The sequence below is a fragment of the Haliotis rufescens genome, unplaced genomic scaffold (genome assembly GCF_023055435.1).
Source record: "Haliotis rufescens isolate VD_foot unplaced genomic scaffold, xgHalRufe1.0.p SCAF_1, whole genome shotgun sequence".
Lineage (NCBI taxonomy): Eukaryota > Metazoa > Mollusca > Gastropoda > Lepetellida > Haliotidae > Haliotis > Haliotis rufescens.
In genome coordinates this window covers 48469953-48758310 of record NW_025963779.1, presented here as the reverse complement: position 1 = coordinate 48758310, position 288358 = coordinate 48469953, and the positions used below count along the sequence as shown (strand labels likewise).

Sequence of the window (288358 nt, the reverse complement as noted above, 5' to 3'; positions counted from 1 at the left end):
TCATTCACTCTCTCTCCCATTTCAGAAAAAATGGGCGGCTTCCTCGACGCGTCAAGACAACAGCCAGTGTGCACCTCAGAGGTTCTTCCAGCTTGCCAGGTGAGCTTCAAACAGCCCAAGGCACCCTAGGAAACTGGTCAAAAATCAAATCAAAATTCTTTTTCTCTCTGTCTTTTTTTAAAGAGCTTGTGTAGACTTAAGACTTTCAGCAGGTTTAAGGGCAGCTATAGGAGCCCTTAAACCTGCTGAAAGTCTTAAGTCTACAATGATGGGGTGGCCCCTCCCTGGACCCCCCAGGCAGTCATGGGCTGTTGCATAGGCCCCTCCTGATCCCTTTGACCATGCAAAACCCCATCTTGGCTGAACAATTTCATTCACTCTCTCTCCCATTTCAGAAAAAATGGGCGGCTTCCTCGGCGCGTCAAGACAACAGCCAGTGTGCACCTCAGAGGTTCTTCCAGCTTGCCAGGTGAGCTTCAAACAGCCCAAGGCACCCTAGGAAACTGGTCAAAAATCAAATCAAAATTCTTTTTCTCTCTGTCTTTTTTTAAAGAGCTTGTGTAGACTTAAGACTTTCAGCAGGTTTAAGGGCAGCTATAGGGGCCCTTAAACCTGCTGAAAGTCTTAAGTCTACAATGATGGGGTGGCCCCTCCCTGGACCCCCCAGGCAGTCATGGGCTGTTGCATAGGCCCCTCCTGATCCCTTTGACCATGCAAAACCCCATCTTGGCTGAACAATTTCATTCACTCTCTCTCCCATTTCAGAAAAAATGGGCGGCTTCCTCAGCGCGTCAAGACAACAGCCAGTGTGCACCTCAGAGGTTCTTCCAGCTTGCCAGGTGAGCTTCAAACAGCCCAAGGCACCCTAGGAAACTGGTCAAAAATCAAATCAAAATTCTTTTTCTCTCTGTCTTTTTTTAAAGAGCTTGTGTAGACTTAAGACTTTCAGCAGGTTTAAGGGCAGCTATAGGAGCCCTTAAACCTGCTGAAAGTCTTAAGTCTACAATGATGGGGTGGCCCCTCCCTGGACCCCCCAGGCAGTCATGGGCTGTTGCATAGGCCCCTCCTGATCCCTTTGACCATGCAAAACCCCATCTTGGCTGAACAATTTCATTCACTCTCTCTCCCATTTCAGAAAAAATGGGCGGCTTCCTCGACGCGTCAAGACAACAGCCAGTGTGCACCTCAGAGGTTCTTCCAGCTTGCCAGGTGAGCTTCAAACAGCCCAAGGCACCCTAGGAAACTGGTCAAAAATCAAATCAAAATTCTTTTTCTCTCTGTCTTTTTTTAAAGAGCTTGTGTAGACTTAAGACTTTCAGCAGGTTTAAGGGCAGCTATAGGAGCCCTTAAACCTGCTGAAAGTCTTAAGTCTACAATGATGGGGTGGCCCCTCCCTGGACCCCCCAGGCAGTCATGGGCTGTTGCATAGGCCCCTCCTGATCCCTTTGACCATGCAAAACCCCATCTAGACTGGACAATTTCATTCACTCTCTCTCCCATTTCAGAAAAAATGGGCGGCTTCCTCGGCGCGTCAAGACAACAGCCAGTGTGCACCTCAGAGGTTCTTCCAGCTTGCCAGGTGAGCTTCAAACAGCCCAAGGCACCCTAGGAAACTGGTCAAAAATCAAATCAAAATTCTTTTTCTCTCTGTCTTTTTTTAAAGAGCTTGTGTAGACTTAAGACTTTCAGCAGGTTTAAGGGCAGCTATAGGAGCCCTTAAACCTGCTGAAAGTCTTAAGTCTACAATGATGGGGTGGCCCCTCCCTGGACCCCCCAGGCAGTCATGGGCTGTTGCATAGGCCCCTCCTGATCCCTTTGACCATGCAAAACCCCATCTTGGCTGAACAATTTCATTCACTCTCTCTCCCATTTCAGAAAAAATGGGCGGCTTCCTCGACGCGTCAAGACAACAGCCAGTGTGCACCTCAGAGGTTCTTCCAGCTTGCCAGGTGAGCTTCAAACAGCCCAAGGCACCCTAGGAAACTGGTCAAAAATCAAATCAAAATTCTTTTTCTCTCTGTCTTTTTTTAAAGAGCTTGTGTAGACTTAAGACTTTCAGCAGGTTTAAGGGCAGCTATAGGAGCCCTTAAACCTGCTGAAAGTCTTAAGTCTACAATGATGGGGTGGCCCCTCCCTGGACCCCCCAGGCAGTCATGGGCTGTTGCATAGGCCCCTCCTGATCCCTTTGACCATGCAAAACCCCATCTTGGCTGAACAATTTCATTCACTCTCTCTCCCATTTCAGAAAAAATGGGCGGCTTCCTCGGCGCGTCAAGACAACAGCCAGTGTGCACCTCAGAGGTTCTTCCAGCTTGCCAGGTGAGCTTCAAACAGCCCAAGGCACCCTAGGAAACTGGTCAAAAATCAAATCAAAATTCTTTTTCTCTCTGTCTTTTTTTAAAGAGCTTGTGTAGACTTAAGACTTTCAGCAGGTTTAAGGGCAGCTATAGGAGCCCTTAAACCTGCTGAAAGTCTTAAGTCTACAATGATGGGGTGGCCCCTCCCTGGACCCCCCAGGCAGTCATGGGCTGTTGCATAGGCCCCTCCTGATCCCTTTGACCATGCAAAACCCCATCTTGGCTGAACAATTTCATTCACTCTCTCTCCCATTTCAGAAAAAATGGGCGGCTTCCTCGACGCGTCAAGACAACAGCCAGTGTGCACCTCAGAGGTTCTTCCAGCTTGCCAGGTGAGCTTCAAACAGCCCAAGGCACCCTAGGAAACTGGTCAAAAATCAAATCAAAATTCTTTTTCTCTCTGTCTTTTTTTAAAGAGCTTGTGTAGACTTAAGACTTTCAGCAGGTTTAAGGGCAGCTATAGGAACCCTTAAACCTGCTGAAAGTCTTAAGTCTACAATGATGGGGTGGCCCCTCCCTGGACCCCCCAGGCAGTCATGGGCTGTTGCATAGGCCCCTCCTGATCCCTTTGACCATGCAAAACCCCATCTAGACTGGACAATTTCATTCACTCTCTCTCCCATTTCAGAAAAAATGGGCGGCTTCCTCGGCGCGTCAAGACAACAGCCAGTGTGCACCTCAGAGGTTCTTCCAGCTTGCCAGGTGAGCTTCAAACAGCCCAAGGCACCCTAGGAAACTGGTCAAAAATCAAATCAAAATTCTTTTTCTCTCTGTCTTTTTTTAAAGAGCTTGTGTAGACTTAAGACTTTCAGCAGGTTTAAGGGCAGCTATAGGAGCCCTTAAACCTGCTGAAAGTCTTAAGTCTACAATGATGGGGTGGCCCCTCCCTGGACCCCCCAGGCAGTCATGGGCTGTTGCATAGGCCCCTCCTGATCCCTTTGACCATGCAAAACCCCATCTTGGCTGAACAATTTCATTCACTCTCTCTCCCATTTCAGAAAAAATGGGCGGCTTCCTCAGCGCGTCAAGACAACAGCCAGTGTGCACCTCAGAGGTTCTTCCAGCTTGCCAGGTGAGCTTCAAACAGCCCAAGGCACCCTAGGAAACTGGTCAAAAATCAAATCAAAATTCTTTTTCTCTCTGTCTTTTTTTAAAGAGCTTGTGTAGACTTAAGACTTTCAGCAGGTTTAAGGGCAGCTATAGGAGCCCTTAAACCTGCTGAAAGTCTTAAGTCTACAATGATGGGGTGGCCCCTCCCTGGACCCCCCAGGCAGTCATGGGCTGTTGCATAGGCCCCTCCTGATCCCTTTGACCATGCAAAACCCCATCTTGGCTGAACAATTTCATTCACTCTCTCTCCCATTTCAGAAAAAATGGGCGGCTTCCTCGACGCGTCAAGACAACAGCCAGTGTGCACCTCAGAGGTTCTTCCAGCTTGCCAGGTGAGCTTCAAACAGCCCAAGGCACCCTAGGAAACTGGTCAAAAATCAAATCAAAATTCTTTTTCTCTCTGTCTTTTTTTAAAGAGCTTGTGTAGACTTAAGACTTTCAGCAGGTTTAAGGGCAGCTATAGGAGCCCTTAAACCTGCTGAAAGTCTTAAGTCTACAATGATGGGGTGGCCCCTCCCTGGACCCCCCAGGCAGTCATGGGCTGTTGCATAGGCCCCTCCTGATCCCTTTGACCATGCAAAACCCCATCTTGGCTGAACAATTTCATTCACTCTCTCTCCCATTTCAGAAAAAATGGGCGGCTTCCTCAGCGCGTCAAGACAACAGCCAGTGTGCACCTCAGAGGTTCTTCCAGCTTGCCAGGTGAGCTTCAAACAGCCCAAGGCACCCTAGGAAACTGGTCAAAAATCAAATCAAAATTCTTTTTCTCTCTGTCTTTTTTTAAAGAGCTTGTGTAGACTTAAGACTTTCAGCAGGTTTAAGGGCAGCTATAGGAGCCCTTAAACCTGCTGAAAGTCTTAAGTCTACAATGATGGGGTGGCCCCTCCCTGGACCCCCCAGGCAGTCATGGGCTGTTGCATAGGCCCCTCCTGATCCCTTTGACCATGCAAAACCCCATCTAGACTGGACAATTTCATTCACTCTCTCTCCCATTTCAGAAAAAATGGGCGGCTTCCTCGGCGCGTCAAGACAACAGCCAGTGTGCACCTCAGAGGTTCTTCCAGCTTGCCAGGTGAGCTTCAAACAGCCCAAGGCACCCTAGGAAACTGGTCAAAAATCAAATCAAAATTCTTTTTCTCTCTGTCTTTTTTTAAAGAGCTTGTGTAGACTTAAGACTTTCAGCAGGTTTAAGGGCAGCTATAGGAGCCCTTAAACCTGCTGAAAGTCTTAAGTCTACAATGATGGGGTGGCCCCTCCCTGGACCCCCCAGGCAGTCATGGGCTGTTGCATAGGCCCCTCCTGATCCCTTTGACCATGCAAAACCCCATCTTGGCTGAACAATTTCATTCACTCTCTCTCCCATTTCAGAAAAAATGGGCGGCTTCCTCGACGCGTCAAGACAACAGCCAGTGTGCACCTCAGAGGTTCTTCCAGCTTGCCAGGTGAGCTTCAAACAGCCCAAGGCACCCTAGGAAACTGGTCAAAAATCAAATCAAAATTCTTTTTCTCTCTGTCTTTTTTTAAAGAGCTTGTGTAGACTTAAGACTTTCAGCAGGTTTAAGGGCAGCTATAGGAGCCCTTAAACCTGCTGAAAGTCTTAAGTCTACAATGATGGGGTGGCCCCTCCCTGGACCCCCCAGGCAGTCATGGGCTGTTGCATAGGCCCCTCCTGATCCCTTTGACCATGCAAAACCCCATCTTGGCTGAACAATTTCATTCACTCTCTCTCCCATTTCAGAAAAAATGGGTGGCTTCCTCGACGCGTCAAGACAACAGCCAGTGTGCACCTCAGAGGTTCTTCCAGCTTGCCAGGTGAGCTTCAAACAGCCCAAGGCACCCTAGGAAACTGGTCAAAAATCAAATCAAAATTCTTTTTCTCTCTGTCTTTTTTTAAAGAGCTTGTGTAGACTTAAGACTTTCAGCAGGTTTAAGGGCAGCTATAGGGGCCCTTAAACCTGCTGAAAGTCTTAAGTCTACAATGATGGGGTGGCCCCTCCCTGGACCCCCCAGGCAGTCATGGGCTGTTGCATAGGCCCCTCCTGATCCCTTTGACCATGCAAAACCCCATCTAGACTGAACAATTTCATTCACTCTCTCTCCCATTTCAGAAAAAATGGGCAGCATCAAGCTGGACAGTCATTGTACATGTCTATGTTTAGTTCTCCATGTGATGTAATTAAATTGAAGGAAATTAATATTAAAACTAAAAGTTTTAATGTTAGTTATTTCTGTGTTTGATTATGGATTTACTGCAGACTCAATGGATATTAAACGCAATTGTCCTTGTGCCTTATAATGGTTCAGGTTAAACTATACTTTATTAAACTATATATGAGGATAGAGCAACCTTTATATCTGAAAGACATGCTCCATTTGCTTTATCTGCGTGGTTGAACCTTGGCTCTATTAATATCAAAGTTGGCAGTGTAGCAGAGGATGACATCAACCACATATTAGAATGGATCCCCTACTCTTTTACAATCCATCCACTGGTTTAGATAGAGGGGGGTTCAATTCTCTTGTGTATGATGTTTCTTTGTCCCAATTTCTCCGACAGATTGATTTTTTTATTAATTGTGCATGTACATCTTTTATGCATGTAGTCTGGTGATATTTTTTGCAGAGTATTACACCCAGAGTGAGCCACCTTATCGCAAGCACAGAGTCAGCGATCTAACCCACTGAGTCTTCCACAAAATGAAAGTCCAACAACTGGTAGTCTGATTTCGTACTTCATGTACACCCCCCACCCTATCATAACCTGTAATTTGTCAGTGGAGGTATTATTAGATCTTACCCTGATTGTAGGAAGAAATGTTACAGGAAAGAAAGTTACAGAAATAAAGTTACATGACCAGCATAGACTGCTTGATACCCAACCTGGAATACCTGTTTCCTGTGCTATGATGTTCTGTCAGTATTGGGTGAAAACACATTGTGTAGTAGTATGCTAAGTGTCTGCACCAAGAATAACTTCCTAGTAGAGAACTTAATTGTGAGGCAGTTAACATTAAGTATAACATTACATGCTAATTACTCACTCAGAACTAGAAATTATGAAATAACTTTTTCATGTTAATTATTGTGGAAAGTATCTTTTTATCTTTACATGAATATATTATGCCTTATTTCGTGTGGTTTCTCTAAATTCTTATATTCAAAACTACAGGGTAAATGTAGAAATAGAAATAAACTTTAAATTTGAAAAATAAATAAATGCCATTATAAATGCATTTGTGAATATGACACATGAAAAAGTTACTTCCTTTTCACTATTTACCAATTTTGTCAAATCCTGACAGACTTGGTTCAAATATATTTAGATTTAAAAATGTGATTTAAAACACGACTTTATATCTTGCATGTCATTGCAGAATATTGTAGAATATCATAAGGCTTGGTAATTTATATATTTATTGGGGGGTGATCATGAAGAAATTACACAGCAAATAAAGGATGGGGTTGGGGAGGGGCGTTTAATGACAACATGTAGGGGGTCACCAAAATTTATCACAATTATATTTGGGGGAGTGGGTACGTACAACATAAATGACATGGTTCTGTATTATTTTGAATAAAAAGGTTAAATATTTCATTTGTTATATGTTATAAATGTCCATGAAAATGCAATCTGTATATATTGGGGACATAATAAATGCACATAAAATGTGTGTGTGTGTGTGGTTGGGGGGTGGGGGGTGGGGGGGGGGGAGGGTCTCATCTAAATATGGTCCTAACCAGGTTGATAATTAAGGTCCTCTACCTCCTTCTCACACAGATACCTGTATATTTCCACCCCTTTATGTTTGCATGGTGCTCTCACATGGGGGCAATGTGTTCTTTCGTTCAATACACAACATGCTTTTGATCTAATTAATACAGAGAGCTGGCATGTTGGTGTATGTAGGATGCAATATTATGCAATCCTCAGGACCATGGTTTATGGTCACTGATCTGGTACTGTTCATTCCTCGTTTCTGTCAATCATGATGAATTAGCCAATGAAAACACTTGTTTCATTGAAAAGGCCAATGACCATCGCTTCCTGAAGTTAGTAGCTAAGAATATAAGATTGTTGTATGTGGTTGTTTATGGAATGTGAATGACTTTTCAACTGTGCCAGGTACTAGTCTGTATCAACAATCCATGTGTGTAACATTGAATCATATCTCCTTGTTATATTTCTCTGTTGGATTGGCGCTACAATTATCTGTCCTGATGACAGTTAAACATTGCAGGTTAGTAATATCATTGCTTTAGGCACAAACGTTTCAGCATATCTTTAATGATTGACATATCTCTGGTAATTAGCAGTGATAATTGCCATGTATGATACTTCCTCATATCAAATAATTCTTGTTTTGGTAATAATACATATTTTGAAAGTCTTAAAGAGAAGACCTCCAAACCTGAGTATTTGCAGCACCATGTTCATGGGATAGAAGTAAAATGCTGTTTCGCAATTTGGACCTGTATTCTTCATTTGTTACAAAAATATGAAAGTATCATATTTTCCAATGTTTCAAATTGTTTCTATTTGAAGGATTTGTAGAACAATTTAGGGGGTCACATTATGTAGAGAAATAATTGTCTTTTATTGTAAAAAATTAGTAATGAAAATGAAACTGTTCAAATACTAGTCCAAATTTCTTTTCGATATGATCTGTGGATTAAGGGGTTCTTTACTTTTTATTGTTGTATCCAGCAAGTGATATTATTTGATTGATAACGGTGTTAGAACCTACACTGAAACGTCGCTCTTAATTGTAAGAAAGAAGTTGTTCATCCAAAAATTCTTAACCTTGCTCACTATACAGTTTATATATTTTATGCATGTCATTATGTCATAAGAGTCAGTATTACACGAACAGTCAATATGTAGTCACACATAGTTATATAATAATGGATAGCAGGGGTAAAGTAAACAACTGCATCATTTCTAGTTTGATATAACTTATCTTGGTACATCAAGATTGTATTAAGTTTACTGAACAGAGTGTTTGCTATTTATAAATGAACAGTTTTTAAAAACAATTATTCATAAGACTGAAAATGCAATCTGTATATATTGGGGACATAATAAATGCACATAAAGTGTGTGGGGGGTGGTGGTGGGGTGGGGGGGCTCATCTAAATATGGTCCTAACCTCAATCCCATTATAAATTACCCATACCTAAGGTTGATAATTAAGGTCCTCTACCTCCTTCTCACACAGATACCTGTATATTTCGACCCCTTTATGTTTGTATGGTGCAATGGGGGCAATGTGTTCTTTCATTCAATACACAACATGCTTTTGATCTCATTAATACAGAGAGCTGGCAGATTGTAAAAAACAATATTCATGAGACTTGTATACTTCATACTGATATTTCCACACTGAAGAGAGGTACTGCCAGAGACTATGGCAGGATGGGGACCCCAGCAACTGATAAATGGCGATCACATTACAAATGTTCTCCCTGGGTCTGGGCAAAAAACACAAAGCACACATTCAACAATTGTCAACAATTTAGGAAAACTAGTTTCATGTAGTATCATTTGTTTGCAGATGAGATTCCTGAATATCTGTCAGAATGTCAGATGATTTGAGGAAACAGACAGAGTCCAGTACATCCCAACCAATGGCAAGAGTAAGTACCAACACTATGAATTCATACAATGATATGTATATGTTACTTTTTTTAACTCTTTGTTTAGATCAAAGTTAATTTGATTAGGTACTTATGTTTACAAGTTCTACTTACATTAGATATCTAATGTTTTGGTCATTATTGTAAGATAGGATTTGTAGGTCCAGAATAAAATATATTCCTTTCCATTTTGTAAGGCCTTGTAATGATTACTGTCAGTACATCATTTACTTCAGTTCCCACCAGTTTGTAAGTTCAATATTATTAGAACTGACATGCATTGTAACTAAAACAAGTAATGCAAAGTGCATGGTGGAACCAGGCCTTTATTTCTTAGTCTGAAGAAAAGTGATAACTTAATTGTTTCATGTAACTACTTCGTACACAGCAATATTTAAAATTCGGCAATAGCTGAACTATTGTGTCATGATGACATCTTGATATGTTTGTTAAGAATGGTATAATTAGTTTGTTCAATAATCATTAGAACAGAACAGGTACTCATACATCTCATGTTCATCTATTTTTCTGAAGTAATATTGCTTAGCCTTTGTATGATGTGGTGATAACTTCATGGTGTGACAATCTGTCCATTATACCATACTGTGAGTATGTATACCCAAATAAAGACACAAACTAAAGAGGAATCTTTGAAGATAATCATTAGCTCACCCTGGGGTTAGGCTGTGTGTCTGCTACTGATCTATATAACACATTCTGCATGTAATTAGCTACAAACCACATGGACATTTCCCCACACAGACAGTTCCCAACACTGACATTTCCCTACTCAGACATTTCCCTACATGACAATCTGTTCTTGTATATTGAGGGTCCTTCTACTTCTACAACCTATGCTAAATAACTTGTTAATTTTTATGATTTTCCCATTACCATGAGCCTATGATGTGTACTTTTTATAGTGAGCATGACATTCTATACAGTTCTGTATACCGTAATCTAGTGTTTTAAGTATGAATACTTGACACTAAAATAGGGGCCATTTCTGCAAGTAGTAAACATTTTGAAAAGTTCTTTTCCAAGATGTGATTATGGGAAGATTTTCCTTTCTTTCTTTACAATCATTAGGATAACCTGGTATTCTGAAATACTGAAATAATGCATAGAATTAAGGGTTACGTGTTTACATTGCCTGATTGTCTTTATTTACCATATATATTACAATATGAACACATTTCAGTGAATCTTGTGATTTGAAAGGCTGATATGGCATTCATTATGAAAACAGTTACTCTATATGCAGTTTATTTTAAGACTAGCACCATGTACCACATTCACAATCAATAAGAAAGAAATAGTTCTGAGTGTCTGTTTATTTGAATTTTCCTTGAATCCTAGAAATATGATTGTGGAAAATAGATTGTTAGTCATCATTCTTTTGTCAGCATCAGCAACCAAATATGAGGACATGTTGAAGAACGTTATCACAAAATTTCAATGAACACTCGAGTACTTATTGGGAATTACAGTATGTGTTTTGAACAAATCATGTACTATTTCTCTTCTCTGGCTCAGCCTAACATGTGACATGTACATTGCCCAATGAGGGTGAGTTTCTGTATCTTTGGTAATGTGTTTTTGTAGGATGACTAATGCACATAGTCAATAAATTTAGTAATATGAAAGAAAAGCCTGGTAAATATGATTATGGACATCATGTATGACATACAGTTGAACATGATGTAATAGGTTTGCTTTTAATGCATTTCAGGTAAAATGTTCAAGAAAAAGAAGTATTGGTGTGATTTCAAAGGAGAATTACGACTGCCTTAGATTAAAACTTGAAGGAGGTGACATTCCCAAGGATAGCAAGACTGTCAAGTTTTACCATGTCTGCCAGAAAATACAGAAGTTCAATTTATCTTTGACAGAAATTCACAACCCTGTCCAAGGAGAATATAGATTGGAGATTATTGATGGGGACAGGAAAATAGTGATATCAAAGTCAGAACTTGATAATGTCATCTGCAAATTTTACACTGAGTTGCGGGGTTCTGGAGCAAAGAAAATAAGAACATTGATAAACCAGTATTATGCTGGCATTTCTCAGGAAGCCATACAAGACTTTATAGACAGGCAAGATGACAGGCAACTGTTACATCCTAAATTTGTTAATGCTGCCAAACTAAAACCGGTGATTTCAAGAACACCAATGGGGCGACATCAGGTTGACCTTGTGGAACTAACTGGAATGCCTGCAGAAAATGATGGTGAAACATTCATTTACATCTTGTCTGTTATTGATGTTTTCACAAGATTCTTGTGGCTTCGGCCTCTTTCCAACATAAGAGCCTGTTCAGTGGCATTGGAACTCAACAAAATCTACTTTGAGTATGGATGGGGAAATCCAAGAATCTTACAGTGCGATCAAGGCTCCGAGTTTAAGGGAGCAGTCAACCAACTCTGCATAGAAATGGGAACGAAGATTGTCCGAAGTCGGGCTCACCATCCACAATCTCAGGGAAAGGTGGGTGACAAATTTCAATCAAAACATGCACACTATAAACGTTGAGGTAATAGATGTAGATACTTAATAGTAAGAACATTAATGTTGATGTTATTTGGAACATGTCATCTTTAGGGCAGAGCCACACTTGCATGTGTGTGACAGATGACACCGGTGGGGCAGGATACACTAACCTTCGTGAACACCTGCTACTATCACTATTTTATGTTGATTCATAACACATGCTTATGATATTGATGGAATCATTAAGTGGACCCAGCTTTTAGAAGAGGCTTCTTATGATTATGGAAACTGTTTTTGTTATATATTTCATATATTTCATATATTTCATATACATGGTATAACACTTGTGCACACTTTTTGTGCCTGCCTAATCTGTTTACTATTTAGATGTTAATTTATTTCAGAGTGAACGATCACACCGGGATTGGAAAAGCCATCTGGAATTTGATCACAGCAAACATGGTGATGGAGAAAACTTCAACTGGGTGGAAAAGTTGCCAGCATATGCTAGAATACACAATGAAAGCATTCATTCTGCACTTGGTAAAGTTTGAATATATAGCTTTAATTTAATGTGGGCATATGTCACAAAGTGTGAAGCACATAATGTAAGCATATACTTTTCAGACTGTAAGCATGGTAAATGTGGATGTGTGACATTGAATTTATTTTACGCACTGACCAACAAATAACCATTATGACACAGTTAAATGATGATGGCTCATAACAGAAGGTACAACAGTTTCATAGTTGACCAGGTATTGACCAAAATATAGTTGCATGCACCCTTCAGGCTACTGCAAATTTATAGAACTCTGGAAATATCAATATTGCCACAGTGCAGTTGTGACATTTATTGTTGAAGAAGACATGAGAAACACAGGCTTGTATTTAAACATAATTCCTATGTTAACAGGTTGTTCACCATACAAGGCCATGCTGGGCTGCCCTCCAGTACACTTCAAGAATTTGTTGAGAGCTGGAAATACAGTTGATGCGTACTCTTGCTCTGAAGAAGATGAGCAGTGCGAACTATCTGCAGAGAGTGATGAGGTATGGAGGATTTATGTCATTACGCATAACAAGAGACAAACTCATCTATATACCCCGCCCATTGTCTAGTTTTAAATACAATGATATGTGCAATCAAATGTGACATTGTAAATTATCAGTTTGTCTCACCTCCTTGTAGAAGAGGTTGAATACAAGAGCTAATATAACATCTCCATAAACTTTGTACATCTGCTTTAGTAAAACTTTAATGATAAACAAAGGTTATAATCATCTTCAAGTTTGTGTAAGCTAAGAATATTTAGATATCATGCCTGGTATTGTAGAGCATTGTTTTCAGGCAGGTATTGTTGCAGCCCTTTATAGGTACATGTAGTTACCAGAGTAAGGTACACGGTACAGATAAGGTACAAAAGTTGTAATCATGCTGACACCTCAAAACCTGGTGAATTTCTAATACATCTACAATTAATGCTTTTATGGATTTTGTTGCAGTGTCTACTGGTGTGTCATTTAATTAGAAAAGGAAAATAAATCATATTTTGAAGTTTTTTAAAGAAAAAAGACTCTATAATAGCCATAGACTGATATTGTACAAAGTTTCATGAAGATATCTTGAACAGTTTTCGGGTTCTGCTCTGGTAAACCCCACTGCTTCCATTCAGTTCAGAGACTAAGTCAAAATTTCAAAACTTTGTACAAAATAAAAAGACAAATTTGTAGGTGCAGGGGATAATAACTGTCATCGGGTCCAGTAAACCTGTGCAATAATGACAGGAGATGTGACAAGTAGAGACATGTACATAGAACTATTTCAATTGCAAGATATTAGAAGTAATGATATGTTTAGAATATGAGGTAAAACTACATGTGAAGTGGAAGTGATATTATTTGACGTTTATGTTAGATATGTGGATATAAAAACATGGTAAATGTAATACTTTATTATTCTTTAGGATACTGGAGACGAATATGGCATTAATGAGAGAATAGAAGCAATCACAAACCTCAGGAAAAATGTGCTGCAGGCGTCACTGACCAAATCATCAGAAATGATTAAAAAACACCACGAAAACAAGGACACATCAGTGTACAAGATAGGGGATGAAGTTCTGGTGAGGGTTCATGGAAAAGATACCAGAGTCAAACGAGGTGGGCCCAAAAAAGGGATGAAAAAATGCAAGGAAGGAACTATTGTCGAAATAGATTCCCAGAACTCCCAATTCAAGGTTGCCTATCCGAACAAGCATGTGCAGTGGGAGCAGGTGTGTGACATTACTTCTCGGACAAGAAAAGAAGAGAAGAGGAGAAGAATGAGGACATATGAAGGTACATATTTCCAGTAGTAGTTTATGAATATTATGTAATTAGCAAGTATGTTTAATAATGTATTTTAAATAAAATAGTTCTTACAGAATAGATGACATCATCTATCTTGGTGGACTGTAAAGACATGATGTTTGTAATGTATTTGCTGTTTTTATCATTTCCTCCACCCAAAGTAAGTGCAGTTGGAGATACAGAAACGAGATCAGTGTGTCCATCTGTCACATTTTGTATCAAGAGCATTCAATATTTCCTCATGGACCCTCACAATTGGTGCCTTTTCCCATGCTGGAATGTTTATAATATTTCATTTGCATTTTCATGGCAACAAGTTGGTTCAAATGAGGGTGGGGTTTGTTTCCAGAGCACAATTCATAAACCATTGCGTATTTCTTCATGAAACTTTATATACACATCAGGCAGGTTCTGTTATTCTGCTATTCAGTTTCTTTGGTAGACTTTTATATTTTGCATTTCTAAGAAAATACCAAGTTGGACAGCTAATTAGAACAGTTATCAAAGATGATACAACTCATGTTGCTACTGCAGGTTGAAAAAGGTCTCCAGCAATACATGCTTGAGGTGACTAATTTGACCAGGTGATCGGGTAACTTGGTTTATTCTATGACATGGTACCCAGACAGTGTGGATGTTGCTAATACTGCAGTGTTAATTAAAAGAGAAGGAACAACATCATATTTAAAATCAGGAACATACATTAATTAATGTTTTTTATGGTTCAGAATTTTGAAAGTATTATATGGATCATAGCAAATGTAATTACATGCCATTACTAATTCATGACTTTGCAAGGTATTGAAATAATTTGGTGTAGTCATTAATTGTTATGTCATTTGTACTAAAATCTTAGGATTAATGTAGTATATGATACTTCCTGTGATATTATACATTACTTACAAGGGACATTCATTGGTTTGTCTTCTTGGAACGAAAGCTAACATTGACACAGGAGGTTAGGTGGTATACAAAACACAACTGATCAAGGGTCTGGAATCAAACTGCAGTCAATGGTTGAAGCATTTGATGATTTTCAGTTCAGTTCAGTTCCTTAACCAGTTAAATTGGTTGCTCTGTGATATGTTGGTATGTGCAGAAGAAGGCATAAATGTGATAATTTTCAAATATTTTTCTAACAGATGCTCGGCCAGATGCAAGAGAAGAGGGTAGAAAGCCACTCAAAAGGGGAAAAACACAGGATGAAAAAGGTATTACAATTTGAGACACCTCATAGGAATCTTCTGGAACGGTTAGTCTCCAAAACATTAGGCATATGCATGAATACTTGCATGCATGCATGCACAATAAGAAGGGTAATCAATACTTGTACAAATTTTCCACCTTTCAGAGTACATTTACACATATTGAACACTTCAACGGAATAAATGTTTTAAAAAAAAAATGAATGTAACGCATTACTTTATCCGGAAGGTATATGCTTGCACTTGGTGATGTATGTTTGTACTTTTAAGGAAAGGGAGAACAACAGGCTCAAACCAAGAGGAGAGACAATGCAGAAACAAAAGGTAATATCTGAATACAGATGGGTACGATCAACAAGACTGATCAATCCTAGATGCATTATTATATCTGTTGGAAGGAGTACACAAATTCTCCATATGATGTTGTGTCAGTTACTCATATGTCTTCCTGTATATCATGCACATCTGAAATGGTTCATTGTCTCAGCTGAAAAATACTACATCAGTACATGTATTGCAGAACATTACAGTTGTTTCCATAAAAACAATATACTAAGAGATATATTACAGGTCAATTTGTGTTACTTATATAATGTGTCTATGCAGGACGCAAGAAGACACCAACTATGAAAGAACTGGAGATGGAGGCCTCATTCTATGACCTTGACATTGTGGACAATGAAGGGGCTGGTAACTGCATGTTTATTGCATTGGCTCAACAGCTTCAAATACATGACATTGACATAATCAGCCATAAACATCTGCGAGAAAAGGTTGTGCAATATGTGCAGGTAAGTAAACAATAATGCATACTTTCAATTTTCTTAGGGTAGGAATTTGATATAGTGAATAAAATGTGAAAGCCTAATTGGGCTGAAGCCATGTCCTATTTGTTTGGAATCATGTTATTCTTAGAATCAGTGGACCAGCTGAAAATTTGGCATGCAAGTTTGTTCAGATTATTACACCTCAATGGATTTAAAAAGTTTATATTTGTTATCATTATGAACATTGATATGCAGTAAGAATGTTTTTTTACAATAACGGCAGTACATTTGATTTGGTGAATTTCAATTTTTATCCAGTAATGAATTCCACATATCTTTTTTTGTGTTACTGAAATTTTGGCTTACAGGACGAAACCTCAAAGCTTATGAAGCAAAGGTTTGCCTGAATAGTATTAATTATTATTGTCTCTGAAAAGTACTCACATATTTTGGATCTTATGTTAAATATGTCAATGACAATTTGCTCTCAACCTTTCCATCAAATATATTTTCATTAATTCCTCTTACGTTATGTGAGCTAGAGAGTCATGGGGCTCTATTGGTGATGCCCTTGACATTGATTAAACTTCTTTATTTAAAACAAGATAAACGAATGGTTGTCCCAATGAAGGAAACATCCCTCAGGTCAGCCTGTTTAGTAGGGTATATTACTTTCAAATGTTTTGGATATATTATGAGACACCTCTTAATATTGAGAATTTAAGTTTCAAAATTGCATGACAGTTGTCAGATAAGGTGTGTAAAATAAGCTGAATATTCACTTTTATCTGCCACATATGTACATGTACAGTTCTAATAGGTTTCATACTTCCGCAGCTCATTTATATTACATTATAATATTTGTTTTACTTTTGACCTCATAAAGTGTTATCAGGACCTTAAAAGGCATTTAAAAAATGTGATGGCTGAAATTTTGTACAGAAAGGCTGTATACACATTTCTAAATGAGCAAGTCTAAAATTATTATGCAAAGTGGCTCTTTTAGGTTACAGTATAAACCACTGACTTTATATTCAGTTGGGCTGTATGAATAATTTCTGATACTTTATGTTTACCCCAATAAATAGGTTCAAGTAAATTTTGAAAGGCATATAGATTGGGATGAGGTGAAATGGGACTAAACTTTGCATTTAAGGTAAATGCACTTATACAGCAAGCCAGTGAAAACTGTTTTTTCATTAGCTCATCTTGAATTTTCACTTTTTCCAATTTTGGGCAAACATAAAAACACTTGAACAAATTCATGGAACCTGATGAATTGCACAATTTCGATTCATTATCTATGCATGTTGCATTTAACATAAAGATGCAAGTACCAGTACTTCCCCATGGGGGTCATGCAAAATGGTATCTTCTGACAATGTGAGGTTTGTCACTTGTAGAGATTTTGTACCATTTTAGCTTTGAACTTAGATAACTATACAACACAACATTGAGTCATGTTTTTTTTTGTTTGTTTTTTTCATTTTATGTGTACTACATGTAGTATAAGAAGAAAGAAGAACAGTAACATTTCTCAGTCTCACACTAACTGAACATGTTTTAGGGCAAGCGGCGTCTGTTCAAGGACTTCGTGGATAAAAACCATTATCCAACATTCAGAGACTATATCATCAAGATGAAGATGTTGGGGGAATGGGGAGACAACATCATTCTGCAGGCAACAGCTGACCTCTATAAGGTGACCATCAGGATCATTACAACAATTGCAAATGAGCCTACATTCATTCGTCCAGCTGAATACCGAGGAGACATGCCAGTACTAAGCATAGGCCACTTGTGGGAGCTGCATTATGTGACACTCATACCAATGTCCACAGAAGGAGGTTTGTCCTTTATTGATGGTACAGTTAAAATAATTATGGCAGGTCACCATGTCAAAGCATTCAGAACTTGTGTAGGTTTTTGCGATATATACCTATAACATTACATATTACTCAAAACAGTTAACTCTTCACGCTGAAACAAAGCCCAATAATGCCTAGCATTGTGCAAGTGCCAGCATGTGCATGTTCTTTAAGTTAAGAACTAAATTACACTTGGATCGTCACATTGAGACCGTGGCATGTACCTATTATCAGATATAAATTTATGACATCTCTGACCACAGAGATATCAGTATATTACTATATTGGTACTGAACATTTCATATATTCACAGACTCATTGGAAATTAAGGATAGAGAGCTAATATAAGTATACTTCTGACATTAACCATTTCATACTTATCATACACAGAAAAAACATTCTTGTGTTCATTCACATGCTTGTTACTTGTACAAGGATTACGCATACTGGTTCCACATTTCACATACAATCATGTTTCATTTTAAGAGAAAGAGATGGAAGCAGCTAATGACACCAAAATGGACACAGAAGATGAATCAGATTCAGATTCCAAGTATCCAATCAACACTGCTGTATGGGAACACAAGGTATGTCCAAACCCAATGCAACACCTGCAAGAAGACATTTCCTTATTATTGTGTCAGCTGCTTAATGATAAATCCATTAATGTTTTCAGTATGAAATATTAACCAAAGATGATTTCAGATGTACTTTTGTTTTAATAAAAAAAATTCTAAAAATTATATCTGAGTAAACAGTACTCTTGTATTACCTTCATAAATGTTTTTGCCATGGTGCCTTCATATTTCACAATACATTATTTGAAAGTTTAGCTTAACAATTGTAAGAGGCACATGTCAGTTGCTGCCATTAGATACCTGATAAGAAGGTATTATTCACTCTCAGTAAGATGTTTTCTTAAACTTGTGTTAATGATGTTTCTCTTTACTAAAATTTATACAGAAAGAAAATGTAGTGGCACACCTGCAGAGAATTGCTGCAAGAGATGCACCGTGAGTTTTGTTGGCAGATAACTTGGAATGACTTTCAATCCAGATATAGTAATAACTGGGTTTTTATTCCAGTTGCTTCTCATAGTGTTTGATTTACTCCTAACCTGTGTTTGTGGGTTTTACCAAAACGAAACAAGCTAAAACAATGAATTATTGAAGTACCAATAAAACACGAAGCACTAATTGAAGTCCTGAATGGATACTGTGTTAGAACTAGTCCCTAGCAACCTATGCTTGTCACACCAGGAGACTTAATGGATACTGTGTTAGAACTAGTCCCTAGCAACCTATGCTTGTCACACCAGGAGACTTAAAGGATACTGTGTTAGAACTAGTCCCTAGCTACCTATGCTTGTCACACCAGAGACTCAATGGATCAGGTGGTAAATCTCTGTGACCCTGGATGAATTTATGACATCATACATTATGACTGTGATAACTTTGCTCATAATATCAAAACACTATTTGGTCTTGTTGAGACACAATATAGTATTGATATTGCTGAGTGGGGCACTGAACAACAAACACTCATTTTAGATATGTTTTTCAGTGAGGAACAACTTCAAAGGCATGATGAGTTTGTCAGCGGCTTCCCAACACCAGACCGAAGAGTCAATTTTGCAGAGGGATATCTGTCTCAATATGTATGTACCTTCTCAAATGTGACAGTTGCCTCATATATTATTTTTAACAAACATCCTTCCAATCATTGCTCATGAAAACGTTACATGAAAATTTGTGAGCTTCAATGCAAGACCATGCTTTAAGGATTGTGTACATGATAACTTACAGCCCTGTCATTTGGGACTCCTTATAGGATCTGGTGGAATAGGAGAGCTAATGTTGTCTTCGGGGATATTCTCATGTATATATATTCTGGCAGCTTATTGATTCCTACAATCGATACCACCTCAATTTCAAAGGAATATCAGTCAAGCTGTCCATTCTTTTGATATATAAAAATGGGTTCAATCTGTCATTGTATTCTGTTGAGAACAGTGCACAGATTATTGAACAAATACCCACCTGAAGGTTTTGGGTTACACCTACTGAGAAAGCATTACTACTTCCATCACCAAATGAGACTTGGTAAACTACAATAACATGAAATTTCATGTAGGTAAGAAGATACTATGACAATGCATTGAGATAACCTGTCAGATAGTTTTAAGAGTGAATAATTCATTATAGGTACTTTAGTACATTCAGGTTTGGAAACTGTGGCATAATAAGAATTGTTTTCCTATGAATAACACTGTAGACATAGAAGGAAGTAATCAACCAGTGTGAGAGCATGGAAGTCATACTGCATACTGCATTAAGTATATGTTTTGTCTGACTTCTAGTAACGTCTGTACCATTTTTATTTAGATAATTTAGTTCATGCAATTACTAGGTTAATTGGAATTGGACCTTCTTGTTGGATCTGTTCCTGTAGTAGCCATGTGCTCAGGTCCTTGCCCATCTGTTTCTTTATGCATATGAATCAGAACTTCTGCTCGGATTGGCAAAATAAAAAACACAGGAATTCAGTCAAGAATTTTGACTTTAGATTCCTGTATATCAATGATCTGAAATTGTTCAATAATGTAAGTAGCCATTCCCTTCCACTGAACTGGAAATAAAAGAGACTAGTACATCTGTTTTATATTTTGGTCTATGCATAAAGATTCAGAGTGACAGTAAAGTATACACAAGACTAGAACAAATAGGATGACGTCAACTTTCTAGTACTCAACTATGCTTTTATGTCTGACAATTTTCAAACAGCTACAGCCTTTTAAGGTACAATTGAGCGTGCTCTTTCTACAAAGTTTTTCAAAGAGTGCCATACAACTCTTGCTTCAAACTTGTTTGATCAAGGCTACAATATTCAAGGCCTCAGCAAGCTTTCAAAACATTTCATGGTAGACATGTGGAAGCCATTTCCAACTTTAATGCATTAATGACCAAAATGATGTCCCATGCAATTCCTTTTTTTGACTTGTACCATATGTTCCCATATTTATTTAGGTGTCACGAGTCTTGCCTTTGCATGTGTTTGTGATTGGTGTCATAAGTGGGAAATGACACCCTCACCTTTCTTTGAACACCCTGTATTGACAGTTGTTCATAAAAACATGCTTGTGATATGGTGAAACTCGTAAAAAAGACTTCCCTTTAAGCAGAAATTTCACATGATAATAGAAAGGGATTTGTTGATTATTGTTTTTTATGTTTATGAAAATGTTTTTTCCACTTTTATTCCCACACACAGTATTTTTATCTGAAAGTGCATGATGGTAAGTCATGAGGAAATTGTGGTGCCCCTGTTGTCACAAGTACAATTTAAACACGTTCCAAATTAACTTGTGCTTTTAACTAAAACGAAATGTTATTAGTGTTGCTATATCTGCTTATATTTGCTTAACTACTTACTTCATTACATAACAAAACGTGTATTCCCTATATATTTTGCATACTTTTATTATTGTTTCAGATGCAGCAAAAAATGCTTCAGTACTTGATATCAGCTTTGACATTAACAAGACTGAAAGATACACGGTATTAAATATTAATATTTTATGACACTTTGTGAAACAGGTTGTTTCAAATAATTCCTGATAACATACATTATATTTAAGTTTTGAGGTTATACCAGAGGAATGAGACAGATACCATGATTGGCTTAATGTTACATTTATTTGCATTTACTAAAAATGTATTGTAGGATTGGCTTTCGTTTTCATTCATGGAATGTCATGTAAATTTCTGATGAAGTACTCTACACATGACACATATTGCCATCAAATAAGCAACAATGCAGGCAGTTAACTGCCAAACACACTGACATATAGACACTTCCACTTGACATGTAATAAACCAAGTCATCGAACCTGACCATCAGATAAATTAGGTTAGCATATGTTGGTATGGACCTATGTTCTGTCCCATGGGGTACTTACCCAACAGTTGACTATGATGAAATGTTGGATTTCTTGGTTGATACAGGAGGATATACTCAGGAAGTATGCGACTGTTCAAGTGCAAGGTTGAAAAGAAGCTGGAACTTTTAACGCAAAAGCACATGATGTAAGAATACCTTTATGTTGAAAAAACACATGATTTACGCCACCGTGGTCTAGTGGATAGAGCATCCACCTGGAGAGAAGAGGGTCGTGGGTTCGACCCTCTGCCACGTCATACCAAAAGACGATAAAAGGTTGTACTTGTTCCTACCCTGTCTGGTGCTCGACAATAAGGGGCTAAAACAAGTACTAGTTGGGTCGGAGTCAGCAAACTGTATTAAAGGTTACACAATTTGCGTTAGCAATCTTTTAACGTCTTTTGGTATGACGCAGCCGGAGATCAAACCCTAATGTTCCTGCTCTCAGGGCAGACAATCTTCCTATAGTCCATGGAGGTGATCAGCTATTTTACTTTTACTCACCAAAAACCTTATTAAGGTATTGATAAGGAACATAAACTGTCATAATAATGTTATGTTATAATGTCTTTCAACAATACACATGAGGAAGAGAATTTATGGATGTCAACTTCTTTATTATGAGGAACACAACGTTTCAGAGTATACACTTACTCCTTCATCAGGTGAATGAATGCTATGAGGCAGAGAACATGTATGTATGTATGTATGTATGTATGTATGTATGTATGTATGTATGTATGTATGTATGTATGTATGTATGTATGTATGTATGTATGTATGTATGTATGTATGTATGTATGTATGTATGTATGTATGTACGTACGTACGTACGTACGTACGTACGTACGTACGTACGTACGTATGTATATGTATGTACCTGTAAGAACAACAAAAGTAATAAGATAACAAAGGTGGTAACTTAACAAGGGAAGCCAACTGATAATTGGTGCTGATAGGTGATTACCAAAGAAAAAATGGAAGCCAACACTTAACAGTAAATTGGCACTGACAGGTAAAAGAATAGAATGTTGCTCATGGGGTACACAGTTCCAGTGACTGTCATGTTCAAATAACAAAAGTCAGTAAGAGATGGTCAAATATTTATGCCTGTCATTGTACCCAGTTAATGTCATGGACTGGTTATCTGTCATCTGAGTAAACATCTTCTCCTTTGGGGTGGTAGGGCAGCCTACTGGTTAAGCATTCACTCATCAAGCTGAAGACCCGGATTCGATTCCCCACATGGGTACAATGTGCGAAGCCCCTTTCTGATGTCTCTCTTCTCCTTAGAAACCACATAAATAATGACACTGAAACATCACATACTTGTTCCAATGATGTCACATGTGTTAACCAAATATTTCAGTAAGGCTGCAATTTCTGGATATATTCATTGCGTTTTCTTTAAATAGTTCTATGACAATGAATGAATGACAATGCTTACAACAAATCCTGTTAGATGACTGGCTTTGTTGATATTTCAAACTGTTGCCTACATGTGTTGATGTCTTTGTGAGCTACGGTGCTTAGTCAATTGTTTTTACATAAACATATGTTTTTTCACACTTCAGAGCTGCCACAGATTACCTGATGTATGTTGGGGTAAAGGAAGCTATAATTCATATTCTGATGGATGTGCTGAATAAACCCTATGAAGAAGTCAACTATGAATGTAAATCAACAGAATTTGATGCCAGTCAAGTTCCAGGGAGGGGTGTCCACATCACTGTGGATGACGAATAATGATGGCTTGGTTCACACAGGGAGGATTAAAATGCCACTGTTATACAGGATGACTGACTTGCTGGATGTGTTGTGATGATTGTGCTTGCACACTGATATCAACACCCACATATATTATCTTTACAAGAAAAGTAATTTGATGTACATGAACCACAGTGACATGTCATTTTGTAACATTAGTATTTCTTTGTATGACAATGTGTGAATTTACTAGGGTTGCAACGGGTAACTCACGAACTCTATGCTTACACTAAAAGTCACTCATGTTCGCATTTCTTTCTGACTATGCACCCATTCCTTCTGACTTAGGCTCTTCTTTTGGCCACTGATAGTAAATGCCATTTCTAACTTGAGAGCAGAATATGAATGCTATGGGTCAATATTTCTAATTTTAAGAGATTTTTTACTATATTATTACTCATGTCCACTCGAACAGAAATGGGATAACGCCTATAAACTCGACAAATAATGGAATCTGAAGATTTTCTTTTAGCTACTGATAGTAAATGCCATTTCAAACCTGTCAGCAAAGCCTGAATGCTATGGGTCAATATTTCTAATTTTAAGAGATTTTTGACTATATTATCACTCATGTCCCCTCGACCAGAAATGGGATAACGCCTATAAACTTGACACATAATGGAATCTTAAGATTTTGTTTTGGCTACTGATAGTAAATGCCATTTCTAACTTGAGAGCAGAATATGAATGCTATGGGTCAATATTTCTAATTTTAAGAGATTTTTGACTATATTATTACTCATGTCCCCTCAACCAGAAATGGGATAACGCCTATAAACTCGACATATAATGGAATCTTAAGATTTTGTTTTGAATACTAATAGTAAATGCCATTTCTAACTTGAGAGCAGAATATGAATGCTATGGGTCAATATTTCTAATTTTAAGAGATTTTTGACTATATTATTACTCATGTCCCCTCAACCAGAAATGGGATAACGCCTATAAACTCGACAAATAATGGAATCTGAAGATTTTCTTTTAGCTACTGATAGTAAAGACCATTTCAAACCTGTCAGCAAAGCCTGAATGCTATGGGTCAATATTTCTAATTTTAAGAGATTTTTGACTATATTATTACTCATGTCCCCTCGACCAGAAATGGGATAACGCCTATACACTCGACAAATAATGGAATCTTAAGATTTTGTTTTGACTACTGATAGTAAATCCCATTTCTGACTTGAGAGCAGAATATGAATGCTATGGGTCAATATTTCTAATTTTAAGAGATTTTTGACTATATTATTACTCATGTCCCCTCGACCAGAAATGGGATAACGCCTATAAACTCGACATATAATGGAATCTGAAGATTTTGTTTTGGCTACTGATAGTAAATGCCATTTCTAACTTGAGAGCAGAATATGAATGCTATGGGTCAATATTTCTAATTTTAAGAGATTTTTTACTATATTATTACTCATGTCCCCTCAACCAGAAATGGGATAACGCCTATAAACTCGACAAATAATGGAATCTGAAGATTTTCTTTTAGCTACTGATAGTAAACACCATTTCAAACCTGTCAGCAAAGCCTGAATGCTATGGGTCAATATTTCTAATTTTAAGAGATTTTTGACTATATTATTACTCATGTCCCCTCAACCAGAAATGGGATAACGCCTATAAACTCGTCAAATAATGGAATCTGAAGATTTTCTTTTAGCTACTGATAGTAAACACCATTTCAAACCTGTCAGCAAAGCCTGAATGCTATGGGTCAATATTTCTAATTTTAAGAGATTTTTGACTATATTATTACTCATGTCCCCTCGACCAGAAATGGGATAACGCCTATACACTCGACAAATAATGGAATCTTAAGATTTTGTTTTGACTACTGATAGTAAATCCCATTTCTAACTTGAGAGCAGAATATGAATGCTATGGGTCAATATTTCTAATTTTAAGAGATTTTTGACTATATTATTACTCATGTCCCCTCGACCAGAAATGGGATAACGCCTATAAACTCGACATATAATGGAATCTGAAGATTTTGTTTTGGCTACTGATAGTAAATGCCATTTCTAACTTGAGAGCAGAATATGAATGCTATGGGTCAATATTTCTAATTTTAAGAGATTTTTGACTATATTATTACTCATGTCCCCTCGACCAGAAATGGGATAACGCCTATACACTCGACAAATAATGGAATCTTAAGATTTTGTTTTGACTACTGATAGTAAATCCCATTTCTGACTTGAGAGCAGAATATGAATGCTATGGGTCAATATTTCTAATTTTAAGAGATTTTTGACTATATTATTACTCATGTCCCCTCGACCAGAAATGGGATAACGCCTATAAACTCGACATATAATGGAATCTGAAGATTTTGTTTTGGCTACTGATAGTAAATGCCATTTCTAACTTGAGAGCAGAATATGAATGCTATGGGTCAATATTTCTAATTTTAAGAGATTTTTGACTATATTATTACTCATGTCCCCTCAACCAGAAATGGGATAACGCCTATAAACTCGACAAATAATGGAATCTGAAGATTTTCTTTTAGCTACTGATAGTAAACACCATTTCAAACCTGTCAGCAAAGCCTGAATGCTATGGGTCAATATTTCTAATTTTAAGAGATTTTTGACTATATTATTACTCATGTCCCCTCGAACAGAAATGGGATAACGCCTATAAACTCGACAAATAATGGAATCTGAAGATTTTCTTTTAGCTACTGATAGTAAATGCCATTTCAAACCTGTCAGCAAAGCCTGAATGCTATGGGTCAATATTTCTAATTTTAAGAGATTTTTGACTATATTATTACTCATGTCCCCTCGACCAGAAATGGGATAACGCCTATACACTCGACAAATAATGGAATCTTAAGATTTTGTTTTGACTACTGATAGTAAATCCCATTTCTAACTTGAGAGCAGAATATGAATGCTATGGGTCAATATTTCTAATTTTAAGAGATTTTTGACTATATTATTACTCATGTCCCCTCGACCAGAAATGGGATAACGCCTATAAACTCGACATATAATGGAATCTGAAGATTTTGTTTTGGCTACTGATAGTAAATGCCATTTCTAACTTGAGAGCAGAATATGAATGCTATGGGTCAATATTTCTAATTTTAAGAGATTTTTGACTATATTATTACTCATGTCCCCTCGACCAGAAATGGGATAACGCCTATATACTTGACATATAATGGAATCTTAAGATTTTCTTTTGACTACTGATGGTAAATCCCATTCCTAACTTGAGAGCAGAATATGAATTCTATGGGACAATATTTCTAATTTTAAGAGATTTTTGACTATATTATTACTCATGTCCCCTCAACCAGAAATGGGATAACGCCTATAAACTCGACATATAATGGAATCTTAAGATTTTCTTTTGACTACTGATGGTAAATCCCATTCCTAATTTGAGAGCAGAATATGAATGCTATGGGACAATATTTCTAATTTTAAGAGATTTTTGACTATATTATTACTCATGTCCCCTCAACCAGAAATGGGATAACGCCTATAAACTCGTCAAATAATGGAATCTGAAGATTTTCTTTTAGCTACTGATAGTAAACACCATTTCAAACCTGTCAGCAAAGCCTGAATGCTATGGGTCAATATTTCTAATTTTAAGAGATTTTTGACTATATTATTACAAATGTCCCCTCGACCAGAAATGGGATAACGCCTATACACTCGACAAATAATGGAATCTTAAGATTTTGTTTTGACTACTGATAGTAAATCCCATTTCTAACTTGAGAGCAGAATATGAATGCTATGGGTCAATATTTCTAATTTTAAGAGATTTTTGACTATATTATTACTCATGTCCCCTCGACCAGAAATGGGATAACGCCTATAAACTCGACATATAATGGAATCTGAAGATTTTGTTTTGGCTACTGATAGTAAATGCCATTTCTAACTTGAGAGCAGAATATGAATGCTATGGGTCAGTATTTCTAATTTTAAGAGATTTTTGACTATATTATTACTCATGTCCCCTCGACCAGAAATGGGATAACGCCTATATACTTGACATATAATGGAATCTTAAGATTTTGTTTTGACTACTGATGGTAAATCCCATTCCTAACTTGAGAGCAGAATATGAATGCTATGGGACAATATTTCTAATTTTAAGAGATTTTTGACTATATTATTACTCATGTCCCCTCAACCAGAAATGGGATAACGCCTATAAACTCGACATATAATGGAATCTTAAGATTTTCTTTTGACTACTGATGGCAAATCCCATTCCTAACTTGAGAGCAGAATATGAATGCTATGGGACAATATTTCTAATTTTAAGAGATTTTTGACTATATTATTACTCATGTCCCCTCGACCAGAAATGGGATAACGCCTATAAACTTGACACATAATGGAATCTTAAGATTTTGTTTTGGCTACTGATAGTAAATGCCATTTCTAACTTGAGAGCAGAATATGAATGCTATGGGTCAATATTTCTAATTTTAAGAGATTTTTGACTGTATTATTACTCATGTCCCCTCAACCAGAAATGGGATAACGCCTATAAACTCGACATATAATGGAATCTAAAGATTTTGTTTTGACTACTGATAGTAAATGCCATTTCTAACTTGAGAGCAGAATATGAATGCTATGGGTCAATATTTCTAATTTTAAGAGATTTTTGACTATATTATCACTCATGTCCCCTCAACCAGAAATGGGATAACGCCTATAAACTTGACATATAATGGAATCTTAAGATTTTGTTTTGGCTACTGATAGTAAAAACAATTTCTAACTTGAGAGCAGAATATGAATGCTATGGGACAATATTTCTAATTTTAAGAGATTTTTGACTATATTATCACTCATGTCCCCTCAACCAGAAATGGGATAACGCCTATAAACTTGACATATAATGGAATCTTAAGATTTTGTTTTGGCTACTGATAGTAAAAACAATTTCTAACTTGAGAGCAGAATATGAATGCTATGGGTCAATATTTCTAATTTTAAGAGATTTTTGACTACATTATTACTCATGTCCCCTCGACCAGAAATGGGATAACGCCTATAAACTCGACATATAATGGAATCTGAAGATTTTGTTTTGGCTACTGATAGTAAATCCCATTTCTAACTTGAGAGCAGAATATGAATGCTATGGGTCAATATTTCTAATTTTAAGAGATTTTTGACTATATTATTACTCATGTCCCCTCAACCAGAAATGGGATAACGCCTATAAACTCGACAAATAATGGAATCTGAAGATTTTCTTTTAGCTACTGATAGTAAATACCATTTCTAACCTGTCAGCAAAGCCTGAATGCTATGGGTCAATATTTCTAATTTTAAGAGATTTTTGACTATATTATTACTCATGTCCCCTCGACCAGAAATGGGATAACGCCTATAAACTCGACATATAATGGAATCTGAAGATTTTGTTTTGGCTACTGATAGTAAATCCCATTTCTAACTTGAGAGCAGAATACGAATGCTATGGGTCAATATTTCTAATTTTAAGAGATTTTTGACTATATTATCACTCATGTCCCCTCAACCAGATATGGGATAACGCCTATAAACTTGACATATAATGGAATCTTAAGATTTTCTTTTGGCTACTGATAGTAAATGCCATTTCTAACTTGAGAGCATAATATGAATGCTATTGGTCAATATTTCTAATTTTAAGAGATTTTTGACTATATTATTACTCATGTCCCCTCAACCAGAAATGGGATAACGCCTATAAACTCGACATATAATGGAATCTGAAGATTTTCTTTTAGCTACTGATAGTAAATACCATTTCAAACCTGTCAGCAAAGCCTGAATGCTATTGGTCAATATTTCTAATTTTAAGAGATTTTTGACTATATTATTACTCATGTCCCCTCGACCAGAAATGGGATAACGCCTATACACTCGACAAATAATGGAATCTTAAGATTTTGTTTTGACTACTGATAGTAAATCCCATTTCTAACTTGAGAGCAGAATATGAATGCTATGGGTCAATATTTCTAATTTTAAGAGATTTTTGACTATATTATTACTCATGTCCCCTCGACCAGAAATGGGATAACGCCTATAAACTCGACATATAATGGAATCTGAAGATTTTGTTTTGGCTACTGATAGTAAATGCCATTTCTAACTTGAGAGCAGAATATGAATGCTATGGGTCAATATTTCTAATTTTAAGAGATTTTTGACTATATTATTACTCATGTCCCCTCGACCAGAAATGGGATAACGCCTATATACTTGACATATAATGGAATCTTAAGATTTTCTTTTGACTACTGATAGTAAAAACAATTTCTAACTTGAGAGCAGAATATGAATGCTATGGGACAATATTTCTAATTTTAAGAGATTTTTGACTATATTATTACTCATGTCCCCTCAACCAGAAATGGGATAACGCCTATAAACTCGACATATAATGGAATCTTAAGATTTTGTTTTGACTACTGATAGTAAAAACAATTTCTAACTTGAGAGCAGAATATGAATGCTATGGGACAATATTTCTAATTTTAAGAGATTTTTGACTATATTATTACTCATGTCCCCTCAACCAGAAATGGGATAACGCCTATAAACTCGACAAATAATGGAATCTGAAGATTTTCTTTTAGCTACTGATAGTAAATACCATTTCTAACTTGAGAGCAGAATATGAATGCTATGGGTCAATATTTCTAATTTTAAGAGATTTTTGACTATATTATTACTCATGTCCCCTCGACCAGAAATGGGATAACGCCTATATACTTGACATATAATGGAATCTTAAGATTTTCTTTTGACTACTGATGGTAAATCCCATTCCTAACTTGAGAGCAGAATATGAATGCTATGGGACAATATTTCTAATTTTAAGAGATTTTTGACTATATTATTACTCATGTCCCCTCAACCAGAAATGGGATAACGCCTATAAACTCGACATATAATGGAATCTTAAGATTTTGTTTTGACTACTGATAGTAAAAACAATTTCTAACTTGAGAGCAGAATATGAATGCTATGGGACAATATTTCTAATTTTAAGAGATTTTTGACTATATTATTACTCATGTCCCCTCAACCAGAAATGGGATAACGCCTATAAACTCGACATATAATGGAATCTGAAGATTTTGTTTTGGCTACTGATAGTAAATGCCATTTCTAACTTGAGAGCAGAATATGAATGCTATGGGTCAATATTTCTAATTTTAAGAGATTTTTGACTATATTATTACTCATGTCCCCTCGACCAGAAATGGGATAACGCCTATATACTTGACATATAATGGAATCTTAAGATTTTCTTTTGACTACTGATGGTAAATCCCATTCCTAACTTGAGAGCAGAATATGAATGCTATGGGACAATATTTCTAATTTTAAGAGATTTTTGACTATATTATTACTCATGTCCCCTCAACCAGAAATGGGATAACGCCTATAAACTCGACATATAATGGAATCTTAAGATTTTGTTTTGACTAGTGATAGTAAAAACAATTTCTAACTTGAGAGCAGAATATGAATGCTATGGGACAATATTTCTAATTTTAAGAGATTTTTGACTATATTATTACTCATGTCCCCTCAACCAGAAATGGGATAACGCCTATAAACTCGACATATAATGGAATCTTAAGATTTTGTTTTGACTACTGATAGTAAAAACAATTTCTAACTTGAGAGCAGAATATGAATGCTATGGGACAATATTTCTAATTTTAAGAGATTTTTGACTATATTATTACTCATGTCCCCTCAACCAGAAATGGGATAACGCCTATAAACTCGACAAATAATGGAATCTGAAGATTTTCTTTTAGCTACTGATAGTAAATACCATTTCTAACTTGAGAGCAGAATATGAATGCTATGGGTCAATATTTCTAATTTTAAGAGATTTTTGACTATATTATTACTCATGTCCCCTCGACCAGAAATGGGATAACGCCTATATACTTGACATATAATGGAATCTTAAGATTTTCTTTTGACTACTGATGGTAAATCCCATTCCTAACTTGAGAGCAGAATATGAATGCTATGGGACAATATCTCTAATTTTAAGAGATTTTTTACTATATTATCACTCATGTCCCCTCGACCAGAAATGGGATAACGCCTATAAACTTGACATATAATGGAATCTTAAGATTTTGTTTTGGCTACTGATAGTAAATCCCATTTCTAACTTGTGAGCAGAATATGAATGCTATGGGTCAATATTTCTAATTTTAAGAGATTTTTGACTATATTATCACTCATGTCCCCTCGACCAGAAATGGGATAACGCCTATAAACTTGACACATAATGGAATCTTAAGATTTTGTTTTGGCTACTGATAGTAAATGCCATTTCTAACTTGAGAGCAGAATATGAATGCTATGGGTCAATATTTCTAATTTTAAGAGATTTTTGACTATATTATTACTCATGTCCCCTCAACCAGAAATGGGATAACGCCTATAAACTTGACATATAATGGAATCTTAAGATTTTGTTTTGACTACTAATAGTAAATGCCATTTCTAACTTGAGAGCAGAATATGAATGCTATGGGTCAATATTTCTAATTTTAAGAGATTTTTGACTATATTATTACTCATGTCCCCTCAACCAGAAATGGGATAACGCCTATAAACTCGACAAATAATGGAATCTGAAGATTTTCTTTTAGCTACTGATAGTAAATACCATTTCAAACCTGTCAGCAAAGCCTGAATGCTATGGGTCAATATTTCTAATTTTAAGAGATTTTTGACTATATTATTACTCATGTCCCCTCGACCAGAAATGGGATAACGCCGATACACTCGACAAATAATGGAATCTTAAGATTTTGTTTTGACTACTGATAGTAAATCCCATTTCTGACTTGAGAGCAGAATATGAATGCTATGGGTCAATATTTCTAATTTTAAGAGATTTTTGACTATATTATTACTCATGTCCCCTCGACCAGAAATGGGATAACGCCTATAAACTCGACATATAATGGAATCTGAAGATTTTGTTTTGGCTACTGATAGTAAATACCATTTCTAACTTGAGAGCAGAATATGAATGCTATGGGTCAATATTTCTAATTTTAAGAGATTTTTGACTATATTATTACTCATGTCCCCTCGACCAGAAATGGGATAACGCCTATATACTTGACATATAATGGAATCTTAAGATTTTCTTTTGACTACTGATGGCAAATCCCATTTCTAACTTGAGAGCAGAATATGAATGCTATGGGACAATATTTCTAATTTTAAGAGATTTTTGACTATATTATTACTCATGTCCCCTCAACCAGAAATGGGATAACGCCTATAAACTCGACATATAATGGAATCTTAAGATTTTGTTTTGACTACTGATAGTAAATGCCATTTCTTACTTGAGAGCAGAATATGAATGCTAAGGGTCAATATTTCTAATTTTAAGAGATTTTTTACTATATTATTACTGATGTCCCCTCAACCAGAAATGGGATAACGCCTATAAACTCGACAAATAATGGAATCTGAAGATTTTCTTTTAGCTACTGATAGTAAATACCATTTCAAACCTGTCAGCAAAGCCTGAATGCTATGGGTCAATATTTCTAATTTTAAGAGATTTTTGACTATATTATTACTCATGTCCCCTCGACCAGAAATGGGATAACGCCTATACACTCGACAAATAATGGAATCTTAAGATTTTGTTTTGACTACTGATAGTAAATCCCATTTCTAACTTGAGAGCAGAATATGAATGCTATGGGTCAATATTTCAAAATTTAAAGAGATTTTTTACTATATTATCACTCATGTCCCCTCGACCAGAAATGGGATAACGCCTATAAACTCGACATATAATGGAATCTTAAGATTTTGTTTTGGCTACTGATAGTAAATGCCATTTCTAACTTGAGAGCAGAATATGAATGCTATGGGTCAATATTTCTAATTTTAAGAGATTTTTGACTATATTATTACTCATGTCCCCTCGACCAGAAATGGGATAACGCCTATATACTTGACATATAATGGAATCTTAAGATTTTGTTTTGGCTACTGATAGTAAATCCCATTTCTAACTTGTGAGCAGAATATGAATGCTATGGGTCAATATTTCAAAATTTAAAGAGATTTTTTACTATATTATCACTCATGTCCCCTCGACCAGAAATGGGATAACGCCTATAAACTCGACATATAATGGAATCTTAAGATTTTGTTTTGGCTACTGATAGTAAATGCCATTTCTAACTTGAGAGCAGAATATGAATGCTATGGGTCAATATTTCTAATTTTAAGAGATTTTTGACTATATTATTACTCATGTCCCCTCAACCAGAAATGGGATAACGCCTATATACTTGACATATAATGGAATCTTAAGATTTTGTTTTGGCTACTGATAGTAAATCCCATTTCTAACTTGTGAGCAGAATATGAATGCTATGGGTCAATATTTCAAAATTTAAAGAGATTTTTTACTATATTATCACTCATGTCCCCTCAACCAGAAATGGGATAACGCCTATAAACTCGACATATAATGGAATCTGAAGATTTTGTTTTGGCTACTGATAGTAAATGCCATTTCTAACTTGAGAGCAGAATATGAATGCTATGGGTCAATATTTCTAATTTTAAGAGATTTTTGACTATATTATTACTCATGTCCCCTCGACCAGAAATGGGATAACGCCTATATACTTGACATATAATGGAATCTTAAGATTTTGTTTTGGCTACTGATAGTAAATCCCATTTCTAACTTGTGAGCAGAATCAGTTAGTCACATGATATATTGTTTAATAACAAAATTTATCTAGAACTCTATGGTTACACTACATGTCACTAATGTTCGAATTTCTTTTCATATGGTTGAATAAAGATATATAACTTAAGTCACCTTCAGTGTATGCATGACCAGATTGTTTAATTCATGTATCTAAATACGTTTTGCATGTACTGTGGTAAAAAAAATCACAATCGGACATTTTGTATCTCTTGAGACCTTACAGGTCAGATAATAGTGGGGTGGGGCCCCGGGTTGTAAATTTGGACTCGTCCCAGCTCTAGAATTTATGTACAATTATTTGAGAGAGATGGTTTGATATTTGTGTATATTGGATGTTGCCATGTAATGACCATTGGAATAATAAAGTGATGCCACATTTCTACTCTGTCTGAGTTCTGCTCATGACAGTAGATCATGAAGACTGCACCAACTCTATGCATGTCTGCCAAGGGAAGCGTGGGAAACTGTGGCTTTCTGCCACAACTCAGAAAGTTGTTGATGTGTAATTGTTATATATGCACAGAATGTCTGATGTGTGACATTATGCTGTACATTTTCATATTGTTATGTGTCAGTTTAATAATAATGTAATAATAATGTCTCACATTTTTACATATTTTGTTTCTTTGGACCATTTTCTGAAACGATTACTTACTGGTAAATAACATGGACACTTAATACGAACATGGAAGGTAATACAAGTGGTTGTATGAAAGTAACTATTAAACCACTACACAAAGATTAATTATTTGGGGGATTATTCTTCACAAGAGTTTTTCAAAATGTTCCTGGGGAGTTGTTTTGGTAAAATGTCCATGACACAAGACAAACACAATTGTGGTTACGCTTTGCAAGTAGGGGGTATTCATGCATTTATCAAAATTGTATATGCCTTCTTTATTATGTGTACTTGCTTTGTTTAGGCTTTGGTTAAAATTATTAAAGGTTAAGGTCTGTGTTCTGATATTTGCAAAACACATTTTAATTATTGTATGAGGCATGGTTTTCTCTGTAGACATGAAACTATATATGTACATCCTTACAAATACTGCCACATTAAATGTTAGTGCTATATATGTCAATGTTCAAGGTGACATTTGAGGTTATTGGGACACATGGTTGTATTAACTGTATTACTTGTGTAATGCAGAGACTGGGTTATATTTGGACGAAGAAATTGTGATGGTTTGGACTTGAAATACATGGTAGTTTTTTTAAGACATTTTGAGTAAATGGAAATGTTTCTGATTTTCCAAGTATTTTTAAACATTTGCTAGTTACATTGGTTTGCATTCTAGAAACATTTAATTCCCATGAAAATGACGTGTATAATGGTCTTTGTCATATTTATGTAACCTCCAGGTTTATGTTCATTTAATGTTAAGGAGCCAATGGCTATCATTATTCATCTGGCATTTCTTGTGTGTTAGATTATTTTGCTGACTTATTTCAACAGCCATAAAAATATATTTGTGTCTACCAATTAAGCGCTTGAATACCACATATGATTATATTTAACATAATAATCATTTAGTCTACCTTGTTGCAATACGGTTTAGAACAGGACCCCAGGAATCTATTCTTGTGATAACAGGCAACTAAATAGATCTGGATGTTAGATTTGGTGACTTTATTGATTGTGTGTCATCGTACCCCGATGGTGTGGATCGTTGCTCATAATAGGAATGACTGATTTGTCTGGTCTGAATTTGCATACAGGTGGCTGGAACATGGCTGAATAAAGCATTAAACAAGAGTGAAAAAAGTATCAAAAATATATGATCATGTAGTTTGCATATGTTGTTGTTAGCTAACAATTTCTTATATGTTTGTTTGTTTGTTTCTTATGTGCCTCAGATTTGTCATCAATAATATACATAGGTTGTTTTGTATTTTTGTAATAAAACATCTTCAGTGAACTTCATTTCTTTTGTCATGTGAAGTGAATACACCAACAACTAACCCCAGGAGGTGATGGATGTCTACAATCTGACTTCTCACACAATGTCAACCTTGACAAATGTACCTTGAACAGCTTATCTATGTTCAGCTACATACACTTCTTTCTTGTATTAAGTTATCATTGCATGAATGTCCAATCGTGTGTCACAAACTAAAAGCCAATGTGAAGCTTACACCATCTCTAACTAGAAAGTGTTTTTACTCGTAAAAACATATGTCTCCCCCCACTCCCCTAACCCCCATTCATTCGTTAATTTCACGTTAAACCCCATCTCTTCATTCCCACCCTCCATTACTAAATAACAGAGACAAAAATAGAACTCCTAGAAATTTCAAACAACTAATGGGCACCACTTCAGTGCTGGATTAATGTGTATACAAAGTTTCGCGAAAAAATATTAAACGGTTTCAGAGTTATGGTCAGGAAACAAAGCTTACCCCCATTCAGAGCCTATGTTCAACTTATCTCCATGGAAACGAGAAAAAACTAAAAATGTCAAAAATCTCTAAATAGCAAAAGGCACCACCTCAGTGCTGGGTTAATGTGTATACAAAGTTTCGCGAAAAAATATTAAACGGTTTCCGAGTTCTGGGCCGGAAACCAAGCTTACCCCCATTCAGAGTCTATGTTCAAGTTATCTCCATGGAAACGAGAAAAAATAAAAATGTCAAAAATCTCTAAATAGCAAAAGGCACCACTTCAGTGCTGGGTTAATGTGTATACAAAGTTTCGCGAAAAAATATTAAACGGTTTCTGAGTTATGGTCCGGAAACAAAGCTTACCCCCATTCAGAGCCTATGTTCAAGTTATCTCCATGGAAACGAGAAAAAATAAAAATGTCAAAAATCTCTAAATAGCAAAAGGCACCACTTCAGTGCTGGGTTTATGTGTATACAAAGTTTCGCGAAAAAATATTAAACGGTTTCTGAGTTATGGTCCGGAAACCAAGCTTACCCCCATTCAGAGTCTATGTTCAAGTTATCTCCATGGAAACGAAAAAAAATAAAAATGTCAAAAATCTCTAAATAGCAAAAGGCACCACTTCAGTGCTGGGTTAATGTGTATACAAAGTTTCGCGAAAAAATATTAAACGGTTTCCGAGTTATGGTCAGGAAACAAAGCTTACCCCCATTCAGAGCCTATGTTCAAGTTATCTCCATGGAAACGAGAAAAAATAAAAATGTCAAAAATCTCTAAATAGCAAAAGGCACCACTTCAGTGCTGGGTTAATGTGTATACAAAGTTTCGCGAAAAAATATTAAACGGTTTCCGAGTTATGGTCCGGAAACGGTGGGAACGCCGACGCCGACGCCGACGCCGACGGGAACCGTGCCAAAAACAATATGTCTCCCTCCATTCTGGGGGAGACATAATTACACAAACATTATTTAGTTCCTACATAGGAGTACCCTCTTCTTTCTTCAGATTTGAACACACAATTTAACAGCAGACAAAATGCATGTATAATTTGATGTAAAGAAGGTGTTCTATTCATGGTAATACATGTGCTTCACATCCTATGTATAGATGTGAGTGTAAAACTAATAATATACACAGATGTAGGGCACAGGTCCTGCTGACTGGTATGTGACTTCACCCCACCCACATGCAAATGTGTACACTTGGTGCCCTCTACAGTGATGTGACTGGCATTATGCTTATAGCAGCATTAAAACAAACTACCTCACTGCTGCCACAATTTACTTTGTTTATGTTTTCACAGGATGTCCCAAACACTTACATTAACTAATGAAGTCTTATAAACCAACTGAGACATTTGTACTGTTTAATTTGCCTAACCTGTACAATGGGTAGCCTGTTACATTTGCACAAGTCTCGAAGGCAAAACGTATTAGTTTTAAATAATAATTTCTAGATTATGTAAAGAGTAAGAACATTTTGACGTTGGATTCATCTAGACTTGCCCACAATGAGTATAGAATTACAAGGAGCCATATACTAGTAGCCTGTATACAATACTTCTAATGCATACCAAAAATGCACAACTAAATTCCAGTTTATTGATTTAAAAAAGTTATACTTTATCTGACCCTAACATGAACACCAATATAAACACCAGTTCCAACTGGTAAGACCTGCAAACAAAACAAAAACGAATTCAATATAATTTTTATGAATATACAATACTGATATTGATCAATCATCTTGTGTGGGGGGGACACATCACTTTCTTGTCCTCTTCAAATTATCTGATGGGGAATGAAAACCACAGACATTTAACCATATTTAATGTAATGAATATGAACACTACCAGCCTGGATTAGAATTTGAATTTTGAATTTAATGTTATACTGGATATTTAGAAAGTTATCGTGTCCATATTTAGCCCATCCAAATACACCACAACTGAAAACGCTGAAGGAAACACGGAGTGCACGAGAAGTAGTTGGTATGGAACTTGATATATACGTTGCTATACGGGAGTTATGACACACTGCTAACGAGAAGGAATATTTCCTATTTTAATGCCCAATTCCCAGTGTTAATTTCCATGAGACAATGGCAAAGTGGAAGGTGATACTGGGAATAAAATTCCTTAAAATTCCACACTTGCTTACAAAATACACGAACGTTTTACAAAAATTTTGATTTATTTCCTCTTAGTTTTGCATAAAAAAATGATAGTTTACAGATTGATAAAAAGGAAAGTTTCTTCAGGTTCTGCTGTACCGCAAACAATGCAGTCTCACTGCACGCTGTGTGCTGTCACAACACGGCAGAAGTTCGATGCACTTCCGGGTTCAATTGAGAAGCAGTGCGTACGAAATAAGTGTCGTGTGCATACACAAGCCACGCCCACTCATGAATATTGTAGACTTAAGACCATTGTAGGTTTAAGGGCACAACAGACGCCTTCGACAAAACCACATTAGAAAAAAGTGATTGAGGGCATTCTGCACAAAATGGCAAAGTGTTATCGTTGACTGAATTTATATATACTTTGTTAAAACGTTTTTTGAAAACATTTTTCATTTCTCTGTTTCAACACTATCAATAGAATATATTCAAACTTAGCAACTTATTGTGCAAGTGCATATTTGACTAGTATAGAGACAGTAGAATGATGACCGAGGGTGTCATCTTTGCATGTTGGAATTTTCTCACCAGATTTTCTTATAAGAAATATAAGAGTTACAATTACAAGGACGTGATCTTTTTCAGAAAGTTTCACAAACAATAGTAACAGTTTCACATGTAAATAACCCGACTTCAACTTACTGTGGAAATACGTGTAATTCTTAGGTTAATTCTAAGTCGATCATAAAGATTTATGGCAATAATTAGTTTGGATAATGAGTCAGTGACAACGAAGTGATGTTAATTTCTTGTATTCATTATATGTGATACATATTAATTAAATTGAATATGCTGAATATTTTTAAATAAACCTTATTTACATAGGTTACAATAATTGTGCCAAAACAGTTAAAAATATTGACCAAATTTGCGATAAAAGCTTTAAGTGTGTGTCGACATTGCAACTTTTGTCTGAATTGTATACACAGTTTGATAATTAATACTAAACAGCTTATGAATTATGCACCGGAAATGAAAACTTAACAATCCCGTATAGCAAACGACATTTCCAACAGTATTGTTGTGTATACAAAGTTTCACGTTAATTTCCTGAAGAATCCTGCCTTTTGTAAACTACCGTAAACGCCGGTTCAAATGACATATAACGAAGGGACATCGAGAGACAATATTGAACTAAAATTGATAATAAACAACGCCTGTCTCGGTTAAACGTCGGGTCAAAGGACCTTCCGAAAAAATACAAGCTCGGCGCTTTTTAGAGGATTAATGGTGAGTTCCGTGTGCTTCCTTTGAAAAGGCGAACAAAATAGAACAGGAAAACCATAATTCCAGTCATCAACACAGGGCCAACATGCTCCCCGTGAGCAAATACATAGGCCCAGAATTTACATGACACGTAAAACCTACTTGGAAAATAGTTAGTGCGAGTTTTATTTTGGTGTGTCATGCTATTCGCCTGTCGAACTTGTTCGACAATAGCAAAAAGGCTAGTGACACACTCTGCCGAATGGGTTCGATAGTAGCATTGAGAGCTTTAAGGAGAACTAGAGAATGAGCGAGTGAACGAGGTGTCGCGCATCATGTCATTTAAATAATACAAGACAACCATAAATGCTATATTCACACCGTTAAAGGTTATATCCAGGCTATAAGACTACGGTACACACAATACATTTTATGTCAACATTTAAAAAAGGGATATAAAACCACAGATGATGATACTACCACAAATGAATTGCTGTAGAATATTTTCTATACGATTGTACAACATTTCAGGAAAGTGAGTCACCTTTCCTTGCAAGATCTGTCTGTAAGGACGAAATGCCCCACTCTTGTTGTGGCTGATGCTGGGGCGTCCTTAAAATATATGCTTGTCATTTTTCATAAATTGACTCCAAATATACAACACATGTCCCGTTAAACCAAAAGGTAAAAAAAACACTTTGAACAAATTGACAATGCGTGTATTTCCCATTAAATTACCCATAAATCCCATAGTCCAAAATTATCAGATCTGTCGCTTTAAATGTCAACTGTTTACTGAATAAATGAACGCAGGCAATTTAAAATATCATCGTAACCAATCGCGAGACAAATGGTTATTCCTTGTCAAATTGTATTACTAATTTAATAAAGAAACCAAGATACCGTCCAATGTCTATGTACAGCCTATTTCATCATTAAGATTGTACAAAACTATATGTGGTAGTAATTTGCCCAAACTCATCAACAGTACCGTTCCTTACTTATCAAACTGTCGGGCGACTGAATCAATATTGATGTTTAACCCTCTCCCCCTGAGCGGGACATGGTGGACACACTTTGGGGTGAGAGCAGAAACACCGGGGGTGATGTACGGTGCCCACGGATTATGATATTGCCAATAGAGGGTGTGAGACACTTTCAGGATTATGGCGATTAAAGATGCACGAGCGCGATCATTCAGCGCGATTAAGTAATTTCGTCATAGTCATCATTGCCGTTAATGTGCTAAATTGTCAGTGTCACCGAGAGAGTTTTCACGTTCAACAATGCATGCATGCGTAGACGCTTATCGCCTGCCACGCAGGTGGTGTGTCAAAGGGTTCTGCCACTGTAGCTCCATTGCGACGCTCCACTACGTTTGGATCATTGAGATATGTAATGCTTTGGGATAACGGAATGTAAAACTGGATCGATAGGGCCCTTACGTTCGACGTGTATGACATCTGGATGAAATACCCATTCGGGAGTCACACCCTTCCAACCATGTTGACCCATTGATTCAAACAACGGTTCACTCACTTCGAGGGCAATCTAAAATTGTTTGTTTTATTGTACTTTTAGTGATATGAACATTGATTACTTCCTCAGTAAAGAGAATGTACCAATACTTACATATGTACCTGCTTAAGTATAGATTATTTAAATGAGGGATAAAATATTTGAGATGACAGGTATAAAAAAATGTATGTTTATGATTGCGATTTTACCGGTGGAAATCATCATACTGAACACGCTGTACATGTCTGGGGTATAAACGAGCAGAACTTTGAAGTGGACAGTCGGTGTTGTGTCAGATTGGATTTTGACACCAGTCGCGTGCATGTAAGTCCGTTGTCGTCGCCATCTTACTCTGATCGTGTTAGTCCGGACAGAATCAACTAAGCATGTTAGTCTCGGCAACTGCTGTATATTCTCTACAAAGTACATTAGGAGGATGGAATAAACACAACATGTAAAGCAATACATTAATCTTCATTAACAAATATGAACCTGCCTGAATTATGGACCACCGAATCCTATTCCAACTTAATTAAATTCTATTATCTGGACACAAACATCAGAGAGTCCGACATAAATAGGTCATGCGTGAAGACTGTGTTAGATACATTCTAGAATTTAAACTGACAATTGTACGACTGTGAAAGGATTTACCTGCTAACGTCATTCATTTTTTATTGCACTGTGTGTACAATAACGGGTCATTACAGATCATTTAAAACATATTTAGCTGATATGCTGTCTGTACAAATAACAACCACCCTCAGTGTGTTGTTGTTTGTCGTGGTAATTGACTCAGAACACGGGAAAGCGTGAAACTGATTGGTTCCGTAACCATGAAAATGAACAGCCATGGACGGATGCTTAGTGGGACATTTTTTATAGTTAGAGTAAATCTAACAGTTAAATACAACTTTGCCTGTCACGAATGATAAATAAATTATGATAGATTATTCTGATTACAATTTCGTATAGAAATAAACTTGATGATTATATTCATGTATGTCATTGTATTACTCTTACCGAGGATACCGAACGCCTCGGGGGTGCACGGGAGGGGGGCAGAAACCTATGGTTAGGGGATTTGAATCACCAAAAAACGTTTCTAGGTTTGCTCGTTTGCTCGTGGGTTTCACCAAATAAGTAAACGTCAAACAAAGGCCTGTCTGCATCACGTCTGGCTTTTCTCCCACATCAAACCGATATAACTACAATACTGTTCAAAGCGGCATTACACCAAACTAACTCACTTACTAGCTTAGTCTGGTATCGATGTCAACTATGTATAAACATAGGATAATTTTGGCACATGTGTATGAATACACTGTTTAGATTGAAGTGTACTTATTACAATTTATGACAATGTGTAAATTGACCGATGGCCTGATATAAAGTTCGCCTGTCTGTCTGTTCAACCAGTGTTAACAAGGTCATAATTATCAATATGCATCATCAGGACGACCCTTTACGTCTTGAGACATCAGCTCATAATAGAAGAATATGATTTCACAGAAGGCCGACTTATAAGTCTCAATGCCATTATTTAATACATACCTTAACTACATATATTAAAAGGTATGTATTAAATAATTACATTGAGACTAATAAGTCGGCCTTCTGTGAAATTGGATTTGAATGTCTGTCGCGTGCAGTAAAGTCCGCTCTGTCGCCATCTTACTTACCTTCATCCTCTGACGGGAGGATGGTAAAGGGAGATAAGCGGTTTCAGGTAAGCCAATTCACAAGATCGGATAATGTTCGTCATTGCTTGCTTAATAAAGCTGGTTGTTCATTACTTGTAAATTAGGAGACTAAGCAAACAGGAAACCGACAAACGGTAATCTGTATTTGATCAAACCACAATTGTTTAACCCCACAAGGCCTTATCCAGGGTTGATTGAATCTTGTTACCTTATAGAAACATCAATTACGCCGACATCGTCAGGTAAAACCTTGAGGTGGAGAAACAGACAGTCTCATCCTGCTACTGACATCAAAACAGCATGTTAACATTGTAACCACTTGTTTTGTCACTCTAATGACAACATGCTTAAGGCGTGTACATGGAAATAAGTAAAGTACTGACGTGTGTAATAGTATGTACACTTAGCACGTCTTACGTGAAGAAATAAAAAAGCACACTTTAAGAATGTAAGAATATGCCATTATTTTTTAAAGGAAAGTAATGTCAGAAAGGCATTTTACTTCTATTTGATAATAAGTACGATTTTTTTATCTGTTGTTATCGCAGGACGACATCGTTAGCTTCTGACAGATTGGATGTTGTTACTGCTGTTACATGTGCTGACAATGTGACAGAGCATGGTGTTGATTTGTTGTGATGTCTGTGAGTGTAGAGACAACTCATTTAACGCACCATTAAGTCTCCCCGTTACGATTACTAGTGTCAGCTTATCCTGAGATATGCTTAAATGTTCCCCTGTTTTTGGTGGTGATTTTGTCAGGATGTCAGAAATTTGTCCAAAAGGACAATTTATGATATTGTGTATTATATGCTGGGTCAGGTGTTTCACTACAAACTCAATAGGATTGCCAGTCTGGCTATGAATGCAATGTGCATGGTTTGCCCATGTCAGTGGCCACAAGAACAATAAAGGGGATTTGTTATTGGCGCTGTCTTACAAATTAAAGTACGCATTACATTATAATGAATAGTGACTGAGTGAGTATGGTTTGCGTCGCTTTTAGCAATATTCCAGCAATATCAAGGTTAACAAGTGGTTACACCATAAAATCGGCTTCACGCATTGAACCCTAATCGAACCCGAGTCCTTGGCGTGACAAACGAACGCCTTTACCACTATGCTACACATTCTACAACACACCTTTTAGGAATGCAAATTTCTTACAAATCGATGGAAGGACATGGAGCAATTCCTAAATAATCATGTCAGTGACAAAAAATATATTTCACTGAATATTCATAAGTATTTGGATACGACGGCAGCAATTCAATATTTAACTACATAATACAAGCTTGAAATAGCTACATTCATTATATGTAGTGTTGAGGACCATGAACCATGTCCATGAACATCTTTTTTGTTGATGATGATCATGTTGAACCACCTCTATGTTGTCAAAAGTGATTATGATACTAGTCAGAGACAAAATTAAGACAATATCGATGTTGTAATATTTACTGCAGGTGCGAAAATATTGTCATATGCTGAGAAAAAATAGATATGTTGAATATATGCTGTACCTTGGCATCCGTTGTGGATGCATTGTTATGGAACACCATAGATGGGTAAACTGATCATAATCATACACCTACGGAAAACAAGTGCATTAATTTGTAAGTCGTAGATTCAAGATGAACATATTACGTCTATAAAATGTTCCCATGACGCCTATAAGATGTTCGTATTACGTCTATAAGATGTTCGTATGATGCCTATAATATGTTCGTATTACGCCTATAAGATGTTCGCATGACGCCTATAGTATGTTCGTATTACGTCTATAAGATGTTCTTATTACGTCTATAAGATGTTCGTATGACGCCTATAATGTTCGTATTACGTCTATAAGATGTTCTTATTATGTCTATAAGATGTTCGTATTACGTCTGTAAGATGAACGTATTACGTCTATAAGATGTTCGTATAACGTCTATAAGATGTTCATATTACGTCTATAAGATGTTCTTATTATGTCTATAAGATGTTCGTTTTACGTCTATAAGATGAACGTATTACGTCTATAAGATGTTCGTATAACGTCTATAAGATGTTCATATTATGTCTATAAGATGTTCGTTTTACGTCTATAAGATGTTCGTTTTACGTCTATAAGATGTTCTTATTATGTCTATAAGATGTTCGTATTACGACTATAAGATGTTCGTATTACGTCTATAAGATGTTCGTATTACGTCATTATTTTAAACACAGTTGGGAATCTTCTTGGGGGAAATAAAGTGTATCTTCTCTGGGGCAATCAGCATTAAAATATATATAATATAATTTCACAGAAGGCCGACTTATAAGTCTCAATGCCATTATTTAATACATACCTTAACTACATATATTAAAAGGTATGTATTAAATAATTACATTGAGACTAATAAGTCGGCCTTCTGTGAAATTGGATTTGAATGTCTGTCGCGTGCAGTAAAGTCCGCTCTGTCGCCATCTTACTTACCTTCATCCTCTGACGGGAGGATGGTAAAGGGAGATAAGCGGTTTCAGGTAAGCCAATTCACAAGATCGGATAATGTTCGTCATTGCTTGCTTAATAAAGCTGGTTGTTCATTACTTGTAAATTAGGAGACTAAGCAAACAGGAAACCGACAAATGGTAATCTGTATTTGATCAAACCACAATTGCTTAACCCCACAAGGCCTTATCCAGGGTTGATTGAATCTTGTTACCTTATAGAAACATCAATAACGCCGACATCGTCAGGTAAAACCGTGAGGTGGAGAAACAGACAGTCTCATCCTGCTACTGACATCAAAACAGCATGTTAACATTGTAACCACTTGTTTTGTCACTCTAATGACAACATGCTTAAGGCGTGTACATGGAAATAAGTAAAGTACTGACGTGTGTAATAGTATGTACACTTAGCACGTCTTACGTGAAGAAATAAAAAAACACACTTTAAGAATGTAAGAATATGCCATTATTTTTTAAAGGAAAGTAATGTCAGAAAGACATTTTCTTCTATTTGATAATAAGTACGATTTTTTTATCTGTTGTTATCGCAGGACGACATCGTTAGCTTCTGACACAGATTGGATGTTGTTACTGCTGTTACATGTGCTGACAATGTGACAGAGCATGGTGTTGATTTGTTGTGATGTCTGTGAGTGTAGAGACAACTCATTTAACGCACCATTAAGTCTCCCCGTTACGATTACTAGTGTCAGCTTATCCTGAGATATGCTTAAATGTTTCCCTGTTTTTGGTGGTGATTTTGTCAGGATGTCAGAAATTTGTCCAAAAGGACAATTTATGATATTGCGTATTATATGCTGGGTCAAGTGTTTCACTACAAACTCAATAGGATTGCCAGTCTGGCTATGAATGCAATGTGCATGGTTTGCCCATGTCAGTGGCCACAAGAACAATAAAGGGGATTTGTTATTGGCGCTGTCTTACAAATTAAAGTATGCATTACATTATAATGAATAGTGACTGAGTGAGTATGGTTTGCGTCGCTTTTAGCAATATTCCAGCAATATCAAGGTTAACAAGTGGTTACACCATAAAATCGGTTTCACGCATTGAACCCTAATCGAACCCGAGTCCTTGGCGTGACAAACGAACGCCTTTACCACTATGCTACACATTCTACAACACTCCTTTTAGGAATGCAAATTTCTTACAAATCGATGGAAGGACATGGAGCAATTCCTAAATAATCATGTCAGTGACAAAAAATATATTTCACTGAATATTCATAAGTATTTGGATACGACGGCAGCAATTCAATATTTAACTACATAATACAAGCTTGAAATAGCTACATTCATTATATGTAGTGTTGAGGACCATGAACCATGTCCATGAACATCTTTTTTGTTGATGATGATCATGTTGAACCACCTCTATGTTGTCAAAAGTGATTATGATACTAGTCAGAGACAAAATTAAGACAATATCGATGTTGTAATATTTACTGCAGGTGCGAAAATATTGTCATATGCTGAGAAAAAATAGATATGTTGAATATATGCTGTACCTTGGCATCCGTTGTGGATGCATTGTTATGGAACACCATAGATGGGTAAACTGATCATAATCATACACCTACGGAAAACAAGTGCATTAATTTGTAAGTCGTAGATTCAAGATGAACATATTACGTCTATAAAATGTTCCCATGACGCCTATAAGATGTTCGTATTACGTCTATAAGATGTTCGTATGATGCCTATAATATGTTCGTATTACGCCTATAAGATGTTCGCATGACGCCTATAGTATGTTCGTATAACGTCTATAAGATGTTCTTATTACGTCTATAAGATGTTCGTATGACGCCTATAATGTTCGTATTACGTCTATAAGATGTTCTTATTATGTCTATAAGATGTTCGTATTACGTCTGTAAGATGAACGTATTACGTCTATAAGATGTTCGTATAACGTCTATAAGATGTTCATATTACGTCTATAAGATGTTCTTACTATGTCTATAAGATGTTCGTTTTACGTCTATAAGATGAACGTATTACGTCTATAAGATGTTCGTATAACGTCTATAAGATGTTCATATTATGTCTATAAGATGTTCGTTTTACGTCTATAAGATGTTCGTTTTACGTCTATAAGATGTTCTTATTATGTCTATAAGATGTTCGTATTACGTCTATAAGATGTTCGTATTACGTCTATAAGATGTTCGTATTACGTCATTATTTTAAACACAGTTGGGAATCTTCTTGGGGGAAATAAAGTGTATCTTCTCTGGGGCAATCAGCATTAAAATATATATAATATAATTTCACAGAAGGCCGACTTATAAGTCTCAATGCCATTATTTAATACATACCTTAACTACATATATTAAAAGGTATGTATTAAATAATTACATTGAGACTAATAAGTCGGCCTTCTGTGAAATTGGATTTGAATGTCTGTCGCGTGCAGTAAAGTCCGCTCTGTCGCCATCTTACTTACCTTCATCCTCTGACGGGAGGATGGTAAAGGGAGATAAGCGGTTTCAGGTAAGCCAATTCACAAGATCGGATAATGTTCGTCATTGCTTGCTTAATAAAGCTGGTTGTTCATTACTTGTAAATTAGGAGACTAAGCAAACAGGAAACCGACAAATGGTAATCTGTATTTGATCAAACCACAATTGCTTAACCCCACAAGGCCTTATCCAGGGTTGATTGAATCTTGTTACCTTATAGAAACATCAATTACGCCGACATCGTCAGGTAAAACCTTGAGGTGGAGAAACAGACAGTCTCATCCTGCTACTGACATCAAAACAGCATGTTAACATTGTAACCACTTGTTTTGTCACTCTAATGACAACATGCTTAAGGCGTGTACATGGAAATAAGTAAAGTACTGACGTGTGTAATAGTATGTACACTTAGCACGTCTTACGTGAAGAAATAAAAAAGCACACTTTAAGAATGTAAGAATATGCCATTATTTTTTAAAGGAAAGTAATGTCAGAAAGGCATTTTCTTCTATTTGATAATAAGTACGATTTTTTTATCTGTTGTTATCGCAGGACGACATCGTTAGCTTCTGACAGATTGGATGTTGTTACTGCTGTTACATGTGCTGACAATGTGACAGAGCATGGTGTTGATTTGTTGTGATGTCTGTGAGTGTAGAGACAACTCATTTAACGCACCATTAAGTCTCCCCGTTACGATTACTAGTGTCAGCTTATCCTGAGATATGCTTAAATGTTCCCCTGTTTTTGGTGGTGATTTTGTCAGGATGTCAGAAATTTGTCCAAAAGGACAATTTATGATATTGTGTATTATATGCTGGGTCAAGTGTTTCACTACAAACTCAATAGGATTGCCAGTCTGGCTATGAATGCAATGTGCATGGTTTGCCCATGTCAGTGGCTACAAGAACAATAAAGGGGATTTGTTATTGGCGCTGTCTTACAAATTAAAGTATGCATTACATTATAATGAATAGTGACTGAGTGAGTATGGTTTGCGTCGCTTTTAGCAATATTCCAGCAATATCAAGGTTAACAAGTGGTTACACCATAAAATCGGCTTCACGCATTGAACCCTAATCGAACCCGAGTCCTTGGCGTGACAAACGAACGCCTTTACCACTATGCTACACATTCTACAACACACCTTTTAGGAATGCAAATTTCTTACAAATCGATGGAAGGACATGGAGCAATTCCTAAATAATCATGTCAGTGACAAAAAATATATTTCACTGAATATTCATAAGTATTTGGATACGACGGCAGCAATTCAATATTTAACTACATAATACAAGCTTGAAATAGCTACATTCATTATATGTAGTGTTGAGGACCATGAACCATGTCCATGAACATCTTTTTTGTTGATGATGATCATGTTGAACCACCTCTATGTTGTCAAAAGTGATTATGATACTAGTCAGAGACAAAATTAAGACAATATCGATGTTGTAATATTTACTGCAGGTGCGAAAATATTGTCATATGCTGAGAAAAAATAGATATGTTGAATATATGCTGTACCTTGGCATCCGTTGTGGATGCATTGTTATGGAACACCATAGATGGGTAAACTGATCATAATCATACACCTACGGAAAACAAGTGCATTAATTTGTAAGTCGTAGATGTAGATTCAAGATGAACATATTACGTCTATAAGATGTTCGCATGACGCCTATAAGATGTTCGTATTACGTCTATAATATGTTCTTATTACGTCTATAAGATGAACGTATTACGCCTATAAGATGTTCGTATTACGTCTATAAGATGTTCGTATGATGCCTATAGTATGTTCGTATTACGTCTATAAGATGTTCTTATTACGTCTATAAGATGTTAGTATGACGCCTATAATGTTCGTATTACGTCTATAAGATGTTCTTATTATGTCTATAAGATGTTCGTATTACGTCTGTAAGATGAACGTATTACGTCTATAAGATGTTCGTATAACGTCTATAAGATGTTCATATTACGTCTATAAGATGTTCTTATTATGTCTATAAGATGTTCGTATTACGTCTATAAGATGTTCATATTATGTCTATAAGATGTTCGTTTTACGTCTATAAGATGTTCTTATTATGTCTATAAGATGTTCGTATAACGTCTATAAGATGTTCATATTATGTCTATAAGATGTTCGTTTTACGTCTATAAGATGTTCGTTTTACGTCTATAAGATGTTCTTATTATGTCTATAAGATGTTCGTATTACGTCATTATTTTAAACACAGTTGGGAATCTTCTTGGGGGAAATAAAGTGTATCTTCTCTGGGGCAATCAGCATTAAAATATATATATTAATATAATTTCACAGAAGGCCGACTTATAAGTCTCAATGCCATTATTTAATACATACCTTAACTACATATATTAAAAGGTATGTATTAAATAATTACATTGAGACTAATAAGTCGGCCTTCTGTGAAATTGGATTTGAATGTCTGTCGCGTGCAGTAAAGTCCGCTCTGTCGCCATCTTACTTACCTTCATCCTCTGACGGGAGGATGGTAAAGGGAGATAAGCGGTTTCAGGTAAGCCAATTCACAAGATCGGATAATGTTCGTCATTGCTTGCTTAATAAAGCTGGTTGTTCATTACTTGTAAATTAGGAGACTAAGCAAACAGGAAACCGACAAATGGTAATCTGTATTTGATCAAACCACAATTGCTTAACCCCACAAGGCCTTATCCAGGGTTGATTGAATCTTGTTACCTTATAGAAACATCAATAACGCCGACATCGTCAGGTAAAACCGTGAGGTGGAGAAACAGACAGTCTCATCCTGCTACTGACATCAAAACAGCATGTTAACATTGTAACCACTTGTTTTGTCACTCTAATGACAACATGCTTAAGGCGTGTACATGGAAATAAGTAAAGTACTGACGTGTGTAATAGTATGTACACTTAGCACGTCTTACGTGAAGAAATAAAAAAACACACTTTAAGAATGTAAGAATATGCCATTATTTTTTAAAGGAAAGTAATGTCAGAAAGACATTTTCTTCTATTTGATAATAAGTACGATTTTTTTATCTGTTGTTATCGCAGGACGACATCGTTAGCTTCTGACACAGATTGGATGTTGTTACTGCTGTTACATGTGCTGACAATGTGACAGAGCATGGTGTTGATTTGTTGTGATGTCTGTGAGTGTAGAGACAACTCATTTAACGCACCATTAAGTCTCCCCGTTACGATTACTAGTGTCAGCTTATCCTGAGATATGCTTAAATGTTTCCCTGTTTTTGGTGGTGATTTTGTCAGGATGTCAGAAATTTGTCCAAAAGGACAATTTATGATATTGCGTATTATATGCTGGGTCAAGTGTTTCACTACAAACTCAATAGGATTGCCAGTCTGGCTATGAATGCAATGTGCATGGTTTGCCCATGTCAGTGGCCACAAGAACAATAAAGGGGATTTGTTATTGGCGCTGTCTTACAAATTAAAGTATGCATTACATTATAATGAATAGTGACTGAGTGAGTATGGTTTGCGTCGCTTTTAGCAATATTCCAGCAATATCAAGGTTAACAAGTGGTTACACCATAAAATCGGTTTCACGCATTGAACCCTAATCGAACCCGAGTCCTTGGCGTGACAAACGAACGCCTTTACCACTATGCTAAACATTCTACAACACTCCTTTTAGGAATGCAAATTTCTTACAAATCGATGGAAGGACATGGAGCAATTCCTAAATAATCATGTCAGTGACAAAAAATATATTTCACTGAATATTCATAAGTATTTGGATACGACGGCAGCAATTCAATATTTAACTACATAATACAAGCTTGAAATAGCTACATTCATTATATGTAGTGTTGAGGACCATGAACCATGTCCATGAACATCTTTTTTGTTGATGATGATCATGTTGAACCACCTCTATGTTGTCAAAAGTGATTATGATACTAGTCAGAGACAAAATTAAGACAATATCGATGTTGTAATATTTACTGCAGGTGCGAAAATATTGTCATATGCTGAGAAAAAATAGATATGTTGAATATATGCTGTACCTTGGCATCCGTTGTGGATGCATTGTTATGGAACACCATAGATGGGTAAACTGATCATAATCATACACCTACGGAAAACAAGTGCATTAATTTGTAAGTCGTAGATTCAAGATGAACATATTACGTCTATAAAATGTTCCCATGACGCCTATAAGATGTTCGTATTACGTCTATAAGATGTTCGTATGATGCCTATAATATGTTCGTATTACGCCTATAAGATGTTCGCATGACGCCTATAGTATGTTCGTATTACGTCTATAAGATGTTCTTATTACGTCTATAAGATGTTCGTATGACGCCTATAATGTTCGTATTACGTCTATAAGATGTTCTTATTATGTCTATAAGATGTTCGTATTACGTCTGTAAGATGAACGTATTACGTCTATAAGATGTTCGTATAACGTCTATAAGATGTTCATATTACGTCTATAAGATGTTCTTACTATGTCTATAAGATGTTCGTTTTACGTCTATAAGATGAACGTATTACGTCTATAAGATGTTCGTATAACGTCTATAAGATGTTCATATTATGTCTATAAGATGTTCGTTTTACGTCTATAAGATGTTCGTTTTACGTCTATAAGATGTTCTTATTATGTCTATAAGATGTTCGTATTACGTCTATAAGATGTTCGTATTACGTCTATAAGATGTTCGTATTACGTCATTATTTTAAACACAGTTGGGAATCTTCTTGGGGGAAATAAAGTGTATCTTCTCTGGGGCAATCAGCATTAAAATATATATAATATAATTTCACAGAAGGCCGACTTATAAGTCTCAATGCCATTATTTAATACATACCTTAACTACATATATTAAAAGGTATGTATTAAATAATTACATTGAGACTAATAAGTCGGCCTTCTGTGAAATTGGATTTGAATGTCTGTCGCGTGCAGTAAAGTCCGCTCTGTCGCCATCTTACTTACCTTCATCCTCTGACGGGAGGATGGTAAAGGGAGATAAGCGGTTTCAGGTAAGCCAATTCACAAGATCGGATAATGTTCGTCATTGCTTGCTTAATAAAGCTGGTTGTTCATTACTTGTAAATTAGGAGACTAAGCAAACAGGAAACCGACAAATGGTAATCTGTATTTGATCAAACCACAATTGCTTAACCCCACAAGGCCTTATCCAGGGTTGATTGAATCTTGTTACCTTATAGAAACATCAATAACGCCGACATCGTCAGGTAAAACCGTGAGGTGGAGAAACAGACAGTCTCATCCTGCTACTGACATCAAAACAGCATGTTAACATTGTAACCACTTGTTTTGTCACTCTAATGACAACATGCTTAAGGCGTGTACATGGAAATAAGTAAAGTACTGACGTGTGTAATAGTATGTACACTTAGCACGTCTTACGTGAAGAAATAAAAAAGCACACTTTAAGAATGTAAGAATATGCCATTATTTTTTAAAGGAAAGTAATGTCAGAAAGGCATTTTCTTCTATTTGATAATAAGTACGATTTTTTTATATGTTGTTATCGCAGGACGACATCGTTAGCTTCTGACAGATTGGATGTTGTTACTGCTGTTACATGTGCTGACAATGTGACAGAGCATGGTGTTGATTTGTTGTGATGTCTGTGAGTGTAGAGACAACTCATTTAACGCACCATTAAGTCTCCCCGTTACGATTACTAGTGTCAGCTTATCCTGAGATATGCTTAAATGTTCCCCTGTTTTTGGTGGTGATTTTGTCAGGATGTCAGAAATTTGTCCAAAAGGACAATTTATGATATTGTGTATTATATGCTGGGTCAAGTGTTTCACTACAAACTCAATAGGATTGCCAGTCTGGCTATGAATGCAATGTGCATGGTTTGCCCATGTCAGTGGCTACAAGAACAATAAAGGGGATTTGTTATTGGCGCTGTCTTACAAATTAAAGTACGCATTACATTATAATGAATAGTGACTGAGTGAGTATGGTTTGCGTCGCTTTTAGCAATATTCCAGCAATATCAAGGTTAACAAGTGGTTACACCATAAAATCGGCTTCACGCATTGAACCCTAATCGAACCCGAGTCCTTGGCGTGACAAACGAACGCCTTTACCACTATGCTACACATTCTACAACACACCTTTTAGGAATGCAAATTTCTTACAAATCGATGGAAGGACATGGAGCAATTCCTAAATAATCATGTCAGTGACAAAAAATATATTTCACTGAATATTCATAAGTATTTGGATACGACGGCAGCAATTCAATATTTAACTACATAATACAAGCTTGAAATAGCTACATTCATTATATGTAGTGTTGAGGACCATGAACCATGTCCATGAACATCTTTTTTGTTGATGATGATCATGTTGAACCACCTCTATGTTGTCAAAAGTGATTATGATACTAGTCAGAGACAAAATTAAGACAATATCGATGTTGTAATATTTACTGCAGGTGCGAAAATATTGTCATATGCTGAGAAAAAATAGATATGTTGAATATATGCTGTACCTTGGCATCCGTTGTGGATGCATTGTTATGGAACACCATAGATGGGTAAACTGATCATAATCATACACCTACAGACAACTGGTGCATTAATTTGTAAGTCGTAGATGTAGATTCAAGATGAACATATTACGTCTATAAGATGTTCGTATTACGCCTATAAGATGTTCTTATTACGTCTATAATATGTTCGTATTACGCCTATAAGATGTCCGTATTACGCCTAAAAGATGTTCGTATTACGTTTACAAGATGTTTGCATTACCCCTATAAGATGTTTGCATGACCCCTATAAGATGTTCGTATTACATCCTTAATGTGTTTGTATTACGTCTATAAGATGTTCGTATTACGCCTATAAGATGTTCGTATTACGCCTATAAGATGTTCGTATTACGGCTTGAGGATGTTCGTATTACGCCAATAAGATGTACGTATTACGTCTATAAGATATTCGTATTACGTCTACAAGATATTCGTATTACGTCTATAAGATGTTCGTATTACGTAACTTGATTGATACAAATCGCATTTCCACCATGCTGAAAAGCATGTCATGAAGTTGGTATACATAGTTCAATATTGACCCTGGTATTTACTCCAAAAAGGAAACAAGCGATAGGCCCGGGGGGACATTGGAATCCGACGGTATTTCACCCGACGCCCCTGGGTGAGGATTTCGATACAGGGTGTGATGTACATCATTAAAGCAACCTATAGTGACATTTCATTAGCTGAGCATGCAATTAACGTTTCATTACTACTGCAACTAACTTGCTTCTTCAGGTTTTATTGTGAAGTGTCATTTATATGAACGCTTATTTATTGTGTATTTGCAAATCGGGAATTAAGGTTCCGGAAATTACATGTGAAATACAGTTTTGAGGCAACATGAAGAGTTGTTTCATTGAAAATATATATTTATTGCTATATTTGATGAATATGTTTTATATTTATCAAAGCTGTCACTGAGTGAAGTGTTAGCGTTTGCATTAAACAAAATGAAAAACAATCTCTGGTATTGTCCCAGGGGGCGGTGGGGTAGCCCAGTAGTAAAAGTGATCAATCGTCACGTCGCATGCCCTGGTTCCATTCTCCACATGGGTACAATGTGTGAAGCCCATTGCTCTTGTTCCCCGCCGTGATATTGCTATATTGCTAAAGGCTGCTTAAAATACAACTCACTCGCTCCTAGTATATAAAAAATTCAAACACATGCCTCCAGTAAATCCTTTGATCAGTATATGCCATCAAATCTAAATCGTGGAAGATGACATTCTCCGTAGCGATGAAATATCTTGGAATCTTCGTCTGGGACCAATCTATCAGCGTTCAACTAAATTTGAAGCTAGTCAGTGAATGTGAGCGCAACAGTCGGCAGTATGAAGTATGAAGTAGTTCTGAAGCATTGCCCCTATCTGTAGCCAAATCACATGTTTAACACTGAAGAAGAAGATAATAAGGATTACCACATATTGCATAGTGTCACCTATTGCACAGTGATAGAACACAATAAAACAGTATGTATTGCATATCCGGTCATTAAGGTCTACGACTCCAGTCATGTATACTCAATATTAAATACAAGGTTAAATATAACTTTTAAAAATATATAGTACAAATAACGTCGGGGTCGGGGGTGGGATAAGTCTTATAACAATCTGTAGTACGTAATTGCAGCTGCTGCGGCTTGAGCCATTCCATACGGCCACATTCACATATGCATCTTGCAAAGCAACAGTACCCCGCTACGATTGCCAGTTATATTGGACATCACTTCCATATTCAAGTTGGAGGTTATATACCTACTATTATACTAAAATACCATTCGCTCGCATTTTTCAGCACCATTATGCTTGAACAGGGCTTTTGTATGAGTGTATAGTTGATATCAGCATTACAAACCTACTTCTGATTGTGTCATCTTCATGTAGCATGTAGGTCTCGAGGCAGTAACAAAGCATTGCCACCTGGAGGCGGGGTTATTGTCCTGGCCAATAGTAACTGACAGTGTCTAAATATGTTTAAGGGAAAACACCCATTACCTATGCCTATCCAATTAACATATCAATGGCTACCTAATCTAAAGGCAATTGAGATCTGTAAAGCGCGTGTTGAGGGGATTATCTGGCCAGGGACTATAAACCTCGCTGTGACGAGGGGGATAAACATTCCTCTGCCTACTGAGGTAATACATTTCTCACCTGCTGCACATTGAGTCAGGAATCATGTATAACCCATCCATGTTCCAGTATGTCCCAGATACGTCTCCCTTCATGGGACAGAAGATGACACCTCTTCCATCTGCTCACTCCATATCTTCTCAACACTCCGTCCCAGTCGTGTCTCAGACATCTGGAGCTACTGAGGGAGAAGACGTCAGATCCCTGATCACACATGGATCAGGTCACACGCAACAAGGATCTCCAAATTATGACAACATTCTTCCGTCTCCTACCTCATCGGTATCCTCGAACGGAGAAGGGGACGGTTTCTCGGGAACATCCACCCTCTCACAACAAGACAGACGATTTTCCAACAAGAAGCCTCCCTATTCCTATGTGGCTCTCATCACCATGGCCGTCGAGAGTTCCACAACAGGCATGATGACTCTCAACGACATCTACAACTACATCGTCAAAAGATTCCCATACTACCAAGACAACCAACGGAGATGGCAAAATTCCATCAGACACAACCTCTCCCTCAATGACTGTTTCGTCAAGGTGCCCCGACCCCCGGGGAAACCAGGCAAGGGTAACCTGTGGGCTCTGCATCCTTCTTGTGGGGACATGTTTGGTAACGGCAGTTTCCTCCGTCGTTCTAAGCGTTTCAAGTCGGCACAAAAGCAACGTCGAGAAGATCCTTCCTTCCATCCTGCCAGTCCTTACGGACAGTTATTGGGGTTGTATGGGGGTCCATCTCCTTACACAAGCTTCAACCCCCTGAGTCTCGGCTCCTTACCCCCGGGACTGACCCAGACACACCCCTACAGCACAATCGGCAAACCGGACCCCTGTATCTGGACCATGGGATCTCCTACAGGCTACTCTCCTCCTACAGCCGGCTACTACAACACCAGCAGTATCAACAGTTCTCTGACCGGTTCCCCTCTCTCCAGCTATTCCCCGGGAAGCTCTCCACTGGGCGGAACATACACGCCACAAGTTCCCTCACCCAGTTTAAGTATACCTGACCCTTCCTGCAACTACCTGTATCCAAACATACAACAGTCAATGACTGATTCTTCAAACGACATTAGACAGAGTTGGGGCACAAGGTCCACGAGATCATACCATGCTTAGTGTGGACACACCCCCGCTGGTGCGATAATGAAGACTGATGTACACAAGTGCTATATAGGAATATAAGTTGATTCAACATCTGGTGCATGACAGAAAATTCGTGGCTTTGAATATGATGGCAATACTACTGACAATATCATATCTGTATTGTCAAATGTGTATTGTGTGTATTTGACTGAAAACATACGGTATATATTGCCTTACAGTAACAATATGTTGCGTTCAGGTAAAATACGTATGCATACATAATGTACAACATGAACTAAATATAGAAATAAAATAAATAAAATTAACAAGACTTATTTGTACATTTGTATAGTCTGTTGAACTCGAGTATCTGCTTGCGCGCTGAGATAGACAGAGAAGTTGTGTCAGTACTAGATCTATTACATACACCCTATAGTGACACTTGCAAGCTTTTGGTGAATACAAATAAGAATTCAAAGGAAACAATGTCATGTCTTGTTTCGAACCATTTTGCCTTTTCAATGTGATCTCCTTTTATTCAGAATTCAATTTTGCATGGTTATATCTACAGTTAACCAACTCTACGCTAAAACACAAAATGCTTATTTCCTAAATATCAAACAAATCCACTTATACATGCTTGTGAACATGCCAGGGTAGCAGAAGAACTATCGGTAATTAACCCCTTTTATGAATTGATCATAGTTTAGACTCATCGTATATTTTTGCATTTGTTTAAATTGGATTAATTTATAAAAGTAACATCAGCTGAAAACACGTTTGTCACCTCGAACCCATCTTAAATCCCACCATCAGAAGCTGGACACCGGCGGAATTTCTAGCATTGTGGACACCTGTGAACATTAGCCATTCTTTCAGTAAGAACATTATTGCTATTATTCTTAAACGTTCACCCAAAGGCATGTAACCGATTATACATAAACATGCACATTGGTTTACACCAGCATCAGCAACAAACATAATCAATATCTCAGCTCGTGGATGTGGGCCTGTGTCAATGGAGTGACATAGTGGGATGTGGGTTCGAATCCCAGATTTGCCTTGATTACGATGTAATTTGTAACCGTGCAGAATAAACAAATTGTGTATAAAATAATAATTTTGAGAGAAGGTGAAAACGCTTATGAACATTAATATCACAATTATCAGGCGCCTGAGGAAGGTCGTGGGGGATATTGGAATAGTGATCATAAATGTAAAATGATAACCTTGATTCCATGTAGTATTAAGTGTAAATTGGTTCAAGACCTAATGATCGTGAAAATTTATCTTCAAAAGCATCCACATGCTCATCAAATCAATCTGGTATGAACCAAGGCTTTGACAAGATGAGATTCATACACGTGCGTTGTGAATGATGTAAAACAACAAACAAAACAACGTTAAGATATTCCAATCAATTACCCTTTACTGTTCTAATGAAAATAAAGGGTAATTGATTGGAATATTTGGTTAACCAATGCTAAGTTTGGACAAGGTAACCTTTTGGGCAACCCTTGGGTTGATGGGTATAAATATATATCGTTATTAAGTCGGCCTTCTGTGAAATTGAATTTGAATGTCTGTCGCGTGCGGTATCGTCCGGCTCTGTCGCCATCTAACTTACCTTCATCCTCTGATTCGGAGGTAAGTCAACTCTGAAGATCGGATAAGTTTAGTCTTTGGTAGCTAAACAAAACGGGTTGTTCCTTTCAGGTAAATTAGGAAGCTAAGCAAACCGGAAACCGACAAATGATAATCTCTATTTGACCAAACCACAATTGGTAGCGGCCCAGCTTCGCATCACAAGCTCCAATCCAGGGTTGAGTGACTTGGTCACTCGTGTAGTCATCAAATTCGCCTCACCCTGCTTCTGACCACTCTAGCATTATAACCACACTCTAATGACAACATACTTATGGACAGATGTTAAATATTGACACAAAGGCGTGTGTAATACTACATTTTATGCATACAGTATATACTACATACAACTTTTAATTTTACTAATTGTGCTAGATTTCTGTGTTCTAATAAACTTTCAGTATTTAGAAACATATCAAGTGTATTCATATGTAGCATAATCATGGACACGTCTTCTTGTTTAAAGAAAAGAACACGTATTCTTGTTTAAAGAAAAGAACACGTATTCTTGTTTAAAGAAAAATTTGATGGCATTCAGTCAGGGAATTCAATTCTATTTTGCCAGCTTAGTCAGTCATTTTTGTTCAGCATTAAAAATACTATCCTGTAAGATTGTATACCTTTACTATCCCAGAATAATATTCCGCACATCCACTGCTACTGACACAGATTGGATGTTGTTACTGCTGTTACATGTGCTGACAATATGACAGAGCATGGTGTTGATTTGTTGTGATGTCTGTGAGTGTAGAGACAACTCAATTGATGCACCATTAAATCTCCCCGTTACGATTACTTGTGTCATTTGATTGTGTCATTTCTAGGGGGGCACGGGGGGAGGGGGGGGGGGGGGGGAGTTCTTAATTTTGTTTCATTAAAAAAAACTCAGCCTCCATCTGCTTATCAACTTGACATTTTTTTAACTCAGCCTAAAAAAAGTCTCGATCACAATATGGACATCCTGATCAGTACAGTGTCACACAAAAGTTTTGACAGAGAGACAGTATGCCTGTCACCCTTATTTATTAATAATCATTTCAAACCTTCCATTTCATCAGGCCATAACAGTTGTTGACTGTGATGGGAAATGATCATTAAGCACCATATACCCTTACTTGAAAACTGACGAAAACGTAACGTTACCAGTCAACATTGTTTGTTCCTAAAAACAGACCAGGAAGATTCTTGTATGGTCAAAAGACGTGAATTAAAAACATCACTCCAAGTTACGCCATGAGAATCAAGTTGCCCTAATTTGCCACAATTTGAAAGACGCGTCTTTTTTCAGAAGGTTGTATAGAGGGGGAGGCGTTGCCAGAAAGGTGTGTTACAAATTTGTGATCATACGAGACCAAATCTAAGAAGTGACACACGTCATGGACATTTTTAGAGGGTGGGATCTCTGTGACTGAATCTATTTTTGAAGTATATTGGCATGGATGCCATCTTTGCTGAAAATATGCCCTATGTGGGTGACTTGTTTAGTCGGAAATTTACATGTGCATGCTTAGTCCTGCTTCTTTGCAACGCATGTCTTGTTCTTTCAGTGCCATTAATCACAGCATGTTATTGATATCTGTATCTGTCAAAGCATCAAGCAAAATATTGTACCCGATCGATAAGAGAATTATATAATTTTACTTTTGACACTATAATCGTATAGTTTAATTTGGGTTTTATAACCTCGAATATGTTAATTATACATTGTGCATATGTGTCGATATGTGTAGATATGTGCATTTTGTGAATTAACTGAAATATCTGCATATTTCGAAAGCATGTACGGGTCTGAATCAATATTGACCCTAGTGCTTACTTCTATAGCTACAGGACATAGACCCGGGGAAGACACTGGTGTCCGCGGATATGTCACCTGACGCCCTTGGGTGAGGGGTTATACTACAGGGTGTGATGTACATCTTTCAGACAGCCTATGGTGACTATGGTCATTTTATGGCTCATTTTGAGATTGTAATTATCATTTGTTTACTTAGTACAGCACTATGTAATGGACAGCATATGTAGTGTCAAAGCCGTGTTAAACCAACCTCACTCACACATTTTGACTACAATGCTAAGGCAATCGGACGTGTGCAATCCACTACTTATTCCAAATTGTACGATACGATGGTTTGGTCAGTCTTGAATCTTTGGGCATCTATCTGGGGTCATCGTGACATTTCTACTGTAAATGCCGTTCAGCATCGTGCTTTGAGATTTTTCTTAGGATTGGGTAAATACGCTCCAAATGTTGCTGTTAATGGAGATATGGGATGGATTCCTCCGACAGTTAGACAGTGGATGTGTGTTGTTAGACAGTCTTGTCGTTTTACTAGAACCTCCTTAGATTAAATAAGTATGTTTTATGTGGTCTGAACGGTATGCTGGTGTACGTGTGAAAAACTGGAATTTTCGTGTAAGAGCAAAGCTGAACGAATGGGGGTTGAATATTTCAGAGAATGTGAGCGTGAAAAGTGTAGTTGCAGGTGTGCAGGTTATCTGCATGGGAATTTATGTGACTGATTGGAATGAACTGTTATGCAAGCCTGGCGGAAGAACGGGTTGTAACAACTTACGTACGTATAGAATGTTTAAAGATGTGTATGGGTGTGAAAGTTATGTTAGTATGTATATGCCTCGTTCTAAACCGCTCTGCCTTCTTAGATCGGGTACTGCTGCTCTGAAGTTGGAAACAGGCAGATATTCGAATATGAATGTGAATGAAAGAGTGTGTTTTCAGTGTCAGGAAAGTGTTGGGGATGAATGTCATGTATTGTTGGATTGCCCTGTGTACGATGCTTTGCGTGAAGGTTTATACGCAAAGGTCAGTTTTAGCTATTCCAACTTACTAGAGTTATTAATACTGATAAACTTATTTTACTTTTTAAATAGTATGTGTATTACACAGCCCAAACCTACATTTTAATTCTCCAACGAAGAAAACATATTTTATATGGCTAGTGACCGGTAGTATATTTTATATACCCCTTTTACACTAATATATTTATGCTGTGAGATTCTCTGTCTGCAGCCTGAACTATACACAGTTGATTGTTTACATTGTCTTTTAACGCCGAAATCAGCCATATTCTATCTGCAGCCATAATAAAACGTATATAGTATATTATTGTCGTGGTTTTATATTATGTTAGACAAATATATTTTTAATAATCAATGTCAACATAAACAAAATCATCTTATGGTGCAATTTTTAGTACGTCCCCACCTTCGAGTATTGCACACAGTAGCAATGCCAATACAACCACCTACATTTGAGCTTTTAACACCGACAGGTTGTTGTTGTATTTGTGATGACCGATACTGACAGCCCTTGATAGTGTGGTTTTGATTTGTTGGGATATCAATAAGCTTGGTGACAATCCTTGAGAAAACAACAATAAGTCTACCCAATACGATTTTTGGTGTCAGCTATGTACTGAACAGAACAGAACATAAACTTTACTTAGACTTGAACCAACCGGTTCCTCGTCCACAATATACATATACTGAACATGGTGACACTTCCACAGTGGAGAAGAAGTCACAAGATCGTTCATATTGTATACCCACTTCTATAAATACTAAACGTGAGGTGCCTTTTCTTTCGATATCTTCAAAGTCTATCAGCCTTTCGAAAGGAATCCATGCTACAACTATTTAACCATTAACATACTTATTGTAATCTAGTGTTTTTTATTACTTTCCGTCATCGTTATGAACACGCTGGTGGATGTAACGTCTTTCGTGCGAATAATAGCACATATTTCATATACTGTAATGCAACTCACAAGTGAAAGGCGGGATTATAGCTCTTGACCAATCGTACCTAAAAAAATTTGAAACATGTTTTAGAGCGACGCCCATTATCAGTGACGACATACGGTCATTTACATATCAAAGGCTACTTAATCTAGAGGCAATTGAGATCTGTAAAGCGCGTGTTGAGGGGATTATCTGGCCAGGGACTATAAACCTCGCTGTGACGAGGGGGATAAACATTCCTCTGCCTACTGAGGTAATACATTTCTCACCTGCTGCACATTGAGTCAGGAATCATGTATAACCCATCCATGTTCCAGTATGTCCCAGATACGTCTCCCTTCATGGGACAGAAGATGACACCTCTTCCATCTGCTCACTCCATATCTTCTCAACACTCCGTCCCAGTCGTGTCCCAGACATCTGGAGCTACTGAGGGAGAAGACGTCAGATCCCTGATCACACATGGATCAGGTCACACGCAACAAGGATCTCCAAATTATGACAACATTCTTCCGTCTCCTACCTCATCGGTATCCTCGAACGGAGAAGGGGACGGTTTCTCGGGAACATCCACCCTCTCACAACAAGACAGACGATTTTCCAACAAGAAGCCTCCCTATTCCTATGTGGCTCTCATCACCATGGCCGTCGAGAGTTCCACAACAGGCATGATGACTCTCAACGACATCTACAACTACATCGTCAAAAGATTCCCATACTACCAAGACAACCAACGGAGATGGCAAAACTCCATCAGACACAACCTCTCCCTCAATGACTGTTTCGTCAAGGTGCCCCGACCCCCGGGGAAACCAGGCAAGGGTAACCTGTGGGCTCTGCATCCTTCTTGTGGGGACATGTTTGGTAACGGCAGTTTCCTCCGTCGTTCTAAGCGTTTCAAGTCGGCACAAAAGCAACGTCGAGAAGATCCTTCCTTCCATCCTGCCAGTCCTTACGGACAGTTATTGGGGTTGTATGGGGGTCCATCTCCTTACACAAGCTTCAACCCCCTGAGTCTCGGCTCCTTACCCCCGGGACTGACCCAGACACACCCCTACAGCACAATCGGCAAACCGGACCCCTGTATCTGGACCATGGGATCTCCTACAGGCTACTCTCCTCCTACAGCCGGCTACTACAACACCAGCAGTATCAACAGTTCTCTGACCGGTTCCCCTCTCTCCAGCTATTCCCCGGGAAGCTCTCCACTGGGCGGAACATACACGCCACAAGTTCCCTCACCCAGTTTAAGTATACCTGACCCTTCCTGCAACTACCTGTATCCAAACATGCAACAGTCAATGACTGATTCTTCAAACGACATTAGACAGAGTTGGGGCACAAGGTCCACGAGATCATACCATGCTTAGTGTGGACACACCCCTGCTGGTGCGATAATGAAGACTGATGTACACAAGTGCTATATAGGAATTTAAGTTGATTCAACATCTGGTGCATGACAGAAAATTCGTGGCTTTGAATATGATGGCAATACTACTGACAATATCATATCTGTATTGTCAAATGTGTATTGTGTGTATTTAACTGAAAACATACGGTATATATTGCCTTACAGTAACAATATGTTGCGTTCAGGTAAAATACGTATGTATGCATAATGTACAACATGAACTAAATATAGAAATAAAATAAATAAAATTAACAAGACTTATTTGTACATTTGTATTTTATACACCTATGTCGTGTGCACCCTGAGACCTGCTGCCTTGTGGTGTACAAGCCGATTCAGCTACAAGTATCCCTTAGAGCAGAGGCAAAAACTTTTATCCAATGGATAGTCACTGTTTTGTGATGATGGAGTACATTTTACACTGATAAAGTATTCGAAAGAATTCCAGCTTCGTGAAACGTGTACATTCATACATAATTCAGGCCTTCAACAACAAACGTGACTGCATGAACCGGACAGTTTATATGAAATCGTGCAATCTGATCCGAATGTGATGGTGGAGTTTGTGCGATCTGCAGTCACGGTATAGTCTGTGGAACTCGAGTATCTGCTTGCGCGCTGAGATAGACAGAGAAGTTGTGTCATTACTAGATCTATTACATACACCCGATAGTGACACTTGCAAGCTTTTGGTGAATACAAATAAGAATTCAAAGGAAACAATGTCATGTCTTGTTTCGAACCATTTTGCCTTTTCAATGTGATCTCCTTTTATTCAGAATTCAATTTTGCATGGTTATATCTACAGTTAACCAACTCTACGCTAAAACACAAAATGCTTATTTCCTAAATATCAAACAAATCCACTTATACATGCTTGTGAACATGCCAGGGCAGAAGATGAACTATCGGTAATTAACCCCTTTTATGAATTGATCATAGTTTAGACTCATCGTATATTTTTGCATTTGTTTAAATTGGATTAATTTATAAAAGTAACATCAGTTGAAAACACGTTTGTCACCTCGAACCCATCTTAAATCCCACCATCAGAAGCTGGACACCGGCGGAATTTCTAGCATTGTGGACACCTGTGAACATTAGCCATTCTTTCAGTAAGAACATTATTGCTATTTTTCCTAAACGTTCACCCAAAGGCATGTAACCGATTATACATAAACATGCACATTGGTTTACACCAGCATCAGCAACAAACATAATCAATATCTCAGCTCGTGGATGTGGGCCTGTGTCAATGGAGTTACATAGTGGGGTATGGGTTCGAATCCCAGATTTGCCTTGATTACGATGCAATGTGTGACCATGCAGAATAAACAATTTGTGTATAAAATAATAATTTTGAGAGAAGGTGAAAACGCTTATGAACATTAATATCACAATTATCAGGCGCCTGAGGAAGGTCGTGGGGGATATTGGAATAGTGATCATAAATGTAAAATGATAACCTTGATTCCATGTAGTATTAAGTATAAATTGGTTCAAGACCTAATGATCGTGAAAATTTATCTTCAAAAGCATCCACATGCTCATCAAATCAATCTGGTATGAACCAAGGCTTTGACAAGATGAGATTCATACACGTACGTTGTGAATGATGTAAAACAACAAACAAAACAACGTTAAGGTATTCCAATCAATTACCCTTTATTTTCATTAGAACTACATCATTGACGTATGAAATAAAGCACATGACAAGATGGCATGAAGGTAGACATGTAGAACTGTGTGGTTGTTTTCGTTTTGTTACATACCCCTTATATAAATATATATAAATGTATATATATAATATGCATATTAAAAGGTATTAAGTCGGCCTTCTGTGAAATTGGATTTGAATGTCTGTCGCGTGCAGTAAAGTCCGCTCTGTCGCCATCTTACTTACCTTCATCCTCTGACGGGAGAATGGTAAAGGGAGATAAGCGGTTTCAGGTAAGCCAATTCACAAGATCGGATAATGTTCGTCATTGCTTGCTTAATAAAGCTGGTTGTTCCTTACCGGTAAATTAGGAGACTAAGCAAACAGGAAACCGACAAATGGTAATCTGTATTTGATCAAACCACAATTGCTTAACCCCACAAGCCCTAATCCAGATTTGATTGAATCTTGTTACCTTATAGAAACATCAAATATGCCGACATCGTCAGGTAAAACTTTGAGGTGGAGAAACAGACAGGCTCATCCTGCTACTGACATCAAAACAGCATGTTAACATTGTAACCACTTGTTTTGTCACTCTAATGACAACATGCTTAAGGCGTGTACATGGAAATAAGTAAAGTACTGACGTGTGTAATAGTATGTACACTTAGCACGTCTTACGTGAAGAAATAAAAAAACAACACTTTAAGAATGTAAGAATATGCCATTATTTTTAAAGGAAAGAAATGTCAGAAAGGCACTTTCTTCTATTTGATAATAAGTACGATTTATTTATGTGTTGTTATGGCAAAACAAAACAAAACAACCACACAGTTCTACATATCTATCTTGTCATGTGCTTTATTTCATACATCAATGATGAACTTCTAATGAAAATAAAGGGTAATTGATTGGAATATTTGGTTAACCAATGCTAGGTTTGGACAAGGTAATCTTTTGGGCAAACCACAATTGGTAGCGGCCCAGTTTCGCATCACAAGCTCCAATCCAGGGTTGAGTGACTTGGTCACTCGTGTAGTCATCAAATTCGCCTCACCCTGCTTCTGACCACTCTAGCATTATAACCACACTCTAATGACAACATACTTATGGACAGATGTAAAGTATTGACACAAGGCGTGTGTAATACTACATTTTATACATACAGTATATACTACATACAACTTTTAATTTTACTAATTGTGCTAGCTTTCTGTGTTCTAATAAACTTTCAGTATTTAGAAACATATCAAGTGTATTCATATGTAGCATAATCATGGACACGTCTTCTTGTTTAAAGAAAAGAACACGTATTCTTGTTTAAAGAAAAATATGATGGCATTCAGTCAGGGAATTCAATTCTATTTTGCCAGCTTAGTCAGTCATTTTTGTTCAGCATTAAAAATACTATCCTGTAAGATTGTATACCTTTACTATCCCAGAATAATATTCCGCACATCCACTGCTACTGACACAGATTGGATGTTGTTACTGCTGTTACATGTGCTGACAATATGACAGAGCATGGTGTTGATTTGTTGTGATGTCTGTGAGTGTAGAGACAACTCAATTGATGCGCCATTAAATCTCCCCGTTACGATTACTTGTGTCATTTGATTGTGTCATTTCTAGGGGGGCACGGGGGGCGGCTTAATTTTGTTTCATTAAAAAAAACTCAGCCTCCATCTGCTTATCAACCTGATATTTTTTTAGCTCAGCCTAAAAAAAGTCTCGATCACAATATGGACATCCTGATCAATACAGTGTCACACAAAAGTTTTGACAGAGAGACAGTATGCCTGTAACCCAACATTGTTTGTTCCTAAAAACAGAACAGGAAGATTCTTGTATGTTCAAAAGACGTGAATTAAAAACATCACTCCAAGTTACGCCATGAGAATCAAGTTGCCCTAATTTGCCACACTTTGAAAGACGCGTCTTTTTTCAGAAGGTTGTAAAGAGGGGGAGGCGTTGCAAGAAGGGTGTGTTACAAATTTGTGATCATACGAGACCAAATTTAAGAAGTGACACACGTCATGGACATTTTTAGAGGGTGGGATCTGTGTGACTGAATCTATTTTTGAAGTATATTGGCATGGATGCCATCTTTGCTGAAAATATGCCCTATGTGGGTGACTTGTTTTGTCGGAAATTTACATGTGCATGCTTAGTCCTGCTTCTTTGATCTTTTGGAATACTGGAACTCCTTGCAACGCATGTCTTGTTCTTTCAGTGCCATTAATCACAGCATGTTATTGATATCTGTATCTGTCAAAGCATCAAGCAAAATATTGTACCCGATCGATAAGAGAATTATATAATTTTACTTTTGACACTATAATCGTATAGTTTAATTTGGGTTTTATAACCTCGAATATGTTAATTATACATTGTGCATATGTGTCGATATGTGTAGATATGTGCATTTTGTGAATTAACTGAAATATCTGCATATTTCGAAAGCATGTACGGGTCTGAATCAATATTGACCCTAGTGCTTACTTCTATAGCTACAGGACATAGACCCGGGGAAGACACTGGTGTCCGCGGATATGTCACCTGACGCCCTTGGGTGAGGGGTTATACTACAGGGTGTGATGTACATCTTTCAGACAGCCTATGGTGACTATGGTCATTTTATGGCTCATTTTGAGATTGTAATTATCATTTGTTTACTTAGTACAGCACTATGTAATGGACAGCATATATGTAGTGTCAAAGCCGTGTTAAACCAACCTCACTCACACATTTTGACTACAATGCTAAGGCAATCGGACGTGTGCAATCCACTACTTATTCCAAATTGTACGATACGATGGTTTGGTCAGTCTTGAATCTTTGGGCATCTATCTGGGGTCATCGTGACATTTCTACTGTAAATGCCGTTCAGCATCGTGCTTTGAGATTTTTCTTAGGATTGGATAAATACGCTCCAAATGTTGCTGTTAATGGAGATATGGGATGGATTCTTCCGACAGTTAGACAGTGGATGTGTGTTGTTAGACAGTCTTGTCGTTTTACTAGAACCTCCTTAGATTAAATAAGTATGTTTTATGTGGTCTGAACGGTATGCTGGTGTACGTGTGAAAAACTGGAATTTTCGTGTAAGAGCAAAGCTGAACGAATGGGGGTTGAATATTTCAGAGAATGTGAGCGTGAAAAGTGTAGTTGCAGGTGTGCAGGTTATCTGCATGGGAATTTATGTGACTGATTGGAATGAACTGTTATGCAAGCCTGGCGGAAGAACGGGTGGTAACAACTTACGTACGTATAGAATGTTTAAAGATGTGTATGGGTGTGAAAGTTATGTTAGTATGTATATGCCTCGTTCTAAACCGCTCTGCCTTCTTAGATCGGGTACTGCTGCTCTGAAGTTGGAAACAGGCAGATATTCGAATATGAATGTGAATGAAAGAGTGTGTTTTCAGTGTCAGGAAAGTGTTGGGGATGAATGTCATGTATTGTTGGATTGCCCTGTGTACGATGATTTGCGTGAAGGTTTATACGCAAAGGTCAGTTTTAGCTATTCCAACTTACTAGAGTTATTAATACTGATAAACTTATTTTACTTTTTAAATATTATGTATATTACACAGCCCAAACCTACATTTTAATTCTCCAACGAAGAAAACATATTTTATATGGCTAGTGACCGGTAGTATATTTTATATACCCCTTTTACACTAATATATTTATGCTGTGAGATACTCTGTCTGCAGCCGGAACTATACACAGTTGATTGTTTACATTGTCTTTTAACGCCGAAATCAGCCATATTCTATCTGCAGCCATAATAAAACGTATATAGTATATTATTGTCGTGGTTTTATATTATGTTAGACAAATGTATTTTTAATAATCAATGTCAACATAAACAAAATCATCTTATGGTGTAATATTGGGCACGTCCCCACCTTCGAGTATTGCACACAGTAGCAATGCCAATACAACCACCTACATTTGAGCTTTTAACACCGACAGGTTGTTGTTGTATTTGTGATGACCGATACTGACAGCCCTTGATAGTGTGGTTTTGATTTGTTGGGATATCAATAAGCTTGGTGACAATCCTTGAGAAAACAACAATATGTCTACCCAATACGATTTTTGGTGTCAGCTATGTACTGAACAGAACAGAACATAAACTTTACTTAGACTTGAACCAACCGGTTCCTCGTCCACAATATACATATACTGAACATGGTGACACTCCCACTGTCAAGTAGAAGTCACAAGATTGTTCATATTTTATACCCACTTCTATAAATACTAAACGTGAGGTGCCTTTTCTTTCGATATCTTCAAAGTCTATAAGCCTTTCGAAAGGAATCCATGCTACAACTATTTAACCATTAACACACTTATTGTAATCTAGTGTTTTTTAATTACTTTCCGTCATCGTTATGAGCACGCTGTTGGATGTAACGTCTTTCTTGCGAATAATAGCACATATTTCATATACTGTAATGCAACTCACAAGTGAAAGGCGGGATTATAGCTCTTGACCAATCGTACCTAAAAACTTTTGAAACATGTTTTAGAGCGACGCCCATTATCAGTGACGACATACGGTCATTTACATATCAATGGCTACTTAATCTAGAGGCAATTGAGATCTGTAAAGCGCGTGTTGAGGGGATTATCTGACCAGGGACTATAAACCTCGCTGTGACGAGGGGGATAAACATTCCTCTGCCTACTGAGGTAATACATTTCTCACCTGCTGCACATTGAGTCAGGAATCATGTATAACCCATCCATGTTCCAGTATGTCCCAGATACGTCTCCCTTCATGGGACAGCAGATGACACCTCTTCAATCTGCTCACTCCATATCTTCTCAACACTCCGTCCCAGTCGTGTCTCAGACATCTGGAGCTACTGAGGGAGAAGACGTCAGATCCCTGATCACACATGGATCAGGTCACACGCAACAAGGATCTCCAAATTATGACAACATTCTTCCGTCTCCTACCTCATCGGTATCCTCGAACGGAGAAGGGGACGGTTTCTCGGGAACATCCACCCTCTCACAACAAGACAGACGATTTTCCAACAAGAAGCCTCCCTATTCCTATGTGGCTCTCATCACCATGGCCGTCGAGAGTTCCACAACAGGCATGATGACTCTCAACGACATCTACAACTACATCGTCAAAAGATTCCCATACTACCAAGACAACCAACGAAGATGGCAAAACTCCATCAGACACAACCTCTCCCTCAATGACTGTTTCGTCAAGGTGCCCCGACCCCCGGGGAAACCAGGCAAGGGTAACCTGTGGGCTCTGCATCCTTCTTGTGGGGACATGTTTGGTAACGGCAGTTTCCTCCGTCGTTCTAAGCGTTTCAAGTCGGCACAAAAGCAACGTCGAGAAGATCCTTCCTTCCATCCTGCCAGTCCCTACGGACAGTTATTGGGGTTGTATGGGGGTCCATCTCCTTACACAAGCTTCAACCCCTTGAGCCTCGGCTCCTTACCCCCGGGACTGACCCAGACACACCCCTACAGCACAATAGGCAAACCGGACCCCTGTATCTGGACCATGGGATCTCCTACAGGCTACTCTCCTCCTACAGCCGGCTACTACAACGCCAGCAGCATCAACAGTTCTCTGACCGGTTCCCCTCTCTCCAGCTCACCACCGGGAAGCTCTCCATTGGGCGGAACATACACGCCACAAGTTCCCTCACCCAGTTTAAGTATACCTGACCCTTCCTGCAACTACCTGTATCCACACATGCAACAGTCAATGACAGATTCTTCAAACGACATTAGTCAGAGTTGGGGCACAAGGTCCACGAGATCATACCACGCTTAGTGTGGACACACCCCTGCTGGTGCGATAACGAAGACTGATGTATACAAGTGCTATATAGGAATATAAGTTGATTCAACATTTGGCGCATGACAGAAAATTCGTGGCTTTGAATATGATGGCAATACTACTGACAATAGCATATCTGTATTGTCAAATGTGTATTGTGTGTATTTGACTGAAAACATACCGTATATATTGCCTTACAGTAACAATATGTTGCGTTCAGGTAAAATACGTATGTATACATAATGTACAACATGAACTAAATATAGAAATAAAATAAATAAAATTAACAAGACTTATTTGTACATTTGTATTTTATACACCTCTGTCGTGTGCACCCTGAGACCTGCTGCCTTGTGGTGTACAAGCCGATTCAGCTACAAGTATCCCTTAGAGCAGAGGCAAATACTTTTGTCCAATGGATAGTCACTGTTTTGTGATGATGGAGTACATTTTACACTGATAAAGTATTCGAAAGTATTCCAGCTTCGTGAAACGTGTACATTCATACATAATTCAGGCCTTCAACAACAAACGTGACTGCATGAACCGGACAGTTTATATGAAATCGTGCAATCTGATCCGAATGTGATGGTGGAGTTTGTGCGATCTGCAGTCACGGTATAGTCTGTTGAACTCGAGTATCTGCTTGCGCGCTGAGATAGACAGAGAAGTTGTGTCAGTACTAGATCTATTACATACACCCGATAGTGACACTTGCAAGCTTTTGGTGAATACAAATAAGAATTCAAAGGAAACAATGTCATGTCTTGTTTCGAACCATTTTGCCTTTTCAATGTGATCTCCTTTTATTCAGAATTCAATTTTGCATGGTTATATCTACAGTTAACCAACTCTACGCTAAAACACAAAATGCTTATTTCCTAAATATCAAACAAATCCACTTATACATGCTTGTGAACATGCCAGGACAGAAGAAGAACTATCGGTTATTAACCCCTTTTATGAATTGATCATAGTTTAGACTCATCGTATATTTTTGCATTTGTTTAAGTTGGATTAATGTATAAAAGTAACATAAGTTGAAAACACGTTTGTCACCTCGAACCCATATTACATCCGGCGGAATTTCTAGCATTGTGGACACCTGTGAACATTAGCCATTCTTTCAGTAAGAAAATTATTGCTATTTTTCCTAAACGTTCACCCAAAGGCATGTAACCGATTATATACATAAACATGCACATTGGTTTACACCAGCAGCAGCAACAAACATAATCAATATCTCAGCTCGTGGATGTTGGCCTGTTTCAATGGAGTGACATAGTGTGATGTGGGGATATTGGAATAGTGATCATAAATGTAAAATGATAACCTTGAATCCATGTAGTATTAAGTGTAAATTGGTTCAAGACCTAATGATCGTGAAAATTTATCTTCAAAAGCATCCACATGCTCATCAAATCAATCTGGTATAAACCAAGGCTTTGACAAGAAGAGATTCATACACGTACGTTGTGAATGATGTAAAACAACAAACAAAACAACGTTAAGGTATTCCAATCAATTACCCTTTATTTTCATTAGAACTACATCATTGATGTATGAAATAAAGTACACGACAAGATGGCATGAAGGTAGACATGTAGAACTGTGTGGTAGTTTTCGTTTTGTTACGTATCCCTTATATAAATAAATATAAATGTATATATATAATATGCATATTAAAAGGTATTAAGTCGGCCTTCTGTGAAATTGGATTTGAATGTCTGTCGCGTGCAGTAAAGTCCGCTCTGTCGCCATCTTACTTACCTTCATCCTCTGACGGGAGAATGGTAAAGGGAGATAAGCGGTTTCAGGTAAGCCAATTCACAAGATCGGATAATGTTCGTCATTGCTTGCTTAATAAAGCTGGTTGTTCCTTACCGGTAAATTAGGAGACTAAGCAAACAGGAAACCGACAAATGGTAATCTGTATTTGATCAAACCACAATTGCTTAACCCCACAAGGCCTTATCCAGGGTTGATTGAATCTTGTTACCTTATAGAAACATCAATGACGCCGACATCGTCAGGTAAAACCGTGAGGTGGAGAAACAGACAGGCTCATCCTGCTACTGACATCAAAACAGCATGTTAACATTGTAACCACTTGTTTTGTCACTCTAATGACAACATGCTTAAGGCATGCAGATGGAAATAAGTAAAGTATTTACACGAATGCGTGTGTTATAGTATAGTCATGTTAATTCAGCAAGTGTCCAAACAAATCTTCTTCTTTTTAAAGGGAAGAGTATACCTGCAATGACAATCAGCCATACATGATTTTTTGAGGATCACATCTATCAATCAGTTTTGTTCTGTTTTGTAAATACTAGTAATATCCTTTAACATTTTCTATCTTATACATCCCAGAACAATGCTTTACGATCCACATTGCATTAGCTGCTGGCACAGATTGGATGTTTTTACTGCTGTTAGATTTGTTGATTTGTTATGAAATCTGAGTGCAGAGACAACTCATTTAACGCACCATTAAGTCTCCCCGTTACGATTACTTGTGTCAGCTTGTTCTGGTTCAAATGCTTTACGAGTTTCAGTGTGGACATATTCTCCAGTCTTAAATTAATCCTTCCATGTTACATATACACAGCCATTTGACAAATAAAACATCTTTAAGTGGACAATAAGCATTAACTTAGGCTATATGGCAATAGACTAAACTCATTTCAAATGTAAAGTTTGACAATGGCATATGCAAATAATTGAATCGAATTCAAGGTCTATATAATTTGTAAATTGAGAGTTGGGAGTTATAGTGACGAAACAACCGCTTTATTGTCATAGACTGGGTCATGAAGTAAATAGCTAGGATTTAATTTTTTGTGTAAAATGTTATTTGGGACATTTGCATGACATGTTTTACGTGGCTTGCAGTCTGTATGGTTGCCCAACTTATGACCATCACTGTGTACACATTAGTATGACACGTTTTACTTCATACATACATAACAAGATTTATGTGACAGAGAGCATACACATGTTTGGAATTTCATTATCATAACATAATGAATGGAAGGATGTATTGTAAATTGACTGAGCTGTTTGGCGTTTAGTAAATTGCACAAGTGAAAATTTCAGTCATTTTACACTTTTACTGTAACATATAAATATATTTCATATGTGGAGTTTGTTATCTTAGTTATACACATTACATACATACATATATGGATATATATATATATAGCGCTGGTATCCAGTTACATACAATTGCTCAAACACGTTGTCGAGTTTGAAACACATCTGAAAAACACTTATTTGGACATATTGAAGGCTTCATTGAATAGATAATGTCTTCAATCTGAATTTATTATACTACCTACTCCAGTTACTACAAGCTGGAAACTTTCCAAGGAAACAGGTACCATGTCATGGAGCAGACATATGGGTCAGAATCAATATTGACCCTGGTATTTACTCCGACAGGACACGGGACTTAGGCCTTGGGGAGAAACTGGATTCGTCACCTGATGCCCCTGGGCGAGGATTTTTATCTGGGTGTGATGCACATAATCCAGGTACCCTGTGGAAAATTGAGGTGAAACGTCAAACCATTAGTATGTAATTAGTTGCAAACTAATTGTGTGTGGCGTGTCCTAAATCGTGCTCGCCTGTCGACGCAGAGAAACGTTGGCTGTCACACAAGGTTGAGTGTGACCCCGTATATCAGTAATACCTTTACATGTATGTGTACGTACAGTCGTTATGCAGATTCGACGTGAATAATCAGTTTAGAATGTTCATGCAAATGTTTAAGGCAATAAGTTAAAAGTGAAGCGACAGTATCATTATAAATGTTATTTGTTATTTTCATACTGAATTTAAAAAAAACAGATCTCAATGAAGACAGTTTATCTTGGAAAATTATACATTGTATACCCAGGCCGCAAGATGATTCACCTTTAATTTTCAACCCCCTGAATCTTGACCCCTTACCCCTGGGACTGACCTAGACACATCCCAATAGCACATAGGGCAAGTCTGACCCCAGAACCTGCACTATGGGATCTCCTACAACATGTTCTCAGACCGGCTCCCCCCTCTCCAAGTCTCCGTCGATAGCTCTCCCCTGGGTGGTGCCTACAGGATACAGCTGCCCTCTCTCCTGTGACTAGCTGCACTCACCCATACAACAGTCAATGTCCGATTCTGCAAAAGACATATACCAGGATATGAACACTAGGTCGCTTAATTCTGTGCGTCATTGCCAGTGGGGACAAATATATCACTATAAACATAGATATGGGCACGAAATGTCTTGGCATTTTACGAAATAACTGAAATCGCAACTTCCCTGTAGCATTGAAAACCACTGACCACTTGCCTCGAGTCAACGTCTTTACCTAGAATGAAAAGGGCAGCTAACGGTGGCACGCTGTCCCCCTTTAGGTGGGATGCGGGAGTTCATCCTATCCTGACTCCCCGATAATATTAAGGACAACAATAGCAATAGCAAGATAAAACGATAAAACAGCTGAATCGAGCTCAAAAAGATTTTTGCCTCAAACACTTCAAATATATGCCATGTTTAAAAAAAACATATCTACCTCTGCGGAGGCACGGGTGGCCCAGTTGTATAGGGCGCCGCTGTGCTGAATTGTGCCTCTTGGACACGCCAAAAACCTATGATCGAGGGTTCGAATAACTCAACTCAACATTATTAAGTCAAGACTATGTGTACATAGGATGTTTAGGTTTTACAGGAGATCAGACTTTCCCAGTCTTGTAATGGCGACTTGTATTTATTTACTTGAACGTACTGAAGTATTCAGACTCGGCACGTGGAACACCTGGCCGCCGGCATCATCAAAGGGCACCTAAGCCGGAAGTGAGTCCTTCACTTTGTGTCCAGGAGGGACTCTCTCTCTCTCTAACCGATGAAGCGTCCTGGAACTGGCCCTCTGGTTCATTACGCCGTATCTCGTTGCGAAGAATTGCGTCCGAACATCCGCTTGTCAAGTGTTCGGATCCCAGATTCCCTTATGTTTTATATCATTATTTTATACCCCAAGAGATGTAGCACTAGATCTATACGTGTTACTTCATGTTTGCACTGACTGACGGCCATACAACAACCAGCTGTATCGCGGAATAAAATAGTTCCCCAGAGAGGTGACGCGAGCGTCTGTATGCTCAACTTGCTTTTCAGGAACATCTGTTGTAGTTTGTTTACAAGAATTGTATTCAAATAATATCATCACTGGGTGAGAAAGGTCTTTTAAGAACTACCTCAGTAAGTCACAATGACAGCGCGTCGTAATACATTTACATCACGTACAAGACGTCAGAATGGCCGACACGGTAAACGAACCTGTGGTGCTTACATGCGTTGGTCATCATTGATCAGTTGGCCGATCATTGAAAGGTGATTGTAAAGATGGGTTCAAATAGATACCAAGGTAAATTCATAGATTGTTGTAGACTGTCACTGTGAGTCTAGACACGGATCGAGTCGATACTACGATAGTGGATAAGCATGTCTATGTTTTGTCCACTAGGATGGGTCGTAGCGAGGATATTCGTGAACGATCATGCAGTCAAACTCTCTGACGTTTCTCAATGTATGAGTTCAAGATTAAAGGGTCTGAATGATCAGAAACAACGCTGTTGTATTTGTAAGTAGTCTGTCAGTGTTTACGGTCATTTCAAGAATACATTCTCGTGAAAAACGTATAAACATCAAAGTGTGTTTTTCATACACTTATGAACGTCAGTTTTCACAGTCACGTGACCGGCCTCTCTTCCAAAGGAAAAGCAGAATATTGTGTGAAATTATAAAAAGATGTACGAAAGCCACTCATCCATTAGGTCATGAGAGACAGTAAAACATGATTAATATAAATAAATATATAAAATATATGTTCTAAACATAGTTGTTACCCATGATGTACATTACCTAATACTACCATACATATCCATACTCTCGGGTTTCCCTTCTATAAGCTGCGTCTTTCCCACATGAAACTGACGCCCTGTGATGTAACCTGAAGTACCTTCTGTTGCGTCAAAGTTAAAACAAGATTCAATTATGCAAAACTGTATGAATTATAGATTATAAGGAGCATATGAGATTCTTTTATAGTTATGATTGTTTTATAGGAACAAAGAGATATTTACCGCCGTAAGTGTCATATAAACATGGTCAATATAATAAATATTCAACTTACATTAAGTGATGTAGAGTGGTAATGTCTACAGTTGATGGTGCATCACTAATACATAACACTAATCACAATTGCGCTAAATAGACAATGACGTTATGATTTGTTAACGGGAGGTAATGCGCTAAACAGACAATGACGTCATTATATGTTAACGGAGGGGAACCTTTCAGACATCGCTGTTTGTACGTACACCCCACGAGGATAGATCGATTCAAACTTTAGGTCAACGCAAACATGACATGATTTGACATTATAGGTGACTTATAGGTAATTAAGTATCGTCCTTCTGTGAAATTGGATCTTGACGTCTGTCGCAAGGGGCAAAGTCCACCACCGTCGCCATCTTACTTACCTTCATCCTCCGACTCGGTGGATGTGAAGGAAGAAAAGCGGTTTGAGGTAAGCCAATTCTGGAAATTGGCTTACTTAATAAAGCTGGTTGTACCTCAGAGGTAAATTAGGCAAATAAGCTTACAGAAAACAGCAAATATCCGGCCGCTTGTAATTACAACTGATAATCTCAATTTGATAAATCAAAATTGGTAGCTGTCGTCTGCTAATCCTTATCCGCTGATTGACTCTTGTTAACTGTGGAAACATCAAATGCACCGACATCGTCAGGTAAACAGTAAGGTGGAGAGACAGATAGTCTTCGTCTGCAACAATCGTAAACATATAAACAGACACGTGTTTGAATGATCACATTTGGTGGGGAAAGCGTTTTACTGACCAATAATATAGTGACATGTAACACTATGCAAAAAAAAAAACAACAACAGAACATATGCTGGCAAGATATTATCCAACATATGAACACGTGTATATTTACACACAGATAGATATGAAACACCTGAAACATACACAAGTTAACCTGTAGGTGTTGAGCATCTGAATGCCAGTGTATCTGTGGGGTATATCAAGCCTCAAGTGTTTGTTGTTCGGATTGCACCCGACCACTCCAGTTCTGGTGTTTAACAGTTGAACAGTTTCACTTAGACGAAAATACACCGCGCTGATCATTCAAGCCCTGACGTCATGTACTGATATTTTTAGCTCACTGCATTTGCTGATATAAAAATGACTTGACATTACCATAAATGGACTTTAACATGTTGGACATCTTAGTGCTGACATCGTGCTTTCCAAATACTTCCCACAAATAAGAATTCAAGGCGTCAGTAAAGCTTTCAAAAATATTTATGGTAAACATGTGAAGGACATTTCCAAATTTTACGCATCAGTGACAAAAATGATGTCCGATGCAATTCCCTATTTTTATTTGTTTTTCAGGTGAACAAATTACTTGCCTTTGCCTGTGTTTGTGACGGGTGCCACCGGTGGGGCAGGATACGCTAATCTTTCCGCGAACACTTGATGTCATTACTGTTTGACAGTGATTCATAGACACATGTTCAAGATATAGCTGGAATCTTACAATCGACTCTGCTTTATGCAGATATTTCTATTGGATATGGAAAGAATCGTGTCGCTTTATTTGCTGTATAACACTACTACCAACAACATGATTAGTGTAACACAATTGTGGACCACAATGTAAACCGCCTCATGTGGTAACATCTTCTCAGCTTAAAATTCAGTTTATAATGCACAATATTTAAATGCTAATTTACAGATGGCCCCGAAGTGGTTTTCCCTCCAAGTCCTCATATATATTCAACGTCTATATATTCCATATTCTTGAGGTTCAGCGTCCACAACTTCGCGTGTTAGCAGGTCAATGGTGTAGAGATCTAGCTTGATTACAACAAATTACAAACACAGCAAGCAAACTTCTCCTGGAAACAACGTTGAACCTGCATGACACAAACCATGAAAGCTTGCTGAACCAATATTGATACTGGTGTTTAACCACAACAATGAGGGCCAGAGATTGCCATACTGGACACAGGCCCGGGGGTCCAGCGATTGGGTGCAATGTGTCCATCACGTGAAGCCTGTGGGTAGGGATTTGGTTCAGGTGTGATGTACATGTTCAAGTCACGGCGTGGTCAATGAAGACGTGTGAATGTCACCAGCTGAGCGTGTAATTAGGAGCGCGGATATGTTCAGGACGTTAGCTCAGCGAATACGTCACTATGAGCTCATTGGTGTAAATAAAGTTTTAGGAAGTCTTTCTACATTGCGATAGCTAGTGAAATGCACTGATCGTGGAGGTAGTATCCATAATCAGATAAAGCTCCGGGAACACAATACACTGAATAAATGACACCTTAGTCCATAAGCGTAAAGACCAATAGTCAAATGTCTCTGCACTCGTTTTCCTTTACAAAATTATTTCATTTGGTAATTTGTTCATGAAGAGTGATAACAAGATCGGACTTAACATACAACCATGCTTTTACAGTTTAACCATTACAAAACTTTGTCATGTTTGCAGCTGTTGAACTTTCATCATCAGTTTTATTAATATTTGTTTACTAATCGCAACAATAATCAAGAAACGTGTCCCTTGTTAAATGACGTAAACATTCATTTGTACATGACTCAAGGGTCGGTTTTGTTCATTGTGGGTGGTAGAACTCATAAAGGTGGCTTCCTTCTTTCTGAAGAGAACAATAATAAGGCATGTACACTTTGGTGGATCAGGTATTCTACGAACTGAACTGAACTTTACTGTACTCAGTAAAAGTAAAAAGTGACATTAGAGGTACATAAAATGTAACTATAACACTGTAAACATAACTGTTCACATAACATCATAGACATAACACAAATGCATATATAAAATTACACAATGTACAATATCACGCGATACATTATTATTAATTGCAGATTAATTTAAATAATTCATGAAGATTTTATAGAATTGATATAGCTTAGCGAGAAATACAAAACATACATCACATTATGTCAACAATCCCCTTGTGTAGCTACTGTCACAGACTGGAGGGTGTTTGAGTATCGATACTGCCAACGCGGGAAGTGGAGTGCTGAATTGTTGTGGCGTCCATCGGTGTAGCGACTAGTCATTAAATGAGTCATTAAGACTCCCCGATACGATTACTTGTGTAATTAATAACGGAAATGCACGAACCTCAAGGCGCTTGATTATCTTGTGATGTTCATTTCCTAGTTTAAAAATTATCCACCTACGTATTATTAAAGGTGTTAACCTGACCGAAATAGAATGACAGACATGTGGATTCATAATGACAATCGCTACATCTATCTTATAAACAATCTTAGTCCACAAAAACCACTGACGTACATGGATATAATATAACAATGCCTCACCTCACGTGGCTGTACACATAGTCGAAGTGCCATGGAGCATTAAGACAGGGTTGACAAGTGTAGATAGTTTTCTAAGTGATAACATACATGTGCGTCTCTCTGCTGGCTGCGCTGGAAGAAGAATGAACTTATAAACAAGGATGAATGTGTACACTGTGATATTTGTCTTTGTATGCTTTCCTTATGTTCTTTAGAATAGGGAAATTCAAGTAGATAATGGTATTAATCTCCGACACAGTTTATTACATATTTACATATTTTTGCTAATAACTGGTGCAATTTACCCAACGTCATGTTTCCACGGGTAAACATGATTACTAGAACGTAACTTATAAGATGGCGGGCTATTTTAGGAGTAGGAAATATGTACTGTCTTAAATTTAGCTTTGTTGGAGCCTTAACGGACAAATCCTTAAAACATTAGATGAATAAGAACAATACCTCTGTCAAATAGCACCCGCATTTGTATATTGACATACATTAATTATGCATATTAACTTATGGTAACATATGTTGACCAAGAGGCATCTTCAGCGGCTATTTCTACAGTTAGTATGCTGGCGGAATGTTTGTTTCTGTGATTATCGATATTGTAAAACCGAGAATTTGTTGTGCTGATTTGTTTTGATGTCAATATGTCAGTAAGTATCCCCGATAAGATTAATGTTGACATCGTTGATGTGTGTAAAAGAGGTGTGAAACACCCACTACAAAAAAAACACCGTACGCGTAAAACACTAAATGCTAATTCCATCAATTTGGAAACATTTATGTCGAGGGTTTCCTAAATAATCCTTATGAATAAACAGGTTGATCTAAATAGCGTACAGGGCATTTTCTATTCTTTGAACAAAATTATTTAAATGCGATATGTCCATTTGATGAATAACATGCTTATAAAGGTGGAGTTACCGTTTAAACCAATCAGCTCTGTGTAGCCTGAACAGCAAGCACCTCCTAGTCTCATTACAGTTGGAGAAACAATGGACGCCTAATCAAGAAACAAATGATTTCTGTAAAGCGTTTGACGAGGGGATAATCTCGACAGGCAATATAAACCTTGTGGTTGAGGGGGAGGATAAACATTTCTCTTCCTACTGAGGTAAAACTGTTCTCCCCGGTGCTTGTGTCAAGAAACATGTTTCACCCATCCACGTTTAAACACCGCGAGGGTGCTTCTTCCTGCATGTCGCAACCGACGACATCTCTCCAATTTCTTCAACACCACGCTCCAGTCAGTCATTGTACGTCTGCAGTTGCCCAGGAAGCAGACGACACATCCAAGTTCGTACCCGATGACCAACGCCATTTTACATCTGAAGCAAGAGCCATTCCTCGTCACACAATAGAGTCTACGAGTCATCACGGCATTACCCCGTCACCACCCGCATCACTTACTTCAGATACTGACGACGAGGACCCGAGTCTTAACAGTGTGCCAGGAACGTCTACATTCTCCCAACAGAAAAGAGAGTTTTCCAACAAGAAGCCTCCCTATTCCTACGTTGCTCTCATCACCATGGCCGTCGAGAGTTCCACAACAGGCATGATGACACTCAACGACATCTACAACTACATCGTCAAGAGATTCCCTTACTACGAAGACAACCAACGGAGATGGCAAAACTCCATCAGACACAACCTCTCCCTCAATGACTGTTTCGTCAAGGTACCCCGACCCCCGGGGAAACCAGGCAAAGGTAACCTGTGGGCTCTGCATCCATCTTGTGGGGACATGTTCGGTAACGGCAGTTTTCTTCGTCGTTCTAAACGTTTCAAGTCAGGAGACAAACAGCGACAAGATGAAGCCACCGTCCAACGTCTTACCTCTTATGGCCTTTTAGGTTTATATGGAGGCCAGTCCCCCTACCTTGGCTTCAGCCCCCTCAGTCTTGCCCCCTTAACCCAGGGACTGACCCAGACACACGCCTACAGCACAGCAAATAGGCCTGACCCCAGTCCCTGGACTATGACATCTCCTACAGTCTACACTCCTCCTACAGCTGGCTACTACAACGCCAGCAGCATGAACAGCTCCCTGACCGGCTCCCCTCTCTCCAGCTCTCCCCCGGGAAGCTCGACCCTGGGTGGGGTCTACGTGCCACATATGCCCTCTACAAGTCGAAGTCAAAATTCTCAAAGTCTGTATTCATCATTGCATCATTCCCTTGTTAGTGCTACGAACTCAACATTTCCGAATGAAACAAATACGCTTTGTTCACTTTCGTATGAAAATCAAGCCTAGCGTTTAGCTTGTTTGACGTATAAGTGCTAAGTATGTATATTTGAAGCATGTGAATGACCGAGATATTGCCAAAGAAATTATACGGCAATGTTCTTAAAAGAATTGAGCTTGTGCATACATGTATTGTCTTAATAATCAAAATAAACTACGTATACAAAAGCTGTCTCTTCTTATTCGTACACTCACCAGAAGATTAGTTTATATACTCGTCTCCCTCGTCTCCCTCGGGGAATCAATGACATACACTACACATAAGTCCATACACCACATGTCAGTTCATACACTACACATAAGTTCATACACCACAATCAGTTCGTGCACTTCACATAGGTTCATAAACCACACTACACATAAGTTCATACACTACACATAAGTTCATACACCACAATCAGTTCGTGCACTTCACATAGGTTCATAAACCACACTACACATAAGTTTATACACTACACATAAGTTTATACACTACACATATGTTTATACACTACACATAAGTTCACACACCACATGTCAGTTCATAGTGGAGTTAAACTCAAAATAGCTGATTGTAAGTTAAACTACCATATCGTGTTCTTGCAAACACGGGGCACGGGTGGCCCAGTCGTCTAAGGCGCCTCGATTCGCTGTGCAGAGTTGTGTCCCTTGGGCACGCCAGAAACCTATGATTGTGGGTTTTAATCCCTGTTCGCCCCGATTATGTTTCTAGGTTTGTCAGCACCATACCCGTGCTCGTGGGTTTCACCGAAGTGGTAAACGCCTGAGACCTGCATCACTTCGGGCTTTCCTCCCCTATTAAGCTGATACGCCGTGATATAACTGGAATAATGTTAAAAGCGGCGTTACACCCAACTCACTCATTCACTCTTGCAAACACACAATTGCTCACTCCATGGTGATACTTATTTTAACTCTACTCCAAGGTGATTCCTCATACACTACATATAAGTTCACACACTACACATAAGTTCATACACTATACATAAGTTCACACACCACACATTCGTTCATACACTACGCATAAGTTCATACCCTACACATAATTTCATACACTACACATAAGTTCATACACTGTACATAAGTTCACATACCACACATTTGTTCATACACTATATATAAGTTCATACCCTACACATAAGTTCATACACTACATATAAGTTCATACCCTACACATAAGTTCATACATCACACATTTGTTCATACACTATATATAAGTTCATACACTACACGTAGTTCATACACTACATATAAGTTCATACACTATACATAAGTTCATACATCACACATTTGTTCATACACTACATATAAGTTCATACACTACATATAAGTTCATACATTATACATACGTTCATAGACTGCAACTAAGTTCATACACTACACATAAGTTCATACACTACATAAAGGTTCATACACAACATGTCAGTTCATAGTGGAATTAAACTCAAAATAGCTGATTGGAAGTAAAACTACCATATCGTATCGGATTTCTTGCAAACACACCATTGCTCACTTTACGGTGATACTTATTTTAACTCTACTCCAAGGTGATTCCTTATGAAGGATACAGGTAAGTTTTAAGGCTATTCCTAATGTCGGATGTAGTTCACTCAAGGGTAATGATATATTATGGACACACTCCAGTCCAAGTTAATGACCTATTGAAGAGGAAACTCAATCTATATTTGATTTTTCTCTCTATTTGGACTTGACATTTTCTGCTATTACAGTTTACCTGACTGCACGTTTATGATAGGTGTTCAGTGGAAAAAATATGTCTTTTCAATTAAAAACCAGGACATGGAAATAGTTTAGCATTTAAGGTTCATGCAGTGGTAACAAGGAGAACCATGATTTTATTATCTGCATACACAATATGTAATTGTTCTCATCTGTATGTGTATGGTAGAAGTTATTAAACATCTAATATTATATATTTAGGTACATTATCTAGGTATTATGCATTTATGGTAACCTCATAACCCACAGTGTGGCTTCTGTAAAGTTTTCTTTACTCCAAATTTTATATTGTTGCACAGAAAGTGAGATTTTCAAAAACTGTTTTCTCGCTCCCCCAGTGATGGACACAGTCAAGATGAGCAGAATCACGAACACAATAGAAACGCAGTGAGTTTGGGGGGGGGTCCCAAAACAAGTATTTCGATCCATGCTTGTATCTGGTAGCACACACAAAGCTGGACTAGCTTATGAAGCCTTCCCCGTCCAGCATCAGGGTTAAGATCGATACGTTACGTGTTTTCCTTTGAAGAAGTGGAACATGGTTGGTGTAGCTATGATACTAGAATCATAATTAATTATAATGACGTGTTTCGATTGGACACTATCATATTGTTATTATCAATCACAGTAGGCATGATAGTTCGGCAAAATTATTACTGACATTAATGGCCGACCATTTGATATTCTGGGGGTGGGTAAATTGTCCCCAAAAATTCTTGAAAAAGAATGCCATGCTAGTTCCACTGCAATTGGCATTTCAAGATATGTATAGTTACTGGATAATTTTACGATACATTAAATGTAGTGTGTCTTCTTTACAATTTAAAATTAAATACTAATCACGTATGCTTACACTATTCATCTAACAAACAAAAAACAGGTATCAACGGAACACAATTATATAATACTTATCAATGATAAATCCGCATTGTACACACGCGTATATATGGTTTGTATCAATACAATTCCTTCATGTAAAAACTACCACTACAAAAACCACTTAACTATCAGTATATGTGTAACTGGTTATCAATGCTGATAAATACTCCTCAACAATTATATTGCTTCTATGCATATACCCTCTCACCTTTGATTCAACCAATATGATGTCCATTTCGGTTCGTTGGTATAGCAAGAAGTGGTAATATATTGTTATAACAATAACACCAACGTGTGGCCATTACCTGCCTGCAACATCCTGTCACATATAGCACAAAGTGTATGGCCAAATAGTGTGAATATCGCTCAAGTACTGTATACAGCAACATGGGGGAAATTGACAATGGCGTGAATTTGACATGTTTACTTGAAATAAAGGTGTTAAGCATTGAAAACACTTCTTTTACATCAGAGACTTATTTTGGAAAACGTACTTTTGACACAACTTCAAAATAGCAAACGTTTGAATTTTCCGAAAAGTCTAATATTGTCAATGTGTATATCTTCTTGAGTTATCTAGGGAAAACAATTAAAACAAATACCGCAAGCCTTTTTTCTTAAAACATATTTTGTGTTAAAAGCAAGAAACTTAGTCTCCTTTGAAGTTATAGAAAACAGAAACTGGAGTTTTACACCTATAACACGGAGAAAGCGCGCTGCTGACGCCACGGTGATTATATCGAACACGTCATCCGCTTTTAATGAAAGGGGACCGGGCTAGTTTGTTTTAAGCCAATTTGTAAAGCACGTCCGACATAGGCTGAACATAAACATAGACGTAAATACTTACGTTCCGAAAGAACGCGTCTCCCTCAACAAGGTACAAATCCCTTGTACACATTAGATTAGGCATGTTTATGCATAGAAGATAGAAATTAATTTTTCTCTGAAGTTACCGCAATATATTCTAGTTAATTAGGAAATAATGACCACGGTACCACACGGAAATGTATGTTGTGTTCCTTGAAGCGAATACATGTTCATCTAATAAATTGATCGGTTAACGAGTTCATTAGCTTCGTGATGTTTTCAACATGAAACTAGTTCCTGTTTGGTACAAGAACATATAGAGGTCGATGAAGAGCCTCACTATGAAATCTATATTTAAATCTATATATGCATCTTGTTACTTTACGCATATTTGTATACATGTTGAGTTGTGTGTCTCTTAGGCCATATGGCCGGACATTGTATACATGTAAAGATTATTTAATGTCATAATTGCACTTTACAATGTGTGACACTTTAATAAAATAATGTTCTTCATCTTAAGAATACGGTTAAAGAAAATCACGAGTTACATTCATTTAACTGTGAGCTTGACGTGTTTAATTGAATCTAACGTGAGCTATTTGAAGCAATGTAAATATGTGCCTCAATGACAATATTACTGTCGAAATATATTTCACCACAGGCAATAGATATACACACGTCAGTATCCAGCCGGTAAATATTGACAATGATATTCACTTTCAACATATACAAGTTTACTGAAATTGACAAGAAATCATGAATGGTCCTGTTTCGCATATCGCCTAGGGCGGGGGTTAGCCACGGACGTTACGACCCCGGGGGTGGGGATGTGACCGTGAAATATACATGTTGCAGGCTCAAGAAGTGGGAAGCTCTATTATATGGCGTGTGTAATTTGGAGTCTATGATGGCTCACTACTGATAAAACTGATGTCACGGCTGATCAAGGCATTGTCTGAGCGTGATGATACAATACGGTTTTACGGTGAGGTAGATTATAAAGGTCTAATCTAATTCTAATCTACAAGGTAAAGTCTGGACAACGGGGTGTTTAATCAATTAAAACAAAATATTCCCCGAAGAAAGGATTTGGGGATTTTGAATGTCTAGCAGTTGAAGAGTCCATTGGAAAGATGCATAGAGAGGCCGTGAACACTGCCATTGCATCAAGACTCCATTACCTTATTGTGCATTTTCTCTGAAGTAAAAACATAACAATATATTCATCAAGTGGGAACTCAAGGGACCATATAAGCAATTAATTATTCTCGGCTCACATGTTCAGATCGAATGACATCTTATTAGATAGCTCGGGTCTAGACATTTTGATACACGTATAATCGTATTTCTGTCAATATCAACGAAAGCCATGATATCAGAGTCATGCAACAAATCAAGTGTAGGTTGGACACATTCGACAGACTTTCGACAAAATAGAAATGTTCAGGCACAAATTCTGACAAATTTCGACGTGACTGATTTTACATATGTTATCATCTTTCATTAATTTTTAATCAATGTCGACAAGAGCTGCTTCAAAGAGATGTTTGGAAAATAGCAATGATCTTAACAAAACATTTGTTTCTGATGTATTGAGTCGTTAACAATAATATTAAGCTACTATTTGTTGGATATGTTTACTTCATGAAATAATATTGAGTCCCAGTATAGCACCAGTGAAGGGGTGTGGAATCAATATAGTAGCTCTCCAATCAGAACAGAGGAACAAGATTATGACTGGACAAGGTGTAACTGGATTGCGATTGGTTGGATGTAGCTGGGAGCAGATTATCGAACAATAGCGGCTTAATCTATGAACAGGGGGGTACAGAAGTTGTGTATTTTGTGGATTAATTCCATGTGGGATATAAACCGTGTCGCGAGTAGATCGGACAAACACTCAGGGTTTTGAAAGTGAAATCCTTCACATCGGTTAGATTTGATCTGTAAAACATACGAGAATGTTGCTGAATCAAGGCCCAAATCTGTTCCAGTATGGAGGTGGCGCAGACGACAAGTCCTCCTGTATGATGTCGTTGTCGCATGCCGTGCAACAGGGGCCTCCCATGTCAGGAGCGTACATCCTGTCCCCACACACGCCTTCACTGTCTCTTCCCCCGATGCCAGGTCTGACGACAGGGATAACAGACGTCAAATCAGAAGTATCTCCTGGAACAGACGACACTCGCGACAATCTGCAGCAACACGGGCCTCCTGACAACGATCAGAGCAACCAGTCATCACCATCGCCGTCATTGTGTTCCGAAAACGACGAAGACGAGGATTCAGATGAATATTCAGGTACATCAACTCTGTCTCAACAAAATCGACGCTTTGCTGAAAATGTCAAGCCTCCCTATTCCTACATTGCATTGATTACCATGGCCATCGAGAGTTCTCCTACTGGTATGATGACTCTCAACGATATATACAGTTTCATCATGAAGAGGTTTCCATATTACAAAGAGAACCAACAGAGATGGCAGAACTCCATCAGACACAACCTCTCCCTCAATGACTGTTTCGTCAAGGTGCCCCGACCCCCGGGGAAACCAGGCAAGGGTAACCATTGGGCTCTGCATCCATCTTGTGGGGACATGTTCGGTAACGGCAGTTTCCTTCGTCGTGCTAAACGTTTCAAACTGGCGCACAGACAACGCCGAGAAGACGCCACTATTCAGCATGTGAGTTCTTATGGCCATTTCAGTCTCTACGGGGGCCCGTCTCCCTACCCTGCTCTTAACCCCCTGAGTCTCGGCTCCCTTCCCCAGGGACTCACCCAGCCCCAGCAATACAGTATAGGAAGCAAACCTGATCCTAGTACCTGGACCATGGGATCTCCTACAGGCTATTCTCCTACAACTGGCTACTACAACGCCAGCAGCATGAACAGCTCCCTGACCGGCTCCCCTCTCTCCAGTTCTCCACCAGGAAGCTCGCCTCTGGGTGGGGCTTATATGCCACCAACCCCTACACCCACTGCAGGAAACGGTCACCCTCACGCAACCTACCAGGCTCTACAACAACACTTCTCCTGTGGACAATACTCCGCCTATCCTCATCTGAGAATGGCGTCAGGATCTCCCTAACTTTCCGGCTTGTCACGGAGGTTCTGGTCGCTGCATTGTGTCTCAAAAACTAATACACATATTGTTATGTGGGATATTATCAACACAAACTGTGTTAAAATATGTGTGGAAAGTGCTATATACTACAGGAAATATGTGGGGTGGTGTTTGTGTAGATTACAATACCTACACTGAGTTGGCAATATTACGCAAGACAAAGACAATATGTATGTAATATTCTATCTGTCTCTTTGTTCCATCATTTTACGTTGATGAATAGTTTTAATAAAAATTGTTATATTGTAATATATGTCGTGTTCTAAAATCAATGCTGGAAGCCAACAATTTGTCTCTGATGTTTTCATTAAATAGTGAAATGAGAAGGGAATTGCGTTATACCGATATCTAACATCTCGACAAACAATATTTGTCTCGTGATATACCATTTGTACCTTGTTCAAGTATCACCGTGAGGAACTTGTCATGAAAGCTTGTTTCATCTGTACTCACTGCGGGCCATACGCGGATGTGTTCTATACAGAGCAGCCTCGTAGCAGAATGTATATTAATGTGGAGTTACACATATGAGGTGAGGTGAGGTGAGGTGAGGTGAAATTGGGTTTAACGTCGCGTCCAAGATTTTTACACATATGAACATTTGCTACCAAGAAATGCTCATTCAGAAACATACATGTGCACACCTGCTATTCAATTCAATTAACGTTTCAAAGAACAGAACAGAAGTTTCTTATCAAAAGTCAATACAGCGACATAGAGAAAAGTTCCATAGATATACACGAGAATAATACAGAATATAGACCATAACATATTTTATATTGAATATTGAATTAATAGAAATATATGTGAAAAATAGAATTATATAAGATCATACTAATATATACAATAAATAAATTGGCCACAACATTAACAATGAGTGTAATTGGATATATATTGTTTCTGATATATTAAGTTGATTAAGATTACTGTCTTTACTGATTTGACGCATTTCCTGGTGGACAAATCTTGCAACGTAGGGGATGAAAGGGAAATGAGGACACAAACCTGGGATGCACAATGCAAAGACGCATACATCACAGCCAGAATAGATAACACAACTAAACCTTATTTAGTTAGTCACGCACCATGACTGTGGAATATTTGTAATTTCTGAAAACAAAACCTATCAAGATATATATAAAAGCAAGTCTAGCCAGCTCTATTCCACATGAATTCTATTATGAAATCAGCATCAGGAACATTATTTCAGGAAATAATTTGCTTCAATTCTAGAGGAGAGAAATGTATTGTACAATACAAGGATAAAATAAGGAACGATGCAGTGATTATTCCTATCCCCTTCACGCCGTGCTGTAGTGAAACGATGAAAGATCCTTGTTATTTTCTGTATTATTGGAATAAAAGTAAATCTACACATTTAGATGTAGATTATGTTACCATAATTAAGAAGGGGAACTTAAATGTAATCTTTTTTTAAACTATCTAAGTTTATATACATGTCCCCATTAATACTTGGCACTTGTAATTACAACCTAAAGTGAGCTCTATAGGTGGAATCCCCCTACTGCTACATAATTCCTGTAAATCACGTGTTTTTATTGTACTTCTTATGATTAGATAGCAGTAGTTCAACCATGAAGATGACAGATATAGCACTGGAGACTGACAGCCTGCTACAGCTCAACGTTCATCAAATAAACTTAATGTCTTAAATAAAACCACAAATTCGCATTATATGGGAACTTTTATCGTGTATTAATAGATGGAATACTTATCTATCTGAACTTCCACCATTAGATTTGACAAAGTGTGGCAATATATTTCAGGCGGAAGACTTGACAAACTTTGACTTTGAGAGCTTATTGTAAAATTAATAAACTTAAATATGGTATTCAGGTAGGCGATAATATGTTAAATATTTTACTGTACGCGGACGACGTAGCTTTGATTGCTCCAGACGAAAATTCCTTACAGCGTATGTTAGACTGTGTCTCTCGCTGGGCAGCACAATGGCGTTTATAAGTAAAAAAACCTAAGGTTGTTCATTTCAGGCCCCGATCTGTTAAAAGATCGGAAATAATCGTTGCTATTGGCTCTTCTCACATTGGCATTATTAACGCCTATAAATATTTAGAAGTTTGGCTTTATGAGCATTTGGATATTAATTATTCTGTTAAGGAATTGGCCAAATCAGCAAATAAAGCTCTTGGTGCTCTTATCTTTAAATTAGCGGGTGGTATGTCATTTTCAGTTGTTAATAAACTGTATGATAATCTTGTTCAGCCTATACTTTCGTACGGTTCGGCTATCTGGGGCCTCAAGCAATTCAGCTGTATTAATTCTGTTCAAAACAGAGCCGCTCGTTTCTTCCTTGCGGTTAATAACAAAACTCCAAATGTATCAGTCCGTGGCGAAATGGGATGGACAAGCCCACTTACAAAACAGCATATTGAAATATTTCGTTTTGGGCGGCGAATTCAAGCGGTCGATCCATATAGACTTCTTTGTTGGATTAGTAAATGGTCTACAAAATTGCGTAAAATCCTGGGTAAACAATGTTTTGGCTTTACTTAATAGTTTAGACCTAAATGTCTCTGACGGTATGCATTTAACCAAATATACTAGGATTTTATGAAAAAAATAAATTGTTTCCAAACAGTCTAGAAAAAAATAATTATGCTTCAGACAGTGGAAAAAAAAGAAATTGCCAGCCACAAAAATTACACTGTTGCAAGGTGTTCTTCTTTAAGAAGAATAAAGCGCATGCAAAAAAGAACTTGATACAAACTCCCAGCCCCTACCCCTACTGTTTTCATCCTAGCAACGTTTTCATAACGTCTGTAATTATTTTTTGTCAAATCCAATTTTCAAGCGTGTAGTTTCTTTTACCCGGCAGTTTATTTCTTTTTACAAATTTATGCAGACATGTTAAATCAGCCTGAGCAGTGATATCAACTATTATCAAATAATTTTCTTTCTTTTTTTCTTCAATCAACACTCTGTCAGTTAATTAGCAGTTCTATTAAAACCGTGATGATTCCATTATCGCAAATGCTACCAACGCGATAAGTCAATTATCACCTCTGTTCCGTTTCACTTAGTCATCAGCGATCCTTCAAAGACGTGACCACTCGACCGTCTAGCATCTCTTACCTGTAATTAAGCTCCCAGGTGAGCTATTGTCAGATATAATTAGGACATTGCTCGGAGAAAGTCTGTGTTTTTCTAAGGTTTTAGGCACTCCGCCTGACAAGCTCCTTGTCATAGTTTTCCCATGACTCAATCAGAAATTTATCCCTGTGTCTGTCTTCCATACTTGTGTCTGTCTTCCCTCCCTGTACCTGGCTTCCCTCACTGTGTCTGTCTTCCTTCCTTGTGTCTGTCTTTCCTCCCTGTGTTTCGTCACTGTTTCTGTATTTCCTCCCCGTGTCCATCTTCTCTTCCATGTTTGTCTTCCCTCCGTGTGTCTGTCTTCCCTCCCTGTGTCTGTCTTCCCTCCCTGTGTCTGTCTTCCCTCCTTGTGTCTGTCTTCCCTCCCTGTGTCTGTCTTTCCTCCCTGTGTCTGTCTTCCCTCCTTGTGTCTGTCTTCCCTCCTTGTGTCTGTCTTCCCTCCCTGTGTCTGTCTTCCCTCCCTGTGTCTGTCTTCCCTCCTTGTGTCTGTCTTCCCTCCCTGTGTCTGTCTTTCCTCCCTGTGTCTGTCTTTCCTCCCTGTGTCTGTCTTCCCTCCCCGTGTCTGTCTTTCCTCCCTGTGTCTGTCTTTCCTCACTGTGTCTGTCTTTCCTCCCTGTGTCTGTCTTTCCTCCCTGTGTCTGTCTTCCCTCCCTGTGTCTGTCTTCCCTCCCTGTGTCTGTCTTCCCTCCTTGTGTCTGTCTTCCCTCCCTGTGTCTGTCTTTTCTCCCTGTGTCTGTCTTTCCTCCCTGTGTCTGTCTTTCCTCCTTGTGTCTGCCCTCCTTCCTTATGTCTGTCTTCCCTCCCTGTGTCTGTCTTCCCTCCCTGTGTCTGTCTTTCCTCCCTGTGTCTGTCTTTCCTCCTTGTGTCTGTTTTTCCTCCCTGTGTCTGTCTTTCCTCACTGTGTCTGTCTTTCCTCCCCGTGTCTGCCCTCCTTCCTCATGTCTGTCTTTCCTCCCTGTGTCTGTCTTTCCTCCCTGTGTCTGTCTTTCCTCACTGTTTCTGCCTTCCCTCCCATTGTCCAGCTTCTCTTCCCATGTCTGTCTTTCCTCCTCGTGTCTGCCCTCCTTCCTCATGTCTGTCTTTCCTCCCTGTGTCTGTCTTTCCTCCCTGTGTCTGTCTTTCCTCACTGTTTCTGCCTTCCCTCCCATTGTCCAGCTTCTCTTCCCATGTCTGTCTTTCCTCCTTGTGTCTGCCCTCCTTCCTTATGTCTGTCTTTCCTCCCTGTGTCTGTCTTTCCTCCCATTGTCTAGCTTCTCTTCCCATGTTTGTCTTTCCTCCCTGTGTCTGCCCTCCTTCCTTATGTCTGTCTTTCCTCCCTGTGTCTGTCTTTCCTCCCTGTGTCTGTCTTTCCTCACTGTTTCTGCCTTCCCTCCCATTGTCCAGCTTCTCTTCCCATGTCTGTCTTTCCTCCTTGTGTCTGCCCTCCTTCCTTATGTCTGTCTTTCCTCCCTGTGTCTGTCTTTCCTCCCATTGTCTAGCTTCTCTTCCCATGTTTGTCTTTCCTCCCTGTGTCTGCCCTCCTTCCTTATGTCTGTCTTTCCTCCCTGTGTCTGTCTGTCCTCCCTGTGTCTGTCTTCCCTCCCTGTGTCCATCTTCTCTTCCCATGTTTGTCTTCCCTCCCTGTGCCTGTCTTCCTTCCCTGTGTCTGTCTTCCCTCCTTGTGTCTGCAAATAAAATCGACACATTTATTTAAAAATACACAAAAAGTATTTGCTAAAAGCAGAGTCAACTGTACGACTTCGACTATGTCATCAGCACGTGTTTATGACTCACTATCAAACAGTGATCGTACCAGACGTTCGCGAAAATGTGAACCTATCCTATCCCACTGGTGGCACCGGTCACACATACATGCAAAGCTAAGTCAAGTGTTTAACTATTACAATGTTTTACTACTCCATGTTGTCATTTTGCATATCTTGATTTGATATGTGACACACATTGTTGGGAAATAACGTGATGAATGTATCATACAATAAGAGATGACTAACAGACAATGACTGCAATACAAAAATACCAAATTACTGCATGTTATCCTAGTTGTATAAACAACATTGCTGTGCTCGTATACGACAAACATCTCTTGTGCGATGTTAGATATATCAATGTTAGGAAAGTGCTTAAACTGTTTATATGCTTATGAATATATTTCTCCAGGAGGGACATTATCATTTAAACAGTGAGCTCATAATGACAGTAGGAAACAATAACTGATTTATAATCTTTTCTTGGGGACTACTATCGCGTGAAAACGTTTCAGTTTGGATTCAATATTGACATCTGCCGAATACATATTTTGCGAGTGTTCCCGACTTTCTACATAAAATGGCCATTCTAAAAACGCCCTTTCCGCGTCCAAACACACATATTGACCTCATTTAATACCCCTACCCAAACACTCAATACGACCCACGGGATGTTTGCATAGTAACAATGACAGACAATTAACGCAGTAATGCAGTTACAAATTTTGTGCAAACATTAGAAAATATGGCCCTACCCCAAGGGGGGATAATTCACAGACTAAAGACGGGTGTGCTTCGGTGGTAATGCATTGGACAAACAGGATTAATGACAAAGTGAGCGAGAATGGCCAGTGCTACAGCTTTTAGACCCTACTAATAAACTCACAAAGGGTTTTCTGGTCAAACGGGTGAGCCTGAGCCCTATGTGACAAAATTGTCGTTTGGACATTGCTGGAAACACCGGAGGCTAAATTCATGAATAAGACCATTTTCGTCTAGTTTGTACCTGTAATCTCATTCCAACAAATATTCAAAATCTGTGTTGCCTGTACATGCATCGTGTTTTAGCACGTTTCCTACCTTGTGTTCCTTAATCTAGCATGATTATTTTAGATTGTTATGCACACTGTTTGAATAAAGTGATATATTTACATCTGTTAAATAAACAGATATGAATTGGTATGAAATTATTATTCTTTGTCTCTGCGTGTATTTATTACAAAATGTTTTTGTTGATACATGTTCTGTAAAATATGACTGTTGAAATGTGTTCGCCATTTGTATGCCCTCACTCATCATTTACATACTATTCACGGTCTAGTAGGCAAAACACTTTTTGAAACATTGTAATTAACCGTTCAAATTCAATATGTTAAAGAAGAGGACGATTTTGGTGCATAATTCATAATTTTCGTTTAATAGTCAAGCTATTTTGTATTGCACTTAATAACTCTGACCCTCTTTTAAACAGTGCTATTCGTCTAGGATCTGGGGCTGACAAGCTATATCGTAATGTTCCTAATAACTGAGACCCTCTTTCATGCAGATCTGTTACTCCAGGATCTGTGGTTTACAAGCTATTTTGTAATGCACTTCATAACTGGGACCCACTTAACACAGAGCTATTAGTTTAGGATCTGTGGTTTACAAGTTATTTTGTAATGTTCCTAATAACCGGGACCCGATAAACACATAACTATTAGTTTAGGATCTGTGGTTTACAAGTTATTTTGTAATGTTCCTAATAACCGGGACCCGATTAACACAGAACTATTAGTTTAGGATCTGTGGTTTACAAGCTATTTTGTAATGTTCCTAATAACCGGGACCCGATTAACACAGAACTATTAGTTTAGGATCTGTGGTTTACAAGCTATTTTGTAATGCACTTCATAACTGGGACCCCCTTAACACAAAGCTATTTGTTTAGGGTCTGATCGACCATACTTCCACAGAAAACAGTCAAAACACATACAAATGCAACAGTTTTACTCAAAGAATACAAAATTGTGAGTTGGGAAACAAATATAAGCGTACCTTTAGATACAGGAAACGTGAGCCCCAGTGGAACATAGGACAAATGTTTCATGCAACTAGAACTAATTCAGCCGCTATTTGGAAAGCGTTAAGGCGTGTTCCACATACACGGAAAACTTCCAACAATATTCAAAACAACAGATGGTTTCATTTCATCAGGTAATTATTATCCCGTTGAATAGAAGGGTGATATAAATGATTCCGATAATTACAAAGGAATATCTTCACTCAGTTCGCGAGGTAAAATTTAGAACTGTGTAATAAATGACAGACGTACAAAAATGGGCAGATATTATGAGTAAAACTTCTGAAAACCAAACAGGTTTTCGCCAAGGTTATTCGACTATGGATCATATTTGTACCTTATGTGCAATTATTCAAAATGTCTGTGTAATAAGAAGAAACTGTGTGTAGTTTTTATGCATTTTAAAAATGGCCTTAGATACCTGTCGACCTTATTCTTCCAATGACATAACCAAAATATTTCCAAATGCTCAGGGCTTTACAAAATGTACACATATCAGTTAAAGCATGTGTTAGATATATGTTACACAGATAGCACAGATTATTTTGATTATCCATTTTGGTTTAGGCAAGGGTGAATTTATGACTATTTATAAGCGAGTTAGTTCAATTCTTCCAAGATATAGTGGATGTAATAATAGTGTAATGCTGACGATGTAATTCTGTTTGGTTACTACATGTGGTTTACAGCGTCAGATAATGTGTTAGATTCTAATGTAGATATGTGGGGAATAATCAAACTAAAACTCTAATGTTGGTGGATTCAGAAGAGGGGGAAACTTATCAGGTTAAGATATATAGTGTTATAGAGGTTATATATAACCCACGATAGCGACTGCAAACATGACTGACGTGACTCAATTTGGAATTACTATAATACTTGATTCTGAAACTTGGAGACACACATGTAAGATGATACAAGTAACATGTATTGAGCTAGGGAGGGTAGAATGTAAGATGTATACAAGTATCATGTATTGAGCTAGGGAGGGTAGAATGTAAGATGTATACAAGTATCATGTATTGAGCTAGGGTGGGTAGAATGTAAGATGTACAGTATACAAGAATCATGTATTGAGCTAGGGTGGGTAGAATGTAAGATGATACAAGTAACATGTATTGAGCTAGGGAGGGTGGAATGTAATATGTATACAAGTAACATGTATTGAGCTAGGGATGGTAGAATATAATCTGATAAAGTAACATATATTCAGCTAGGGAGGGTAGAATGTAAGATGTATACAAGTATCATGTATTGAGCTAGGGATGGTAGAATGTAAGATGATACAAGTAACATGTATTGAGCTAGGAGGGTAGAATGTAAGATGTATACAAGTATCATGTATTGAGCTAGGGTGGGTAGAATGTAAGTTGATACAAGTAACATGTATTGAGCTAGGAGGGTAGAATGTAAGATGTATACAAGTATCATGTATTGAGCTAGGGTGGGTAGAATGTAAGTTGATACAAGTAACATGTATTGAGCTAGGGAGGGTAGAATGTAATATGTATATAAGTAACATGTATTGAGCTAGGGATGGTACAATGTCAGATGTATACAAGTAGCATGTATTGAGCTAGGGAGGGCAGAATGTAATATGATTAAGTAACATGTATTGAGCTAGGGAGGGTAAAATGTAATATAATTCAAGTAACATGTATTGAGCTAGGGAGGGTAGAATATAATATGATAAAGTAACATGTATTCAGCTAGGGTGGGTAGAATGTAATACGTATACAAGTAACATGTATTGAGCTAGGAGGGTAGAATGTACGATGTATACAAGTAAAATGTATTGAGCTAGGGTGGGTAGAATGTAATATGTATACAAGTAACATGTATTGAGCTAGGGAGGGTAGAATGTAAGATGATACAAGTAACATGTATTGAGCAAGGGTGGTTAGAATGTAATATGTATACAAGTAACATGTATTGAGCTAGGAAGGGTAGAATGTAAGATGTATACAAGTAACATGTATTGAGCTAGGGATGGTAGAATATACTATGATAACGTAACATGTATTCTGCTAGGGTGGGTAGAATGTAAGATGATACAAGTTACATGTACTGAACTATGACCGTAAAGGATATAACTCATAGCCCAGGAAGTTTATTTGAACGAATTGTTGCTTTTTGAAATCATTTAGGAACTCTTCCACAGTGGCGCACTTCGTTGGGGGATTTGTTTAGAACTTTCGATAATATCTGCCACGTGTATTTGTCTTTCATCAGAACAAACATTTGTGTCACGTTTCAGAAACAAATGACGACTAAGGCGCGATGAGCTTGTAATTTGATATGTCCTCACCTACGTAAAGCTTCCACTAAGACGAGTATCTTACTCGATGGAAATGAACTGTCAAGATAATCGATATTGTTATCCCGGGGCTCATTCAAATATCTGTTTAGTATTCTCCTACTAAACACCTGATTTGAGGGAAGGCTGTTCACAGGTGGATGGTGTTGTGCTAATTAGTATATAGAGGCTCCATGTAAAAGCCAACCACGACATGATACATTAAAATGATCGACAAACAAAGACTCGTCAATAGAGTCATTTAAAACCTTAGATAAACTATTATTTGTTATGCTAAACAACGTTACTGATAATATGCTACCTTGTAGAACACCTTGATCTTGATCCTAGATATTTAACAAGGTGATTCCCACACGTTTCCATGTTTCCAGGTCGGATCGTACTTTTTTCTAAATACAAACATATATACTCAACATCAAAAGTTCCTGTGACACCAATATTTTAGTGTATTTTTCAAACAATTAAAGTTTGGTTTTCAATATTGTAGTACATGTATGTATTCAAGTCACAAAAACGCAACTGCTACAGAAAAGCATGCATTCCATGCAAAAGTTGACTTTTATGCAAGCCCCATGCATTTCACTACCAAAGAATGGGTATAAAAAAATGTGCGTTAACGGGATTCCATATGCATTGTTTAGCATCGTGCTGACAACAACCACTTAGAAAAACATCAAAATTACGAAATTATTCAACATTTCGAAATGCCACGCCTGTTCGAAAATGAGCGCCTGCGAGCCCATGGTATGCTTGAAGCAGGATCGAGTCAACGTGATGTTGCAAGACAATTTAATGTCCACAGAAACACCATTTGGTGTTTATGGCAACGTTGGCAACAGACGAATGCAGTCAGAGACCATCCTCGGAGTGGCAGGCCACGCGTAACCAATAATAGACAAGACAACTGGATTCGAACAACACACCTACGAAATCGATTCCAGCCAGCAACAGTGACTGCAAGAAGCATCCCTGGCCTTCGACGAATGTGTTCACAAACCGTACGTCGTCGCCTCAGATGTGCAGGGATTGTCGCCAGAAGACCCGCCAGACGTCCCATTTGGACAGGAAACCATCACGTCTACAGTGGTGCAGACAGGGACAACACTGGACGGCCATGCAGTGGGGACAAGTTCTATTCACTGACGAGTCTCGTTTTCACCTCAGCCACAGCGATGGACGGATTCGAGTGTACCGACGTCGAGGTGAACGTTACGTCAATCATTGTGTCATTGAAGAAGATCGCTTCGGGGGCGGCAGCGTTATGGTATGGGGTGGGATTACAGCAAGGCAGAGGACCCGTTTGATAGTGGTAGAGGGAAATCTCAATGGACAGCGCTACCGCGACGAAATCATCTGCCCTGTTGTTCTACCGTTTTTGCGTCGTCATGGCCCAGGCATTACCTCATATTGCTCGACTTGTTCAGGATTCTCTTCATCAAAACAACGTGAATGTCATTCCCTGGCCGGCTCGCTCCCCTGATCTCTCACCAATCGAGCACATGTGGGATAAGATGGATCGGCGCCTTCGACGTCAACCACATGCTCCAGCAAATATGGACAGATATCCATCAGAACTTTGTGCGACGCCTGGTCCATTCCATGAGACGAAGATGTGTTACTTGCATCGCAACCAGAGGTGGACACACACGCTATTGATTTGCAAATTGACATTTTGGCATGTTCATGTTGGTTTTTTTTTTTATGAAATCACGCATTTTCTGAAGTCAGTATGGCAAATTAAATCATTTGAACACTTACAGGAATCTTTTATCTGTTGCAAACCGAAATTGTTTCAGATTTGATAAAAAACATAACTTTGCATTAAATCTTATTCAATGTCACAGGAACTTTTGTTGTTCAGTATAGATAGGGTGTGTTGTTCATTGATGATGGCATTCTAAAACGTTTCCAATCTAACAAAATGGCCGATGTTACTTTTATTTTTTCTGAAACCACATTGTACATTTGTAATAAGATCATTTGTTTCTAAGTACCATATTAATCTCTTATTGACCATTCTTTCCAAGGTCTTACAAACACAGCGAGGAAGCGATATTGGTTTATGACTGGAAGGATCAGTATTATCCCGTCCAGGTTTAGGTGTAAGAACGATAACAGCTTTTTGCCACGATGACGGAGAATTTGCCGTTGTCCATATGTGATTGAATATATTTAACAATGTTTAAACGCATGAATCAGGTAAATGTTTAAGTTACTGATAATGAATATTATCGCTTTTGTGTCTCCCATGCAGACGGAAGAGTCAGAATTTGGCGGCGTCGAGGTGAGCGTTTCGCTGACAGAAACGTTGTGGAAAGGGATCCATGGGTTGGACCTAGCGTCATGATATGGGCAGGAATTAGACCTAATGCGAGACTTGGACCTATGTGCTTTCTGAATGTTGGTCAAGGTCGGGGACACGGCGTCACTGCTCAGCGGTATATCGACCAAGTGATCAGATCCCACGTTGTTCCATTTTTTGCACATCAACAATACATTTTCCAGCAGGACAACGCTCGTCCCCGTGTTGCCAGAGCTACCATGGCCTTTCTGCAACAACACAACATCCGTGTTCTACCGTGGCCAGCCCTCAGCCCTGATCTGAACCCCATCGAACACTTGTGGGGTGAGGTTCAAAGGCGTCTGCACAATGTGCGCCCAGTCCCTACAACTGCCGATGAACTACGCAAAGCTGCTCTGGATGTGTGCAGGAGGATCCCTAGGGCCTTCACAAATCGTCTGATCCACTCAATGTACAGGAGATGTGTGGCAGTGATCAATGCTAATGGTGGTCACACCAGGTATTGACTGACATTTTGGGTATTGACCCGAAACTGTGTAAGCCCTTAACATTTGAAAAAAACAATTATGTCATCTGCCTTTTAATCCATTAAACTGTCTTCAGTCAAATTTTTGTCAATCTTGCCCTATTAGTATTTCTTGTCTTAACTGTTGAAAATAAATAACATGTATACTGCATGCTCGACTTGCGTTTCTTTTGCGTGCGAGTATATTTCATTATAATCCTCACCATTATCGGAATTAAAATTATGATGGTAAAGACTAGTTTCGAATCCTTTACCTTTTATCCTTTGCACCATATTCCAAACTTTAGACATAGGTGTTTTGTTTGTTAGCATTTTAAAAAATTAATTCATTTACGCTATAGACAGTTGGGTGATGGCAGAAATTTTCTCTACCTTTTTTCCTAGCTTGTTTACAATCGGCGTTAAATCATGCTTCACGTATATGTTGATTTGTAGAGGACGATGGTATACATTCATCAGCAATCTCATTTAAAACGACAGAACAGCCTGAATAGAATCAGTGACGTCGCTGAAGTAATCAGGTTTTAGTTTATTTGTGCATAATGTAGACCAGCCAGTCTGAAATAAAGACCAGCCAGCCGTTGTAAAGTTCCATGTCGTTAGAAGGTAGAATATCAGATGGATCTATTGGTGAAATGATTGTTGGGAAATGGTCACTTCCACAAAGGTCATTGTAGACTGACAATTCAAATTGCAGATGTTTAATACATTAAACGCTTGCACACAGGATCCCCATTAATCGAATGTAATGGAAAACAACAAGCCGCCAACCTGCTGTCAACAGATACATTTGTTGAAGTATCTGGACTCTCCTCACAGAACATTGAACACCAGTTAAGGCATTGTAAGAGACCGGGATCAAATATTTGCTGATATGACTTAGACTCGTGTTTCTGAAACGAGAGATCAAGGAGTGACATGTATCAAAAGATTCACAACGCGCAAAAACAATGAGACTGTTCAAGCAAACACATACCTCTTTGCGTTTTCAGTCACTGAAGTAATCAGGTTTTAGTTTACTTTAGCCTTCGATCGAATTTAGGAGAGCTGAATCCAGATTTACGACGTGGACATCCAAATTTGGGTGGCGAGTAGCTCCCTCTGAATCTTCACTAAACAGTCCAATTAACCGACCTTGGAAACCGTTATCCATTGCATGTCGATTGGCACAGTACATATCCTAAATCATGGAGCTAATGGAATCGCAATAGTCATGTCACGATACTTAACAGAGTCATGAGTGTGATACGTTCGACGTTTCAATGGAGGTTCAAGCTTTAGATGATAAAGTTCTTTAATTAACTTTTTGAATGCGGGTCCTGAGTTAACGTCACTCTGCTCCGGGACTGCAGGATTGTTCCTTGAACCCTGCATCGGTGGTGTCATTTGTTGATCAGAATCTGTAGGCTTCCAAGCGCTAGGTCATAACACGAGAATGAGTTGTCAATGGTTGGTACATGTGGCACGTGCAGCCCGTTGTGCATTGCAGCACGGCCTCCTGTCCTCCACCTGACTGTGTTACCAGGTGAACAGACATTGGGTTAGAATCCGAGGTCACCATGATATTTGTAGAGGTTACTGTGGCACTAACTGGTCGCTTGCTGTTACTCTGTGTAATCTTGTTGTCCGCGGTAATTACCGTCAAAGGTCCCATGGAAGTGTTGTTCAACGGGTCCACTCACCTTCTTTGGTGAACGATCTGGCCCACACACGCTGCATGTGAAAATACACTTGTTAGTTTTGTTTGTTGTTTAACGCTGCACTCAGCAATATTACAGCTATATGGCGGAGGTCTGTTAATAATCGAGTCTGGACCAGACAATCCAGTGATTGACATCATGTGCATCGATTCACGAAATTGGGATGCGATGACATGCATCAACAAAGACTGCGAGCCTGACCACACGATACCGTTAGTCGCCTCTTACGACAAGCATGGGTCACTGAAGACCCCTCTTCTACCCCGGATCTTCACGGGTCTGGACGTATGTCGTATCCTGAGTTAGGTGGATATGAGTTCCTTGCCTTGTATCCGAATCACGCGGACTTGATTCTTTCTCCCAATTAAGAGGCCGTCCGCTGTTCTGTCTGGATAGAAGCCATGTTTGATGAGATCACACCAAATTGCTTGTCCAGCATGGACCGCATGCTCTCTTGCATTCCTTCATTAACTCTTTCAACAGTCTGAAAGTTGAGGCCTGGCGTCTGTATGGGGTTGTCATTCTGCGTCCTGAGAGGGTTCTAACTGACTGGATCAGCAGCTGCGTAATCAGCAACGCCACCTACTTCCAGCATCAACATTTCCCATGACCAACGACCAACTTTCGAGCTATGACAACTCTGAAAAAAAGTTGATGTTGACAGTATCACAAACAGGAATGAAGTGAAGATTTTCAGGCTGTGTATGTGCAGAGGTTAAGTGAGCGAGTGAGTGAGTGAGTTGGGTTTAGTGCCGCTTTTAACATTATTCCAGTTATATCACGGCGTGTCAGCTTAATGTGGGAGAAACGCCCCAAGTGATGCAGGTCTCAGAGTGTACCACTTCGGTGAAACCCACGAGCACGGGTATGGTGCTGACAAACCTAGAAACAATCGGGACGAACCGGGATTCGGACCCACAATCGTAGGTTTCTGGCGTGCCCAGGGGACGCAACTATGCACAGCTAATCGCATCGCCTAAGACGACTGGGCCACCCGTGCCCCCGCAGAGGTTAAGGAAGGGAGATACTATCGGTATCTAAACTGGCTGTGGATAGTTGACAGTACACAGGACTTTTGTTGCAAATCTGAAGAATTTATATTGCTGCGAGTACGGCCGAAACACAGGATTTGCATGAATTTGAGAAAACCCCTTGTACAAGATTATTTCTATCTTCCAAAAAAACAAAACGTCACGAAGTATAATAAAATCCCCCTCCGTGCCTCTGTGGGATGACTTGGTTGGTTTGCCGTTTTACACGGCACTCAGCAATGTTCCAGCTATATGACGGCGGTCTGTAAATAATCAAGTCTGGACCAGACAATCCAGTGATTGACATCATGAACATCGATCAACGCAATTGGGATCGATGACCAACCAAGTCAGCGAGTCTGACCATCCAATCCCGTTAGTCGCCTTTTACAGCAAGCATGGGTTGTTGAAGACCTATTCTACCCCGGATCTTCAAGGGTCTTGTGGGATGGGTGTGGCACTACTTGTACTGGTCAAAATAGATGTGTATAAGATATACAAAGGCTCACAATTTTAAAAAATGGGCTACATACATGCTTAGAAGTGTGACTATTTTGGGGTGGCACGACATTGACAATTCACAATGATGAGTGTTGTTTATCCAAAAGAGTTGTGATGCCACCCCATACCGTTATACTTCCACCCCTAAACTGACAATGTTGAGTAATGCAAGCCTCTTTAAAACGTTCTCCCGGACAACTGTGGACCCTTGCAGGACCATCAGAGCTATCCAGCTGAAACCTGGACTCATCTGTGAACAGAATACTGTCCCAGTCTTGTCAGGAGGCATACCAGACGGTGACCTGGAAGTATAATTGGGCGTATCGCTCTACGTCGGGGCTGGATGTTGTGCTTCCTCAACTTGTTGCCTTGGGTTCTGCCAGTAATAAGTCTCAAATCAGGAATTGTCTGAGCTGTTAATTTAGCTGTTTGGTATAGATTCTGTAGATGCCAAAATATAGTTGTGTGGAGGAAGTGACATCACACATGGACAACCAGAACTTGGCAAGTCTTAAGTCTTTCCTGCTGTGGATAATGTCTCTGAAGCAATGATACAGGTCTCTGAAGCAATGATATACCACAATCACAAGCTCAAGAACGATCAATGGCTTAACATCTGCAAAAGTTTCAGAGGTGTGACAGACCCCTCACAATTCTTAGCCTTATGGGCCAGGTGATCTAAAACTATAACCATCACAAACATACTTCACACAATAGTTTAATCTGTCCAATGCAATAACAAAACTTATATGAATGTTACATACTTAGAACAGGTCCCATCAAGTCTCTCTATCATACAACATATGACATCAACAAACTGATTTTACCATGAGATGACACCTTGTTCTGACACAATCACACAATCTCCATCCATACAAACGAAGAGATTGTATGACTAGTACACATACCTCAGTAAACATTATCTCATACAGAATGTGGTGGTGATGGAAACATTGTTGTGGAACATGAATATGTTTCTTGTTTCATCGACCATTTAACCTCTCCAGCTACTGTGAAGTGCAACATTGGGAATCTTCCATTCTCCCAAACATTATCACATATCCAAAGACGTGGACAAGACATCACAAGCTTCACCCTTGATGACAACTTATAGAAGATGACAAAATGTTCTACCTTGACAAGAATTTGTCTTCCCTTGCTAAAAAGTCACTTAAGGTATGATATTGTATAAAGGTGTAGAAGATTAGGGGCATACAGCTACAAAATACAAGCTGGAAATATCACTCATACATGGCATGCCAAACAAAACAAACATACCTTAGGCTAAAAAAATAATAGTCTGGTTCTCCCTATTATCATTAAGTCCACTGCACTTTTCATTTTTATTTCCATTTTCAAAAATAAGAAGTCCTAAAAAATTCTGCATTTAGATAAAACATTACTAGACACAATGACTTGCAATTTCAATGGTATCTGTGCACTGTATGCCGGATAATGTTTCATACACAGTGATTAAGATTACATGAGTAATCGTAAAAATCCAGAAATAGCAATCAACTGTTCACACATTTTCTCCTATCTATCCAAGCTATGGGTGCTTTAGTTCAGAAAATACCTAATGTAATTGCCAATATCATAACTGAAAAGAAATTTCAATACAGTGACAGAAAGACTGAAGACAATGTATCTCTGATGACTAATATTTGTTTCAAGGCAAGTTCATGGTGAGTTGATGTGATTTGCTGATTTGTTCATACACTTCACTGAAATTAATGCACACAAAATTTAATGAAATCTTGGATAAAAGTAACAATGGATTACAAATGTAAGTCCAGATACACAATGAATGCTTTTATAGCCAGAAAGCGTCATAACAGGACTAACTTGCATACTTCAGTACGGATTTGTTGACATGCTTCTTCCGATGTGTGCTGACCATAACGTCTTCGTGTTGTGAAATAAAAACAAAGCTCATTGTATGTGTGTTTTATGCACTTACTGGTAGTCCAACAGTAGTCAAATACTGTATTCCAGTAGATTACTCATCAAGGAATACATTTATGCACGAAGGTCTTCCCAATGTTGATTCTACACAACTGTTTATTTGGTTACTAGTTTGAACAACCAAAAAGAAAAAACACTATATTTTCAAAAGCCATTGCCTGAGAACCAATTAATTTTTTTTTAAGCCTTATTCTGCAAATCAAAATTACTGGATGGCTGATGGTCTATAAAATGATGAAAAGTCTTGTTTCCTAAATGTGGTCTTTACATAACATTCATTTCAATGACATATCATGATATATATCTATCCAGACAAAGTGTCATGCTTTTGGTCTGAAGCTGCTGATGGACAAAGGGATGGCAATGTTTATAGCACTGATGATTCTCACAGAAGCAAGAGGAACAGAAGACTGAGTTATTCAGCATTCATCAAAACACAAGGTGTCCTTTATGTGTGGACAGTCTAAAACCTGTTCTACATTGTCATTTCTCTTCATACACTCTTGTTCTACTGAAGGACCACATCCTGACTCTTCATATTTCTCTCAAAATGTTTTATTGAAATCCCCTTGGCTCTCCATATTGTCTGACCGTGGACCACTGAAGTTAAATGATCGATTGCGTTGCTGAAAATTATCTGAAGTCCTCAACATCCTGGTGACTGGTGCCTCCAGGAAGGCTCGGAGGGGATCGTTCCTGATGAAGCCATCTGCCCGGAGACTGTCAATAAGAGGCAAGATATGCTGCTTCAGCTCCACACTGCCTCTCGCCAACGCCTCTTCCACTGCACTGATCTGGGGGAAGAGTTCCAACAGGGGTTAGTGAGTACAATGAAACACCCCAATCTGGTCACACAATGTTAGGACCCAATCCCAATTTCAGTCATCTGTTACTACAAGCTTTGGGTCTTTGGGACCTTTCTTCACAAGAATCAAATACTCAACACATTCATTTGAATTTCATGCTATTGGCTTCTAGGAAGGAAATCATATGTTACAATGGTCAAGCCAAACAAGTTATTTCTGCAAGAAATGTTGTTTCCTATTATTCAAACAAAATTTCCCATTTACTTTCAACTCTTTTTACATAACGTTTTGAAGTGAATGAATATTTGGAAAAATCAAATCTGTTTCAATTATTATCTTTATTCCAGTAATTCAGGTTAGGCATTCAATCCTCCATAAGCATGGTTTCGGTACACATGTATAGGGGTGTTTTGTACTAAGGTTGGTTGGTTTGTTTTACGCCACACTCAGCAATATTACAGCTATATGATGGCGGTCTGTAAATAATCGAGTCTGGACCAAACAATCCAGTGATTAGCATCATGAGCATCGATCCATGCAATTCGGATCGATGACATGCTTCAACCAAGTCAGCAGGCTTGACCACCCGATACCATTAGTTGCCTCTTACGACAAGCATAGTCGCCTTTTATGGACGGAAGGACAGACAGACAGCACCCATTCCTATATCCCCTTCCACTTCATGGCAGGGATAATAAAATTTAGCAAAACTTTAAAATAGGAAAAGGCACCAGTTACTGTAACGATAATGAGGAATGCATAATGGGGGGGGGGGGGGGGGGGCACTTCCACCAGCACAGATGAAAATGATGTCTTCCCCCATGCCAGGCTGTCTCTCTAGCCTCACTCTTACAGTCTGCATCTGAAACTGTCTGATAGAGAGGATGTGCAGATGCCGTCATGTACTCACTGTTTCAGAGAATATCCTATTCTTCCATGTCAAATTGGCTCTTTCGTCCTTGAGAAGGTATCGGAACCATGGTACAATCTCCTCCACTCTGTCCAACTGTGCATAACAGATCATCTGGAGAAGACAAAACATGCAGTCACAAACATCTCCACCAGAAACCATACCTCCATTCTGTCACAATATACATTCTACACTGAATACTGACAGGTAAAATATGGCTTGGACAGCTAAATTCAGAAACATGGTAGAACATGTTGGCATGATGTGATCCAACAGTACACAAGCGTACAATTCACCAAGATGTGATTAATGGAACAAGAAAATGAGTCTCCCATCAGATGTAAGGTCAACCAAAAATGGTTCCTCGGCTACAAATTAAACAAGAGAACGAAGTCCTTGATATCTCTCGCAATGGTAAATACTTGTCGTGAATAAATATATGAAACTTGTCGCAAATTTGTAAAAAATTCTAAACAATCATTTAGCACCAGTTCACCACTAGACTCTCTTCGCACCATGTTTGGTGAAGAAATATTGTACAGTCTTCAAGATCTGTTCCAGAAAAGAGCACTACTACTGCCATTTTCAGTCTCAGTCAAATTTGTTGCCATGGAAACCTTGTTTGTACATTTGTATACTTATCCTGCATTACTCCTCAATGCATTTACTGCTTGTTCTTGACAGAAAAAGAGCTGTGTGAAGTCTTGTTGAAGTTGTTCCCACTGGTTGAGTGGCTGGCCCTACAAGACAGCTCCCATTTGACCACTGAAGTGCTGATGTCACTGATCAGCACATTACTGCTAAAAACAGAGCATCTGAAGGTCTCGTGGGGAGGCAGCTCTGCGAGGGCCACTTTAGATGTAGTAATGCAGGATAAGTATACAAATATAAAAAATACCTAGATTTTACGAGATTTTGTAACTTATCCTGCATTACTCCTTGTATCTCAGGGATCGATTTCGCTATATCTAAGCTGCACCAGTACAGGTAAAACATTGCTAGTGCAGGTTACTTTTATTGCCAGGTTGCACCCATTGCAGGTAACATTTCCCACCACAAGTGCACGACAGCAGTTGTGTTTGATAAAAGTGGAAAACTTAATTCTTTTAGAACTGGCTGCAAATCATTTTGAATCGAGGAAACAAAAGTTCATGAAATTAGTGAAATACACCGGTGGTCTGAATGCAGTGAACTTGCAGAACAAATTCTTCACAATTACCACTAGAACAGTCACTCATGAGGTTACAAACACATCAAACAGAGACTTTGAAACTTCTTTTTACGGTTGTTTACTGGATATCATGATGTGAAGAGCCATCTCCCGACTTACCCAAAATAAATAACTGGAGCACGTTCTCAAGTTTTCTCTTTGAATTTATTTAATATTCAAAATAACTGAAAATACAGTGTTTCAAACCTGTGCAGCCAATATTTTGCATCTGCATCTGACAGTACAGTGGAGGGCATACCTTCAGATGTGATCTGGCATCGAGTAAATTTCTTGTTGGCAAGGAAGGAGACAGTCAGGTATGCGTATATCATGTAACCCTCTAATCTGGGGCAACACACACAGGAAAGGTCAAAAGGTTGGCTCTGGAGATGTGGAAGTAGCAGTGGCATCCAGGGACGTGACCTCCTGGGCAACCACCAAAGGGAAGCTGTCTTCAAGGGCTACATCTCAAAGGTAGCGGCTGGCGAAGACGGTGTCTGAGCGTCAGAAGCAGCCTTCCATAACAATGCGGATGGAGCATTTGCTGTGAAGCGCCATGGTAGAGGCAACCGCCCGGATCTCATTTGGGTTGTTGGCTCTCCGAGGATCCAGTCCCGCAGCCTCATAGGCCTCAAAGGCCTCAAGCATGATGGTGTGAAGCCACAGGGTAATTTGTGTTGGAGATGACTTCTACCTGTCCCCACAGGACATAATTGAAATTCCTCTAGGAATCGGGATGGTGAAGGATCTATCCAGCAGTCCTTGGAGTTGATACTTGGCTAAAGTCCCAGCACAGCCCAAGATGTAAAACTCCATGCGCTCAAATCTCACACGGGTGATGTCTAAGGCGTGTACTTCGCTCATAGGGTCATGGGGGACGGACGTTTGATGGTACCAGACAGTGTCCTTCTGGTCCACGTCTGGACCCGATGAAGGAGCTACAGCAGCCAAACGATCCAAATGAGTCGACGTCAGCGAGTGAGCCATCATAGGTAGGGATGAAGGAACCCTCTGATAATCTTTATCGCGTTGAACTGGTGCGCGGCTAGGGGACCTAGGTCTGGACTGGGATGACTTATTCCCACTATGTCTAGACATAGTATGTCAGAAGAGGAAGAGCCAATTGTACAGGTGCCACCAAAATCCACTGGAGGGACAGAGGGCGTCACTGAGACCTGAGGCGCCACAGCATAGCAACGGCTGGAGGAGCTGTAAGCCTAGGGATAGCTTGCTGGAACATCGTCTGCATCAGATGAATGAAGCAGCTGGGAAGGTGTAGAGAGGAAGGATGGAGGTCAGTGGAGAGCTGGTAAGAGACGAGCTCAGGGTCGTTAGTGCCACACTGGGCGTCATTGTGCATGAGGACGTGGTATTCAACAAAGTGGGTGTGGACGTCGGTGTAACACCAGAGATGCCATGTCTGAAGAGGAAATGGTCGTGGCTGGTTTGGGGGTGGTAGGCTCGGACATTTTCTTGCGGAGACAACGTTTTCATGCCTGCTGTGTCTGCCTTTTGCGAGATACCTGCAGGTATTTGGAGAAAGCTGAAGGGCAGAGTGGCAGACAAGCTTTATACTTAGGGAGTCTGGGCGCAGATGGTGGTGCAATTCAGACACAATAGATGAGGATCCCATCCCAACTTATTTCCGTGACACTTGCTACAACAGGACATGCATCTGCAATGATAGCAGAGTGCAATCAAAATGTGTTCTCAGACAATAATGTATGCTATAATAATTTATCCGAACCATATGGATTTATAAATAACAGGTTTGCGCAAAGAACGTGAAACACCACCAGTTTAATAACTATAATATCAATAGGGTACGAGAATGAATTGAAGTACCAAGCAATACAAAGATTGCAGAAAGCATGATACGAAAATGCGTGACCACAAGGTGAATTCATAATGACTAGTTGGAACAAACAATACAAGTGATATTTATCACAGTAAACACCTCAAAAGACTCAAAACAGGTGACAGCAGTAATGTGCTGATCAGTGACATCACCCCTACCATGCTCACATGGGAGCTGTGTGATAGGGTCAGCCACTCAACCAGTGGGGACAACTTCTTCAACAAGACCTGACACAGCTCTTTCTGTCAAGAACAAGCAGTAAATGCATAAAGGAGTAAAACAGGACAAGTTTAAAAAAGAAATAGTTTAAAAACATGTTGTGGGGGATAATAACAGCAAGTGAGCTTCTTAGTATGGGAGTAAAACGCTAGGTCAGTGATGAAACCCATGCTCACAAATATGGTGCTGACAAATCTAGCATCATAATCCAGAAGAATGCAAGACCAGCAGACACTGGCAAAGTTAAGGGAAGCAACTCCTTAGAAAACTGGAACACCAATTCCAAGAATGAACTTGAAATAAAGTACTGTCAGAAATGCTAGAAAACTGTTTTTTGCCTGTTAAAAAGGGATATAATTTTTCACTGTTGTTATTGAAATATCGAATAACTACCGATCGCCCTACCTGTGGTTTGAAGTATTTCAGTCACAAGGAGTCCTATCGACAAGTTTACAGGTGACAAATTCGAACGAAAACATGAAGTTCACATTTATTCTAAGTCCAATGATGGCAGTCTGAAACGGACTATAGAAATATGCGCACGTGACTCCGTTACAATGATAATAATGTAGCAGTGTTCGAAATACCTGCCTGCCCGACCGTCCGAGACGGGTTGATTTCAACTCGGGCTGCCAGATTTTCAAATCCCCCTGCCCGACGGTCAGGTTATATTTCATATGTGAAAAAATTCTAAATATTTCCCAATGATAAGCATTTATTCACATGTAAAGATGAATGATAAAATGTAACCAAAAAGAAACCCCGCTAGCTTATCCTGAGAAACATATGATTATAGTGGGCAGGCAGGTTTTGGTCAGGGCTGGCAAGTATTTCAGCTAGCCAGTCCTGTGGTCTGGCTGAAATTTTGGGGAGTTTCATACCCTGTAATGTAGTCTTCATAAAACATCTACTCCACACACAAAAATCATTTTGAGAAAATTCTAGATGTGCATCTTCTAAAATGACAAAGCGTTTTTTTTTTGTTAACATTGCTCCCATGATGCATGTTACATTACACTTGCATAGCCATAACCAAGGTACACGATATGGAATCTGTACTTGGAGATGCATACAAGTTCTTTACACTTTAGAGAGATAGAGGGAAACCATTTATTAATTTAGATAGGGTGAATTACCGAACTGCTCAAGCTATGGTGTTTTCAGTCTACGGTATGATAAGAAAACAAAACAGGTATAGGGGTGGTCTCAAAAACAAAACTGGGGTGTAAAAGGATTTAGACAGCTTTGATACGGGGTGGTTAGGCGTACAGTGTACAAGCTTTATGAGCAGAAGGTAACCCTGACTTGTAGTAGAATTTGGGAGGAATTAAAGATACAACTAATGTTTCCCCGACTGCACTATTGCTCTCCAAGAGATGGGATTTTGATACACTGCACGTGGCGATGACCGCGCACTTTTCAGGGGAAAATATTCCATTATGTCTATGAGGTCACATTATTTCATTCATAACTATCACAGTCAGGGCGTCCAGATGATTTACCTTGGTGAATCATTCCACTGACTACATGTGGCTATTGGCAGATGGACAAAAAGCACCCATGGTACCATCAGGTACAGGTAATCGTGTCATTGTTTTGCACGCTGCAACCCATGATATGTGGCTTATTGATGGATGTTTTCTAGGCGAAAAAGAAAACTGGTGATTTTCATAAGGAAATTATAGTAGGTGATGTGTTCATAGACTGGTTGAGCTTCAGCTATTGCCCATTTTAAACAACGTCAGTGTGATTGTCATGGATAACTCCAGTTAATATAACGTCCGGGAATCAGATACTGTCGCCCAAACCATGAGTAGTCTGAAGGCGACCATACAGGAAAATTCGGCTGAATAAGAAACCAGTTAAGTACAAGACATATGTGCTGGCGGCACAACACGGTTACGTTGTCTTACGTACGGCAGTGAGACATTGTGAGCTCAACCTTGTTGTGTCTATCTTGGCTATGTATAAAGGGTTCGTGGCAAGACATATAACACAACATTCAAAAGCACAGATTCATATACGTCATCAGCGGAGATAACTAACTAGTCCATCATGTTTTCAAGCAAATATAATGCAGTACATATCCTAGATTGCTACCTCATCAACGCATGTCAATTAAGTATAATAACAGCAATATTTTGAGACAACCCCCAACTCGGTGACATTTGCACCTGGGAGAATGCACGGGACTGTGTGAGGTCATTACCTCTGGACAGGTGTTAGGTAATTACCTCATGTTATAGGCCATTTCATACATGCATGACAACACACGAATATTTTCTAAGTTTATCATCATTTTACCTGTAAAAGTACATTTTAAGGGTAATCAAAGTGTCAGTTAGGACAGGCTAGATTAGGGCAAATTCGCGATATTTTGATATATGCTCTTTTTATGGTCCTATGACTCGTATTTATTAAATAAGCCAGAAAAGCAGTTTTCTAGCATTTCCGACAGTACTTTAGTACAAAATTAATGTTACTACCCTAAAGTAAAATCCGTAATTTCAAAAACAATTACGGACAATGCTTATTCGAGATTCAAAATCAACTTGTCCTATCACAGGTCTATGGTGAAACAAATTGTTCCAGATGCAAATTCCAGCACACTTACCTTAATATTTACCACCCCAACTATCCTGTGATTGGGGGCAGATGTGCACACCTCCAAGCCAGTCGCTGGCTTTCCCTGAGAAACAGAAGATGTGTAATGACAGGCAAATCATCAATATTGTTTACATGCTTACAGACACGACAATCCTAAAGTCTTATGTCTCTCAGGCTAGATCAGGCTACTTTCCACAAAAAGATCAAAGCATATTCATAATAATTGTTGCTGAAATAAACTTTGTGAGAGATTGGGGAAAGAATCATATTTACTTCTGCTGGCATATCATGAATATTCACAACTGAATATAAAGCAACTGACATGGCAAATTAAATGAGATTTTTATTCAGTGATCAGTAATATAATATTTCATGTGCATGATGGAAGCAAGAAACATGAAAGAGCCTGCCATAAGGCTGAACTCATGCGCAGTAGTTCCAGGCCAGGATTCTGAGACAATCTATAAGGTCATGACAGTTTTACCTGGTTAACTCAGGTGATGAGGTAACATGACCCCCTTACCTGGTTAACTCAGGTGATGAGGTAACATGACCCCCTTACCTGGTTAACTCAGGTGATGAGGTAACATGACAGTCTTACCTGGTTAACTCAGGTGATGAGGTAACATGACAGTCTTACCTGGTTAACTCAGGTGATGAGGTAACATGTCCCTTACCTGGTTAACTCAGGTGATGAGGTAACATGACAGTCTTACCAGGATAACTCAGGTGATGATGTAACATGACAGTCTTACCTGGTTAACTCAGGTGATGATGTAACATGACAGTCTTACCAGGATAACTCAGGTGATGAGGTAACATGACAGTCTTACCTGGTTAACTCAGGTGATGAGGTAACATGACAGTCTTACCAGGATAACTCAGGTGATGAGGTAACATGACCCCCTTACCTGGTTAACTCAGGTGATGAGGTAACATGACCCCCTTACCTGGTTAACTCAGGTGATGAGGTAACATGACAGTCTTACCTGGTTAACTCAGGTGATGAGGTAACATGACAGTCTTACCTGGTTAACTCAGGTGATGAGGTAACATGACGGCCTTACCTGGTTAACTCAGGTCATGAGGTAACATGACAGTTTTACCTGGTTAACTCAGGTGATGAGGTAACATGACGGCCTTACCTGGTTAACTCAGGTGATGAGGTAACATGACAGTTTTACCTGGTTAACTCAGGTGATGAGGTAACATGTCCCTTACCTGGTTAACTCAGGTGATGAGGTAACATGACAGTCTTACCTGGTTAACTCAGGTGATGAGGTAACATGACAGTCTTACCTGGTTAACTCAGGTGATGAGGTAACATGACGGCCTTACCTGGTTAACTCAGGTGATGAGGTAACATGACAGTTTTACCTGGTTAACACAGGTGATGAGGTAACATGACGGCCTTACCTGGTTAACTCAGGTGATGAGGTAACATGACAGTTTTACCTGGTTAACTCAGGTGATGAGGTAACATGACAGTCTTACCTTGTTAACTCAGGTGATGAGGTAACATGACGCCCTTACCTGGTTATCTCAGGTGATGAGGTAACATGACAGTCTTACCTGGTTAACTCAGGTGATGAGGTAACATGACAGTCTTACCTTGTTAACTCAGGTGATGAGGTAACATGACGCCCTTACCTGGTTATCTCAGGTGATGAGGTAACACGAGGGCCTTACCTGGTTAACCGCAAGGGCGGCGATGAATGACAGACTGCGCCCTGATGGCCTGAATCTTGCTGCTTGAATATCCCTCAGGTACTTCAAACTCAAAGTCAAGGACTCTTCTGTGTTCTAAAATATCAACCCCAGAGAATGAGGAAAGACAGGGCATTAATCATGTTATTCTGCCATCCAGTATCCAAACATGGAAGCCAATACAGTCAAACATGTCATCAATCAGAAAATCTCATAGACCTCAACATTATTTCAACATTATGAAGAAAGGCCTACCTTTAGAATACAGTACCACAAACTTTTCAAACACGTGACAATACTCTATGACGTAATTTGTAGTATTTTGTTGCCAGTCACATCGGCGAAACAATGACCAGGGGTCAGGGGTCATTGAGTGTGCATAAGCTCCTCCCAGTGATCAATCATCTCTACATGCAATGTCAGCAGTGTTGAGAGTTTTGAATATTTGTTTACTAAATATAACCTGCAGCGGCTCATTTTAGAACAATCACTAGTTTACGAAAGCCCTTATTTTTTTTATTTATTTTATTTCGTATTTCTCGTAATTCAAATCTCTGAAATGGTTATAAATGGGAACTGATATACATTTATTATTTTTCCAGTTCATTAATTTTCATTATTAGGCACATGAATGCAGTTTATTAGGGATATTGCTGAACACATCCAAATGTCGCCAGTGTTAGTGAAGGTTACCCCTAACTCTATCCTTAGCCCTTGGATCCCCTTTACAATCAATCGCCCCTTTACGATCATTAGGGCTAGGTACTCATTTAGTGGTTGTTATTGATTCTATAGAGACTCCTAAAATTCTTCACATAAAAATGTCGAGTAAATGCAATGGTTTTGTGTCGAATATTTTGGCTACTGGAAACTGTCCTGGAACATTCACACAAGCCACTTTCACCCACTATGTTTTTTCAGTACTGATTCAAAAGCGAACTCACCATTGTGTCGTCACTAGCCATGCTAATGCCTCCCTCATTCCTTACTATTATCCACATCATCCTTACAGTGTTCCCTATCACACTTATCTGTCACAAAAATCACCTGACAAATTATCAAAAACCATATCATTCATGCGTACTCGCAAGTTGGACATCTGAGGCCTGGACCTGTTTTCAGTTCCTGCCATATCGGCTCATTTCTCACCAATCGGTATCTTGTAGATTACGGAATGGGATGAGTGTGCCAAATGGCATCGGGATCATTCGCAAGTGTTTCCGTAGACTAAAGTCACGAGACATCATGCCTACCTGTAACCTTTGTAAGTGTCCGTCACCTATTCAACACTTTTCGTTCAGTTCCTTAACGTCATAGGCATGACTAGGTAAATTTGCACTTTATTTCACAGTGTGGACGTAGCTCAGTCGGTTAGCTGTCAGGCTAACAATCCGAAGGTTGCGGGTTCGTGTCCGACGGATTCTCACAAAAACTGGTTGCTCGTCTTGGAGACATGTGACCTACGGCAGAGATCATCCCCACGAAAGTTGTGGTACTGTATTCTAAATGTGCTCCTGAAGAAATGATGGTGGCTAAGTTTTGGATCAGATCTGTGCACATATTTAGAGAAACCATAGCTAGGATCATTCACACAAACTTTCAGCTCCAAAGGCCTTGTAGTTGATGAGATGATGTAAAACATGCAGTAACCCAAAAGTGGTAGGTTGGTCAAGTCAAAATATGTAAAACAAACATATATGTCATTCGGCATACTTGCTGCATATAAATTAAACAAGCATGAAATATTCATATCCCCTGCAAGTATGACATGTCCAGTTGTGTGCAAGCCATTAGCCCCTGTGAAATTTGTCACTGGACCTTTTTTGTAAATGGCCTAATTACACGCACCAAAAATGTTATTACTGGTGTTTTTTATGCCATCTGCAGTTTATGATAGAATACATAACTGTATTTGTGATGAGTTGTGTTATTACTTAAACAAAAATCAGAGAAGTAAGGGAGTTCTTTCTTCACTTAGAGATCATTTAGTGAGTGAGTGAGTTGGGTTTAACACCGCTTTTAACAGTATTACGGTTACTGTTAACAACAGACAACCAGACAGACAACAGACAATGAGCCACAACATGAGCCTACTTGATTCAGGAGGGTCAATAACGAATGATGGACGATGTATCATGGAAACAACTCTCAACGTGTTCAAGAACCTTACATTTGATAGCAGCGAGTGACAGAGAGTGAGTATGGTTTTACACCACTTTTAGCAATATTTCAGCAATATTACAGCGGGGGGGCACAGGAAATGGTCTTCACGCATTGTACCCATGTAGGGAATCAAACCCGAGACTTCGACGTGACAACCGAAGGCTTTAACCACTAGGCTACCCCACCGCCCCACATTTGATAGCAGCAATGGAGAGATATTGATGGATAACATTGACTGATAGTACACATGAATTGGAGCTTGAATATAACAGTATATATCTTTATAGATGGTGGACCCCAATATAACAATCCGCAGATACATGTGCACTTGTGATTGACAATAACAGTGTACCTTTCAAGATGGCAGACCCAATACAACAACTGTCCGATATACTTTTACTTGAGTTTGACAAAAACAGCGTTTGTCTCAAAATTGGTAAACTATGAACATACTATTTTATACAATGAAGCAAACAACAACGTCATGCAGTTGATGGGGTATCTGAAGTCGTCGCCACCAAACTCCTTTAGCTGCTTGTAGTACTCGACAACCTCTGGGTAGCGGCCCTTCTTGTACAGCATGTCCATGATGAGCATGTAGCTGGAGATGTTGTCAAACAGGCTCCTCAGGCTCTGCAACAACACAACAAACACACTCAACAACCATACTTCCAATCAGCACCAGGTGGAACCATTGCTGGAGTCCCACACACAAACTCAGTCCCTCCAGGGAACATGAGGCAGTGAGTATGGTTTTTTCACAGCTTTTAGCAATATTCCAGCAATATCACTGCCGGGGACACCAAAAATGGGCTTCACACATGGTAGTCATGTTGGGAATCAAACGACGTGACAGGTGAACGTTTTAACCACCAGACTACCCCACTACCCGCAGGGCACATGATCAAGGTAACAGTGAGTAGTAATGTCACAAACATTTCTTCTTTCAGTTTTCTACAATTTTAGAGTTTGAACCTTCTTTCATTGATATAAACAACAGTTCTATAGCTCTACTAGTTGTCTCATGACGGACGTTTTTGAAAGAGGATTAATGACAATTCACGTAACATTTTACACTGTTGCAGAAAAGCTCCATTGAAAATCATGAAAATAGTTGCCTACTATACTGCCTACTACAAATACCTGACTTCAAACAGGCCATACTCCCTACTACCAACACCTAACTTCATACAGACCATACTACTACCAATACCTAACTTCATACAGACCTAACTTCATACAGACCTTACTACTACCAATACCTAACTTCATACAGGCCATACTGCCTACTACCAATACCTAACTTCATACAGACCATAGTCCCTACTACCAATACCTAACTTCATACGGGCCATACTGCCTACTACCAACACCTAACTTCATACAGACCTTACTCCCTACTACCAACACCTAACTTCATACAGGCCATTCTGCCTACTACCAATACCTGACTTCATACAGGCCATACTGCCTACTACCAATACCTGACTTCATACAGGCCATACTCCCTACTACCAATACCTAACTTCATACAGGCAATACTCCCTACTACCAATACCTAACTTCATACAGACCTTACTACTACCAATACCTAACTTCATACAGGCCATACTGCCTACTACCAACACCTAACTTCATACAGGCCATACTGCCTACTACCAACACCTAACTTCATACAGACCTTACTACTACCAATACCTAACTTCATACAGGCCATACTGCCTACTACCAACACCTAACTTCATACAGGCCATACTGCCTACTACCAACACCTAACTTCATACAGGCCATACTGCCTACTACCAATACCTGACTTCATACAGGCCATACTGCCTACTACCAATACCTAACTTCATACAGACCTTACTACTACCAATACCTAACTTCATACAGGCCATACTGCCTACTACCAACACCTAACTTCATACAGGCCATACTGCCTACTACCAATACCTGACTTCATACAGACCATAGTCCCTACTACCAATACCTGACTTCATACAGGCCATACTGCCTACTACCAACACCTAACTTCATACAGGCCATACTGCCTACTACCAACACCTAACTTCATACAGGCCATACTGCCTACTACCAATACCTAACTTCATACAGGCCATACTGCCTACTACCAACACCTAACTTCATACAGGCCATACTGCCTACTACCAATACCTGACTTCATACAGGCCATACTCCCTACTACCAACACCTAACTTCATACAGACCTTACTACTACCAATACCTAACTTCATACAGGCCATACAGCCTACTACCAATACCTAACTTCATACAGACCATACTCCCTACTACCAATACCTAACTTTATACAGGCCATACTCCCTACTACCAATACCTAACTTCATACAGACCATACTGCCTACTACCAATACCTAACTTCATACAGGCCATACTGCCTACTACCAATACCTGACTTCATACAGGCCATACTCCCTACTACCAATACCTGACTTCATACAGGCCATACTGCCTACTACCAATACCTGACTTCATACAGGCCATACTGCCTACTACCAATACCTAACTTCATACAGACCATACTCCCTACTACCAATACCTAACTTTATACAGACCATACTCCCTACTACCAATACCTAACTTCATACAGGCCACACTCCCTACTACCAATACCTAACTTCATACAGACCACACTCCCTACTACCAATACCTAACTTCATACAGACCACACTCCCTACTACCAATACCTGACTTCATACAGACCATAGTCCCTACTACCAATACCTAACTTCATACAGGCCATACTCCCTACTACCAACACCTAACTTCATACAGACCTTACTACTACCAATACCTAACTTCATACAGGCCATACTGCCTACTACCAACACCTAACTTCATACAGACCTTACTACTACCAATACCTAACTTCATACAGACCATACTCCCTACTACCAATACCTAACTTTATACAGACCATACTCCCTACTACCAATACCTAACTTCATACAGACCACACTCCCTACTACCAATACCTAACTTCATACAGACCTTACTCCCTACTACCAATACCTAACTTCATACAGACCACACTCCCTACTACCAATACCTAACTTCATACAGACCTTACTCCCTACTACCAATACCTAACTTTATACAGACCACACTCCCTACTACCAATACCTAACTTCATACAGACCATACTCCCTACTACCAATACCTAACTTTATACAGACCATACTCCCTACTACCAATACCTAACTTCATACAGACCACACTCCCTACTACCAATACCTAACTTCATACAGACCTTACTCCCTACTACCAATACCTAACTTTATACAGACCTTACTCCCTACTACCAATACCTAACTTCATACAGACCACACTCCCTACTACCAATACCTAACTTCATACAGACCTTACTCCCTACTACCAATACCTAACTTCATACAGGCCATAGTCCCTACTACCAATACCTAACTTCATACAGACCTTACTCCCTACTACCAATACCTGACTTCCCACAGACCTCACTCCCTACTACCAATACCTAACTTCATACAGGCCATACTCCCTACTACCAATACCTAACTTCATACAGACCGTACTCCCTACTACCAATACCTAACTTCATACAGGCCATACTCCCTACTACCAATACCTTACTTCATACAGACCACACTCCCTACTACCAATACCTAACTTCATACAGACCACACTCCCTACTACCAATACCTAACTTCATACAGACCTTACTACTACCAATACCTAACTTCATACAGGCCATACTGCCTACTACCAACACCTAACTTCATACAGGCCATACTGCCTACTACCAACACCTAACTTCATACAGGCCATACTGCCTACTACCAATACCTAACTTCATACAGGCCATACTGCCTACTACCAACACCTAACTTCATACAGGCCATACTGCCTACTACCAATACCTGACTTCATACAGGCCATACTCCCTACTACCAACACCTAACTTCATACAGACCTTACTACTACCAATACCTAACTTCATACAGGCCATACTGCCTACTACCAATACCTAACTTCATACAGACCATACTCCCTACTACCAATACCTAACTTTATACAGGCCATACTCCCTACTACCAATACCTGACTTCATACAGGCCATACTGCCTACTACCAATACCTGACTTCATACAGGCCATACTGCCTACTACCAATACCTAACTTCATACAGACCATACTCCCTACTACCAATACCTAACTTTATACAGACCATACTCCCTACTACCAATACCTAACTTCATACAGGCCATACTCCCTACTACCAACACCTAACTTCATACAGACCTTACTACTACCAATACCTAACTTCATACAGGCCATACTGCCTACTACCAACACCTAACTTCATACAGACCTTACTACTACCAATACCTAACTTCATACAGGCCATAGTCCCTACTACCAATACCTGACTTCATACAGGCCTTACTCCCTACTACCAATACCTGACTTCATACAGACCTTACTCCCTACTACCAATACCTGACTTCCCACAGACCTCACTCCCTACTACCAATACCTAACTTCATACAGGCCATACTCCCTACTACCAATACCTAACTTCATACAGACCGTACTCCCTACTACCAATACCTAACTTCATACAGGCCATACTCCCTACTACCAATACCTTACTTCATACAGACCACACTCCCTACTACCAATACCTAACTTCATACAGACCACACTCCCTACTACCAATACCTAACTTCATACAGACCACACTCCCTACTACCAATACCTAACTTCATACAGACCACACTCCCTACTACCAATACCTAACTTCATACAGACCTTACTCCCTACTACCAATACCTAACTTTATACAGGCCATGATCCCTACTACCAATACCTGACTTCATACACGCCATACTGCCTACTACCAATACCTAACTTCATACAGACCATAGTCCCTACTACCAATACCTAACTTCATACAGGCCATACTGCCTACTACCAATACCTAACTTCATACAGACCATAGTCCCTACTACCAATACCTAACTTCATACAGACCACACTCCCTACTACCAATACCTAACTTCATACAGACCTTACTACTACCAATACCTAACTTCATACAGACCGTACTCCCTACTACCAATACCTAACTTCATACAGACCATAGTCCCTACTACCAATACCTAACTTCATACAGACCACACTCCCTACTACCAATACCTGACTTCATACAGACCTTACTCCCTACTACCAATACCTAACTTTATACAGGCCATGATCCCTACTACCAATACCTGACTTCATACAGGCCATACTGCCTACTACCAATACCTAACTTCATACAGACCGTACTCCCTACTACCAATACCTAACTTCATACAGGCCATACTCCCTACTACCAATACCTAACTTCATACAGACCGTACTCCCTACTACCAATACCTAACTTCATACAGGCCATACTCCATACTACCAATACCTAACTTCATACAGACCACACTCCCTACTACCAATACCTAACTTCATACAGACCTTACTACTACCAATACCTAACTTCATACAGACCGTACTCCCTACTACCAATACCTAACTTCATACAGACCATACTCCCTACTACCAATACCTAACTTCATACAGACCTTACTCCCTACTACCAATACCTAACTTCATACAGACCACACTCCCTACTACCAATACCTGACTTCATACAGGCCATACTCCCTACTACCAATACCTAACTTTATACAGACCATACTCCCTACTACCAATACCTAACTTTATACAGGCCATGATCCCTACTACCAATACCTAACTTCATACAGACCATACTCCCTACTACCAATACCTAACTTCATACAGACCTTACTCCCTACTACCAATACCTAACTTCATACAGACCATACTCCCTACTACCAATACCTAACTTCATACAGACCATACTCCCTACTACCAATACCTAACTTCATACAGACCATACTCCCTACTACCAATACCTGACTTCATACAGGCCATACTCCCTACTACCAATACCTAACTTTATACAGACCATACTCCCTACTACCAATACCTAACTTCATACAGGCCATACTCCCTACTACCAATACCTAACTTCATACAGGCCACACTCCCTACTACCAATACCTAACTTCATACAGGCCATACTCCCTACTACCAATACCTAACTTCATACAGACCTTACTCCCTACTACCAATACCTAACTTCATACAGACCGTACTCCCTACTACCAATACCTAACTTCATACAGGCCATACTCCCTACTACCAATACCTAACTTTATACAGACCATACTCCCTACTACCAATACCTAACTTCATACAGGCCATACTCCCTACTACCAACACCTAACTTCATACAGACCTTACTACTACCAATACCTAACTTCATACAGGCCATACTCCCTACTACCAATACCTAACTTCATACAGACCTTACTCCCTACTACCAATACCTAACTTCATACAGACCGTACTCCCTACTACCAATACCTAACTTCATACAGGCCATAGTCCCTACTACCAATACCTAACTTTATACAGACCATACTCCCTACTACCAATACCTGACTTCATACAGGCCATACTCCATACTACCAATACCTGACTTCATACAGGCCATACTCCCTACTACCAATACCTAACTTTATACAGACCATACTCCCTACTACCAATACCTAACTTCATACAGGCCATACTCCCTACTACCAACACCTAACTTCATACAGACCTTACTACTACCAATACCTAACTTCATACAGGCCATACTCCCTACTACCAATACCTAACTTCATACAGACCTTACTCCCTACTACCAATACCTAACTTCATACAGACCGTACTCCCTACTACCAATACCTAACTTCATACAGGCCATAGTCCCTACTACCAATACCTAACTTCATACAGGCCATAGTCCCTACTACCAATACCTAACTTCATACAGACCACACTCCCTACTACCAATACCTAACTTCATACAGACCACACTCCCTACTACCAATACCTGACTTCATACAGACCATAGTCCCTACTACCAATACCTAACTTCATACAGACCACACTCCCTACTACCAACACCTAACTTCATACAGACCTTACTACTACCAATACCTAACTTCATACAGGCCATAGTCCCTACTACCAATACCTAACTTCATACAGACCTTACTCCCTACTACCAATACCTAACTTCATACAGACCATACTCCCTACTACCAATACCTAACTTCATACAGACCACACTCCCTACTACCAATACCTGACTTCATACAGGCCATACTGCCTACTACCAATACCTAACTTCATACAGGCCATACTCCCTACTACCAATACCTAACTTCATACAGACCACACTCCCTACTACCAATACCTAACTTCATACAGACCACACTCCCTACTACCAATACCTAACTTCATACAGACCACACTCCCTACTACCAATACCTAACTTCATACAGACCACACTCCCTACTACCAATACCTAACTTCATACAGACCGTACTCCCTACTACCAATACCTAACTTCATACAGGCCATAGTCCCTACTACCAATACCTAACTTCATACAGACCACACTCCCTACTACCAATACCTGACTTCATACAGACCATAGTCCCTACTACCAATACCTAACTTCATACAGACCACACTCCCTACTACCAACACCTAACTTCATACAGACCTTACTACTACCAATACCTAACTTCATACAGGCCATACTCCCTACTACCAATACCTAACTTCATACAGGCCATACTCCCTACTACCAATACCTGACTTCATACAGGCCTTACTCCCTACTACCAATACCTAACTTCATACAGGCCATACTCCCTACTACCAATACCTAACTTCATACAGGCCATACTCCCTACTACCAATACCTGACTTCATACAGACCTTACTCCCTACTACCAATACCTAACTTCATACAGGCCATACTCCCTACTACCAATACCTAACTTCATACAGACCACACTCCCTACTACCAATACCTGACTTCATACAGGCCATACTGCCTACTACCAATACCTAACTTCATACAGGCCATACTCCCTACTACCAATACCTAACTTCATACAGACCGTACTCCCTACTACCAATACCTAACTTCATACAGGCCATAGTCCCTACTACCAATACCTGACTTCATACAGGCCATACTGCCTACTACCAATACCTAACTTCATACAGGCCATACTCCCTACTACCAATACCTAACTTCATACAGACCGTACTCCCTACTACCAATACCTAACTTCATACAGGCCATAGTCCCTACTACCAATACCTAACTTCATACAGACCGTACTCCCTACTACCAATACCTAACTTCATACAGGCCATACTCCCTACTACCAATACCTAACTTCATACAGACCACACTCCCTACTACCAATACCTGACTTCATACAGGCCATACTGCCTACTACCAATACCTAACTTCATACAGGCCATACTCCCTACTACCAATACCTGACTTCATACAGGCCATAGTCCCTACTACCAATACCTAACTTCATACAGACCGTACTCCCTACTACCAATACCTAACTTCATACAGGCCATACTCCCTACTACCAATACCTAACTTCATACAGACCACACTCCCTACTACCAATACCTGACTTCATACAGGCCATACTGCCTACTACCAATACCTAACTTCATACAGGCCATACTCCCTACTACCAATACCTAACTTCATACAGACCACACTCCCTACTACCAATACCTAACTTCATACAGACCACACTCCCTACTACCAATACCTAACTTCATACAGACCACACTCCCTACTACCAATACCTAACTTCATACAGACCACACTCCCTACTACCAATACCTAACTTCATACAGACCTTACTCCCTACTACCAATACCTAACTTTATACAGGCCATGATCCCTACTACCAATACCTGACTTCATACAGGCCATACTGCCTACTACCAATACCTAACTTCATACAGACCGTACTCCCTACTACCAATACCTGACTTCATACACACTATACTCCCTACTACCAATACCTAACTTCATACAGACCGTACTCCCTACTACCAATACCTAACTTCATGCAGGCCATACTCCATACTCCCTACTACCAATACCTAACTTCATACAGGCCATACTGTCATTTCCCAAAACACATTATCTTCATTGTACTTATTACACCTTACCAAATATTCCTATAAAATAAAACTTTGAACAAAACCATGACAATAATACTGCATTCTTCATACATTTTTATTCAGTCCACCAAACCTATAGTTGGGCAGCTGACAAGGAGGTTTGCCTCTCACCTCATCTTGGAACAGCTCCACTGCTTTGTCTACTTCATTCCTGATGTGCAGCAAACGTAACACTGGTGGCCCAAAGCAGTACGGTCGGGGGGAATCCTCCGTGTCTTGTGCCCGGTCTGCACAAAACCTGCACAACCATACACAATCACATTCAACTCCGCCATCCTCAAACCACTGCACATCAAGTATAGGCTAAAGGCAAAACACACACAACACTGACTGGTAATTCAGAAATCAACAAGTAACAGTGTTATCACTATCCCCAGCCATGGGGCACATTAGAATTTTGTTTGTGCATACAGTAGTGAATGTGTCATCAGAAAGATTCAGGGTGTAAAATTTCATTTCTCTGACATAAATAGTTTTCAAGAATAAAATCTGTCCCCTTACATACACTACTGGGCAGGGCATAATGACATAAATCAAGAGCACAACTGTCTCAAAAATAATTAATGTCACCAATTTACAAACTCAGTCTTGACAAGTATTTTGCAGATAAGCATGCAAACTTTCTTTCATGTAACTTCAGTTGTTGTTGAGAAAACCATCCCCATTTCATGCAGTTTGGCCGAAGTTGAAAGGACAGAGCAAGGGCCATAACTCTATAAAAAAATTAATTTACAACAATTTTCAACTCATTTGAGATCGCGACCAGTAACATCAATGTGTAACATTTCATTTCTCTAACTTAAACAGTTCTTGAGAAATTTTGTCCCCTTTCAGTAGTGGACGGAAAGAAAGATGGAAGGACAGAGGAAGTTCTTATATCCCACTTCCTGGTAGGTGATAATAACCTTCATAGCTGATAACTACCAGACATCTATACATCACTTCCTATGAAAATTAATTGAACTTTTCAAACTTTCATTAAAAATCCGCCCCTACCTTTTCAACATGGCTACTAGTGTCTCTAGATCTTCATCTGTTTCTGTAACAGCTACTGTCGTCTTCAAGTCCTCTGTAAATATCGTCTGTCCTTCTCTAGCTGTTAGATTTTGCATACGTTCCATAAAACTTCCTGGAATCATCACAGCAAAAACATTAGTTGAAACTTTGTGACACCAAGAGATCCCAACTTTCAGGACAATGTATGACTGGACCCAGCAGGACCAAACATCCTATTTTGTCAAGACTCACTATTGGAACTATGGATGGAAACTTTGACAATATTTTAAAGTAAAGTGAACCTCAACTTCATTAGGAATTTAGGGAAATTACAGGCTTTCTGTCTCCTATTAGTGTTACCTGTGACAATGGTTACATATCGACATACGGTCACATACCCTTAAGTGTTCCAAGTCGGTCTTGTGTCAACACACGAACTCGCCTTAAGTTGTCTAGACCTAAAATATCTCCATTCAACAGGAACCTCTGCCCTGAAACATTTGAAAATGAGATCATTATTCACATCAGCAGTGACTCAAGTAACTAGAATTCTTACCGATAAACTTGAACAATCCAAGAATAGTATTGTCATAACCGGGTTTGTACTGAGTTAGAGTCACAATTCATGCCCTAATATTTCAAGGCTCCCTCCAAGAACTTCAAGGTCATGCAAACTGAACATTTAATTAAACTTCTGCCATTTGCTTCAACGTGGAATGCTTTTAGCCACTCTGTCTGAATCAACCTGTTCAAATTCAAGCATAATCGACTTATGGAAGCAGCTGATCCAAGTTCCTTCCAGTGAGTGACATTATGGTTAAACTCCTAGTAATATCAATGTCACCAGTGTGGAAGCGGTGACTACAAGAATCTCCAAATTTGTCCTCCAACCCCAAATGCAGTGACATTTATATTTTTGTGTGTCTTTGGAATGCCATGATAGTGAATATTTAAAAGTATTATGACCTGCTTATTATTTTCCAGATAAATTTGCAATTTGTTTAATCAGATTGGTTCGAGATTGAAGGCTCACAGAAAAGCATACAACTTCCCTCTAACATATTCTTACCACACCAAGTACATGATAGCTGAAATGAAATAGAAATTCAAATTGACAAAGAAACTCATCAACCCGGGGCAAGAGTATTCTACTTCATGACAGTAAACATAACAATCAGCAGGGTGTGAGTTCAACTCCATATTTGGTTGTTGCTGGTGACTTGTGGCAGCGACAGTCAAGAGAGCTTTGCAAACAGGCCATTGCCGTGAGAAGGAAGGGAGATAACTCTATGGTAATTGACAAATGGCTGGTACTGGTATACAAATTGTCTTATTCAATCTTTTTAAACCAAGTTTAACAGTATATTTTTGTCAAGCGACAAAAAGATATATTTTCAAGTAACAAACTTGATATGGTGAGTAGTTATAAAATTCAAGGTCTTTCCAATGCACACTATTCATTTTCAAGGCAGAATCTAAGTTCAAGGATTGTTCACGTCAGTGGGGAAAATGTATATTAAGTGGCAAGTATAACATCTAAGTCAAATTGGCTTATATAAATGATAATCCCCAGATTATCCCTCAACATGGTAAAGTTTCCTATTGGTCATATTCTGATGAAGCCTTGCACCACGTTCAGAACCATGTGCACACTCATGGGCAGTGATGATTTAGCATTACACCACTGCCACAGGCTAATTTGCATATCATAATCACATGACTTAAATTTGCACGTGTTTGTAAACAAACGCGTTTATTCTGAAAACAGAACAGACTGGCCTATTGCAAGCCTTTTGTGTGCTTTACATATTGTTTTTCATAATTATATAGATCTAGATATGCTACTACAAATTCAAAAGTAGTATGACAATATATTTTTACCCATCAGTGTGACTGAATCGGCTAGCTCTCCAAAGCGATTCAATGACAGCACATGTAGCCATAATCCTATGTTAACAAAGGATAAATATGCAAATAGTAATAGTTTTTCAAAATTCAAGATATTTTCTCAATGAAACTTACTTAAACAATCTACGACATATGTTTATCAAAATGGATAGGCTCATCAAAAATGAAACAAGATGAAAAACATATGCAATATCTTGAATAGAGATGTGACGAATCCTCCGAGAGCTGCTATGATGTCCGCATGGAACTCTAGGTTGGAGGGTGAACCATGTGTACTGCAAGCACTGATACTTTTGTTACATAACATTGCAATAATCTAGAGCACTCTGCGGTACGGGCTGATGCTGTGAGGAGCTTGTGTGTACTTCTGTAATATTAGCGGGCAAGCAGACGACACTGTCATCATTCTTCGGGGACGGATGGTCTAAATCGCCTTTTAGGAGTACATAAATTGACTCAGAGACTGACAAAGAGGGTGATAACAGATACGGGAACGAGTGATTGAAGTCGATATGTTGCTTAAAAACGTAAACTCCATTCTGAGACGGGGCCAGATAACTGTCAGTTGTCAAAAGGCCAGCCAAACTAAAATTCGGAAATTAATTCTGAATGGTTGCAGGAATTCGAATGGCTACGTTATGAAGAGGAATATGGTAGAATTATGATGTACTGCAAGATATGTGAGGCAGCTTGTAAACAAAACAGATTTACAAAAGGTTGCCTTGATATGAAGAAGTCTGCATGGAAAGAGCATCGCGATAGCGCAGCTCATCACCATGCTGTTACAATGCATCAAAGAACTTCCATGGCAAGTCATATGAATGCAGCAACGGAAAAAGACTTATGAAACATTGACTGTGAGGATGAGAACTGCACAAGAAAAGCAGGTTCGTTGGTTTAATCAATCTCATTGAAATAAGATCTTAGTTCTCGCTATCGCTAAACAAAGATCTGAGGACATCCCATTACGGGTCAGAACGACCTTTCATCCAACCAATCAAAGCGTCGCTTACCAGATTATGAAACTGACTGTCGGAATGTGTTTTCTAATAATGCAACCTTGAAAACGTTAACACGGGGTATTTCTGAACAACAGTTCAGTCCATGGAAACGTAAAAAAAATATTTTTTTCTAAAAGTGCTAAATATCAAAAGGCACCAGTTCAGTATGTCCCTTTTAAACATGCAAAGTTTTGTTAGAAAGTAATGAATGGGTTTTGAGCTATGCTCCGGAAACGAACTCTACTCTATATAACCTAAGTCCAACTTGTTGCCATGGAAACGTAAAAAAATAAAAAATTCTAAAATTCCTTAATAGCAAAAGGCACCAGTTCAGCATGAGTCAGACAGAGAAATATTTAACGGTTTCTGAGTTATGCTCCGGAAACGATTTCGGGATGCACACACACATGTACAGATGGACGGACGGAACCCATTTCTATATCCCCCGCCAACTTCATTGGGGCGGGGGATAATTAATGAATCGAAAAATAATATACATGTATGTGTATATTAGTTCCCATTTATAATCAGTTTAGACACTTGAACTAAGACAAAAACGAAATAAAAAATATATTGAAAATAAAAATGCTTTCTTAAACATGTTAAACAATGCTTGCTATAAAATGCGCCACCGCCGCAGGCTATATTTAGATCTAGTAAACAAATTCTGCAACGACATTGCGTGTAGAGATGATAGATCACTGAGAGGAACTTCTGCATTCTCGATGACCCCTGACGTCACAGGGTGTTGTTTCCCCAGGGTGACTGGCAACAAAACGCTGCAAATTTCGTCATCGGTTATTGTGACCAGATTGAAAAGTTTGTGGTACTGTATTCTAAAGGTAGGCCAAATAAACAAAAAATTCAACGAATGGTTTGTGCTCTCTCACAAACACAATCACGGCATCTCTGAAACATGTGCTGTTAAAAATATCTCAACTTTCATTATATTGTACGTCAATATCAGGGAACAGACGATACTTTGATGCCTAGGTTGACGTAAAATCGCCTGTCTGTAGATATACCCTGCCTGCTGAAGGTCAAGGGCCGTTATGCAGATAAACTGCGTATTTCTACACAAAGTACATTAAGAAAGGACACAAATATCATAACTCGTAAAAGCTGATTGAGCGACTTGATGAATCATGCAAGTAACATAAAGTCATAATATTCTCAGGCTGATCTATGAAGGTTTTATTTTGCATAAATTTGTCTCATTCTGTATGACCGGGACCACGTGGGGACGGACTAGTTACAAGCCTAATGTTCTTCCTATGTTCCAAATGGTGCACAAATAGAAAAGTGACGAAACGAATAATTAATTAGAATATGGTTGAAACACAGTTTTGTTGAACTGTTATTACCTGACACAGAAACAGGACGAAGTTTGAGCAAACATCGCGAGAGAGACACCGCATTTCTTCCAAGGGCAGCCATTTTGACAACTGTGGGCAGTGTAAAAAGTTGACTGGCAATCTTCAAACGAACAAGGAACTTTCTAATAATTGCATATACTCAATACACACATTTGTGTGTAAATACATGTAAACAATAACCGTTTCATTTAAAGAATACATTTAATTTAATAAAGACTTTAAATAAACTCAAAGGTAAATTTTGATATTTTACAACATGAAGAATATTCAAACGGAGGAGGGATCGAGGCAAGGGGCTGTTATGGCTCAAACTGCCTGGTGCCAAAACGGCCGCAAATAATTGGTGAAAACGACCCCAGAGAGAGAGAAAAAAACCGCATATAATGTGAGAGCCGACCGCCTGGGTTGTGATAGACCTTTTTCGTAACATTCGTTCATTTATACATTCCATTACTTATCCATTCATTTATACACACATACGAACCTTCACATACCCACACCTACCAAAACACCCACACATATACCTGCACTTAGCCGAACCACGCCCACACTCACTCATACACCACCGTCCGCACACAAGCACACAATCCCGATATTATATACGTCACATACATATACAATCCATCCATACCTGCACGTACATCAACATGTACACATGCATATCCTTATCCACACACTTATGCGCGCGCACACACGCACGCACGCACACACACACACACACACACACACACACACACACACACACACACACACACACACACACACATAAACACACATATCCAATCCACAACCACTCAATCGTATGACCGGCATATCACATAATCTGTATTAATCTATTTCTTCTTGTGAACATTTAAAAACAGCCAACTGTTGCTGCAATATAATAAGGTTGTTGTTTTTCTGCAGCATTGAAATTTGCAAAATGACATGACAAAACATTAGTTTTAAAAGGTTTGTGTCTTATGTCCTGATATGCGTGGCGGTCTATCAGGAAATGCGATTCATCCTCTATATTGTCAGTGTGTCTACAACATGGGCACAAACGACCCCATATCAGCAAGTAATCTGATAAAGCGTCCAGTTTCTAGTTTCAAAGGAAGTGAACCACACCTAAGCATTGCGAGTGGTTTACGCTTGTATAATGTCACTGGAATGAACAAATAATTTTCAGGAGTTTTTAATTGAATTAGTTTCTATAATTTCTTAACTTGTTTCCGTTGGGTGAGCTCCTGTACTTACATAGATCATGCCACCAGTTCCCATCATCAATAGCACACTTTTGTTTTTCAGTTTTCTTGAAACTTGTTTATGAAGTATTCCTAAATGAGTCCTGGGCCCACTTGCACAAAGCGATCTTAGCGCTAAGACTATTGTAAGCCCATGTTAAAGTATGGGAGTTACAATCATCTTAGCACTAAGATTGCTTTGTGCAAGTGAGCCCTGGTCTACTACTCTACTTGCAAGGGAGATAACCCAAGAGGCCCAGGATTTGCTTCGACACTTTGATCAAGTGAAAATAAAAAATAAAAGTATTCTATTGAAGCCTTTTATAAAATTTCAATATTTGAACTCATTGTTTTGATTTACAGCTTTTCTACCCCACCTCACCCATCAAATATGACTCAGGGTCCACGGGCCGGTGACTGCATTAACTGGGTTTCTAATCTACACAGCGAATTCCGGCGCCTGAGGCTTTTATCACATTCCAGCAATGGCCCGGAACACCAACATGGACTTCAACAATGCGAAACCGAGCCTTTTCACGCCCCACCTCCACACACCAACAGTATCAGAAGCTATGTGTGTGCATGCAATCTCTCAAATACAAGTTTATAGTATTGCTAAATATCATGAATCTTTCATTTTAATCAATTAAGGAGTACAATCAATCATAGCTGGGCACTGACGATCCGTAATTAGTATAGTTCCGTATGGGGTACCCTTTTTATACTTCCTTTTGACAACGCATTCTTCTTACAGAAGACCCTTCTGTGACGTCTTCACTAGACTTTAACAAAAAGTCCCCGAAATGCAGTTATTTATAACGGTTAGATAAAAAATAAAATAAAGAAAGCCCCTGGGTATTAGGGAACCATGAAATCTCTTAATTTTAGGCATCGAGATGAAAAGGGGGTGAGAACGATATCTTGAATAAAATATATGCCTTTGGGTTGGTAATATATTATAAAACCGTGTTGGCCAATGGATGAAAATTATTCGCAACAGTGCATATATTGATATGGTGCCACGTTGCTAATTATAGCATTACAACAAAATGGAACAACACCTGTGGACTAGACAGTATGAAGCGAGTGTTATGCTTATAAAAGCTTTCTGAGAATTATATATTCGGTAGTTTTAAATAAAGACTATTAAAAAGGGAACCTTTTAACGTTCATAGTACACAATAATTTTACTCATGCTTAGTTCTGTGAATGCCTTCGCTCAGAACATCGCATTACAATCAGGATCCCACACACTTAGAGGCAATACGTCGCTGCAAAGAGAAGTATCTCTTTTAAACCGGCCTTGGTAGTATGTTCCGCCACGCATGTTGCGCATAACACCGACGTAAAAACTGTGCACGATCAATTAATACCCCAATAAAGCGAAACAAATACACCGTCAATCCCGTAAATATATATGACGTCACTATATATATATGGCTGAAATAATGCCGATGCGACGTAACATTTTAACTTACTCATGGTATGAATTATAAACTGACGTCCAAAAGAAACTTTACCAACTGAAAATATAAATTTATATAAAGCATAATTATTATTTTTTAAGTCTATCTAAAACACATAACCTAATTACAACAATAGTGTATGCAGAAAATTTTAATCGTCTGCTACATGTTTGCGAGATAAAACGCGAAAAAGTGAAAAACACGTGCACCACGGACAACTGCAAATGCACGTGCGGGTAAGGGTATAAAACGATTGCAACGGCATGTCAGACATCCACAGTGATATAAAAACACACAAAAGAAATGCCACGACTCACAGTCGAACAACGTGAACGAGCCTTGGGTATGGTACAGATGGGAGCCACCCACGCCCATATTGCACGAACCTTCGGTTGCTCCCGTGTTGCCGTTACCAACTTGATGCAACGTTACAGATAGACAGGGCGGACCGCTGACAGGCCAAGAACAGGCAGACCCAGGGTGACCACGCCCCATGATGACCGGTACTTGCGTACCTTGCACCTCCGAAATCGCTTCCTGACAGTGACGTCATCGGCGACAAATGCCTTAGGTCACAGGGTTAGTCGACAGACAGTGGCCAGGAGACTCAGGGCTCATGGCATCAGGGCTTTTAGACCATACAGAGGACAGCTATTGACAGCGCAACATCGTCGTCTGCGATTGAGATGGGCCCGGACTGTACGACGTTGGCAACGACGTGACTGGCAGAGGGTTGTCTTCACTGACGAAAGTCGATTCTGTATGTTTAGGGCTGATTGAAGACAACGTGTTTACCCGCCGAAGGGGTGAACGAACGACGGCGGTGTGTTGCGTGCAGGAGGTCGTACCATATGGTGGAGGGAGTGTCATGGTGTGGGGAGGGATCTGTGGGCAGGAGAGGACACCGCTGGTCATCGTTGACGGAAACTTGACAGCTCAGCGTTACATGGATAACATTCTTCGTCCAGTTGTCCTACCATTTCTCCAACAGCAGCCACGTGGTGTCATTTATCAGCATGATAACGCTAGAGCCCATACAGCCAGAATTGTCACTAACTTCCTCGCAGCCAACAACGTCAACGTCCTGCCTTGGCCTGCACGCTCACCCGACATGTCCCGCATAGAACACCTCTGGGACTTGATGGATCGTAGTGTTCGACAACGACCACACTCTCCAGCCAACCGGCAAGAACTGATCTTGGCCCTCCAAGAAGAATGGCGTCAAATCCCACGTGACCCTCATCAGACGACTGACTTTTTCTGTGCGTCGAAGAGTTTTTGCTTGTATTGAGGCATTTGGTGGTCACACACGCTACTAATGACTTGTTATTGAACGTGAGCGATTGTTTATATACTCTGCCTATTGTCCATGATTCTGAACCACACCCAACTTTGGGGGGCTCTGACGCCATTCTCGGTCGTAGTATGATTGTCATTTTCAGTGTTGATTATGTTGATATATTGATCTTCTCAATACACTTTACTTCATGCATGTATGTTTTGTTGTTTTTGAGCAAGAGTGATTTCAAACTCTGGTAAAGTTTCTTTTGGACGTCAGTTTATTAACATGTCTCAATTTCTGGTGTCCCCCGCCGTGATATTGCTGGAATATTGCTAAAAGCGGAGTAAAATAAAACTCACCCACTCACTCAAAGCAAAACGCATCGTGCGTGATACATAATTTGGGCGAATACTTAAGAACTGACTTTCACTTTGTGTGAGTTTATTGGGGTATGAACCTTCCTGGAGCGAGGGACAAACTGTATGAACGTCGGATATTATTTGAATACATTTGTTGCAAAGAAACGACAAAAGTTGTTCCTGTAGAACATTTTGAGCATACTAAATATTGCGTATAGATCTAGATCCTTTGAGGTAAAAAATAGTGATACAAAACTTTATAGTAGTGACAATATTCTTGCAGCTTCTAATGGAAGGTATGTTTCTAGCTGATCCGTCAGTGGTAGTGTACACAATCCCAAACTTCTCATGCATATTCACAATGTGGGCTAATTAGGTATATATAAATAAACCTAATTCAATAATTTAATGTGATAAGACTATTTGCTCCCAACCCCAGACACAAATGTTTCAATTATTTGTTTATCACAAATTGTGTCTTTCAATGAGAAAATAACCGCCTCATATTTATGTCAAATGTGAGATATCACAAATTCATTTATTGCAATGATAAAATCCGGATATCAATTAATCGTCCATATCTTCACAGAACAACAATGGCTTTCGGTGTAATATTGTGTGTGTTTGTTAAATTTGTTTGTTTGTTGTTTACGCCGCACTCAGCAATATTCCAGCTATATACTGGGACCTTGCCCTTCTCCTTGCGGGGTAAACTAGTCCGGGACAGAGCGTGTCTCCCACTAATGTATTTTGATTGTTGCAAATAACACAAACACATTTTTAAAAGTGTAATCGTTGACAATTAGGAATGTTTTAAACAATATTTTGATAATTATTTAAGTATTTCGTATGTACGAATATCATAATACATATGTGTGATAAAGATAGTATATTTCAAATGTTTGATTACATCTTTCAGACTGTAGATCTACTCATCCCCATGTAACTTTCTCAGACCAACAACAAATAAACCACGGCAATAAGACTCTTCTTTTGAAGAATGATTTAATATAGAATGTCATCCTAATAAAGGATAGCTGCATTTGCGAAGATTGCTGAGGACTTCGCCATTTTATTCATGTTATTTCTGACATATTCCGTGTACAAAGTCGACACAAACGAGGTTATAAAACTTCCCTGAGTACGATTTCATGCTCAAATCCGGTTTCGTGCTCAACTCAAAACTCAGACTTAATAAACGGAGGTTATAAATAATCTGAGTACTAGGTCGCTAATGTTCGCATTTTGTTTTGCCTATGCACACATTCCTTCAGACAGTTAAGACAAAGCTTCAGTCAACTTCAGTGTATGCGCAATCAGATCTGCAGTAGGTACCCGGGTAAGGTCGGGTAATAGGGGGTCGGGGATCCGGGTAGGAAATTTGGAATCGTCCCAGCCCTACTAGCTAGTACGTTTTTGCAAACGATCTGAAAAATTAATATTCCCAATTCAAGTAGCCTTCGCTGCAATCCCGAGATATCGCGGTAAGGAGCTTAGTGATGTCTATATAGACAGGCTACCAGTCGACCTTCTGTGGAACATGGCCAAGCAAACTCCTTCCTCTTTTCCAAGTAGTGATGTTGTATTTCTTGACCGCGGTAATGGAACATCTGTACTCGTGCACCTGCATGGTAAGCATCGTGTGTAATATCGTTGGCACCGTCTGCCAATCATTAATATTTTTTTTCTGTAAACGTTTAAAACACGTACACAGTGACTGGCACACTGGACGCGTCACAGTCCACTGATCTGTGAGATCTATGGTTTACATAAGGAGTCAGTACAGCCGTACCAAATTAAAATCAATATATTCATGTCGACTTCTGCGAAAGGCAGAGGTCAGCATACATAAGAGACACTTCAGTTCAGCAATCTTAATTTTAAATAAAACCCTAAGATACTTTTGACGTTTTGTTTGGAGAAGTTTTATTCAATGACTTACCGTATTCGACGTAATAAGCGCCCCGCTCTAATAAGCGCCCACGGCGATATTTGCTAATATATTGGCAAGTGAACAATCCTAATTAGCATCCCTTCCGATTGATCAATGTACACAAGACATATTTTTTCGTGTATAATACGCACTCGTGTGTTATATGCACCCTTAAAGGGGCACTGATCTAACGCAATTCCCCGGGACTGGTTGTTGCCTTTGTTATTGTTTTTTCCCAGTGAGTACCTGGATGTATAGCAGAAATCTAGACTAGTTCGCGACCTCTGCTGCGCCATTCGTAAGCGCATTAGTCACTTTTATGGATACCGGTAGTAATGAGGGCGTATGGTCACATTGATCAACAAAATGAAATACAGTTTTCGAGATAATAAGGAAATGTAGGTATCTTTGTTGGTAGCATCGGTAATGGTGACGAAGTTTTGATAAGTCACTTGCTTGGTAATTTTGCGATTTTCGTTTACACTATTTTGACTTGCAACATAAAGTAAATATTTCACCTGAGCATTGCTTTTTTTATAGTGTGTATATTATTTTACTGTCAAAATGTGTAACATATTTATTAAACGTCTAAATATTCAGTTATTTAAACTTTTCCATCTGTATTATTATGATAACGAATTCCAAACATTTTGATGTTTAGTGTCATCACCAAGAGACTGAAAATGTTACGTTGTAGAGCACATTTCTATGTTGTTTGGCTTCTAATCCTACATAATAATCTGTTGTGATGTTTGTAGGCCAAATAACTGAAATATTTACACATTTTATAAATTGCCTGAGAGAATAACATTTTACAAATTGACGGAAAAGACCCGTGAAAACATCGTCTATCGCGCATTAAAGAATTTCCCAACCAAGACGTAGAGAAACAAGAACGAATTATCGGTTCAAATGAAGGAAAACAAAATGCAAATACCATAATTACAACCTACCAAATTTATGTGTATAAATTTTAGGCAGCTTCCTTGTTCGAGGAATGTATCCGTGAATATCCACACAAAGGAACAATATCCCACTCGTCTGCAGCTGTTCAAAGAAACTTATTCGTTGTCACCTGTCGCTGTAACAATCAAATATTTTAAAAGATATATATCGTTTCGGGATATTATAACCCGTGTTCGTTTCTCAACTGATCACTTGGATTGTTTCAGGTGTTTCACATAGGTGTCAAGTCTCAAGGGTCGGCTGAGAAAGCCCACGTGACAACTAACATTCATAACGTCCACGGTTCCTAAACAATCCATTGAGTGATAGATAACAATGATCAATCAATCAACCTATTATCAGTTAACCCTTTGAACAAAGTATGTTGTTTTTACATGGGCACTTCACGCCATGATATGGGTGTATTCCCTTTGTTTTTGTAAACCTAGACACGTAAACACTCACTTTTGACATATCCACTGTGCAAGATAACAGTGATTAATCAATCAACATATTTTCTGTTAATCCTTTGACGACTAGGAACGATCCGTTGATTTACAAAAAAAAGTAAATCAACTGATCATTCATCTCTTGCTGGGCTGCCACGTGCATATTACATAACACACATTTCATCTCACTTCAAACCTGGATTTAGATTGAATAATTACCCCAGACACAATAAATGCCAAATGGGAACCTTTGTCAGGTAATCTAAGTGGTGCTACCACTAATTGTACCTGTAATAAATTCATTAACTGAGCATCAAGTGAATGACGACAAATACCCAAGTGTAGGGTTATACGAGAAAACGTGGATGACAACAAGGGAGTAGTAATCGTATTATCGACGCAATCCGAAATCCGAAAATGCTTTCACTGCATAGATACTTTTTTTAGTATTAAACTAAAACCATCTGGGGTATTTCCAATGACGACATCCGATGAGCCGCGCCGTTCTTTTTGTCTGTTTGTTTAGGCTGAAGAAATTAATTAACATGCGCCCTTTGTCGAAATCTTTATAGATCACAGTTAACCAATCAGTGTTTATGCAAAAATGCGTAAAACAAATATTGCCTCCAGCCTCCAAGTTTATTTAACTGTCCTTGCAGACGGTAGCCCAGTCTCTGGTCACGCTCAGTATCGTTGCGTATCATCCGGGTACTCACGGGGGAAAAAACAATAACAAAGGCAACAACCAGTCCGGGGAATTGCGTTAGATCAGTGCCCCTTTAATTATGGGCAATTAAATTCTGGAAAAATATATCTGTCGTATATAAACAGTTCAGACTGTCAGCATAAACCACGAAATTTATCTTTCAATTCTGTTTTTTTCCACCAAAATAATATTCTAATAAGAGCCCCCTATTTCTAATTTTGAGAGCGCCCTGGGCGCTTATTATGTCGAATACGGTAATTAGATCTAATTGGCTAAGTTCTATAGTACTATGTTATATCAATGATGGAGAGTGGATGGCTTTAGATTAGGTTTTAATACAAGACAGCTAACTATGTCATCATGACATCATCACTATTTGTGGTGACGTCATCAGTCCATGAGTACTTAGGTACACAAGTACTCATACTCCAGCGCAGTGGTGACTTAGCATAACGCCACTGTCATAGGCTAATTTGCATATCATGTGCCCGGGCTTTTCTCCTGTTTCTCCACGTTTTTTCAGAAATCAGAATAGAACAGACTAGTGCAAGTATTTGGGGGTGCTTTAAATATTGTTTTGCATAATTATATAGATATGATGATGATGATACTACAACTGCGACAGTGAGTTGCATGACATTACATATTTACACATCAAAGTGACCGTATCGCTAGCTAGCTCTCCGTAGGGCTTCAATGACAGCACGTGGAGCCGTACAACCAATGTCAACATAGGATAACTACGCAAATGGAAATAGTTATTTATGATTTAGGATATTTTCTCAATGAAAGTTAACCATTCTATGACATATGTTTATCTAGATATGGAGATGTGTCAATATGAAACAGATAAAAAACATATGCAATATCTTGAATGACGAATCTTCACATGGCGCTGGTCGCATGGAACACTGGGTAGGAGAGTGACAAGTACTATTAGGCACAACCTATAACAGTCTTAATAACCTAACTGTTATGGTACTCTGATGACTATGTCGCTGCTACATCTTCTTTTGAAAGTCTTGAAGGAGATTCAATCCTATAATTACTATAAAAGAGTTCAGCACTTTAAGGTAAGAGTCTCTGATAGTGAAAACTGAACTTAAACCTTTAAAAATGCATTATTAAGATAACAGCACAATATTCTAACCAAGGCTATTACTTGAATGAATACTGAATGTAAGTTGAAATTAATATCATCTCTGCAATCAGCATTTAAAGTCAAATCAAATTTCTTAAACACATTTAACACATTAGTGAATCTCCACAGAATCACAGATCCAGTCTGTTTGGTTTCACTGACATCCTGCCAAATCTTCTTGTTGTGGTGTTAACTGGATTGTTCACTTGAACACTGCAGGCTGGTACGCTGAATGGGTTTTCACATTTCCGTGAACTGTCTTAACTTTACTGACGGTCATTACCAGCTAATGTTGGGACGAGATGCTTGCGATTTCTACCCACAACTCTTCCCTCTGTTTCCACGTGATATGATCGAGGGGCTTTATCCTCGCTCTGAACGAAACCTTGTTTAGTTCCGTCAGCATCTTTCACAAACACATGATCACCTGGTTTGAGTGGTCGAAGATCTTGTGCTCGGTGTCTCAGATCAAACAGTTCTTTCTGTTTGACTCGCTGCTGTTTATCTTCCTCCCTGAATTAGTGGAAGTTGAGATGCTTGGGCTTGAGCTGAGTGAGTAGGAACACTTGAGCGGAGTTGTCTCCGCATGAGGAGTTCTGCAGGACTGTGTCCGCCAACAAGAGTAGATCTGTAAGCAAGCAGACCTAGATAAACATCAGGTGACTTCTGGAGTAGATTTTTCACTGTGCGAACTGCACGCTAGGCTTCACCATTACTTTGTGGATAATGAAGGCTAATTGTAAATGCATGAATTCATACTCCTCGGGGAATGTTGTGAAGTTCTGGGATGAAACTGTGGACCATTGTCAGATACCACAATATCCGGAATCCCAATCAAAGATCGATTTGAGTTGATTGATGACGCTTGCTGATGTTGTATTTGGTAACTTGGTGACCTCGATGTATCTAGAAAAATACTGTAGTCAACAACAAGTACATATTTCGAAAGTCAAATAAGTCTGTACGAACTTTCATCCATGGACGATCTGGAAGTTCGGAAGGAATAAGTGGTTCAGTTGAATTTGACCTTTCTTTGGCACACACTTTGCAGTTTTGTACTTTTCTTTCTAGCTGTACTGCAAGTCCAGGCCACCATACAGAATATCTCGCCAATGCTCTGCATTTTGTTATCCCCTGATGTCCTTCATGTAGGCGATCTAACACACTGGATCTCATTTCTTCAGGTATGACAATTCTCTGTCCATACATTAACACATTATAGCTGTGAGGACACCTCGGTGAGTCCAATATTGTCTCGCCTGAGTAGGAAGTTTGTGCAGTGAAGGCCATCTGTGCAGTATTGAATGAGCAAGTGACAGTCATCTTCTTGTAGTTGTTGTCGCTTTATCCCCAGTATCTTTTGTTGAGACGTAGGCAGACCCAACATCACAGACTCTGCATAGAGGTTAACACCATGTAGGAGTAAAGTTTCACTCTTGTTTTTTTTTCCGACTTGAGTGGAGCTCTTGAGCACGCATCTGCAGAATACAGTATTTCCCTGCAACATGTACAATGTGAAATTGATATGACATCAATCGCATATGTAGACGCTGAATTCTGGATGGAAGTTCTTCAAGATTCTTGGAGCTTAACAGCGGAATCAAAGGTTTGTGGTCCGTCTGAATTGTGAATTGCAGTCCAATCAGAAAGTCTCTGAATCACTCACAACCCCACAAAATACCAAGCGCTTCCTTCTCAATTTGAGCATATCTCTGCTCTGTCACTGTAAGCGATCTAGATGCATATGCAACAGGTCTGAGAGAATTATCCCTTTGCTTCTGCAGTAACACCGCTCCGGTCCGAAAGATGAAGCATCTGTTGAAACTACAGTTGTTGCATTTGGGTTGTAGTTGGTTTTAACACAGGTGATGTACAGAGTTTCTGCTTTATTCCATCGAAGAAAGTTTGTTGAGGTTTATTATAAACCCATATGTTGTCTTTCACCGAAAGATCTCTCAATGGTTTGGTATCATGCGCAAGATTTGGAAGAAACTTTGCTAACTTGTTCACCATTCCTAAGAAACGACAAACTTCCGTAACAGATGAAGGTTCCACAATATCACGTGTAGCATTGATTTTTGCCGGATCAGCTCGAACACCATGACTGTCGATGATGTGACCAAGAAATCTCAGAGTTAGTTGAGAAGACACATTTGTCTTTGAGAGTGACCACAGCTTCCTGTAGTCTCTGTAAGGTTGCTTCTAATCTTGTGTCGTGTTCCGCTTGTGTTGAACCGTAGATAAGGGTGTCATCCATCTGACATAAAGTTCCATCTAATCCTTCCAATATCTGGCTCATCCTCTTCTGGAAATGTTCAGGTGTAGAGAAAATCCCAAATGGAAGACGTTTTAATCTAAACCTTCCGAACGGTGGTTAGAAGTGAAGATTCCTTCGTGAAGTATTGAGCACCACTCAGTTGGCTGATTGTTTGGTCTAAAACTTGCATTGAATGATTTTCACAACGAACTGATTCATTCAAATTGGTCAGATCAACACAAATTCCTAATGGATCCTGAGGCTTTAGGTACTACAACAATACCTGCACATTAGTCCATAGGTTCGTAAACATGTGAGATTACACCGGTTCTCTCCATGTTCTCGAGTTCTTTCTTCACCTTGGGGAGTAAAGGAAGTGGAACTCTGCTTGGAGAATTCAGAGGAAAAGGTTTTGCTCCCTCCTTAAGTTTAATGTTGTAGGCACCATCCTTCTTCCCAAGCCCGATGAACAACTTGGGAAACTTGGTTCTCCAATATTCATTTGGTGATACTCGGTTTCGATGTTGTTTACCCGCTGAATGAGATTCAAGTCTTTAATTGCAAGTTTACCTATGAGAGGTGAAGCTAGTCCTCTTACAACCTATGGTCGCCTTTTACGGCAAGCATGGGTTGCTGAAGACCTTTTCTACCCGGATCTCACTGTATTTCTGACCACTGATTGTTGCCTTTTCACAGTTACAGATTGTCTGGCTATCTTGATAGCCAAGGGTTAATTCACTATCAAGCTGTAGTCATTAAAATAGACTAGTTTCTCTTATTTCACTATTCTATCATGAATAAGATCTTCCTGGAGTGTTCCATATTGCGGAATGTTCATCCAGACCATAGAGCTCAGTAAGGAAGCTATCTAGAATTTCACTTGGTTCTTGTAGTCTCTTGTTAAACTTGGCTCATTCGAAGGTAACATTTCTCCTAACAGGGATAAAGTTCTCAAAGTGAGTTTTCACAACATCAAAATCAGCCACTTGTTCATTAAGTCTGAATGTAGCTAATGTGTCTTCAGCCTCTTCCCCCATCTTGAGTGTTCAGTCTTGATGCAATTCTAAAGAGAACAAATCTCTTTATCCATTTTGGCCACTCATCATCAGGCTGCTTGAAATTGAAACGATCAGGTGGAGAAACTTGGAATGTAGCCATGCCTTTTCTGATGGAAAATATCTACTGGGATAAATTAACAGCTTCTGTAATCCTCTGTAATAGTGATTGTAAACTAGGATGTGCTTATGACTTAACAGTCAAAATGTTCACTCAAACTAGCTTGTTGATTTGCTGACCAACACAACTGAGCGTGACAAGAGACTGGGCTACCATCTGCAAGGACAGCTAAATAAACTTGGCAGCAATATTTGTTTTAAGCATTTTTTAGCACTGATTGGTTATGAAGATTTCGACAAAGGGTACATGTTAATTAATTTCTTCAGCCTAAACAAACAGACAAAAAGAACGCCGGAAGCTCATCGGATGTCGTTATTTGGAATTACCCCTGATGGTTATGGTTTAATAATAAAAAAATTATCCCTGCAGCGATAGCATTTTCGGATTTCGGATTGCGTGGAGGATACGATTACTACTCCCTTGTTGTCATCCATGTTTTATGGGAAAACCCTACGCTTGTGTATTTGTCATAATTCACTTGATGCTCAGTTAATGACAGATCATTCCTCGCCATCAAAGCAGTAACAGAAAATATGTTGATTGCTTAATCACTGTTATCTTGCACAGTTGATATGTCAAAAGTAAGTGTTTACATGTGTAGGTTTACTAAAACAGACGGTATGCACTCATACCATGGCGTGAAGTGCCAATGTAAAAACTACATGCTTTTGATAGGAATAACCGATTATACGTTGAGTGGTTGCTCATTGTTATCTCACTCAATGGATTTTTTTAAGAACGTGGACATAATGAAAATAGTTGTCACGTAGGCTTTCTCAGCTGACCTTAAAGACTTGACACCTATGTGAAACAACTGAAAAAAACCAAGTGATCAGTTGAGAAACGAACACGGTTAAAATATCTCGAAACGCTAAATATAAACTGACGTCCAAAAGAAAAACTTTACCAGAGTTTGAAATCACTCTTGCTCAAAAACAACAAAACATGCATGCATGAAGTAAAGTGTATTGAGAAGATCAATATATCAACATAATTAACACTGAAAATCACAATCATACCGCGACCGATAATTACGTCAGAGCCCCCTAAAGTTGGGTGTGTTACAAAACTCGAGCTTTCAGAATCATGGACAATAGGCAGAGTACATAAACAATTGCTCACGTTCAATAACAAGTCATTAGTAGCGTGTGTGACCACCAAATGCCTCAATACACGCAAAAACTCTTCGACGCACAGAAAAAGTCAGTCGTCTGATGAGGTTACGTGGGATTTGACGCCATTCTTCTTGGAGGGCCAAGATCAGTTCTTGCCGGTTGGCTGGAGAGTGTGGTCGTTGTCGAACATGACGATCCATCAAGTCCCAGAGGTGTTCAATGGGGGACATGTCGGGTGAGCGTGCAGGCCACGGCAGGACGTTGATGTTGTTGGCTGCGAGGAAGTTAGTGACAATTCTGGCTGTATGGGCTCTAGCGTTGTCATGCTGATAAATGACACCACGTGGCTGCTGTTGGAGAAATGGTAGGACAACTGAATGAAGAATGTTATCCATGTAACGCTGAGCTGTCAAGTTTCCGTCAACGATGACCAGCGGTGTCCTCTCCTGCCCACAGATCCCTCCCCACACCATGACACTCCCTCCACCATATGGTACGACCTGCTGCACACAACACACCGCCGTTCGTTCACCTCTTCGGCGGTTAAACACGTTGTCTTCCATCAGCCCTAAACATACAGAATCGACTTTCGTCAGTGAAGACAACCCTCTGCCAATCACATCGTTGCCAACATCGTACAGTCCGGGCCCATCTCAATCGCAGACGACAATGTTGCGCTGTCAATAGCTGTCCTCTGTATGGTCTAAAAGCCCTGATTCCATCAGCCCTGAGTCTCCTGGCCACTGACTGTCGACTGCAGTTGTCCATGGTGCACGTTTTTTTCACTTTTTTCGTGTGTTATCTCGCAAACATGTAACAGACGATTAACATTTTCTGCATACACTATTGTTGTATTTAGGTTATGTGTTTAAGATAGACTTCATCGGAAAAAAAATTATACTTTGTCTGAAATTTATATTTTCAGTTGGTCAAGTTTCTTTTGGACGTCAATTTATTTAAAATGTTAGAGTGTTACAGAGACACATGACATCAAATAAGTTTCATTATACAGCTGCAGATGTGCGAGATATTGTTCCTTTGTGTGGATATTTACGGATACATTCCTCGAACAAGGTAGCTGCCTAATATTATACTTTGGTAGGTTGTAATTATGATATTTGCATTTTGTTTTCATTCTTTTTCTGTAGCATTGAACAGAATCATTCTTGTTCCTCTACGTCTTGTTTGGGAAGCTCTTCGATGTGCGATTTACAGTGTTTTCACAAATCTTTTCCTTTGTAAGCGTGTATATGTTACAGTCAATGTGTAAAATGTGATTCACCATTACAAACTGACAAATCTGTCCATTCATTTAACAGATTGACTAAAAATGATTAAGACATTCAAAAAGGGCTTAAAACATCACAATAGATTAATTATGCTTGTATTAGAGGCCAAACAATATAGAAATGTACTTAATCCTAACCATTTCACTCACTTGGTGATGATATTAAACATAAGAATGTTTGGAATTCGTTATCATAATAATACAGATGGACATATTGTTCAGTCATTTTGTAAAATAATTGAATAATTAGGCGCTTAATAAATTTCCTACGTGAAAATTTTACACATTTTGACTGTAAAAATATACACACGATAAAAATGAGCATTGCTCAGGTGAAGTATTTACTTTTTGTTGCAAGTCAAAATAGTGTAAATGAAAATCGCACAATTCCCAACCAAGTGACTTATCAAAACTTACCTACATTTCCTTATTATCTCGAAAAAGTATTTTATTTTGTTGGTCAATGTGACCATACACCTTTATACTATCCATAAAAGTGACTAATGCGCTTACGAATGGTGAAGCACAGGTCGCAAACCGGTTTAGATTTCTGCTATACATCCGGGTACTCACGAGGAAAAAAAATTAACAAAGGCAACAACCAGTCCCGGGAAATTGCTGTAGATCAGTGCGCCTTTAAATAAGAGGCACTATCACTAGCTAATCACTTCAAAATTTTGGCAAAATACCAAATTTTAGTCAATCAAAATTGCATTTAACAGCTCACTAAATCTCTGTAGATTCATTTCAGACTTCTGTCAGATGGTTTCTTACAGGAGGTGGCCATGTTCTATTCTGCTAACTATGTCATCATGACATCATCACTATTTGTGGTGACGTCATCAGTCCATGAGTGCTTAGGTACACAAGTACTATTAGGCACAACATATAACAGTAGTAATAACCTAACTGTTATGGTACTCTGATCACTGTTGAAGCTACAGTCTAGGTAGAATTGTATTTTTGTTTGGTGTGATACTGTGATCTTATTTTACTGAAAACAGCAACATTACGCTTACTGATTAAATTAGATGATCCCATCAACAATCATTATCATACAACTAATTCCCTACACTAAGTACAAGTAAACCTACTGAAGCTATTGGCAGTGCTGATACTGATTGTTTCATGCGAACATACTGGTACAGATTCTTTCCATACTCAGTGTGTACAACCATAAAATTGCTACTGTATTGTCTTGTGCAGGAGCTACCGTTTTGTCTTGGAAGTGCCAAGGACAAGAAGTCTTGTTTTTGAGGTAAGTCATAGGAACGTTAAGTGATATACAGCTGGTTGGAAGACATTTATTAAGACACAATGCAGCATCAGAGTATGTTGAGATTGTTGATCTCCGAACTAAAGTGATCTCGATGATGATTGTAGTTGGAAAACAGTCATGTTATTTTCAAAAGCCAAGGCAGTGTGATAACTATTTTCATATGACATGCTTGAAATAAGTACTAAATAAACTCCCATGTACTAATCACTGAGAAATTTAGAGGATGAAGGATCTACCATTGTAAGGAAGAGTTGTCTCCCTTAGACTGTGCGTGCCACAGGCTACAGGGGTGCCAGATATCTTCATTGTATGAATATTGTCCTTGCACCCTGGCTGTTGAGGACATTGCCTGTAACCTGTAAACCAACTCAGTGATAGTAACTAACAGTCTTGGTCCTTATATTGATAACATATAGCAAAACCCTTAAACGGGGCAAATGTTAACTAGTCATTATGATACCCTAACCATTGGGAAGTTTGTCATGGAATATAGGACTGGAGCCTTACTTTTAATGTTGCAACTTAATAATAATTACAAGTCAATTTTTAGGCACTGTTTTCCATCCACTATGTGGTTGCTCAAAGCATACTTTAATACCCTGGGCAATGGATCAGTATGCACTCATCAATCATTCTCATCTCCCTGGAGAGAATACAACCCAAGCTGCCTGTGTGGCACCAGAAGGTTATAACAGCCACATTGCCATCTCATCGTACCAGGAACCCATTCACTGCTGGGTGAATGGAGAAGCATTTCACTTGCCCAAGGAGACACTACATGTGTTGCATATGCTTCAGTGTTGGGCAGGACCAAGCCCTAAAAAACGCAGGGGCTGAGCTGCCCAACACAGCAATCTTGTTTAGTAATTTGTTTGATTGTTTTTGTGTTAATGAAGATGCTTTTACTTTTAAAAGATGTCTTCTTTCCCATCAGTGAGAAGGCTGTGTTTGACAACAAGAAAGCCATCAGAGGTGGAATACCCGTAGTTTTCCGTAAGTATTATTTCATTTCTAAATATTTATTTCTAAAAACTGTGTGACTCAAGAAAGAAATATCTGTAAAATAGTGAATATATGATGTCAGTGTTCATTTTTTATCATAATTAAGAGACAAGTCTTCTGTGTATTCCATTCAGAGGTTTCGATCACAGATATGATACCTGCAGATTCCATTGATATACATGTTCAGTTTATTGACTTGAATATTGTTGACTGTGGCATGAAACAACAAACAAACAAAACGAATATAATGATTCAAAGATCTAGAGTGGGGATTCTAATCCGAGTTGGTTTGTGTCCATCACACCATGTCCGTGGCACCAAGTAGGACAAGGCCCTTTCTGGCCCACTTGAAACATTGATAAATGTAAACTTACAAAAAGACTTTGAAATGTTATGACATGTCCAAATGGTTGTCAATTAGCCCTTTTTCTTTCTAACATGTGGATGTTTGTTCCATCTGTAATGGTCAAGTACATACGAGTAAACTGAACACAAAAGGCTGATGCTTACCGGTACATCTCCAAGAGAAAGTCTTGCTATGAGCAAGGGGGCCACGGATGGCCCAGTCATCTAAGGCGCCGCGATTCGCTGTGCAAAGTTGCGTCCCTTGGGTAACCAGAAACCTATGATTTTGGGTTCAAATCCCAATTCTCCCTGATTATGTTTCTAGGTTTGTCAGCACCATACCCGTGCTTGTTGCTTTCACCAAAATGGTAAACATCTGAGACCTGCATCACTTTTGGCTTTCCTTCCACATTAAGCTGACACACCGTGATATAACTGGAATACTGTTAAAAGCGGAGTTAAACCCAACTCACTCACAACTTTAAGCAAGTTCATAATCAACATTATTTTTATCATATGTTTGTACTGTTGTTTTCTTCATCTTTTCAACTAGATTAGTTTGGGTCTAAGGCTTGCCCATTTTCCAATATAAAAGTTTCCTTCCTGAAAACTAAGATCATCATTTTCTGCCCATTTTAGCATTATCTCCGCACTTGATGTTGTTAGAAGTCCAAAACATGCAAGTGTTCAATTGAGCAAACTATTTCTCATTCTTATAACATTCATTATAATTTCTGAAAGTTTGGCACATTTTTTAAAATTATTCAGATTCTGTGGGATTAAATGTTTTGTTTAGTACACAACACTATTATTATAAGGGTAACGCTATTTTGCTGGGCATTATCATTTGCAGAAGCCCGAGGTATTCCATTAATTTAAACCGAGGGCTTCTGCAAATGATAATGCCCTGAAAAATAGTGTTACCATTATTATAGCTAAATGGGTAGAATTTGTTATCTAATAAAAATAAACAGCAATATTGGTTTTGAAACATTTACAACACACACATTTACAACACACAATTTACACACAAATTTACAACACACAACAACACACACATTTACAACACACAATGAATGTCACTAATCCACTTTTACAAATATGGACACGTCATAGAACAAACCAGATGACATCACTATTAAACATTGGTAATATGTCACCTAACAACACGCGTGATAATGGCCCGACGTCAAGCAATACGAGGGCATTATCAAGTTACAGTGGTCTGCTCATTTCTGATAACATGCGGGTGGTTTAATGAAAATAGTGCTCATTTTAGCTATAAGACATCACAATAAACACAGACAGGAAGTCAGGCTCTGTGAAGCTGTAGACATGAAGACACTGTTTATTACTTCACACCACACTCAGATAGCCGTTATTGGGTTTTATCTCTAAAATATATTGCCAGTCTTGTGTGAACCTGCACACATCATATCACATTTTATCTTATTAACTAGAATAGGTAAAAACTTGTAAACCACAAGGAAATAAAAATCTGGCCAAGGTACAATCGTTACAATTGCAAGCTGCATGAATCTTGTCACACCATTTACGTCAAAATAAGGCAACTAACGGGATCGGGTGGTCAGGCTCACTGACTTGGTTGATGTATGTCATCGTATCCCAATTGCATGGATCGATGCTCATGACATTAATTACTGGATTGTCTGGCCCAGACTCGATTATATACAGACCGCCGTCATATAGCTGGAATATTGCTGAGTGCGGCATTAAACAACAAACAAAACAAAACAAAAAATGTCAAAATAATTGACAGTTCAATCAGTTGCAATATTTATTTAAAGGATAAAAAGAATAATGAAATGTTATCTTTGTAGCCAATTTCGGCCCCTGGGACCTCGGCCCACAGCATGGCTTTGCCAGGACAAAGAGATGGCAGGCAGAAACACCAGCCAGGACAGTATGTTTCTTGTCTGCATGTTCTTATAGGACCCGTGAAGACCCAGGATAGAATAAGTCTTCAGCAACCCATGCTTGTCATAAGAGGCGACTATCAGTATTGGATGGTCGGGCTCGCTGACTTGATTGATGCATGTCATTGTATCACACTTGCGTGGATCGATGCTCAGGATATAATTCACTTAATAGTCTGGTGCAGACATGATTATTTACAGACTGCCTTCATATAGCTGGAATATTGCTGAGTGCGGCATTAAACAACAAACAAACAAACAAGCATGTTGTCATTGGGGTTTAATATAGCTCACCTGAATTGAAAGTCTATGAGGTTATGGTGTCATCAGGGTGGACTATCTTCCAAAAGGCCACATAATAGATGAAGCATATTATGCTGTACTTTTGAGACAATTATGACTGAGCTATGGGAAGCTGTGAAAAGGTGTCCTCTCATATCAGGACAATGCACAAGTGAAAAATGAAACAAGTGACTATACAGTCCACAAGTGTGACTTGGGGCATCCACCTTATACATGTGTGGCTAAGAAGTAATCAATTATCCCTAGTCTTGATGGCAGTTACTCAGTGATGGTTCCCATGGAATGACATGTGTGGCTGGTTGTGGGGCTCAACATATTTCTGTTTTCTTTTTGTGATATTTTAATATACTCACACGCAAAAGAAACGCAAGTCGACTACTCGAGTATTCAGTATACATGTTATTTATTTTCGACAGTAAAGACAAGAAATACTAATAAGGCAAGATTGCCAAAAATTTGACTGAAGACAGTTTAATGGATTAAAAGGCAGATGACATAATTGTTTTTTTCAAATGTGAAGGGCTTACACAGTTTTGGGTCAATACCCAAAATGTCAGTCAATACTTGGTGTGACCACCATTAGCATTGATCACTGCCACACATCTCCTGTACATTGAGTGGATCAGACTATTTGTGAAGACGTCGGAACACAGTGTTCCGGCAAATGTGTCGATTATGTGTTCCTATGGCCTGTCGAGCACTTTCACTTGCAGTTAGGAATGGATGTCGCTGGTGTTGACAGGTAATCTGCCGATCTTGTCGAGGTGTGGTGTACCCTAGGTCGACTGCTCCGAGGAAGGTCATCTGTGGTCTGTGTAGCATTGTATCGATGCAGGAGACGGTAAATTGTGGTTATGTTAACGTTGAAATGACGGGCAACATCTTGGACAAACTCTCCAGCTTCCAAACGTCCGATAGCCTGGTTTCTCTGAATTTGAGTTAGGCGTGGCATTGTTGACCAAGGAGTGGTAGGTCCAAGAATCGGCCACAGTTTTATACCCACTACAGTTCGTGACAGTTCGTGCATTTTCGATTTCGCGAGAAATGGGTGCATGATACCCACATATTCATTGAAATGGTGCGTTTTGGCAATTCGTATTTTATGTTGCGTTTTTACTCGGGGCTTCCAAAATGCAACCAAAAATATTAATAACACCATCAGGCTTCACTACATGCTAAACCTCATATCAATTTATGGTTCTTTGTTTGTTACCTATTTGCTTAAAACCACTTGCGTTTCTTTTGCATGTGAGTATATTTGACATAGATTGCACCTTTAGATTATACATTTTTGTTTATGTCAATGTTTTTGTGTTAGTTAGTAGTGATCAATTTCTGTGCAGAAAATTGTTGAATTTTGCAAATGTCAACAAAGACATAACTTTATGCACAACACAGGCTTCCATAGCGTTACACACAAACACAGGATTCATAACGTTACACAGAAAAACACAGGCTGTCATAACTTTACACACAAACACAGTCTTCCATAACTTTACATGCAAACACAATCTTCCATAACTTTAAACGCAAACACAATCTTCCATAACGTTACACACAAACACAATCTTCCATAACGTTACACACAAACACAATCTTCCATAGCCTTACACACAAACACAGGCTGTCATAACTTTACACGCAAACACAATCTTCCATAACTTTACACGCAAACACAATCTTCCATAACTTTACACGCAAACACAATCTTCCATAACGTTACACATAAACACAATCTTCCATAGCGTTACACACAAACACAGTCTTCCATAACTTTACACACAAACACAATCTTCCATAACTTTACACGCAAACACAATCTTCCATAACTTTACACGCAAACACAATCTTCCATAACTTTACACGCAAACACAATCTTTCAAAGCGTTACACACAAACACAATCTTCCATAGCGTTACACACAAACACAATCTTCCATAACTTTACACACAAACACAATCTTCCATAACGTTACACACAAACACAATCTTCCATAGCGTTACACACAAACACAGGCTTCCAATATGTTACACACAAACACAGGCATCATAGCGTTACACACAAACACAGGCTTCCATTGCGTTACACACAAACACAGGCTGTCATAGCTTTACACACAAACACAGTCTTCCTTTACTTTACATGCAAACACAATCTTCCATAACTTTAAACGCAAACACAATCTTCCATAACGTTACACACAAACACAATCTTCCATAACGTTACACACAAACACAATCTTCCATAGCCTTACACACAAACACAGGCTGTCATAACTTTACACGCAAACACAATCTTCCATAACTTTACACGCAAACACAATCTTCCATAACTTTACACGCAAACACAATCTTCCATAACGTTACACACAAACACAATCTTCCATAGCGTTACACACAAACACAGTCTTCCATAACTTTACACACAAACACAATCTTCCAAAACTTTACACGCAAACACAATCTTCCAAAGCGTTACACACAAACACAATCTTCCATAGCGTTACACACAAACACAATCTTCCATAACTTTACACACAAACACAATCTTCCATAACGTTACACACAAACACAGTCTTCCATAACTTTACACACAAACACAATCTTCCATAACTTTACACGCAAACACAATCTTCCATAACTTTACGAGTAAACACAATCTTCCATAACTTTACACGCAAACACAATCTTCCAAAGCGTTACACACAAACACAATCTTCCATAGCGTTACACACAAACACAATGTTCCATAGCGTTACACACAAACACAATCTTCCATTGCCTTACACACAAACACAGGCTGTCATAACTTTACACGCAAACACAATCTTCCATAACTTTACACGCAAACACAATCTTCCATAACTTTACACACAAACACAATCTTCCATAGCGTTACACACAAACACAATCTTCCATAACTTTACACACAAACACAGTCTTCCATAACGTTACACACAAACACAATCTTCCATAGCGTTACACACAAACACAGGCTTCCAATATGTTACACACAAACACAGGCATCATAGCGTTACACACAAACACAGGCTTCCATTGCGTTACACACAAACACAGGCTGTCATAGCTTTACACACAAACACAGGCTGTCATAACTTTACACACAAACACAGGCTGTCATAACTTTACACGCAAACACAATCTTCCATAACGTTACACACAAACACAATCTTCCATAGCGTTACACACAAACACAGGATTCATAACGTTACACACAAACACAGGCTGTCATAACTTTACACACAAACACAATCTTCCAATATGTTACACACAAACACAGGCATCATAGCGTTACACAAAAACACAGACTTCCATAACTTTACACACAAACACAGGCTGTCATAACTTTACACACAAACAGAGTCTTCCATAATGTTACACACAAACACAGGCATCATAGCGTTACACACAAACACAGGCTTCCATTACTTTGCACACAAACAAGGCTGCCATGAAATTACACACAAACCCAGGCGGCCATAACTTTACACACAAACACAGGCTTCCATATTATTGCCATGAAACCAGCAAAACCAGCATCAATACTGAGTTTACAACCTACTGCTTGCAGGATAGTGCAGGCAATGTTGTAGCTGAGTTTGTCCTTCAAGATGATGAAGCCACCCGAGCAATATGGGACTTCAGGTAAGATGTACAGACAGACCTGTGGCCATTTACACAAAGTGATTTTAGTGCCACAACTTTGGAAAATCTAATTATTTATGTTCAACTTACAATAGTCACAGTGCCAGTAGATCAGTTAAAGCGACTTTGCATCAAGTGCTGTGTTTGTGAGGGCAACTATTCACTGGGTCTATCTACCATCGTCATGGTGAAACTGTATCTGATAAAGTACTGTTGGCCTTTCCACATGTGATGACTTGGATGTGAAGTCACAGCCTGACAGTAGAGTTAGACATCTATATGTTAGGTAGGTAACAAGGACATTTTAAAGTGACACTTGTGTAGAGGCAAGGCATTGAGAGCTCCTTAGTCGTCTCATATAACTGATCACCTGTTGCAGGTTCAAGGTGGTGTACACTGTACAGGTGATGGAGAAGACAGTCACCATGAATGTGGCAGTAAACAACCTGGGTGAGTGTTCCACAGCACCTGTGTCCTGGCAGTAGACTTTGTGGATGAGTGTACCACAGCACCTGTGTCCTGGCAGTAGACATTGTTGGAGAGTGTACCACAGCACCTGTGCCCGGGCAGTAGACATTGTGGTTGAGTGTACCACAGCTCCTGTGTCCTGGCAGTAGCCATCGTGGGAGAGTGTACCACAGCACCTGTGTCCTGGCAGTAGACTTTGTGGATGAGTGTACCACAGCACCTGTGTCCTGGCAGTAGACATTGTGGGCGAGTGTTCCACAGCACATGTGTCCTGGCAGTAGACAACCTGATTGAGTGTTCCACAGCACCTGTGTCCTGGCAGTAGACATTGTGGGCAAGTGTTCCAGAGCACCTGTGTCCTGGCAGTAGACATTGTGGATGAGTGTACCACAGCACCTGTGTCCTGGCAGTAGACATTGTCATTGAGTGTACTACAGCACCTGTGTCCTGGCAGTAGACAACCTGGGTGAGTGTTCCACAGCACCTGTGTCCTGGCAGTAGACATTATGGTTGAGTGTTCCACAGCACCGGGGTCCTGGCAGTAGACATTGTGGTTGAGTGTACCACAGCGCCTGTGTCCTGGCAGTAGACAATGTGGGTGAGCTTTCCACAGCACCTGTGTGCTGACAGTAGACATTGTGGTTGAGTGTACCACAGCACCTGTGTCCTGGCAGTAGACAACCTGGGCGAGTGTTCCACAGCACCTGTGTCCTGGCAGTAGACATTGTGGTTGATTGTACCACAGCACCTGTGTCCTGGCAGTAGACAACCTGGGCGAGTGTACCACAGCACCTGTGTCCTGGCAGTAGACATTTTGGGTGAGTGTTCCACAGCACCTGTGTCCTGGCAGTAGACATTGTGGTTGATTGTACCACAGCACCTGTGTCCTGGCAGTAGACAACCTGGGCGAGTGTACCACAGCACCTGTGTCCTGGCAGTAGACAACCTGGGTGAGTGTTCCACAGCACCTGTGTCCTGGCAGTAGACATTGTGGGAGAGTGTTCCACAGCACCTGTGTCCTGGCAGCAGACATTGTGGTTGAGTGTACCACAGCACCTGTGTGCTGGCAGTAGACATTGTGGGTGAGTGTTCCACAGCACCTGTGTCCTGGCAGTAGACAACCTGGGTGAGTGTTCAACAGCACCTGTGTCCTGGCAGTAGACATTGTGGTTGAGTGTTCCACAGCACCCGTGTCCTGGCAGTAGACAGTGTGGGTGAGTGTACCACAGCACCTTTGTCCTGGCAGTAGACATTGTGGTTGAGTGTACCACAGCACCTGTGTCCTGGCAGTAGACAATGTGGTTGAGTGTTCCACAGCACCTGTGTCCTGGCAGTAGACAAGGTTTATTTCAAGTGCCAAACTATTTATTATTTCTCCAGGAAAATTGGCAAATGTATTAGGCAAGTTAGAACTGCTGGCTGTCGCAACAAATCTAAGAATATTTATTCACAATTTTGAATATGCAAGGATGGTGGGAGATATGGATGACTTCGTCTTCTTCTTTCAGGCAGCAAAGACTTTGACTTCACCTGTCTCCTACACACTTACTTCCGCATCCCTGACATCTCTAAGACAGCAGTCATGGGTCTACAGAACACCAAGTATGTAGACAAGGTCAGTTGTACAGAACACCAAGTATGTAGACAAGGTCAGTTGTACAGAACACCAAGTATGTAGACAAGGTCAGATGTACAGAACACCAAGTATGTAGACAAGGTCAGATGTACAGAACACCAAGTATGTAGACAAGGTCAGTTGTACAGAACACCAAGTATGTAGACAAGGTCAGTTGTACAGAACACCAAGTATGTAGACAAGGTCAGTTGTACAGAACACCAAGTATGTAGACAAGGTCAGATGTACAGAACACCAAGTATGTAGACAAGGTCAGTTGTACAGAACACCAAGTATGTAGACAAGGTCAGTTGTACAGAACACCAAGTATGTAGACAAGGTCAGTTGTACAGAACACCAAGTATGTAGACAAGGTCAGTTGTACAGAACACCAAGTATGTAGACAAGGTCAGTTGTACAGAACACCAAGTATGTAGACAAGGTCAGTTGTACAGAACACCAAGTATGAAGACAAGGTCAGATGTACAGAACACCAAGTATGTAGACAAGGTCAGTTGTACAGAACACCAAGTATGTAGACAAGGTCAGTTGTACAGACCACCAAGTATGTAGACAAGGTCAGTTGTACAGAACACCAAGTATGTAGACAAGGTCAGATGTACAGAACACCAAGTATGTAGACAAGGTCAGTTGTACAGAACACCAAGTATGTAGACAAGATCAGATGTACAGAACACCAAGTATGTAGACAAGGTCAGATGTACAGAACACCAAGTATGTAGACAAGGTCAGTTGTAGAGAACACCAAGTATGTAGACAAGGTCAGTTGTACAGAACACCAAGTATGTAGACAAGGTCAGATGTACAGAACACCAAGTATGTAGACAAGGTCAGTTGTACAGAACACCAAGTATGTAGACAAGGTCAGTTGTACAGAACACCAAGTATGTAGACAAGGTCAGTTGCACAGAACACCAAGTATGTAGACAAGGTCAGTTGTACAGAACACCAAGTATGTAGACAAGGTCAGATGTACAGAACACCAAGTATGTAGACAAGGTCAGTTGTACAGAACACAAATATGTAGACAAGGTCAGTTGTACAGAACACCAAGTATGTAGACAAGGTCAGTTGTACAGAACACCAAGTATGTAGACAAGGTCAGTTGTACAGAACACCAAGTATGTAGACAAGGTCAGTTGTACAGAACACCAAGTATGTAGACAAGGTCAGTTGTAGAGAACACTAAGTATGTAGACAAGGTCAGATGTACAGAACACCAAGTATGTAGACAAGGTCAGTTGTACAGAACACCAAGTATGTAGACAAGGTCAGTTGTACAGACCACCAAGTATGTAGACAAGGTCAGTTGTACAGACCACCAAGTATGTAGACAAGGTCAGATGTACAGAACACCAAGTATGTAGACAAGGTCAGTTGTACAGAACACCAAGTATGTAGACAAGATCAGATGTACAGAACACCAAGTATGTAGACAAGGTCAGATGTACAGAACACCAAGTATGTAGACAAGGTCAGATGTACAGAACACCAAGTAAGTAGACAAGGTCAGTTGTACAGAACACCAAGTATGTAGACAAGGTCAGTTGTACAGAACACCAAGTATGTAGACGAGGTCAGTTGTACAGAACACCAAGTATGTAGACAAGGTCAGATGTACAGAACACCAAGTATGTAGACAAGGTCAGTTGTACAGAACACAAAGTATGTAGACAAGGTCAGATGTACAGAACACCAAGTATGTAGACAAGGTCAGATGTACAGAACACCAAGTATGTAGACAAGGTCAGTTGTACAGAACACCAAGTATGTAGACAAGGTCAGATGTACAGAACACCAAGTATGTAGACAAGGTCAGTTGTACAGAACACCAAGTATGTAGACAAGGTCAGTTGTACAGAACACCAAGTATGTAGACAAGGTCAGATGTACAGAACACCAAGTATGTAGACAAGGTCAGATGTACAGAACACCAAGTATGTAGACAAGGTCAGTTGTACAGAACACCAAGTATGTAGACAAGATCAGATGTACAGAACACCAAGTATGTAGACAAGGTCAGATGTACAGAACACCAAGTATGTAGACAAGGTCAGTTGTAGAGTACACCAAGTATGTAGACAAGGTCAGTTGTACAGAACACCAAGTATGTAGACAAGGTCAGTTGCACAGAACACCAAGTATGTAGACAAGGTCAGTTGTACAGAACACCAAGTATGTAGACAAGGTCAGATGTACAGAACACCAAGTATGTAGACAAGGTCAGTTGTACAGAACACAAAGTATGTAGACAAGGTCAGTTGTACAGAACACAAAGTATGTAGACAAGGTCAGATGTCTGTGTACACAAGATCATAGTCTGTGTCTGTGTAGACAAGGTCATAGACAAGATCATAGTCAGTTTCTGTGTAGAGAAGGTCATAGTCAGTGTCTGTGTAGACAAGGTCATAGTCTCTGTCTGTGTAGACAAGGCCATGCTCCGTGACTGTGTAGACAAGGTCATAGTCTATGTCTGTGTAGACAAGGCCATACTTCATGACTGTGTAGACAAGGTCATAGTCTGTGTCTGTGTAGACAAGGTCGTAGTACTTGTCTGTGTAGACAATGTGAGTGTGTGTATGACCTTTGCATGTCTACCAGGCATATACTGAACTGGTGCCTTTTGCTATTTAGGAATTTTATAATTTGTTTATTTTATGTTTCCATGGCAACAAGTTGGACTTAGGCTCTATAGGGTAGAGTTTGTTGCCGGAGCATAACTCAAAACCCATTCCATACTTTCTAACAAAACTTTGCATGTTTACCAGACACATACTGAACTGGTGCCTTTTGCTATTTAGGAATTTTAGAAATTTATATTTTTTACGTTTCCATGGCAACATGTTGAACTTCTATAAGGGTGGTGTTTGTTTCCGGAGTGTTACTCAAAAACCGTTAAATACTTTCTTACAAAACTTTGCATGTCTACCAGGCACATTCTGAACTGGTGCCATTTGATATTAAGGAGTTTTAGAAATGTTTATTTTAGAATTTCCATTGTAGCTATTTTGACATGGGCTAAGAGAAATGTTGGGTCAGTTACCTGGTCTGGGACCATAACATGTTAAAATGGGTGGGGATGACTTCGTCGACTATATGCTTGTTGTGTTTTTAATCAAAGGTGCTCACATGATTGGATGCACTTTGCGAGGTAAGACATGTTTAATTACAATCTTGTTTATCGATCAGATCGTCTTCACTGGGTGCCGCCATTTATTTTGAAGCAAATGCAAGTGATATGAGAGGTGGAATCTGATTAGTCAATAGGAGGGAATTAGAAAGGACATAACTCGTAATTGCCACTGGTGGTGCTACGATCAAGCCCAGAAATTCCAGCATAGTTTGGCAAGGGTGGAAACTGGAATTTTACAGCTAGTTAACTCCCTTGCCTAGGGAAGATGGGCAAAAACTGACTAATGACATGAGGATGTAGAAATTGACTTGTTATGGGAGCTGTAATATGATGTGTAATTTACAGGTGAGAGATGGAGAGGAGGTGACAGAGGCTCGAGAGGAGATCAGGATTGACGAGAACTATGACAGGTAATTTTTTTTATCTTTATGACTAAACTATTGCCACTGACCTTCTTTGGCTATATGATGTACTTGGAACTATACTATTGCCACTGACCTTCTTTGACTAAATGGTGTACTTGGAACTATACTATTGCCACTGACCTTCTTTGGCTATATGATGTACTTGGAACTAAACTATTGCCACTGACCTTCTTTGGCTACATGATGTACTTGGAACTATACTATTGCCACTGACCTTCTTTGACTATATGATGTACTTGGAACTATACTATTGCTACTGACCTTCTTTGACTAAATGATGTACTTGGAACTATACTATTGCCACTGACCTTCTTTGACTATATGATGTACTTGGAACTAAACTATTGCCACTGACCTTCTTTGGCTACATGATGTACTTGGAACTATACTATTGCCACTGACCTTCTTTGACTATATGATGTACTTGGAACTATACTATTGCTACTGACCTTCTTTGACTAAATGATGTACTTGGAACTATACTATTGCCACTGACCTTCTTTGACTATATGATGTACTTGGAACTAAACTATTGCCACTGATCTTCTTTGGCTATATGATGTACTTGGAACTATACTCTTGCCACTGACCTTCTTTGACTATATGATGTACTTGGAACTATACTATTGCCACTGACCTTCTTTGACTATATGATGTACTTGGAACTATACTATTGCCACTGACCTTCTTTGACTAAATGGTGTACTTGGAACTATACTATTGCCACTGACCTTCTTTGTCTATATGATGTACATGGAACTAAACTATTGCCACTGGCCTTCTTTGGCTATATGATGTACTTGGAACTATACTATTGCCACTGACCTTCTTTGGCTATATGGTGTACTTGGAACTATACTATTGCCACTGACCTTCTTTGGCTATATGATGTACTTGGAACTATACTCTTGCCACTGACCTTCTTTGACTATATGATGTACTTGGAACTAAACTATTGCCACTGACCTTCTTTGGCTATATGATGTACTTGGAACTAAACTATTGCCACTGACCTTCTTTGGCTATATGATGTACTTGGAACTGTACTCTTGCCACTGACCTTCTTTGACTATATGATGTACTTGGAACTATACTATTGCCACTGACCTTCTTTGACTATATGATGTACATGGAACTAAACTATTGCCACTGACCTTCTTTGACTATATGATGTACTTGGAACTAAACTATTGCCACTGACCTTCTTTGGCTATATGATGTACTTGGAACTATACTATTGCCACTGACCTTCTTTGACTATATGATGTACTTGGAACTATACTATTGCCACTGACCTTCTTTGACTATATGATGTACTTGGAACTATACTATTGCCACTGACCTTCTTTGACTATATGATGTACTTGGAACTATACTATCAGGGATTGACTTAGGCCGCGATTCCGCGATATTCTCGCATAGTTGCCGTAAATATCGCATCAACTTTCAAAAAAAGGCAATCACAGGTAAAGTTTCAAAACACGAACAAATTTCGATTTTGGAATGACAGCCAAGCAAAAACTAAATGAATATACCTATCAAACTTTCTCCATAATAATCTAAAAATTTCAGATCAGAAATGATCGTAATTTTTCAAGAGTATCGCCTCGCCGGTGACGGCAGTGGTGGAAGAGTTTTCGTGAACATACCCTCATGCAAGAATGGCCACCGTGCATGAATTACAAATTTTGAACTATTTCTTGTGGCCTAACAGCAAGTTGGATTTAGATTTTTTAGAATATGCTACGTTTGTTTCCATAAAAATTGAAAACTGTGACTTAATCATTCAAATGTAACTCTTAAACAACCTGAATGTCAACAGTCTTTTCAACTTCTGGTTACCGCCACTTTTTCCACCAGGAGGGAAAGGAAGGCCTGTCAACTTTGAGACACAGCACAGGTCACACATTTGACCTCGTTGGGGCAACTACACTCTTTATGTAAACAAAACACAATCATTTGTCTGATAAGGATACTGTTTTGCCATAGTCAGCTACATAATGCCAAGAGTTTCATTACTGTGTTGTGCTTTACAAAATTTTAATTTTCCCAGAAGAAATTAATTGCAGTTTTAGAAAGAATATAAATGATCATATATATATATACAAAGAGAAAAATAACAAAGTCAGTTCACCACCACTTGTGTCCCATATATGGCTCATTTATCCTATTTGGGTATTTTGTTCGCACAAGTGTCAACACACATTCCGGCATTATTTGTCTGGGATGGAAGACAACATGCTCCCCATCACCCAGTCTGATGTTCTTTTGAACATATGCTGGAATTTTCCACCCATTACAGTTGTCAATTATTTTCCAGAATTTATAGTAGAGAGCCTTTCTGATGGTGCAGTTATTAGGGTTTGGAGGGCGCGCTTGTCCCATCACAAGACCAAGGAGCGTCCATTCCAGTTTGGAATGAACGTTGGATTGCTTTGGAAAGATCGCTCATTCCAACATTTCCAAAGCTTGGAAGGATCGATCTTTACAGAAAATCCAAAATTGGATTGGCAACATATCCAAACATATTTCCAACGCAGGAAATGTTTTGAATGGTTTGGAATTGTTTGGAATTGTTCGAAATTGTTTGGAAGTATGTTTACAAGTAACAAGTTAAAATATGTTTTATTAGTAATTTGAACAATAAAAAGACTATAAATTATCTATTGAGTTTAAACTATACATAATAAATAATAAACTTATCTCAAACATTCACTACTTGTCTGTCTAGCGAGGGGCTTTTACAGTCGCATTCTCCCTAAGGTGAGAGAGAGACCCGCACTTGACTCGACAAAACAATAATAGGTCTCAATTCGTCTGCTCTAACTGCCTTCACAAAAACATTCCAGCCCTTAATTACCGAGGCAGCTGTGACGTAGAAGCATTACATTGGCTGCGTTTGCAGCATATAAGATGTGTAATCTGTGGAGTAACTAAAGTAATAGTACGGCAGAAATCTTACTTGCATGGTTGTTTTAATAGAAAACTTACGTTTTAAAAACACAATTGTTCTTATATAATGTTTTTAGGTTTGGTTTATAAATACTACAGAAGATTTTTTATACATATAAAACTGATCGAAAATATAGCTGAACATTAGAAAAATCAAAATAGGAGTTGTGAATAGTGACAAATTTTAATTACATCACTGTGTCAATAATTATTGACTGATTCCGTCAAACAACTGTCAAACCATTTATTGCCATGTACGTACATGTACACAGGAAGTCGGCGTTGTCCGAGGTAAATAAACATTGTGGTTTTATGACGGGAGATCAGACGAACCGTAGAACCAGGGTATTGTCTCTTGAACTGGCTAATTGACCGTACATGTAATTGGTAACTATATTGGTTTTGACACCCGTGTTTCATGCGCATCCCGGCTCATAAGCAGAATACAGACAAATGAGGCCCCATGACCAGCGGAGCGTGAACAACATGTATGCCGCCTTTCGGCCGTACCGAACAGTCAAGCTGTGATCTCGGTACTGCTCACCCGATTGAATCCAATTGCAAGTGGAGACAAGATTACTTCCCTTACCCAAACATGATCGTTGCTCAGAAATGTCCAAATCTATCTTTTGTAAATCATGAAATTAATGCGAGCATGACATTTATGCGAAAAATTCGATCATCAGTCCCTTTGATATTTTTAATGTTTCATTTCATCATGATAAAAAAGTTAGTCACTTATAAGGTTACCACGTTGAAAATGGAAACGATCGTTAACAAAAACGATGTGAATTTTGTTTTAGTGATAGCACATTTTTAATTCAATCTAATATACTTTCCTTGATTGATTATATGACTGCGGTCGTAGATCCGGATGTATCTAAATATGCTCAGTAAATACACAGGATTTATTGTTATACTATTAGGATTAATAGATACAATTGAGTATTTATACCCTTGATCATAAAGTTATCACTACTTTTATTTTCACATAATCGATTTGTATGATTTGGGTTATGATTAAATTGACAAAATAAGAAATCATTCCGTGTATATGTGTATTATATATTGTACCCCAATACGTAATTAAATTGTGTATAAATAAGGACACTAGGTTAATTACTGTAATTGATTATTTGATAAACATATTCACCTTTAGTTGCGTAATATGTCACAGAGGTAAAGCTAATTCATAACAACTAATTGTCCCATTTATTTGGCTTCTATCTTTTATAAGAAACAAATGCTATAACATGGGGTGATAAACTTCACTGGCAATAGACTTAGCATATAATTGTCCGCATGAACAGTCTACTCTGTTCCAGATATGTTTATTCATTTTGTCAGCATTTAAATCATTGAATTCCTGGCTCAATGATTCATTTGACGAAATCTTGTTCCCTGTTTTGAATTACCGTCAGATAGTTCCAGACCAATTATACAATTTCCCGCCCTATGTGTTGCGCATATTTCCGAGATAATTCGAAGTTCATATTCTTGTACGAACACTTATCAAAATTCATTTATACCTAGTACTATTATGTAAACATGTATATTAGTTCAAATTATAATAATGAGGCCCTTTATTATCGAAACGGTCTTTGTTCTACGACAACCGTAAGTCGGTATGGGAAAACAAAAATTTTGCTTAATTGTTCAAAGTTCATAGTCAATGTCATATGATTATAGACAAGGAAGATAAGAAATGAAATATAAAGAGTAGCCACTTTAAATGACAGAATTTCATTTAGTTAAATTTGCTCATGATTTGGTTTTTTCGTGGTAAATAGTGCCAAAATACTCTTAATTATTTACTTTCATGTCATTACTAATCTGAACATAAGTTAAGGTCAAACGTTGTACAACGTTTAACAGATATGATTATGACATGTTGTATCCAAACATATCCAAACAAATCCAAGCTTGGAAATATGACCTTGACAAATTTTGGAATGGTCATATTTCCGTTTGGAATGGTGGTATTTCCAAGTTTGGAATGGATGATATTTTGTCCAGTGCATCCATCTGGCTGTTCTGTTGTGGGTGGCTACACAGGGTTTGATAAAACAGTAGGGGCATGTGTCCTCCTCCATTCGATTGTCACCCTCAGGATCTGGCTGATTTGCGATGTACTGTCCCCCGGAAATAGGGGAGTCCACTTGAATTTGGTTAGAACTTTCTTGCACCTCCTCACATTCTATAATTAATAAAAGATGCCTGACTAACAAATGTTTGTAATGGAATAGGTATAGATTAAGTAAGAAAAATTATGTGCATTATACCCTTCCAGACATTTGGTCATGAATTTAGAACCATTTATGTTATATGTTTTGTGTTACTTGAAACAATAAGGGATGCTACGCTTACCTTGCATACAGATTTCTATATTCATTTGGCGCATGAATTCTTCCATGGCTTCTTTGTCCCTTTCATTGATGATTAAGATAACTTATATCTTTTTCCACTCATGGTGTCCTGACAGTTGAATATTTCTATGGTGTTTCTTCAACAATTTCTTCAACCAGAGTTTGGCAATATTACCTTCAGCAGTTTTTGGCGGCATAATCTTCAAATTTGTTCTGGGTCAAGCCTCTTACCAGGTTGCTGCTGATTGGTCAAATAATGAGTCATAAGTGAATCACTCGCCCGAACCCATCTCCCATTGGTTATTTAAGTTTATCTGGCAAATTTGAAGTATATTCCATTCTGAGCACGTCTTATTTCCATTACATAGTTGTGTGTTAACGAAAGTTCAGCAATCAAATTTATCATGGAAGTGCTGACCGACATCACTAATACTCAGACTGGAAAAAGCAAGAAGAGGCTTAGTAATGGCAGTGTGAAAATATATGAGTACAAGAGAAAGGCAAGGAAGAACTTTGATGTGGCATTTGACACAGAAGCAGAAAAAAATTCATTTGAGAAGAAGTTGCAACAAGTCAAGAACGTATTTCCTGGTAAGGGTATGACATTTGTGATGAATGCTTTGCTTGATAACTGTTTGTCACAAGAAACCACGAAGAAACAACAAAAAGATCATTCAACAGTGGCAGACAAATGTGAAGATAAAGAACTGTTCATGTGTACGAAAACACAGTTGTTTGAATTAGTTCGTTTATCACAAGTTCATGGACCACTGGAACCAACTGAATTCGAGCGAGTTGGACATACAGGGAGGCGTATTCTTCAACCAGTTTTAAAATCATCTCATGCTTTCCTGTTTTGGCATTCTTCACCTATGCTTGCTCATGACTATTGGCTGAACTATCATCTCATCCATGCATATATGTGTAGTGGCATGCTCCCTGTACAATATGAACGGTTGTGCCAATTTGCCAATATCGGATCTCCAGCAAAACGATTAATGGCAAGGAGCGTTCCTGTGTATGAAGAAACTGTTGAACAACTTCGAGATGAGAAGATACAACAGGCCCTTGATGAAGAAACAGTTATCATTAATGGTGAAAAAAAGTTGATATAATGACTGATGCACTGCATGGCTGTCGTCGAAACAGCTACCACTGTGATGTGACAGCCATAGGTCCCAAAACACGAAAGGTAGTCAGTTACAAGCATGTAACTAAAGAGCAGGAAATATGCCCTCAGAAACATGAAGTGTATGGGACCAGGGCAATATATGGAGATCTGGAGTCAAAGAATGTAAAAGTTACCATCCATGCCCATGACAGGAATGCATCCATCAGCAAGTATGTGGCAGATAACCATGCAGGTGCCATGAAGACAATAACTTCAGGTACCAAGAAAACCCTAGGTCAAAAATGGCACCCCGAGTTATCCGATAAACTTTCAGGCTTAAAAACCTCTGTCTACTGGGGTATGAAAAACTGTGGTGGATCTGCTGCAAAATTAAAAGCTCATATGGACAATATCGTCAAGCACTACCAAAACTAGCATGATCACTGTGACAGCACATCAAGGTGCAAAACCAAGGTCAACTACATTTCTACGAGGAAAGTGATCAGAGATGACACTGCTCTCAATATTCTAAAGAAGGCCATAAAATCCTCCTACATTTACAAACATCCTGAAAAATTTATTCACTGTACGGACACTCATTTCGTTGAATGTTTCCACAACGTCATCCTGGCATATGTTGATAAACTTGTCCACTTTCGGAACTCAATGTACACAATTAAAACAGGAATTGCTATTTTGGACTGGAACGAGCATGTCAACCGACCCTATTCCTCTATAAAGACAAGAAGGTCTACAAAAAATCCCACAAAGGAGTATCAGAGAAAGGTCCTCAAGTGCAAATCATATGACTTTGTGGATGAGTTGTGGAAACGATTCTGTCGAAAACAAAAGCGTGGACAATAGTACGGATTTTCAATATATGTGAATTAGACTAAATGCAGTTTCAACAGAAGATAGAACAGATGTATTCCATCATGGATGTTTGGGATTATCTGAGAAGTATTTCTTGTTTCCTGGAAAACGTTTGAACGTTTGTATTGTGATAAAAACAAATTCACCCACTGACTTCTGTTCAATGACGTGTATATGCTTATGTTTTGTAAATACATTTTTTGTTATTGTATATATAGTGCATGTAACTATTCTATAAACTGACATGGGTACAAGGAACATTATTTCATGATTAATGTATATAAGTTATTTGATTAGGATATGCACTTTGACTGGATATATTCTTATTATGCAGTTTCATTATTATCAAATTTGTAGCCCACAGACCTGTTGTCCTGCGATGTTCCGTAGCAGCCATATGTACAATATGCAGCAATAACACATATTCATCACTAATGAACTGCAATATGGTACACAAGTAGTTTGTAGTCAGCTTCTAAACATATTTGTATGATTTTGATTTATTGTGATATTTGGCCCTGATTTTGACCTGACATGAGATCATGGTCCTATAGCCATATACATATATTATGTAACCTTATGTTCCGGGTACTTTACCCTTCTACCTTTGGTCACTTGTACTTATCAACCACTCCTTGGTTCTAGGGATGATGTAGCTCTCTCAAAATCACAAGTCAGATGGTTGGCTCCAGTCCTTTTTATTTATGATAGAATTAATCATAAATATAAACACATGGTCCTCAGATAAGTTCTTGTTGTTGCCTGAATTACATAAGTACAACACATACCTAGATGATGCGTTGAAAAGCCTGATGGTTTTTATGATGAACGTTTAACTCTACTATAAGGGATGTGTTTTGCCCTTGTATTTGTGAACTACGCTCACCAGCAAGACTATTGTTGACTGATTGAAGGCCGTGGGGTGGTCAGTTCCCGTGAAGAGACTGTGTTATTGATTTCTTTGGTAGTGGGGCTACTACCACAACAGTGATATTGATTTTCTAGTGTTGGACACCTACACTGAAGGAGGACCCTTGCTGTATGCTTGAGTGCTTAAGAACTTTCTGCAGTGTTATAAGACTGTTTGACTGGTGTTACTTTGTGTGTATTGTGAGAGTTTTTGATTGTATTACTCGTATTTATTGTTTGTATCAATTATGTAGTCTGCAGCATGTCATCTGATGATGAGAGTACAGTAGTGAAGTATTCTACCCCTGTTAATCACGCCTCTATTGATTTGAATGAATTGCCTCCAAATTTTGCAACCTTGGTAGATCCAGTGGTTAGATCTCCAATTAGAGAGAGAGGGTCGTCGTTTATTTCACCTACCTACGAGAGGGGGTTTGATTCTTTTAACGAGTCTATTGCTGATACAACTGTTAACTTCAAAATGCCGTTTGAGAACGAGGAAGGCGGGGCATCTAACATAAAGAAAGATGGGAGAACTAGTTTCTTTTCTACTGATCGGGATGACCGTCCAGAGGGGTTAGACAGGAGTGTTTGTGCATTGGCTAATTCCTTTGTACTGAGACACATCAATCTTGAGAAGTTTGATGGTAGCGACTCTGTTAGTGCCTATGCTTGGTTGTAGAGGTATGAAAAATTCACATCTCTGAATAATTACTCAGAGGAGTGAGTGAGTTGGGTTTTTAACGCCGCTTTTAACAGTATTCCAGTCACATCTTGGCGTGTCAGCTTAATGTGGGAGGAAAGCCCGAAGTGATGCAGGTCTCAGACGTTTACCACTTCGGTGAAACCCACGAGCACGGGTATGGTGCTGACAAACCTAGAAACATAATCGGGGCGAACCCGGATTCGAACCCACAATCATAGGTTTCTGGCGTGCCCAAGGGACGCAACTCTGCACAGCGAATCGCAGCGCCTTAGACGACTGGGCCACCCGTGCCCCCTACTCAGAGGAAGGGAAGAAAGAGGCCTTTAGTCTTTGGTTAGAGGGAAAGGCATTTAAATGGTTTGAGGCAAAGGATTTTGAGACAGATTCGTGGGACGAGGTGAAATCTGCTTTCCTAGCTAGGTACAAGCAAAACTCTGTTAAGATTTATGATAGATTGGATAAGCTATATCTTAGAAAACAGAAGGATTGTGAGAACTTTGAGGATTTCCTGCAAGACCTTGAGCATGAGGCAAGGAGCCTTGAACGTTTAGATGACAATTTTGTTAAGGACGCTGTGATCAGGAACTCTAGGCCTCAGGTAAAACAATTCATCTTGACTAGGCCACATGATACAAAGGATCAGGTCCTTGAGAGCGCGAGAATGGCAGATGCTGCTTTTGGTAGTGCTGCTCCCTCAACTGATAAGCTTGTGTCAGTCATAGAGGACTTGAAGGGTCAGATTTCGACCTTAACGGCAGCAGAGAATGCACGAGACAATAGGCTCATTTCATATGGACAACGGGGTGTTTCCCCAAATAGGGTGACATTCCAGAATGACATTGGGTGACGTGCAGGGTTTCAACGCCAAGGGCGTGGTGGAACACAAACTTTTTACCGTCCTCAGGGACAGAGACAGCTGGTGTCGTACCAGAGGTCTAATTCCATGGACAGGACTGGGCGCTATGGACAGGAGGAGAGGTTCAACCCTAGGAATGGACAGCAGAGGAAGCCATGCAGAAGTTGTGGTAGGACACATTTTAGTATGTCTGAGTGTTTTGCTAGATCTCTGCAATGTTTTAAATGCGGAAGGGTAGGCCATCTAAGCAGATTCTGCTTTTCCCAGCCAAATACGTACCAGGGTAACAGGGGCATGGCTAAATGAGGATTTGTAGCCTGTCGCCGATGTAGCAAATATTGATTTTGATAATGTCGATTATAGCGGTGCGCACGCTTTTACCATGAGGGGTGATTCGGAACCAAATCACAGTAATGACAGTGATTTGAGCAGTGTTGTTGTTTTGACATGTAGTGTGGGTTTATCCCACAGCAGTATTAGGGTTAAAATATCTGGGAAGTCATACAGTGCCCTATGTGACTCAGGTGCGAGTTTGAGCTGTGTAAATTTAAATGTTTTCTCATCTATTGGAGGAGAGAGTAGATTTCCTATAACAAAGCAGGGTGCAAGGACATTGGTTGGTGCAGATGGGAAACCATTAGATGTGTTAGGTGTATCTACAATTCCTCTTACAGTGGGTCAGCTCTGTGTTGTACAGGAATTTCATGTAGTTTCAACTTTATCAGTTGATGTGTTGTTAGGCTTAGATTTTTTGAAAAGCCAGAAGGCTAACATTGATGTTAGCCGCAATAGGTTGACTTTGTGGGATGGACTTACAGAGGCCAAGTTCATTGCCTATTCAGAAAATCCTAACATTGTTACATGTATACGTGATGTGGTGCTACCACCTCACACCGAGACTTTGTTACCTGTATATGTTCATGACCCAGATATAAAGTTAGGCATTGTGGAGCCAATTGAGTCTGTTGCAGAAACGTTGCATGTGTTAGGTGCTAGATGTCTCACCTCACCTGTCAATCAGATATAGCTTTGTTTAGAATGATGAACCCTACCAGCTCAGAGATTAAGTTACCTGTGCAAGTAGCGATAGGTGTCATTGAAGAGGTTGATGTTGCCAACGTGTATGGGGAGTTAGGTAATGGGGATGCCACTCATACCTTTGATAATACCACAGGTGACAAACCATTCAACCATGTTGACATTGACGGGACTCAGGAGTTAGGTGTCAAAGATATCTATACAAATGTGGATGACAAGGATGATATGACATGTATAGGTTCTGATCTCCACACAGGTATACAAGGTGATACCATGGAGTCTTGTTTAGATGTCAGTACACAGGGTGACTTGTTGTTACAGGGATGCTCACCTGTTGATAGCCCTTCAGTGCATATTGATGCTGGTGAAGGTGTCAACCTGAGATTGTCTAGTGACATGCTCACTCACAACTTACCTGAATATGATCCCATAGGTAGTGAGTTAGGTTTGGTAGGTGTACATGGGACAGACTTGACAGGTGATGTGTCAGGTGAGTACATGGATGATAGTAGATGTTACCAGGCAGGTGTACACACAGGTGAGTTGAAAATTAATTCATCAGGTGGATTGGAAGTTGACAATGATGTTTTGCCAGGTCAAATTGATGAGGCTGCTTACTTACATACGGATGTCGCTGTAGGTGAGTCATTAGGTGCCACAGGTATGACTATAGGTGAGTCATCAGGTACCACAGGTAAGTATGTAGGTGAGTCATTAGGTGCCACAGGTATGAATACAGGTGAGTCATCAGGTACCTCAGGTGTAACAAAAGGTGAGGCAAACGGGATGAGTATAGGTGGTATCATAGGTGTAGTGACACCTGAGCTTAGAGGTGCTTTACATGAGCCAGATTATGAGAATCTGAGGGCTAAGGCAAGTGAGTTAAAGGTCTCTTTAGCTGATGCTGACATGACTGATGAACAGAAAAAGGAATTTGAATTATTCTTGGGTCTACATAGGGACGTCTTTGCAGTAGATATGTCAGAGATGGGTAGAACACACCTTTTCTCACACAAAATTAATACAGGTGATCACAGCCCAGTATATCAAGGAGCATACCCATGCTCACCTGGGGCCAAGGAGGAGATTGACAGACAGGTAAATCAATTACTTGAGTATGACATGATAACACCTACCTTTTTCTCAATGGAGCTCACCTTGCTTGCTCGTTAAGAAGGCTGATAGCACCTTCCGCTTTGTGATTGATTATCGCCGTGTGAATGCATTGACGGTTCCTCAAATTTGGCCTCTACCTGTGATTGACGAGAGTTTGGCTTCGTTAGGTAGTCAACACGCACAGGTATATAGTTCCCTGGATTTGTTCAAAGGTTTTTGGCAGTTACCTGTTGACGAGGACAGTCAAGATGTCACCAGTTTCACGGTGCCGTCAGGTAAAAGTTATAAGTGGCTCGTTATGCCCATGGGCTTGGTTTCAGCACCTAGCTCATTTGCATTTCTCATGTCGAACCTGTTTTCATCTATGTCGTTCAAATTCACGTTGGTGTACTTAGATGACATTTTGGTGTATAGCAAGACGTTTGACGAACATTTGATACATCTGAAGGCAGTATTTGACAAGCTGAGGGAGGCCTCTAAATGCAAATTTGCTGTCAAACAAGTGGGATTCCTTGGACATGTCATTACCAAAGAAGGTATAAAGACTGATCCAGGTAAGATAGAGGCTGTTAAGTCTTTTCCCAGACCTAAGAATGTAGGTGACTTGAGAAACTACTTAGGGTTGTGTGGGTACTACAGAAAGTTTGTCAAGGACTATGCCCACATTGTAGCTCCATTGAATAAATTACTTGGTAAGGACGTACCATTTGTTTGGTCCGAGGATGCTGACAAGGCATTTCAGACCTTGAAGCAGGCACTTATATCATCTCCAATCCTTGTTTTTCCAGACTTCAACAAACCCTTCATTCTGTACACAGACAGTAGCTCTTTTGCCATAGGATTTGTCCTAGGCCAGAAAGACTCTGAAGGTAGAGGAAGTGTGGTAGCCTATGGTGGCAAGAGCCTGAACAAAACACAAAGACAATACCACATCACATTGAAGGAATATTTGGCATTGGTCACAGGTGTCAAGCACTTCCACCTCTATCTGGCTCCGAATAAGTTTCAGGTTATTACGGATCATGCCGCCCTGAGATACCTGAAGAGCATCAAAGACCCTACAGGTAAACTGGCAAGGTGGTCATTGATGCTTACTCAGTATGACTATGAGGTGATATACCGTCCAGGTGCAAAACATGGCAATGCAGATGCCTTTAGCCGGCGGGAATATGAACCCTCACCTGCTAATGATTATGATGATATAGAGGATGAGGATTGGATATTGTCACTGTCTGATGATGACAAACACTCACAGGCATATGTCAATGGAGTGTCTGAGGTGTCTGTGATAACCCATGTCCAGGAGAAAACTGGTCTGACAGTAGACAAATAGCGCAGCCTACAGTTGGCTGATGAGAAGTTCAAACGCATCATTGATTATTGTCCCCCGCCGCGCGAAAGCGCGAAGCGGGGGATATAGTATTCACGACCGTCCGTCCGTACGTCCCACCTGTTTGTTGCCGCGATATATCAAGAACTAAACACTGGATTGTCTTCATATTTGGAACTATGGTGTATATACAGACTCCGCAGACACCAGTCGGTTTTGGTGACCTTGAGCCCATTTTCAAGGTCACAGCAGGTAAATCTGCTTTTGGAGTTGGAAAACGGTGTTGCCGCGATATCTCAAGAACTAATCGCAGGATTGTCTTCATGTTTGGAACTATGGTGTATATACAGACACCGCAGACACCAGTCGGTTTTGGTGACCTTGACCCCATTTTCAAGGTCACAGCAGGCAAATCTGCTTTTGGAGTTGGAAAACGGTGTTGCCGCGATATCTCAAGAAGTAATCGCAGGATTGTCTTAATATTTGGAACTATGGTGTATATACAGACACCGCAGACACCAGTCGGTTTTGGTGACCTTGACCCTATTTTCAAGGTCACAGCAGGCAAATCTGCTTTTGGAGTTGGAAAACGGTGTTGCCGCGATATCTCAAGAACTAATCGCTGGATTGTCTTCATATTTGGTATTTTGGTGTATATACAGGCGGGGGACATTTCGTCACTTCTGTGACAAATACTTGTCTAGAATCAGATATGTTGCCAGATGATGATGAGAAGGCACGACGTGTCTTGTTGGAGGCTGATGACTTTCTGATGGAGGATGGTGTACTCTATCATCTCTATGCTCCAAGGGGGAAAGGCCCTAAGGAACTTCGTTATGTGAAACAACTGGCCGTACCTCAACAATTGTATGACACCATCCTACATGCCTATCATGATGACCTGTTAGCAGCTCACATGGGTGTAGAAAGATGTTATGCCTTTATCAGACAGAGATATTTCTGGTATGGGATGTATGAGAGAGTACGTGCCTGGGTTGCTTCTTGTGTGGATTGTCAGTCAGCAAAGAGACAAATACACGCAAAATCGGCACCCCTGAAGCCTCTACCGGTGGTAGATGTTTTTCAGAGGTGGCATGTTGACCTTGTAGGTCCATTGAAGGAATCCCCTGATGGATTCAAATACATCATGCTTTGCATTGATGCAGCTTCAAAATGGCTGGAATGCTTTCCTCTGAAAAGCAAGGAGTCTTTTGAAGTGGCAAGAGTATTGTATGATGAAATCATAAGCAGATATTCTTGCCCGCAGAGTATACTCACTGACAGAGGCATGGAGTTTACCTCCAAACTGCTGAATGAAGTATGCAGATTATTGGATATAGGTAGATTGAAGACCAGCCCCTTTCATCCGGAGACAAACAGTCATGCTGAGCGCATGAACAGTGTTATTGGTCAAACACTCCGGATCTATGGTTACAAGGCACAGGAAAACTGTCCGAAGCTGTTACCAAGTATCCTAGCGGGTTACAGGATGAGTCCTGCAGTCAGTTCGACGGGTTTCTCGCCATACTTCATGGTGTTTGGCAGGGAACCTAGGTTACCAATTGACAATGTACTAGAGCCTCGCACGCAAGGTCTTTCAGTACAAACACGTCCTGACTTGAGGCAGTTGCTTGGTTATATCGATATTACCAGAGAGATTGCACGTGAGAATGTACAGATTGCTCAGGAAGCATACAAACAACAGTTTGACAAGAAGTCAGCTGAACCTCCATACCGTGTGGGAGACATGGTATGGCTCTACTGTTCTAAAGTGCCAAAAGGGTTTAGTAGGAAACTCTACAAGTCGTGGCAAGGACCATTTTATGTGGTATGGAAATATCCATCTCACACATTTCAGCTACGCAGATGTGGTGATGACAAACTGATCAGATCACCCATTCATGCAAATAGACTGAAACCATATATCAGTCCAGACGCTCGCCCTTTGGCAATACTGTTAGACTTATCTGACGATGAGGAACTAGATCCTGACATGATACCTGACAATGAGGTTGTTGTGTCAGAACAGGAGGCAGGTTCTACCTCAGCTGATGAGTTGACATCAGATGAAGGGGATACTGATGCACATGAAACGGCAGGCGCGGCAAATGAAGACGCCACTGCTGAGATTGAGACTAGTCCTGAAATGGAGGACAGGCAAATCGAAGCCTTAGAGAAATGTATGTCGGATCGCCAAGTAAATGGTATAAGGTCAGATATGCCAGTATCTCAAAAAGAGAATGGGTTCTAAGAGAAATTCTCCCATCAGAGGTTGTGGAGGACTTCCATATCAGGGGGACAATGACAGGTAAAGCGAAGCGGAAACACAAAAGTAAACAATAGGTTTGAAGATGATGGAAGTAGCAGACGTGTGCTCAGTCACGTATTATGGAGTATAAGGTTGTTAACACACCAGTAATGGACAGTAGTTTATACAATAAGTAATTTGTAGTCCCACTGTATTAAGATATGCATCAAATAAAATATGGTTACTAAGATAGGCCATAGGAGTGTGAAAGTTGTAGAGGTAACATGCCTACACAGATATGAGATGATGAAAAAGTCGTAGAGGGAACATGCCTACGCAGATATGAAATGATAGTAAGTCGTAGAGGTCACATGCCTATGCTGTCAAGCCGTTGAGGAGACATGCCCACATAGTAATAATGTTGACAGGGACGTAGAGGAGACATGCCTACGTTATTTGAATATAAACACATAGATGAGGAAATGCCTATGCTGTTTCAAAGCTTGAAAGATCAAGTCTAGAGATGCCTGACAGTCTCTAGTGGTGATGTAGATATGTTTCTACCTCAAGTTGCTGAGTATATTGAGGACAGTCGAAAGACTAACGATGAATTCACTCGGGACGAAGGACAGAGGGTCGATTTGTCTCGTAGCTTGGGTGAAGACCTATAAATCGGTCGTGGTGTGTAGATGATTGGCCAATCATACCGGTAATATGTTCAGAAAGGTTTGCCTAGTCAGAAGGCTATTGTGTACCTCCTGTTGAGGAGAAGAGATGTGTTGCGAATGATTCAGACATATGATACAGTATTGCGCAAAGACGGTTGACAAGGATTCAACCATGTGAGTTAGAAAGAAAATACGACTGCTAATTAATGGGACTTAATTGACGCTAGAATTTAAGTTACATGACAAGGCCTTTAGCTCTATCAATATTCAACTGACCCACAAGTACAACATATTGTTGACACATGAATTGAGACTGTATGAGCATAGCGCTGTGTTCTGCGGTTTCCTTAATGTTGGTAGACATTATTTATGGGAAGTTAACATGTTGTATGGTACATTGATGACGATCAATTGGGATTGTTGGATATTGTTTTACAAATAGGAACGCTATGGTTTCATAGGGATAGAGAAAAGAAAAGAAAACTGAGATCAGATCTAGAAATCTGAGAGTTTATTTGGATATTTGTGTTCTACAGGACCCTTCAACTTCACACTTAAGGTGATGATGACACTACTGGTGATGTGGAACTCAGTACCATTGGCGACATGCGTTCAGGATATCTATCGTCTTCACTGGGGTACTACCTTCAGTCACATGGGAAGACTCTTAACGTATGAATAGACGTGGTATCATACGTTTGCTATTGAATTGCCCAAGATCTCTAACTGTCCGACTCTGCCTAGAGATATTTGTAAGAATGCTAGTCTTCTAAGGAATCGCACGTCCTGTGATGAGAACATGACGGCTGTATTGAATTTTATTTATCGCATACATGACGACACTTTAAACGAATAGGGTTGATGGGTCACTTTGATCAAAAACATTATTCCTCAAGGTCCAATTCCTGGTTCTCAGACTCGCTCCAAGAGAGCATTGCTACCTTTTATTGGTGAATTCTCACATAATTTATTCGGAACCGCCTGTGACAGCGACGTGAACATAATACGACAACATATCAATATCTTATCAAATAGAATGAGAGCGGAAGAAGCAGCTTTTAATGTGTCACAGGATTACATGGGTTCATACATGTCTAAGGCCAACGACAGAATGGACGGTTTGAAGCAAGGTAAAATTGCAAATCATAATGAACTGACTGAACTGATAAATGTAGAGGATGGTAAGATACGATGGTTTCAGGCCATGTATGCACATTGGATACAACTTGTTGCAAAGGAGTTGCATTTTGCTACTAGGGTTGAAAGGAAGATTAATCGGTTGAGCACGGGATTATTTAACTTGTTAGAAAATGTACTATCACCCGAGCTGATACCTTTCCAACATTTAAGGCGTGCTCTATCAAAAATAAGAGCATTGAAGGATAAATATCCAAATTTCCATCTGGCTCATAAGGATTTGCCATATTATTACACAGCTACCAAGGTACATTATGCAAGACATGACAGTACTGTTTATGTCACTATGATGTTACCAGTAACATCCAAAGATAGAGAAACACAACTTTATCAAGTTAAGTTATTCCCAGTTCCTCTAAATCACACTTCTGGTGATGCCACAGTGGTTGGTGAGACCATACCATATATCGCCATTTCCACAGTTGACGAGACGTTTTTGGAATTCACAAGTGATCAATATGAACTTTGTACTCAAAATCAAATGCTAATAAAATGCCACAATCTACCAGCTCAAAGATCATTTCAAAATCCTTCATGCAATTTGGCTTTGTTCCTTAATGATATTGACTTAGTTCATGAAGTTTGTGAAATTGGACTTGTTCCAAATGGTGCAGGCCATTTCATGTTTCAACTAAATTCAGGTGACCTGTTGTTATCTGGAATTTCCAAAATTGTCTACTCTTGTGCAGATAAGACCAAGACGATGAAAGGCTGTAGTTTGTGCGTTATACCATTGTTGTGCAACTGTAGAGTGGATGGAGACGGAATGACAATACCACCTAGACTGACAGGATGTCATGAAGCAACCACAAAAACTAATTTCAAATATCCTCTGAATGTAGGGCTACTGAGACACTATTTTTCGGCAGATGATCTCAGAGCAGAAGTGGAAAATTTCCTAATGGATGAACCTGCTAGCTATGATATTCCAGAATTTCAAGTGGCTAACCATACCTTTTCAAAAATAATGGGTGATGATAAAAAGATAAGAATTAGTCTTCGTAGAGCTGTGAAACTCGCAAAACAAAATAAAATAATTTACACTGACCCAACCGATCCTATTTTTATGAATAGCTGGACTCCAGTAGGAGGGACTCAATGGCTATCAGGAACATCATATATGATTTATGGATGTTTCTTTGGACTCATACTTTTAACTATCTACATGGGAATTCTGTCAAGAAGGCTAAGTGTACTAATTTTGGCTTGTCATCTTGAGAAAGCTTCAGCTTCAGTTCTGAACCGAAACTCAGATAGGCGTTTTAGATGGCTTCCACCAACTCCATCCCCCACAAAGGCTTCAACCGATAATAACCTGGCAAATATCAAAGCAATGTTTGATATTAATATTCTATTCTATGCAGGAGTTTTGGTTATCTTTGCCATAGCAGTGTACATTATCATGAAAAGAATGAGAAATTCTAACACTTATTTGGAAATAGAACTGGCTTCTAGAACTAAATGTACTCACGTTACCTTGGCCACGATTCCAGTTAGTCCATTTTATATTAGAAGTTTAGGAACAAACATGATTCCACAATCGATCTCCATTACAAGACGATTGGTGAAATATGACATGATTTTGTCATGGGGACCTAACAAACCGAGTTTGGTAAATACCATCACTTATGAACGTATAGAGCTACCCAGGAAGGTATCTCTATCATGGGTTAAGGCAGGTAGACTGACCAGAATGATGGATGAGGAATACATAGCAAGTGTTTCTCTGATACATGGGAACGTAGAATATCCCATAGTTGTTAACGAATCGGGTAGACCTTCTGCTCCTCTACCTTGCACCACCGCTACTGAAACAGCTGCTGTTAGGGAAGTAATATTAATTTATCCATCAGTTCCGAAGAGACCAGAGAGCATTGAAATGTCACAGTTTTAGAAATTTAAGTGATCTCAGACATACTAGTGTCCTCTTGTATTAATGTTGATGTTATATTGTATTCAAAAATGTTGATTATACTTACCTGTATACATGAATATATTGTATACAAATGTGTGTACTTATGAATTGATGACAAAATGTATTGAATTTATGAGAGAAAATATATCTGTTATATGTTACAGGTATATTGAATAAGGTGCATTGCATTGCATCGCAGGTTTTGTTTTTATTGTTTAAAAATGTATACTGTATTAGTAGATGCAGATGTTACACACAGAAATATTTGTGAGCAATTTTATGGATAGAAATATGTATGTTGTGGCATGTTTGATGTCTTCAATACTTGTTGATGGATCGTATAGGGGATAACCGTCAAAGGGAACATTTGGTAATACCCTACATAAATGCATGTTCAGAAATGTAACATTAAGTTGATGTTGTGTTGAAATTTTTTTTATAGTAATCCGTTGTATACAGTTCCCAATTGATGTGTTGATTATGAAGCACGATATAAATACTGTAGCTATTTGCTTTGAAGTAGTTAAATTGATACCTAAACAAAAATGAATGTTCTCAACGTATACAATGTACCGTAGTCTACATACTGGCAAGTTACGCAAAAACCTAATCAGTCTGATTGCAAATGTAAATAGAACTGCTTGGCCGCAATTGGACTATACGCTTTAACGTGCCATGATAGTTCACGGGGGTTTGGTGTGGCTAGCTCGTACCCCGAAGTATAGTGCAATTTGTGATATCGTTTGCGATTCCAATTATCTCTATAGAGCATGCTGCATACAATTACGCATATTTTTGACTATATCGCTTATCACGCACTTGCTTAACTAGTCACCGGTCGTTGACCACAGGGGTACACCTCCAATAGTTAGACGTCTGTGTAAGACATTGTTGTGTCTTACTATATATCTCAGTATTGTGAGTAAATATATTGTATTTAGTTATCATCAATTACCTATAGACTGAAAATGAACAGAAATAGGGTTACTGGTGCTTTTAGAAATTCCATCAATCATGGTGAAACTGTCACCATTACGCAGGAACAGGTGAGAACATGGGCTAAATGGTCCTTGTTCTTTGCAAATTTGTTGAGCTTATATTGTGGAGTTGACATGCCTGAAGTTATTTACTTAGAGGTACCAGAACTGATAACTCCATATATTCATAAGGAGATTTTGGCAATCTTCGCTTATGATTTAAAGGAACCTATTTTCGACAACCGGTTGCCAATCGCCACCACTATGAAAAATAGAAGGTACCGAGGATTTCAAATTCGACCCATAACCATGGTCATATATGGGATGTATTTCGGCTTCTTTGATATAGTAAAGTTGGGATTAGTCGGCATGTTGACACTGTCTAATGTAGGAGATTCTCTTATGATTTGTTATACTTCACCCTATCGAGAAAATTTGATGCCCTTCTTCTATGCTTATTTGCGAGGAGCTGGGTATACTACCGATCAAGTCAATAAATTTTGTGTATTTGGGGATGAAGGTAATTTAAACATTCAGCTTAGGTTGCGGTGGACACCACTTGCCCACACTGATGATTTCCCTTTCCACAATACCTGGAAAAGGTGTGGATATTGCCTAGAAGACTTGCTTGATGTAGACCGTTATGCAAGTAAGGGCTACGAAGTACAGCATTGTGCGTGGTGCAAACGTATGTACCATGCAACATGTGCCATGCATGTGTTGATTATTTCGAAAAAGGTTGAATTTGAGCTAAGGGATAATATTGCTGGCACATTAGGCAGGATGACAGAACAGAGCAATGGACATTTATTTGTTGACAGCAATAATACACTTCGGTGTGAAGTATGTCAGGTCAGGATGGATGCTAACATACGAGGGGATATATCGGATACTCTGGTACTACCCTATTTTGAGGCCCAAAGAAGGTCCGGGACAACCACCAGCTATGCTTGTGAGGTGGTCCAAAGTTTATTTCCAGATGGCATGGCATTTGGAATGATAGGGAATGAGTTTCAATTCCTCATTCAAGAACTCCAGAAGGACGATCCTTTCGAACATCTGGACTTTTATGCTACCATACCAGAGTATCAGTTAGAATTTCCTGACGCTTCAGAAAGTCAAACTTTCCACTATCGTACTTGTAGGGATGAGCAGCCTCATTCTACAAGATGGTGGAGAGCCCCTTTCCTCCAAAAAATTTCTCATTTAATGGTACAGTTTATTCAAGGTGGATTTTTCCCAATAAGAGCGAGTCCACCTGTTGTGGTCTCTAATGTAGTGATAGTGACAGTGACAGCGAAAGTGACGCTTCGTCAGTCTCAGGTCTACATTTTAGAGTTAACCCTGACGACTTGGACTGGTTAATCAAGGGAGTAATAGAATACATGATTAGGACATTGATGATAAGTTGTTAGTTGGTGTTGTAAAATTATTGTGATTTTTGCCTGAAGAAAAATGCTCATATGTCTGTATATATATACATGAAATTAAAGCGTTGAGAAGATGTTTTATTTCTACCAATCTGAATCTACCAAAAAAAATAAAATAACACACCTGAAACCTTTACAAAGAATGATAATTTGATTATGTCTTAATAAGCTTTAACATGTTATTCTCAGATAGGTACAACCCAAGACAGATCCTATTTGAGACATTACCTTGAAAAAAACAACAACAAATTTCATTGTATTGTTTTTTCTGGTCCTCAGATACATACACACACAAGTTGTTACATATTGATATTGTACTATTGTATTTACGTCTTATATTTTATTATCATTGGTCAATCGCATGGGACATGCTCTACAACAGGAAGGGCATGTATAACCAGGGTATTTTAGAAAAAGGGTTTTTGGTATTTACTTAAAATGTAGTTTACTAAACTAAGCTTTTGGGTAAAACATAGACGCATATGGGAGAAGTGATTGAGCAGGGTGAGGGCATCACCCCTGGGGCAAGTGATTATTGGTTTTACTTCTCTTAAGTGATAGAGTATAAACTTTTCATTAGTACAATGAATTAGTAGAATTGGTCTTGAAATGGGAATGTCAGGAGGGAGATAGATGGATGGAACAAAATGGTTAGACTTGTGGTGATCAAATATTTCTGAGTACTACTGCTTGATTGGAATGTCTAAATAACATGAATAAGTATCTTTTCGGCGTCTTCCAGTCTGGCAGAGTACTTGAGGGTATTTGATTATATGAGTATGTCCGAGTTGACCAATGACCTTAGGGAGGTAATCTAATTGGTTAGTCCGAAGGGCTTGATGGTAAAACTAATTACTATGGAAATTGGGGAATGACCATTATGACTCATTTCTCATGATGTCAAATGTGATTTTGGAGGGAGGAGCTAAAATTATCATCGATAGCATTTTGTTAGTTGTCCGAGAGTGGTGCGGGGAGTCGGGAGCATACAGCTGAACAGAAAGGTTCACTGTGGTTTTGTGATCCCGAGTCAGAAAAGAAGTAGAGTTAAACGTTCATCAGAAAAACCATCAGGCTTATAATACTGCTATACTGCTGCACCAATACAATTACGTGTTGCCTGCTAACTCTGACTATTCTGAGCCGGGGCACAATTTCCTTTTGATACACATTTGTTTATATGCAATTGGTTTTGCTGAAGAAACTGTTTTTATCATTTATCTTACACCATAATGTAAATAATACATAGACATAATTTAGAAGTGAGATTTGTTTTGTTATATTTCAATTGTTTCAATACATACACTTGTTATAGTGATACATTTACTCAAGCCAACAAAGTATTGTGTATTTAGGAGATTTCATTATGTTATGCTGCCTTGGACCTGGGAATTGTCCGCAGACACCAGCTGAAAGGCCGAGGGCCATATGACCCTTTATCCATAATTGTATGTGGCAGAGGAATGTTATGTTTAGAACATAAAGTGGGAAGACGATTTTGGTGCTGAAAGGCTGTAACTGGCTGTTTAAACATTTTCTGGCTGCTGCACATGGCAAATACGCCGCCTACTGTGTGAAATAAATGACTTAATTGTTGCTAATTAAACAAGAGGGTGAACCTGGAGCAATAGTCATTGTATAATGAACTGTCTCTTCTAATTAACTGAAAAGTCCATATTCATAAAATTTCATTTCATACGGTCAGAGACCTGACCTCTGATATGGTACACACTTCAGATGGAAATAAGATGGCAAAATTGATGAAAGCACTGGAATGTAAAAAATGTATTTTTTGCCAACAAACTGTAATACGATTTACAACAGTTGCTATTTCATGTCATCACTCTAAATATATTAAATTACAATCTAAACACACATTGTTGAAATTTGATAACTGCAGATTGCTGTCTCCTGCATGCCAAGGAAATGAACAGCTGATGGTGTTTAGCATGCCTCCTAAACAATCTATAATTGTCCTCGCAAATAATTCCCCATCAAGTCGACAATGAACATAAATACATAAATATTAGTGTGATTTCTCCTAAAGTAGACCATGAACAGAAATATAAAGTGAATGTAATATTGTGTTAATACTAATGCTAATATTTTCAAATACATGTATTCGCAGTGGAATAATTAATGTTCGAAAATGGGATATCCGAGGATATATCTATATAATCTGGTACTATTACTTGCAACATTATTCGAGTCACAAGTACCGAAAATCAGATACAGTTTCCACTGTGTGAAGATGAAATATCTCTGAAAATTAACAAAATGTCATCACACGCCAAAAAATTTCATTGCTTTGGGACCAGGGGAGGTTTTCTCTCATATGTAAACAATTCCAGGATAATCCCTGGACTACTGCCACTGACCTTCTTTGACTATATAATGTACTTGGAACTATACTATTGCCACTGACCTTTTGGGCTAAATGATGTACATGGAACTATACTACTGCCACTGACCTTCTTTGACTATATGATGTACATGGTACTATACTATTGCCACTTACCTTCTTTGGCTATATGATGTACATGGTACTATACTATTGCCACTTACCTTCTTTGGCTATATGATGTACTTGGTACTATACTACTGCCACTGACCTTCTTTGACTATGATGTACTTGGAACTATACTACTGCCACTGACCTTCTTTGACTATATGATGTACTAGGTACTATACTATTGCCACTGACCTTCTTTGACTATATGATGTACTTGGTACTTTACTATTGCCACTGACCTTCTTTGACTGTATGATGTACTTCGTACTTTACTATTGCCACTGACCTTCTTTGACTATATGATGTACTAGGTACTATACTTTTGCCACTGACCTTTGACTATATGATGTACTAGGTACTATACTATTGCCACTGACCTTCTTTGACTATATGATGTACTTGGTACTTTACTATTTCCACTGACCTTCTTTGGCTATATGATGTACTTGGAACTAAACTATTGCCACTGACCTTCTTTGGCTATATGATGTACTTGGAACTATACTATTGCCACTGACCTTCTTTGGCTATATGATGTACTTGGAACTATACTATTGCCACTGACCTTCTTTGGCTATATGATATACTTGGTACTATACTATTGCCACTGACCTTCTTTGGCTATATGATGTACTTGGTACTTTACTATTGCCACTGACCTTCTTTGACTGTATGATGTACTTGGTACTTTACTATTGCCACTGACCTTCTTTGACTATATGATGTACTAGGTACTATACTTTTGCCACTGACCTTTGACTATATGATGTACTAGGTACTATACTATTGCCACTGACCTTCTTTGACTATATGATGTACTTGGTACTTTACTATTTCCACTGACCTTCTTTGGCTATATGATGTACTTGGAACTATACTACTGCCACTGACCTTCTTTGACTATATGATGTACTAGGTACTATACTATTGCCACTGACCTTCTTTGACTATATGATGTACTTGGTACTTTACTATTGCCACTGACCTTCTTTGACTGTATGATGTACTTGGTACTTTACTATTGCCACTGACCTTCTTTGACTATATGATGTACTAGGTACTATACTTTTGCCACTGACCTTTGACTATATGATGTACTAGGTACTATACTATTGCCACTGACCTTCTTTGACTATATGATGTACTTGGTACTTTACTATTTCCACTGACCTTCTTTGGCTATATGATGTACTTGGAACTAAACTATTGCCACTGACCTTCTTTGGCTATATGATGTACTTGGAACTATACTATTGCCACTGACCTTCTTCGGCTATATGATGTACTTGGAACTATACTATTGCCACTGACCTTCTTTGGCTATATGATATACTTGGTACTATACTATTGCCACTGACCTTCTTTGGCTATATGATGTACTTGGAACTATACTATTGCCACTGACCTTCTTTTACTATATGATGTATACTTGGTACTATACTATTGCCACTGACCTTCTTTGACTATATGATCTACTTGGTACAGTGATCCCTTGCTACAATGGGTCCATATGATTGATGAACGTTATAGATGATCAGCGGTTTAACAGAGGTGGAGTCGTAGGTGGTAGATGACCAACAAATCATAATACATGTGTATTAATATGCGCTTTAATAAAAAACACATTGTATCCCTTCAGCGAGTTCAGGTGAATAAACAGGTATAACAAACTTGCTTCATAAAAATATGAAATTTGATGTAAAACATCACTAGACATGATGATTTACCATTTGAATTGTATTTCCTGCTCTCCAAGGCATTGTTTTATATGCAGAAATTAAGATTACTGTATGTATTTTCTCGTAAACTAAGTCGGAAATAGCAATCAGCTGTGCACACGTTTCCTCCCAATCTACCGGTGATTCAGTTATAAAGTACCCAATGATACAACTTCAAAGAATTTTTGATGCAGTGGTCGGAATCAATTGTGAAATTAATGTTTTATTAGGAGTAATATATTCCAATATCGTGTTATTTTAGTTGCAGCTTTCACTATATATATTTAAAATTATAATAACCATAAGCCTAGCACTTTGGTTCAGGTGGTATGCAGGATATTTTTACGTATGGAACAATTTGATCAGTCATCGTAGAGACTTCCCGCACTACATGTATTTCGATTGCGAAAACGTTATGTTGACATTTAACAGTCAAACTGCGTCAAATATGACTTTTAACGAGTCAAGGTATGGCATTTATGATATGTGTATCCATTCTCTTGCAACTAAAGTTTGTTTCAAGGCGTCAATATCGGTAATCTGACCGTGGTTGTTGTAAATAACGGTGAGTTGTGCGATCTACTGTTCACTTCACATATGATTTTGCCGAAATTATTGTAAATATTATTATAATTATTGAATGAAATTTTGAATAAAATTAATAATATATATTTCAAACATCAGTCCAGATAAACAATGAACACCTTTTTATAACCAGATATTATAATAATAGGATTAAATTGCATACTTCAGTTCGGATTTGTTGACTTATATTTCCGGTGTTATGTGCTAGCGGGGATCAGCTGATAATGTTTTTTTAGGTGGGGAAAACATCATGTCATTAAAAAACTTGAATTCATTAAAAATGTAAGTAAATTTTGGGAGCACCTTCTTTGACTAAAGAGTGCACTTGGTACTATACCATTGCCACTATATGGTGTATAGCAGATACAGATGCTTGTTGGAAGGGTGATGTAAGATCATGACAGATGCTTGTTGGAATACTGATGTAAGATCATGACAGATGCTTGTTGGAATACTGATGTAAGATAATGACAGATGCTTGTTGGAATACTGATGTAAGATCATGACAGATGCTTGTTGGAATACTGATGTAAGATCATGACAGATGCTTGTTGGAAGGGTGATGTAAGATCATGACAGATGCTTGTTGGAATACTGATGTAAGATCATGACAGATGCTTGTTGGAATACTGATGTAAGATCATGACAGATGCTTGTTGGGATGGTTATGTAAGATCATGACAGATGCTTGTTGGAATGGTGATGTAAGATCATGACAGATGCTTGTTGGAATACTGATGTAAGATCATGACAGATGCTTGTTGGAATACTGATGTAAGATCATGACAGATGCTTGTTGGAAGGGTGATGTAAGATCATGACAGATGCTTGTTGGAATACTGATGTAAGATCATGACAGTTGCTTGATGGAAGGGTGATGTAAGATCATGACAGATGCTTGTTGGGATGGTGATGTAAGATCATGACAGATGCTTGTTGGAATGGTGATGTAAGATGATGACAGATGCTTGTTGGAATGGTGATGTAAGATGATGACAGATGCTTGTTGGAATGGTGATGTAAGATCATGAAAGATGCTTGTTGGAAGGGTGATGTAAGATCATGACAGATGCTTGTTGGAATGGTGGTGTAAGATCATGACAGATGCTTGTTGGGATGGTGATGTAAGATCATGACAGATGCTTGTTGGGATGGTGATGTAAGATCATGACAGATGCTTGTTGGAAGGGTGATGTAAGATCATGACAGATGCTTGTTGGGATGGCGATGTAAGATCATGACAGATGCTTGTTGGAAAGGTGATGTAAGATCATGACAGATGCTTGTTGGAAGGGTGATGTAAGATCATGACAGATGCTTTTGGAATACTGATGTAAGATCATGACAGTTGCTTGATGGAAGGGTGATGTAAGATCATGACAGATGCTTGTTGGGATGGTGATGTAAGATCATGACAGATGCTTGTTGGAATGGTGATGTAAGATGATGACAGATGCTTGTTGGAATGGTGATGTAAGATGATGACAGATGCTTGTTGGAAGGGTGATGTAAGATCATGACAGATGCTTGTTGGAATGGTGATGCAAGATCATGACAGATGCTTGTTGGAATGGTGATGTAAGATCATGACAGATGCTTGTTGGAATACTGATGTAAGATAATGACAGATGCTTGTTGGAATACTGATGTAAGATAATGACAGATGCTTGTTGGAATACTGATGTAAGATCATGACAGATGCTTGTTGGAATACTGATGTAAGATCATGACAGATGCTTGTTGGAAGGGTGATGTAAGATCATGACAGATGCTTGTTGGAATGGTGATGTAAGATCATGACAGATGCTTGTTGGAATACTGATGTAAGATCATGACAGATGCTTGTTGGAATGGTGATGTAAGATCATGACAGATGCTTGTTGGAATACTGATGTAAGATCATGACAGGTGCTTGTTTGAATACTGATGTAAGATCATGACAGATGCTTGTTGGAATACTGATGTAAGATCATGACAGATGCTTGTTGGGATGGTGATGTAAGATCATGACAGATGTTTGTTGGAATGGTGATGTAAGATCATGACAGATGCTTGTTGGAAGGGTGATGTAAGATCATGACAGATGCTTGTTGGAATACTGATGTAAGATCATGACAGATGCTTGTTGGAATGGTGATGTAAGATCATGACAGATGCTTGTTGGAATACTGATGTAAGATTATGACAGATGCTTGTTGGAAGGGTGATGTAAGATCATGACAGATGCTTGTTGGAATACTGATGTAAGATCATGACAGATGCTTGTTTAAATACTGATGTAAGATCATGACAGATGCTTGTTTGAATACTGATGTAAGATCATGACAGATGCTTGTTGGAATGGTGATGTAAGATCATGACAGATGCTTGTTGGGATGGTTATGTAAGATCATGACAGATGCTTGTTGGAATGGTGATGTAAGATCATGACAGATGCTTGTTGGAAAGGTGATGTAAGATCATGACAGATGATTTTTGTAACAGTGATGTAAGACATCATGTAAGATCAGGAAAAATACTTGTTGGAATGGTGATGTATGTTGACTTTCACTTTCCAGAGTGTACATGGATACTCCTTCAGAAATTGTGGTTGGCAAGGTAGCAGATGGCTCTCACAGTATCATCATGCAGACTATGAACTTCCCTGACACAGGTAGGTCATACAGTACTTCACAGACATCGGACTTCCCTGACACAGGTAGGTCATACAGTACTTCACAGACATCGGACTTCCCTGACTCAGTGAGGTCATACAGTACTTCACAGACATCGGACTTCCCTGACTCAGTGAGGTCATACAGTACTTCACAGACATTGGACTTCCCTGACACAGGTAGGTCATACAGTTCTTCACAGACATTGGACTTCCCTGTCACAGGTAGGTCATACAGTACTTCACAGACATCGGACTTCCCTGACACAGGTAGGTCATACAGTACTTCACAGACATCGGACTTCCCTGACACAGGTAGGTCATACAGTACTTCACAGACATCGGACTTCCCTGACTCAGTGAGGTCATACAGTACTTCACAGACATCGGACTTCCCTGCCACAGGTAGGTCATACAGTACTTCACAGACATCGGACTTCCCTGACACAGGTAGGTCATACAGTACTTCACAGACATCGGACTTCCCTGACTCAGTGAGGTTATATCCAGTAAACTACTGTTATAACAAACTCAAAGGGAGCTCTAATTCTAGTTCGTTACAACTGTAGTTCATTTTAAGCATGTATACTACATATACACCGCAATTTGACGGGACTAAAAAACAGTTCACTATATCCGTTTGTTATAAACGTGTTCGTTATGAACATTGTGTACTGTACTACCTCACAGACATTTGACTTCAATGACATAGATGGGGTACACTACCCCACAGACATTTGACTTCCATGACGCAGGTGGGGTAGACTACCTCAGACATTTAACTTCCATGACACAGGTTGGGTACACTACCTCACAGACATTTGACTTACATGACACAGGTGGGGTACACTACCCCACAGACATTTGACTTCCATGACACAGGTAGGGTACACTACCTCACAGACATTTGACTTCCATGACACAGGTGGGGTACACTACCTCACAGACATTTGAATTCCATGACACAAGGGGGGTACACTACCCCACAGACATTTGACTTCCATGACACAGGTGGGGTACACTACCCCACAGACATTTGACTTCCATGACGCAGGTGGGGTACACTACCCCACAGACATTTGACTTCCTTGACACAGGTGGGGTACACTACCTCACAGACATTTGACTTCCATGACGCAGGTGGGGTACACTACCCCACAGACATTTGATGTCCATGACACAGGTGGGGTACACTACCTCACAGACATTTGACTTACATGACGCAGGTAGGGTACACTACCCCACAGACATTTGACTTACATGACACAGGTAGGGTACACTACCTCACAGACATTTGACTTCCATGACGCAGGTGGGGTACACTACCCCACAGACATTTGACTTCCATGAAACAGATGGGGTACACTACCTCACAGACATTTGACTTCCATGACGCAGGTGGGGTACACTACCCCACAGACATTTGACTTCCATGAAACAGATGGGGTACACTATCTCAGTGACATCTGACTTCCATGACACAGATGGGGAACAGTACCTCATGGACATCTGACTTCCTTGACACAGGTAGGTTATACACTACCTCACAAACATTTGACTTGCATGATACAGATGGGGTACACTACCTCATGGACATCTGACTTCCTTGACACAGGTGGTATACACTGTACACTACAGGTAGGACTGCCATGCTGACATCTGACCTCTCTGATATAGGTAGGCCATGGTGACAAGGTAAATGTAATGATACCCCATCACATCATACTGATTCTGGTTGTTGTTTTATGAAATGTTTCTATATCATCAAACTCTAGTTGATCTACAAGTTTAGTCATTTGATAAAGAAAACATCACCTTTTTTATGCATAGTGGTGTGGAATCCCTGGGCTGACAAAGCAAAGGCGATGTCTGACTTCGGAGATGATGAGTACAGCAACATGGTGTGTGTGGAGGCAGGATATGTGGCACATAGGGTGCAGCTGAACACCGGCCAACAGTTTGTGTGCAGTCAGAAGTTAACCTTTGTGCCAGCAACCCAATAGCCATTGCTCTGGCATATAACCTAATGTATGAGGAGAGATCTGTTATGTAGGTGCACTTATAATCAGGGACTGAGGTCTGAGATAGCTAACTGCTTGGCACCAATGTAATTTGATCAGCAATTTAATAAAGTGAAATACATAAAAAAAACATTTACTAATAAATGACACAAACTTGGGTCCTAATTTTGGTGACGGAAACATGTGCTTGTTTGCTTTGCAAGGCCAAGTCTGTATATGGACGTTGGTGTTATATGTGGATTGCTTTGGTAGTGACAATCAATAAGGAAACAGATGAGATACATGGCTTGCCTGTTCACAGTGTTGACCAAGTTCATTTTGGAAGGTAAGGGAAAACTGTTGGGTGTTTTCTAGCCAACACACATCAATACAGTTTACTGCAAGGGATATGAAGCAAGTATACATTCCAGATCATTTAGGGTACATTTATGGGATATTGTTTGAACCTTTTTGCATTCTTTTGAATGTTTCTACTTTTGTTAATAAGTAGTATGCTATGTTTTCAAAGTATAAATAGAAATATTAAATGTTTATGTGTTATTGACCTCTTCTGTGAATGACCTTGGAAGAAATATAAGAAACATGTAATGTTTATATTTGCTTTTTTCATCTTTTCTTCTGTTGTGTTGTTATACATTCTTCTGCAAACACTAAATTCGTCCATATATAGTTCAACCAGATTAATGTGTACACTAAATCCTTCTGCAAACACTATATTCTTCCATATATAGTTCAACCAGATTAATGTGTACACTAAATCCTTCTGCAAATACTATATTCTTCCATATATAGTTTAACCAGATAAATGTGTACACTAAATCCTTCTGCAAACACTATATTCTTCCATATATAGTTCAACCAGATTAATGTGTACACTAAATCCTTCTGCAAACACTAGTGGCGAAGGGTTAGCTTAGTGGTTAAGGCATTTGCTCGTCACGTGGAAGGCCTTGGTTCGATTCCCCGCATGGGCACAATGTATGAAGCCCATTTCAGGTGTCCACCACCGGGATATTGCTGGAATACTGCTAAAAGCAGCGTAAAACCATACTTACTCAATCAATCTGCAAACACTTTATTCTTCCATATTTGGTTCAACCAGATTAATGTGTACACTAAATCCTTCTGCAAACACTAAATTCGTCCATATATAGTTCAACCAGATTAATGTGTACACTAAATCCTTCTGCAAACACTATATTCTTCCATATATAGTTCAACCAGAGTAATGTGTACACCAAATCCTTCTGCAAACACTATATTCTTCCATATATAGTTCAACCAGATTAATGTGTACACTAAATCCTTCTGCAAACAGTATATTCGTCCATATATAGTTAAACCAGATTAATGTGTACGCAAAATCCTTCTGCAAACAGTAAATTCGTCCATATATAGTTTAACCAGATAAATGTGTACACTAAATCCTTCTGCAAAAACTATATTCTTCCATATATAGTTCAACCAGATTAATGTGTACACTAAATCCTTCTGCAAACACTAGTGGCGGAGGGTTAGCTTAGTGGTTAAGGCATTTGCTCGTCACGTGGAAGGCCTGGGTTCGATTCCCCGCATGGGCACAATGTATGAAGCCCATTTCAGGTGTCCACCACCGTGATATTGCTGGAATACTGCTAAAAGCAGCGTAAAACCATACTTACTCAATCAATCTGCAAACACTTTATTCTTCCATATTTAGTTCAACCAGATTAATGTGTACACTAAATCCTTCTGCAAACACTAAATTCGTCCATATATAGTTCAACCAGATTAATGTGTACACTAAATCCTTCTGCAAACACTATATTCTTCCATATATAGTTCAACCAGATTAATGTGTACACTAAATCCTTCTGCAAACACTATATTCTTCCATATATAGTTCAACCAGATTAATGTGTACACTAAATCCTTCTGCAAACACTATATTCTTCCATATATAGTTCAACCAGATTAATGTGTACACTAAATCCTTCTGCAAACACTATATTCTTCCATATATAGTTCAACCAGATTAATGTGTACACTAAATCCTTCTGCAAACACTATATTCTTCCATATATAGTTTAACCAGATTAATGTGTACACTAAATCAATCTGCAAACACTATATTCTTCCATATATAGTTCAACCAGATTAATGTGTACACTAAATCCTTCTGCAAACACTAGGGGCGGAGGGGTAGCTTAGTGGTTAAGGCATTTGCTCGTCACGTGGAAGGCCTGGGTTCGATTCCCCGCATGGGCACAATGTATGAAGCCCATTTCAGGTGTCCACCACCGTGATATTGCTGGAATACTGCTAAGAGCAGCGTAAAACCATACTTACTCAATCAATCTGCAAACACTATATATAGTTCAACCAGATTAATGTGTACACTAAATCCTTCTGCAAACAGTACATTCGTCCATATATAGTTAAACCAGATTAATGTGTACACAAAATCCTTCTGCAAACACTAAATTCGTCCATATATAGTTCAACCAGATTAATGTGTACACTAAATCCTTCTGCAAACACTAAATTCGTCCGTTTATAGTTAAACCAGATTAATTGCCTCCAGTACTACTGACCCATCACAAATGATAGCATCAATAATCCGGATACCTCAATCTGATGTACAAACTAAGCAGGCTGTGATAGACGATGGGATCGGTATCTGGCCGTCGTCTTCTCTATCAAATAACCTTGATGCCATAGAGCTGACCTTCCAGTGCTGGTCTGTTCCCCTCAAAAGTTGCACTGTTGACTTTAATAGTTCTTGGAAATGGTGTATTGATTCACCCACCAGCTCTAGATAGATTATATCTCCAGAGGAGGATGAGTCACTGCTGACTGTAGAAAGTCATCCTCTGAACTCGTGATCGTAAACGATTCGTCACCACAGCTACATACAGCAAACTCTTCAGTAAAGGCTAAAAGCGTTGATCCAATCATCCACCTCATGAAAGCTTTACAGGAAGCTCCACTGGTTTTTAAGAGAATTCATGAAGTGTATTAACCTGAAACAGTAACATGTCTATTATGTATCGAGATTAGATATTTTTTTCAGTTTCAGCTACAAAACCAGCCTTATTAAAAACACCTTGCAACAATGTAATTTGTGGCAGGCAATTACTTTTTTCTGAGGTCTGAAGCAGAAGAATTGTCGGGAACAATTTATTTTTTCGATAAAAGTCCACGCTCCCTCCCCTTCCCCGAATATCAAATAGTTGGTGCCCTCACTCGAGTGTGTCTACAACATTTTTTTATAAAGCTGTACACCTGTATGTCAGTGTATATCTTATAAAACATAACCCCCGTACATGTGATGATCACTTTTTATCACACAAGGTTTGGCACAGTATTGTTTGAAATAATTATTTCATTTACTGACTACAGAAATAGGGGAGGGACAGGTGCAGTGCTGGTACGTCGACTGACCGTGAAGACCCTGGTTGGAACCCATGCTTGTCGGAAAAGGCGAGGCGACCACGCTACTGTTTGTTTGTTTGTTGTTAACGCCACACTCAACAATATTCCAGCTATATGACCGTCTTTAAATAATCAAGGCTGGACCAGACAATCCAGTGATTAAAGTCATGAGCATCGATGCACACATTTAGGATACGATGACATGCATCAACCAAGTCAGCGAGCCTGACCACCCTATCCCGTAAGTCGCTTCTTACGACAAGCTTTAGAGGGGGTCTCGACCTACGAGGTCAAAAGGTTATTGATTCTATTTCTCTTAGTGACAACTTCTCATCAGTTCAAGGGAATTAGTGGGATCTGGTCTTGTAATATAAATACAAGAGAGCAAATGAAAAGATGGAACAGATAATCAGTCTTGGAGTGGCCAAATATTGTATGAACTACTGCTTGATTGGAATCAGATTAAGGATCTCTTGGTAAATACCATTTTGACATAGTATCCGGCTTTCATCCCAGGTTCATGAACTATGTTCGATTGACTGATGACTTTAGATAGTTAACTGAGATTTTAGACAAGAAGAGTTTGATAGCACAAATTGAATCTGCCACCTGGGGGCTGGAAATTAAACATTATTTCGGTGTGTGTGTGTGTAGTGGGGGGGGGGGAGCTAAAATTATCATCGATAGTATTTTTGTTAGTCCAGGAGTGGTGCGGGGATTGGGAAACTCACGGCTGAACAGAGAGGTTCTTTCGGGGATTGCCTAATAGTCGGGCCAAGAAAAGTCGGGCCGGGCCGGGCCAGCGGGTAATACTAAAAATGGATTGCAGAATAATAAAACGAAACGTGCATATCTAGGCAGATCTCAAATGTCCAGAAACGGATAGTTTTGCTCATTTAATTGAGTTTGAATCAAAATGTATCTTCAGCAATGTAATAAACTGATAATTATAGCTACATACCGAGAGTTCATACCGAAAAGTCAGTGTCTTGACTGTGTCTTTACTTTGATGAGAAGGTGTCTCAGCGACCTTAGCGTGCAGGGGTGTGATGTCCTGGACAGGAATTCGAAATGACAGTGTTTTGACTACTCTTCTTTCATTAATTAACGTGTTTGGCATACCTAATTAACCTTTACTAATTCATGTTAAACCAACACAGGATGTTTTCTGCAAGTGGATATTCGCGAATGTCATAGGACTGACACGACACGTGTTAATAACTGTCAAAGCGCTTCTAAAATTACAACACATACTTTACATCTATAGACTACTTATAATATCATATCTACCTATATAACACTTTAGTGTCTCATATTGCAGTAAAAGTAGACACTGCTTTAACATCAGAAGTCACTAAAAGAGAAAACCCAACCCTACTACGATCAGTAGCTATCACTAAAATTCAAACTACCTGGGACAGCTGGGCCCATATATACACTGATGGATCCAAGAATCCTATCAACAACAGTGCTGGTTAAGGGATCCATATCCACAGCTCCAAACCCCAAGCACATTCAGTTCGCTTGCCCGATGGTCAGTCAGTATTCACGGCTGAATTGGAGGCAATTCATCATGCACTCAAACTCATACCGGAACTCCCGGAAGCAAAGGCAGTCGTCCTATCAGACTCGCTAAGTGCACTTCAGGCCATCAGTGGAAGAAAATCAAGCCAGAGCAGCCAGGACGAAAGTAAGACAACTCATAGACGATTCTAAAAAAGAGTCATGGCAGACCTTCTGCAAATCCCTTAATGAGAAAACAAATGCTAAAACAGTCTGGAGCAAAATACACGCAATCAGGGGTAAGCGTAAACCCACAAAAATTCCCAAGTTAGCCAACGCCCATACAGTCAAAGAAAAGGCCAACATTCTAGCTGAGCACTTCTCATCTGTCAGCAGCAAAACAAATTGCAGCGATGAATTCAAACAGGCAAAAATGCTTATGCCTAAGATCTCAAAACGGCCGCAAAGCAAGCATCTGGTATACAATATACCATTTACTGTGACAGAGTTTGATGATGCGATACAACATAGAAAAGGCACAGCACCTCGTCTTGACACAACCAGCTACGAGATATTGAAAAACCTACCTGATCAAACCAAAGGCTTACTCACTGAGTTGTATAACACGATATGGTCCAAAGGAGAAGTCCCAAAAGCATGGAAACATGCTGCGGTTATCCCGCTGCTAAAGCAAGGGAAAGACGAAGCCCTACCAAACTCTTATCGACCGATCTCACTCACCTCAAACATGTGCAAAGCCATGGAAGCCATGGTTACAAAAAGGCTCATGCATCATCTTGAAACTGGCAACCACATAAAACCTGACCAAAGTGGCCTCAGGAAGGGACACTCGTGTCTAGATCATATTCTAAGACTTGAAAATGAAATAAAAAAAGCCCAATTAAACAGACAATACCTAGCCGCAGTATTTCTGGACTTCAGCAAAGCCTTCGACATGGTATGGCATGACGGACTCCTCTCAAAACTATCACAAAATGGAGTTGAAGGGAACATGGCAAACTTCATAGACAGCTTCCTGCAAGACAGGTCGCTTTCAGTTAAAATAGGGAACAATCGATCGGATCCTATGGCACTGGACAATGGCACGCCACAAGGCAGCATTATAAGCCCAACCCTGTTTAATATCATGATCAATGATCTTTTTGACCATGTCAACTCTCCTACCCAAACTTCTAAGTTCGCTGATGACGGAGCAATATGGGTAAAGCACAGAGATATCTCACAAATCAGAAAAAAACTCCAGTCAGCCCTGGACGGAGTAGATCAATGGTGCAATAAATGGGGATTCACCCTTTCAAGAAAAAAAACAAAAACTGTTGGAGTTCTATTCAAACGCCGGGGGAAAGATGCTATGATACCCCGTGTCTCCATAAAAGGCAAACCTATCAAATTCGAAAAATCTGCAATATTTCTTGGAGTTATCCTTGATCAACACCTCACTTGGCGCAAGCATATAGAATATGTGGAAAACAGATGTCAAAAAGACCTGAATGTATTACGGGCAATTTCAGGCACATCTTGGGGCACATCGAGGGACACTCAGCTGGACCTCTACAAAGCTCTTATCAGATCAAAAATTGACTATGGTTGTGAGGCTTTTCACTCAGCATCAAATACTGTCTTGAGGCGTCTAGACAGAATACAATACAAAGCCCTAATACTGGCCACAGGCGCAGCGACAGGCACCTCACTAGAAGCACTACAAGTAGAAACGGGAGAACTCCCATTGAAACTAAGACGAGAGCAGGCAATATTATCGTTCTGGGGACGAACATCAAACCCTTTGGTTAAAAAGATATGGCAAGACAAAAACGCTCGAGATGAGGCCCTAGCTCGAAAAAATCCCTCACTAAAGCCATCTGGGATATTAGTACGTGAACTCATTCGAAGTCACAATTGCGATGACATTCAGCCTCCAGAAAGTCACTACAAAGGGTTACACCCTCCCTGGACTTTACAAACTCCCAAAGTTGACACTGCTTTAACATCAGAAGTCACTAAAAGAGAAAACCCAACCCTACTACGATCAGTAGCTATCACTAAAATTCAAACTACCTGGGACAGCTGGGCCCATATATACACTGATGGATCCAAGAATCCTATCAACAACAGTGCTGGTTACGGGATCCATATCCACAGCTCCAAACCCCAAGCACATTCAGTTCGCTTGCCCGATGGTCAGTCAGTATTCACGGCTGAATTGGAGGCAATTCATCATGCACTCAAACTCATACCGGAGCTCCCGGAAGCAAAGGCAGTCGTCCTATCAGACTCGCTAAGTGCACTTCAGGCCATCAGTGGAAGAAACTCAAACTCCAGGCCAAACACAGTCAACAATATTCTATACGAATATACAAAACTATCGGACCAAGGGCAACAGGTGGAGCTGTGTTGGATCCCCTCTCACATAGATATTCATGGAAATGAAAAAGCAGACTCACTGGCGAAGCTAGCTCTAGACAAAGCGGATATACAGCCTATTCCCTTTAGTAAACTAGAGATAAAAAGCAAAATCAAAGCCTCCATAGCAAAAAGATGGCAAACCCAATGGGACGCAAGTAAGATCGGCAGATGGCTATACAAAATTCAACCCAAGGTCCAACAAAAGCCAAACTCATACTCAAATAAAAGGAAAAGTGAAACTGCTATCTCACGCCTCAGACTTGGTCACAACCATTGACCACCTGTTACTAGAATGTCAAGACCATGCCCCAGCCCGGGCTAGGTTAAAACAAGAATTGCAGTTAGATCCGCTATCTGTCATAGATCTCCTAAAGCCAAGAGATGCAATAGCGAAGGCCAAACTAACTCTATTTCTGAGAGATGGACAGCTGCTCGAACGTATATAAACAGAGCAGCCAAGGATAAAAATGAAATCATATCAATAAAAGAAAATAGAAATCATATCAATGCAAAAACAGAAATTATGTGAACACCGAACTCACAATAGATATGTGAACCCTTCTCACACACAGGAGTCCCAAAGAGGGACAGGTCAGCCGAAATTGCCTAGGCAGAAGGCGACCTCTTAAACACCTAATGCAACAACAACATATTGCAGTAGCAAACACGGTGCTCAAAAATGAAGCCCTTTTCCCTCTACATTCTCTCTATCAGAAGTGTTTGGCTTGTGTTGGGTCCGACTTGGCCCGGGCTGTCAAAATCAACTTTAAACACACAGACGTATCTTCAAATGTGTTTACATCTATAGATTAGTGTTATATCTACCTATATACCACTTTATTATGTCACGGTACACCGTATTTAAAGAAAACAAGGTGCTCAAAGTCAAGCATTTTTACTGTATTTTCTTAAGAAAATCTATGTCAGAAGTGTTCGGTCCGACTTGGCCCGGGCTGTCAAAATCAACTTAAACCTCACAGATGTATCTTCAAATGGATTCACATCTTTAGATTAGTATTATATCTACCTAAATACCACTTTATTATGTCACGGTACATCGTATTTAAAGAAAACAAGGTGCTCAAAGTGAAGCATTTTTACTGTATTTTCTTAAGAAAATCTATGTCAGAAGTGTTCGGTCCGACTTGGCCCGGGCTGTCAAAATCATCTTAAACCTCACAGATGTATCATGAAATGGATTCACATCTATAGATTACTATTATATCCACCTATATACCACTTTATAGTGTCTCAGATCGCTGTAATTAAAGAAAACAAGGTGCTCAAAGTGAAGCCCTTTTCCCTTTACATTCTCAACATAATCTCTATCAGAAGTGTTTGTCTTGTGTTGGGTCCGACTTGGCCTGGGCTGTCAAAATCAAGTTTAAACACACATATGTATCTTCAAATGTGTTTACATCTATAGATTAGTGTTATATCTACCTATATACTACTTTATAATGTCACGGTACATCGTATTTAAAGAAAACAAGGTGCTCAAAGTGAAGTGTGCCTTGAAGTGTTCTAGTTTATTTTGTGGGTTTAGTATTGCTTCTAGAGTTAGAGCCTTGTTTAGATTGAGGGTGGTTTGTAATGCGGTTCGATGTGTTAGGTAGGGTGTGCAGTGGATGAGTGCGTGTTCTGGGGTTTCTGGTTGTTTGCAGTGTGGGCAGTTACCTGTAGTGTGTTTTTTAAAAAATTTTAGGTGGTTATTTAGGTTGGTGTGTCCTGTTTGGAGTTTAGTAATTACTCTGTCGATTTTTTTGGATGGATGGAGAATTTTTGGTTTGGTTAGTTGTTTGCTGAGCACTTTTTTGATTTGGCTATTTGAGTTTAGATATAGGTTATGCCATTTTTTGTGATTTTTTGCTTGTTTACACTTTTAATTTCTGATTTTGAGATGGGAAAGTTTAAGCTTATTTCTGGGATTTTGAGGGATAGTTTAGCTGCTTTATCGGCGTTTTCATGACCGTATATTCCTACGTGGGCGGGTATCCACAAGAAGGTTATTTGTTTGCCTGCCTTAGTTAGGTCGTTGGAGCTTTAAAGTATTTGATTTATTAATTTAGGTCGGTTTTTGGTATTTTTGTTTTGGAGGGCTTGCAGTCCACTTAGGGAGTCGGTAAGTATTAGGATTTTTTTGTGTTTTTTGGATTCTTGATTATGGAGGGCTGAGGCCATGCCCATTAGTTCTGCCGTGAATATTGATTGGTTGTTTGGGAGTCGGAAGGATTGTGTGGTTTTAGTTGGTTGTGTGGTATGGACTCCGAAACCTGTGTGTTTGGAGGTCGGATCTGAGGATCCGTCCGTGTAAATGTGACGCCAATTTGGCCAATTTTCGTGTATGTATGCTAGTGTGGTAGTTTTAGCTATGTTTGGGTCGGTTTGTTTACTTATTTGGCTAGCTAGTGTTGTGTCTATTTTGGGTATTTTAAGTTTAGGGGTGAAGATATTTGATTGTTTGCAGTTTTGTTTAAGATTTTTAATTTGGTGTTCATTTAGGTAGTTTGTTATTCTTTGGGATATTGGGGTAAGTAAGGGATGTTTACGAGCTAGAGCTTGGTTTTTGGGGCTGATGTTTTGGTTTATTAAGTTTTGGATGAGAGGGTTTGATTGGGATGAATGTGTTGGAGTGAAGTATACTCTTTAAAGTGAAGCCCTTTTTTCATGGTATGTGTCTGGTAGGAAAATCCCTTGCTTTTACCTAATCCGTCGTGGGTTTTTTCAAGGATCATACTCACAGGGTAACACTTGGAGAAGGTAAGGTGAGACACTTTGCATTTCAGGATAAACCTCTCCCTCAACCCTGCTTAATGCTTCTATTATCTATGAGTGTGTTTAGGAAAACAGGATTATCTGAGACAGTTGTAATCTGCCATACCGCGAGAATACGTGCTGCATCTCCGAGCAGCTCGTTCTGTGAAAACACACTTCTCCTGAACCTGACTTGGACCACTCAGTATTATTGTCGTGATGGTTAAAAGACGCCATAAATTAAAGTTCTCTATATATCTAGCAACTTTTTTTTATATAAGCAACCCCTAAAGCCCCCTCTTGGGTTGCACACACCACCTTTCGGAAACACATTAAATGGCCTGGCCGGGCCCCTGTGCGAAATACGCATCAGTCGGAAAGCGCACGTTAAATCTCCAAAGTAAGTAAGTAAGTAAGTAAGCAACTTTGTTTTACAGTCGTGATGTTTAAGATTATTAACCACCCGGGACAAGTCGATCCGACAGGTTGAATGATACGCAGGATGCAAAAGGAGGTAAGCGCAAGTACGGTACAGAAACGGAAGTAAGTTGGGCTCTCTTAGTTTTCTGTATGCTTACACATCATCACGTCATACTGGATTTAATTCAGTTTCTTATTCTTATACTGCTAATCTTTGTCAGTGGCCAGTGAAAGTATCACAAGGGAAAATTCCAATATATACAAAATATACAATTTGTATATATGGTATATCCAAAAATATACAATTTTGTATATATGGTATATCCAAAAATATACAACTTTGTATATATGGATAGATTTTACCACTGCTTTACTCATTTCCTTTTTACTGGATTTTCACAATATGTGGTTGATATTGAAAATATTACTAATAATACCGGACAGTATTATTGCATGTGACAAATATACTTTAAAACTATTTGTTCATTATGACAACTATATTTTGAGTGTTATGAAATAATTGGCATTTATTCATGTTGACAGCATTTTACATAATAAAGAAATAGAAGATTTCAGCAGACTTTTGTAACTGTTAGATATATAATACGTCCGCCTACTGCTTACAAATAAGATGATCTATACATACAAGTAGTTCAGAGTAGTTTTAAACAGTGACGGTAAAATAAATTTATCGTGAATAGCAGCAAATATGTATATATACAATTTAATATATATGTTTCTGTTATGTCATGGTATGTTGATTCTGAATCTAAAATATTGCTTGATATTGTTTGCCAAACAGTTGTATGCACTGTCCATCGTGATTCTTCTACTTAAGTATATAAAAAAGGATGTTTGTTTAGACATGCGTTCATTGTAAACAACGCCGTGTTTTCGTTTGCTGGTTAGCTTTTACAGGTCAAAAGCAAAGTTAATCGCATTACTTTCGTGACGCATTTTAGGCCTGTCATACAGTTCCTGAAACAAATATATCCAATACAGCCGATGCAAGTCAATCATATTTGGCAAGACTAGATTACTGCAGTTATATATTTTATCAATATAATCAAACAATTGTTTTTATTTTTGTAAAATATGTTCATTTCAGAAACTAGATGTTAGTCTAGCCAGCGGTCTAAACTCGCATTAATTTGGTTACACGTTTCATGATTTACAGTATTCGTGAAGAATATGTAACAATTAGCCACAATTAGAGCCTTTGGTAGGAGTAGAGGGAATGATAAGCATAGACTTGCTAAGTATTTTATGATATTCATGATAGCTCAAAAGAATTGATTTATGTTTGTAGTACACCCCAAAAAGAGGGATAACACAAGTGATATATTAAGATGACATACAACTTATACATACTTACGTGTATAAACTACTATCAAACAGTGAGGATAACAGGTGTTTGCATAGAGGTGAGCGTAACCTGCACCACCGGTGGAACAAACACACGCAAAGGCAAGTTAGTTGTTAAACCCGATTAGCACAAGTCAAAACAGAGAATTTCATCGGACATAACTCCATTTGCTACTTCTGTGGTAGTCACCAATCAACCCATTTATACTTCCAAAAATAGCTTTAAGCCTTTTAAAGCTTTTGAGTAATTCAACAGTATGGGTTTGGTCTGACAAAGCAAGAAGCACAAATTGGGCATGTTTCGGCCAATGATTAGAATATTCTTGCAAGTCTAAGGGTCCAACAGGAGTTATTTCTGCGACATGCTATTTCAAAACCCAAAATTCAGAGGGATATATATGAAAAGAAAAATTGAAATAATACAAATATAAATTCCTTCCAGGTAAAGGCTATCACTTGAAATCAAATTAACAAAGCAGATTTTAGTCAATGACACATCTCTTGGGGTAGACGTTCATCTCTGTCATCATGCTATGGTATTTCTGGAAAGGAAAGTTAACTTACAAAGTTGTAATATACGTGAAAGGCTTAATGTTGCTGATTAAGCGCAAAGATATAAACTCTAACTGACTGCTCAGTAACATTCATGTAATATTAGTAATATTCAAATAAGTGTACTTGTTCTAGGTGTGTGTGACGTGGATACATATATCTAAGCGTATAGAAGAAACGTCAACAAACTTGTAACTATGTATAAAATAATAAATAAGCCATGTCCTTCATATGTAACTGATCTTATACCACCAGCTGTGTCACAGAAGGTCAGTTATAATCTCACAAACCGCCATGATTTTGTAGTTCCATTTGCACGGACATCTACGTTTAAAAGGTCTTATATTATAGATACATTAGGCCAATGGAATAATCTATCATCAGGAATCAGGGATAGTCTGTCAATATCTTATTTTAAAGCTGTCGCATCTGAGCAGCCTACATCACCACCTATGCACTATAATTGCGGTGAGAGATCTACAAACATATTGCACACTAGATTGAGACACAATTGTAGCACACTAAATTCCAACCTGTTCCGTGTTAATTATCTGATACTATTTCCTGTAAATGCGGAGCTCCTTGTGAAAATTCATTCCATTTCTTCTTCCAATGTACCTCATATGATGATATTAGGGAGACATTACTGACAGCTATCGATAATCTTGGAGGACAAAACTCTAAATAGTATTCTTTTTTGTGATCCAAACTTAGATGTTTTCCTGAATACAAAAATATTCTTGTCTGTTTATAGAAACGACTAACAGATTCAGTAGCTAGCATATTATTGTTTCCAAACTGTTAATCATTAATATTGTTAAATCTATATACAACACTAACATGTATAATATTAGCATATTATGAGATGCACACTGTCTTCACTTTCCAGCACATTGTACATATCCTTCATATGAGCACTGTATATAAATTTATATTGCGCACTATGTTTCCACAATGTGATGCTTCAACTGTAAATTGTTAATTTTCATTATGCAATATTATGTATAACTGTATATAGGGAGAAGGTGGTAATAAGTGCTGCCTTTGTCTTTTTGGACAATACAATATGTTTAATAATAATAATAATAATAATAATAATAATAATAAGCAACCAATGTATTATGATCAGGGTCCATTGGCATCCCTTCAGCAAGTGCGAATCAGGTCCTAACACATCTGTTTTGTCATGTATCACGCGCTATACAGTCGAACCTCGCTTATCCGGACAATTGCTTTTTCTAAAATGTTGTCCGGATAAACGAGTTTCTGGATATCTGAATACCTTGTTATCTGACCAGAAGTCCTTCCCCTACCTCAATTCTACCGAGGCATATGTGAAATGAATGGCAAAAATATGATTTATGAAGGATCGACCAATTACTAATAAAATACATTGTGCTGTTCAGACCTACGCAGCATGCTGTGACAGCGCACAGCATTATTGAAACGGCTGAAGAAATGCATATGTAGCCTATTTTAGACTATGCACTTGTTTCGTGTACAGATACGACGGCGAGGTTAGGGCAACCTGACACACGTGAGCAATTATAGCCATGTTTACCTGTACTAGTTGAGAGCCAAGGTTGAAGTCATTCATGTGTGAAAAATGTTGTCGAGGCATCTGTAAACGGCTAAAGAAATGCAAGTGTAGCCTAGTTTAGACTATGCACTTGCTTTGTGTACAGATGTGACGGCGAGGTAAGGGCAACCTGACACACATGAGCATTAATAGCCATGTTTAACTCTACTTGTACTTGACTGCTCAAAATGCTGTCGAGGCATCTGTACATCTTCTTTGTCGAATTGCATTATTAAAGTACATCAAGATGAGACATCATATACATTCATATATATTTGTTGAGCACGAAACCTTGAAGTGTAGCCAGGACATTTCCAAGAAACTATGGGCGGACATGGAGCTTCAATATCTTATAAATTATATCACTGAACATAGGTCAAGGTGTATTCAGTAAACAAAGATCTGAAGGGCTGTATTTCCTTCATCGAACACACTATGCGTTCATCACAGTTTGTGACGGATTACGGATACGAACGAACTAGCACTTGTTTGGCAGGTAGGTTTTGTTAAGATTTGTTATCTTGTTCTCTTTCTACCCTCTACTTCCTTAATCAAAATTTAAATCATAAATAGACTTTCGGGCCTAACACTGTGGCAATTTTAGACCCTCTGTTTCTGTATTTACTAAGTCATAAATGATGTCAAAGCTGTTTGACATGTTTCTTATGAAGAGTTCATGAAGCTAAACAATGTCCAAGTGACTTAAGCACAAAAATACGCGAACACTTCTGACATAGATTTCTTAAGAAAATACAGTAAAAATGCTTCACTTTGAGCACCTTGTTTTCTTTAAATACGATGTACCGTGACATAATAAAGTGATATTTAGGTAGATATAATACTAATCTAAAGAAGTGAATCCATTTGATGAAACATCTGTGTGTTTAAAGTTGATTTTGACAGCCCGGGCCAAGTCGGACCGAACACTTCTGACATAGATTTTCTTAAGAAAATACAGTAAAAATGCTTCACTTTGAGCACCTTGTTTTCTTTAAATACGATGTACGTGACATTATAAAGATGTACATAGGTAGATATAACACTAATCTATAGATGTAAACACATTTGAAGATACATCTGTGAGGTTAAAGTTGATTATGGCAGCCCGGGCCAAGTCGGACCCAACACAAGACAAACACTTCTGATAGAGACTATGTTGAGAATGTAAAGGGAAAAGGGCTTCACTTTGAGCACCTTGTTTTCTAAAAGTACAGCGATCTGAGACACTATAAAGTGGTATTTAGGTAGATATAACACTAGTCTATAGATGTAAACACATTTAAAGATAGATCTGTGAGGTTTAAGTTGATTTTGACAGCCCGGGCCAAGTCGGACCGAACACTTCTGACATAGATTTTCTTAAGAAAATACAGTAAAAATGCTTCACTTTGAGTACCTTGTTTTCTTTAAATACGATGTACCGTGACATAATAAAGTGGTATTTAGGTAGATATAATACTAATCTAAAGAAGTGAATCCATTTGATGATACATCTGTGTGTTTAAAGTTGATTTTGACAGCCCGGGCCAAGTCGGACCGAACACTTCTGACATAGATTTTCTTAAGAAAATACAGTAAAAATGCTTCACTTTGAGTACCTTGTTTTCTTTAAATACGATGTACCGTGACATAATAAAGTGGTATTTAGGTAGATATAATACTAATCTAAAGAAGTGAATCCATTTGAAGATACATCTGTGTGTTTAAAGTTGATTATGACAGCCCGGGCCAAGTCGGACCCAACACAAGACAAACACTTCTGATAGAGACTATGTTGAGAATGTAAAGGGAAAAGGGCTTCACTTTGAGCCCCTTTTTTTTAAGTACAGCGATCTGAGACACTATATAGTGGTATGTAGGTAGATATAACACTAGTCTTTAGGTGTAACATTTAAAGATAGATCTGTGAGGTTTAAGTTGATTTTGACAGACCGGGCCAAGTCGGACCCAACACAAAGACAAACACTTCTGATAGAGACTATGTTGAGAATGTAAAGGGAAAAGGGCTTCACTTTGAGCCCCTTGAATTCTTTAAGTACAGCGTTCTGAGACACTATAAAGTGGTATTTAGGTAGATATAATACTAATCTAAACATGTGAATCCATTTGATGAAACATCTGTGAGGTTTAAGTTGATTTTGACAGCCCGGGCCAAGTCGGACCGAACACTTCTGACATAGATTTTCTTAAGAAAATACATTTAAAATGCTTCACTTTGAGCCCCTTGTTTTCTTTAAATACGATGTACCGTGACATAATAAAGTGATATTTAGGTAGATATAATACTAATCTAAAGAAGTGAATCCATTTGATGATACATCTGTGAGGTTTAAGTTGATTTTGACAGCCCGGGCCAAGTCGGATCGAACACTTCTGACATAGATTTTCTTAAGAAAATACAGTAAAAATGCTTCACTTTGAGTACCTTGTTTTCTTTAAATACGATGTACCGTGACATAATAAAGTGGTATTTAGGTAGATGTAATACTAATCTAAAGATGTGAATCTATTTGATGATACATCTGTGAGGTTTAAGTTGATTTTGACAGCCCGGGCCAAGTCGGACCGAACAATTCTGACATAGATTTTCTAAAGAAAATACAGTAAAAATGCTTCACTTTGAGCACCTTGTTTTCTTTAAGTACAGTGATCTGAGACACTATAAAGTGGTATTTAGGTAGATATGATACTAGTTTATAGATGTAAACACATTTGAAGATACATCTGTGTGTTTAAAGTTGATTTTGACCGCCCGGGCCAAGTCGGACCGAACACCTGTGTGACTTTTGAGAGTATAGGGAGAAGAGGTCGACTTTAACCAACGTGTCTGCTTTAAATACGACGATCAGTGACATAATAAAGTGGTATTTACTTATATATAGAACGTTCCTATAAATATAAACACTATGCTCACAGATGGAAATTTGTATCACGATAGCTAGAAGTATTTGATGCGTTTCAAATCTTACTTCGTTTAACGATTGCTCTTTTACATGTTACCAAGATCAGCGACGCTTACACACTGCTCCACTTTCTGGTTGTCAAACGATTTACTCCGAATTACTTATTTATGGTGCACTTTTTTGTTTGGTGATTGTTCATTAATGTCATGTGTGTATGTTGCATCAATTATATGTAGGTATGATCGCCGATAATGAAGTAATTAGCCAGTAACACTTTGGCTCGTCTTGGCCCGGCCCGGCCCGACCTTTAGGCAATGCCATTCTTTCGGTATATTGGAAGTCCGGATCAGAAAAAGTATTAGAGTTAAGAGTTGATAAGATATACTGTCAGGCTCTTCGATGCATCCCTTAGGTATGTGTTGTATTTAAGTCAGGCTACAAGAAACTATCTGAGGACCTTGTATGTATGTTTCTGAAAACTTCCATCATAAATAAATGGACTAGAGCAACCAAGCTGACTTGTACTTTTGAGCTACATCATCCCCGGAACCAAGGAGTGGTTGATAGAAACAAGTGACCAGGGGAGAAGGGCATTGTAGCCGACTCCTAAGGTTACAGTAGAATAGAGCCTTTGTTGAGCGTGGCGGGGGGTCCCGGTGCCGTGTGTAAGGAGAATCGGGAGTCGACTGTCACCCTGTAACTCCAGCCGTGTCTCCATTCCAATTGCAAGCATACAGTTATATACAGTTATTCAAATTGTTAATACACAGGTACCATATGACCACGGGGTTACCGTTCATCTAATTATTTGCGGCAATCTGATGGGAGGCAGTAGTGATCCTAAGGATGTGAAATTAGCAATGTGCAATATCATTTGCATTAATATGTCGACTGGTATGTGCATGATGGACAGTTTTAGTTATTTAATCAATACATACGCACAGACTGGAGATGCCTGGCAGGTGGCATGTTGCATGGGGCGTCGGCCAGCAATTCCTGGTCACAAAGAACGGACACAAAGGATCGTAAGGACTTCTAGCACTTCTATTGTATGACGCTCCTACGCCATCTGTGCCACTCGATATGGTTTTTACTTTGATGTTTTAAGGTTAACTTAATACTTCTTCATACATATAACTTCTATAAATCGTTATGCAGACGGTGGTCTGTAAATAACCAAGTCTGGACCAGACAATCCAGTGATTGACAACATGAGCATCGATTCGCGCAATTGGGATACGATGACATGCATCAACCAAGTCAGCGAGCCTGACCACCCGATCCCGTCTGTCGCCTTTTACGGCAAGCACGGGTTGCTGAAGACTTATTCTACCCCGGATCCTCATGGGTCTTATCGAATCATGCATGATAATCACATGTACAAACACTTTGTCATGATTACCCACGATGAACCACAAACTGCACGTACATCCCGGACATCTGTGACATATTATGCTTGAGAAATTCGTCACACATATACACAGTATGTAGGTCCCAGTCAATTAAAACATCGTTGAATGTTTCAAATGTGAAAAGCAACTTCGTCGACGGCCAAACTTCTGAAACGTTATGTCACACTTATTTGAAAATAAGTGGTTAAACATAGCGTGCAATGGAAATGCTTGAAGCCGTAATTACACAAAATGTTGCTGCTATTCGTTTTTGGTGTTAGTCGTAACATCACTGCACATCTCAGGACACCTTCTTGTGGTCATCGATGTCAATTTTAAATGTGCACGGTATCGTGACGACGTTATCCGTCCTCAAGTGCACCCGTTACTTCAGGCACACAGACATCACATCACATCACATCACATCACACTTTAGCAGGGAATGCACGTCCTCACATTGCACGTTTGGTCACAGAACAGCAGATCATTCCCACTCCCCTTTCCCCTGTGGTTTCGCCCGATCTGTCGCCCATCGAACGTGTTGTATGAAATTAAACGTCGTTTACACCGAATTCCTAACCAACCGGTGACGTTGGTCTCTCTGCAGGCCTTGGTCTAGATCTGGAATGACATCTCACAAATGTATGCCGTCAGTGAGGCGTCGTTGGTCTTGTATCACTGCTATAAACGTCCAGCATGAGATCACGTTTACAGAGGACATGTGTTGACATTCTTATGATGAATTCATGGTTCATGGGCGTCAATATATTGCTCTATTGCAAAATCAATCTTTGTTTGCGTTCATTTATTATTTCCCATGATAGTCAGTGATGCAAGTATAAGACATCCTCAGCGTGCAGTTTCGACCAGATTGGAAGTCAGGCCCCCATTTCGGTTTTGTAGGATTTACTTGTTTTGTTATTCTCCGTTCTCTGTTTAGCCAATATGTAATCGTGTTACCATCCAAAACTCAAAACGTATTTAAAGTTTCTTGGATTTAACACTCTATCTGTTAAAACCTACCCAACACCATGTATCACAGAACTCTGTTATCATTGAAAATGACAGTAACTTACTATTAGGTTGTTCCTGGATCTTTCAACTCTGTATTCTTTTTTTCTCAATTCATTTGCAGAACCTGACAGAAAAGTTGATAAACGTATCAGAACATTTTACCCTAATTTTGTAACTTTTAACATAATACCGTACTGATGTTTTACTAGAAAGTTTCTGATTACAATAACAGTAGTAGAACTTTAAGCAGCACCAACCCTTGGATCCTCCCGTCAAGGTCGTTATAACTATACTATGTGGCACCAGTTTGATCATGGTTGAGGCACTGGCTGTGCAAATCAGCCCATTCAGTCCCGAGCTTGTAACGTGCCACCCAGTCCTCCGTGTACACTTCCGAAGGAAGTCCGTTAGCGCTAGGGTTTTCAAACATTTCCATTGCGACATCAAACGGTTTATATATTTTTCAACACCAGCTTCTAATCTTTCCAACTTTGTAATGAATAGAAACGTCATAATCCCTAATTTGCAGCTTATCCATACCAAATACAAACGATATGAAACTAGCATTGATCATTCAGCATAGATCATTTGGATGAAAAGGATAGGTATAAACTCATTTCTCCATCCTGAAATCTGAAATCCGACTGCGTTCGCAGATTCCATGATGCCGTGTCACGTGTCGGATCCCTTATTCCATGTTATTTGCAAATTGCATCCCATTGACGCCATTCTCTATAATACACTCTCTGTACACGGTGATGAACGAATATAACGCAATTATCGCAAGATTCGTATATTTATTTGCAAAACACATTCCATTACATAGTAGATATACAGTCAGTTTACATAAGCATACATGTAACACTGAGGGTACAAAAGAAGTAAAACAAACACAATATAGGAGAGAGATATATAAACTAATATGTAGAATGCGCACATATTTGTTAGATATCGACACGAGTGTTGCTCCCCTTTACTTGGGTAGTTCGACGGATGATGAAGACACTAATAACTGACAGTTCATTGACCCACACAGTTCCTGGACACCGCTTCCTATTCATTCGCCTTGACTGAGCGAGGCTGAACAGGGAATCGCTGTACCCCCGGGAAACTCGAGGAGGCACAACGTGATATCTGGTTCGGCTATTTTTGGTTGTGTTCGGTAGAAACAATGATGTTTATCAGGGAACGTGTTCTCGCGTAGAACGCAAATACGCTTTCTGTGCTATCGTCTGCAAGCATACATGTCTCCAAGACTAATGTGTTATTCAATCAAGACGTGATTGTAACTCGAGTAGAACTGGACATGCAGCGTATTATGAGTGTTATCCAGGCTTTGCCGGGGAAGGGAACTCTGACTGAATCATGAAATGTTTAAAAATGATTATGTGTCATGATACAGGTATCATGTTGTAGGACTTCTGCAGACAAAGCCCTGTGTCACTAAACAGGTATCATGTTGTAGGACTTCTGCAGACAAAGCCCTGTGTCACTATACAGATATCATGTTGTAGGACTTCTGCACACAAAGCCCTGTGTCACTATACACGTATCATGTTGTAGGACTTCTGCAGACAAAGCCCTGTGTCATTATACAGGTATCATGTTGTAGGACTTCTGCAGACAAAGCCCTGTGTCATTATACAGGTATCGTGTTGTAGGACTTCTGCAGACAAAGCCCTGTGTCACTATACAGGTATCATGTTGTAGGACTTCTGCAGACAAAGCCCTGTGTCACTATTCAGGTATCGTGTTGTAGGACTTCTGCAGACAAAGCCCTGTGTCACTATACATGTGTCATGTTGTAGGAGTTCTGCAGACAAAGCCCTGTGTAATTATAAAGGTATCATGTTGTAGGACTTCTGCAGACAAAGCCCTGTGTCACTATACAGGTATCGTGTTGTAGGACTTCTGCAGACAAAGCCCTGTGTCATTATACAAGTATCATGTTGTAGGACTTCTGCAGACAAAGCCCTGTGTCGCTATACAGGTATCATGTTGTAGGACTTCTGCAGACAAAGCCCTGTGTCATTATACAGGTATCGTGTTGTAGGACTTCTGCAGACAAAGCCCTGTGTCACTATACAGGTATCATGTTGTAGGACTTCTGCAGACAAAGCCCTGTGTCACTATACAGGTATCATGTTGTAGGACTTCTGCAGACAAAGCCCTGTATCACTATACAGGTGTCATGTTGTAGGACTTCTGCAGACAAAACCCTGTGTCATTATACAGGTATCGTGTTGTAGGACTTCTGCAGACAAAGCCCTGTGTCACTATACAGGTGTCATGTTGTAGGACATCTGCAGACAAAGCCCTGTGTCGCTATACAGGTATCATGTTGTAGGACTTCTGCAGACAAAGCCCTGTGTCATTATACAGGTATCGTGTTGTAGGACTTCTGCAGACAAAGCCCTGTGTCATTATACAGGTATCATGTTGTAGGACTTCTGCAGACAAAGCCCTGTGTCATTATACAGGTATCGTGTTGTAGGACTTCTGCAGACAAAGCCCTGTGTCACTATACAGGTATCATGTTGTAGGAATTCTGCAGACAAAGCCCTGTGTCATTATACAGGTATCGTGTTGTAGGACTTCTGCAGACAAAGCCCTGTGTCATTATACAGGTATCGGGTTGTAGGACTTCTGCAGACAAAGCCCTGTGTCACTATACTGGTGCCATGTTGTAGGACTTCTGCAGACAAAGCCCTGTGTCACTATACAGGTATCATGTTGTAGGACTTCTGCAGACAAAACCCTGTGTCACTATACAGGTATCGTGTTGTAGGACTTCTGCAGACAAAGCCCTGTGTCATTATACAGGTATCATGTTGTAGGACTTCTGCAGACAAAGCCCTGTGTCATTATACATGTATTGTGTTGTAGGACTTCTGCAGACAAAGCCCTGTGTCATTATACAGGTATCATGTTGTAGGACTTCTGCAGACAAAGACGAGGCAACTGCTAATGTGGTCTTAGGCAATTATTACTCCATCGGCATGCGAGTCCCACTTAACTTGACTGGGCGGTCAAGTATAAATGGTTATGGAGCTTCAAATCGATTGTGTTGATTACTGACTCCAAACTGTCAGGAGATAGTTGTCCCCCTGTAGCCTGGTCGCGCCACGGAGGCGGCTCAGTATTGATTGCGGTGAAGCGCTGTGGAAGTATGAGGTCTCATACTTGATATGCTGTTTCCATGACGTGATATATGGCGGAGCTGTTCCAAAAATTAACTTGTGCAAAATGTTTCTGCACGGGTTTTCTGTAACCTTAAGAATACGTTTTGTTAAGTTTTAGTTCGCATTGACGCTTTAGACACAGCACTTGGTACTTAAACTTCGATTTGCTTTTTATTTTGTACTTCAGAAAGGCTCGTAGTTATTACTTTAAGCTGTAACCACACCTATTCACAACACAGCCAGCGTAAATAACCAGGTCATTGTAACCTGTGTAGGTGAGTGAGTGAGTGAGTGAGATATTCAAGCTTTGTCACGGCGGGAGACACCAAACATAGGTTTCACACATTTTACCCATGTGGAGAATCGAACCCTGGCCTTCGGCGTGACGAGCCAACCACTTGGCTACCCCAAGTAAGTAAGACCCCGGAGCACTACGGTGCCCTTGTAGTTAAACATTGAAGACACCCATAGCTAAAATTAACATGCAAGAAAACTTTGATGCGAGGAATCAAGACAGTGACAAACTCCTTTTTCGTCAAATTAAATTTACAATAAAATAATTTTCCCAAAATGTTTAATCAACACAGGTATGTTTAAAACAATATGAACAATACTGGTTTAATTAATTGCCTGGTTCACACTTTACGGAAATAGGTCAAGCCGCTTGAGATGAAAAGCGGCACGTAGGCACTATCTCCCCAGGTTATTGGGTGAACTTTCTAACAAATGTCATGCATTTCAAGGTTTAAATAAAACTGAAACTTAACAAATAATAGTATATTGGAAATTTTAAGATACAGTTAGTGAAGCAAATATAGATGACATGTAAATTGCAGGTAAACATTTTATGCAGTTACCCATCAGCCCCATGCACATTTCAGAAAGCTGTCCCCCTCTCATTACTTCTGTAAACGTTCAAACGAATAGCATGTATGTCAGGGTTTAAATCAAAATAGAATTTGAACAAGTAACAACATATTTGGAATTTTAAGAACTAGTAGACCAAATATGACATGTTATAAACAATTGTTTAAAAAAAGTAGAAATGCATGAACTTTCTATTCAATTACCCATAATTTCTGTATTCAGTTAGCCATAAGTCCCAAAGACTTTTCAGAGAACAGTTGCAAGTAGACGACAAACAAAACAACATTAATTCGGCCTCGTTGGATACATGTGTAAAGATCCCTCTTTATTTTTGAATTACGTATTCCTGTGGTAAGTCGCCCCTCGTGATGCACGTAAGCTATGTCCTTTTGTCTTTCTCACACGTGCACCCTACTCTTTGGCTTATGGGGGATGGGGCGGGGTCCCTCATTTCCGTGGGCCTCGCTCCCGCGTTACGCACTTGTCAGTGTCAGTTTCTGATAAGTTTCAAGTGGTTGTCCTATGCAACCAATAAATACTATCCCCTCAACTGGCAAGCTATTAGACTTATTCAAGTCTCAAAGGAATTATTATTAGTTTACATCGTAATTACTAGATTTTAAATATTAGGAACAGGTTGTCCCTATAGAAACTGGCATATTGCACTGTCCGTTTATCTAGACTTGCCTATTATAAGGATAGAATTACATCCATGGACTTTTCACTCAGTACAGCCTTGGAGCAAAGATAGGACATAGAGTAATAACCTGATCCCGTATCTCTAAAATAACGCTTAGTCTCTGGGGAACATAAAGAAAGAAATAGCATGGCTTTCCAATTCGCCGGCACAGATATAGCAGACGACACTATCAGTGGCCCGATACGAGAGTCAGTTCTTTGATACTTGATAAGAAATTAGGTCTAGTTCGATAGGCTGGGATATTCTTTCCATATTTTGACAGTTAATGGGGTGGGAGTGTGTAGGCGTATTCTAGGCATTAAATTATAATACTTATCAACTCATTAAGACACGAATGGTAACCCATAATTAGACAAGTAAAAAGGGAAGTTAAAACAGTAAGCCTTGGAAATAAGGGAAACTACACGCCAGATACTATGTTAAGGAGGTTGTTAACTAGTGATAGAAAAAAGACGTAGGGACCGGTTTATAAGGAAAATAAACAGAACCTCAAATCGGCGGTCTGGTGCGCCCGCTCTTGCCTTGTTGTCACGATCTTTGGAACCAGAAACCAATCTTAGGCACCAGCACTTCGATTGAGACTGAAGCTTTGCGGCCGAAGTCTCTTATTTAAGGGACACAATAGAGTGGGCTGACCAACAACACATAGTGTAAATAAAAGCTGCTGAACGAAGAACATCCTTTGTGATTGCTGAAGGACCTACGGTATAATTAAGACCCAAGGCCCCTCGTTTACTGACGTTGTCCCTCTCGCACATCCCAAATCGTCAAGATCACCGTTAATCATCATCTTAAAAATACCTTGGACACTAATGCTATCTTTCTCTGGTATATATAGTGTGCCTGAACAGACACACGTGTGTCACAGCGTCCCCACGCAGACGTGACTCACTGTGCGTGCTGCTGCTGTCACGCTCCACGATGGAGACAGTGACTTATTGGAGTGGCGTTCAATAAGGTGCGCTACATCGAGTGTGCGCGCTCGCGAGACTTAACGAACTTACCAGGGAGCAAGCGAAGCGGTCGAAGGACGCTTATTTTAACAGCGTTCCCCTTCCCTAAAAGACAGGTTCAAAATCACAAAAGCCACGTGATATTGACCACATCCGAACCTTTGTTCCCAGGATCCTGGGAACATCCTCAGAATGCGAGGCGGCTCGTTCATAGGAGATATTTGGACGCGGTTGTTGGTGCATCGCTACCCCTCGGCCTACTGATCGCACGGAGAGGTGACATACAATGTCAGTCGAGGGTCATTTGGTGTTTACCGTAGTTTCTCGACTAAAACACAAGATAATAGAATTTTTAACTTGGCGTGTTGTCGATTCACCATATATATAAGTGTTTACAAATATATATATGAAAGAGGAGAGAGAAGGGGAGAGGGGCGGGTAACCTTGGCAGCCGTTGGTACAATGTTACGATACACCTTGCCTGAGCCGCGGGAGAGCTCAAGTCTGCCGTTTATAAACCGTGAACATGCTGTAAACCCTTCTTCATTTAGCGTCGATCCTTCCCTTTTTCATAACTTTTATTGCCGACTTGGTGACATTGTCATTGCTCTTGGAATCAAAGCCCATTTCCAGGAACGGTGTATGGTCAAAATCAGTCGCAAGTCTATTAGCAGGTTGGTTATTCATTTGTCGTTTTAAATGGTTTTCTGAACTTTCTGTTACTCGTCTAGTCCTATTTGCCTCCAACGACCAAGTACTCTGCCTTTGTCGATATGAGATCCAGGGCTGTTAACGATTCTGCGCAATCATGACCACTCTGCTGCCAAAGCCAATGCGATCTGCGCAGTCAGCAAACCTTTTGGCAGACTGACAAGAAATTAACCTATCACCTACATCTTCACTCCACATGACATACCGTATTTCCCAACCAATAACTTGTTCATATTGTTAAAATAACTCGTATTACAACGCCCATTACGACTCAATAACTGTGTCCCTAATTTTACAATTCAGTATATGGTTATAATACTCTGTATTGGTGCTCTCTTCAAATGAAATTGAAAATCAAACTGTAAAGATTAATTGCACAACAATCAGATCTGTTGAGTTCCCTTTGTACTTCGATTTTACTATAATTTAGTTTTAGCAACTATAGTCATTGATTAACATGAATATTAAATGCAAATGCCATACAATATTCACGCACGGTTGTATCATATCAGCTATTAACCAAAGTAATCCACTGTTCAGTATCAGTCTGGCGATAAGTAGAATGTCAAGTTACAGGGTCGAGTTGTCCGATAGTCGGACATAATGAGTCAATAATATTGCTCAGTGCGGCGTTAAACACAAACAAACAAACAACTGCATGGGCATTACAGGTCACAGGCCATCTCGAACACCTGGATAAATGGTAGTGAATTGATAAATGTGTTTACCTGAAGGAAGCGTTACTACACTGCCGACTTGACATGGATGAGTAATGGTAACAAAGCCGACCACTTTAATACTGATGGAAATATGGAGTGGATGATTAACTTCTTTAAACCAGCTGCAGCGACGTTTCAGTGTAGATTCTAACAGTTGCAGAAGGACTAAGAGTGCCCGATGGATCCTGAGTAGCCCTGGAAAACTTTTCTACACAACTGGAAAGATATAACTGTGTTCGAACACATGACTTCTGGGGGTCAGTATATAACAGACAGCTAGAGTACAACTGACGGTGCACGCACCCTACGGACAGCTAGAGTATAACTGACGGTGCACACATCCAAACGACAGCTAGAGTATAACTGACGGTGCACACCCCCAACAGACAGCTAGAGTATAACTGACGGTGCACACACCCAACAGACAGCTAGAGTATAACTGACGGTGCACACACCCAACAGACAGCTAGAGTATAACTGACGGTGCACACCCCAAACGACAGCTAGAGGATAACTGACGGTGCACACCCCCAACAGACAGCTGGAGTATAACTGACGGTGCACACCCCCATCAGACAGCTAGAGTATAACTGACGGTGCACACCCCCAACATACAGCTAGAGTATAACTGACGGTGCACACCCCCAACATACAGCTAGAGTATAACTGACGGAGCACACCCCCAACAGACAGCTAGAGTATAACTGACGGTGCACACCCAGAACGACAGCTAGATTATAACTGACGGTGCACACCCCAAACAGACAGCTAGAGTATAACTGACGGTGCACACCCCAAACGACAGCTAGAGTATAACTGACGGTGCACACCCCAAGCGACAGCTAGAGTATAACTGACGGTGCACACATCCAACAGACAGCTAGAGTATAACTGACGGTGCACACCCCCAACATACAGCTAGAGTATAACTGACGGTGCACACCCAGAACGACAGCTAGATTATAACTGACGGTGCACACCCCAAACAGACAGCTAGAGTATAACTGACGGTGCACACCCCAAACGACAGCTAGAGTATAACTGACGGTGCACACCCCAAGCGACAGCTAGAGTATAACTGACGGTGCACACATCCAACAGACAGCTAGAGTATAACTGACGGTGCACACACCCAACAGACAGCTAGAGTACAAGTGACGGTGGACACACCCAACAGACAGCTAGAGTATAACTGACGGTGCACACATCCAACAGACAGCAATAGTATAACTGACGGTGCACGCCCCAAACGACAGATAGAGTATAACTGACGGTGCACACACCCAACAGACAGCTAGAGTATAACTGACGGTGCACACATCCAACGGACACCTAGAGTATAACTGACGGTGCACACACCCAACAGACAGCTAGAGTATAACTGACGGTGCACACCCCAAACGACAGCTAGAGTATAACTGACGGTGCACACCCCCAACAGACAGCTAGAGTATAACTGACGGTGCACACCCCCATCAGACAGCTAGAGTATAACTGACGGTGCACACCCCCAACATACAGCTAGAGTATAACTGACGGAGCACACCCCCAACAGACAGCTAGAGTATAACTGACGGTGCACACCCAGAACGACAGCTAGATTATAACTGACGGTGCACACCCCAAACAGACAGCTAGAGTATAACTGACGGTGCACACCCCAAACGACAGCTAGAGTATAACTGACGGTGCACACCCCAAGCGACAGCTAGAGTATAACTGACGGTGCACACATCCAACAGACAGCTAGAGTATAACTGACGGTGCACACCCCCAACATACAGCTAGAGTATAACTGACGGTGCACACCCAGAACGACAGCTAGAGTATAACTGACGGTGCACACCCCAAACAGACAGCTAGAGTATAACTGACGGTGCACACCCCAAACGACAGCTAGAGTATAACTGACGGTGCACACCCCAAGCGACAGCTAGAGTATAACTGACGGTGCACACACCCAACAGACAGCTAGAGTACAAGTGACGGTGGACAAACCGAACAGACAGCTAGAGTATAACTGACGGTGCACACATCCAACAGACAGCAATAGTATAACTGACGGTGCACGCACCCTACGGACAGCTAGAGTATAACTGACGGTGCACACCCCAAACGACAGCTAGAGTATAACTGACGGTGCACACACCCAACGGACACCTAGAGTATAACTGACGGTGCACACACCCAACAGACAGCTAGAGTATAACTGACGGTGCACACCCCAAACGACAGCTAGAGTATAACTGGCGGTGCACACCCCCAACAGACAGCTAGAGTACAACTGACGGTGCACACATCCAAACGACAGCTAGAGTATAACTGACGGTGCACATACCCAACAGACAGCTAGAGTTTAACTGACGGTGCACACCCCAAACAGACAGCTAGAGTACAACTGACGGTGCACACATCCAAACGACAGCTAGAGTATAACTGACGGTGCACATACCCAACAGACAGCTAGAGTATAACTGACGGTGCACACACCCAACAGACAGCTAGAGTATAACTGACGGTGCACACCCCCAACAGACAGCTAGAGTAGAACTGACGGTGCACACACCCAACAGACAGCTAGAGTAGAACTGACGGTGCACACCCCCAACAGACAGCTAGAGTATAACTGACGGTGCACACACCCAACAGACAGCTAGAGTAAAACTGACGGTGCACACATCCAACAGAGAGCTAGAGTATAACTGACGGTGCACACCCAAAACAGACAGCTAGAGCATAACTGACGGTGCACACACGCAACAGACACCTAGAGTAGAACTGACGGTGCACACCCCAAACGACAGATAGAGTATAACTGACGGTGCACACCCCCAACAGACAGCTAGAGTATAACTGACGGTGCACACCCCAAACGACAGATAGAGTATAACTGACGGTGCACACACCCAACAGACAGCTAGAGTATAACTGACGGTGCACACATCCAACAGACAGCTAGAGTATGACTGACGGTCCACACACCCAACAGACAGCTAGAGTATAACTGACGGTGCACACCCCAAACGACAGCTAGAGTATAACTGACGGTGCACACCCCCAACAGACAGCTAGAGTATAACTGACGGTGCACACCCCAAACGACAGATAGAGTATAACTGACGGTGCACACACCCAACAGACAGCTAGAGTACAAGTGACGGTGCACACATCCAACAGACAGCTAGAGTACAAGTGACGGTGGACACACCCAATAGAGAGCTAGATTATAACTGACGGTGCACACACGCAACAGACAGCTAGAGTACAAGTGACAGTGCACACACCCAACAGAGAGCTAGAGTATAACTGACGGTGCACGGCCCTAACGGACAGCTAGAGTTTAACTGACGGTGCACGGCCAAAAGGACAACTGACGGTGCACGGCCCAAACGGACAGCTAGAGTATAACTGACGGTGCACGGCCAAAAGGACAACTGACGGTGCACGGCCCAAACGGACAGCAAGAGTTTAACTAACGGTGCACGGCCAAAAGGACAACTGACGGTGCACGGCCCAAACGGACAGCTAGAGTATAACTGACGGTGCACGGCCAAAAGGAAAACTGACGATGCACGGCCCTAACGGACAGCTAGAGTATAACTGACGGTGCACGGCCAAAAGGACAACTGACCGTGCACGGCCCAAACGGACAGCTAGAGTATAACTGACGGTGCACGGCCAAAAGGACAACTGACGGTGCACGGCCCAAACGGACAGCTAGAGTATAACTGACGGTGCACGGCCAAAAGGAAAACTGACGATGCACGGCCCTAACGGACAGCTAGAGTATAACTGACGGTGCACGGCCAAAAGGACAACTGACCGTGCACGGCCCAAACGGACAGCTAGAGTATAACTGACGGTGCACGGCCAAAAGGACAACTGACGGTGCACGGCCCAAACGGACAGCTAGAGTATAACTGACGGTGCACGGCCAAAAGGAAAACTGACGATGCACGGCCCTAACGGACAGCTAGAGTATAACTGACGGTGCACGGCCAAAAGGACAACTGACCGTGCACGGCCCTAACGGACAGCTAGAGTATAACTGACGGTGCACGGCCAAAAGGACAACTGACCGTGCACGGCCCAAACGGACAGCTAGAGTATAACTGACGGTGCACGGCTAAAAGGACAACTGACGGTGCACGGCCCTAACGGACAGCTAGAGTATAACTGACGGTGCACGGCTAAAAGGACAACTGACGGTGCACGGCCCAAACGGACAGCTAGAGTATAACTGACGGTGCACGGCCCAAACGGACGGCTAACTGTAGTATGTACATACTATCATAACTACTCAGAGACAAGATTCAATATTATATTATTCATAGTAGATTCAATATTTACATGATCCTATTCACAATAGACAAGATTTAATATTTACATGATACTATTCACAGTAGACAAGATTCAATATTACATGATACTATTCACAGTAGACAAGATTCAATATTACAGGATACTATTCACAGTAGACAAGTTTTAATATTACATGATACTATTCACAGTAGACAAGATTCAATATCTTATAGACTAAATCTTGGGAATGAAGGCAGGCGTGTATCAACACCGACTGATAATAGACTTCGGACGGAACACGCATATAGTCTTAACGCTTAATACATAATGCTTGTCAACTAAAACTTGTGAATGAAGGCCGGCGTATATCAGCGCCGACTGAGATAGACTTTTAGTACACAAATTATTGAGTAATATACACATAATACATGTATGTTGTTTAGTCTTATTTTATAAAGTCAAAATTATTTATGAAAAATAGAAGAAAATATGACGTATTTTAGAACAATGACAATACTATTCACAGTAGACAAGATTCAATATTACATGTTACTATTCAAAGACGACAAGATTGAATATTTACATGACAGTATTCACAGTAGACAAGATTCAATATTACATGATACTATTCACAGTTGACAAGATTCAATACTGACATGATACTATTCACTGTAGACAAGATTCAATATTGACATGATACTATTCACTGTAGACAAGATTCAATATTGACATGATACTATTCACGGTAGACAAGATTGACTATTTACATGATCCTATTCACAGAAGACAAGATTCAATATTACATGATACTATTCACTGTAGACAAGATTGACTATTTACATGATACTTTTCACAGTTGACAAGATTCAATATTGACATGATACTATTCACTGTAGACAAGATTCAATATTGACATGATACTATTCACGGTAGACAAGATTGACTATTTACATGATCCTATTCACAGAAGACAAGATTCAATATTACATGATACTATTCACTGTAGACAAGATTGACTATTTACATGATACTATTCACTGTAGACAAGATTGACTATTTACATGATTCTATTCACAGTAGACAAGATTGACTATTTACATGATACTATTTACAGTAGACAAGATTGACTATTTACATGATACTATTCACGGTAGACAAGATTGACTATTTACATGATACTATTTACAGTAGACAAGATTGACTATTTACATGATACTATTCACGGTAGACAAGATTGACTATTTACATGATACTATTTACAGTAGACAAGATTGACTATTTACGTGATACTATTCACGGTAGACAAGATTCACTATTTACATGATACTTTTCACGGTAGACAAGATTCAATATTTACATGATACTATTTACAGTAGACAAGATTGACTATTTACGTAATACGACAAAACATAACACGTGATATCCAATGAACACAAATGAAACATCCCTGGTCAGAATCGTAAACATCAGGTGTGTCCAGGTACATAATACATTTCTAGTCGTCCTCATCTTCTTCACGTTCATCGCTGTCTTTCTCTCGTAATTCAGCAACAATAGATAGGTATGTGTTTGACTTGTGCGTTCCTATCACGTTTGTTATTGTATGCCTTTAGAAAGTCATAAACATGCAGCCATATTTCTTCCACAAACTGAAATGTTTTTCTTCGATAGTTTCCTACATCTTAGCTTTCGGTCATGGCCGCCTTTAAAAAGTTTCAAGTGCGGCGTTCCGCGTTCCACGTACCATGGGCTTCACACATTGCACCCATGAGGGGAATCGAACCCGGGTTTTCGGCATGACGAGTGAACGCTTTAACCACTAGGCTACCCCGCCTCCCCTTAAAGAATAGATTTGTATTGTGTCATAAGATAGTTCATAGACTATATGTTAATCTATTAGTCTGTTTCCGTTTCATAAATATCATATATTAGCAATAAGAATTGTCATGGGTCCTTCATGAGCGTAAAATTACGACTTATTCCTTACTCCGTATATATAAATAATATTTATGATACGGAAACACACGAGGGTAATAATCTCTTTATCGTATGACGTCATTCTTAAAATAATCAATGTTTCAGGGGTAATTTCCCTCGATGAAGAAACGATAGGAAACGCGATATGTGTGTGAGTGAACTGCCCCATTTATCATACAGTACCGATGCGGGCTAGAATTGGTCTTTAGTAACCCACGCTTGCTGTACATGGCGACTATGCATGTCGTAAGAGGCGACTAACGGGATCGGGTGGTCAGGTTCGCTGACTTGGTTAATGCATATCATCGTATCCCAATTGCGAAGATCGATGCCCATGATATGAATTACTATATTTTGGGTCATGAGTGCGGCGTTAAATAACAGCCAAATAAACAAAACAAATCATACAGCGCCAGATCACTTGCAGCCATGTTTGTCTGCAGAATTGGGAAATCCCTATGTAAACTAATTGGAACGTAGTCAATAGTTTATAGAGCAAGGAGACATTGCATCGATTTATGGAGATGACCTCATTTGTGTTTTACCGGATAGCGATACCATGTTTATCTTTTCGATAAAGCTATCCATTATATGATGCTAATATACTTATGTCTGATGTAATGTACTTAGCTTTCTGTGGAGGCCTGCCCAAACTGTGAAGTATGCCCAGGCAGATCAAACAAGGCCACTTTATGTACTCTTTCGTGTCCTCCGCCACGAAGTTGGAGGGGACTATAGCAACGGTTGCTGTCCGCCCGTCCGCCCGTCCTTGCGTCCGTCGGTCACATTTCGTTTCCGGAGCAAAACTTGGAAATTGTTAAATATTTTATTACGAAACTTTGAATGTGTATCAAACACATGCTAAACTGGTGCCTTTTAATGTTTTGGTATTTCTGAAACAAATATTATTGGTGCATCCTTGTCAACATAATGGACTCAAATACGTGTAACGTTCGTTTCCGGGGCATAACTCGGAAACCGTTTGATATTATATTAGTTTTGAAAACAATGTTAATTATGTACTCCTAAATGCTACTACATGTTGTCTGTTTCATATTTAGATCTAGCAATAAATATTCAAAGAGACAAAGATATCTCCACAAGACTGGATGACGAGGGATGTCTTCAACTTCCCCTTTACGACGAGCAGTATTCCAGCAGCTGTAGTCTCTGGTGTCTACATGTCATCACATTTAAGGTACAATCAAGCATGCTATTTCCACCAAGATTTCAATTAAAGAGCGTCATAGAACTTAAAAGTTGTTTGATGAAGGCAACAACGTGTGGAGGATATTCCAAATTTGACGCAATTTCCTATTTTGAATTCAATCCTATGTTTCCGTATTCTTTCAGATAAATAATTGACTTACTTTTGCATGTGTTTTGTGACAGATGGATAATCGTGAATATCTGGTATAATCACTATTTGACATGCTCATGATATAGTCGGAATCGAATATGGAAAGGGTTTTATCGCTTTTATTTATACATATCCTATATAAATCATAACTGAATTGACTTCACGTGTATGTCAGTTTTGTGTGTAACATATTATATTTCCTTATTCTATTTGCGAAGTACGAAGGTGGGGCGGTGCTTTGTAAAGTATTATTAAAACATGACATCGTAGAATTTCGATCTGATAAAGTTCCACAATCGGATGGTCGAATTGTTGATGTTTGTTTGTTAGAAGTTGACGTATGACAAAATAATACACAATTTAACAACTTCTTTAATAACTGCAAAGGCGACGTTTCGGTATAGATCCTTATACCGTTGTCAAGCAAGACTGTACTTTGTAATCGGATGGTCGATGGCTCAAATGATTCGCGCGAATGACTTCGTTATTTTACTTATTGACCATCCGATTATGGAACTCTGTTCCGTTACCAGACACACCTGAACTCAATGATTTGGGGTCCCGGTTCGCCCGATTATGTTTCTAGGTTTGTCAGCACCATACCCGTGTTCGTGGGTTTCACCAAAGTGGTAAAACGTCTGGGACCTGCATCACTTCGGGCTTTTCTTCCACATCAGCTGAAAGTCGTGATATAATTGGAATACTATTCAAAGCGGCGTTAAACCTAGCTTAATCTCTCACTCTTGTGGGAACACACTAATGTTTTCAGAGTTTTTTGACACTGTATGGATTTTCTGCGGAAATGTTTCTTGGTAGAATATCTGTTAGACGGAGACACATTATGATTACTTTGGAAGAAAAGACAAAGTTCACTCTTCTTTCTACGCTTGGAGGCATAGGGTAGATCAGTTACAATGCGTGCAGTTTCTAATTGTAATTGTCCTAATTTCTTACTTTGTCCTTTGTGCAATCATCAAGTACCTCACATGCGTATTCAAAGTGTGGCCTTATGAACATTGTGGTTATTGTTTATAGTATTTCTTTGAAGTAGATATTTGAGTTATCGCATTGAGTAAATCATCTTGGAGATTGTGTTTCTTATGGCAAAGACAAGACAAGACAAGACCATTTGCCACTGGCTTCAAGTCAACTGAGGGGTAAGAGAAAGTATACCGAGTTTGTTTTTAATGTAGAAATAACTGTTTAGCCAACACTCACTCCTGCAAAGTAATCTGTGGCGGGGTATTTTTGTAGACATAAGTTGGTTCGATGAAGACTAGGGGTAGACATGAATTTTGCAACCAAATGACCCCCAACATGTTTAAAATGTTGTACATTTGTGGGGGAAAAAGAACATTTATGGATTTTCAAAGATAAGATACCTATCAGCGCCTGTGTATTTTTGTCTTTAATTAAATGTCTTTTAAGTTTTAAATCAAATTAAATTTTAAAACTATTAAAACCATGTAGAAGTATTTTTGAGTGCTGACGAAGCGCCAGCGCAGTTCAGTTTTGGGTTATACTATCGCTTTAAGATATTTTCAATTGAAAATCAACATATTATAAAATCAACTGAGTGGAATAGTTTCTTTTGCTTCTCAGTGTATATATACACGCCGCGATGTAATTGGAATACTGTTAAAAGCGGCGTTAAACCCAACTCACTCACTCTCAGTGTTTAAACAAACAAGAACTTATGACACAGAAATGTAGATGTAGACGTCCAATGTTTTCTTTGGGAGAGAGTAGAAGAGATATTTTGGGGATTATAGGTTATTCACCAAAGTTTCACCTATTCACCAAATTCGTGCCTATAAAACTTTCCAATTCACTGCTGTCATTGGATGGCATGCTAATAGACATATCGTCGGCAAAACGTCTTGTCATACGGTCTTATTTGTCAGCATTATCTTCTTTGTTATCCAACCTGTCCAAACCTGATGATAAAGTTCGATTAGTTGATGGATAGTTGAGTGGCTAGCTGGACCTGTACTAACACAGCAACGTATTCACGTGAAAGTAATTATATAAATGTGCGAACACAGCTCTCTCCAGCTTATGAGTCACATCGGTCTATAACTGGAAACGATAATGTGATAATGGCACTCTGCCTGGTGTAAATATACTTGATTGTAATGGCATATTGAACAGTAAACACAATGCTTCCCTGACAGAATACATATACAGACTTTTTTAATAATATATAGCAAATATTGTCCGATACGGAGGCTTTATTCAAGAGCAAACATCCAATGATGTCTTAATTTCTTGTTTGGATGTTACCATGTTGTTCATTTCTGTCTCTCCACGAAATGCGAAATCGTGAATGGTTGTTCTTGTGTCGAGAACATTAGCTACAGTTTGATATATATAATTTAATTTCTCTACCCTTACTTAAAAACCAGAAAAAGTGTTGGGTGTTTGTCCGTTTCTGTATCATTGTGATTATGAGGGGCTTAGCAATTTGCTGAACTGAGGTCTTCACGACATAGCCTAAACCTATCCAAGGTACTTTTGACGCCTTAAAGACCGGCGGTAATTGTTGTTAATTACCAGGTCACCTGAACTACGGTAATCCCCTCGTTCTTTGGTGCTGACAGCCAGGGATGAGCGAGAGGTACAATGTGAGTACCCGAGGGCCTTGGACCTATTACCGTATTCCCTCCAACAAGCACAAAGAGTGATCTTCGTTTAACAGCTTTTATTCCCACTTTGTGTTGCCGGTCAACCCACTCTATTTGTCACTTAATTACGAGACTTCGGCCGCAAAGCTTCAGTCTCAGTCGAAATGCTGGTGCCTAGGTTTGGTTTCTGGTTCGAAAGATCGTGACAACAAGCCGAGAGCGGAGCACCAGTCCAGATGTAGTCTCCCCAGCCGCTCCCTAGCCGCTCTCTAGCCGTTCTCTCACCGTCCTTAGCCGTCCTTTATTTGGGGCTTTTGCCCCTTTCAAACCGGTACCTACGTCACAGCTCTACTCATTTTTCCATCTATCATTGGTCAACCACCTTTCCCCCCTACACTAGATCATTCTAACCCACTCTAATCTAATAACCAGCACCTTCACCCTTTTGGAATTCTCACCCTTTTGGAATTCGAACTATTTCCCCCCCCAATACCATGTCTCAGGTCCCTAACATCTCCGTCCCTCTCATCTCCGTTCCACTTTTTATCTACTTCCCATCTGGTTAATCGTTTTTCATTAATGTATAACCCTCGACCTACTACCCTCACCCCTGGTTATTCGTGGCCAAGTATGTTCCCCGTAGTCTTCAACTATCGGAGTTGCCCGTCTCCTATATATATATATATATAATATGATGATACAATATTACGATACAATATGATATATTATTTATCCTTAGCTGTACCATATATATATCAATGTGTTATGTTCACTGGTTTCAACTCCTCTTCTTGACCTTTTTATACAATCACGTAGGTGTCTAAATGTATTGTTAATTACTTTTAATTAGTTGTTAATTACTGTACACCTATTATTATTATTATTATTGTAATTTATGCCTATGATAAACCTGTCCGTTTAGGTAGATGAGATTGTATAGTTTGAGTAGTGCCTGGAGTAGTTTTAGGGGGAGTTTTTTAATTATTTGGTAAGAAGTTAGGTCTAATCCTGGGGCTGTGCCCTTTTTCCTGTTTTGGATTATTGTGTAGGGTTGATTTATTTCTAGATTGTTATTGTTTGGTTCTTTTGTGGGTTTGTTTTCTGTTTATCTTGGAATTTTTTACTGAAGTTGGTTTGACTGCTAACGGCCGAAAAGTGGTTGGCGAGATTATTTGCTTTTTGGGCGGGGTTGGTTGAGTTGTCAATGTTAGGGGTTTTTTTATGTCGTTTTAAGCCTCTGATGGCGTGGATTTTGCGACAGACCATTCTGGCATCTGTACGGTTATTTATACCTTCGCAGAATTTTTCCCAGTCTCTACTTTTGGCTATTTGGACTAGTTTTTGAACCTGGTGGTTTAGTTCGTGGGCTATGTTTAAATATTTGTAGTCGCGTTTTGCTTTATTGAAGGCTGATTTACGTTTTCGTCTAGTATGTTCTATTTCCTCATTCCACCATGGTACCGTCGGTTTGCCTGTCTTAGATGTTTTGAAGGGGATGGAGGTTTTGGCTGCGTTTATTATATAGTCTGTTAGGTTTTTACAATAGGTTTCTGGATCATTATTTTCTATTTCGTTTAAGTTAGCTTCGTTGCAGATATCTTGGAATTGGTCCCAGTTAGCTTTATTGTAATGGAATTTTGGTTCTTGGTTTTCTGTTTGGATTGGTACGTTTGTATTTCCTATGGTTATGTTTATGGGGAAGTGGTCACTACCTAGCGGGACGTCGTGCACTTCCCATTGAGTACTTTGAGCTAGATCTGCGGTGCATATGGTTAGGTCGATAGCCGACATTTTTTGGTTTATCTTATCGTACCTCGTGGGTTGGTTGCTATTAAGGAGTACTAGGTCGTTTGTTTCTATCCATTCGGAGATTAATTTGCCATGATTATCTATTTTATCATCTATGCTCCATGTAGGATGGTGAGCGTTAAAGTCTCCTAGGAATATAGTAGATTTATTGCTTATTTGGAGTAGTTTGTTTAGATCCTCAGGTTGGACTTTTTGGTCCGCCCAGTGGTAAATATTTATGATGTCTATGTTTCGGTTATTTAATGTGATGTTTATGCCGTTGGCTTCTAGGTTTGGCGTGTCTATTTTTATTTCTTCGTAATTTATATCCTCCCTGATAAATATGATTAGTCCTCCTGCGGCTCTTCTTGTTTTCGGTTTAGCTCTGTCAGTTCTAACTGAGTTGTAGTTAGGTAGTGTGATTTTTTTGAGAATTTGGTTTCCTGTATACAAGCAATGTGAGGGCCTTTATTTAGTTTAAATTTAGTTTTTAGTTTTTAGGTGAGTCCGTTGGCGTTCCACTGAAAAATATTTAGTCCTTCGAATATTGGGTTCGGGTGATTGGTGATTTATTTTTTATTTTTTATTTTATTCGGTGAGTTCTTTTAGATGGAGGTTAAAGAGGAAGAAGGGAAGATCGGTTAATTTTAGATTGAAAGCTACTTTGCAGAAGGATTTCATGCTAGCTTTTGGTGAGTTTTGACTATGCATGTATGCTAGGAGTAAGGTGAGGTTATTTAGGTTTTGGGTGTTGGCTGGTTGGGGAGTTTGGTTTGTTTTAGTTGGAGTAGTGTCTATTGTTTCCTCAGTAGTGGAGAAATCCTCGTCATCGGTTAGATTAGGTTTAGCTGATTGAGTTTCCATGGGGGAGGCATGTGATGTGGAGGATTGTGAAGGTGTTTGTGGGATGGGTGTAGCTGATGATTTCTTAGTGTTTGTGTTTTGTTGTTGTGCTTGCTTGTGGGAGAGCGTTGTTACCATATGGGCTGTAGGGTGCTTGGATGAGGGTCGTGTTGTGGTGGTCATTTTGAGGTTCGTTTTGCATGCGGGGGTTGATGTTTTGGCTATGTGAGATGTGGGAGGGTTCGTGGTTGGTTGAGTGGCTGCTTGTATGTGTGAGGTGGGTGCGGTTTCTCGGTAGGGGCCCCAGACAGAGCTGTCGGTTATGGGTGTGGTGTTTGTTTGTGGGATGGTGTTTGGGTGTGGTGTAGGGAGGAGTGGTTTAGATGCAGGTGTAGCAAATTTTCGTGTTTGGATTTTAGCCGTGTCTATGTTTATGTGTTTGTTGGCCTGCTGGGTGAGTGTGTGTCTGTATGGGCATTGGTTTGAAGTGTGTTGGGTGGATTTGCAGTGGATGCACCAGGGTGCGCATGTGCCAGGACAGTCTGTTTGTGCGCATTTTTTACATTTAGTTTTACGGTATGTGCATTGGGAGGCAGTGTGGTTGTATTTGAGGCACTTTGTACATTGCTTAACCTGCTTTATATAGGGTTTGACTTCTAAGTTGGTGTGGGCTCCGAAGGATATGTGTTTGGGGGCTTCAGGGAATTTAGCGGTCTTTTTGAAGTTGATTATGACGGTTGGGACCGTTTTTCCGTTTCTAGTTGAGGTTATTCTACGCGTGCTGGTGATTAGGGGTTGAGGGTTTTGGTCTTGGTTTATGTTAGCTTCTAGATAGTATAATTGAAAGTCCTCAGTTGTTCCCCTTGGGTTAACCCTAATTACGCCTCGTGTATATTGTTGCCAATTGGGTGTTTGTTTGATTACTGTGACGTGGAATATTTGAGTTATTTTATTTGCTGCGTTGTAAGATTCTCGGTTAGGGAAGATTATCTGGTATCCTTTGTTAATATTGTTGTAATTTATTTTCTCTTTTAAACCAAAGTCCTATTTTATCTGCCGAAAGTTCTAGTGAGAGAGTGGTGCCTGAGCCTGCTGAGAAGAAGTAGAGGGCGAAGGTGGTGAGGAAGGCGGGGAGGGTGTGGGCGATGGAGGTGGAGTGGATGTGTCGAGTTTGCGTTTTTTGAGGTGGCGATGGTGTGTGTCGTGTTTTCGCCATACTCGGTCGGGACGATGTTTTCGAGTGACCTCCCGGAAGTGTTGTGCGCTTCCGCAGGCGTGGGTGAGTTAGGAGCTGGCATGTCTGCGAGTGTGGCGTTGCGGGTGTCAGTCATGTTGTTTGGAGAGTTGGAGAGCGTGTAGTGGTGGGTGGTGGTGGTGTTTTGGGGAGGTGAGTTGGTTTGTTGTTTTTACTTGGTGAGTTGTGTTTAGGAGGCGGAGGAGGTTGCGGTGGTTATTTGTTGTTGGTTTTAGTAGGAGGGTTTGTGAAATGGATTAATTATTAAAGATTTATTTTGTTGCTGGAAGGCTGGGATTAGGTGAGACAAGTGGAAAGCGGGGATTAGGAGATATTTAGTCGAAGGAGTGGAGGTATGTGAGTGGTAGGCGTGGGTGGTGAGTAGGAAAGAGCGTGCGTTGTGTTAAGGAGAAGGATTAGGTGGTTTTTTTTGTTTTTAGGAGTTGGGTCAAAGGGTGTGTTTGAGTGGTGGGCGTGGGTAGTGAGTAGAAATGAGTGCGAGCTGTGTTAGGGAGATGGGGGAGGATAAGTTGTTGGTTATTTATAAGTGTTGAGTGTTGTTGTTGGTTTTAAGGATTTAGGGGTTTTGTGATTAATTCGGTGAGAGTGATGTATGTGAATAAGGATGAAAGGATAACGTGATAATTACCGATGATGGAGTTTCCTTGGCTGGCTATCAGGCAATACTCTGTGCTGGCTTGGGAAGTGTTGCTCGCTTGGCCAAGACTCGATTATTTACAGACCGCTGTCCTATAGCTGGAATATTGCTAGGTTCGGCGTTAAACAACAAGCAAACGATGAGAGTGATTTTAAGAGTATGTGAATAAGGCTGAAAGGATAACGTGATAATTACCGATGATGGATTTCTCCTTGGCTGGCTATCAGGCAATGCTCAGGCTTGGGAGGTGTTGCTCGCGTGGAGTACAAACTGCAACTGTGATATGGAGTACTTACTTACTTACTTACTTACTTTGGAGATTTAACGTGCGCTTTCCGACTGATGCGTATTTCGCACACGGGCCCGGCCAGGCCATTTAATGTGTTTCCGAAAGGGGCGAAGGTGGTCTGTGCAATCCAAGAGGGGGGTTTTAGGGGTTGCTTATATAGAATTTGGGAATTTTGAGATTTGGAATAGATGCCGATGGGATTGGGGAGGAGAACTAAGGGAGCTGGGTATGGTGGATGTTTGTTTGTTTATGTGATTTTGATTTGGTGAGTTATTGTGTTTTTAGATGCGTTTTATTAGTTCCGTTTTGATTAAGAATACGCCTAAGGCCTTGAAGTTTTCTAGTTTATTTTGTGGGTTTAGTATTGCTTCTAGAGTGAGAGCCTTGTTTAGATTGAGGGTGGTTTGTAATGCGGTTCGATGTGTTAGGTAGTGTGTGCAGTGGATGAGTGCGTGTTCTGGGGTTTCTGGTTGTTTGCAGTGTGGGCAGTTACCTGTAGTGTGTTTTTTAAATTTTTTTAGGTGGTTATTTAGGTTGGTGTGTCCTGTTTTGAGTTTAGTGATTACTCTGTCGATTTTTTTGGATGGATGGAGAATTTTTGGTTTGGTTAGTGGTTTGCTGAGCACTTTTTTGATTTGGCTATTTGAGTTTAGATATAGGTTATGCCATTTTTTTGTGATTTTTTGCTTGTTTACACTTTTAATTTCTGATTTTGAGATGGGTAAGTTTAAGCTTATTTCTGGGATTTTGAGGGATAGTTTAGCTGCTTTATCGGCGTTTTCATTACCGTATATTCCTACGTGGGCGGGTATCCACAAGAAGGTTATTTGTTTGCCTGCCTTAGTTAGGTCGTTGGAGCTTTTAAGTATTTGATTTATTAATTTAGGTCGGTTTTTGGTATTTTTGTTTTGGAGGGCTTGCAGTCCACTTAGGGAGTCGGTAAGTATTAGGATTTTTTTGTGGTTTTTGGATTCTTGATTATGGAGGGCTGAGGCCATGCCCATTAGTTCTGCCGTGAATATTGATTGGTTGTTTGGGAGTCGGAAGGATTGTGTGGTTTTAGTTGGTTGTGTGGTATGGACTCCGAAACCTGTGTGTTTGGAGGTCGGATCTGAGGATCCGTCCGTGTAAATGTGACACCAATTTGGCCAATTTTCGTGTATGTATGCTAGTGTGGTAGTTTTAGCTATGTTTGGGTCGGTTTGTTTATTTATTTGGCTAGCTAGTGTTGTGTCTATTTTGGGTATTTTAAGTTTAGGGGTGAAGATATTTGATTGTTTGCAGTTTTGTTTAAGATTTTTAATTTGGTGTTCATTTAGGTAGTTTGTTATTCTTTGGGATATTGGGGTAAGTAAGGGGTGTTTACGAGCTAGAGCTTGGTTTTTGGGGCTGATGTTTTGGTTTATTAAGTTTTGGATGAGAGGGTTTGATTGGGACGCGGCCCAGAAATTTAAGCTTAGCTGTTCCCTGCGTAGACTTAGTGGCATTTCTCCTGTTAAGGCCTGAAGTGAGGTGTAGGAGGTGCCATGTTGGGTGCGTGTAATTAGTTTGAGAGCCTGATATTGTATTGAGTCAAGTTTTTTAGATAGAGAGTTGTTTAGGGTGTTGTATATGGCGCAGCCGTAGTCTAGTTTTGATCTAATTAGTGATATGTAGAGAGAGAGGAGGGTATCTTTGGATGCTCCCCAGTTAGAACCAGTTAGGCATCTTAGGGTGTTTAGGTCTTTACTGCATTTAGTTGTTAGGTTTTGGATGTGAGCATCCCAGGTGAGATGTTCATCGAAAATAAGTCCTAAGAATTTGGTTTGTTTTTGAAATTTGATTGTTTGATTGTTTAGCTGGAGGATTGGGGAGGCGGTTTTCATGTTTTTATGTTTGAATACTATTCCTGTTGTTTTTTTCTGAGTTAAGGGAGAAGCCCCATTTGTCAGCCCACTGTTGTATTTTATTAAGAGATTTTTGGAGTAAATTTTGGACCATGTTCATGCTTTTAGTGCGGATCCAGATGGCTCCATCATCCGCGAATTTTGATGTGTTTACTTTAGGGGATAGGCCCTCGAATAGATCGTTTATCATTATATTGAAGAGGGTGGGGCTGAGGATACTGCCCTGTGGAGTACCATTTTCTAGGGGACATTGGTCCGATAGAGTTTGGTCTATACCCACGGTTATTTTACGATTGTTTAGGAAGTCCTGGATGTAGTTTATTATCTGACCTTTGAGTCCTATTTTTTTAAGTTTTTGTATTAGCCCATCGTGCCATACCATGTCGAAAGCTTTAGAGAAGTCTAAGAAGATGCCTGTGGTATATTGTTTATTTAGCTGTCCTGTCTTAATATCTTGTTCTAGTCGGGTGAGGTTATCTAGGGTTGAGCGGCCAGGAGTGAAACCGCTTTGATCTGGGTTTATGATGTTATTTTGGGTTAAGTAATGTTGTAATCTATTTTTAGCCATTGATTCCATTACTTTACATAAGTTTGAAGTTAGGGATATTGGTCTATATGAGTTAGCTTGATTAGCTGGTTTATTAGGTTTAGGGAGATATGGAGTGAACACGACATCACTTAAATATGTTATGAATAACAGGATGAACTCAATGTCAATTAAGACGGCCTTTGATCTCTAAAGAACACCACGCTTAGTAATTTAAATGTGGGACACTCATTTAAAGGTATCTCTAAAGAACACCACGCTTAGTAATTTAAATGTGGGACACTCATTTAAAGGTATCTCTAAAGAACACCACGCTTAGTAAATTAAATGTGGGACACTCATTTAAAGGTATCGGTAATCGGATTAATTAATTACCCGCTAGAATAGGTGAAATGCACTCAGCTGAAAATGTGGCCCTACCGGCAATAGCCATTTCTGAAATGTGGCGCTCCCGGCTAGACACCGTCTAAACTGTCCAGGTCTATTTTCTGGACACTGATAGAGTCAGCTGAATTCTTATGGTCGATGCTTCGATCCTTCCTCCAAAACCACACGGTCTAGTGGATTGTAATTACGATGGCTTTGTACCATTTTTTCTGAAATAAATAGGAATTTTCAATAAGGACAAAGCTGACCAGGGTAGCTCTTTGGTGTTTTGTCAGTCTCCCTGGTTGTTAATACCTATCAAAACAGCTCCCAATGGTTTGATAACTTCCAAACAGCTCCTAATGGTTTGATAACTTCCCAACAGCTCCTAATGGTTTGATAACTTCCCAACAGCTCCTAATGGTTTGATAACTTCCCAACAGCTCCTAATGGTTTGATAAGTTGGATCTAATGACCAGGATATAATCACCCGGCAGACGAGTGAACATTACCTGCTTGGCCAAGTGTGTGTGTGTGTGTGTGTGTGTGTGTGTGTGTGTGTGTGTGAGTGTGAGTGTGAGTGAGTGAGTGATCTGGTGTACCCCCTACCTACGATACAAGGTTTGTCCTCTTGTAGAATGGTCACTGTAGACTAAAGTCTTAGCATGTGGTGATAATATATTGAATAGGCCTAATGTGAGTCCTGCGATGTGAGTTTTGACCCGTGAGTCATAGGGAACTAAACACCTGCACATGTTTCTATCAATGTTTCGACACGATGTAGATAAACAATGTTTGTATAAACAGATTGATCTCAACCGTACATGTAGAGTGACATATTCTACGAGAAACATCTTAGACTTTTTTAGTGTGGGTGAAAGCTAAGCTATATCTGGTCGGTCGGTCTCTCTCGGCACGGGACGAATGTGGCATAGTGCAGCCAGCCTTCCCCATCACCTAGATTTCACACCTGTACTTGATACGTCATCTACGTGTTTCATTTGATTTTATAATTCCAATTGGTTGATATTGCGAATACATTATGATATATTAATTATCCTTAGCTGTACCATGTGCTCCATGTAAAGTCTCGCTGAAGAGGTGTTCCAGGGCCATGCAACAAGGTTGTTGTTTCAGTGTAGTACATCCCTCTGACGCCCAGCATCCTATATGAACCTTCAGTATAGTAGTCAGTATATAACCACGTTTATGTGTATCTTGATAAAGAGAGTCTGCAATGTCGTGTTGCAGTTACTTTCTCACTTTTTCGTGAATGCCAAGTCTTATAAATCTGGAAAGATAAAGGTATTCATGTATTTCTGTATAAAGTAATCTTGCTAAGTTCAATGAACGTCTAAGTACATGTCGATGCATGTGTCTGTGCCTCGTAGGAGAAAACGAAATTGCTTGTGTTTTAAGTGTAACTGACAAATTAGTCTGCCTGAAACACAAATCCCATGCAGATACCCCTCTGACATATGGTAGGTTCCACAAAGGTTCTCGATGTCGGTTAAAACTATCTATTCTTTAAGTTTGCGATTATAAGTTAAATCATTTGTACATGTTCAATGCAACTTTTCAAGAGACTAACAGTCAGGAAACAACTGTTGCAATACATTTATTGAAAACCCCCAGAGCATTTGACATACGATAGGAAGCCATGATGCACAGCCAGCGTAACACATCATTGCGAATTAAGATTCGCTCGACAAAATCATCTCTTTGAGGTTCTACTACACCAAATCAGAACTGGTTGTGACAGTGCGGTTTTCGTAGGGAGCCTTCAGTGCAGATCAAGAGACATCTGCAGGCTGTGATTGGATGATATTGTGTAAGATTTTTATGTCTTGAATAGGTCCCCCTCCGCACCCTGGTGCCACTCTTAGATGCCATTAACTTTTTTTTGTATTGAATACCTCGTACACATGTGTCAATAACGCATTGAATCGAATTGAATAGGTCCCCCTCCGCACCCTGGTGGCCGCTCCTAGATGCCATTAACTGTTTTTTGTATTGAATACCTCGTACACCTGTGTCAATAACGCATTGAATCGAATTGAATAGGTCCCCCTCCGCACCCTGGGGGCCGCTCCTAGGTGCCCATTAACTTTTTGTATTGAATACCTCGTACACCTGTGTCAATAACGCATTGAAATCGAACTGAATAGGTACCACACCATGGTCTCCACTCCTAGGTGTCATTAACTTATGGGTCATGTACAACACACTAGGGGTTGTGACAGCACTGAAAGAACCTGCAAGTAATGTTAGCTCCAAGGTTTTTACACCCGCCCATAAGTGGGGATCGAACCAGACGCCTTCCACTTTACTAGAGCAGCGTCTTAGAAGACAGCTAGCCCACCCCGCCCCCATTAAAACTAGTGACATCAATGCTAAGTGTATGAATGCCTCATTGATTCGATATTCAAACAAGATAAAGTACCCGAACATTATTCACCATCTATATACTTACCACGACAAACTTCATTATTGACGGTCACTTTCTCCACCCCGTCTCCTCGTAGGTCCTCACTTTTAAATTTGGGAACAAGTCCATCGACAGTTCAATTCTGTCTCTCTTTCCATTAAGCCGAATCAAAGTATTTCGAGGGTAGGAACCTCCTCTCAAATGTGAGTAGGTTCCCCCACCCTGGTGACATGTCGTTATGCTATAGCTAACGGTGCATCGATTAGTCGATAGGATGCAGTGGCATAATGCTACAACACAGATTGCCAGAATCAGACGAAACATCGTTGAAAGTCGGTGGTCAAATGCCATGAATTTAACGCACCTGGATGATATCTATATCACATGACGACACGAGTTACGCATGCACAGACAAGGAGGGGGAGGGGGGAGGGAGGCAAGAACAGGCGGCGGTCGATGTTTGATCTTAACCTTTTGATCTTTAAGTTCATAGATGAATGTGTTACTCTCTTTCCTCCTGTCATCGATTGTTGTCTGGTAACTATAATATTCAGCATTGAGATCATGTTGATGTCAACATCGCACTTTTGTCTTGTCAAGTGAATCCCAGACATTAATTATAGTTTTGGACATAAGCTAAACTCATTAATGTTATCGGTCCGCATGAGATAACCCCTCGAACCGACCTCACACCTAGCCAGCAGCTCTGACGTACTTTTTCATTTATTTTACCATTTAATCATTACAATATTATAACTTTTAACACGTGAGGTTCTTATAATACCCACCACCGCTGTTAAAGATTAAGCACACAGACACAGGGAAACTATGTTTGTTTAGTATATAAATTCACACTGTCTACGTGCGAAAACACATCGTCGAAACCCTATCAACAGATATGTTTCACAATAACCCACTCACGTATGAACTACATATTGTCCCATCATTAATGTTTAATGTCTGAATAAAGTGGGGGGAAAATAACACAATCTTCATTAAGCTGTGTGTTAATTTACAGTAGTGTCATAACATACTATTATGTTAAACTCTCCCTCTATTATGATTGGTCAGTCATTATGTTTATTTACTAAACTACGCATGTGAGATCTTAAGTACCCGAGGGTAAAAAAAACAAAACAACCCAAACAAACAAACTGGATTCATATTGCTCATGTCATACATCAACATCCAATCTCACCTTCTAGTTTTGAAGGTGTACAAAAATGATAATCGCAGATTATTTCGTAACAAACGGATCGTTAGAAATTTGAAAGTTAAGAGTAATATTTTATTTTAGTTTAGAACTCACTTTAAAGTTGAATAAGTTTTTGAGTGACCTGACCATGGTGAAAGTATGGAAATTGGAGAAGATTTCATCATTTACTTCGATTGACGTGAATTTAAGATATCAATTTGTAACAATGATGGACGACGGATTAACTTAGATACCATGGAAATCGCCGATCTCTTGGAATTTTATCAGGGATAATTTTATCAGCGGTAAGAGAAACACATTTCTGTATAAATTTCTGAGATTAGATGTAAGGTTTCATTATTAAAAATATTCATAATCCCTATGATGGTTTATAACATTGATAATCATGTTTTGTTTCAGGTAATCACCGGCGAGCGTTTATGTAGAGTATTATCCTTTAAGTAAGTTTAATAATAAATATGGTAACTTGTAATACTTACATTTTTAGCACACATGTTGATAATCCTTGTGAAACTGAACTTTCTCCAGTTCTGCTTCGCCATCAATCAAAAGATCAATTGTTTCTTTGATCTCGACAATCAATGTCTAAAATAGAAATAATTGGACACTGACGAGTTTGAATCGTCAGACTTCTTTCATCTCTATCAAAAGTAAACAGAGTGTTGTCAACTGTTAATGTTAACACATTGATATAGGTCGGAATGAAGAATCTGTTGTTAAATAGATCTTGTTCTTTCAAGAAGTTAATCAAAATCCATTTAAGTTGACGCGTCTCGTTAAAATCTAAAACTTGTTCGTTCTGCAAGTTGTCTCCGATCCTTAGTTGAAACTTAGTCCTTGATTCATCATAGATCAGTGTAAAACCCATTCCATGAACGAGAGGAAAACGTGTTTTAAAAAATTGTCTTCTGAGGGGTTCAATTTATACTAAATGTGTAATATATTCGTGGGTTGATCGAAATGCACACAAGTTCTAAACATTCTAGAAAAATGTATTGTTACAATAATAAAATGCGTAGGAGGATAGGTTTCTAGATTATACATCATAGTTCAATTTAAATTTCTCAAGTTATGATGATTTTATATTAATATTTAAATAATTTTTTATTAGATCTTGAGGATGTGTATAATTGTCACAGAAACATAAAAAGGGGTGAGTAAATTTTGTTCCTGTGCACACCTAGCAACCAAATATGTATGACGCAATAACCCACGCGGTTTCCTGTGTGCAGGTGTACGGGAGGAGTTTGAGGGACTGTAGATCTATAGAATGTATTAATAGTGACACCATTCAAACATGCAATGTCAACTGTCGCACCCTGTCCTACAAAAAGGAGAGAAAACATCCCGCGCCTGTGTATTACCCTCGCTATAAGACGCCAAGCATTAATTTCTGGGGTGTTAGCCAAAACCCCGCGTCTATGCGTTATAACAAAGTCAAGTGGAAAACATGATATTCGGTTGGAGAATACGGTGTTTTTTTGCACATCAAAATGTAATAAAAAGCTAACCTTTAGTCAAATTGGAGACCTCTGGTTGTGTTTTAAAATTATCAGTCCACAATTTGTTGAATATATGTGATATTGATAGATGAGTGCGGTAAAATACGTAACCTCTGCAGTAGCGTCAAGTTTGAATTAATGGTTACTCCTTGTGTTTTTTAACTTGAAGTCGACAACCTAGCGTCCCTGGCTTCCACCCCTTCACATTCCTCGGGGAAATTAAATTCGAAGAGAGGATGTCTTCCAAAGTATATATCTATTAATGCTTGATTCAGTGTATTTGTAATTACAGGAGAAACCAATGAACAACTATTACTTCAAACAATGCTTGAATGTATGTGGACACCTCTGTGTATCCTATTTTCGTGGACCATGCATGATCAGTGTATATTCACACATATTTTCCATTACTAGTCTTATTCAGATGTAAAGACTTATCTATTTCAATTACTATGTTAGTGCTAAAGCTAGTTCAAGTCATGATGAGAGTTAATTTAGGATAGAGTCTATGTCTTTGTCATTGTAGGATTTGGGTCCTAGAGCAGTCATTGTACATGTGTGGTTGGTGGTTATATTAAAAATTTATTCTTCCCCGCCCTTAAGGCGGGGAAGTATACGGGAGAGGTTAATTTTGGAGCATGTAAGTCGACATGTTGGTTTCTTAGAAATTTCAAGCCACACAGTTACCGAAACGAAACATACAAATCATGTGAAATGTGCGTGAAATGTTGATGTTTATCTTTTCCAGCTATAAGAGATACTTCAAAATCTTCTTGCTATTCTGAGACTTAGTCACTTTTCGTAATGCTGATAACCCATGAAATTTGTTCATTTTGTTTTTAAAAGAGCTAAAAATGATCCCATTTCGCTAAAGTTAACCGGTCTATCTTTTGTAAGAATAAACTATTGCGCATTGAGCGATTATCTCCATTAGCTATAGGCGTAGTATAGAAGTGATAAATTCACGCACTGACCTTGCATTGCTGTACATCGTATCTTATTCAAGCTGTATCACTGAGAGTGAGTGATTATCTCCCTTCCCCGAACAGTTCAATTGCGCACTACCTTTGCAATGTATCGTATGTTATTCAGGCAGCCATCGAGAAACGTTCCAGGAAGGAATTTAGGCCAAGCCTGTCAGGCGCACTCAATTTTCACACTGCTATTTCAACATATTGTTCAACACGATTAAATAACAGGCTTCTATAAAGTATGACTTTCTTCAATAAACAACACATGTAAAACAACGGGTTTGATATGATAATTTTTTTATTAGTTGTCTTCATAATCACATGTATGGCGCTTGCTGTGCATAGTTGACGGCATTGTTTTAAATATTTCACTGTAAGTAATGTATGGTACATACCGTTTCATGCGGCGGTTTACGTTTCTGCATGGTTTATTGCTTTGACAAAAAAATAATAACTTCCAGCAGAGATCATACACCCGTATATGTTCTTTGCTTCTGGATACATAGAAAATCAACAGGTTGGTCTGTAGTTTGCAATTATTTTCCAAAAAGATAATACGGTTGCATGATATCTTCACGATGTTTGGGTTGAACATAGTAACATTCTTCTAAACAAATTTCCAATCTAAGCCGGAAGCAATCACAACACAAACCCAGTTAACCAAACGGAACCATACACAAGAGTGAGTGAGGTAGTTGGGTTTAACGCCGTCTTGAATAGTATTCCGTGTCAGCTTGAAGTGGGATGAAAGTCTGAAGTGATGCAGGTCTTAGACGTTCACCACTTTGGTGAAACCAACGAGCAAGGGTTTTGTGCTGAAAACAAAATCGGGGCGAACCGAGATTCAAACACACTGTCATAGGTTTCTGGCGTGCCCAAGGGACACAACTCTGCATAGCGAATTGCAGCGCCTTCGGCGACTGGGCCAACCATGCCCCCGTAAACAACTGTAAGAAACTATTATACAACAAAGATGTTTTAGATGAGCTATGTATTGCGGAACATTCCATGAAGAAACAGTGGCAATATTGCACGATCACAAACAACAAAATACGTGCACAATAAACGACAATTAAAAAACACAGGAACATTCAACATTCAAAAGAGGTAGAATTTAATTTCTAAAACAAGTGTTTTATAATGATATGGAAACAATGTGAGAATTGAGCAAAACTATGGTAATGTAGTACATACATGTACAAGGAATTTGTTTGTAATTGTTGATATGTTAACAGATCTTGGAAGTTGTTTCTGGATAACTGTTGGTAAACTTATTAAGAATCTGCTCCTTTAACAGAGTGTACCAAATTCTTTATAATGATTGGGGATTATTTGTGATTCTCTTTCTTGGTTGTATTATGTAAGACAGTGCGTAATGTTGTTCATCTTCTGAGACATCACATGTTTCACAGAGACGTTCAAATGGGGTTGGTGTTTTTGTATATCTACAATTTTTTCAATTTTTAGTTTGTGATTACTTAAACGAAGTTTTGAGAAAAGTGACCTATGGCCTTTGTTTTTACAATATGTAAGATAATTCTCAGTATTTATAGATAACGTGACCAAACTGTATGTTCCTAACTTGCTGCTAGATAAATGGGAATCCATTAATGATTGCCTGAATTTTTACATTTGAACTGAAGTATATTTAGAGTGTATTCATTACATTTTTTGTGTTTACTATTTTAAAAGTTTGCTTTATTTAAACCAACCAACATTTTGACCAGAAATATTGATATTTGCTGCAAAAGCATGCTTTAGAGTGACATTTGTTGTGTTATCTATATAGGATTTTTTTTATTGGTACTAATAGTGGGTATACATCAAGTTTTGCCTGACAGGCCCAGTTTTCTTGCCTGGGTTTTCTTTGTGCTGACCAATTAAAGACACTGTTTCTTTTATTGTGCTTTCCAAAGATAAGTACATTAATAACAACCAATTTGTACTTAACACAAATTCTCTCCTCCCATAGCTTACACTTCCTTCCTCTGCACATAACATTATATGGCGGGGAGCTATTGATGCTCTGCAGCAATCTCTACTTGTGAACACGTGACAAAATTCCCATAGACTTACATGTTGGTTAACCGTTGCAAGAATATTTTTTCTTAAACTTAAAATAACATGTTAGTCTATGGGAATTCCATCACTTGTACGTAATAAATGCATTATGAACTATGTTAATCTTAAGTTATGTATTGCATTTCACAGAGCATAATGCATTTATGTTATAAGTATGTGTCACAATAGTCTGTGTATTTTGTGTATTTATGTTTATTTAGGAGATGTTTGTGTTAATGTAGGAATTTGTATTTGTTGACATCGACCAATGTACTTGTTAATATATGGATCATGTAACTGTTATGATTATTTCATAGAGTGAAATTTCTTAAGTTTACTGATGTCAATTGTATATTTTCTATTATTTCAGCATGTCACATCACAACCTCTTGTCAAGTACAGTTTCAAGATCTACTGATTTACATATCGGGTTTGGTACATGTTAAAAAAACAAATGACAATACACTCACATCAAGAATATTTATTCATTGCAAAATTCCGAACACTTGATCATGTTTCAAATCGATCACCTACGCTTTTTGGACTCGTTCAAATTTTTTAAACACCAGCTTGCAAACATTGGCCAACAATTTGAGAGACAAAGGTCAAAGTGAACTGTGTATTTGGCTAAAAATTATCCCGACCATGTGGATTTATTGACGAGAAAACTACCTTATTTCTACGAAAACGTAGACAGCTTCGAAAAACTAGATGAAACTGACTTTCCGAGTTGTGAGGATTTTTATTCTTCTTTAACGGAAAAAAACATTTCTGAACAGGACTATGCTTTCGCTCGCCACATTTGGGATACTTTCAAAATCACATCGACGAGAGAATTCATGGAAATGTACGTTGCTGTCGATACGTTGATATTGACCGACGTGTTCGAAGCATTTCGCGACATGTGTCTCGAATACTATAAGCTGGATCCTTGCCAGTACTTTACTCTCCTCGGGATGGCAATGAACGCATGTCTTTTGATGACGGGGGTGAGACTAGATCTCATGACAGATCCCGACATGTACAATTTTGTCTCTAACGGGGTAAGAGGAGACGTGGCTAGTATCAACCATCGCCACGCCGAAGCCAACAACAAACGCATGTCGGATTTTGATCCTTCAAAACCCACTGCTAAAGGTGTTCAAAAATCTTTCGTAAAAAAAACATCTACGTCATCAAATGTTTAAAGTCTGTCTTTTCGATCACAAACAGAACATGGCCACTTCTCATCAAATTCGATCCAAACACAACATACTTTTCACGGACAAAGTGTTCAAATTGGCTTTGACGCCTCAAGATGACAAGAGGTACTTGTTGACAGGTGGCATCGAATCTCGACCCTATGGATTTAATCCTATTTAGAACCTCTTGTAACCTTTTCATTTCAAGAAAAATTCTAAACAATTCCCTCTCATTAGTACAATAAGTGTCTAGCAAACACGGATGATATAGCGTATGGAAACTTCATCCCTGTGTTCCTGATATGTGAAAAGGTATTTCTTATGCAAAATGTTTTTTTCACAAATGATGTAAAAAGAAACTTTATTCACTTATCTTATCAAAGATAAATAACATTTTATAAACTTCTGCATGAAAAAATATATTAAAAAACTGGTCAGAAACTAAAAACTTATATGTTAGAAACTAAATGTATATGTCAGAAAACAAAAACTTGTATAACATAAACTAAAATTTACATGAAGGGGAAAAAATTAATAATTAACACATTTTTGTTTGTTTGTTTATTTGCTCTTACAGAATGATTGGAAATCTCACGAGGTATCGATTCAGGGTGACTGGAAGCCAAGGAGAAGTGCTGAAGGAAGGGACAATTCTGCAAAGAAGTCACCTTGCGGCTTGTCTTTCAGGTTTTCGATGTCTCGAGAGAATGCTGAGACATCAGGTGAATGGAGTAGCAGCAGCACCAGCACCAGCACCAACACCAGCACCAGCACCAGCACCAGCACCAGCACCAGCACCAGCACCAGCACCAGCAGAGAGTCTTCTTCACCGGGGACCCTTCTCTGTGACCAGCCAAGAAGTTGTTATTTCACGACGGTGGCGTCACAAAAGAAACCATAACCTGAAGAAACACATTCGTTCAGTGTTTCAATCTATGATGACATCTGTTTATGTGGATGAACTTCAGAGCAAAGTTGATGAATTGTGCAATAAAGACTGTTACGGATGTGAAGTCGATCATCCATCTCAAGTCCATCATCCGTGTCTGATGATGGATGCTGATGAGAGGGTTGATAGTTATTTTGATGATGCACTGTCAACAATGTCTCACAGGCTTATCCTCGAAAAGACAAGAGAGCAAATGACATCATCATCCAGAGTTTTATTTTCACTCCTTAACACCAAATGCTATGAAAATGAACCATACTTGAACACTCATTTCTTTACTTCAAGTAGAAAAGAACGAGTAGGACAGAAGCTGAGAGAGAAAATGAGAGATTTTAGAATGTGACGATGATTATACATTATCCTATTTTTATATATCACATTTACCTCATACTACTGTTTCTGCATCAAGTGACATCATTCTGATTAGCTAATGAGGATGGGGCATAACATTGCTTTAATCCTCTCGGAGAAGACAGTGATGTCACACTATGTCACTGATGTTTTTATTATCTATTGTAATCCAAGACACAAGTGTCACTAATGTTTATAAACTGACGTCCAAAAGAAACTTTACCAGAGTTTGAAATCACTCTTGCTCAAAAACAACAAAACATACATGCATGAAGTAAAGTGTATTGAGAAGATCAATATATCAACATAATCAACACTGAAAATGACAATCATACCGCGACCGAGAATGACGTCAGAGCCCCCCAAAGTTGGGTGTGGTACAAAACTCGAGCTTTCAGAATCATGGACAATAGGCAGAGTACATTATCAATCGCTCACGTTCAATAACAAGTCATTAGTAGCGTGTGTGACCACCAAATGCCTCAATACACGCAAAAACTCTTCGACGCACAGAAAAAGTCAGTCGTCTGATGAGGTCACGTGGGATTTGACGCCATTCTTCTTGTAGGGCCAAGATCAGTTCTTGCCGGTTGGCTGGAGAGTGTGGTCGTTGTCGAACACGACGATCCATCAAGTCCCAGAGGTGTTCTATGGGGGACATGTCGGCCGAGCGTCCAGGCCACGGCAGGACGTTGACATAAAGTTACATAAAGTTACATGTTTTACTATGATTTTGGTATGCTAAATATGTTTTATAAATAGGCGTAAAATTTAATATGTATACAGTGCGTGTCGAAGTAATGAAATAATTTTCTTCATCATCATCATCATCATCATCTTCTTATCTGAGTTGAGGGGGTAAGGGAGAGTTGGGGGTGAATGTTTAATGGGTTCCCTTCGTTGACATGGCTGAAGGCTTTTGTCAGCACTTGTACCACTATGTATATATAAGTAGCGTGTTCTCGTGCCACTGCATGGGACCTAGCCTTGCTCCAAGACTGTACTGAATGTTAAGTCCATGGGTGTGTAGTAATTCTAGCCTTATAATAGATAAGCGGACAGTACGCCAGTCTTTTAAGGGGTCAACTTGTATATATTATTAATATAATGTAGAAATTTTGATTTAAACTAATAGTTATTGCCTTAAGAGACTTGTGCAAGTTTACATTATCTGTGCGGGGCCCGTTGCACCTGTGTTCACTGTTTCATTCATGAGGTTGAGCAGATACTGAAACTTTTTTTTTTATGTGAAATTTACACGATATACGGTTTTTCAATTGGAAGGGAGGTCGGTCACATGACCATGAAACTGACGATCATAAGTCGACACAATTTCACGTTCATGTCTTTTTCACGAGTTTGCATTCTTGAAATGACGTAAAACTGACGGACTACTTCCACTTTCCTGGGGGGTACGGGTGGCCCAGTCGTCTAAGGCGCCGCGATTCACTGTGCAGAGTTGCGTCCCTTGGGCACGCCAGAAACCTATGATTATGTTTCTAGGTTTGTCAGCACCATACCTGTGCTCTTGGGGTTCACCGATGTGGAAAACGTCTGAAACCTGCATCACTTCGTGCACATTAAGCAGACATGCCCTGATATAACTGTTATACTTTTAAAAGCGGCGTTACACCCAACTCACTCACTCACTTCACTTTCCCAGGGAAACCCCCGGGGGTTCCCTTTTACAAATATATTAACAAGTTCGGAAATCTCTCCCGTCACGTTTATCGTGTCGGCCCATTTTGACAACTTGTACTTGATGTAATATGGATTACACTGTCATTGTGACTGACTTACTGAAGGAGTTCTTAACAGACCTTTCTCACCCAATGATGATAATTTCTATATACTTTTCTTGTAAACAAATTACATTACCTCTCTTTTTAGGGAACTACTTGTAGTTTATTCCGCCATACAACCAGTTGTTGTATGGCTGTTAGTGTAAATAAACATGAAATCTAGCGCTAAATCCCGCTAAGGAAGAAATAGTTATATAAAAAAATATAAGAATTCACCCTCACTTTGTGTGAGCTCATTGGACTATGAACCTTCATAGGGTGAGGGCCAAACTGAAAGTCATTAATGAAATATCTTTAAACAGGTCGATGGACGTAAGCTCTCGGTTTCTTCGGGTTACTGTTAGAACAAATTGTTTTTTAATATATATTACAAGGATTACAGTATACCACAGTATATACAGGTACAGTGTAGGCGGGAATCGAACCCGGGTCTTTGGCGTGACGAGCGAACGCTTTATCCACTTTTATTCCATTTCTTATTACTATATTGGACAGATTGTAAAACATGACAATCTTCGGTCTTCACAATGAAAAAAGTTTTTGAAGATAAACTGTCAAGGTTTTTAACCTTTTCAGTTTTTCACAATAAGAATATTCCTTACAATACTTTTGTCAATCACTCATTCAATCAAAGTTGCTTTTGCAACAGTTGCGTAAGGATCTTTATTTGTGATTGATCACCAAAATGTACCGTCATTCCAACACACTTTATCATAAGAGAACTCATTTTACGTCATCTACAGCTGTAGGGCAATAGGCCTCCTCGGTCATCTGGTGACCATGTGTCAGTCAAGTTTTAGTAGCATCTGTCCTGTTGCCCGCCATTGTTCTACGTCACAAGAAGAGAAAAGGAAAGACCTGGATATTTACCTTGCATTGTTCCTTCATAATCACCCAGGGTTCTTGTCAATGTATATTCCTGAATGTCCTGGGGCCGACTAATGTGGCGTTATCATGGATCCAACGGAACCTCGAGCCGCGTGGTCTTATTAAGACATGTTATTACATACCTAAACCTTGTAGTTGCCTAAATACTCAAATATGTTACCACGTGTTATCGTAACAGAGGCTCAGGTTAATATGCTCGCACTGAGTTAAATGCAATGTGCTCGACCAGTTACCCCCTGTGAATCGGCATTGTGTAAAGTATGGAATGGAGTTTGGATTGGAATACTGGAATGGAATTTGGAATGAGAAAAATTGGAAATACACATCTGACACTGAAAACAAACCCTGTGTTGTACAGACCCTTATTGATACAACAACGTGAGTTGTATTGACAGTACACGTAAACAACTCCATCTCTCCACCACTTATTGCCGTAAAGACGTGTGCAAGTCTACTCGGTAACATTCTTGGTAATGGATAGACATTATAGATTGTTTTTTTATGATAATCAATAAATATCAAAATATACCAGAATATAAATTGTGTTCTTCAAGTGATGTTCTGTTCATTACGTTATCATAAGTCACGAGACTGATTTACTCTGTTGAATAAACTGTTTCCTCATCTAGGTATGTCTCCTCTCCTTCATCATGGGTGTGGGCAATGGCTGAGGAGAGAAGCTGACAGCCACTTTCCTTAGCGGACCTGCCATATATCGGCGATATATATTTATACTTTCTTTCATGCTGATTGGCTGAAAAGGCAGTCACATGATTTGATATTTGGAGTTCAAACACCTGTGAACGGACAAAAAAGTTCACACGATGTGAACAAATTTTTGTGTGAAATTGATCATGTGATCGCCGGAACTACTTTCCCGAATTTCCCCGAATTCTCGATCGGTGATTCCGATCAACTCGTTTTTCTATTTTCTTTTTAATACCTGCATTTTATCAGCAATGCATTTCGTATTTTTGCCTTGTCTTGTAACATTTATCTGACTTATAAATAAATAAATGCTTTGGTTCTTGTGATTGATGTCGTCTAACTGCTACATGAAACAAAATGGATTGTCCTTGCGGTGATTTGGATATGGAATGGCTGTCTTTCAATATTAACGCAAGTGAAGAAAATTTATTCTGAGGTGAACAAAATTGATTTATTGAGCGATATTGACTTTGATGCCTTGTTTTCGGAAATGACAGGAATCTAGCACCAATGAAAACAATGTCGTACCCTGCTCAGATGTGGCCGCTGACACAGAGCAAACGCGACTGCTCCTGACCAATCCCAAACTAAAATCCGATTTAATATCATATCGGAAAAAAATCTAAGATTTTGAGAAACCATAAAACATAAAAAGGTAAGGAAAGAAACTTAAATTAAACAAAAAACAAAAAAACTTGCCTACCAGTTTTATCGAGTGGTCATCGGAGACGAGAAAATATCCGTTGACGGAATTAGAAATCTACTATTCCGGTTTCTGTGTTGGCCGACCTTCTCCGTGCATTCTAGTTCGAGAAGCGGCGGCGGCACATGAGGAGTGACGGGGCACAGAAATGAAGCTGGCATCAAGTCATACAGTAGGTCCATCTCAGGTGACAAGAAACACCAGCTAAGCAAAGTATTACAGCACACGCGACAAATCCAAAACTCCAAATATAACACACACTGACATTGAAAATTAACACAAAACACACAATTTTCAGAGCACACAGTTCAATCCCCACCAATCCATTCCGCATCGTCCGAATTGGTTTGCGATTATCCAAACACAAGCAACACATTCATAAATCGGTGATATTCCCAATTTGCTAGTGCCATGAGAGGGTTCTCGCGTCGGGGTGTTTTCCATAACTGCTCCATAAACTCATTTCAACAGCAGTAAGTATACATTTCATCCTCATGCTCCCGTTCGACTCGAAATGCACCTCTTTACAAACTTAGGTGACGTCATATATATAAATCCGCGCCTGAAGGATGACCTCGACTCGGTGCATCGAGGTCATGTTTATATTTTTGTAACCTATTTGATTTATCCCAAATATTGTTTGTAAATTTGTTCAGAGAATGAAATTATGTTGACATATTTCTAGATTAAGTTGTATATATTCAGCTATTTGTCTTTGCATAACTGAGTATGAGTGGGGAAACGTATGTGACCGAGAGCCGGCAAATACCGACAAAATAACATTCGGCGAAGCCAGAGGACTTCAAATTTAAGCAAACATTGTTACGATATTATTCGGCGAGTCCAGTAAACTACAAAGTGTGAAATTATAAGAATTGCACGTCAGTTTGGATGGGTTCATTAAAGCGTGAACGGATTAAAAGCGCTGGTTTAACTGTGTGAACCTCCGAGCTTGCGACGTTCAATTCTTAAATAAAGTGTTACATCATATTAGATTGGTGACTTGTTTGTAAATAGGGTATGAGTAGTATATAACGGGTCGCCAGAGGGAAAATAGGGAAGGTGATTGGCTGATCCAAGTCACGTGATCGAATAGGATGACTCATGCATCAACAGCGCGTCAGGAAAGGGGGGGGGGGGGAATGAAAGGTGTGTGTTTATAAGGCAGAAAAGAATCAATAAGAAAACAAAAGTAAAGGGTTATGAATAGAGCTATGTGTATAGCGTGCTGCCCTAAATAGACACACCGTACCCGTCAGCCCAGTTTGAATTGAGCGCGCTTGACAACTCACGTGGCCTCGTCGTTTCAAATAACCCGCGCTCGCTAGAGCGTGCGACCTGATTTGATGAATACAGGGTGCGTGTTGAAAGGACATCATACCACAATAGAGACGGGTTGTGTCAACATGATATACGCCGGGTAATGTAGGAAAAAAAAATGTACGTCTAGCTGGATCAAATTCATCTTGTACGGTCTACACGTTCTACACCATGAACGTTAGACAACCTGTATAGAAAAAAATATAGACAAAATAGATGAGACTTCACAATCAGCAAGCTAGCAGTGTAGTTTACATTTTACCGCACAACAACGAGGTAGTCATGTCACCCTGCATTGACTATAACGCTGAAGGCAGCCGGATTTCGAAGCACCCGCGCTGCGTACTATTGTGAACCATTTGTATAGAGGGCGTTCACTTATTCAGGTCTGTCCCGACTTGCATAGTTGATGTTTCAATGCTAGCTTTTCCTTTTAACGCGATGATAAATAAACCGCGCGGTTTGAGTTTTAACCGTGTAACATGATGTGCACAGTTTTACTTCAGAACGTGCTATTTTGAAAATAGATAGTTAGAACCATGTCTATGTTCAATAAGAAACGGATAAGTACATGTAGCAGTGTGACGGCACGAAGCTAGGTTTGTTGGGAAAGTGATGGAAGCAATCTATAGGATATTTTCATGTTTACAATAGTCACCCTTAATTCGAAGAGAGAACAGAGTTTATCATGGAAAAATGTTTCACGAGGAAAATGTTTTATTGGAAATATATGTCGAAGCAGGTTTATTCATAGCTAATGTATAGCAGAGAGACTAAGCCACCGACCGCCCATAACAATGTCAACATACCCCGGCCTTACAATTAATGTCAACATACCAGCCTCGCCTGAAGCTTCCCATTCATAAATTGTGTGACCAGTGTCCCGTATTTGTGATATGTTAGGGAAGATGTGTTGTACATTTGTTATTTGAAAAGGGAGTTATTTCAGAGAGGATATATATGGGTATTCCCCTCATTAAACCTTTCTTACGTTGGTGTCTATTAAACGTATCCGGTATTTAATACATTTGAATGATGTAGGAAAGTATGTGCGTGTAGATGTTGTACCTATATCCGAACACGAATGTATGACACCTTTCAATAGAGATCAATTACGGTTCTAACCACGACACGCAACATGACTATGAGCCTGGTTAGCAGTTCATATTTATAAACACATCGTAAATGACAGATTTCCGATGAATGAACTCGCCTGCACACATGTCTATAGGGTTATGTGCGCCCGAACTGTAAACAGTGACACATTTGATAACAGGAAGGGTGTGTGGAATGCACTCGTCCTTGTAAGGGTAAAATACGCGTTTAAACTCACCATTTAAATGATGACATTACTTTTTAGATGTATTGGTATCAGTGAGTGAGTGAATTTAGTTTTACGCCACACTCGGCATTATTCCAGCTCTAGGACGGTGGTCTGTCAATAAACGAGCTTGGATCAGACAATCCAGTTATCAACAGCATGAGCAGCGATCTGTGCAACTAGGAACCGATGGCACGTGTCATCCGAGTCGGCGAGACTGACCAACCGATCCCCGTCAGTCGCCGATAAGCATGGGTAACTGAAGGTCGATTCTATAACCCGGACCTTCACGTGTGTAGTATGACGAAGACTTTATACTAATATGATCGTTTTTTTAATATACTCACAAGTGTGCTGTGAAGAAAAGAGTGTCTTCCAAGAATACCTGCACGTGTAAGACAGTACCGCCGCCGCCGCCGCCGCCGCAAGTCCACCCACCGCCACACACTGCCGAACTGAACAAAGGACTGATGTTGTGTTTTAAGTGTGGGCTGCTTTCTGTAAGCGTTTGCTGCATACCCTCTATTTAACTACAAGTATAACTGTTGGTATGGAAGGTAATGCTATTGACGAAGCTGTATCGTTTGGAAAGCAACAGTTACATATTAATCACTTCAGGAAAGACAAGTGATTGTAAGTTACCTCAGAGGAAGGGATGTCCTTTTTTGTTCTCCAACAGGAACAGGAAAATCACTTACTTTTGAAATAGCACCATTCGTGTTTAAGAAACTTAATAACTCCAAACATGCTACTGTGATTGTTATTTCATCCTTGGTGGCACTAATGACAAAACAAACAGAGAAGTGTTCATCTATTGGATTGAAATCTGTTTATTTGAAGGGTCAACATGACCCTTCTCCTGAGGATGAGGATGATCTTGTACATGTAATGGACCAAATATCAATTCAGGATAATAAATCTGGTGACATTGACATAATATTTGCAAGTCCATGATGAGTTCATAAACAATAGTGAAGACGGAGTTAACAGTCATAAGAATCGTCTATTTGACATGTTCCACAGCAAGACAAACAGGGAAGTGAAGAAATATGTGTCCCAGTCCTTCATGGATCCAAATGGTTTCTAGAGGATAATCCTTTGCTCAACATCATTCAGCATGGGACTTGACTTACAAAGTGTGGAAACCGTCATCCCTTATGGTCCAGCCAATAATGTTGAGGATTATATTCAAGAGACAGGACGAGCAGGCAGGGATCCAGAAAAGCAGGCACATGCTCTTCTCATGAAATTTAGACAGTGTCTCAGTGGCAGGCGGAATATTTCGGATGAAATGAAACAGTATGTCAGAACCAACGTACGTCCACGAGTTGAGCTACTGAAGTCACTTGACCAGAACCCTCAACAAATTCAACCTTTGCATAAGTGCTGTGACAACTGTGCCATATCTTGCAAGTGTCTCTGTGACTGCATCGGCTCATGTACATGCAAAACTCCATGCAGTGAATGTAGATGTGATATTCTTGAGTTGTACAAGACTTCCCTTGACTCGAGTGATAGCTCATAATCTCACTCAGACTCAGAACATGAAGATCATGAAACATCCAGTGATAGCGACATTGCAACAGGGTCTCGTTTTAGTCACGTGACACTGAATTACACATCGGAAGAAGACTGAAAGTTTCAGATGTCATAGTATGTGCGGCTACTGAAGACTTTCAGACATTCTGAAATCCAATTTTGGATGTCACTCATATTGAGTGAGGACAGTGGATCCTGCATGTTCTTGAATTCTCTGTGGCAGTGCCTTGTTGCCTCATTGAATAGAGCTGCAAAGGCATTGAATTGTTCTACAAGTTTCAGAATATCAGAGGGATCAACAACTCCATGCCTTCCCGAACTTTGCTTGCAGAATGCCAACTTGTCGTATTTTTTGCATAATTCTGCCATTGACAGCGCACTTCTGCTGACTCTGAGAATTGTCTTATCTGTGTACCTTCCCTTGTGTGTGTGTACACCATCTTTGAAAGCCCTGTTGCAATGCTCCAAGTCAAGGTCGTTGGGATGATTGGTGTCGACTCTGCCTTGAGGGTTGACTGTGGGGTTCCATATCAATCTATAAGCCTGCCGTTCAGATAGGAGAGCATATGCCTTTGCCTGTGTTTCAAGGAGACCATATGCACACTTTGGACATTTGCTTGCCTTGTAGTATAAACAGAACCACTTTACTAGTCTCATCATTCTGCCACCATCTCCCATGTGTATGGAATCGTTGTGATTCATTCGAAGAAGCCCAAGCATGAGAGACAGACGGGTGTACTGATACACAGATGATCTTGATTCTGCTGAAGATGTGGAATCCTGATTGTTTTCAGCATTATATTCCGGATCAGAATGTCCATGCAAACGTGCCTCGTGTTTGCGGAGAGCTTTTGGTCTCTGGTACAGTTTTCCACAGTACCTGCAGGCTAGTGTGTTTGATTTGAGACCATGAGCTGTCAGTTGAGGAACCTCCGGTAAGACGTGCTTGTCTACAAACTGTTTTGCATGACCTAGAAAATAGTCAATCGTTTCATATGGATTGCCAACAGCACCCTTGTAACTTGGCGTTGGGACAGAAGTGAGGTGTTCCATTTGGAAGTGATGTAGTCCCCCAGTTACGATGTAGGCGGTGTTGACCATGTCCATGAATTCAGAGCATGGGTAAAAGTTGTCATGAGGATCCTGAGTAACATTCACCGCATTTATTCTGATCCTGTTGGAAATAATGTTTTCCTCCTGGCCGGTTTCTGTTCGCAATCTTCGTTTAGCAAGCGTTTCTTAGTCTCTGATCCATGGGTATCATACAAACGGGACACAGTTTGACGGTATGAGGTTCCAAGTTTGTCAATGATATCCCTGACTCTCGTCAAGTGTAACTGACATTTTTTACAAACAAAATTAGTTGAACACTCAGTTGAAATATTTGCTTCAAGATACTTCTCAAATAGTAAACAAATGTCCGTTTTTGTGTCGCCTCTGAATAATCTCCTCCTGTAATCCTTGACATGATTCCCACACACAAGGCAAACAGTAGTTTTAGTCTTGGGTGAAATATTCACAGTTTTAGAAAGTTTGGTTGGAGTTCCTGAATATTGTGGGGTAAAGGCCATCAGGACATGTTACTGAATAGTAGAATGAGCCAGATGAATATAACAGCACAGCTCCAAAACCAATAGCAGTAAAGTCACTCAAAGGAACCATGTGGCCGTTCTTTGTGTGTCAGTGACATCTGATACCACCATGCCCTGCCCTCTCCCTCCCCCCTGCCCCAAACCAAGACTGATGTCCAGGGGGGTAATAAATACAGGGATGGAATCCATGTGGCGGGTGCTGTGGACAGATCAGCTGATAAGGTGGTCAGAGAATGTGCTTTAGAAAATTTATTTGGACACTTACATTAACCAATTTACATTTCAAGATTGCCCTGATAGGAAGGCTCTGAAAATGTTTAGTCTCTGAAATCAGCATAGGGAATTTTATTTTTATTTTTAGAGTCAAGAAGGATATTGTGTAATATAAGATTTCAGAGACTAAATGTTAGTCTAAGCTGTGACTTGACTGTTAGCTTGGCTCGTGTTCTTCTGCCGTTTCTTCTGGACTGCTCTGTCGGTCTGGTCCTGGTCAGTGTTCAGCGCCCTTCTCTGCCTCTCTCCCGACTACACTCACAGTGCGGTTTATATAGGAAGGCTGTGACCCTCAAATCTTCAGGGGGGTCAAAACAAGTTCGTGGTACGATAAACCGGTCAACAACTGTCCGATTTATAACCGTCATCTGGTCATGAAATGACACTTGAACCTTTAAGGGTGGGTCGACACAAGTTCGTGGTACAGAACACGGGAAACTCTTTGTCAACACTGTCCGATTTATGACTATCACCTGGTAACTGACCCCTTTCTTCTGATGAACGCAATAAGCTCACCTCTACACAGCCTCTGGCCATACTGGATAGTGTTACACTCATAGTCATGTTGCGTGTCGTGGTAAGAACCGTAATTGATCTCTCTTGAAAGGTGTCATACATTCGTGTTCGGATATAGGTACAACATCTACACGCACATACTTTCCTACATCATTCAAATGTATTAAATACCGGATACGTTTAATTGACACCAACGTAAGAAAGGTTAAATGAGGGGAATAACCCTTCTTATTGAACATAGACATGGTTCTAACTATCTATTTTCAAAATAGCACGTTCTGAAGTAAAACTGTGCACATCATGTTACACGGTTAAAACTCAAACCGCGCGGTTTATTTATCATCGCGTTAAAAGGAAAAGCTAGCATTGAAACATCAACTATGCAAGTCGGGACAGACCTGAATAAGTGAACGCCCTCTATACAAATGGTTCACAATAGTACGCAGCGCGGGTGCTTCGAAATCCGGCTGCCTTCAGCGTTATAGTCAATGCAGGGTGACATGACTACCTCGTTGTTGCGCGGTAAAATGTAAACTACACTGCTAGCTTGCTGATTGTGAAGTCTTATCTATTTTGTCTATATTTTTTTCTATACCGGTTGTCTAACGTTCATGGTGTACAACGTGTAGACCGTACAAGATGAATTTGATCCAGCTGGGTAGCTCTTCTCAGACGAAAGCCGTTACTGTATCTCAACAGCAGATGGCAGAGAGAGAGAGTCTGTCGACGCCGTTGGGAACGTTATTCGGATGCTTGTGTTGTTGAGAGCATCATGGTTTGAGGTGGAATTGGTCTTGCACAGAGGGTAGGCCCTGTGGTCTTCCAGAACATCGACCCAGGGAGGCAATGGTGTCACAGCAGCACACTGCGCGTGCAACAAGAGACTTCCTCCAGTAGAATGGCATCAGAACCATGCAGTGGCCTGCCCTCAGTCCCGAATTAAATCCCACTGAGCACCCGTAGGACGAGATTCAAAGACGGCTGAATGACGTCCGACCCAGGCCGACAACTGCAGCTGAACTGCGTCAGGCGTTCCTCAGAGTGTGGGCTTAAGTGCCTATGGCCATCATCAACCGCCTCATTCATTCATGTATCGACGTTGCACGGTAGTCTTCATTGCACATGGCAGACACACGAGATACTGACTTGTGATGCCATTTTCTCAGAGACTAGTGTTGAGTTTCACTTTATGAACATGTGACACTTTAATTTCAACCTTGATGATCATTTTGCCAAGTTTAATCTTTTTTAATATGTCTCAAAGTATGTTTACAACTCATTGAAGCAATATCGGTACATTAACTGGGGCTGTTTACAATCTACATCAGCTGACACCAAGACTGTACGGAAAAGTAGTGATGCTCAGGCGACGACTCAGTGACATGTCTGTGTTGGCGTTATAATTATCCCGAGGTTCTGACTTTTCTGCCCTTTATCGCTTCCTACTGGCTGCACTATAAGTATCACGTGCAGTGCACAGTATTTCAAGTGTAATATAAAGTATGCCACATGCATAATATACAGTGGACCGCGAGCAGTGTGCGCTGGGCTGTAGCACCACTCTAAACAGGTCAGAGGGTCAGGCGTGCACTGGTTTAGCGCTTGAGGCCAGCCATTCATACTCTTGGAGTTCTGGGACTGCAACTTGATACTGTTGTCTTATAGGTCCAAGTGTAAGATCATCCGGACTACCACTGCATGAGAGGCACGTGGGTTGTGAACGAGATACTATGTAGCATAGCTGTATTTCCTTATAAAGAATAGTATGAATGTTAGAACGAGATATATGCATCTGGATTGGCGCGAGCTGGAGTGGAGATCTGGGAGCTGAACACGAAACAGCTAGTGAAGCTCCCATGCACAATAACACATTGTGGACCCGCAGACGGAGTTGTGTTGTATATTGAAGAAGTATCCCCTAGAACAGCATACATTTTTTACGGTGGACTTCTGCGCTAAATAACGGGAGTATTTATAGAAAGACCAACTAGATCGGGGATTATGGATTATCTGTCCGAAGTTAATTCTGTTCAAGCCCCGAGCCTTTGGCGCCGGACAGCCTGCAGTCACCAGGAAAAGATATTCTGTGGTCTGGTCTCCCCTGTCGGTGGTCTGGTCGTCTCTCTCCTATCTATGTCTGGTCTCTCCTATCGGTGATCTGGTATCCCCTCTCGGTGATCTGGTCTCTCCTATCGGTGATCTGGTATCCCCTCTCGATGGTCTTGTCTCTCATATCGGCAGTCTGGTATCTCCTCTCGGTGGTCTTGTCTCTCATATCGGCAGTCTGGCATCCCCTCTCGATGGTCTTGTCTCTCATATCGGCAGTCTGGTATCCCCTCTTGATGGTCTTGTCTCTCATATCGGCAGTCTGATATCCCCTCTCGATGGTCTTGTCTCTCATATCGGCAGTCTGGTATCCCCTCTCGGTGGTCTTGTCTCTCATATCGGCAGTCTGGTATCCCCTCTCGGTGGTCTTGTCTCTCATATCGGCAGTCTGGTATGCCCTCTCGATGGTCTTGTCTCTCATATAGGCAGTCTGGTATCCCCTCTCGGTGGTCTTGTCTCTCATATCGGCAGTCTGGTATCCCCTCTCGGTGGTCTTGTCTCTCATATCGGCAGTCTGGTATCCCCTCTCGGTGGTCTTGTCTCTCATATCGGCAGTCTGGTCTCTCCTATCGATGGTCTGGTCTCTCCTATCGGTGGTCCGGTCTCTCATGTCGATGGTCTGGTTTCTCCTATCTATGTCTGGTCTCACCTATCGGTAGCCGGGTATATCCTGTCAGCAGTCTGGTCTAACCTGTTGGTGATCTGGACTCCCCGAACGACGGTCTGGTCTATCTTGTTGGTAGTCTGGTGTCTATGGCGATCTAATCTCTTATGTACGTGATTTGGCCTCCCATGTCGATGGTCGGGTCTTCTTGGTGATCAATTCTTTCCTGTCAGTGGTCTATCTAGCCTCTCCTGTCGGTGGTCAGGTCTTCTTGGTGATCTAATCTTTCCTGTCCGTGGTTTAGCCTCTCCTGTCGGTGGTCGGGTCTTCTTGGTGATCTAATCTTTCCTGTCGGTGGTCTGGCCTCTCCTGTCGGTGGTCGGGCCTCTCCTGGCGGTGGTCTGGTCTTCTGGTGATCTTATCGTTCAGGTCGGAGGTCTGGCCTCTCCTGTCGGGAGTCTTTCTGTCCCCCAAGCTATTATGGGCCAGGGCCAGGGGTCATGTTGCCTAACGTGGGGCAGTGAATGCAGACAAAGAGACGGCGACGTGAGGGTGTTAGATAGTTGTATATGTCGGCATTAAAGTGTTATGCCCGAAGGCTTATGAACATTGCAGGAGTTTTGCCTGATAGATTCAAACAAAGGAGATACAGCTACATTGAATGTTGTTTATCTGCATATTTAAGATAGATACGCGATAAATCGCAAAGATCAATGAAGAACGAAGCGTGGTACATTTCACGATAAAACATTGTTCTATCATGACGTCGTTTCTGGAGATTCGAACCTGCGCTCGCAACCTGAAGACGTCGTAAATATTTTTTAGAGGGAAGTGTCTATTGAGTTGAGTTTAGTAGATATTTATTTGCCGCGTCGTGAAGACAATAGAAGAACAATAGAGGAACAATAGAGGAACAATAGAGGAACAATGGAATCATGTCATAGGTATATGTTTTCAATAGATGTAGTCGCGACGACTCCTCGGTTACTGTCGGTCTGACAATTGCCTATTGAAAAGACTTGATCCGGTATGAAGGTCAGGCACGAGATTCAAACCATGGTCACGTGACGCCCAGTCAATAAACTTCTAGTCTGACATACATTGATTACATGCCTCTGAAAAACAGCAGTCTGTGACGATACGTTTCTATCCCGTAAATGAATTATATATACATAATGAAAAGAGGCATTATATTGAAACCTAAAACATACATATGTAGTTTGTTCGGATAATATTTTAAACAAAATAATGTTTCACTCTCACAAGGCCCAATATAGGCTGTAACCTACATATCTCTGACGATGGTTCAATTAGTGTTCACCGAGTGCGACAGAAGACATTGATGATTGAAATGGATTGAGGGAACAAAGTGTTTTCACGATACAATACACATGACATACCGGTTACCTACGTGAAGCGAACAGCTCGCGTAGGGTCAGGTCAAGGACAGGTTATTGAGTACGAGGTCATGTGCACGTCGTGGTACTAATAACTCGGATCGGCTGAGCTCAGTGAGCTCAAGGTCAGGTTATTAAGTACATGGTTAAGGTCGAGTGTCCGTCACGCTTATGAACATCTATTGTTCCATTGTTACGGTATTGAATACCTCAGGCGACGTGCCTATTATCCATTGTTCACTAATTGCATTCCATAGGTGACACGTTCATTGTTCCATTGTTACAAATTGAATACCTCATTGTCAATGGAGGCGTTCACGCTATGATTCCATTGTCCATGGAGGCGTTCACGCTATGATTCCATTGTCCATGGAGGCGTTCACGGTAGATTCCATTGTGAATGGAGGCGTTTACGGTATGATTCCATTGTTCCTCTATTGTTCCTTTATTGTCTTCACGACGCGGCAAATAAATATCTACTAAACTCAACTCAATAGACACTTGAGTTCCCTCTAAAACATATTCATTTACGGGATAGAAACGTATCGTCACAGACTGCTGTTTTTCAGAGGCATGTAATCAATGTATGTCAGACTAGAAGTTTATTGACTGGGCGTCACGTGACCATGGTTTGAATCTCGTGCCTGACCTTCATACCGGATCAAGTCTTTTCAATAGGCAATTGTCAGACCGACAGTAACCGAGGAGTCGTCGCGACTACATCTATTGAAAACATATACCTATGACATGATTCCATTGTTCCTCTATTGTTCCTCTATTGTTCCTCTATTGTTCTTCTATTGTCTTCACGACGCGGCAAATAAATATCTACTAAACTCAACTCAATAGACACTTCCCTCTAAAAAATATTTACGACGTCTTCAGGTTGCGAGCGCAGGTTCGAATCTCCAGAAACGACGTTATGATAGAACAATGTTTTATCGTGAAATGTACCACGCTTCGTTCTTCATTGATCTTTGCGATTTATCGCGTATCTATCTTATATATGCAGATAAACAACATTCAATGTAGTTGTATCTCATTTTTTTTAACCTTGCGTTCACGCTATGATTCCATTGTCTGCGGAGGCGTTCACGGTAGATTCCATTATCAATGGAGGCGTTCACGGTAAAACTATGATTCCATTGTTCCTCTATTGTTCCTCTTTTGTTCTTCTATTGTCTTCACGACGTGGCAAATAAATATCTACTGAGATTGTCCATTGAGTTTACAGAGCGGTGTCATATAGCTGAAATATTGCTAAGTGCGGCGCGTTAAACAACAGACAAACAAGCATTAATTCATAATTCTATCACCTTCTTCTCAAAGTCAACGGGGACCGCCCCCGTGGTCTAGTGGTAGAGCGTCCGCCCGGAGAGCGGAAGGTCAGGTATTGATCCCCGGCCTCGTCATACCAAAAGACGTTAAAAGATGGTACTTGTTGTTACCCTGTCTTGTGCTCGGCCTTAAGGGGCTAAAACAAGGACTGTGTATGCACTATACTGTGTCTGAGTTGGGTATTCATGTTAAACTACGGCATGGTATCTCAGTAGGCTAGCACTATCAAATCGGCATTAGTCCGGACTAGCACAAGCAGCCACACACACGTGCGTGCCTCCCAACACCACGTTAAATCCCATTTCACCGCACCAGCGGAATCTCTGTGTTGTCCTTCAAATTACACACCAAAGAAAATTTCAACACATAGGGTGTATGCAACTTCTTGTGTTTCCAGTCACATCACACTTAGAGTTGGTGGATCTTAGCGGTGACTTCGGCATGAACAACACATGTCCGTCGAAGGGTCCACAACTGAAGTGAAGTGTTAAAGTCGCAGGCCAGGTCTCAACTCTTCCAGACCTGGTCTGGTCACTTATATACCCAGGGTCGTCAGCTAAAATCCTTTGTTTCACAACCCCCTGCATCTGGTCAATGGATCTGTTCAGTGGCTTTGCCATTAAGATGATAATTATCGGTAATGATGGCGCACCTCCAACTCGGATATTCCCCGTCTCATATTGATTTTAACCCGGGAATCCCCAGTCAGTCCCTCTTGTGGACGGCTCCTTACAGCCTGGTAATGTCCCTCCGACTCACGGCCACCGGCCAAACCCTAATCATAACAGTTATTTCAATCAGTGACTTGGCGTGGCGACTGTCCGCCACTTGACAACTCTGCTGGTCCATCTCTGGCTGTGATTAGGGGACAAGGGGACTAAGGCTGTCCACTGACCGGTGCATTAGCAGGTGAAGCAATTTACGTAATTAGTGAGGGGTCATCTAGCCTCCCTTTACCCTTGATACTTGATTAGCACTAGTGGCCAAGGCACCTACTAACGTGATCGGATGATCAGGCTCGCTGACTTGGTTGATGCATGTCATCGTATCTCAATTGCGTAGATCGATGCTCATGATGTCAATCACTGGATTGTATGGTCCAGACTCGGTAATTTACTGACCGTCGTCATATATGTAATATTGCTGAGTGCAGCGTTAAACAGCAAACAAACAAACAAAACAGCTAACTTCGTGTTCGTCCCTCCTTGTCCGTGACTTGCCTCCCTGCTCACTCCGTTGGCATGTCTTCTTGTTGGCTTGCTGGAATGTCCTCCCTGCTCACTCCGTCGGCATGTGTTCTTGTTGGCTTGCTGGAATGTCCTGCCTGCTCACTCCGTCGGCATGTCTTCTTGTTGGCTTGCTGGAATGTCCTGCCTGCTCACTCCGTCGGCATGTCTTCTTGTTGGCTTGCTGGAATGTCCTGCCTGCTCACTCCGTCGGCATGTCTTCTTGTTGGCTTGCTGGAATGTCCTGCCTGCTCACTCCGTCGGCATGTCTTCTTGTTGGCTTGCTGGAATGTCCTGCCTGCTCACTCCGTCGGCATGTGTTCTTGTTGGCTTGCTGGAATGTCCTGCCTGCTCACTCCGTCGGCATGTCTTCTTGTTGGCTTGCTGGAATGTCCTGCCTGCTCACTCCGTCGGCATGTGTTCTTGTTGGCTTGCTGGAATGTCCTGCCTGCTCACTCCGTCGGCATGTCTTCTTGTTGGCTTGCTGGAATGTCCTGCCTGCTCACTCCGTCGGCATGTCTTCTTGTTGGCTTGCTGGAATGTCCTGCCTGCTCACTCCGTCGGCATGTCTTCTTGTTGGCTTGCTGGAATGTCCTCCCTGCTCACTCCGTTGGCATGTCCTCTTGTTGGCTCTGGCTTGCTGGAATGTCCTGCCTGCTCACTCCGTCGGCATGTCCTCTTGTTGGCTCTGGCTTGCTGGAATGCCCTGCCTGCTCACTCCGTCAGCATGTCCTCTTTTTGGCTCTGGCTTGCTGGAATGTCCTCCCTGCTCACTCCGTAAGCATGTCTTCTTCTGGCTTGCTGGAATGTCCTCCCTGCTCACTCCGTCGGCATGTCTTCTTGTTGGCTTGCTGGAATGTCCTGCCTTCTCACTCCGTCGGCATGTGTTCTTGTTGGCTTGCTGGAATGTCCTGCCTGCTCACTCCGTCGGCATGTCCTCTTTTTGGCTCTGGCTTGCTGGAATGTCCTGCCTGCTCACTCCGTCAGCATGTCCTCTTTTTGGCTCTGGCTTGCTGGAATGTCCTCCCTGCTCACTCCGTAAGCATGTCTTCTTGTTGGCTTGCTGGAATGTCCTGCTTTCTCACTCCGTCGGCATGTCCTCTTTTTGGCTCTGGCGTGCTGGAATGTCCTGCCTTCTCACTCCGTTGGCATGTCCTCTTGTGGGCTCTGGCTTGCTTGAATGTCCTGCCTTCTCACTCCGTCGGCATGTCCTCTTTTTGGCTCTGGCTTGCTGGAATGTCCTCCCTGCTCACTCCGTCGGCATGTCTTCTTGTTGGCTTGCTGGAATGTCCTGCCTGCTCACTCCGTCGGCATGTCCTCTTGTTGGCTCTGGCGTGCTGGAATGTCCTGCCTTCTCACTCCGTTGGCATGTCCTCTTGTTGGCTCTGGCTTGCTGGAATGTCCTGCCTTCTCACTCCATTGGTATGTCCTCTTGTTGGTTCTGGCTTGCTGGAATGTCCTGCCTGCTCATTCCGTTGGCATGTCCTCTTGTTGGCTCTGGCTTGCTGGAATGTTCTACCTGCTCACTCCGTCGGCATGTCCTCTTTTTGGCTCTGGCTTGCTGGAATGTCCTCCCTGCTCACTCCGTCGGCATGTCTTCTTGTTGGCTTGCTTGAATGTCCTGCCTGCTCACTCCGTTGGCATGTCCTCTTTTTGGCTCTGGCTTGCTGGAATGTCCTGCCTTCTCACTCCGTTGGCATGTCCTCTTGTTGGCTCTGGCTTGCTGGAATGTTCTGCCTGCTCACTCCGTTGGCATGTCCTCTTGTTGGCTCTGGCTTGCTGGAATGTCCTGCCTGCTCACTCCGTCGGCATGTCCTCTTGTTGGCTCTGGCTTGCTGGAATGTCCTCCCTGCTCACTCCGTCGGCATGTGTTCTTGTTGGCTCTGGCTTGCTGGAATGTCCTCCCTGCTCACTCCGTTGGCATGTCCTCTTGTGGGCTCTGGCTTGCTGGAATGTCCTCCCTGCTCACTCCGTCGGCATGTCTTCTTGTTGGCTCTGGCTTGCTGGAATGTCCTCCCTGCTCACTCCGTCGGCATGTCTTCTTGTTGGCTTGCTTGAATGTCCTGCCTGCTCACTCCGTTGGCATGTCCTCTTTTTGGCTCTGGCTTGCTGGAATGTCCTGCCTTCTTACTCCGTTGGCATGTCCTCTTGTTGGCTCTGGCTTGCTGGAATGTTCTGCCTGCTCACTCCGTTGGCATGTCCTCTTGTTGGCTCTGGCTTGCTGGAATGTCCTGCCTGCTCACTCCGTCGGCATGTCCTCTTGTTGGCTCTGGCTTGCTGGAATGTCCTCCCTGCTCACTCCGTCGGCATGTGTTCTTGTTGGCTCTGGCTTGCTGGAATGTCCTCCCTGCTCACTCCGTTGGCATGTCCTCTTGTGGGCTCTGGCTTGCTGGAATGTCCTCCCTGCTCACTCCGTCGGCATGTCCTCTTTTTGGCTCTGGCTTGCTGGAATGTCCTCCCTGCTCACTCCGTCGGCATGTCTTCTTGTTGGCTTGCTGGAATGTCCTGCCTGCTCACTCCGTCGGCATGTCTTCTTTTTGGCTCTGGCTTGCTGGAATGTCCTGCCTTCTCACTCCGTTGGCATGTCCTCTTGTGGGCTCTGGCTTGCTGGAATGTCCTGCCTGCTCACTCCGTCGGCATGTGTTCTTGTTGGCTTGCTGGAATGTCCTGCCTGCTCACTCCGTCGGCATGTCCTCTTGTTGGCTCTGGCTTGCTGGAATGTCCTGCCTGCTCACTCCGTCGGCATGTCCTCTTTTTGGCTCTGGCTTGCTGGATTGTCCTCCCTGCTCACTCCGTCGGCATGTCTTCTTGTTGGCTTGCTGGAATGTCCTGCCTGCTCACTCCGTCGGCATGTCCTCTTTTTGGCTCTGGCTTGCTGGAATGTCCTGCCTTCTCACTCCGTTGGCATGTCCTCTTGTTGGCTCTGGCTTGCTGGAATGTTCTGCCTGCTCACTCCGTTGGCATGTCCTCTTTTGTGCTCTGGCTTGCTGGAATGTCCTGCCTGGTCACTCCGTTGGCATGTCCTCTTGTGGGCTCTGGCTTGCTGGAATGTTCTGCCTGCTCACTCCGTCGGCATGTCCTCTTGTTGGCTCTGGCTTGCTGGAATGTCCTCCCTGCTCACTCCGTTGGCATGTGTTCTTGTTGGCTCTGGCTTGCTGGAATGTCCTGCCTGCTCACTCCGTCGGCATGTCCTCTTGTTGGCTCTGGCTTGCTGGAATGTCCTGCCTGCTCACTCCGTCAGCATGTCTTCTTGTTGGCTCTGGCTTGCTGAAATGTCCTGCCTGCTCACTCCGTCGGCATGTCCTCTTGTGGGCTCTGGCTTGCTGGAATGTCCTGCCTGCTCACTCCGTCGGCATGTCCTCTTGTTGGCTCTGGCTTGCTGGAATGTCCTCTCTGCTCACTCCGTCGGCATGTGTTCTTGTTGGCTCTGGCTTGCTGAAATGTCCTCCCTGCTCACTCCGTCGGCATGTCCTCTTGTGGGCTCTGGCTTGCTGGAATGTCCTCCCTGCTCACTCCGTTGGTATGTCCTCTTGTGTGCTCTGGCTTGCTGGAATGTCCTCCCTGCTCACTCCGTTGGTATGTCCTCTTGTGTGCTCTGTCTTGCTGGAATGTCCTGCCTGCTCACTCCGTTGGCATGTCCTCCTGTGGGCTATGACTTGCTGGAATGCCCCCCCTGCTTTTAAAGGCTGATGACCGCCATTCTAATTAGCTAGACATTTCGCATCGTAGGCAACTGTTAGATAGACATAGCTCGAGGTGTACAGGTCACGGTAAGTCTTCGGCGTGTAACTGTTTTTAAGAATGCTAGCAGATGACCGAAAGCCATTCTAATTATCTGGACATTCCCAAATGTAAACCAATTAACTAGATGGGCAAAGCTTGGGGTATGCATTTCACGATAGGTAATAGGACCTGTGGTTGGTTTTTAAGATTTGTAAATGATCTTGTTTCAGTGGCCCTACAACTAACGCTCGACGACGAATCAATGTAGTTGATCATGGTTTAGACACTCCCATGACAGACAGTGTTACATTCGCCCTTTCCTTTGTCATCACATGCTTTCATTCTGGTACTTCATTATCATGGTTAATCATTGTAACGCACTTTCATCACATAAAGCATGGTACCCAAAATTATCGCGGTAGTTTATTTATAATGAATCGTAATGGCGCACGCTCACTAACCTATAAATATGTCATACGCAAAATGTTTCTTGTTCTTTGTTGAACTTTCATGACACGTCAATTAGGATTGATCGTTGCTGATTTTGTTTACAGAGTTCGGTAAATAAAGTACCTGGCATTAGCGACTCAAGGGCGGACAACTCCATTTTATCGCGGTTTGGCTATTTTGTGGTAACATACGCGTGCTTTAAATCACTTCCTGTTTTGGATTATGCATAATCAGCATCAATCAGATGAAGAGTGTCCTTGTCCCTGTCTCACCAGCTTATATACCTGATATGTACAGGTGGAGAGTGTCTTTGCTCCTGTCTTACCAGCTTATATACCTGATATGTACAGGTGGAGAGTGTCTTTGCTCCTGTCTTACCAACTTATATACCTGATGTGTGCAGGTTGAGAGTGTCTTTGCTCCTGTCTCAACAGCTTATATACCTGATATGTACAGATGGAGAGTGTCTTTGCTCCTGTCTCACCAGCTTATATACCTGATATGTACAGGTGGAGAGTGTCTTTGCTCCTGTCTTACCAGCTTATATACCTGATATGTACAGGTGGAGAGTGCCTTTGCTCCTGTCTCACCAGCTTATATACCTGATATGTACAGGTGGAGAGTGCCTTTGCGCCTGTCGCACCAGCTTATATACCTGATATGTACAGGTGGAGAGTGCCTTTGCTCCTGTCTCACCAGCTTATATACCTGATATGTACAGATGGGGAGTGTCTTTGCTCCTGTCTTAGAGTTGGTGGATCTTAGCGGTGACTTCGGCATGAACAACACATGTCCGTCGAAGGGTCCACAACTGAAGTGAAGTGTTAAAGTCGCAGGCCAGGTCTCAACTCTTCCAGACCTGGTCTGGTCACTTATATACCCAGGGTCGTCAGCTAAAATCCTTTGTTTCACAACCCCCTGCATCTGGTCAATGGATCTGTTCAGTGGCTTTGCCATTAAGATGATAATTATCGGTAATGATGGCGCACCTCCAACTCGGATATTCCCCGTCTCATATTGATTTTAACCCGGGAATCCCCAGTCAGTCCCTCTTGTGGACGGCTCCTTACAGCCTGGTAATGTCCCTCCGACTCACGGCCACCGGCCAAACCCTAATCATAACAGTTATTTCAATCAGTGACTTGGCGTGGCGACTGTCCGCCACTTGACAACTCTGCTGGTCCATCTCTGGCTGTGATTAGGGGACAAGGGGACTAAGGCTGTCCACTGACCGGTGCATTAGCAGGTGAAGCAATTTACGTAATTAGTGAGGGGTCATCTAGCCTCCCTTTACCCTTGATACTTGATTAGCACTAGTGGCCAAGGCACCTACTAACGTGATCGGATGATCAGGCTCGCTGACTTGGTTGATGCATGTCATCGTATCTCAATTGCGTAGATCGATGCTCATGATGTCAATCACTGGATTGTATGGTCCAGACTCGGTAATTTACTGACCGTCGTCATATATGTAATATTGCTGAGTGCAGCGTTAAACATTCCTCGCTTGGCCAGCCAGGGTCTAATGAATCTCACATGCAGGAAAATCCCTACAAGTATTCCCACTACAATTAAGGTTATTCCCAAGAAATATTTCCAATTTGACGCCTCCTCATCTGGTACCATGGCATGCAAATCATTAAGTTGATCAACAAGAGGATTCATGGGAATATTCTCAATACTCTTGAGTTTAGCAGGTAACCTAGTCAAGTTCAGTTTTATGGCAGTTTTCATGAAAGGTTTCCAGAGCAACATGTTTGAAACATTCGGGACATGCGTTCAGCTTAACTATTGTCAACCCAGGTAAGACCACTATGGTGTATGAAAACTTGTAATCCCTATCACATACCACTACAAGATCCAACCTCTTATTGGTTGTCAATAACCAGCGTCCCGCAGTAAGATATTCTGCCCTAGGCAATATAGCATTTGGTTGGCCGTCAGTGTGACATGTCTGTCGGACTTTTGTTTCATCTTTCATAAACAGAGCAATTACACATAGGTGGCTAAGATTGATCGGGTAGATCGGGCACTGGATATGACAATAGCCCGTAAGGGGTTTTGTACAGGTATGAACTTCTGAGGGTTTCAGTAATTCATATTTCGTATGTTGTGCATTGACTGCAATTACCTCTGTTTCTAACCAATAATTTGCTACCATCTTATTTATGTTGTTTGGTCCTGTATTTATATTTCATGATCACTAGTGGTACTGGCAAATTATGAGCCTGGTATTTTCCAAATTCACCATTAACATCTAGAAGTGGAATTGTCGTGATTACTAATATCTTATCATCGAATAAGACGGTGGTACATAGTAAAGACTTATAGAAGCCCCATAAGTTGTCTACTGAATTATTCGCTAACCGGAATCTAATAGGTAGGTGGGTTTTGATGTCATTGAATAGAGCTAAAAACTGACTTCGTCTTATGGTGCTAAGTTAAAAAGGATCCAAAGCCAACATATTAACCTGTAATTGGAGGTGTTCTAAATATGACAAAAGGGTTTGTACCATGCTTCGAATATTTTCAATTACTAATTCAACTTGCAAATAGGTCTTTGTGGCCCATTCTAACTTTGCTATTTGATTGCTCAATGTACTGGCAACAGTAGCAATTTCTTGTCCAGCTATATCCAGATCGTTAATGACTTCATTAATGGCATGTCGATTCTCTGATACTTGAATCCTTGTTGTATTAATAATGGAGAGCCCTTCTTGAATGACATGTATCATACCTGCTTGTACGTCACCCATTCAGGTAATTTATAACCCATAATATTTATTCCATTAAGTTTTCATTAACAATTTAACAATATGTATTTAATGCTGATCCTATTACAATTGATTTCTTTCCTTTAACAAATTTTGAAATAACTCGTTCGAATCTTATATATCTTTGCGTTTATTATTTGTGGTATAAAACCATTTGGTTGGTTGTTAATTTAATGAAGGTATGTGACGCGGATATGAGTTAATTCGTGTAGGGGTACCTCAGAAACCAGATAATCATCCATTAAACCCGTTTAAAACATATTACCACTACCCTAATTTTGTTATTTATAATCCATCTACACGAATCCCTCGTTAAAATAAGCTTATATAGCAAAGTTAAACATCATTGTTAAAGCACTGGTTGTGGAAGTGGATTGTCTCTATATATGTCAGTCCTAACTGGTATACATTAAATATATACCCCAGAGCAATGGTCGACAAAGTCATATATATTGATAGTTCAAAAAACAGTTACCATTTAGTAAACAAATCAAATTCAGCTGAGATGACATAGACCTTAATTGTGTACTTTTGACATGGACCATGAAAAATAATATGATTGACCTGAGCAAATTCAGCCATCTATAGTTACACGTTCACTTTACTAATTCTAATATTTCAGTACAACATGGTGTGTATTAATCGAAAGTGTGAAATTTCCTTATATTTTCGTTGTCTTATTGATTTATGAGCTATCTTGGTCTGTCACAAACAGATTTGTACATATTGCAAATACATGTAGACTAAAATGTCCGCAACACAACACATTTATATATGTAACAGGTAATTAAATAATTTGTTTTGAAATAGGTGACAAGGTAGACACAATTTTATGGATAACAACTTCTTTAAAACTGTAAAAAGCGACGTTTCTGTATAGATACTTATAGAGTTGTCAAGCTTGACACTTAGTGTGGCCTGTTTGTAGTTTAGTTATTACTATGACAATTCTTTTAGTTTTATGATGGATTTTTGTTTTTTCGGTGGCTTTTGTAGCAAGTGTTTTAGTTATTTTGCCACTTTTGAAAGATTTTCTCCTTTGTGATACTTTTAATTTAATTTTGTTCTTTTTTTTATATTGGTAGGTTGATGCTTACTGCTTCTAATTTTAGTGCTGATTTGTCAGCTTTGTCTGCGTGTTCGTTGCCAAACACTCCAATTGCAACGTGGGCAGGGATCCAAACTATTTCGATGTCTTTACCTAGTTTATGTAGATTGTTGGCGCTGTTAATTATCTGTTGTATTAGTTTTAGGTGCTTTTTGTGTTTTTGTTTTTTTATGGCCTGGAGCCCACTTAATGAGTCTGAAGGGATCACGTTTTTTTAATGAGTAAGAGGAATGTCTTGGCTACAACCGAGTTTGAGATGGCGCCAGTTGACACTGGGAGTGCAGGTCGAGCCTACAGAGGAAACCTACCCTCTGGGCCACTCTTGACACAAAGGGACTCCGATCCAGCAGAAGAAGTTCGACCAACTCCCGCCATACGTAGCATCTACCCGACGCTGGATACGGGTAACCGAGGGCATCTTGAGTTTGACTAACCCACGTTGACAGAAGTACTGACAACAGAGAACTACCAAGCCGATCCATGAACTGTTGTCGTCGCATACGGTCTGAGCACCGTACAACAGAACTTTACAAGTTGACTGTGAAAAAAGCAAACAAAAACAAACAACATACACAACGCATGTAAGATGATCTAACATTGTGTGGCTCCGGTTCTTGGTGTGCAAAGATGAACTGTAGCCTGTTTCAGAACATCTTTTATTTTGTGAATTTATATAGTTGGTTGGTTGGTTTGTTGTTTAACGCCGCATTCAGCAATATTCCAGCTATATGACGGCGGTCTGTAAATAATGGAGTCTGGACCAGACAATCCAGTGATTAATATCATGAGCATCGATCCACGCAATTGGGATCGATGACATGCATCAACCAAGTCAGCGAGCCAGAAAACCCAATCCCGTTAGTCGCCTTTTACGACAAGCATAGTCACCTTTTACGGCAAGCATGGGTTGCTGAAGACCTATTCTACCCCGGAATCTTCACGGGTCAAATTTATATAGTATGCATATTAACTAGATTATAATGTAATTGACAATGGCTTGTTGTGGTTTGTACATATATTTGAGGTATTCGTATTAACTATATGCTATTGAAATTGACAACGGCTTGTTGTGGATTGTACATATATTTTAAGGTATTCATGTACACTCTTAAAAAAAACCCCGCATAGGTGTTTTGAGAATTCCAAATAGATTTTTCCCCAGCAATCCTCATAAAGACATTTCTTATGTTTGATTCCCGTTAATCATGTCATGTTTGTTGGGCATTGCGCGCAAACACATCTCAAAATGTCTATTGTAAACTTTTATCAGCAAAAATGCAAAGGATGCACGGAAATTGCTTTCAGAAAAGGTTTTCAGCACAATGCACGTGCAAAGTGTTGGAAACAAGAATAGAGACACTGGCTATAAAAGACCGTACAAAATTCATCAGTTCATTACGAATTTTCTGACGTGAACGGAGATCGAAAAATGACAAGATTAACTGCAGCTGACCGAAATATCGTCATTGGACGTTTGGAAGCAGGGGAGTCCCAGTCTGCCGTTGCAAGACACTTCAACGTTCACCAAAGCACCATATCTCGACTATGGGATCGATATACTAATTCGACTCAAGATCATCCGAGAAGTGGAAGACCAAGAGTGACCGCCCCTGCTCGGGATCGGTACACCCGGTTGCACCATTTTCGGAATCGATTTGCTAGAGCAACAGACACAGCAGGACAAGTGTCTGTGTGCGAAGAATTTCCGATCAAACCATCAGAAATCGTCTGAGGGAAGACGAGCGAGACGACCAAAAGTTGGACCTGTCTTGCGACGTCTACACCGTCAACGACGTGTCCGGTGGTGCAACATAGTACAGGCATGGGATCTCAGGAACTGGCGACGCGTTTGGTTCAGCGAAGAGTCACGTTTTCTTCTTCAACGACGGGATGGAAGACAACGTGTATACCGACGTCGACATGAACGTTTTGCGCCGAACTGCGATCGACAGGTGGGCCGATGTTGTGGAGGGAGTGTCATATCCTACACGGATAGATCACAGTTAGTGGTTGTCCAGGGCAGTCTTACAGCAAACCGATACATAGACCAAATTCTGCGTCCTCACCTCCTCCCAACTTTGGACTGCCAGAGGGAGCTGTTCCAACATGACAACGCTCGGCCCAACACAGTACGTGCAACAGTTAATGTCCTTGTTAATGAGAACATCAATGACCTTCCATGGCCGTCCAAATCGCCTGATCTCAACCCGATTGAACATTTGTGGGACAACGTCAACATCACCAGCGTCCCCACACACTGGTACAACTCGCCAACACCTTACAGGATGAATGACGAAGAATTCCCCACAAAAGAAATCCGACGACTTGTGCAATCTGTGCCAAGGAGGTGTCTAGCAGTGACGGCTGCAAGAGGTGGTGTGACCAGGTACCATGACGCCCCCTTGTGGCTACACATGTGCAATGACTGAACTGAATTAATGCTGACAATGACGACAATGCTTTTGTCGATCACTGTGTCTAATTATCCCCCGCCGCGCGAAAGCGCGAAGCGGGGGATATAGTATTCACGACCGTCCGTACGTCCGTCCGTCCGTCCGTCCGTACGTCCGTCCGTACGTCCCACCTGTTTGTTGCCGCGATATCTCAAGAACTAAACACTGGATTGTCTTCATATTTGGAACTATGGTGTATATACAGACTCCGCAGACACCAGTCGGTTTTGGTGACCTTGATCCCATTTTCAAGGTCACAGCAGGCAAATCTGCTTTTAGAGTTGGAAAACGGTGTTGCCGCGATATCTCAAGAACTAAACCTCTCGATTGTCTTCATATTTGGAACTATAGTGTATATACAGACACCGCAGACACCAGTCGGTTTTGGTGACCTTGACCCCATTTTCAAGGTCACAGCAGGCAAATCTGCTTTTGGAGTTAGAAAACGATGTTGCCGCGATATCTCAAGAACTAATCGCTGGATTGTCTTCATATTTGGAACTATAGTGTATATACAGACACCGCATACACCTGTCAGATTTGGTGACCTTGACCCCATTTTCAAGGTCACAGCAGGCAAATCTGTTTTTGGAGTTGGAAAACGGTGTTGCCACAATATCTCAAGAACTAATCGCTGGATTGTCTTCATATTTGGTACTATGGTGTATATGGCGGGGGATATTTCGTCACTCTGTGACAAATACTTGTTTAATTTGATTGTGTTCACGCTTATATATAGGGAGGGGGTACGGGTGGAAGCATCACCTACACGAATGCGACGTACAATTAGACACATCGCTAGCGCTATAGTCAGATGTATTGAAAGTTTTCTTATAACCCAAATTCCAGAAACTCCAACCTTATTTATTCTGTTTCATGCAATATTTGAAGCTTATGGGGATTCGAAAAAATGTTACACGATAAAGCGATCACACCGATTCAATATAGCGGTTTTACGCCATTTTAACCGCTCAGCAGCCCAAAGCTCGGGGGACAAAGCAATAGTATCAGTAGTAAGTGTGGTGGCTTCGTGACGCCCGTCGGAACTTGGCACAGTCTGTGTCGGTCAGCCAACATTACGCGTATCCCTTATAATTATACGCCCCCGGGCACAACCCTTAATCCCCAGCTTCACCCAATGTCAATTAACACTCCTTGCACTATGTTACGTAGTTCCTCTGCCTACAGAACAGAACAGAGCAGAACTTTGTTAAGCCTCTGGTCGAATGACAATATATACAGTGTGAGATGCCGGATACAAGATGAACTGCAAGATTTCACACTTTTGATTATGTGCTCAAAAATTAAACAGAAGTCTTTTTTAACAACCGACAGTTTGGGACAAATAAAAAGTGTCGTGAATGTTAACATGTTTGGTTTTTCTTTATATATATTTTCAACCCGTGAAGAACCGGGTTCGAAAAGGTCTTCAACAACCTATGCTTGGCGTTAGAGGCGACTATGCTTGTCGTAAAAGGCGACTAACGGGATCGGGTGGTCAGGCTGCTGACTTGGTTGATGCATGACATCGTATCCCAATTGCGTGGATCGATGATCATGATGTCAATCACTGGCTTGTAGCAGAACAGACAAAACGGTCTATGGTTTCAGCAGCTTAAATAATAAGGACTCTCTATACGCTGGTACTACTAACGGTTAGCAAGGGCGTGGTAGAGACTGTGAGAGAGGCTATGGGCAGTTTCAGGCGTGACCGAGTGTGACTAATGCTCGTCCCAGTGTGCTGGCCTTCTGAGCGATGAGTCGACTGTTAGCTGTTGGCCGTGGGCTTGTGTTCTTATGCCGTTTCTTCTGCACTGCACTGTCGGTCTGGTCCTGTTCAGTGCCCTTCCCTGCCTCTCTGCCGACTTCACTGACGGTGCTGTTTATATAGGGGTTTCTTAGCTGATTAGCTGTTACCCTCAAATCTTTAAGGGGTCAAGCAAGTTCATGGTACAATAAACTGGAAACTCCTGGTCAGCAACTGTCCGTTTTATGACCATCACCTGGCCATTAAATGACGCTCAAATCTTTAGGGGGGTCAAAACAGGTTCGTGGTACAATAAACTGGAAACTCCTGTTCAGCAACTATCCGATCTATGACCATCACCTGGTCCTTAAATATAAGAACACATGGAGGGTGTCTCTTCTCTCCTATTACCATGGGTCAGTAACTGTTTCTTCTGATGATCACAATAAGCCCATCTGTCTACACAGCCTCTGGCCAGACTTGATAGTGTTACATTCGCCCATTTCTTATTGAAAAATGTTGAGCATAAAATTTCATTCAAATAATCATGACAATCTCTTCCAAAAAAAGAAACGCATAGTTAAAAAATAAGGATATTTATTAAGCGGATGTAAAAGTATCTACACAGCATAAGCGTGAACACAATCAAATTAAACAAGTATTTGTCACAGAGTGACGAAATATCCCCCGCCATATACACCATAGTACCAAATATGAAGACAATCCAGCGATTAGTTCTTGAGATATTGTGGCAACACCGTTTTCCAACTCCAAAAACAGATTTGCCTGCTGTGACCTTGAAAATGGGGTCAAGGTCACCAAATCTGACAGGTGTATGCGGTGTCTGTATATACACTATAGTTCCAAATATGAAGACAATCCAGCGATTAGTTCTTGAGATATCGCGGCAACATCGTTTTCTAACTCCAAAAGCAGATTTGCCTGCTGTGACCTTGAAAATGGGGTCAAGGTCACCAAAACCGACTGGTGTCTGCGGTGTCTGTATATACACTATAGTTCCAAATATGAAGACAATCGAGAGGTTTAGTTCTTGAGATATCGCGGCAACACCGTTTTCCAACTCTAAAAGCAGATTTGCCTGCTGTGACCTTGAAAATGGGATCAAGGTCACCAAAACCGACTGGTGTCTGCGGAGTCTGTATATACACCATAGTTCCAAATATGAAGACAATCCAGTGTTTAGTTCTTGAGATATCGCGGCAACAAACAGGTGGGACGTACGGACGGACGTACGGACGGACGGACGGACGGACGTACGGACGGTCGTGAATACTATATCCCCCGCTTCGCGCTTTCGCGCGGCGGGGGATAATTAGACACAGTGATCGACAAAAGCATTGTCGTCATTGTCAGCATTAATTCAGTTCAGTCATTGCACATGTGTAGCCACAAGGGGGCGTCATGGTACCTGGTCACACCACCTCTTGCAGCCGTCACTGCTAGACACCTCCTTGGCACAGATTGCACAAGTCGTCGGATTTCTTTTGTGGGGAATTCTTCGTCATTCATCCTGTAAGGTGTTGGCGAGTTGTACCAGTGTGTGGGGACGCTGGTGATGTTGACGTTGTCCCACAAATGTTCAATCGGGTTGAGATCAGGCGATTTGGACGGCCATGGAAGGTCATTGATGTTCTCATTAACAAGGACATTAACTGTTGCACGTACTGTGTTGGGCCGAGCGTTGTCATGTTGGAACAGCTCCCTCTGGCAGTCCAAAGTTGGGAGGAGGTGAGGACGCAGAATTTGGTCTATGTATCGGTTTGCTGTAAGACTGCCCTGGACAACCACTAACTGTGATCTATCCGTGTAGGATATGACACTCCCTCCACAACATCGGCCCACCTGTCGATCGCAGTTCGGCGCAAAACGTTCATGTCGACGTCGGTATACACGTTGTCTTCCATCCCGTCGTTGAAGAAGAAAACGTGACTCTTCGCTGAACCAAACGCGTCGCCAGTTCCTGAGATCCCATGCCTGTACTATGTTGCACCACCGGACACGTCGTTGACGGTGTAGACGTCGCAAGACAGGTCCAACTTTTGGTCGTCTCGCTCGTCTTCCCTCAGACGATTTCTGATGGTTTGATCGGAAATTCTTCGCACACAGACACTTGTCCTGCTGTGTCTGTTGCTCTAGCAAATCGATTCCGAAAATGGTGCAACCGGGTGTACCGATCCCGAGCAGGGGCGGTCACTCTTGGTCTTCCACTTCTCGGATGATCTTGAGTCGAATTAGTATATCGATCCCATAGTCGAGATATGGTGCTTTGGTGAACGTTGAAGTGTCTTGCAACGGCAGACTGGGACTCCCCTGCTTCCAAACGTCCAATGACGATATTTCGGTCAGCTGCAGTTAATCTTGTCATTTTTCGATCTCCGTTCACGTCAGAAAATTCGTAATGAACTGATGAATTTTGTACGGTCTTTTATAGCCAGTGTCTCTATTCTTGTTTCCAACACTTTGCACGTGCATTGTGCTGAAAACCTTTTCTGAAAGCAATTTCCGTGCATCCTTTGCATTTTTGCTGATAAAAGTTTACAATAGACATTTTGAGATGTGTTTGCGCGCAATGCCCAACAAACATGACATGATTAACGGGAATCAAACATAAGAAATGTCTTTATGAGGATTGCTGGGGAAAAATCTATTTGGAATTCTCAAAACACCTATGCGGGGTTTTTTTTAAGAGTGTACATGAATACCTTAAAATATATGTACAATCCACAACAAGCCGTTGTCAATTTCAATAGCATATAGTTAATACGAATACCTCAAATATATGTACAAACCACAACAAGCCATTGTCAATTACATTATAATCTAGTTAATATGCATACTATATAAATTTGACCCGTGAAGATTCCGGGGTAGAATAGGTCTTCAGCAACCCATGCTTGCCGTAAAAGGTGACTATGCTTGTCGTAAAAGGCGACTAACGGGATTGGGTTTTCTGGCTCGCTGACTTGGTTGATGCATGTCATCGATCCCAATTGCGTGGATCGATGCTCATGATATTAATCACTGGATTGTCTGGTCCAGACTCCATTATTTACAGACCGCCGTCATATAGCTGGAATATTGCTGAATGCGGCGTTAAACAACAAACCAACCAACCAACTATATAAATTCACAAAATAAAAGATGTTCTGAAACAGGCTACAGTTCATCTTTGCACACCAAGAACCGGAGCCACACAATGTTAGATCATCTTACATGCGTTGTGTATGTTGTTTGTTTTTGTTTGCTTTTTTCACAGTCAACTTGTAAAGTTCTGTTGTACGGTGCTCAGACCGTATGCGACGACAACAGTTCATGGATCGGCTTGGTAGTTCTCTGTTGTCAGTACTTCTGTCAACGTGGGTTAGTCAAACTCAAGATGCCCTCGGTTACCCGTATCCAGCGTCGGGTAGATGCTACGTATGGCGGGAGTTGGTCGAACTTCTTCTGCTGGATCGGAGTCCCTTTGTGTCAAGAGTGGCCCAGAGGGTAGGTTTCCTCTGTAGGCTCGACCTGCACTCCCAGTGTCAACTGGCGCCATCTCAAACTCGGTTGTAGCCAAGACATTCCTCTTACTCATTCCTCGCTTGGCCAGCCAGGGTCTAATGAATCTCACATGCAGGAAAATCCCTACAAGTATTCCCACTACAATTAAGGTTATTCCCAAGAAATATTTCCAATTTGACGCCTCCTCATCTGGTACCATGGCATGCAAATCATTAAGTTGATCAACAAGAGGATTCATGGGAATATTCTCAATACTCTTGAGTTTAGCAGGTAACCTAGTCAAGTTCAGTTTTATGGCAGTTTTCATGAAAGGTTTCCAGAGCAACATGTTTGAAACATTCGGGACATGCGTTCAGCTTAACTATTGTCAACCCAGGTAAGACCACTATGGTGTATGAAAACTTGTAATCCCTATCACATACCACTACAAGATCCAACCTCTTATTGGTTGTCAATAACCAGCGTCCCGCAGTAAGATATTCTGCCCTAGGCAATATAGCATTTGGTTGGCCGTCAGTGTGACATGTCTGTCGGACTTTTGTTTCATCTTTCATAAACAGAGCAATTACACATAGGTGGCTAAGATTGATCGGGTAGATCGGGCACTGGATATGACAATAGCCCGTAAGGGGTTTTGTACAGGTATGAACTTCTGAGGGTTTCAGTAATTCATATTTCGTATGTTGTGCATTGACTGCAATTACCTCTGTTTCTAACCAATAATTTGCTACCATCTTATTTATGTTGTTTGGTCCTGTATTTATATTTCATGATCACTAGTGGTACTGGCAAATTATGAGCCTGGTATTTTCCAAATTCACCATTAACATCTAGAAGTGGAATTGTCGTGATTACTAATATCTTATCATCGAATAAGACGGTGGTACATAGTAAAGTCTTATAGAAGCCCCATAAGTTGTCTACTGAATTATTCGCTAACCGGAATCTAATAGATAGGTGGGTTTTGATGTCATTGAATAGAGCTAAAAACTGACTTCGTCTTATGGTGCTAAGTTAAAAAGGATCCAAAGCCAACATATTAACCTGTAATTGGAGGTGTTCTAAATATGACAAAAGGGTTTGTACCATGCTTCGAATATTTTCAATTACTAATTCAACTTGCAAATAGGTCTTTGTGGCCCATTCTAACTTTGCTATTTGATTGCTCAATGTACTGGCAACAGTAGCAATTTCTTGTCCAGCTATATCCAGATCGTTAATGACTTCATTAATGGCATGTCGATTCTCTGATACTTGAATCCTTGTTGTATTAATAATGGAGAGCCCTTCTTGAATGACATGTATCATACCTGCTTGATTCTCTGCAAGCCTACGTACATTTTGCTTAACAGCGCTCAGGTCAGCGTCAGACACAGTGTCAAATAAGAAACTCAAGGCACTGCCAACAAACGGCAATAGCGAACGCTTGGGTCGTGTGCGCAACCTGCCGTATTCTAAGAAATTGTCTGCTAGGCTATTTAAGGTTGTATTCAGTCTTGTAATTTCTTGGTCCTATTTGATATACATGCTTAAGATGCCTGTTGATTTATTGAAGTGGTAACGGCTCAAGAACTGTCTAATCATCATTGCAACCTGATCAATATTATACATACACTTCCCAATAAACTGATTATATGGTTCTAAATCAATAATGAAGGTTACTAGCCATTTTGACCTTGGTGTGGTAATACAATTCAGTTTTTAAATGCAATGTTTTCATACATTATTGAACCCTGTGCTAACCCCACGAGGAAGAGTAAACCCAGAGGAAACATGTTCTCTCTGAATTGAGTGAGTGAATATGGTTTTACGCCGCTTTTAGCAATATTCCAGCAATATCACGGCGGGGGACACCAGAAATGGGCTTCACACATTGTACCCATGTCGGGAATCGAACCAGGGTCTTCGGCGTGACGAGCGAACGCTTTAACCACTAGGCTACCCGACCGCCCCTTCTCTCTGAAACATAAGAGTAAATAGCCATATACACTGGTTCTACTCCCAAACCATATGATACTATAATAAACCAGCCATTGCCTGTAACAATTGTTTCACCTTTTTACTTTTATTGGAATGTGTGTTTTCAGTAGAGGACCTAGTTCGTTTTAGTTCCATGGATTCTATCCACATGTCTTCTTCGTCGCTATCTGCAACAGAGCTTTGGGACTCTACTTGCTCATAGCCCTTTCCATAGAGTTTCGGCTGACTCTGGATCATTTTCCTGATCTGTCTCAGAGGACCTATTCCTGGCTCTTAGTCTCTTTTGTAACTCTGCCAGTGGTATGTAATCTTCATCTTCCGAGTCCGATCTCTAATGGCAGTATTGCTTAGTCATCGGAGATATTGGGTCAGCAGTTTCTGGACCGGAGTCTTCACTACTTGACCCGTCTGGCGGAACAGCGTAGTACGCCTTCCTCCTGGGCCTATCCCTTGTGTCCTTCGGAATTTCCCAATCAACTAGTTTTGCTATTCGCAAATGTTCAGCATCTGCTTTCGTCACAGCTGGCTCAGGACGATGAACGTGACGGGGGATGTCTGCTCTATGACTCTGTAGTATGGCTTCAAATTGGATTGTAATTTGCTCTCCGCTGATGATGTTTATAGGAAACAGGATCACCAACCTTAATCTCATTTGGCTTGTTGGTCCTGTCAGCATACTTGGCTTGCCTTTTCTTTGCCCTCCTCACATTGCCTTTGTACTAACACAAATGACTTGTGTTGTTGTTGAAAGGCAATCTTATGCTCCTCTTCTCCATGATACTTCTTCCTTGGTTTTAGGAGGGTGTCTAATGGTAGTACAACATCCCTGTTGTACAAGAGGAAGAAAGGAGAGAACTTGGATGACTCACAGATATTGAACCGTATTGCTGCTAATGTCTGGTTCAGGTGTAAATCCCATGTCACTAGGTTGTCATCAAGTTTTTTGCCAGGATAACGTGCAATGTCCTGTGGAAGCGTTCTGCTCTACCATTAGTCTGAGGGTGGTAAAAGGAAGTTGTCACATGGTGAGTGCCTAATGATGCGAGGGTTTCTCTTACCATATGATTTACATTCTCTGTTCCGTTGTCGGTGACAATCTCTTTTCGGGAGCCATATAGAGGGAAGATTAACAGGTGAGGGATGGTTTCGCAGTTTTGTCTTGTACGGCAAAAGCTTCAGGCCAACCACTGTAGAGATCTACAAAACCGACAATATGCTTGTTACCCGACTACCAGAGTAGTTAAGAATGGTCTTGATAGATCCATGCTTATCTTTGCAAAGGGGTAGGGTGGCACATCAGTTTCTTGGAGCGGAGGTTTTTGCTTGTGCAGAGACCAGGCTTGACAGGTTATGCAACTGGAAATGTACTCGTATAAGTCCTTGTACATATTTGGCCAGTAATACTTTGTCTTCAGGGCATCAAACGTCTTGTCAATCCCCATTCTCATCATGGTATTGATTGATTAGTTGGCCTTTCAATGGTACAGGTACATACAGTCTGGTGACTGGCTCATCATCAACATCTGTAATGTAGTATAGGAGACCGTCCATAACAAGGAATTTCTTGAGGCTATAGCGCCCTTCCTGTCTCTTCTCCGGTGAGGTTTTGATCTTCTGTATCTCTTCATCCTTTGACTGTTCTGTATTCACATCTAGATTTGAGTCCTGCAGCATTGTCTCAGCAGGATCCTCTGGTTCTGGACCTTGGCAACGAGCATACGTCTTGGGATCAAACTTTGATGAGTCAAGCACATTGATCTCCAGACTGTTGTCATTCGCGACATGCTCATTTTCTTCGTTCTCTGCTCGAGGTGTATTCCCATCAGATGGAACTCTGGATAGCAGATCTGCACATGAATTTTCTGTGCCTGCAATGTACTGTACCTGGCAGTTATATCCTGCTATTCCCAGGGTCCAGGGCTTACCTTCTTATTTTGCATTGGGGACTCCAATAGGTACTTTAATGGTTAATGATCAGTTTTGATCACAAACTCTGCATGATGCAAGTAATGTTCAAGCTTCTGTAGGCCAAAATGTATTGCATATGCTTCTTTCTCTATGGTTGCCCAGCGTGTCTGTGTGTCACTCAGCTTGTGTGACATAAGTGTATAGGCTTCTCAGTCCCATCATCACTTATTTGGGCTAGACAAGCACCAATGCAGCTATCACTTGCATCCGTGTGTAGGATGTAGGGTTTGTTTGGGTCAGGATACATCAGCAGCAGTATCACCGTAAGACTCTGTTTCAGGAAATCAAAACCTCAGTGGCATTCTTCTGTCCAGGAAAATCTGGCATATTTCTTTGTTAACCGCACAATCGGTTCGACAATCTTTGAGAAATTGGGAATGAAGTGACGATAATAGTTGCACACACCAATGAAGCTTCTGACCTCCTTGACAGATGTTGGGGCTCCCATCAACCATATGGCTTCCACTTTCTGTTCCTCAGGCTTGATCCCATTCTTGTTTATCACGAAGCCTAAGTAATTTGTCTCAGATTGTTCAAATCGACACTTGGAAAGTTTCAGTTTCAGTGAGTGTTGTCTTACTCAATCAAAAACGCTTTTGATGTGAGAGATATGGTCATTAAGAGTTTTTGAAAAGATCTAGATATGCTATGGCAAACGCTTCTAGGTCTTGTAGTACCTCATTCATGAGTTCCATGAAGATTGATGGAGCATTACAGAGACCAAATGGCATGACCGAGAATTCAAACACTTCTCGCTGGCATGCTAACGCCGTTTTTTCCTTATCCTTTTCGTCCATCAAAATCTGCCAGTACCAAGACTTCAAATCCAGGGTGGTGGTGTACCTAGAATCCCCTTATTGTGTCAGTATGTCATCAATAAGTTGGAGGGGCGTTGAGATTGGCCTTGTGATTTTGTTCAGTGACTGGAAGTCGACACAGAAACGTTTGCTGCCATCTTTCTTGTCAACTCCTATAATGGCGAAACTCCATGGTGACCTTGATCTCTAAATGATCTTTGCAGCCAACATGTCATTAATGGCTTTGTCAACCACTTATCTTTTGTTAAGTTGTGTCCGGTATGGCCTCAAAAAGATAGGTGGGTGGTCACCTGTGTCAATTTTCATTTGGACCATGTTTGTATGGCCCAGGTCCAAATCGCTGTCTCAAGATCTCTATGTCTATCTACTAAGCCTTGTATCTTCTCATTATGTCCTTGTGGTGTGTAATCGAGAGGCGATGTGGATGAGCGCCCCAATTGGTCTGCTAGTGTCACTAGGTTTGTCTCAGGCACATTCTCTTGCCTCAAGACTTTAGTTGGGTCAAAACAAGTTCGTGGTACAATGCGGTGTTTACCAACAAACAAACTAACAACAATAATATTTATTTTGGTATAATCAATTGTCTCTGGTATTTAATAACATTTTCTTTGGCAGAAAATCCGAAAATGAAATGCAGAAAATGGTGTAAATGTTAAGTAATTTTTCCATTTTAATTCAGATTTTGTTGAAGAGTAATTTCTCGCATTTTGGTAAACCTACATTAAACCCTGGATCCATTCGCATGGTTCTCGCGATCTGCAATTATTCGCCCTTGATTTTCATTTACATTTTACCCACCAATCGAATGGATCAAGGGGTTGGTGTAGGTTTATGGAAATACAAGCCCTGAGATGTAGATGGTGATCCTTTATTGAATTTGAAACATACGCATTACAATTTTACTTACTGTTATCAGTTAGAAAACGACGGACAAAGTTTCTTAGCTGCGAAGATAAAATAAATGATTGC

At 39.9% G+C, this 288358-nt stretch overlaps 11 protein-coding genes across 12 annotated transcripts; 9 read left to right on the top strand and 2 right to left on the bottom strand.

The window, feature by feature from the left end:
• The first annotated feature begins 4522 nt into the window (after positions 1 to 4522).
• LOC125371799 lies at positions 4523 to 11533 on the top strand. Its single transcript, XM_048380614.1, has 4 exons — positions 4523 to 4539; positions 9020 to 9101; positions 10834 to 11453; positions 11485 to 11533. The coding sequence occupies exons 2-4, from the start codon at positions 9045 to 9047 to the stop codon at positions 11531 to 11533; spliced, it is 726 nt and encodes a 241-aa protein (XP_048236571.1). The 5' UTR covers positions 4523 to 4539; positions 9020 to 9044.
• On the top strand, positions 11420 to 23842 carry LOC125381015. The gene is made up of 14 exons (XM_048396966.1): positions 11420 to 11589; positions 11997 to 12135; positions 12509 to 12645; positions 13560 to 13932; positions 15087 to 15155; positions 15420 to 15473; positions 15756 to 15940; positions 17484 to 17763; positions 18271 to 18371; positions 18748 to 18797; positions 19348 to 19441; positions 21277 to 21341; positions 21789 to 21869; positions 23298 to 23842. The coding sequence occupies exons 1-14, from the start codon at positions 11536 to 11538 to the stop codon at positions 23467 to 23469; spliced, it is 1854 nt and encodes a 617-aa protein (XP_048252923.1). The 5' UTR covers positions 11420 to 11535; the 3' UTR covers positions 23470 to 23842.
• A 33134-nt stretch (positions 23843 to 56976) lies between these two features.
• On the top strand, positions 56977 to 58106 carry LOC124131471 (protein lin-31-like). The gene has a single exon (XM_046494756.2). The coding sequence runs from the start codon at positions 56986 to 56988 to the stop codon at positions 58060 to 58062; it is 1077 nt and encodes a 358-aa protein (XP_046350712.2). The 5' UTR covers positions 56977 to 56985; the 3' UTR covers positions 58063 to 58106.
• Positions 58107 to 63805: 5699 nt separating this feature from the next.
• Positions 63806 to 64881, top strand: LOC124131446 (forkhead box protein B2-like). Its single transcript, XM_046494730.2, has one exon. The coding sequence runs from the start codon at positions 64077 to 64079 to the stop codon at positions 64803 to 64805; it is 729 nt and encodes a 242-aa protein (XP_046350686.2). The 5' UTR covers positions 63806 to 64076; the 3' UTR covers positions 64806 to 64881.
• Positions 64882 to 71241: 6360 nt separating this feature from the next.
• On the top strand, positions 71242 to 72453 carry LOC124131447 (protein lin-31-like). Its single transcript, XM_046494731.2, has one exon. The coding sequence runs from the start codon at positions 71251 to 71253 to the stop codon at positions 72325 to 72327; it is 1077 nt and encodes a 358-aa protein (XP_046350687.2). The 5' UTR covers positions 71242 to 71250; the 3' UTR covers positions 72328 to 72453.
• Positions 72454 to 83217: 10764 nt separating this feature from the next.
• Positions 83218 to 86137, top strand: LOC124131473 (fork head domain-containing protein FD4-like). The gene is made up of 2 exons (XM_046494758.2): positions 83218 to 83857; positions 86046 to 86137. The coding sequence occupies exons 1-2, from the start codon at positions 83290 to 83292 to the stop codon at positions 86135 to 86137; spliced, it is 660 nt and encodes a 219-aa protein (XP_046350714.2). The 5' UTR covers positions 83218 to 83289.
• A 3196-nt stretch (positions 86138 to 89333) lies between these two features.
• LOC124131448 (forkhead box protein E3-like) lies at positions 89334 to 91016 on the top strand. Its single transcript, XM_046494732.2, has one exon. The coding sequence runs from the start codon at positions 89400 to 89402 to the stop codon at positions 90525 to 90527; it is 1128 nt and encodes a 375-aa protein (XP_046350688.1). The 5' UTR covers positions 89334 to 89399; the 3' UTR covers positions 90528 to 91016.
• Positions 91017 to 93757: 2741 nt separating this feature from the next.
• LOC125371798 (regulator of nonsense transcripts 3B-like) lies at positions 93758 to 94843 on the bottom strand. The gene has a single exon (XM_048380605.1). The coding sequence runs from the start codon at positions 94841 to 94843 to the stop codon at positions 93758 to 93760; it is 1086 nt and encodes a 361-aa protein (XP_048236562.1).
• An 11741-nt stretch (positions 94844 to 106584) lies between these two features.
• Positions 106585 to 133890, bottom strand: LOC124131426 (pentatricopeptide repeat-containing protein 2, mitochondrial-like). The gene is made up of 9 exons (XM_046494709.2): positions 133798 to 133890; positions 129923 to 130015; positions 129525 to 129657; positions 128640 to 128766; positions 119778 to 119957; positions 117144 to 117257; positions 115462 to 115536; positions 109561 to 109674; positions 106585 to 108638 (listed from the first exon to the last, which is right to left on the bottom strand). Exons 1-9 carry the CDS (start codon positions 133868 to 133870, stop codon positions 108390 to 108392), a joined length of 1158 nt encoding a protein of 385 aa, XP_046350665.1. The 5' UTR covers positions 133871 to 133890; the 3' UTR covers positions 106585 to 108389.
• Positions 133891 to 139627: 5737 nt separating this feature from the next.
• On the top strand, positions 139628 to 195118 carry LOC124131427 (putative glucose-6-phosphate 1-epimerase). Its single transcript, XM_046494710.2, has 10 exons — positions 139628 to 139773; positions 150359 to 150410; positions 151366 to 151424; positions 153620 to 153702; positions 157610 to 157683; positions 158063 to 158133; positions 159660 to 159766; positions 163266 to 163330; positions 192411 to 192505; positions 194336 to 195118. Exons 1-10 carry the CDS (start codon positions 139683 to 139685, stop codon positions 194506 to 194508), a joined length of 870 nt encoding a protein of 289 aa, XP_046350666.2. The 5' UTR covers positions 139628 to 139682; the 3' UTR covers positions 194509 to 195118.
• A 32973-nt stretch (positions 195119 to 228091) lies between these two features.
• LOC124131428 lies at positions 228092 to 249727 on the top strand. 2 transcript variants are annotated; one of them, XM_048396943.1, is made up of 3 exons: positions 228092 to 228454; positions 247400 to 248336; positions 248788 to 249727. In XM_048396943.1, the coding sequence occupies exons 2-3, from the start codon at positions 248209 to 248211 to the stop codon at positions 249500 to 249502; spliced, it is 843 nt and encodes a 280-aa protein (XP_048252900.1). In that variant the 5' UTR covers positions 228092 to 228454; positions 247400 to 248208; the 3' UTR covers positions 249503 to 249727. The 2 variants fall into 2 exon arrangements, with proteins under 2 accessions (XP_048252900.1, XP_046350667.2); XM_046494711.2 differs by lacking the exon at positions 228092 to 228454 and having other exon boundaries at positions 246913 to 248336.
• Positions 249728 to 288358: the final 38631 nt, after the last annotated feature.

What these genes read in the sequence shown, in the direction of transcription:
- LOC125371799 (XM_048380614.1), top strand. Translation starts at nt 9,045, where the DNA reads ATGTCAGATGATTTGAGGAAACAGACAGAGTCCAGTACATCCCAACCA. An exon ending in CATCCCAACCAATGGCAAGA is followed by an intron (nt 9,102 to 10,833) that starts GTAAGTACCAAC and finishes AATGCATTTCAG; the next exon opens with GTAAAATGTTCAAGAAAAAG. An exon ending in CTCAACAAAATCTACTTTGA is followed by an intron (nt 11,454 to 11,484) that starts GTATGGATGGGG and finishes AGAATCTTACAG; the next exon opens with TGCGATCAAGGCTCCGAGTT.
- LOC124131473 (XM_046494758.2), top strand. Translation starts at nt 83,290, where the DNA reads ATGGCCGTCGAGAGTTCCACAACAGGCATGATGACACTCAACGACATC. An exon ending in CCCGGGAAGCTCGACCCTGG is followed by an intron (nt 83,858 to 86,045) that starts GTGGGGTCTACG and finishes ATTGTTGCACAG; the next exon opens with AAAGTGAGATTTTCAAAAAC.
- LOC124131427 (XM_046494710.2), top strand. Translation starts at nt 139,683, where the DNA reads ATGGCCAAGCAAACTCCTTCCTCTTTTCCAAGTAGTGATGTTGTATTT. An exon ending in CAAGAAGTCTTGTTTTTGAG is followed by an intron (nt 150,411 to 151,365) that starts GTAAGTCATAGG and finishes CTTTCCCATCAG; the next exon opens with TGAGAAGGCTGTGTTTGACA. An exon ending in CGAGCAATATGGGACTTCAG is followed by an intron (nt 157,684 to 158,062) that starts GTAAGATGTACA and finishes CACCTGTTGCAG; the next exon opens with GTTCAAGGTGGTGTACACTG.
- LOC124131446 (XM_046494730.2), top strand. Translation starts at nt 64,077, where the DNA reads ATGGCCGTCGAGAGTTCCACAACAGGCATGATGACTCTCAACGACATC.
- LOC124131428 (XM_048396943.1), top strand. Translation starts at nt 248,209, where the DNA reads ATGTTTAAAGTCTGTCTTTTCGATCACAAACAGAACATGGCCACTTCT. An exon ending in ACGCCTCAAGATGACAAGAG is followed by an intron (nt 248,337 to 248,787) that starts GTACTTGTTGAC and finishes TTGCTCTTACAG; the next exon opens with AATGATTGGAAATCTCACGA.
- LOC124131471 (XM_046494756.2), top strand. Translation starts at nt 56,986, where the DNA reads ATGTATAACCCATCCATGTTCCAGTATGTCCCAGATACGTCTCCCTTC.
- LOC124131426 (XM_046494709.2), bottom strand. Translation starts at nt 133,870, where the DNA reads ATGGCTGCCCTTGGAAGAAATGCGGTGTCTCTCTCGCGATGTTTGCTC. An exon ending in CCGCCCTTGCGGTTAACCAG is followed by an intron (nt 115,537 to 117,143) that starts GTAAGGCCCTCG and finishes TCTGTTTCTCAG; the next exon opens with GGAAAGCCAGCGACTGGCTT. An exon ending in TTGGGGTGGTAAATATTAAG is followed by an intron (nt 109,675 to 115,461) that starts GTAAGTGTGCTG and finishes TGTCTTCTCCAG; the next exon opens with ATGATCTGTTATGCACAGTT.
- LOC124131448 (XM_046494732.2), top strand. Translation starts at nt 89,400, where the DNA reads ATGTTGCTGAATCAAGGCCCAAATCTGTTCCAGTATGGAGGTGGCGCA.
- LOC124131447 (XM_046494731.2), top strand. Translation starts at nt 71,251, where the DNA reads ATGTATAACCCATCCATGTTCCAGTATGTCCCAGATACGTCTCCCTTC.
- LOC125371798 (XM_048380605.1), bottom strand. Translation starts at nt 94,843, where the DNA reads ATGGGAGGGAAGGCAGAAACAGTGAGGAAAGACAGACACAGGGAGGAA.
- LOC125381015 (XM_048396966.1), top strand. Translation starts at nt 11,536, where the DNA reads ATGGGAACGAAGATTGTCCGAAGTCGGGCTCACCATCCACAATCTCAG. An exon ending in ATTGCTGCAAGAGATGCACC is followed by an intron (nt 18,798 to 19,347) that starts GTGAGTTTTGTT and finishes TATGTTTTTCAG; the next exon opens with TGAGGAACAACTTCAAAGGC. An exon ending in TTAACGCAAAAGCACATGAT is followed by an intron (nt 21,870 to 23,297) that starts GTAAGAATACCT and finishes TTCACACTTCAG; the next exon opens with AGCTGCCACAGATTACCTGA.